At 42.5% G+C, this 205,325-nt stretch overlaps 7 protein-coding genes, 1 long non-coding RNA gene, 1 other non-coding gene and 1 pseudogene across 16 annotated transcripts; 4 read left to right on the top strand and 6 right to left on the bottom strand.

Moving 5' to 3' along the window:
- Positions 1-1,046: 1,046 nt before the first annotated feature.
- Positions 1,047-68,810, bottom strand: Kif15 (kinesin family member 15). The gene is made up of 35 exons (XM_036193921.1): positions 68,792-68,810; positions 63,563-63,605; positions 62,901-63,084; positions 52,689-52,765; positions 49,489-49,526; positions 44,294-44,391; positions 41,197-41,376; positions 38,170-38,379; positions 37,948-38,073; positions 37,686-37,808; positions 34,879-35,002; positions 33,581-33,657; positions 33,155-33,364; positions 32,161-32,338; positions 29,971-30,112; positions 29,324-29,465; positions 28,844-29,041; positions 27,187-27,294; positions 26,625-26,730; positions 24,675-24,840; positions 23,241-23,391; positions 22,997-23,082; positions 21,829-21,898; positions 20,957-21,043; positions 19,646-19,750; positions 18,574-18,696; positions 15,456-15,602; positions 13,627-13,728; positions 13,154-13,318; positions 10,965-11,071; positions 6,166-6,241; positions 5,612-5,649; positions 1,870-2,035; positions 1,562-1,693; positions 1,047-1,109 (listed from the first exon to the last, which is right to left on the bottom strand). The coding sequence occupies exons 1-35, from the start codon at positions 68,808-68,810 to the stop codon at positions 1,047-1,049; spliced, it is 4,167 nt and encodes a 1,388-aa protein (XP_036049814.1).
- A 157-nt stretch (positions 68,811-68,967) lies between these two features.
- On the top strand, positions 68,968-93,957 carry Kiaa1143 (KIAA1143 ortholog). 3 transcript variants are annotated; one of them, XM_036192079.1, is made up of 4 exons: positions 68,968-69,128; positions 70,698-70,842; positions 71,540-71,750; positions 93,897-93,957. In XM_036192079.1, the coding sequence occupies exons 1-4, from the start codon at positions 69,021-69,023 to the stop codon at positions 93,898-93,900; spliced, it is 468 nt and encodes a 155-aa protein (XP_036047972.1). In that variant the 5' UTR covers positions 68,968-69,020; the 3' UTR covers positions 93,901-93,957. The 3 variants fall into 3 exon arrangements, with proteins under 3 accessions (XP_036047972.1, XP_036047970.1, XP_036047971.1); XM_036192077.1 differs by lacking the exon at positions 93,897-93,957 and adding an exon at positions 76,531-76,873; XM_036192078.1 differs by lacking the exon at positions 93,897-93,957 and having other exon boundaries at positions 71,540-72,202.
- Znf35 (zinc finger protein 35) lies at positions 82,308-90,938 on the bottom strand. 2 transcript variants are annotated; one of them, XM_036192075.1, is made up of 4 exons: positions 90,787-90,938; positions 88,697-89,008; positions 87,321-87,465; positions 82,308-83,745 (listed from the first exon to the last, which is right to left on the bottom strand). In XM_036192075.1, the coding sequence occupies exons 2-4, from the start codon at positions 88,883-88,885 to the stop codon at positions 82,499-82,501; spliced, it is 1,581 nt and encodes a 526-aa protein (XP_036047968.1). In that variant the 5' UTR covers positions 88,886-89,008; positions 90,787-90,938; the 3' UTR covers positions 82,308-82,498. The 2 variants fall into 2 exon arrangements, with proteins under 2 accessions (XP_036047968.1, XP_036047969.1); XM_036192076.1 differs by having other exon boundaries at positions 88,832-89,008.
- A 542-nt stretch (positions 93,958-94,499) lies between the features above and the next one.
- On the bottom strand, positions 94,500-95,828 carry Znf197 (zinc finger protein 197). The gene is given in 7 exon segments (XM_036193671.1): positions 94,500-94,660; positions 94,663-94,782; positions 94,785-94,951; positions 94,953-95,214; positions 95,217-95,518; positions 95,520-95,717; positions 95,719-95,828. Coding segments are annotated over 7 exon segments (1,320 nt in total).
- Positions 95,829-99,750: 3,922 nt separating this feature from the next.
- LOC118587675 lies at positions 99,751-108,108 on the bottom strand (annotated as a pseudogene).
- A 5,018-nt stretch (positions 108,109-113,126) lies between these two features.
- On the top strand, positions 113,127-118,411 carry LOC118586792. Its single transcript, XR_004945406.1, has 4 exons — positions 113,127-113,221; positions 115,266-115,386; positions 115,821-115,972; positions 117,287-118,411. It is a non-coding gene; the product is annotated as an uncharacterized LOC118586792 (long non-coding RNA).
- A 347-nt stretch (positions 118,412-118,758) lies between these two features.
- Positions 118,759-119,772, bottom strand: Znf660 (zinc finger protein 660). Its single transcript, XM_036193670.1, has one exon. The coding sequence runs from the start codon at positions 119,770-119,772 to the stop codon at positions 118,759-118,761; it is 1,014 nt and encodes a 337-aa protein (XP_036049563.1).
- A 37,312-nt stretch (positions 119,773-157,084) lies between these two features.
- On the bottom strand, positions 157,085-161,661 carry LOC118587673. Its single transcript, XM_036193668.1, is given in 4 exon segments — positions 157,085-157,108; positions 157,203-159,768; positions 159,770-160,785; positions 160,960-161,661. Coding segments are annotated over 4 exon segments (4,146 nt in total). The 5' UTR covers positions 161,500-161,661.
- A 12,527-nt stretch (positions 161,662-174,188) lies between these two features.
- LOC118588196 lies at positions 174,189-174,295 on the top strand. The gene has a single exon (XR_004945584.1). It is a non-coding gene; the product is annotated as a U6 spliceosomal RNA (small nuclear RNA).
- Positions 174,296-184,996: 10,701 nt separating this feature from the next.
- Znf445 (zinc finger protein 445) lies at positions 184,997-195,005 on the top strand. 5 transcript variants are annotated; one of them, XM_036192207.1, is made up of 6 exons: positions 184,997-185,569; positions 189,085-189,229; positions 189,578-189,636; positions 189,881-190,007; positions 191,139-191,249; positions 192,012-195,005. In XM_036192207.1, exons 1-6 carry the CDS (start codon positions 185,150-185,152, stop codon positions 194,144-194,146), a joined length of 2,997 nt encoding a protein of 998 aa, XP_036048100.1. In that variant the 5' UTR covers positions 184,997-185,149; the 3' UTR covers positions 194,147-195,005. The 5 variants fall into 5 exon arrangements, with proteins under 5 accessions (XP_036048100.1, XP_036048099.1, XP_036048098.1 ...); XM_036192206.1 differs by having other exon boundaries at positions 189,085-189,253; positions 192,015-195,005; XM_036192205.1 differs by having other exon boundaries at positions 189,085-189,253.
- The last annotated feature ends 10,320 nt before the right edge of the window (positions 195,006-205,325 follow it).

Here is a 205,325-nt window from a genome sequence, read left to right as displayed (position 1 = left end):
GCAGAAACAGACGAGCAAAGCTAAAATAAAACTAAGTTGCTTCTGTCAGGTTTTCATCCCAGAGATTAGAAAAGTAACTTTTAGCAGAAATGGTCTTCATGTTTTGGCAGAGTAGACAACTGTTCACACCTGTTAGGTGTGATGTGTAGAGAAATAGCAGGAAACAGTGTGTGGCCTCCAAAATTAGTGATTTTAAAGCAAACTAAGATGAAGTAAAGCTAGAGAGTTGATTTAGTTGATTTAGTGCATCCAATGTCAACACCTAACTAACAACCTGGGTGTGGCGGTGTGCACCCAGAATCCTAGGACTTTGGAGGTAGAGGCAGGAGAATAAGGAATTCAAGGGCATCTTTGCCTACACAGTGAGTTCAAGGCAAACCTGGATTACATGAAACCCTATGATCCTGGTCAAAAAACTCAACACTAGAGAGTTGGCTCAGAGGTTAAGAGTACTTGCTCTTGAAGAGGTCCTGGGTTTGGTTCTCAGCACCCACAGGTGGCTCACACCATCTAACTACTTCTAGGAGAGCCGACACCCTCTTCTGACCTCCAAGAATACCAGGCACACATGTGGTACATGTACATACATATAGACAAAATATTTATACATATAATTTTTAAAGTTGGCTTTTAAAAAACTTTATTTGAAAAATTAGACACTGTAGAAAATGCACATGACAACAGTTATAAACAAAGAAACATCTATGTGAACAAGTATGTTGCAAAAATTCATACCAAGTTTATCAAGCTGAGTCTGACAAAAGGACCTGACCAACATTCACCAGAGACCTGAGCTCTAGGATTTTATTTTAAAGGGATTTCCAGGTTTTACAAGTGACTTGAGACCTGGAAATGCATTATTACCCACTTAACAGTCTGCTGTGTTTGCAGGCAGAATATCCATCAGAATACTGAGGGCTATTACACATCATGATTCATAATTAAGGTCTTTCAGCTTAGCTGTATTACTTGGGCAAGTCCAATTTCACTTTTAAAGAACCAATACCAATCTAAACAAAGTGATGGGTAGGAGCTGGCTGGGATCTTCATGATTCATTCTTTTTCTTTTCTTTCAAAAATACATTTTCAGCACGCAACTTTTCTGTCTCCTGTAATTTAAAAAAAAAAAAAAGAAAGAAAGAAAAATAAATAAGTTTCTAATTGTTACAGGAGAAGCTATTTTCTTTTACTTTCTTTCCTTTTTTTTTTTTTTTTTGAGACAGGGTTTCTCCATGTAGTTTTGGAGCCTGTCCTGGATCTCGCTTTGTAGACCAGGCTGGCCTTGAACTCACAGAGATCCACCTGCCTCTGCCTCCCGAAAGTGCTGGGATTAAAGGCATGCGCCACCGTTGCCTGGCTGAAGCTACTTTCTTAACTATATATTCAAATTAAAGCTACAATGTTTAATTTGTAAATTAATTATTAAATAAAAATGTGGCAACTAGAGATTACAGAGTGTGACCCTGTATCAAAAACAAAAAAGTAAAATAGCAACGACCAATTTGCCAAAGTAATCACTTTAAAATCACCATAAACTTATTTAGAATAGTTTTCTGTTTACCTCAGCAAGCCTGATATTTTCCTTCTTGAGTCGCACTACATATTGAATCTTCTGGTGTAGGTTTTGATGACCTATCAATTTTCCATTTTCCTCAGCAAGATACTCCAGTTGCTTTTTCAACATTTCCATTTCCTGTCAATCCAAGAATGGGAAGATAACATTATGTATCCCCTTTCAAAAGTAGCATCTGAGAGGTGATCAAGCTTCTGTGGGCATTCTGCACACTAGAGAAACTGAACCAGGGATGTGGTTTTTGTTAATTTTATTTATTCAAGTATTCTACACCTAGTATGGAAAATCCAACACACCTGGAAAGTTCTCTCTCTTTCTTCATACATTTCTTCCAATTTTGACCGCAGCTGCTCCTTTTCCTGAAATGCTCTAGCCTCCAAAGTTCTGGTCCGCTCAACTTCCTCACTCAGCCTGTGGCAGGCCTTCTCCTTACTCTGAAGGGCACTTTGGACTTCTTCGAGGCTGGAAGAATAGCATTACTTCATGGTATGTCAAGAAAATATACTAATAAAACAGGACGCAAGCTAGGTTTTCCCTTCTAAGTTCAGAATTTTGATTTGAAAGCATCACCAATCTTCAGGTCTCCTGTATAGTTGGCAAAAGAAGACAGGCTTGCTGAGCACTGGCAGCGCATGTCTTTAATCTCAGCACTCCAGAGGCAGAGGAAGGTGGATCTCTGAGTTCAAGGCCAGCCTGGTCTATACAGAGAAAACCTTGTCTTGAAAAACCAACTGCCAGGCAGTGGTGGCGCACTACTTTAATTTCAGCACCCCACAGGCAGAGGCAGGTGAATCTCTGTGAGTTGGAGTCCAGCCTGGTCTACAGAGCGAGTTTCAGGACAGGCTCCAAAGCTACACAGAGAAACCCTGTCTCCAAAAAACCATAAAGAAAGGGGGGAAAAAAAAAAGAAAAAAAAAGAAAAAAAAAGAAAAAAAAGAAAAACCAACCAACCAAATAAACAAAAAGAGAAGACAAGCTAGAACTAGGGTTGACCTACGTGGTAAACCACTTTCCTGACAACAGTCCAGGCTCTGGATTCTACCCTCCTCAACATGGTAGAGGGATAGTACTGAATATCAGATGTGATTGCTTTGTTAGGTCAATACTTTAATCCCCAGGAAAAGAAAAACTTCAAACTATTTTATTTATTATTTAGAGCCACGGTCTTCTCAAGTGGTAGGATTATAGGCATATTCCACAATGACTGGCTTCAAACTGTTTTTCCAAATAATAAAAATTTAGTGTGAAACTTTGCTTGCCCAAGTGGAGATGGGAGTAAGGCATCATTGCAGTCTGTAGGCTTTACGTGTCTCCAATCTCAGAATAATGATTTCTGATTTAAAAGCCTAGCCTCAGACAATGGGACATTAGTTCTTTCCTCAAGGGCGTGTACTTTAGTTTACCCATTTTATATAACTCAAAAAATACAGGGTTTCACCCACTTTATAAGACTGTTTTAGTCTTTCTTTTGGAAACATGTTTGCTATGTTGCATGTGGAATGTAATACTGACTGCTGGAATGAGGTGATACACAGGACCTAACCCTTCCCACAGGCCAGCTCAATCTAGGTGATGCGTTTCCAGAGCATGCTCAGCAACACTCAGAGACAATGCAGGGAATTGCTCTGGCCCTGCCTACCTCACTGTCAGTCAGGTGTTGTGATCTGAATGTAAGAAGTTCCCTTGGGCTCATGTATTTTTAACACTTGTTTCCCAGCCGATTGGAACAATTTTGGAGACTTTCTGGAGGAAGTATACATCCCTCTAGGGCCCATGCCTTAAGGGTTTTTGTTTTATTTGAGACAGGGTCTCTCTATGTACCCCTGGTTGTTGTGGATCTTTCTATGTAGCCCAGGCTAGCCTTAAACTCTAGAGACCCACTTGCCTCTGCCTTCTGAGTGTTAGGATTAAAGGTGTGTGTCAAGTGTTTTTGCCCGGCCACACTTCCTGTTCTCTCCCTGGTTCCTGACTGCAAGTGCAGTGTGACAGCTGGCTTCCTACCCTTGCCACTATGCCATTCCCCACCATGGAGCTCTGGATCCCTCGGAACTATAAACTAAAAAACCCTTTTTCTTTCCTTTGTTAGTATTGTATTGAAGCAATGAGAAAAAAATGAAGACACTTGGCTTCTTATTTTTGGAACTCAATTTTATGAGGGGAAAAGAACGTTAGCCATCCACTTCCAAGCAGAGGATGATGCCTGACCTAAGCTAAGCATGGTAAGCTCTATCTTCTCCTTGCTGTGTGGTGGTATTGTGTTCCCCAATATATTGTGCACCCTAATAAATTTATCTAGGGTCAGAGAACAGACAGCCACTAGATACAGAGCCCAAAAGTGGTGGCTAGAAAATGGGTCAGAGCAAGCCGTAGCAGAAGCTGGGTGATGGTGGTGGTGCATGCCTTTAATCCTAGCACTTGGGAGGCAGAGCTAGGCGGATCTGTGTGTGTTCAAGGATATAGCCAGCATGGAGACACATGCCTTTAATCCCAGAAATCCAGCCTTCAATCCCAGGGAGTGATGGCAGAAAATAGAAAGATATATAAGGTGTGAAGACCAGAAACTAGCAGCATTTGGCTGGTTAAGCTTTTAGGCTTTGGAGCAGCACAGTTCAGCTGAGATTCATTCTGGATGAGGACTCAGAGGCTTCCAGTCTGAGGAAACAAGACCAGCTGTGGAACTGGCAAGGTGAGGTAGCTGTGGCTTGTTCTGTCTCTCTGATCTTTCGGCGTTCACCCCAATAATTGGCCTTGGGTTTGATTTTATTAATAAGAACCTTTAAGATTCATACTACATTGCTGGGCACTAGTTTTCTAAGGTCTGAGGAAGTGTCTGGTCTACATAATGAATTCTAGACCAGCCAGGGTTATAAGATGAAACCTCACAGAGATAGAATAGGTGGGGGGCTGTAGAGGCGTGACGCTGGAACTGCATTTAGGTGTATTGCAGCCAGGAGTACCAAAAGCAGGAGGAGGAGAGTCTCAGTTCCTGGTGATATCACCAAGTCCCAACCACATGAGATTAAACCTATGCTACCACAGTTAGATATCTAGTTACCTGAGAAAATGAGTTATGTGTGTAACCACAGTATAATGTGAGCTCTGTATGCTTCAAGAACCACATATTGCTGAAGACTTCTGTTACCAAAAGAAATACGTTCCATACAGTGACAAGGTCCCAAAGGATATATCTAAATTGGCTGTAGTTCTACAAACTTATCTGGACTGTTCACCATTCCATATGTCAGCTTAACCACTACTAGCTGGAAGGCTGTTAAACTGCTCTTATTGTTCCTGAGGAGAAAACCCCATAGCAACTCAAGAAAACTAAAGATTGCCCATGTGCTATTTTTTGTTAAAAGTGGCTTTACATGATGCCTAATAAATCCTATTAAGCAAATGGCCTTAAGAAAAAAAAATTTTGAGGCTAGAGAGTAGTAGTTAGGAGCTCTTGTCCTGGCAGAAAACTGGAGCAGGTCACATACATAAAGGGCAGGTCACAGCAGCCTATAACTAGCTGCTGGGGATCCCATATCCTCTTTTGGCCTCTGCATGCATGTGTGCATACCCATACATAAATACATGCATATAAAATAAAAATTTTAATATCTTAAAAAAAAAGACTGATAAACATCAATTATATTCACATATTCCACAGAAGGGAAGTTATCTTATGGATATATTTTCCCTTCAGGAGTATTCCACCCACAGGACAGTTCATATCTTTGTAACTTCAGTTCCAGGGTATCTGATGTCCTCTTCTGGCCTCTACCAGGTACATATGTCATGCACAAACATACATACAGGCAAAGTAAAACACCCATACATATGAAATTAGAAACAACAACAACAAAAGAACTAGGCAAGATGGCTCAGTGGGTAGAACACTTGCTGCACAAACCTGATGGACTATGATACCTACAACCCAATGTGGAAGAGAACCAACCCCTAGTTCTCCTCAGACATCCACACACATGGCAAGCATAATAAAGTTTAGAAATACTAGAAAAAGAAAGGTGAATTATAAGATAGTATACTTACTCTGTTTTCATTTTCAGCATTTCTTCAATAAGTTTATTCTATAATTAAAAAAATAAACATGGTTAGATTCTTTAATATCTTTACTAAAAAGAAGACAGAAACAAGTCCATTTTCCTTTGTGCTAATAAAATCAAGCCAATGTCCATTTCCACAATCCCATACATGTGTACAAAAGGTAATGTTCACAAGCATTCCTACACTGTGCACATAAGACAATCAAGTCACACCTGGCTCTAAGTAGATAACTGCATATGGGAAATATGGTGCTCCTGACAGAAGCACAAAGGAGATATGTTCTTCCTTTGGTTGTTTCCATCTATGGCTAGGGCCTCAGACCTATGGCAATTGTTCTAGAAACACTATGTGCAACACTATGCCTGGCTTACAGATACACATTTACTTCTCAACTATATATTAATACTGATAGTAAATATCATGAAAACCAGTGGGAATACAGTAAAGACAATAATTTCAATAGCAAAATGGTTTCTAAAATAAATAACCATAAATGTTAAATATTCTCACAGAAGAAACTTGTGTAAAAAAAGCCATACTTTAGCAAGTCTTTCTTTGACAATCTCCTCTTCATATTCATTCTTCAGCTGTTGACTGTCTGGACGACTCTGATTGCTACATAGATTAGGGAGTGGACAGGGAGACACTGTCAAGTATATTCAAGGATTAAGTTACCATTTATTATATGTAGCTATGGTAAAGCTATCTCTACTGATTAAGTTAGTATAGTAATCAGTGTGATCCACAGATGGGATAAATAGGGTCCTCCCCAGAACTCAGGACTGAGTCACTACTGTAAAAGCAAGACCAGTAGAGTGCAGAAATCTAACCAAAACTTGGAGGAAAAGTTAGTGTAGAAATTTAGCAAAAAGTGGTAATATGATGATCAACTGTGAATAAAAGGAAACAGACTGCCAGCAGAAGAGGGTTCTTCAGAGGTGGGGAGAGTTGCCTAGAGCTCCCTGGTAGTGTGGCCTCTTGGAACCCGACTCTTCCCTTTCTTGGGTATTTAGTTAGCTAAAATTTCTGATAACCACTCTGGCTTCATATGTATCCAAATAGCAGGAACAAATGCTCCATCAACAAATCGAGGGACGACAGTCTGGATGGCGTGTGCATCTCTGCAAGTTTGCCTGAGTTGGGAAAGCGAATGTAGTTCAGTGGCCAGCAAGACCTTACTGGAAAACCTGCCTCAGTGCTGCGGCCTTCACTAGGAATCTCTGTGAGCAGGAGACCATTAAGTAAGGTTTAGTATAGTAAGGTTTCTTTCCTTCTTTCACATCTGTAGCCTAGTCAAAACTAGTAACGAGACTTAAATCTCAAAAGACACCCAAGGTCAGGGAAGGTGTGCTATTTGTGCACTGATCCAAGATCAGGAAATCATTTTTTTTTTTGTCAAGATACAATGTGGCTGGAGAGCTGGCTCAGCAGTTAAAATCACTTGCTGCTCTTCCAGAAGAACGGGTTTGTGTCCCAACATCTACATGGTGATTCGCAACTACTTGTAACTTCAGTTCCAGGGAACTCAACACCTTTTTCTGGCCTCTCCAGGCACCAGGCAACAATTGTTAGATATACATGCAGACAATTTTATTATGTGTATTATTATACACATAAAATAATATCCAGACATTAAGTATTTTAGAGTTTGGTAGCCATATCACATTCAGCATGGTGATTGAAAAGAGGAAGCTAGGCTTGGTGGTACACACCTTTGACTCCAGTACTCAGGAGGGAGAGGCAGGTAGATTTCTGAGATTCAGGCCAACCTGGTCTACAAAACTAGTTTTAAGCCAGCTAAATCTATAAAACAGACAAACAAACCAGGCGAGATGACTATGCACCAACAGAATGATATTTATGAGCCCCATGAGCTATACTGGGTTATAGTTTACACACACACACACACACACACACACACACACACACACACACACACACACCCCTGAAAAGAAGTGAAATAATGGTAGCACACATCTTTAATCTCATCACTCAGGAGGCAGAGGCAGGTGGAACTCTTATGAGTTCCAGAATGGCCAGGCTGTTAAACAGAGTCTTGAAAAATCAACCCCCCTCCAAAAAAAAAGAGAAAAGAGGTGAAATAAGTACTTTTGCAGTTTAATAAATGACTTGGGAAAGTTCTGAGGCTCTTCATAAGACTGACAAAGTGTGGAGAACATGGAAAACAGGTGAGCAAACCGTAGACTGCAAATATCAGAATCACCTAGAGCAATGGTTCTCAACCTTCCTAGTGCTGTGACTTTTTAAAATTATTTTGTTGCTACTTCATAGCTGTAATTTGGCTGTTATAAATTGTAAATATATGATCTGCAGGACACCTGATATGTGACTAGTAGGGGTTATATTATGACTGACAGGTTGAGAACCGCTGACTCAGAGGGGGCGGCTTATTACTAATGACTACTAAGTCATTTGTATGGCGTTCACTAAGACGTGAAGAGAAACATTTACACTCTCAGCAGAGCTGCCTTTAACACTTTCAAATTTTTGTTACCCTATGTATTTTAGACAGTCTCAGGAGAGCTTCTAAAAATGCCTAGACCACTGGCAAGCGTCTAAGATTTTCTTAAAAAAGCATGGACCCAATCTAGGGAGTGAAATTCAGTAAGAGTCCCATCCCAGAGAATTCTTTCTGGTCCAATTCACCTCCCTGCCTTTTGTTGTTGTTGCAGACAGTCTTACATAGTCTGGGCTAGCCTTGAATTTGATATGTAGCTGAAGATGACTTTAAATTTCTGATCTTCTTGTCTGTACATCTTGAGTCATGATGTACATGTATGTATGACTACACCAAGTTTATAAGTAGTCCCTCCTGTTGCTAATCCTCTTATAGAAAGTTAACAGATACCGGTGGTGGTGGCACACGCCTTTAATCCCAGCACTCGGGAGGCAGAGCCTGGCGGATCTCTGAGTTCGAGGCCAGCCTGGGCTACCAAGTGAGTTCCAGGAAAGGCGCAAAGCTACACAGAGAAACCGTCTCAAAAAACAAAAACAACAACAACAGTCAACATCATAATTCTACACCACACACTTAACAACTAGTTATTGAAAGATACACTCACCAACACCTGTGCTTTACACTTTTTGGATACACTCACCAACACCTGTGCTTTACACTTTTTGCTTTACTTTGATTTTGTTTGTGGTACTGGATATTGAGCCTAGGGCCTTAGTAATGCTTAGCAAGATGCTGAAGATGCCTTGGTCTGCCTAGGTTGCTTCCCTTGAATCACATTGTGAAGCAGTACCAACTGGTAGAAACACTCCCCTTTCTGCATCTTGTACTTATCTACCTAGAAACTGTGGTGGTTTAAAGGAAATGGCCCTCAAAGAGAGTGGCACTATTAAGAGGTGTGGTTTGGTGGAATGAGTGTGATCTTGTGGGAGGAAGTGTGTCACTGTGGAGGTGGGCTTTGAAGTTTCATATTTGATCAAGCCACACCTAGTGTTTCAGTTCACTTCCTGTTGCCTGTAAGATGTAGAGCTCTCAGCTCCTTCTCCAGCACTAAATCTGCCTGTACACGACATTTGAAACTGTAAGCCACCCAATTAAATTTTTTTTCTTTATACGAGTTGCTGTGGTCATGGTGTCTTTTCATAGCAATAGAAACCCTAACTAAGACAGAAGTTGGTACCAGGAGTGAGGTACTGCTGAGATAGGCCTGACCATGTTTTTGTTTGGAGGAATTTGAACTTTAATACTTTGGATTAGGAAAGCCTTAAGTACTGCTTATCGGGCCATGCTAGTAGGAGCATGGAAGACAATGGTGCCAAGAATGATTTGAACTGTCAGTGCCTGGGCTCAACAGGATTCAGAGGAAAAGAATTATTAGTATGTGGCCTAGAGATCATTCTTGTGACAGTTTGGTGAAGAAAGCGGCTGCCTTTTGCTCTTGCCTGAACAGAATGCCTGAGGCTAACGTGAAGAGTTTTGGATTAATTCCGTTGGCAGAAGAAATTTCAAGACAGCCTAGTATAGACTCTGTTGTGTGGATATATTAGTGGTAACTCTAAAAAAGATTTATACTGAAAAGGAGCAAGCTGAGCAGGGTAAATTACAATATGTAAAATTTGAGGAGAAAAAGAGCACAAGGAAGTGGAATGGAGCTAAGTCCTGTGGTTCAAGGAGATAAACAGATTAAGAAATGGAATAAAGGGAGTGGTGACCTCAGGGCAAGATTCCACCCAGTTAAATTTCCAACTTGTGAGAAGGAATTAAAGAAAAACTGAGAGCCATATGTAGTGGTATATACCTTTAATCTCAGCACTTGAAAGGCAGAGGCAGGTGGATCTCTGTGAGTTCGAGGCCAGCCTGGTCTACAGAGCAAGCTCCAGGAGCCAAGGCTACATACACAAGAGAAACCCTGTCTCAGAAAACCAACACAAAAAACAAAAAGACAGGTGTAGTGGCACATACCTTTAATCCTAGCACTCAGGAGACAAAGGCAGGTGTATCTTTGAGTTCATGGCCAGCATGGTCTGCAAAATGAGTTCTAGAACAGCCATAGCTACCTAGTGAGAACCTATCTCAAAATCCCTTCCATTCACCCCTGCAAAACACAAAAACCACCCCCTCCCAAAAAAACTTTGAAATGGAAGTAGTCTAGTTCAAGTATTTCACATCTTCTGAATGTATTCCAAATGCTTAGTTCACAGAGCTGGTAGGTGTCTTATCCTCCAATGATAGAAAGCTACATGCTAGTAGAGGCCTAACTTAACATTAGTGCAGCCATGACAGGCTGCAGACAAACAATACTGGGACTAGGCCTCGCCATTACAATAACCAGGAAAAGCTACTAACTGTACCCTGTGGGGAACCAATCAGAATTGAGATAAGTACTAAATGCTCTAGAACATAAAGGATAGCTTACATCACTTTTATATTATACTTTTAAATTGCCAATTTCCTTGCAGCAACACCAGTAAAAATCATTGTTTGACAAAACTTCTGTTGCCTCACTCCTGCCCAATCAGGAGTTCACCCCTATCTGAACACAGAATTCCCTTACCTCGAATCCTTTACTCCTTAAAAACCCTGCCTCAACTGAGCTCAAGGCTCTCCCTGATCCAAACGCTGTGTCAGAACGGATGGGAAGCCCAAGCTCAAGCTTGCAATAAAGGCTCTTTGCTTTTTACTCCTGATGGTCTCCGGGGGCACATGACACTCGCATAACACCCTCATCAGACAACTCAAAACCAACCATGCACTTCGCAGGTCAGGGGGATGTCCTGTCTGGTAAAGCCCACATTAACCTCATTCACTTAAGGATGTGCAGGCAGACCAAGTCCAGCTGGAGGACATCTGGCTCTTACTCACCCACTGTCCTGCCTTTTAACATCATCTAGCTGGCTTTGCAGAAGCCAGTTTTTCTCTTTTAATTGCTGAGACTCCAGGCGCAGATTTTCCATTTCACACAACTGATCCTGAGAATACACCAAATAATTTTTTTCAGAAAAACATCAGACTGGGTGCTATTTTATTTCTCAATGTTGTGACTGAAGCTGGGTGTGGTGGCACACACCTTTAATTTTAGCACTTGGGAGGCAGAGGTGGGCAAAACTATATAAATTTGCTGGATATAAGGAGTTCCAGGACAGCCAGGTCTATGAAATGAGACCCTATGTCACCCCCCCCACACACACTTCCCCAAAGAAAAAGTTGTGACTGAGACAGGTATTCCTTTTTACATTACTCTTTAAGTACAACACTGAGTATTATTGGATAAACACAGTTTGTAACAAGCTCTTGTAAGTCTTAGAAATGTGACTCATGAACATGTTTAGTGTCTTAAACAGTTTAAGCATATTAAAAACTGGTGCCACAGCAAACACTCAAATTAGATCCTCACTTATGGCCAAGTATGGTGGCATATCCCTGTCAACCCAGCACTCAAAGGGCTAAGGAAAGGAGGACCATGAGTTCAAAGCCAACCTGGTTATATAGCTATATAGTGCTGTGGGATAATGCTTTTGTACACTGGTTTAATAAAACGCTGATTGGCCAGTAGCCAGGCAGGAAGTATAGGTGGGATAAGCAGACAAAGAATTCTGGGAAGAGGAAGGCTGAGTCAGGAGACGCCAGCCCACCAACCAGATAACAGCATGTAACAGCACACAGGTAAAGCCACAGAATATGTGGTGACATACAGATTAACAGAAATGGGCTGAGTTTAAATGTAAGAGCTAGTCAGTAGTAACTGAGCTAATGGCCAAGGAGTTTTAATTAATATAAGCCTCTGTGTGTTTACTTGGGTCTGAGCAGCTACAGACTGGGCGAGACACAGGAAAACTTCTGGCTACAATATAGTAAGACCCAAGACCCTATCTCAGTAAGGTGAAAAGCAGCTGGGGAGATGACTTAGTGGATAAAACACTTGCCCCATGTAAGTGTGAGGATCTGAGCTTGAGTTCCCTAGAACCCACTGAAACCTGGTGCAGTAGCACATGTCTATAATTACAATGCTGTTTACAATGGAGGTAGAGGTGGTGGTGGTGGAGGTGGTGGAGGTGGTAACAGAATCCCTGTAAAGTCTTTGGGGCAGCTAACTTCTGGTTTACACAGCAGCAAACAAAATGAAAGGTGAAGGCTGATGCCTGAGGTTGTCCTTCAACTTCACACACATTCTGTGGTACACATGTCCTCACTCATGCATTAAACACAAAAATACCCCCCCACACTGCATCATATACAGACACATAGTCACAAGAAGCAAGGGAAAGGAGGAGAGGAGAGAAGGAAAAAAGAGCAAAAGTTAAACCTAAAACTACACTGAGGGGCTGAGAAGATGGCTCAGTCAGTACAGTGCCCGCTCTGAGACCTTGCCTCAAAAATTAAGGTGGAAAGTGATAGAGAAACACATGTGATGTTGACCTCTGGCTCCTATAAGCACATGTACCTAACACATACATGCACACATTTCAAACAGTGTTGAGATAATGTGCTGTAGGTATTGAGTTGGTAAAGATTCAGAAGTTAGACAGCATTATGAGGTGATATTCAAGGAATGAGGCCTCCATTCATTGCTCATGGCAATGTGGTTGGTAGAGACTATGATACTATTGTGTAAAACCCCAGAAGGCAGGGGAAGGGCACTTACAGACTTAAGTAAGTATGTACTGAAAAGCTTTAAAAAGGAAGGAAAGGAGGGCTGGATAGATGGCTAGTGGTGAAGAGCACTGACTGCTTCTAGAGGACCCAGGTTCAATTCCCAGCACCCACATGTCAGCTCACAACTGTCCATTAACTCCAGTTCCAGGGGACCCTCCCACAGACATACATGCAGGCAAAATACCAATACACATTAAAATAGAAATAAATAATTTTTTAAAAAGGAAGGACAGGAAACTGGGAGTTCCCAGGGACAACGAACTAGACTGCAAGGAGTCAAGGTTGGGAGGAAGACTATGAAAAGGTTCTGGCCTTTTGATCTTGGATCATCAACAGCTAGGAGGAAGCTGCTGACTTTTAAAACATAGTTCACAAAAGAAAAAAAAAATGTCATGTACCTTCATTCTGAGGATTTCAGCATTTTTTACTTCTCTATCTTCATTTAGCTTTGTGACAAGGTGTTGCAAAAAAGTCTTAGAGGCTCGTCCATCTTCTATCTCTTGTTCTTGTGTTTCCAAGAGTTTGGCCAAATGAGCTTGAAAATGTGGTGGTGTTTTGGGACTCTGAAACAAAAATCATACTTCATCCAAATGCTTGATTACATGATGCTATGCAGATTTCATCTGTAGTCAATACAGATGATAAAATGTGCATTTATATGTGTATGCCAAGTCCCTAGAGAAAGGCCATTTAGCTTATTTTTTTAAATTCCTATCCAAGTAAAACAAGACTTTACCAAGTAGAAAGCAGACAGGGGGTGTTAATCAAGAGCTTTTTCCTTAAAATGATAAGGAATAACATTGATTATTCACACATTTTTCTCATTTGAAAAACTGATTATTCTGAAAATCACTTTTTTTTGCAAAGGTACCTGTGGATACTCAGAAGCAGAATCCATCACCTGCTCCAGTTGTCTCATTTTGAAGTTATATTCGTTTTTCTTCTGCTCGACTTCCTCTTGGTTTTGGTTTAACTGGCAAATTGAACAGATAACAGGTTATAGTTTAGAAAATAATTCAGAACACACAGTCCAATTGGAAAAGACAAGCTTCCTCACTGACAACCACCAGAGAAAAGCAAATCAAAATCACAGAGTTATTTCCCAGTTAAGATGAAAGAGATGTACTAGTGGAGGACATGGACAGACTATACTGCTTTTGGGAAAGTCACCCCTAAAACAAACTAGAACTCCCACATGGCCAGCAATCTCAGTGCTGGGTCTATATTTGAAGAAAACGAAATTGTGTGCATGTGTGCTCACATATGTGTGGGAATGAGTGCACACGCATGTGTCTGACCTGTGGGGGCCAATTGCTAGTGAGGCAGTTTCTCAGTTCGCTGCTTTAGCTGGTCAGTTTGCTCAGGGGAGTTCCCTGGTTTTGCTTCCTGCACACTAAGATTAGAAATAGGCCGCCATGCCAACCTGGTTATTATTTGAGTTCTGCGAATCCAAACCTCAGGACTTATGCTTGCCTGGCAACTGCTCTATCTACTGAACCATCCCCCAGTTTGTGATATAATACTTGAAGAGAGGGCTGCATCCCTATGTTAACCACACCCTTGTTCACAACAGCCAAAGTATATAGTAAACCTAATTATCCACCAGCAGATGAAAAGAAAAAAAAAATAGTACCTAGAAATAAAAGAACACTGGCTAACCTGTAAGACAAGGCAAATTCTGTCATCTGCAATAAAATGGATGAACTTAGAAGATGTCACATAATTGTTAGAAGCCAAGTGCAGAAACACAGTGATCTAGCTTCCCTGTGGAATCCAAATAGCCTAACTCAGAGGTGTTGAGTAAAATAGCAGTTACCAGAGCCCTGGATGAGAGATGTCCATCAAAGCCTACCAAACTCAGACAAAAGCAAGTTTTTGAGACCATGCAATATATTTTGAGAAAAAAAAAAAAAAAGATCAAAACAGGAAAGACAGCAGTTTTAAAACTGTATCACAAACAAAATCCTAGGTGAGGTAATGGATATATTAACCAACTTGATTTAATTATTATATAATATATACAAACATCAGAGCAACACATTGTGGCAGATGAGGAGCCTGATGCCTGTAATCCCAGAATTCAGGAGGTGGAGGTAGAAGGATTATCATGAGTTTGATGACAGCCTGAATTATAGAATATCAGGCCAGTCTGGGCTGCCTTTGAGCACCAGACAAGCCAGAGCTACAAAACAAGATTGTTTCAACCCACTCCAGCAAAACCTATCAGTATAAACCTCATAAATGTATCCAATAATTTGTTATGTAAAAAAGATATTTTATTCTGGGTGTAGTGGCACTGCGGAAGATGGAGGCAAGAGAATCTTGAGCTCAAAGCCAACCTAGGATAGTGAGACCCTATTTCAAACAACAGCAAAAAGAGATGTTTCTGAAATGTATGTGTGTACAATTTGTTACTTTGGAGAAGGCTATAGTTTTGTTTTAACATCTTACTGTTTTCAGTCACAACCTCATTGCAGACAATGCAGTCATGTGTCAAAGACCCAGGGCAAGGAGGGAGGTAGCTAAGTGAGACTCACATGAGGAAACCAAGTTCACAGTCCATGGTGGAACACCAGAGTCTCTAATCAATCCATCTGCCTACTTTCTGTACAGAGAGAACTTAGCCAAAGCAGGAAACTCAGAACAACCTGTACCATGCTGTTCCCTGCTGGTGTCTGAGGGGCTCAATATGCCACTGACCTTGTGCTGAAGCTCCTGGATCAGCGCCTCCTTCTTGGTCAGCTCTTCCTGGGCACACTGCAGTAGCCCAGAGTGCTTTTTTGAGGCCTCTGTGAGCATGTTCAGCTGCTCCGTTGCATGGGCCAAATCTTCACACAGCATATCCCTCTGTTAGGGAACAATGTCCCAAAGGAAGTGTTTCTTAACTATGTCATTTGTTTCACAGATCATTACTATAACATCACCACAATTTTTTTTTGTTTTGTTTTTTGTTTTTTGTTTTGTTTTTTTTTGGTTTTGCGAGACAGGGTTTCTATGTAGCTTTGGAGTCTGTCCTGGACTATCTCTTGTAGACCAGGCTGGCCTCAAATTTACAGAGATCCACCCGCCTCTGCCTCCTGAGTGCTGGGATTACAGGTGTGCGCCACCACCGCCTGGCCACAAATTTTTTTAAAGTTAGCAAAGTTGTATATAAAAATCTTTAAAATTTCTCCCCTCTGGCTTATGTGCTAAACCATTCCAAGACAACCCGAGCAGTGGATACATACGTGAACAGGCCTAGGGGTGATTTCAGTAGATTCAGTCTCCTGTGTGAGGCCGGGTAGTAGCCTCTTCCCACTCAGGGTTTTAGAGAACACCTAAAGTGCAAAGCTTACTTAATTTCCTACTAATTGAGTTTCATGGGCTTGTATGTGTATAATATTTGCACACATGCGTGTGTGCATGCGTATGTGTACATGCCTATGTGGTGTGTGTGTGTGTGTGTGTGTGTGTGTGTGTGTGTACATGCCTATGAGATATGTACAGATGTCAGAGATCATGTCAGACATCTCTCACTGAACCTGGAATAAACCATTTTGGCTAGACTGGCTGGCCAGCAAGCACCCTGAATCTGTCTGCCTCTGTCTGCTGGTGCTATACTCTATGGTTACAGATTCAGGTTGCTACGCCCAGCTTCTACATTGGCTGAGGATGCAAACATGGTCTTCATGCTTATGCAGCAGCTACTTTATCAACAGAGCCATGTCTTGAGCCTGACTCTGCATTTTTAGATCCTAGAATATTAATAGCTGCAGCCCAGGCAGAGAAGGGCTGCAACAATTCACCATGGCACCGGCTGTTGAAGACTCAGAATTGGGTAGTGGAAAGTGACTTACACAGCACAGGTAGTGATGATATCACAGCAGAATCTGCTCATCCTTCCTTCCCATATGGACATGTGCACAGTTTTTAAAAGGATGATCTCAGGGTTGGAGAGATGAGTAGCTGTTAATAAAGTGCTGTTCTTGCAGAGGACAATTTTGGTTCCCAGCACCCACACCCAGCATCTCATAACCACCATAACTCCTGCTCCAGGAGATCCATGGAGTACTTTAAAAGTACTGCATACACTCATACATAAATATGAGTAGGAAAAAAAACCCTAAAAATAAATAAAAGTGAATGAATGAATGAATAAATAAATAAATAGAGGCCCCAAGGGGCTGAAAAGATAGCTCAGTCAATAAAGTCTTCCCATGTGTCTTAGTTAGCTTGTTAACTGGATACAACAATCATCTAAGAGGAAAATCTCAAGTGAGGAACTGCCTAGATTAGAGTGCCTGTGGGTGTGTCTTCAGGTAAGCTCACTGTGGGAAGCACCATCATGAGGCATGCTAGCTAATCATGAACGTGTGTGTTAGGCAGGGAGTGAGCTGTCATGCAGCACTCCTCTATGGTTTCTGCTCTGACTTCTCTCAATGACAGATTATGATCTGGAAATGTAAGACAAACAGAAATGTTCCTGTCTAACTTGTTTTCAATCAGTGTGCTTCATCACAGCAACAGAAAGAAAACTAGTGCAAACATGAAGATGAGTTCAGTGCCTAACACTCATGTAAAAGTTTGGGCATAATGGCATGCCACTAATCCCAGCACTGGGAAGGGAGAGACAGGGCGATACCTGGGGCTCACGGGGGCTGGATAGCCCAGTCCAATCAGCGAGTTCCAAGGTACAATAAGAGTTTATCGAAATCCACACACACATGCATGTTCACTTGCTCGTGCACACAGAGGAACTTGCTATCCTACACTCTTCCATGCATTCACTCTTTCTCTCAGGTGAATTCTGTTTCACCTTTGGAGGCATCATAACTGAACACACAACTAGATACTTTAGTTGACTCGCAGTTTTTATTATATGTACTTTATACTTATATCTTGATACTCCCTCTCTCTCTTCCTTCAAGACAAGGTCTCATGTGTAACCCTGGCTGACCTGGAACTTCCTATATAGACTTATGTTGGCTTCCCAAAATAGTGGGATTAAAGGCAAATGTTGCCATCCCAAGCTTTCATCAGGTTTTAAAAATTGGGATTTGAATTGGAATTGTACAAATTTCAATGTCTTCAATAGTTCTGTATTTTCCTTTTCGTGTCTTCCTTTTCATCACTTGGAATCTCTCTATATCCTAACACTTGCTAAATTTTCTCCTTAAGATTCTGATACATTATTTTATTTTTGTGAATAGGACTTTCCAACTTAAAAAAATTATTTATTTTATATATAGTATTCGATCTGTATGTATGCCTGCAGGCCAGAAGAGGGCATGAGATCTCATTATAGATGGTTGTGCGCCACCATGTGGTTGCTGGGAATTGAACTCAGGACCTCTGGAAGAGCAGCCAGTGCTCTTAACCTCTGCAGTCATCTCTCCAGCCCCCAGGACATAATAACTTTTACTGCTGATTTTTCAACAATAAAATAGTTCTCTCCTTCCTTCCACCATTTGGGTTCTAGGGATTAAAATCAGGTGGTCAGCTTCAGTGGGAAGTAACTTTACCCTCCGTGTCATCTTGTCAGCCCCTAAGTATCAATTATTCCTTTTAAAAAGAATCTTTTAGTTATTCATTAAAAATATCCCTACATAAATAAACATACTGTCAAGTAATAAGGAACAAAAAATAGAAATTTCTAGTACAGCACTCGAGAAGCAGAGGCAGGGGGAATTCTATGAGTTCAAGGTCAGCCTGGTTGGCACAGTGAGTTCCAGGACAGCCAGGGTTACACAGAGAGGATCCTGTCTGAAAGAGAGAAGCAGGCAGGCAGGCAGGGAAAGGAAAAAAAAGAAAAGAAAAGTGTCACATTAATAATACCTACCTCAATATCCTCTGAGAGGATTCTCAGTCTAAGAGTTTCTTTTAGTTCCAGGATGTCCACTTCCTGTCTTGTGATCAACTCTCTGCTCTCTTCCTTGTCAGCCACAGCAGCATTGTATTTGCACTGTTGAAAATAAAGTCATGGACAAGAGCTTTCACTGAACTTCTGCTCATCTGTACACCAAAGTAACTTAGAAGTGATCTTAGCTCCAGGTGAGGACCGGATGAACAAGCTGATTCAGCAACACCTGGTGGTTGGTTTTTGTTGTTGTTTTGAGTTTTATTATTTTTATGTGTGTGTAAGCAAGTACACTTGCATGCCAGGTGTGTGCAGGTACCCACTGAGGGCATCAAATCCCATTCAGCTGGAGTGACAGGTGGTTGTGAGATGCCCAATGTGGGAGATGGGCCAGGTCCTCTAGAAGAGTAGCAGTTGCTCTTACCACTAAGCCATCTCTCCAGCCTCACAAACTCTTGTTAATGAAGCAATAAGAACTAGTGTACATGACAAAGAAAAACAGGACAGGTATAAAGGTGCTAGAGAAAACCATCTGGCTTTGTCATCTCATCAGAGACTGCTTATGAAGATAAATATGGAGCAAAGCAAGCTCCTTTGGAGCAGAACAGATGAGGATGAAAATCTTCATCTTGATCCAAGCAAAGGAAGCATCCACATTCAACTTAAGAAACAGCTACTTCAGGAAACGGTTGAGTCTCAGATCAGGGACACAATTCCATATAATAAACACCTGCAAATTTAACTAAAGCATGTTTCTTGAGGCAAATAAGGAATGCCACTTTAGCATTAACTGTTACTGGCAACATCCAGTTTATTTCTAATCAGTGGTTCCTGAATGGTACAGAGAATACTATTCCAAGACAAAGACCTGGCACAGAAACGCTGCTGTCCAAAGTATGTGCACTGTACATTTCAGAAGTCCTCTGTGTGTTAACTTCTACAATCAAGCTTACTCTACCACAGACTCTTTTTACCTGTTGGGACATCTACCAGCCCCCTGAAGAGCTTGTGAATTGTGCCATGCTGAAGCTCGGCATCCTGTGACTCAACTTACATTTATGTCCTGTAGTTCTTGTTTCAGGGTGTCTATGGTTTCTGCTTTTTCACCACCTGATGTTCTTAACTCCTGGATTTGGTTCATGAGATTAGTAACAAGTTCCTGATAAGGACAAAAAAATTATTTTCAAAACCAGTGACATTATGGAGATCATTTTAAAGGATGAACTGTTGAGGTTGAATGTGAAATTTTTCTCAGTCTATTTTGAACACTTGAATCCCAGCTAGTGGTGCTGTTTTGGGAGCTTGTGGACTGTTTCAGAGATGAGGCCTCACTGGAGGACATGGGTACAAGCGTTATAGCCAGCACCAATCCTGCCCAAGCTCTCTGTGCTTCCTATTAGGGGCTATGCAATCAGCAGCTACAAATAGCTCCTATCAACATGGAGCCATGCCTTGAGCTTCATGAGTCAGAATAAATCTTTCCTTCTATAAATTTTTTGGGGGAGTTGTTTGGTCACATTATTAAGAAATGTAGCTAACACAAGCCATTTCTGTTTCCTAAACGCAACAAAGGAAGTCAGTTTACTTTAGCAAAGTTTTATGTAACACTGTACCTTTCACAACTTGTTAAAAATTTTTTCTTTTCTTTTTTTGAGACAGGGCTTTACTATGTAGCTCAGGTTAGCTTCCAAATCTTCATGTACCTTAGGCTGGCCTCTTAACTACTGTCCTTCTTGCCTCAGTCTCCTAAGAGCTGGTGTGATAGGTGTAGACCATTATGCTCATTTTTATATATGGATAGACAAGTCACTTTTATTATTCTGGCAAAGTCAGCAATAAAGATTTGAGACTTATTGTATCATGAACTTACAGTCAGTGAAAAAGTATCAGAGTAACATCTGCATTCTAGCTGAAAGGGCAAGATGTATTACATAAGATCTCTAAAGGAACAGTGTATGCTGGACATAGTGGTATATACCTTTCATCATCAGACAGCCTCAAACTACATAAAAAGTTCCAAGCCATTCAGGAGTACATAGTGAGACTTTGTCTCAAAAATATAAAATTAATTAAAAAAAAAAAAAAAAGTCTAGGGTTGGGGATTTAGCTCAGTGGTAGAGCAATTGCCTAGCAAGCGCAAGGCCCTGGGTTTGATCCCCAGCTCAGAAAAGAGCCTAAATGTGGGTGGGTGGACCAGACAGGTTTAAGTTACCGTGGAGTATGAAATGGTGCAGGAAGCAGGAATGACATATCTGTACCCCAGAAGCTGAGGTGATTTCAAAGCCAGCTCAGGCTACATAGAGAAACCAAGGCTCTAAAATTAAACATACAACACCAACAGCAAAAATAAACAAACTTTCTCTACCTTGTCAGAATCTCTAGACTTTTCCAGAGACCTGATCACATTTTCAGTAGCAAGCAAGCTCTCTTCTAGTTTCTGTACTTTTGCCATCTATGGGGAAAAACAAATAGTTTCAGAAAATAATTAAAAACAACAAAAACAAGCTGATAACTGCTTTGCATATTACAGAGTCTATATTAACAAGGCCTGGAGTGGTTTTGTGGTCTCTATTAAGTGAGCACCAGCAGCTATCATTACAGCCAGCTGGAAGTCAGAAAGAGTTAAAAATAACAGAACCAGGACTGGTAAGATGGCTCAGGAGGTAGAGCTGTCCTCTGATCTCAATCTCTCTCTCTCTCTCTCACACACACACACACACACACACACACACACACACACACACACACACACGGTCGGGGGGGAGTGGCACATAACAATAATAAATTTAAAATACTAACAGAAATAGCTGGATGTCATGTTGCATGCCACAATTCTAGCATTTAGAAGGCAGGACCAGGGAAAACTTGGGTTAAAAGTGAATTTCAGGGTAGCCATAGTGTGACACTGCCTCAAAAAACCAAGAGTGACCAAGTGTGGTGACACATGCCTTTAATCCCAGCATTCTGTGCACTGGAGACCAGTTTGGTCTACAAAGCAAGTTCTAGGCCAGCCAGGAATACACAGAGATACCCTGTCTCAGAAACAAACAAACATGATCTAGAAATGTACCTCATTGGTAGAAGCCTCAGTTTAAACCTTAACAACAAAAACCTAGTCAAAATTTCAGTCTTATTGTTAGTGACTTTCTAACACTGAATGCTGAAACACTTTCTTTTTAAGACTTCAGGAATAAAAGTTACCAATTTCCAATTCTAGACTCAGAATAAAAAGCTGACCTGCTGCTCACATTTGGCCATCTCTTTCTGTTTCTCCTGACGCACAGCCTCAAGAACCTTTAAGATTTCTCTGGAAAATAATAATTAAGTAAACATGAACTGAGTGTGCACCTAGAAGAAATTAAATGCCATACAAATGAAGTCTACTAGGCAAATCCTGAGTTAGAGAGCATATTCCCACGGAGATCAGGAAGGTGAATGCATTTGTTAACAACTATTTAGTAAGGAATTATTTTTGTGCCACACCTCTACTTTTCTCCAGTGTCTGGTATTTGATAACCCAACACACAGCACACAGTATTTACTGCCATCTGTCTGAGACAGAATGTGACGTCCATGACCACAGGGATGTCCCATTTACTGTTTCACTCTACATATCCTACAGCACAGACCTGACTTATTGGATAGGATTAAATGTTTCCTGTTTATGTCTCAAGTAGGGGCATGCTCTAACTTCACTGTGTATCAGGGCCAAGAATAGTCATAAAAAAACCACTGTAAATAGTAACTGAAAAACAGTTCTTCTCCCTAGTGTGAGGGAGAAGAAAGACTTAATGAGAGTCTGGGAGAAAAAAAAAAGAATAGAAAAAGATTGACAGAAACAGAAAAAAAAAGTCACTCTCTACCCCCCAATAATAAAAGGATAATCAGAAGCCTGGTGTGGTGTCTATTATCAATCTCAGTACTCAGGAAGCTGAGGCAGGCAGGTGGATCTCTGTAAGTTCTAGGTCATCCAGGACTATATAGTGAGACACTGTCTCAAAAAAATAAAACCAAAACTAACAAACCAACCAACCAACCAACAACCAACCAACAACACCTCCCCCCAAAATAAAACAAAAATATAGTTATATAATTCATAGTGCAACTTACAGATGGCCCTCACTGTAATCACTATCAGCTACTTGTGTAGAAATATCACAGCTATTTAGCTACATCTGCAACTGAAAATAACTCTCCACAAGGTGTCAGTAAGAAAAGCACAAGCTGAAAGCTGTGCACAGGGGTGCAGGTCTATATTTCTAGTACCTGGGAGACCCAGGCAGAAGGACTGCAGGTTTAAGGCCAGCCTTTGCTAGACAATGAGATCCTAAAGTCCCCCAAAACAAGATAAAGAATGTAGTATTGAACAATATTCTAATCAATGGGAAGAATTAACAGCACTCACTTAGAACTATTTTCTTTATCTTCTTCAAATTGTAATGATAATTTGTTGTTGCGTTCTTTTTCTGCCTCAAAAAGCTCCATCAAATTCTAAAAGACAACTGTATATTAGGTTTGAAGTGACAGTTATGAGTATTAGGCAGTTAACAAATATCAAGCACTGTGGTTGGTACAGGAAGTCAGAGGACATAGGATAGGACCACAGATCCAGGATACATCCACCAGTTATAACAATGTTCATCACTTACATGCAGATCAGACTTCAAAGTTTCATTTTCTTGTTTGCAGTTTTGGAGCTTTTTTGAAAGTTGGTCAATTTCAAATTTCATTACTTCTTGTAAGTTATCATAGGAATCCTGTAGGCAGGCTTGGCTCTCAAGAAGCTTTTCATTTTCTAGTCTTTACCAGCAAGATATTTTAAAATGGAAAGTATAAACATTTGTTTCTGAGTCAGATTTTCTGAAGTTCAAGTTTTTCTATCACAAACCATTTACATTTGTCAGAGAGCTGTCATGGTCTTGTGAGGAATGAAATGCCCTTGGTACTTATGTGAGGACCACTAAACCAGAAGATATGGATGGAAAGGGAGTGTTAGCCTGAAGCATCTCTTCCATATCCTTGTTCATGTGGTTAAGTGATTGGCAATTTATTAGCTAGCTGACAATTGATGATGAGGCTCATGTGAATGTTTCTAGCCAGGCACTAGCCACTCAATTTACACATTTTGTCAATTCAACACCAATCATTTATGACAAAGTCTAGCTCTAGGAAGGTGTAATAGAAAATATGGCTTCTTCCTAAGCAAGAGAGAATATAACCTCAGCAAAGAACTACTTGTTGCTTGTTCAGTTACATCACCTTGCTCCTTTGCCCAACACACTGCATCATGTGCAGTATCCAGTGGTCATCCAAAAAAAGAGCCAATAATCTCACTCTGAACCATGTAAAACAGATGTCTTGTCTCATACATCGCTAACCAGATGAAGAACCATATGCTGTGCAAACGAAAGAGGGCAGAAGCAGCAAATTACAAAGGACAATGAAGGAGCTGCTAAAAGATGAGAAGTAGGGAGAGAGGGAACATGTACATGTGTTCATGGTGTAAAGAATGTTGACAAGTAGGCAAAAATTAGTAAGAAACAGCCAGTGAGTGTCAAACAATAAGCAGTCCAGTCAGTGACTCCCTGTGGAACCAGGGACACTAAGAACAATTACATTTTGACCAATATATGTTAAAGGCTAGGACAGTCATTACTTTTAAGATAGCATTTAAATGCATAGCTCAGTAGATTCTTTACACTTTTGATCTAGCTCTAGTGTCACAAATAAACAAAGGAAATCAAGACTTGATGAGATTAGGCCAGATGTTGTGGCACATGCCTTTAAAGCCAGCACTCAGGAAGCAGAATGAGTTCCAGGCTAGCCAAAGCTACATAGTGAGGTCCTGTTTTAGAAAAACAAAAACAAACAACAAATCAGAAGTCTTAAAGAAAAAAAAAAAAAAAAAATCACAAAACCAGTTTGTGGTGAAGCCAACTGGATTAAGAAAACATGGTGTACTTGTGATAAATTATTAATAAATTACATTATTGGCTTTTGCAATGTTTGTTGGGCTTATACTACTTCAAGTAGTATTGAGAACAACCAAACAGGCACCTTGAAGCAACAGAGAACAACTCTACCTGGTGTTCTCCAACTGAAGCTGAACCTGCACATGTCTTTCGGAAAGCTGGTTTAGTTCTTTCTCTTGACTCTCTTTGAATGTGCTATACTCCAGTTTCACCAAAGAAAGTTCTTTGTCAGCAGAATGAAGAACAATTCGCAAGTCATGTACCTCACATTTCAAAACTGGAAAACAAAGAAATCAAGGTCTTAACAGGTCCCTTTACCAGTCCTTTGTAAAAGCAGGTAAATAAATATGACCTTACCACTGCAAGGACAAACATTAACAACTGAACATTAAACACTAAGATTTCTCTTTTCCTCCTCTCCTTAGATCACGGCTGCCCTCCATTTCTTTTGCCCCAGGCTGGCCTTATTCTTACTAAGTAGCAAGGATAGCCCTGAGTTCCTCACCTTCCTGCTTCCACTTCCTGAGTGCTGGGATTACAGGCAATGTGCTACCACACCCAGCTGTTCCAACATTTCTGCTGAAACAGGAAGAATTAACATCTGTTCCTCATTTTTAGGCCACTTGACATTTTAAGATTTTTTTTTCCCCTGTAGACCATGCAACAAAACTATTAATATGAAGAAAAACTTGTGATAATTAACATATCTGAAGCAGTGTAGTCTTAGCTGTTTAAAACACTTTAGTAATATACCAGAGCTTTTCAACACGGGTTAAACACTTCTAGTCTCAAAAGGAAACTCCAGCTGAAAACTAGATTAATAGACTTTCTAGTACTTCTAGTATTACTACAAACTACTGAAAATATTTTGGAGACAGGGTCTCATGCATGCCAGGCTGACGTCCAACTTGCTGTGTCGCCAAGGATGACTTTGAACTTCAGAACCTCCTGACTTCATCTACTAAGTGCTGGATTTCCTGGCTTATCTGAAAATGCTTTGATGAAGAGAAAAATAAACTGAGAAAGGTGGGAATGGCACCCTACACCTAGAAATGTATATAAATAATTTATGCTTATACACTTTGTCAATATTAATGCAACTCAGCTTTTAAATGAAAAATACTTCATTCTTAAAGTATGTGTGTGCATGTGTTTATACATATTCAGGTATGCTAGTTCATGTATGTGTGTGTACAGATGTCAGGTGCTTTTCGCTTTCTTTCATTGGCCTAGAGCTTTACTAAGTGGGCTAGATTAGCTGTCCAGTGACCTGGATCTGCTCCTTTTTGCCTCCCATCTTGACATTACTAGGATACCAGATTTGTGTGTGACACCATGCCCATTTTTTTAATGTGGGTTCGGAATTCAGGTCCTCAAGCTTGTAAGGCAATGGAGCCATCTCTGAGCTCTTAAATAAATGTTAAGTAAACACTTGTAACATTTATTTGTAAGTAAACTTGAAGAAAATTTGTTTTATAACCCATTTTATTTATTACACCTTTCTTCTCTCTCTCTCTCTCTCTCTCTCTCTCTCTCTTTTTCTCTCTCTTTTTCTCTCTCTCTCTTTCTCTCTCTCTTCCTCCCTCCCCTCCTCCCTCCCTCCCCTCCTTCCTCCCTCCCTCCCCTCCTCCCTCCCTCCCTCCCTCCCTCCCCCCCCTCCTCCTCCTCCTCCTCCTCCTTCTTCTTCTTCTTCTTCTTTCTCTCTCTCTCTCTCTCTCTCTCTCTCTCTCTCTCTCTCTCTCTCTTTTTCTCCCAGAGACAGGGTTTCTCTGTGTAGCTTTTGGAGCCTATCCTGGAACTTACTCTGTAGCCCAGGCTAGCCTGGAACTCACAGAAATTTACCTGTCTCTGCCTCCCGACTGCTGGAATTAAAGGCATGAGCCCCTACCAGCTGGCTATTTATTAAACCTTTACCATGAAATTCAAGATCAATTATCTAACAACAAACAAAGATCAATTATCTAACAACAAACAAAATAAGCAACCCGTTAGAATAGAAAAAAAAAAAGTTAATTTAAATGACCAAAAAAGATACTAGTGTCCTCAACTATCCAAACTTACAGTCATTCTTAGTTTGAGTATCCTGAAGCTGTTTTTCAAGGTCATTCAACTGTGCAAGACGGTCCTGTTCCTGTTTGGTCCAATCACTTCTTTCTGATGAAAAAAGCTTTGGGAAAGAGTAAATATATTGGAAGAGTATGCTAAAACAATGCATTCGTTTCTGTATTTAATGTCCAGTTATAAAGTCAATGACAAGACAAAACTTGGTCGTTTACGAACTATAATGCAGAAGACTGACACAATCCAAGATCAGTACAAGAATGTGGACAAATCATTTTGATTTCTTCTAAACAAACAGTCCACTTGTATACCTTACCAATCCCAGACAATGAATGTCTGTCTCACTATCAGAAAAGTATAAAAAGTTGACCAGTGTTTGGTAAGGGAATTTTCAATGGCAATGTTGTTTTGGGGGCAAACAGGGCCAGAGTGAATATAGATTAAGGAAAAATAAAAAGAACTTCAAGAGTGGGAAGGGGTCCAAGGGAGGAATATCCTCATTTCACAGTACTTTGCTTTAATGATATTTCAACATTTTCTGAGGCTGTGCTCTGACCCTCACCTCTTGCATTTGTGTAGAATGGTGCTCTAGTTTGTCGACATGCTGTTGAAGTTTCAGGTTTTTATGCTCTTCTTCATCCAGCTTGACTTGAAGAGCACTCAGCTGTTCCTGCATTAGACACATTTCAGTCATCAAAAATACCTATAATAAAATTTTAAAACTATTGATTTTTTAAGTTTTATGTACAGATGTTTTGCTTGAATGTATGTCTGAATGCCAATTGCACACCCAGTGCCCACAGGTGCCAGAAGAGGGTGCTGGATCATCTGCAACTGGAATTACAGAAAGTTGTAAGATACTAGGTGGGTACTGGGAATTGAACCTAGGTCCTCAAGAAAAGCAGCCTAACTGCTGAGAGAACTCTCCTGCCCTTTTTGATTAAAGAGACAAGAAACTAAAGTAAACTCAAACCCTTATGCAAGCAAACATAGCAAAGGACAGCTGGAGCCAGAAATCTCCAAAAGGCTATTCTGATCATGCCTATGTTTCAAAATTATATTTGTGAATAATCAAAATGGATAAATTCAATCACAAAGAAAAGTGGTTAATATTCAACCCTGAATTAAATTACAGAGCCCTAGTCAAGCATGATGGAGCATGCATTTAATCACAGTATTAAGGGAGGCAGAGGCAGACAGATCTCTTGAGTTCAAGGCCAGCTTTCTACACAGGGAAACCATGTCTCGAAAAACCATAAAAAGAATATAGATAGATAGATAGATAGATAGAAGAGATGGATGTAGGAGCTGGAGAGATGGCTTGGTGGGTGTGTACACATGTATATGCATAGGTATATACATATGTATATGTACATTTTTTATATGTTTGAAATAAATTGTAGAGGCCTCTAGAGACCTTTTTAAACTTTAGAAGACTTAACCACTGAGCCCTCTAGAGACTTTTTTATAATTCTTTTTTAAAAAATGATTTACTTATTTTTATTTTATGTGCAATGGTGTTTTGCTTACAGGTATGTCTATGTGAGGGCATAAAAAGTTCCCAGAACTGAAATAACAAACAGCTGTGAGCTGTCATGTGGGTGCTGGGAATTGAACCCAGGACCTCTGAAAGAGCAGCCAGTGATCTTAACTGCTAAGGCATCTCTCCAGCCCCACCTCTAGAGTCTTTTAAGAAGCTTCCTCAGTGTTGCATGGGGTTATTTTCATCACATGGGATTCTCTGGCATGGAACAGGAAAGAAATTCAGATTTCGGGTGTCCACTCCGACTTTTACTGGACAAAAGAGTAAAATTTAATTAGCTAATAGGATCTCAATGTAATCAAAACTCAAGTTACTTCAAATACATTAAAACCTCCCTAAAATATGATCTATATAACAATTTGCTAAAGAATAAAAGGTGAACTAAAAAAAAAAAAAAAAAGACAAGACAGAAAACTTTATATATGTAAACATAAAAATTTTAGGGAGTTGCCAGGTGGTGGTGGCTCACAACTTTAATTCCAGCACTCAGGAGGCAGAGATTGGCCAAACTCTGAGTTTGAGGCCAGCCTGGTCTACAGAGCTAGTTTCAGGACAGCCAGGACTAAACAGAGTAACCCTGTCTAGAAAAGCAAAACAACAACAAATTATAGTGACTAGTAGACAAATTTTATTTAAATGAACATTCAATTATTTTTCCCTAAAATTAAAGTCTTACCTGCACAGTTCGAAGCTCCTCAGAAATGGCCTCCAAAGCTTGTTCACTCATCTCAGGCGGCACCGGCTCATTTGATATGTCATTATCTAAACTGCTAGAATTCTGTGTGTGTAGAAAACCAAAGCTCCCCACCTCAGGGCTTGATTTTGGTACCGTTCTAGAACAGAGTTGATAAGCCTTGGTTGGAGTGGTAATTATCTGCAGAACAATGATTATGGAAAGAATCATTAACACAAAGGGAAGTATCTAGAGAATTTATGAGCAGGAAAAATTAAAATTTTATTCATCAAGTTATCAAGAGGATGTGTTCTTGAAGTATTAGATAGAAAAGACCAAATGGAAATAAACCCATCAGTCAATATAGTTATATACAAAGTTGTAGTTAATTTTAAAACATGGAACTTGAAGCTGGGCATGATGAGAGAGAGAGAGAGAAAGAAAGAGACAGGTCTAATTTAAATAGAAGCATCAATTACCCACCTTAAGTGTTTCAGCATGTATTTTATTCAGCTGAGAAACTTCCTGGCGTTTGCAGGCTTTTGTTGCTTCCAAAAGGTTTTCGAGATTGAGGTTTGCTTTTTGCAAAGACTGAAGCTCAGATTCCAGTTCTAGCTGCTTTTTCCTAATAGATGTTGTTAAGACTTAGTCCTTGAGGTAATCAATAACGTCAAACATCTTTAAGTACGTAGCAGTTTATGCTCTCATAGAGCTCAAGTTCAAGTCAGTATACTGTCACTTTCAATATTAACACTTCTCTATATTTTAGGTTAGGATTAACCTTGGTCATAGTATGAATATAGTTTATCCTTTTACACAATGAACATCAAGTAAGAGTATTAATAAATCTCTAATTTCCAAGAAAAAAAATCTAGATTTAGTTTATAACTGTGATTTAAATTTGGTAAGGAGATGAACTTATTCTGCAAGTTCAATTGATACTCAACAGGTGAGCACTGCTTAAAACATTTGTATGATCTACTATCAAATATATAGTAAAGAGCTACAAGAAAAAAGTGTTTTTCCTGTGCACCAAGTTAGTTGCTAGAAGGGTTATATTTAAAGTAACATGCCAAATTAATATAACGTATTAAGAGAGCAGGTGATGAGTATGTGTATTTGCACTTTACCGAGTTAGCTCTTTGAACTCTTCATATTCTTGCTTTGAATTATTCAGCTCTGTTTGAATTTCCAGGAGTTGTGCTTTTAACTTCTCAGTGTTTGTGAAGAAATTTGGTTCTTTTAGTGCTTTGGGAGAAAATCCTTGCAGACCTATTAAGAAGAAAACCACTTCAGTCTTTGTAAGACAAAAAAATAACATAACATTTTTCTACTCTCTCTTCCAAGTTTGTTTTGAGTCACAAGAATAAATAAAAAAATGGATTAGAAGGCGAGTCCTAGAAATATGAGAACACAGATGTCAGCAAGAGACACAGAATGTACCCTTAAGGGCACTGAAAGGTGTGTTCAAGACGCAGAGACAACAGAATGGAGAAATGTGATTAAGACAGCATGCCATTTCTTAGGATAGAGAGCTAACAGTGACTAATGAGCAATATGCATGGTGCTAGACAGAAACATTTGCACAGTTGAACTGGTAAAAATTGGTGCTACTAGCCATTGTGAACAGGCAATGAACTATTTGGAAGAGAAAATTGATAACAAGGATAATCCTAACTTTGCATACAAAACCATGTTCCTCCACACTCAAATAACTGAATCTTTTACTAAGTCATAACTGAATAATAAAAGGATTAGACTGGCTGGAGAGATGGCTCAACGGTTAAGAGTACTGGTTGCTCTTCCAGAGGTCCTGAGTTCAATTCCCAGCAACCACACAAATGGCTCACAACCATTTGTAATGAGATCTGGCACATAGGCAGAACACTGTATACATAATACACAATAAACAAATCTTTGGGGGAAAAAAAGGACAAAGGAAATGTAAAAAAAAAAGCAAGACCAAAAAAAAAAAAAAATCAGTTTTTTTTTTAATTTTTAAAATTACGCGTATATGTGCATGCCTGTGTTTGGATGTGTGCATCTGAGTGCAGGTTCCCAAAAAGGCCAGAGGTGTTGAATCCCCTGAAGCTAGAGTTACAAGAGATTGGGAGCTACCTCATGTGTGTTAGGAACCAGATTCAGGTCCTCTGGAAGAATATTGCATTGCTCTTAACCACCCAGCCATCTCTCCTGCCCTGCTTTCTTTTTTTTTTTTTTAAGTTTGTTTTCTGAGGTTGGTGTGGGTCTCACTTCATAGCCCAGGTTAGCCTAGAACTCACTATTCCCCAGCCTCAGCCTTCTGAGTACTTGGATTCCAGGTGTGCATCACCTACAACCCTGCTAATAAATGTTCTTTCCTCTTTCTCTGTTTGTGTGTGTACGTGAGCTGTGTGCAGACCAGAAATCAGCCTTGAGTATCTTTCCTCAGGAGCCATCCACCTTGATTCTGCTCCCACCCACCCACCCCTTACCCAGAATTTTTTTTCTGAGAGAGGGAGTCTCTAATTGGCTTAAGAGTTTTCCTAATAAGCTAGCCTGGTTAGTCAGAGAATCCCAGGATCAACCTGAAAGGATAAAGTAGGCGGAAAACTGGTATCTCTGTCAGCCCAGCCTGGGTGGGCCACTAAGAGAACTTGCCGCTCACAACAAGTCTAGTGCAAGAGGTTTATTGGGGGAGGGGAAAGAGACAGGCCATCCTGGAGTGGGGACATTAGAAAGGCAGACAAACAGACAGAACAGGTAAGAGATCAAGAGAGGAGCAAGGGAGCATGAGAGGACTGTGACGGATGGGCACTTTTAATGGGTGCATGTGTCACATAAGCAAGTTTGCAGCCCATTGCCGAAAGTAGAAATGAGCAGCACCCGGTGTCAGGTTATGTTGTAACTACCACTGCCTCCTAGGGTGAGGCAGGCTGGTCAGAGCTAACACAACCTGTCTCAGCCTCCCAGTGCTGCCATTACAAGTACAAAGTCAACCTTTTAACTTGTGGGTTCTCATGTTTACACAGCAAGCGCTAAAGTAAACTAACATTACTTTCTATTCCTACACATTCTTCCTTTAGTTTGTTGTTTGTTTTCTTAATCCTATTTGTATAGGCTTTTTTTCTTGCATGTATATCTGTGCACCATATGTATGCCTGGTGCCCACTGAAGCCAGAAGACAGCATCAGGTTCCCTGTTAGAATGGAGTTACAAACAGTTCTAAGCTCCCATGTGGGTACTTGGAATTGAACTTGGGTCCTCTGGAAAAGCAGACAGTGCTTTCAACCACTGAAGTCATTGCTTCATAGCCCCTTCTCACAACAACCACTTCTTACCTTTGTCATTTTTTTCTTTGCTAGACACTTCAGAGAAAGCCTTTTCCAGTCTTGAAATAGACTGGGCATCTATTTCGTGGGCTCTTTTCACAGGCTCTAATAGTCTCAGTCTTCTGTTCTCTTCCCTGAGGGAATGATTTTCCATAGCATACTTTGCAACTCTGGGGTGGTGCTCCACCTGTGACATTGAGAAATTACATACTTCACATAGTCACAAAATTTCCTAATTAACTGCTATCTCTAAAAGCCATTCAGAAATTCTAGAACACAGTAACGCTGGTTGTACTCTACTACGGCCTCCATAGAAAATCACTTGGTCCTCAGCTCCACAAAAAAAGTGACAACCAGTTGGTAACTGGTGGCTGTATTGAAATATGTTGTTAAGTTGCTTGCAACTTCCACCCAGCCCCCTAGAATGGAAGCCCACAGGCGTGTAATAGGGAACCTCTTCACAAAAGGGAATGGCTAAATTAACATGCTTGAGGTTGTAGCTCAGTGGCATAGCAAGAGCCTAGCATGCAAAAGGGTCTGGGTTTGATCCCCAGCACAGAAAAATAAATAAAAAGAGTAAGGGGATGGAGAGATGTCTTAGCAGTTAGAGACTTTTTTCAGAGGACCTGGGTTTAAACTTCCAGCACCCACATGGCTGTAACTCCAGTTCCAGGAGATCTAACACCCTCTGCTGGCTTCCCTGGGTACCAGGCATACACATAGTACAGACATACATGCAAGCAAAACACCCTTACACATAAAATACAAGTACATAAATCTTTAAAAAGAGGAGGGAGAATAAGGAGAATTCCTGTCTACTAAGATTGAATTGCCCTCCAAAATACATTAGATAGGAAAGTATACAAAAAAATGGAAGTAAAAATGTTCAGCCTATTGACTGGACATGCATTAAACATACTGAACACAAAAAAGTTTAAGTTATTTTGGTTTTCAAACTGAGTGTCCTTGTTACCTACTCATCCTTTCTAGGTATTGCACTCACTTGTTCTCGAAGAGTCTGAATCTCATCCCTCAGTTCTGACAGTAGACGGTCCTGTTCCTCAGGCAGAAAGCTTCCCCGGGCTTCCTTCTGGAGCCTCTCTAGACGCATTATTTGGTCTTCTCGGAACTTCACAATCATTTTATTAGACTGAATAAACTTTTCCTTTTTCAAGGTGAGGTCCTCTAGCTGGGAAATTTTTTCTACCAGAGACTTAAGAAATTCATGATTCAGTTAAACATGAAAAATAATTCAGCTTTTCTAAATACTCATAAACCCAGCAGGTTGTATTAACTCTAAATTCAAAGGCAAGAAGCCTTTTCCTTACACATCTACTGCTATGTGTTTCATTCACTGAAGTAACAAAAACCAACCACAACATGAAAGTTCAAGATGTCCTGAATCCCTTTCCCCAATTAAACTTCCTACCTTCTTTTCCTGTTCAGATTTCTTAAAGAATAGCATTGCTTCCAGGAAATGTTCTATGTAATTAGTCTTCTCTTTGTCTAAAAAGGGGAAGGGAGCAATATGTTCATTTTTCAGTACTAAAACAGTCTTTATATCTGCCAAATGATCTAAAGGAGCAGACTCTCATTATTGTTATCAGTTTCACATTAACTCTCTCAGTAAACTGGCTGTTCTACAAAGAAAACAAGTTTCTCTTTATTTACTTAGCACAAATATATGTGATGAAAGAAACAGAAGTGGGTTTTTAAAAATAAAACAAACAAAAACTATAGCCTAGTCTGGCCTTGAACTCATGGCAATCCTAAGCCTAAGCCTCTCAAATGTTGGAATTGTAGGCCTAAGCCACCAGAGCTAGCTTAGAAATGTGCCTATAAGGAAACTGAAGGAGATCCACATGTGTCTTTGGAGATCTAATGCAAACTCTTATTTATTGAGTGCCTCAGTCTGTAGCTCTGTAGTACAGGCTAGCCTAAAACTCATTCTGTAACCTAGGCTAGTCCAAACCTCACAATCTTGCCTCAGCTTCCTGAGTACTGAGAGTCAGGTATATAGACTATGCTTAGTATAATGCACACTCTTGTTTTTTGTTTGCTGGTGTGGTTTTGTACAGTACTGGAAATCAAACCTAGGGCTTCACACATTTTAGGCAAGTGTTCTACTATCAAAATACACTCCCAGCCCCAGATTATTTTTTCTTACAGTTTAATAGATATCAAGTTAATTCTACTAGCTATTCTTGTTTGTCTTTTTTGTTTTTTCAATACAGGGACTCTCTGTGCATTCTTGGCTGGCCTCTAACTCACAGAGATCCACCTGCCTCTGCCTCCCAAGTGCTGGGATTAAAGGCGTGCACTACTAGCACCTGGCAGTTGCTAGCTATTTTTTAAAGAAGCATTCCTTGTCCTAATGAACATATATAAATTGTATATGCTCAGACAGAATCTTGGGAGTGATCAAATGAAATTAGTTAAACAGGAAAAATAATTCAGTTTCCCTAAATTCTCATAAATCCAGCATATCTCTTTCTAGCACTTACTAGGGATGAATTACTTAAAATCGATTCCCTTTCTTACTGCACCTCATAAAACATCTGATTCAAAGAACTACCCTCGTACACAGGTGAAATAGGAGGAGAGTATGTGACAAATTCGGGAAAGCCTCGCTGTACTTTGACCATCTATCTATCTCACAGCAGAAGTTCCTGACCTAACATTCTCATCAAGTCTTCCCCAGGATAAAGGGTAGTGAGCTTGTCCTACCTCTGGCCAGTAAGCTTTCTGGTATTATCTGCCCAGAAGTAAACTGAGACAGCTGTTCTTTGAGCCTCTTCACTTCAGCTTGCAGCTGGCTGACATTCCCTTGGGTGTCTTCATTCACCACAGCCTGGACAGGAATTAATAAAGCACTGAAAGACCAAAGACAATTGCACATCTGTCTCGCCAACAGCCAAAAGGCCACCAAAATGGTACACTGAAATGGAAAGTTCCCTCTTCCTGTGCCTATATACCAAAAGTAAGAGCCCAAGCAGCAAAGCTGGGCTCTCTTCCTCTTGCCAACACCTCCTCACCAGGCTCCCACTGATCCTGTCGATCTGATCATTCCTAGGCCATCCTAGGCTAGGTCACCTTCAGACTGGAGTGTATTACACTGACTTAGGAATCCTGCCTTCCCTTTCAAAGAAGGGAATCAACCATCTCAGTAAGGCCATTTCCCCCTTGTCCAGAAACCATTGGTGACAGAGTCTGGCCTAGAAGGGATGACCCCCAACAGGACTAGCCTGAGCAGAAACTGACCTCTCCAAAGAGAGCTACTTTCTGTTTCTAAAGCTGGCCTGGAAGCAGGGATTGGTTTCACAGTCCACTGTGGTTCTACCACCCCACCAAATGTCACCTTCACTTTCTTATGTTTTAAATGGCCTCTAAAAGGTCAAAAAAAAAAAAAAAAAAAGTCATAGACAAATGTTATCACTGTGGTGACTAAATGGTGTCTTCAATTTCTTAAAGATGTCTTGTTTAAGACATCTCTAAAAAACTTAAAAAAAAAAGATTACCAACGAATGCATCATTCTGATGTGTGATGTCAGTAGTGAAGAGGTCACATGTGTGGGGAAAGGAACAATACAGAATTGTTCTGTACCTTCTGTTCAATTCTACTATAAATCTAAACCTGCTTTAAAAGTTTATCACCAGGCAGGTAGATCTCTGAGTTTGAGGCCAGCCTGGTTTACAGAGTTAGTTCTAGGACAGCCAGGGCTACAGAGAAATCATGTCTCAAACAAACAAGCAACCAAACATAGTAATGTTTATTAATTAGATCATTATTAAAAACTCATGAAACTGAAGGGTAATAAAAAATGCCAATACCTAACTGCCAGACAGACCAAAGACCTAGCTATGCAATATTCAACTATTTCAACAAAACCCCTGCGACAGCCCAAGTCCCTTGTGTTCTTGTCTTAGGTTTACCATGCCCACTTGGAAAGACTTAAATAGTTCATCATTAAACAATTCCCAGACATCTTAGCTCTTTCCACTGACAGGCTGAAGAGGACTTACCATTGGGAGCAACTACTACAAAGCTGCTGGTTTTGTTGTTCATGTTTAAGTCATTTCCAATGGCTTCTGATTCATATAGCCAGCCTCCTTATGAGGCATTCTGACATCACTATTATTATCAGTGACATCATAACTGCAATCATTAACACAGTTCTACTCTCCAAAGACTTCTGGTAAGCCAAGACAGAGTCAGGAAGTTCTACTGATGTTTCCTCTTCATATTGCTAACATTCATGTAAGCAGGGGATGGTGCCCAAAGAAGTAAGGTAAAGGACAAGACCTATGTTTTTCTCACTTACTCAGGGGAAGAAGCAACATCGTCTGCTTCCCTCTGCTAGATGACCTGGGGATAAGAAGCCCAGTTTTCTCCTTGAAAAAGGAAGGAATTACTCTACCAATTCATGGCACAGTTTTGCCTGAAACCAAAGGAGTGTTCGACTCTCCAAACAGATGTCTTGTTGGTCTTTTGAAAGTCTGTACTAAGTATTGGTAAAGTGCTGTCCACAGGCATAATATAGACTGTTGCTTCTTTGTGTGCCAAGTTGTGGTGGGACACAGAAACTGCCACTGTTTACATATGGTCTATGGCTATTTTCTTACTGCAAAGGCAGATCTGAGTAGTTCAAATGGACCATATGGTACATGAAGCATTAAGTAGTTTATCAACTAGTACTTTACAAGAAAAGCTTCCTGGCCTGAGGAGTATACCAATATTAAAGACACTTCTTGGGCTGGAGAGATGGCTCAGCAGTTAAGAGCACTGAGTTCTATTCCCAGCAACCACATGGTGGCTCACAACCATCTGTAATGAGAGTGATGCCCTCTTCTGGCCTGCAGGGATACATGCAGGCAGGACACTGTGTACATAATAAACAAATCTTAAAAAAAAAAAAGACACTTCTTGTATCTAAAATAAAATGAAAAATATGTGGCGATATACACAACATAAAGGCAAATATCACTATTATCAAGAAATTTTCATAGCAACCATATATATCACATATGGGCACAGGGCAGGCACATGCATGCAAACCTCTGTGTGTGCACCATCACATGCACCAACTCTGCTAGCCATGGCTTAGGCTCACTACTCTCCATCACACTAACACAAGGAAAACTGCCTTAAGGAAACAGGAATGGGGCTGGAGAGATGGCTCAGAGGTTAAGAGCACTGAATGTTCCTCCAGAGGTCCCGAGTTCAATTCCCAGCACCCACATGGTGGCTCACAACCATCTGCAACGAGATCTGGCACCCTCTTCTGTATACTTAAATAAATAAATCTTAAAAAAAAAAAAAAAAAAAAAAAAAAAAAAAAAAAAAAAAAAAAAAAAAAAGAAAAAGAAAAAAGAAAACAGGAATGGAAGGGAGGGAAAGAAGAAGAGCAAACTTATACAAGCAAGATGAACTTCTACAGGAGTAAGATTAGTGGTAACATTAGGGCAATCACTACAAAAGTATGTGCAAATATTTTTCTAATTTACTTGATATATTAAATACTCCAGTATTTTACCTTGTTTTTAATCAGCTTGGCTCTTTGAGCAAAATTAAGTGTTGACAGCGTTTCCCCAAAACACCTGGATCCTGGATGAACATTTGCAATTATGGCTGTTTTGGCATTACCACCAAGGGAGTCCTGTTTAACGACATCAATGGTCTATATTTTAGATTGTAAATCCTAAGATCTTTTTCAGAAAATAATAAAAGTTAAGAAAATCCCCCCATCAGTCCCAGTGACTATAATGCAAGTGGTAGGAGCCAGTGACCAGCTTTACCCGAAGTAAGAAGGTAAGTCTGGAGTCTCTGTAGCAGACATGCCTCTGTTTTCCATTGCCCACATCAACAAGTGCAGTGATGACCTGGCCCAGGCAACTCAGTGATCGGTTTATGTTACCTGCTTCCTAAAGAATTAGGAGAAAAGCAAAATATAGGTGCAATGCCACTCTTTGGTGTTCTAAGCTAAAATATAAGTAGCAAGGTCATAATTTCATTCCTACCTTCAACCTCATCCCTTCTGCATGGGTATCTTTTTGTCTCTCAGATCCTGCTAAATCCACCAGGTTGAGTAGGGAGGTCCGAATGTTCACAGTTTCATTGCTTTTCTCCATTGATTCTATTGTGATTGTAAAGACTGCATGAGACCTAGAGGATTCTCTGTTCATAGATGTGGATGCTACCCGCCTGTTCCTCCATCCTCTAGATAAGACCTAGGGGAAAAGGAAACTATATTATAAGAAGCCACAACAGGTACACTTAAGACAAACTCAAAACACAAAATAAGCACTTAATAATCTCTCATTGTAATATGAAAAATAATAACACATCGATAATTCTCCACCTTCACAACATAGTAATTTCCCATTGGAACGGGGGTGAGGAAATGGGGGTAGGGGATGGAGGGGGGGACAGGGATGGGGACGGGACACTCACAGCCTTTCCACTGTTATCTAGCTTTGTGAAAATTAATAGTAACACAAGTTCTAAGTAGTATATATTTAGACACCAAAATCAGTAGGAGAGCTATAAAGAATGGTGAAAAGGTTTACTGCCCATCAAGGATTATTTTCTTTCCCTCTTCATGTCACAGAAAGAGACAGGGTGTCCCAGGCTGGCCTGGAACTCACTAGTAGTTCAGGCTAGCTTTGATCCTTCTGCTTCCACTTCCCACGTACTACAGATATACATCTTTAGCTTTTCTTTAGCTTAGATAATAAAAATTAAAAAACAAAAACAAAACAAAAAAAAAAAAAAAATTTTGAGTTATCTTTAATCTAAAATTTTGGCAGCTTTCGCCCCTACAAAGTAGGTTTGTTTTTTTTTCCTCTTTCCATTCTGACAAGAAAATATATCAGCGTCCAGACCACAGACTCTTAGTTAAGCAAGTTCAAACCCCGACTCTACTATTTATAAGATATAGCTGTAAAAAAAGTTCCCGCTTCTGTATTCAAAAATGATCATGGAGAGCAAGGCACAGTAATGTACTCCCAGCACTGGGAGGCAGAGGCAGTCAAATCTTTGTGAGTTCAAGGCCAGCCTGATCTACAAACCAAGTTCCAGGGCAGCCATAGCTATGCAGAAACGCTATTTCAAAAACAAAACAAACAAAAAAACCCAGCATTTGGGTACTAACTTCACAGGGCAGAATATCTAAGTTCAATATACATATTTCCACCTTTGGATGTTATTAGAATTAAGATTGTGATTCAACATCAAGTGAGGACTGAGATGAGGCATAACTTTGGAAGGGTGCTTAGAATGTCAAACCTTAGGCAAAGTGGTTTTCTGTTGGGGAGAAGTCGTGGCTTGTGACAAGGTCTCTGTGTAACCCTGACTGTTCTGGAACTAGATTAGTCTGGCCTCAAACTCACAGAGATTCATCTGCCTCTGCCTCTCAGAGCAGGGATTAAACGAGTGAACTTCCACATTTGGCCCAAGCTCAGAGTCCTGATAGGCCTTTAGGTGATGCTAATGATCTGAGAAACAAAACCTGGAGAACAGTCACAATGTGTAAGGTGTAAAGTTACTTCAAAGGCTACAGTGAAAATTATATAAAACTATGTGTGTGTGTGTGTGTGTGTGTGTGTGTGTGTGTGTGTGCGCGCGCGCATAACTACATATATAAAAATCACTACAGTACTTGCCATAAAATGAAATAAATGCTAGCTATTAAAACACTATTAACAAAACACAGTATAAAACTGAAATTATTTGTCAGTGTCATAGACTGAACAGAGGACCTTGGAATAGTAGACAACCTCATTACCGCTGACCTATAACCTCATAAAACTGAAATTATTTGTAGCTTTTATAGTTCTTCAACAATCCTTTATGCTCCCTCCTCATAGTATTAAATAAATACATTTAATGTTAGGTCAGATATGTATTTGCATAGCTTTAAAAGAAAATAGCTTTCCCAGGCGGTGGTGGCGCACACCTTTAATCCTAGCACTCGGGAGACAGAGCCAGGTGGATCTCTGTGAATTCGAGGCCACCTTGGTCTACAGAGTGAGATCCAGGAGAGACACCAAAACTACACAGAGAAACCCTGCCTCAAAAAGACAAGACAGCTTGCTTGCATTTAATCCTAGCACTTAGGAAGCAGAGGAAGGTAGATCTCTGAGTTCCTATAGAGGGCTGTGACAGAGAAACCTTGTCTTCAAAAAAAGAAAAAAAAAAAAAAAATCTCACAAACACAGGCCATCTTAAAGTTCCTTCACTGTGCTTGTATGCCGCCTCACAACAGGAAAGCAAACACAGAGAGACAGTGCTCCTAGGAGGCCTTGCACAAGGAGCTCCCAGAGCAACAGATACTGATGAATTATTGTGCTATTAGAATAAATGCCAGGGCTGGAGAGATGGCTCAGTGGTTAAGAGCACTGTCTGAGGACCTGGGTTCAATTCCCAGAACCCACATGGCAGCTCACAACTGTCTGTAATTCCCAGTTTCATGGGATCTGACACTTTCACACTTACATGCAGCCAAAACAGGAATGAACATGAAATAAAAATAAATTATTTTTGGGCTGGAGAGATGGCTCAGAGGTTAAGAGCACTGACTGCTCTTCCAGAGGTCCTGAGTTCAATTCCCAGCAACCACATGGTGGTTCACAGCCACCTGTAATGAGATCTGGTGCCCTCTTCTAGTCTGAAGGGATATATGCAGACAGAGCATTGTATACAAAATAAATAAATAAATCTTTAAAAAAAAAAAAAAGAATAAATGTCACAAAAGCATTGCAAAATCAAGCAGCCCAAGGCCCCCTCCCCCATTTTTGAGATAGGGTCTTCCCATGTAGCCAAGGATAGCCTCAAACTCACAATTCTTCCTGCCTCTCTATTACTAGGAGTACAGGTATGTAACCTCCATGGCCAGCCCAAAGTTGGAGAAATCTAGAAAATATTGCTACATTCTTTTTTCTTTACTTCTCAAAAGAGTTTGTGCTATGCCTTTATGAAATTCAGCTCTTGATTCCTTGAGGTATGTTTATTGCCCAAACATCAAACACATCCTCATGGCAGGGTACCTGATAGGCTTCAGCAGCTGAGGTCACCACCTGCTCCACTGCACCAACCACAAAGACTCCCTTCTTTATGTGCTCCCTTAAGTATAGTCCCACAGATGCTGAGTCCAGCAGGTCATAGATTTGCTCATTGTAGACCTCAATAAAGGAGCACTTACACAGGAAAGTCTTCCCAGCTCCAGCCTATAAAAGAAAACCTCCAATTAACAGTTTATACATTTATTCTGAGTTTCTATGAACTATTTCAGGTATGTTTCCCTATTAACTTTTAATATCATGTAAAACATTGAAACATCAGTGAAAAAAATCTAGAAAACTAATTTCAAAACATTATTTAACTTATTATTCTTTCTGGTTTCTCTGTGTTAACACTTCCTGGCTGTCCTGGAACTCACTCTGTAGACCAGGCTGGTCTTGAACTCAGAGAGATCTACCTGCCTCTGCTTCCTGAGTGCTTGGATTAAAGGCGTGACCCATCACTGCCAGGCTACATTATTTAACTTTCTTTTTCTGTTGTTATTTTTCGAGACAGGTTTTCTCTGTGTAGCTTTGCGCCTTTCCTGGAACTTGCTTTGTAGACCAGGCTGGCCTGGAACTCACAAAGATCCACCTGCCTCTGCTTCCCGAGTGCTGGGATTACAGGCTTGAGCCACCACCGCCCGTCTATTTAACTTTTAAATATCATCACAGCAGTCCCAGAAGTCCAGTTTGGAGAGGTACCACGGAGCCTGCTGGTGGATGAGAACTTAGCAATTCAAATGGATTTCCATTGTCTTCCATATTGTACTTCCTCATAGTTTTGATTTTAACATTTGTTGTTTGTATGTATAGGCATTCTCATGCATGGCATATACATATAAATGAGGATAACTTTTGGGAATTAGAAGAAGTCAGTTATGTCCTTCTACCATCTGGGTCCCAGGGACCAAACTCAAGCCATCAGGCTTGGTGGCAAGTGTCTTTATCCACTGAACCATATCATCAGCAACAGATAAAGTTTTACTTGAAGGAAGATTCATGTGCTTTAAAAGACAGAAACCAATTCGTCCTAAAAAAAATTTGGGGCTGGAGAGATGGCTCAGTGGTTAAAAGCACTTGCAAAGACTTGGGCTTTGTTTTCAGCACACATAGATTATCAATTCTATATCTGTTGCCTTATTCTGGCCTCTACAAGCACTGTACACCTATAGTGCACTTATATGCAGTTAAAACACACATACATGAGGCTGGAGAGATGGCTCAGAGATTAAGAGCACTGCTTTCCCTTCCAAAGGTCCTGAGTTCAATTCCCAGCAACCACATGGTGGCTCACAACCATCTGAAATGAGATCTGGTGCCCTCTTCTGGCCTGCGGGGATATGTGCAGACAGAACACTGTATACATAATAAATAAATAATTCTTTAAACAAAACAAAACAAACAAACAAACAAAAAGCATACACTTAAAAATAAAATCTTAAATAATTTTTTGTTGGGGTTGGGGATTTAGCTCAGTGGTAGAGAGCTTGCCTAGCAAGCGCAAGGCCCTGGGTTGGGTCCTCAGCTCTGGGGAAAAAAAAATGTAAGAAAAATTTTTTTTTTGTTTTAAAAACAAAACAAAAACCAACTAGGTGGTGGACAGATGGCTCAGTGGTTAAGAGCACTTGACTGCTTTTCCAGAGGACCCTCCTTAGATTCTCAGCACGCACATGGAGGCTCACAATCATCTGTAACTCCAGTACCAGGGGATCCAACATGCTCTTCTTGCCTTTAGCACCAGGCATGCCTGTGGTACAGATATACATACCAACAAAACATCTGGTATTCATAAAAATAAATAATTTTTTAAAATGTAACCATAGAAACACATGGTGTTAAAAGTTAATTATTTTACTGTCATGCAATTTGTATGTCTAACTGCAATTTTAGGTATATTTTTGCAACGGAGTAAATAGTAAGCCAATGCTACTTACCAATTTCCTTGGTATACAAGTTTATCAAGTACATAATACCAAGGATTCTCAACTCTGGAATCTACCAAGCTAAATAAGTGCAATCATGAGAATGGTCCAACCTAGGAACCAGTGAGAGGGAAAAGATAGTGTTCTCAAGATGGAGTCTTAATCCACAAAGAGCAAGATGACAGTGAAGTGCAAGCAAGTACTGCCAACAAACGAGGATGTACATCATGAGGCCTTAATCACACCTTTAAGCCTGGGTACAGCTAGATGATGGGGCTTTTATTGTATCTCAATGTATTATTTACTATTGCTGGGACAATACCACAGCCAAGACAACTTATAGAAGGAAGGGCTTCCACTGGGACAGAACCCATGATGGCAGAAAGAAGGGAGCAGCTGGTAGGAACAACTGGGAGCCGAGACCAGAGAGAGGGCTCAAATCTCAAAACACAACCAGGAAGCAGAGAGATAATTTGAAAATGGTGTTGAGACTTTCTCCAAAGCCCACTTCCAATGATATATTCCTTCCAACAAGGCAATACTTCCTAAGACTCCCCAAAAACTGCAACCAAGTGGGAACTAAGAATCTGAATGCCCGAGACTATGGGGACATTTCTCACTGAAATCACTTTATTGTCCTTGGTAGAAGTTTTCTATGCACTTTTCTCTCATAAAAATCTGAGAGTACCAGAAGCAGCCAGTTCTTTTGTGTATGCTAGCAATCACACCAGCCTTGAACACTCTATATAGATTAGGATGGCTTTGAACTTCTGATGACCTTGAAGTTCTGATCCTCTTGCTTCCACATCCAGCATGATGGGATTACAGGTGTATACCAACATACTGATTTTTCAGTGCTGGGGATCAAACCCAGGGCTTATTGCATTCTAGGCAAGCACTCTATCAGTATTTTATTTTTCTATTAAAATTTTTTTTAAATTTATGGGTATGGGTGTTTTGCCTACATGTGTGTCATGTGCATGTCTGGTGCCCACAGAGGCCAGAAGAAGGCATCATATCACCTAGAGTTACAGACAGTTGTGAGTTACCATGTGGGTGCTGAGAATTGAATGCAGGTCTTCTGTAAGAATAGCCAGTGGCTCTTTATGGCTCAGCCATCTCTCCAGCCTCCCTACATTTTGTTTTTACGTAAGCTTTACCTTTTCTTTTTCACGATCAATTAAGGAAAATAAATATTCAAAACTTCGTGGGATTACTCCTCTCAGATTATGAGAAAAATTATCAGAGTCTGATGGTCCTGAGAAAAAAAGAATAAACAAAAACCTTTTATTCCGGGAATCCTTTAAAATAGCAATAGCAAAAGGCAGTTTATACAGAAAAAGAATGATATACAGTATAATTAATTTCCTAGTTCTGTTTCAAGCAAGATACATTTACACCTGTGAAAGACTAAGTAATAAAACTGTCCATTAGTAAGACTGAAGGGAAGGCCCACAATTGCCACCAACCAATTCTAAACATACATGTGATCTATTCCTGTGCTAAGCTTAACATCTTTCAACTGTCAGGTACTGACACGATTGTACTCCATTTACGCATGTGACCTTTGTTTTCACAGACTGTGATGGTGAATAAGAATGGTCCCCCATTGGCTCCTATATTTGAATGCTTAGCCTGCAGTTAGTGGAACTGTTTGAAAAGGATTAGGAGGTGTGGACTTTTTGAAGGAGGTGTGTCACTGGAAATGGGATTTGAGGTTTCAAAAGCCCATACCATTCTCGAAATAACTAACTCTCCATCCAGGCTTCCTGCCTGTGGATTAGATGTAAGGTCTCAGCTACTGCTCCAACGACATACCTGTCTACCTGCTGCCATGTTCCCCCGCCATGAGAGTCATGGACTCACCCTCTAAAACTGTAAGGCCTGATTAACTCTTTATTTTATAAGTTGCCTTGGTCATGATGTCTCTACACAGGAAGACAAAAGTAACTAAAACACAGACTGATCTGTTCTCTAAGTCATGAACCCACACTGTGTGTGTTCTAACATTCAGAATTTTCAACTACAAAATGGGGGTATTAATGTCAATAACCAGAGAGTTGTTGAAAGAATTGAAAGTCTGGCCGGGCGGTGGTGGCGCACGCCTTTAATCCCAGCACTCGGGAAGCAGAGCCAGGCGGATCTCTGCGAGTTCGAGGCCAGCCTGGGCTACCAAGTGAGTTCCATGAAAAGGCGCAAAGCTACACAGAGAAACCCTGTCTCGAAAAACCAGAAAAAAAAAGAAAAGAAAAGAAAAAGGAATTGAAAGTCTGAAAATAAATTACAGTTTACATCAAGCACACTAAGTACTAAAAATTAGGATTTGCTATCATTTTTTCAATTGGGCAGTAAAAAAGACACCAGTAAGGACACAGTAATAACATCTCCACAGATTCCTAGCAGACAGAAATGGAAGTGTGTTTCTATTTTGTTAGAACTGGGGAAGGACAGATGTGTAAGAGTTGTATGGAGTACTCTTTTCAGCTTGCAATATGGTATTTAGCTGACAAGTTCTGCACCCCTTGTTATTCCCTAAGTGATAAGCATACCCTTTCTTCAAAATTTTGCTTGTCACTGATTCCAGAAGCAGCTACATAATAGTTCAGAGCAATGAAGGAGAAAGACAATTTACAACAAGCTCACTCAAAATTGCATGATGCTAATGAAGTCATGTTTAGAAAGTCCTTTAAAAAGGACAGGATGAGGGATTGGAGGCTAGCAGAACCACATGATCAAATGTCTAACCTCTCAACCTCAAGGAGGAGGGGAAGAGACGCTGAAGGTAAAGTTGATTACCAGTCAATGCTTTATAGCCATTCCCAAAACAAATTTCAGTGCCCCACCACCCAAAAAAAAAAAAAAAAAAATCCAGAGGGCTGGAGAAACAAGTCAGCAGTTAAGACAGCTTGCTCTTTGTGATGGCTAGCCTTTATGTCAACTTGACATAAGCCAGGGTCATCTTGGAGAAAGGAACCTTGTGGTGATAAATTGTGTAGCCTAATAAACTTGCCTGAGGATCAGAGGTCAGAATAAGCCACTAGATTAGCCGTAGAAGGCAGACAGTGTTGGCACACACCCTTAATCCTATCATTCAGGAGGCAGAGATCAGTCTGATCTCTGTGAGTTCAAGGCCACACTGGAAACAGAGCCAGGCAGTGGTGGCACACACCTTTAATCCCAGGAAGTGATGTCAGGGTGGAGAAAGGTATATAAGGCATGAGGAAACAGAAACTAAAGCAGTTCAGCTGAGACCCATTTGGATGAGGACTCGGAGGATTTCAGTCAGAAGACTCGTGGAGTTGGTGAGGTGGTGGCTGTCGCTTGCTTTGCTTCTCTGAACTTTCAGCTTTCACCCCAATATCTAGCTCTGGGATTTTTATATTAAAAAGGCCATTTAAGACTCAAACAACAGAACCTCAACTGAGGAATTCCTCCAAAAGATCAGGCAAGCCTGTAAGGCATTTTCTTAATTAGTGATTAATGTGGAAAGCTTCAGCTCACTGTGGGTGGAGCCACCCCCTAAGGTGGCGGTCCTGGGTTCTATAAGAAAGCAGGTTGAGTAAGCCAGTAAGTAGTATTCCTCTATGGTTTCTGCCACAGTTCCTGCCTCCAAATTCCTGCCCTGTTTAAGCTCTTCTCCTGACTTCTTTGATGATGAACAGTGATGTGGAAATGTAAGCAAAATAAGCAAAACCCTTTCCTCCCCAAAGTGATTTTGGGTATGGTATTTTATCACAGCAACAGAAACTCTAACCTAAGTACCAGAACTCAATTTCCAGCACCCATATCAGGTGATTCACAACTAACTGCCTGTTGCCTCAGCTCCAGGGTGATCCAGTGTCCTCTTCTGGCCTCTGTAGGCACCTGAACAGATGTGCACACACACACCCCACACATAAAAATATATGTTTAAAAAAAGTAAAAAGGACGGCTCTGGGAACTTGTGAATAGCTAATACAACTCATGGGTACTTCCATGAAGTGAACAAGAACACACCCATGTCATAGGAATGATGAACCCCACTCCAGAGACAGAAACTCCTCTCCTCTAGACTCCACTAACCTGTTATCTCTTCATCTGACTGTGTGACAATACCAACCTGATTGGATAGAGAAATGCCTAGGTTAGTACAGCAAAGGTTTACTTTGCTTAGGTTTGTCGTCAAGGACTCTCACTGCCAGGGGTAATTAACTATGGAGAAGGTGCCTTGGATGTTGGTGGCAGGATCCTATAGGCTAGGCCCAGAAGATGGAGGAAATGGGGAAGGAGAGGCACCCTAGCACAGGCAATCTGTCTCTCTTCCTGGCCACCATAAGCAACAACTATGTTCTGTCACCTCTGCCGTGATTTTTTGTCTCACCATGACACACCAGCCACCCATAGACTGAAACCAGGGCCCTAAATAAGTCCTTCCCCCTTTAAACTGTTTTCAGGTATTTTTCAGTGACCAAGTAATGCTTTCACATGCTGTTTATTTGTAATCTTTCAAGATAAGCCCTTATGATAAACTAGTTTTCCTGAGTCCTGTGAAGCTTTATAGCAGTGGTTCTCAACCTTCTTCGTACTCTATAATACAGCTCCTCATATTGTGGTGACCCCAACCATAAAATTATTTTTGTTGCTACTTCATAATGCTGCTGTTATGAATTGTAATGCAATTATCTGATATACAAGCCCTGTGAGAGTCATAACCAACACGTGGCAAATAGCAAACTTAAGGGTTGTGGTTGTGGGAACCTCAGTTTATAGCTGTTTTGTTTTGCAATATGGGCCACAAAGCAAGGCTTATAATTAGCACCTGCAGTGGGGAAGGCAGTCTGCCTTGGGGATGGAGCCTAAACCTACAGGATCCAGCACAAGCTTCAAGTAGATGAATGAAAAATGAATTGTATTAGGGGGACAAACAGCTGACAACTTGCTTGCTGGTGAGAAGAAATTCTCGTACCTTGTGAAGTCTTGTGTGTTAACTGTAAAGAGCTAAAAAACCTCACTATGTAGGCCTACTTGGAAGCCACAACACCAGCTTCTGCCAAGGACTCAGGAATCCCAACTTCCTGTTATGTGGGGGGTGAGGGGGGGAGAGGAGGGGAGAGGGGGAGAGAGAGATATGATGGTAGTGTGGTAACAAACACCTTTAATCCCAGCACTCAGGAAGCACACACAGGTGGCTCACTGCTTGTTTGATGGCAGCCTATTCTACATGGCGTTAAAGGATAGTGAGGGCAACATTGTGAGACCTTGTTACAAACAGGAAAAGAGAAAAAGTGTAGCTAACAGTGGTGATGCACACTGGCGATCCCAGGACAAAGAGACCAAAGCAAGCATACTGCTGCAAGTTCAGTCAGCGTGGGGACACAGCAACCCACTCTCAGAAAACAAACAAAATGATATAGAAGGTATTATAAATATTAGTTAAGTTAGTTCTAGAGACCAACGGAACTAACAGACAGCTGGGATATAGGGAAGTAATGAAAACCTTACAATTGTCTGGTATAGGCAGACAATTAGAAGTTTGAGAATGGTCCTGAATGGTCCTGGTAAACTGTACTTTAAGGACATAGACTGGGTGGAGGGCACACCTGTAATCCTAGCAGTTGGGAGCTGGAGATAAGAAGATGAATTTCAACCTCATCTGTGGCTACATGGTGAGTCTGAGATCAGCCTAGTCTACATGAGATCCTGGTTTGTTTTTCTTTTATTTTTGGTGGTGCTGGAGGGAGCTCCCTGGGGAGGGACTCACACAGAAAGGAAAGAAAGAAGGAGCTAGGCAAGGCCTAGTCCATGTAGCAAGTTCCAGTACAGCTAGAGCTACAGAGTAAGACCATTTCAAAAAAAAAAAAAAAAGGAAAAGAAAAAGAAAGAAAGGAGGGGAGTAGATATGCATAATAGGTAGAAAAATATTAGAAACATGATCTTACATTATTTTTCCATAAAATTTCATTTGTAGACATTCCAAAGCAAGCAAACATAATGAGGATAACAATCTTAATATCAGCTGCTTTAGGGGATAGGGTAAGAGTCATAAACGAGGAATCTGGACCTTGGTAGTATTTATGCAGACATATACACATGCACACATGTTATATGATTATATATATTTGTGAACACACATACACAAAATTGTGTCTAGCACCCAATCTATACCTAGTCTATGCCAAGCATTGAGCTGAGGAATATAGCTATAATCAAGATTAATAAATAGACTATCCAGGAATTCACAGCCTGGTAGAAACATGGGAAACATCCTTATTTTTATGAAAGCAACATCATACAAAAAATAATGCCTTCCCCTAAAACATGTTCCAAATGGTCAACACAAAGTGCAGTTAGCCAGCAAACACTGGTCTTGACTTACCCATCATAGTAAATGTCTTCCCTGAGCCAGTCTGCCCACTGAAAAAAAAGAAAATTTTATGTGTTATTTTCACACATAAAATCAGACTAACCTTCTAATTTAGTATGGTCTACTAAGATGTAATGTGATGATCCTCTCCAGACTGCTCTGCAATCTTTTCCTTTAATTAATTGTACCTCAGATATCTCAGTCAGTAAACAGATGCCTATCTCATTTATTTATTTGTTTGTTTGTTTTTTGAGACAGGGTTTCTCTGTGTAGCTTTGGAGCCCATCCTGAACTCACTCTGTAGCCCAGGCTGGCCTCAAACTCACAGAGATCCGCCTGCCTCTGCCTCCCGAGTGCTGCGATTAAAGGCGTGCGCCACCACCGCCCAGCAAACCTATCTCATTTTTTATAAATAGCTTCAACAACATTTTATGGATACAGAATCTTCAGGCATAATTTTTTCAACCAGAATCAAGCAGATTTATTTCTAATTTTTGCTAAATAATGTAGTAATTTTGAAGTTCTCTGCCTTGAAAAGATATTTAAATGACTTTATTTTAAAATAAGCTTAAGTTGGGGATTTAGCTCAGTGGTAAAGCATTTGTCTAGTAAGCGCAAGGCCCCGAGTTAGATCCTCAGCTCAAAAAAAAAAAAAAAAGCTTAAGGCTGTACATGTTGGAAAATGCCTTTAATCCCAGTATGAGGCAGAGGCTGGCAGATCTCTGAGATATGTATGATTGCCCAACCAATAAGATCACTTGTTTATCTCCAAGTTCTACCCACAAACATAAAAAGGAATTTGAATTAATATATTAATGAATTGCACCAAAATTTTCCTATATAGCTGGACATAGTGGTACATGCCTTTAATCCCAGCACTCAGGAGGCAGAGGCAAGCAGAGTTCTGCGACTTCAAGGTCTATATGTCAAGTTCCAGGAAAGCCAGAGCTGCTCAGAGACCCTTCCTCTAAATAAATAAATAAACAAATAAGAAAACACATAAATAAGTAAGCAAGCCAGCCTACAGAGTTGCCAACGAAAACAGTTCTGAAGATAATGCAATCTGTGGCATTGTGGCTATTTCAAAGTCATTTTGAATTTCACCATTCAAAATAATCTATGGAAAAAATTCTTGCTGCTATGGGAAGACATGATAGACTAGTTTTCTACATCAGGTCTTAAAAGGGAACATTTAAAGTCTCCTAGCTCCAAATCTTCAGATGTGAGTACATAGTATGCAGAAACCAAGAAAATAAAACAGGACCACTGCCAGGATAGAGGGGTTAGGGAGGAAGAGAGAGAATAGCAGGGTACAAAAGTCTGATCCAAGAAATGGGAAGGGGCAGAGGTTCTTTGGGGAACAGGATGGAGGTAAATATAGAAGGAGGGAAGAAAGTAAAATAATAAGGATGTCTGAAAAAGCCATAAGGAATCACACTATTAATTATTTACTTTAAAAAGGACTAAAATAGGCCGGGTGATGGTGGCGCACGCCTTTAATCCTAGCACTCGGGAGGCAGAGGCAGGAGGATCTCTGTGAGTTCAAGGCCAGCCTGGGCTATAGAGTGAGTTCCAGGAAAGGCGCAAAGCTACAGAGAAACCCTGTCTCGAAAAACCAAAGAGACTAAAATACATGTAATGCATACACACACACACACATATACATACATATATATATATACATACATATACATACATACATACATACATACATACATACATATATAAACTTTTCTCATCTGGGTCAAAGCCCACCTAACAAATCCCCAGTACCAGACATGAGAAGCCCTCTATATGTTGGGCAGGGCTGTCCAAGAGACTCCTAGAACACACAGCCTATTGCTGTTGTCCTCCTATTGCTGAAGACACCATACATTTTAGAACAGGTCCCAGAGACCCCTGAGCTAGATGATCTGAAAGCCTTTTCTCTGCAGAATAGGTCTCATGAAAAGGGAACTGTATATATAAATACTTTACAGTTCCTATTTTCCTCACAGTGATACACATTAATTCTGAAACTGCTTTACATGTATCCTAAGGTTGAATAAGTTAATAAAAGGATGATAGTGAAAGATTTACCACCAACAAGGGTAGTAAACAGGAAGAAAGGATAGAATAAACCCTGTGGTTACTGGAGCCAGACATCAGTATAAACTCATGTTTAGCATGACAGCTGCAGGAATGGATGACACAGACAACAGCTCCAGATCTCTGCAGACACAGGGCATGCACATGTTTCCTAGCCTGTCTGCTGAGAAAGCTTCAAAACACTCTCCAGTAGTAAGAAACACATCTAAGGGGCCAGATCTTGGTTTCTCATTACGATTTTCAAAGAAATGGAACCAGTATTTTATTCTGGAACTAGTTTAGGAAAAATGTAAGAGCTTGGGAAGTCATGTAGCTTGATACAGCAAGGAAGTGCTCAAAAACCCAAGGGCAGAATGCATCAAGGAAGCCTGGAGGTGGTGGCGCATGCCTTTAATCCCAGCACTCGGGAGGCAGAGGCAGGCGGATCTTTGTGAGTTCGAGGCCAGCCTAGTCTACCAAGTGAGATCCAGGAAAGGCACAAAGCTACACAGAGAAACCCTGTCTTGAAAACAAACAAACAAACAAAACAAAAACAAAAAAATGCATCAAGGGGCACAGAAACTTCAAAGAGCACCCAATGACCAAGGATGGAAAAGATGAGCAACGAAAAGACTATAGCACTAGAGTACAACCCAAAGTATAATAGAAATAGACATGACTATATCTCATATAAACAGATGAATAAACAAATGGAGAAACAGACAAACCTTTCTTTCAGAAAAATTCCAAATATCATTCTCCTCTCCAAGAGGTGGAGCTCAATCCACTCACCTTGCTTACCCAGGTAAGGGTGACTTATAACAGGTGTCTCAAAGGTTTTTGGATTTTTAGTCAGGAGTAGAAAGCAGGAAGTGTCACTGCACTGCTAGTGTGAAACAGAAAGAGGGGGCTCTGAGCCAAGTAAGGAGAAAATATTTTCATGTACAGCATCTAGAAAGAATGAAGCTCAGTAACAGCTTAATCTTAGCCCTGTAAGATCCATGCTGAACTTCTGACTTAAGAGAATTATAAAATAAATCTGTTATTTTATGCTGCTAAGTTTGGGGTGACTTATTAACACAGCAATAAGTAGGAACTAATCCAAGCACTATCATACCTTTATATGTAGAGAGACAACAACTTACTATGCAAAGATGGTCCCATTATAACCGCTCATGCAAGACTCCACAATGCTTTTAGCCACCGTTGAGAATACAGACTCCTAAAATATAAGCACCAAACATGTTAAATAAAAATACTTCTAACCTACATCTCCTAATAAAAAACTGAGTGTGCCAGGCGGTTGGTGGCACACGCCTTTAATCCCAGCACTTGGGAGGCAGAGCCAGGTGGATCTCTGAGTTCAAGGCCAGCCTGGTCTCCAAAGCAAGTTCCAGGAAAGGTGCAAAGCTACACAGAGAAACCTTGTCTTGAACACCCCCCCACCCCCCACCCCGCCGCCAAAAATAAACCCTGAGTGCTTAGACTTTAAGACCTATGATTACTTGAAGGTTGCATCTACTCGAGACAAATGGCTGAACCATAAAAGACAATAAAAGGTAGAACTACAAATATCGTTAGGTCCATTAATCTCCAATACAGTCATAGGCTTAAAGTGTATCTATTGCTTTGGAGCAACATGGCCAGGGAAACGCAAAAAAACCTGACCACTTGGCACCATCTGAGAAACCTAATACAGCATCAAATTTATTGTTTTAACCTTAGGAATGTCTATAATATAACACAGTTTTATTACTTTTTAAAGTGTTGATATTGTTTACAAGTGTATTTTAATTCTTTGGATATACACACACACCTATGTATATATGTATGTATGTAGATTTGTGTATGTGCATGTTTAGGGGGTGCAACTGACATTGTGACTGTTGTTCCTCGGGTGCTATCCCCTGCAGTTTATTTGATTTAATCTTGTGACAAAGTCAACTAGGTAGGCTGAGCAGTGAGTCCCAGTGATCCATATTTTTGCCTTCCCACCACTGGGATTACAAGTGTAGGCCGCCAAATCTGGCTTTGCTTACACATGGGATCTGGGGATCAAACTTGGGTTCTTAGTACTTTAGTGATTCCACTATCTCCCAACCACTTCAATTTTTTTAGTTTAAAAAAAAAAAAAAAAAGGCAAGCTGGGCATAGTGGTGAACACCTTTGATCCCAGCACTTGGGAGGCAGAGGAAGGCAGGAGTTCAAGGCCAGCCTGGACTACATAGTGAATTACGAACAGCCAGAGTTACATAGTTTCCCTATACTGGGGGTGGGGGAGAGCATGCAGGTGACTGGAGACATAGCTCAGCAGTTAGCACTACCAGCTGCTCTTCCAAAGGATTCTAGTCTGACTCTCAGCACCCGCATGTTGGACTCATAACCGTAGTAACTCTGTTCTATGGGATCTGACACCTGACACCTTCCCTTAGGCTCAGAATGCACTGGGCACACATGTGGTACACAGACACATATGCAGGCAAAATACCCATACATATAAAATGATTTTTTCAAATGCACATGGGGCTGGAGAGTTGGCTCAGTGATTAAGACCACTCATTGCTTTTGTATAGGACCTGTGTTTGATCCCCAGAATGCACATGGTGGTTTACAACTATCCAAAACTACACTTCCAGGACATCTGACACCCTCTCTGACCTCCAAGGACACCAGGCATACATACACCTGACACACACATACATACATACATACATGCAGGCAAAACACTCAATACATATAAAATAGACATTTAAATGCATGCATATAAATTTTTTATATTACATACAAATATTATTCTGTGTTATCACAAAATTCATAGCTCTATATTTTCTTCACTTATTTTGTCACTAGTTTGTTCTAAAAGTATTTTTATTTTATTTTTACTTATAGGTAGATGCAGTTTATCAACAATGTAAAATTCCTAAACCTACACTGTCCATAAGCTACATGTGGCTACTGAAAGCCTGATGTAGGTTATTAGTCCAAATAGAGATGTTGTATAGGTGTAAAATATATAGGAGACTTTCTTCTAATGAGAAATACTTTTTTTTTGTTTGTCCTGGAACTCACTCTGTAGACTGGGCAGGCCTCGAACTCACTGATATCCACCTGCCTCTGCCTCCCAAGTGCTGAAATTAAAGGCATGTACGACCACTGCCTGGTAGGGAAATATCGTAATAATAGTTACATTATTTACATATTGAAGTGGTATTTTGGACACATTGTGTTAAATAATATACATGATTAATAATCAATTTTACCTGTTTCTTTTTTTCTTCCCTCTGTGTCTACTAAGATATTTTAAATTATAAGTGTAGCTCATTTTATATTTCCATTGAGTAGCAATTCCCTAGCTGAAAAAAGATCTAAATATTTTACAAAACAAACATACATCAAGTGTATAGTCACAAACTTAAATATTTCCTTAACTCCACAAAACCAGGGTGCATTAATACCAATAGGTGAAACATAATTTCTGCAAATGTAATTAAACCTTAATTCACTCATAACTCCCTTTCTTTATAATTTTTTAAACAAAATCTCAAACCTGGTTAGAAAAAACCCAAACTTATACAATTCCTATAAACCCATATTGAAATGCAGTATTCTCAATCTAACCATTAACACTTTGGAAACTTAGCAAAATATCCAAAAGTAGTTTCTTAATAAAACTCTTTACACTTTAAAGTAATCTTAGTATACCTAATTACATTTCTTACTAACAAAACATAATCCACTCAAATAAGAATTTTCTTAAATTAAAGAATATTAACTCTCCCTTTTCTTTATAATTTTTCAAGCAAAATCTGAAGCCTAGTTAGCAAACCCAAACTTTTCTGTTTAAACAGTTCCATTTGTAACACAAAACCAGTTCCATAAGTAATTCCATTTTTACATAAACAGTTCCATAAAACAATTCATGAATCACCAGTTAATAAAGAATATATGCATACACAAAATTGCAGCTTTAGTCTAGGTAGAAATAATAAGTTTCTTCATTTAAACAGTTCCATTTTCAACACAAATTCCAGAAAACAGTTCCCAGGTCATTAGTATAAGTAAATTAAAATTATCCCATTGCAATGAAATCACTATTGTTCATTTCTTAAGTCCCAAAATTCAAATGATAAATTCTGGTACAAGACTTCCAAATATGAAGAAATCCATAACCAAAATCTTTTTGTAGTTTTATCTCATTATTTTCAGTTAAAAAAGTTAAAAAAAAAATTCTGATATTAGGCTTTCACTTCCAAATATTAAGAGACGTTTTACAACCAAAACCTTTTGCAGTTAACAATTTTAGTTCAAACAAGCGTCTCTGCAACTTTTGTTCTCACAGAGATCTTTTTAGTTACGGTAGTATTGTAAACTGCACCATGTTTGATGTTAGCTCAGGTTTTTCTGTGTTGTGTTGATTTTCCATGGATCTCAGCTGCGGATGCCTTGTGCTGATTCTGGCATCCACCCACTCTTAGCTTCTGAGCAGCTTCTGGAGCTTTTGAAACCATTCAGACTGCCTGCTTTGCACGCTACTAGGACACTATCTTCTGTGCCTCAGGTTCTTTCACCATGTACATTAAGCATAGACTCACACTTAACATTTACACTTTTTTTTTTACAAACTCATTTTGCCTTGCAAAGCATTTAGACACACATTCAACATTTACACTTTATTTTTTTTTTACACAAACTCACATATAACGTTAACATCTACTTATTTATACTCCTTAAGGAAACTATAGAACTACTTTAGCAAATATATTTCTTATTTACTTCTTATATACTTATATTCATTCCATCTTCTTATTTCTTATTTAAACTTACATTTACAACTAGCACCTTTACTTCTTACAAGCTTAAGACTACGTTAGATCCTTCTTGCAAGCTTATATTCTTAAAGGAACTCTATAGATCTATTTTACAAACTTATATAGGGCTACCATTAGCATATATCTAACTTAGCAAACACCTAAAGATTTTTTAACAGAGATCTAACAGAACAATTTCTACAAACTCACATATCTTATTTTCATCTTTTTCTACTTCTTACTCTTAATTATCACTATCTCTATTAGAAAGATTCTCTTAACTAGACATGAAGTATATACATCATTTCTAAAGTTTATAGTTTATAGTCAGCTTTGCTATACAACACTGGGATTTAGTGAATGTTGTTATAGAGTTGTGATACTTGTTGCTAGAGGACTAACATTCTTGGGACGAAGCCACACCCCAAAGTTGCCGAGTTCTCTCAGCCATTCCGAAACCAGCAGAGATGCACTGTCAGCGGTAAACAGTTTTTAACTAGAGGCTGTCCCTTCACCCAAATTCATAATAGCTCCCCTAAGTGCTTCAATTAAGAGAAACATTTCTATTACAGCAGTACTTTTGGTTTATTCTACCGAAAAACTTCACCCTGAGGGTGAAATTATCATATTTAACTGCTATAAAGCTCTTTGCAAAATACTGTACAGCTATTAGGTGACAAAGTATTTTTCTAACGTAGCTAGTAAAGCCAAAAGCTGCACAGCTACGAACTCTTATTTACTCACTGTTTGCATTAACCAGTGACAAAACCTCAGAAACACTAATCTGTAGCATGAATCTTAAAGAGTCTTAATAATATCAAACCCGAGGCCAGTTATTGGGGTGAATGCTGGAAGATCAGAGAAACAGAACAAGCCACAGCTAGCTCACCTTGCTAGTTCCTCAGGTGATCCTGCTTCCTCAGGCTGGAAGCTTCTGAGTCCTCATCCCAATGGCTCTCAGCTGAACTGTGCTGCTCCAAAGCCTGAATGCTTAACCAGTCAAAATGCTGAACCAGCCAAATGCTTAACTAACTCTGGTGCCTGGTTTTCACGCCTTATATATCTTTCTCTTTCTGCCCCTACTCCCTGGGATTAAAGGCGTGTGTCTCCAAACTGGCTGTATCCTTGAACACACAGAGATCCACCCCGCTCTGCCTCCCAAGTGCTGGGATTAAAGGTGTGTACCACCGCCGCCGCCCAACTTCTGCTATGGCTTACTCTTCCCATTTTCTAGCCACCATTTGTGGCTCTGTATCTAGTGGCTGTCTGTTCTCTGACCCCAGATAAGTTTGTTACCTGCGCAATATTTTGGGGAACATAATACCACACTAATGGAGCCACTTTCATTCTGGTTCCTTTATAGGACCGTCATTGCAGCTGACTTTTCTTAGTTCCATGCCCCTTACCAGATGCTCAGGTAACCACCGAACTTTATTCTCCTCTTGTGAAAAAAAAAACGCAAGCATGTTCTTGACCCCTATTAACACAGGATGGAGACCCTTCCATAATCCCGAGCAGGGATCTTTCCATTTCACTTGAGCAAAAGTTGCTTGGATGCCACTGTGCGAAAATCTATCTGCAGCAGACTGCTCATGAACATCCATATTCAAAAAGTTCAGAACAAAAAGAGCATGATTTAATGCATTATGTGGTGATTGAGGGTAAATTTCTTCCTTTTTTATTTTTATTTTTTGAAGTTGTATTTTAAGACTGCTATGAGCCCTTTCTACAATACCTTGTCCCTGAGGATTATAAGGAATACCTGTTTTATGTATGATTTCCCATTGGGTACAAAGTTTTTGAAATGCCTTACTAACTATATCCAGAACCATTATCAGTTTTAATAATTTTTGGTATACCCATATATGAAAAGCACTTCAAGCAGTGCATAATTACATGTTTTGTAGCTTCCCCAGGTTGTGCACTAGCCATTAAAAATCCTGAATAAGTGTCAATGGTCACATGTACATATTTTAATTTGCCAAATTCTGCAAAATGAGTAACATCCATTTGCCACAGATGATTAGGAAGACCTCGAGGGTTTACCCCTAAGTGAGGGACAGGAAAATATGTTGGACATATCCTACATCATTTAACTATTTGACAAGCTGCTTCTTTGGTAAGATTGAATTGCTTTCTTAAGCTTTTGCTATTTTGACGATGAAAAGCATGTGACTATTGAGCCATTTCTACTTGGGATAATGCTACTATCTTTGTTAACTTACCAGCCACTGCATTACCCTCAGCTAAAGGACCAGGAAGATTGGAGTGAGCTCTAATACGGCCCACAAAGCATGGCAGCTTTCTTTTGAGGAATAGCACCTTGAATTTGTTGCAACATTTTGACTTGATTTTTGTTAGTGCCAATATTTTCACCAAAACTGTTACTATTCAAAGGAGTCAAGAACATAGATCTTATTTCAAGAAACATATCCTTCATTAGCTTACCCTGAGAAAAAGCATTTTCAGGATTTAGTATTTTCACTTCATTAGCTTTAACTCCTGATATTATTAGCAGCTGTGATATTTAGCATTCATTTCTTATAAGGAACTTTCAGGTGAAGCAACTCTTTTGTAAGATTGCTAGATTTTCTGAAAAATGTTTCCCATCTATAAACCAGTCGTTTCTTTTCTTAATGCCTGTTTCCTTGTCTCCTTATTAGATGTGCAGAGGAATCACTCACTGTCTCCTTATTAGATGTGCAGAGGAATCACTCATTGTCTCCTTATTAGATGTGCAGAGGAATCACTCACTGCAGGCTGTTTGGTCACGAGGTAAAGAATTCTTAGTTTCACTAAGCTTCTTCATATCTAAGACAATGTTCAGTGTATAAACTGCTTTCCCTTGTTTTAAGGGTTTTAAAGTGGCTTGTTTGCTCTTATAGGTAGCTTTTTTTCTTGATCTGAGTTCTCAAGAGGTAAGAGTAAGCTTTCTAGCATTGCTTTGAGAAGAAACTTCATTTTGAGCTGAAAAGTTTTTGGATAGTATCATCATCTTTAGCTGAAAAACTACATTTCCCAGAATGCATTTCTCTTCAACAGCTCACTGTTAAGAGCTAGTTTATGGACTCCATTTCCCATACTTCTTTTTGGGTCTGGGAGTCAACTTCCAGTTCTCTTTTACCAGACTTGCTTACAAATTCTTGCCCGGGAGGTTTGAACCAAGAGTTTTAAGTTTTTAATTATGGGACATTGAGAGATTTCTATTCTCTCAGTTGGATTTAACAGGTGTCTCTTTTTCATTAGACACTGGCCCCGATCAGGACTGCACCTGCCTCGGTTAGCTGGCATTGAGGATGGCATTCTTGATAGCAACTTTCCTCAGGGTTTGTGTTTGCCTTAGCCAGTCAGTAAAAAACAAAAACATTTACAACAGCTTTTCCATAGCTCCTTCAGAGAGATTTTCTCCCACTGATTTTATTCTCATTTTGCTTGTTCCTCCCCCTCCTCCTGCCCCCAGATACAGAGCTTCAGGTATCTGTGGCTCTGTACCTCTGCTAGCTGCCTTTGGAGGTAGGGAATTTTTTTCCTCCCCCCACCCCCCCAGTCTGCTTCAAATTCTAGCAGCTTTTTCTGGGGAGGATTATGTCCCTTCTGTTTTCTTCAGAGTCTTTCTCCCACACAGTTCCCAGTTTGGTCTCAATTTATCCCTTCTACCCCAGAAATATTTCCCAATGCCACAGTGACAGCTTTTTTGCTTCTGAAGGTAGGGGCTTTAGTCCGTTTCTGTTTTCAGGGTCTGAGGTTTGTGTTCATAAATAAAGCTTAGCAAGGGGGATTTTTGCCACATCTAAACTCACATTAGGACACTTGTTTTTCCTGCAGGCCTTCACCTGGCCCAGTCCCCCAGGGGGTTGCATTTGCTTGTCTGGGTGCTCAAGGACAGAGCTTATGCCAGAGGCAATCACCCCTTCATCTCACCAGGAGTCGGTTGAAACAAAGCTTTTCTCAAAGAGATGCTTTCTCTGACAGAGAAAGCTTTTCTCCTGGATAGTTCTGTTCTGCCCTGGCTGGGCTCTTTCCCCAGACAGCGTTCTGACTCAGCAGCACAACTGCTTCACACACAGTTCAGCTTCACTGCTTTCCCAGAAAGGTCCTTTCTCTGGTAGGAAAGCTTTCCTCAGATGTCTTTTTGCAGCTGTGGACCTATCAACCCGGGACTTGTAGGAAAGCGGACAACTGTGCCATTCCCACTGGCTTTAGCTTTGTTTGTTCACTAGCAATCTTCCCCTGGGTCCTGCACCTTCCTGCCTCAGCTCTGTGTTCCAGGAAGTTTGCAATTGCAGGAACCCTAGTATCCCCGACATGCACTCCAACTCAGAGACACTGGCCAGTCGCCTCTGGGTTTTTGGCCAGAAGCGAGGATACAATGCTAACAGAGTTTGCATTGCTTCCGGGGGTCTTTGTCTCAGGAAGATTAGGAGCACCTTTTCTTTCTGAAATGCTCACTCAGAAATAAAACCCTTGATGCCTCAGCTCAGGGGTAACTGAAAAGCTTGGCTTTTTTGCTTTTCTCTGGTAAAGTTTCTTGACTTTTTGGGCTCTCTGTAGCTCTTCATCCTTACTCTTCCAAGTGTTTCCCTCAGGGGACTTTGACTCATTGCCTTTTACTAGCTTGAAGAGACAGACCTTTGAAGAGGTTTGTGGAACTCCATCCCTGCCTCCTGCATTGCAGGGAGGATTTGTAAAGCTTGAAAGAGAACTTAGAGAGGTTTTGCTGTCTTAAGAGGTTTGTTGTTTTCCCTTAGAACTAGTCACAGGTGATTCTCATACTAGTGTCTTCAGGTGATTCTAATTTGTCCTTCTGAGAGTTAAAGGCTTTAGTTTTTAATTTTAAGAGAGAAAGATTAAGGCTTTTTTTAAGAGAGATTTTCCCCCCAAATCTTCCAAGAAAAGCTTTATAGTTTGAGAAAGATTTTTTTTCTCCGAGAAAGACCAACTTTTCCCAGAACTTCTGAACTTTAAACTTTTTGACTTCTTACACCCTCATTTTTGCCTCAGGGAGAAATCACTTTCTCCTGCAGCTGGGACTTAGCATTTCAGCTTCCATAGGAAACTTTTTCTTCCCCATAAACTCAAAGAGCAGCTTTTTTTTACTACCCCGTAAAGCTCAAAGAAAGATTTTTTCCCCTAGTTTGCGTTCATAGCCCCCAAAGTTAGAAGATTGAAGAGTTTTTCTGTCTTGTTGCCTTAGTTTTTTCTACATGATTTTACACTTTTAAGTTTTTCCTACACTATATTACTACCCTATACCTTATACTTATTTTTTTACAGATAGAAATTGAAAAAGGAATAGAAGATAGAAAATTTTGACAGAATTTTGCACTGCAGCATCAGACATCCTTCCAGTCCGTTTTTCCTTTTCTCTCGAGGATATTCTCCCCCCCCCCCCCCATAACACTGGCATGCCACTTTCCACTGGCAGGGCTGACTCACACTTTCGCCAAAAACTCTATAATAAAACTATTATTTCCCTTTTTCTTTAGTCCCTATTACTCTGTCTTTTAGTTCCCCCCCCCTTTTTTTTGTCTTTAGTCCCCATTTTTCTTTTTCTTTAGTCCCTTTTTTTTTGAGCTGAAGATCGAACCCAGGGCCTTGCGCTTGCTAGGCAAACAATCTACCACTGAGCTAAATCCCTTTTTTTCCTTTAGTCCTTTGTTCATGGAGCCATTCTGAGGGGCGTTTACCCACCAGCCCCACAGCTCCCCAGAGTTTTCTTGAGTGTGAGCAGCAGGAAATATTAGATAGAAGGATTTATATTGTGGAGATAAACATGATAGAAAAATAAAGGACAGCCTCGAGAGGGCCTGGAACCTTTTCCAACTGGCCAAGACTGTCTCTGCCCCAGGGTATTTATAGAGAAGCCAAGGGGTGGAGCAAAAGACCTCCTCCCCCAGCACAGCCAAGTACAGACCATTTCAAACACCTGCGCTCAGGCCCGTGGCCCTAATCATCCTCTATGCGGACCTGCTGGGTAAAGCCATGAAGAACCCAAAAACGGGCTCCCACAGCACCAAAACTACACGGAGAAACCCTGTCTCAAAAAATCAAAAGAAAAGCAGTTACTGACATAACAGTATCTTTTTTAAAACCTGTGCGTGTGGGGGGCAGGCACAGACCAGAAGGTCAGAGGACAACTCTGTGGAGTACGTTCTCTCCTCCAATCTTTATGTGGGTTCTGGGGTTTGAACTCAGCTAGTGAGACCTTTGAGGCAAGGGATTTTACCCACTGATCCATCTTCACTGGCTCACGGTCATCTTAAATCCTTGACTAGAAAGTCAACTATATTTAGTGACTGTTTAAATGGCTCTGAAACTGTCATTTATTTCATCAGTATGTATAAAAAGAAACAGAAAGCAGATTTGTTTGATTCTGGAACATAGTTTGATGAACTAAGAAGACAACTGCCTAATAAAATTAAAATATTTATGGAAGTTTTAGCTTTCTTATCTGAAATCTGTCCAACTAAAAAGTGATCAGAAATTGAATCCCAACAAATAAAGCCTCACATATTCCAAATGAAAGGGTAAGTTTCCAATGATCACTACCTGAGTGGTGTCCATGCCTGCAACATAATCAAATATAAAGGTCTTGGGGTCTGGGTTGGAGTGGAGCCGGAGAGTAGTCTGGGAGAGTACAGATAAGCATAAGGTGTGCTCTCCATCTGTTGATCTACTGCCCTCTGCAGGAGGGCGAATTCTCACAAAAACTTTGATGGCATCACCTTCATTACTAAGATCAAAACAGAAAGTAACAGGTAAGTTTACTGGGGAAAGGAAACTACAAAATAAACTAATTTCAAATTGCCTGTAGCATTTCTATGAGTCCAAGTCCTAGGCCTACTCCACTGAAATTTACTCCTTTTAAATTTTCACATAACTCACACCCTTTAAAGATTTATTTCCCAGCAGATATCTTCACAAACCTTTACTGCAAATAAAATCAAAGGCAGTTATTTCAAGGAGCTCAGTGTTGCTTTTCTGTTATTTGCCTCTTACTAGTACTAATAAGTCTTCCCAAGAAATTATCATGCATTCACTCCAGATTTTTCACTGGGAATTGGGACGGTATGGAAAGTATGCATTTTTCTTATATTTCCAGCTAGTTGAAGACAAGCTAAATTTTGAAATAAGTATCTCTGACCATACTAAACAGTTATCTTAAAAACACTATAGCCTTAATTTTTCTCATCAGCAAGACTTTTTCTTACCTTGGCTGGGAAGAATGAGAATTTGTCACATTTCGTAACTCAGCTAGAAAAGAAGATAAGAGATCTGTAAGGATAGAAGGACAAAAACAAAAGCAAAGCTCTCACCTCAGCAATTAGGCCTCAATTCCTTGGAGCCTGGGCTTAGTAACTTATCATATCTTACACAGACATCTGGAGCCAGCTCATGCCTCCTGAACAAATGGCCAGTCCCAATAAAAATGATTTACAATGTAAAATTTCCTAGTTAATAAGACAGTGAGATGCTTGGCTATCTGTCCCAGTCTGGACCCTATACAAGTGGCTCACAGGACTAAGTAACGTGCCCCTCAACTACTATAAAAACTTCTACCTTCTCTCTGCCTTCGTCTAGGGAACTGGCGTGCTGTCTTCTTGCAGCACACCTAAAGAACTTCTCTGCATGTCTTTTGGGAACTGGGTAAGTTCTTTACCACCTGTTTCACCTTTCTTTTCTGTGCCACTTCATAGAACAAGATCATTAGAGGTAATTACAGTTACATTATATGCTAAGTGCAAGGCTGGGGACCAACAAAGGAAAAACAATTCATTATGGAAATCTTTTACTCAGTTATTGATACACAACTTTCTCAGTTCCCTTTATATCTACATCCAAATCCTGGCCTCAATTCTCCTCCCCACTCAATCCCAGCCCATTATATCAGTGACCATATTCAGTCTCATGAGTTTAAATGCTAGGTATATATTGATGATTTTCAAATTAATTAATTAGAGACAAAGACTCACTAGCTCTGGCTGACCACAAACTCACAATAATTCACCCCTCTGCCTCTAAAATTCTGGTATTAAGGGGTTGGGGATTTAGTTCAGTGGTAGAGTGCTTGCCTTAGCAAGCACAAGGCCCTGGGTTCAATCCTCAGCTCCACACAAGAAGAAGAAGAAGAAGAAGAAGAAGAAGAAGAAGAAGAAGAAGAAGAAGAAGAAGAAGAAGAAGAAGAAGAAGAAAAATTCTGGTATTAAGACTACCTATTTGATAATCTCCACTTGGATATTATGTAGGTAAAGTTTCAAACTTAATGTGTCCAAAACTGAGCTCTCTCCACCATTGCAAATGTGCCACTATAATCATGATCCCATGATCCCATGCTAAGAAAGAATGACTGGAGCTATGGGAGAGAAGTGTTCTAGATCCTAGAGACACCTATGATCCATTCCCACCAGCTGAATGTGAACCCCACCTCTCGAACCAAGGCCTGACTCCACTGAACATCAGATCACAACACAGACAAAATTCCCACACCACTCCTGGCTCTGTTCAGATTCAAAGAGACTATTATTGTTACTATCCTACATATCTCTCTCCCACCTTATAAAGCACACCTAAAGAAGTGCTGACCCATAGTAAGCACACAATAACTATCTCTGAATGATTGACACTAGGACAGTAACAAGTTGAAGTTTCTGCTCAGTCAGTAGAACATGAGACCCTTAATCCCAGGGTCATGGATACAAGCCCCATATTGGAAGTCAGATGAAGCGTGATCCTAATTAGTCTTAACAATAAAAACCAGCAGTCAGATATTGGGGTGAAAGCTGAAAGATCAGAGAAGCAGAGCAGCAGCCACTAGTGACTTAACTCTTAGGATCCTCAGAGTGGATGGGGCCAAGATCCTGTCTCCACCCTCCCTATTTATAACTTTGTCTCCACCTCCCGAGTGCTGGGATTAAATGTGTGTGCCACCACTGCCTGGCCTCTATGGTTAACTAGTGACTAGCTCTGCCCTCTGATCTCCAGGCAAGCTTTATTTGTCAGAACACAAACAAAATATCATACAATAAGTTCTACTCATACAAGAACTCAAAGCAAAAATGTTATCACAGAACTTCATTTCTGGAGATGATACTTCCACTTACACCTCAAATCAACACCTGTGAAGCAGGAAACAGACAAGACTACCAACCTACCACACCCCTACACCACCTTTCACAGTCCTCTCAAATGTTGGTGATAAAGAAATAGCACTTTGCCAGGAGGTGGCACGCGCCTTTAATCCCAGCACTCGGGAGGCAGAGCCAGGAGGATCTCTGTGAGTTGGAGGCCAGCCTGGGCCTCAAAGCGAGCTCCAGGACAGGCACCAAAACTATACAGAACTACACAGAGAAATCCTGACTCGAAAAACTTATTTAAAAAAAAAAAAAAAAAAAAAAGCCGGGCATTGGTGGCGCACGCCTTTAATCCCAGCACTCGGGAGGCAGAGGCAGGTGGATCTCTGTGAGTTTAAGGCCAGCCTGGTCTACAGAGTGAGATCCAGGACAGGCACCAAAGCTACACAGAGAAACCCTGTCTCGAAAGAAAAAAGAAAAAAGAAAAAAAAAAGAAAAGAAAAGAAAGAAAAAGAAAATGAAAGAAATTGCACTTTAGTACCTGGTACAAAATTTAGTACAAAAATGAAAAGAAAGTCCAGGATACAGAAGGATGGCTTTCATGTTATGAAAGCTGAAATCTGAGTTCATGTTTCAGCTTTCAATCTGTCAGCCATGATGGGGTAGCAAAGTCTGGATTTACTTACTTGTTTTAGGAAACTGGACAAAATATATGCAATAAGTTCTCAGACACTGGACAACAGATAGCATAGAAAAGTGATCCTGAGAGAAGGAAACTAAGGCAGTGAGCTCTTGCATCACAGGCCACAGTGCAGGCTGGGAAAATCCAAATAGAGCTTGCTTATCTGGCTGAGCTGGGGAGAAATGGTTTGCTTTGGGAAAGTAATGCAGCTAGACTCCCCGGGACAACAAAAGAGAAGTTCATAAAGAGAGCAAGCTCTGGACTGCCGCAGAGATCTCCTAAGTGGCCAGATATCAAGGGGCATGTGTGTGCAAGTTTTCAGTAAGTTAAAAGAATCCCAAAAGAAAATTCTTACCCCTCCCCAGGCCACCCCCAAAAGCAAAGCTACCTGAACAATGAGGTAAAATGAAATGAAGAATTTCAGGGAGGAAGCCAGTGGGCACACCTTAAATCCCGTCACTCCAGAGGCAGATTCAGGAGGATCTCAGAGTTAGAGGCCAGCTGGTTTATATAGCAAGCACCAGGACAGCTAGAACTACATAGAGATCCTTTTCAACAAACAAACATACTCCAGAGAAGTAGGCAGTTATGCACAATTCCTAATTGAAGCCTGAAGAGATGTTGTGAGAAGTGATTGAACACAGGCATTCTGAATTCATCTTTCATACCATCAGCCACTTCATTTTGCTACCTTTTGACCCAAGGTTAAGGAAGTATATAGTCTTATCATGCCGCTATCATAAATTCTGACATTACAGGGAAATCCCCTGTATACATTCACTGCAAAAAAATTTTTAACTTTGAGGTCATGATGTGGCTGCCTAAAACATGTTAAAGACTATTCATTGATGTTTTAGTCATGATAATTCAACCTAGAAACCTAAGGTCAAGACGAGACAGAAAAAAAAAAGCCCATCAAAAACAGAACAAACTGTAATATGCTTACCTAAAGAACACCAAAGAGCAATGAAAAAGACCTAGTTGCTGCTGCCTATCATGGATGTCCACAGGCACAAAATTTCACAAAAGTCATTATAAGAAAAAAGAATATCAATCGGATTTAGAGAGCTTCAAGAATAGATAAAACTAGTGAGTAGTAATAAAAATCAGAGTACTAGTTGAGGCTGAGGGAGTTACTGTCTACAGGAATAGCTCTATTCCCAGCACATGGGAGATGCAGGCAGGAGGTCAGAAGTTCAAGATCATCTATGGCTCCACATAAATCTTAAGACCAGCCTGGTTTATGTGAGATCTTGTTTTTAAAAAGAATTATAATAAATACTGTGATGATACAAAAAAAATAGGATAAGCATTTAAGATCCATAAAGTACCAATTTACATGCTTAAGTCCCCTTAATACTGAAAGTAGCAGAGGAGAAAAAGATCACACTTATTGTTCAGATAATGGTGTAATAGACTTAAAGGGTTAATTAAACAACTAATCAGGGAACAATTATAATTGACAAAGAGCTACAAACCTGAACACTGTAGTAAAATTCAAATGTATAATTTCACAATCTTCTTAAGCATCTCCTCATTCCATTCTCAAATCTTATAATCAGACTTAAAAAAACAGATGGCAGCACCTATATACAACAGCTCACAGCCACTCATAATGCCAGCTCCAGGGTATCCAACCACTCCAAGGACACCTTGAAACACACCATAGTTAAAAATAAAGAATTTAAGAAAGGCAACTTATAGGATTAAGCAGTATAAGAGGTGGCACCCACACACAGTGAAGGTGTGGGGTTAAATCAATCTCTTCCAAATGAAAACAGATTGAGAATAGATATTAGTCTACTCATAATCTGCAATTCCTTTTTCCATGTTTTTTTCCCCTCAGCTATCATCCACAGTCCAAAACCACTACTAAATAGAAAATTCAGAACTAAAAATATCCTAAGTCTTTTTCTTTTTTTGAGACAAGATCTCAATATGAAGCCTGGCCTCAAACAGCCTACTCTCCGTAGCATGTTCTGCCTCACAAATCCCTTTAGCCAGGGTCTTATCCACACTATATATGCCAATCTCCTAATAGTCTCAGCCTTTTGTTATCAAATCAACTAGCTATATGACAACGGTCGTATTCGAGTGACTTTTGGAACCTAACTCCGTCACACTGTCTGTAGCATCTCTCTCCCCAGGTAGACACCGTAGCATCTCATAGGACAAAAGGAAAGACGAATACGCTCAGAAACTATGTCAGAGACCACTTTCACATAATTCCTGTATATTACTATAACTGCTGTACTTTTTGTTAGCGCATCTCTGAGTATGCTAAATTTACAGAGCTCAGTTATCTATGGGGTCTGTGCGATGATGCAACTCTGGTCTCATTAATTCAGTTTTGGATGAAGAGCGGGAACTACTGCAAACAGATCGCTGCAATTCGCCTTACAACTTCCCTCCTCTGAGGGCAGGCCATCAAAGGGAACGCAATCCCTCCTCTGCAAGAAAGTCAGAAATGTGGAAGCAAGCAGCAAGTGGACAGCGCAAGGGTCCGCCCTTGGTACTCCTACACAAGAAGAAGCTGTCAGGGAAACAGCAAGGTCTGGGGCACAGGGAAGGAGCGCAAGTGTGCAGGGAGCCCGCCGTCACCCTAGCGGGGCACCCTAAGGGTTGCCGTCCCCTCACACCGGCATTTGTCAGCGACGATGATCTCACGAGACAGGTTCACAACTTACCTTTGCAGCCCGGGGCCATGATGACCTCCGCCAGGACTCGCGACCACAGTGGCCGCCAAAATACTCCCGCCAAAATGGCCGCGGATTTGAATTTGGCGCCGCCCACGTGCCACGCCTCCCGAGGGCCGGGATCGGCTGACGTCAGAGTATGCGCATACGTCATAAGTCGGCGCGGGCGACGGCGCCTCTACCCTGCCGAGTGTGGCGAGAGCTTTTAGTGAGAACCGCCATGAGCAAGCGGAACCAGGTGTCTTATGTGCGGCCTGCCGAACCTGCCTTCCTGTCCCGCTTCAAGGAGCGAGTCGGCTACAGGGAGGGGCCCACCGTAGAGACCAAGGTGAGTCAGCAGGTGTCGCACCGCGTCGGATCCCGGTCTACACGCCAGTTCCGGCCCCTCGGTGTGGGTGTAACTGACAGGTCCCTCACTCGCGACTAGCCCCTAGCCCGGCGGGCGTCGGACCCCAGGTCTGGCCTCTCCCCCTCAAGGAGTTCTTACTCTCGGAGTGCTGTTCTTGAAGATGACCTAGTCCTTAGTAGCTAGTTAAGACAGCTTCCCCGTCCTTTCTTTCTGACTTGCGAATCTCACTTTTAGTGAGCAAGGTGATTGACAGCGTCGTCCCCTTTTTCAGATAAGGAAAATGGAGGCCACTTGATTAAATGACTCGAATCTAGAGTCTTTTGGGGAACTATCCAGGATTAGAAGTAGAATCCCTGCTGTTGTCCAGGTTGCGTGTCTCAGGATAGGGAGATGAAACAGTATTTCTCAAAGGAGTTTGTCTAATAAAGTTTGTGAACACAGTGTCGTCCTTGTTGCCTAGGAGCTGTGCACACGTCACACAAGAGGACGTGCAATTATTTTCAGAGCACTTCTAGAGGCTCTTTAGTCTTGGAGGCTACATGAGTAAGAGTTGGCGTGGGGCTTCCTAGTATTTTTTTTTTTTATTTTTTTTTTTTTTTTTTTTTTTTTGAGCTGAGGATCGAACCCAGGGCCTTGCGCTTGCTGGCAAGCGCTCTACCACTGAGCTAAATCCCCAACCCAGGCATGGGGCTTCCTAGACACAGTTTGAGAGACAAAGGAGGCAGAGGAGTGGATATAGTCATGGACTGTTAAGTACTCAAACATAAGAGTCTAGAGGGCGTGAAAGTGATATGGGATAGAGAGTATCGCAGTGGGTTAAGGCCAAGTCATACTGGGTTTTCCACATAAGAAGATGACTGCACAAAATTAAATATTAGGAAGTAATTTGAAAAATGAGGTGATTCTATATTTCAAAGTATTATACAAAAACTTTTTCTAGTTAAAAAATATATGGTGCCTAGCTTTTAAACAAATCTGATTTAGCTGACAGAATACGTTTGTTACATGCATACAATGAGTACAGGGTTTCTGTTTGAGAAATTGCATAAGTTAAACAATATGTACAGCATTGTTTATGTATAAAATCGTCTACATAATCATTTGTGTCTTTGAAAAGTAGCTGATATCTACTAAACAAGCTGTTAGGATATTAGATGGGCAGAGGTAGGAAAAAATAACTTTTACCTGTTATTTTCCATAATTTTGTGACTTGGATGGTGAGGTGGAGTTTGTTTAGTGTTTTGTTTTTTTTGTCAAATTCAGACAAGACAGAAATGAATAATGTTGACTAGAAACACAGAAGCAAGGTAGTTTGGCACTACCCCGAGTAGGCTAGATAGAAATGAATCCCACTGGACAAGTGCCGCTGGGTGAATGACAGGTAGACCTGTTTTCTGCTGTGGTGAAGTTAAGCTCTTTGAGTTAATTCATTTTATATTCATTTCATGCATAGTTAACCCACTTCACTTTAATAGAGATGCTCACAGTGGCAGTGTTGTGTTTGGTTAAAAGTTAGCAACCTACACATTATACTTACATTTTCTGTAGAAAATCCAGCCTCAGCTCCCAGATGATGATGGTGATCACAGTGACAAAGAAGATGAACAGCCTCAAGTAGTGGTTTTAAAAAAGGGAGACCTAACAGCTGAAGAAGTCATGAAAATTAAAGCAGAAATAAAGGCTGCCAAAGCAGGTATGTCCAAAAATTGTTGTTTTTTTTGTTTTGTTTTGTTTTGTTTTGTTTTTGTTTTTAACAATTTAAGGGGCATAAAAGTAGTATTTTTTTTAGTTGGATAGAATGATTTGTTTGAAGAATGTGGTCTTTGGTTCAAGCATTGGCTATTGTGCCAAATGTGTAACCTTGAGCAAGTAATCACCTCTGCCTCAAGTACCCATCAGTGAGAGACAATAAATGTTTAAAGTGTCCTGTTAACAAAACAGGTCAACCAGTCAACAAAGATCTGTGTAATCAGTTAGTGCCTCAAGTGTAGTATGTTATATGGTGCACTTGTATTATTCCTAAACATGTTACATTGTTTTAGGGAGAAATATTGTAGTTCCAAACACATTTCTAAATTCAACCTGATGAACTGGAAACACAGCTTGGTGGTAGAGCACCTTCTTAGCATACGAGGCCCTAGGTTCAGGCCATCACCTTCTTCATCTTTACTGTGATCAGTTGGGTACTAATAATATTAGGGGACACTTTGGTGAGTTTTATTGAGTGATTGCATGCGGGGGTAGGGTATAACTAGAAGCAATAGAGCAGACTGAATTTATTCAAGGACATCCTTAATTATAGTAAATGGTTTTCTTGCCAAATGACTCTTTGTTAACAGCAAAATAATGAGAAGAAACTTCTTTAGCTTTTCCCTTTTTTTTTGTCACAGATGAAGAACCACCTCCAGCTGATGGAAGAATCATGTATCGAAAACCTGTTAAGCGTTCCTCAGATGAAAAGTGTTTGGGTTTAACAGCAAGCTCCAAAAAAAAGAAAACAAATGAAGATGGTGTAAATGAGCAGAGTTCAGTTAGAAAGAACTCACTAAAACAAATAAGAAACAGTAGTCTCCTTTCTTTTGACAATGAAGATGAAAATGAGTAAGTATAAACATTGTGGACTTGGTTCCCTTTGAAAGCAATGTGGTATTTTTTTAAAACATTAACTTTCCTATATCTTAAAGTGACAATTTTCCCTAGTACTACAAGTTCATTATAGAAAACTTCAAAAACACAGGAAACAAATTCATGAAATAAACCCATCCAGTAATGCCTCTTTGACTGGAAATGTTAGACATTCACTACTGTTAACATTTTATTACCTCCCACCTGTGGGTATGTATATATGTAAATTATATTTTTAAACAAACTGAGATTGTTATATATATTCTTTGTCCTGCTTCATATTTAGAATTGTATTGTCAGAATTTTCTGAAGTTGCATATTTCAAAAATCTAACATTAATAGCTCACAGAGAATTTTATAATAAATAGACCTGTCTTAATCATTGTTCTGTTGATGTAAATAGACACCATGACCAAGACAACTCTTATTTAAAAAAAAAAAAAAGCATTTAATTGGGGACTTGCTTGCAGTTTCAGCTTAGTCCATTGTCATCATGGCAGGAAGCATGTTGGCAGGACGGGCTTGGTGCTAGAGAGGTACCTGAGAGTTTCATCCTGATCCACAAGTGGGGTGAGGGAGTGAGTCTGGCATGGGTTTGTTTGGAGTTTTTGTTGTTGTTGTTTTGTTTTTTGTATTTTGTTTGTTTTTTTGAAACAGGGCTTCTCTGAGTAGCTCTGGCTGTGCTGTAACTCACTTTGTAGACCAGGCTGCCTCTGCCTGCCTCTGCCTCCTAAGTACTGGGATTAAAGATGTGTGGTGACACCACCGTCCACTGTCATTGGCTTTTGAAACCTCAAAACCCACCCTCAATGACACACTTCCTCCAATAAAGTCCTATCTCCTAATCTGTAATTTTTTCAAACAGTTGTACTCTCTGGTGACCAAGCACTCAAATATATGAGCCTTTTTTTTGTATCTTCGTCATTAGTAAAACCTTAGTTTTGATGAAGGCATGGCTATGTGCCTGGTTGAAAATACCTTCCCAAGCCAGGTGTTATAACCTATAACCCTAGCACTTGGGAAACAGACAGAGGTATGAGGAATTTCAACACATGGTAAGAGACTATCTCAAAAAAGAAAGTAAGTGCTTTCTAGGGAATGATACAGAGATTTGTATGGCCCTATGCAACAATGGCATGGAGATTCATGAAGTCTCCCATATTCACACAAGGAAACCTACAAACTGCAACTCATACTATTTAAAGGTGTTCAGAAACAGGAGTCAGTGATTGTTTCAAAATTTAGCATTTTGAAAATAAGCTTTCTGTGGAACTCTAATTTATTCTTTGTTTTGTTTTGTTTTGAGACATGGTTTCTCTGTGTGGCCCTGGCTGTCACTCTACATCAGGCTGGCTTAGAACTCAGAAGATCTGCCTGCCTCTGCCTCCCAAGTGCTGAGATTAAAGGCGTGTGCTGCCATCACTAGGCTAATTTATTTTATTTTTTTTAAAGATTTATTTATTTATTACGTACACAGCATGTATGACTACAGACCAGAAGAGGGCACCAGATCTCATTACAGATGGTTGTGAGCCACCATGCGGTTGCAGGAAAATGAAGTCAGGACCTCTGGAAGAGCAGTCAGTGCTCTTAACCTCTGAGCCATCTCTCCAGCCCGCTAATTTATTCTTAAACAGTCAAGAAAACAGAAAAAAATTTAATACCACAGCGTAATTCTACCCTTTTTTAAAAAAAAAAAAATCATCTTTTCATGTAACAAACAACTCCACTGTTTTTCATATAATTAATTTATTTAAAACCTGTTTTGTTATATGGTGACAGGGTCTCACTATGTATCACTGACTGGCCTACAACTCACTCTGTAGATCAATATAGCCTTGAACTCAGAGACCCATATGCCTCTGCCCCTGGAGTGCTGGGATTAAAGGCATGTATTACCAATCCTGGCTAGAACCATTTTTTGTTTTGTTTTGTTTTGTTTTTCAAGACAGGGTTTCTCTGTAGCTTTGGAGCCTGTCCTGGACTAGCTCTGTAAGACCAGGCTAGCCTTGAACTCACAGAGATGCACCTGCCTCTGCCTCCCGAGTGCTAAGATTACAGGCGTGCGCCACCACCGCCCGGCTTAGAACCATTTTTTAAAGATATGTTTTATTTCTAATTATGTATGTGGGTGAGTGCAGGTAACCTCAGAAAAGCTGGAGCTTTTCTTGGGCCTCCTCTGCTTTCTTCAAGCCCAAGTGATGGAGCTTGAGGTCACCAACATGGGAACTGGATTAGATCTGAGAAACAACAGCTAGTGCTGCCATATCATGACTCTGAGACTAAAGAACCACCTCCCACACCACTCTCATATAAGTATGTGCTACTAAAGGCAATAATAGTCTGCATTTTGGGATGACCTTTTTTGGGGGGGAGGAAGGCAGGGAGGTGGCATTTTTTCAAGACTGTGTTTCTCTGTGTAGCCCTGGCTATCCTGGAACTCACCCTGTAAACTAGGCTGACCTCAAGCTCAGAGATCTGTAAGTCCTAAATGCTGGGATTAAAGGTGTGTACCACCATGCCCAGCTCAGGTGAATTTCTTTCAGTGTGGTAGAAAATTAATGGTAGAGTGGGACACCAAAAAAAAAAAAAAAAAAAAATGAACATAACTAAGATGTGCACTGCCCTGGTCAAGGGCTCTGCTGTATTATAAGAAGGAAAGGTCAAACTAAATTCTCATTCTTAGCTGGGTATGATGATGCATGCTTAAAAGCCAAGGACTCCAGTAGCTGAGCAGGGAGATTTATCACAGTTGAAGGCTAGCCTGGACTACATAGGGATTACCAGATCATCCTGATCTACAAAGGAGCATTCCATCTCAAAACAAACAAGCAAACAAACACATAAAACTCACTTCCAAATGTGAGGGTGGAAATCTTCATATTAAAGTGTTGTGGAATAATCTTTTTGTACACCGTGAAGATATGTTACTCGGATTAGTTTAATAAAAAGCTGAATGGCTGGCTGATAGCTTAGACTTGTTTCTAACTAGCTCTTATTACTTAAATTAACCCATTTCTATTACTTTATATGTTGCCACGTGGCTGATGGCTTGTTACCTCATCTCCTACATGTCATGCTTCTGCTGTGTCTCCTTAGAACTCCACCCTTCTTCCCAGCAACTGCTCTGCCCCGAAAATCTGCCTAGCTATTGGGTGTTCAGCATTTTTTATTAAACCAATCCAAGTGACACATCATCACAGAGTACAAAAAGATTATTCCACATTTCCCCTTTTTTTGTCTAAATAAACAGGAAAGGTTTTAACTCTAACATATAAGTAAAACTGTATACAATAAGAACAATTATCAGGTACTGTCCAAATCCTATCCTGGTGAGTCTATAGTTTTGTGCCTAATTCACTTTATCCTAACTTCTATTACTAACCAAAACTTTTTTTTTTTTTTGGACCTCAAAACATTTTCTTAAACAATTTAAGATTTTATGTCTCTCAACCTTATACATTTTATATCTCTCATATAAATTTATTTTCTGAATTTGGTAACAACAACTGTAAAACTATAACTATCTAGTCTTTAGTCTTCATCAGAGACCCAAGAATGATAAACTATTACTTGAGTAAACAGGAAGTACAGAGTCAACAACTTCCAAAACTACAGAAACAGAGGCTATCTGGATAGTCACCCACGGTTCCTCTGTAATGTTAGGGCATCCATCTTTGGCCTACATGCCTAGAATATCTGACAGACTTTTCTGTGAAGCAGGAATTTTCAAGGACTGTCCTACCTTGTCTTGGCACAGTTCAGTAGAAGCTTTTTCCTTTGTGTCCTGCTTGTCCAATTTGAACAGCATAGTGTCAGCAGTTGAGGCAAGGGCAATTTCTTGCCCAGTGGCTACCTTTTGTCACAAAGAAACTAAACTCCATATGGAGATTCTTTGATGCCCATCATCTTCTCTGAAGTAGATTGGTGCTGCCAGAAGAAGATGTGTTTCACTGTCATGAAAAGCCTTGTTATTCAAGCATCTTAAATGCCATATTCTGTAGATCTCTAAGTGTTTGAAATCCACCTGTCTATCTAAAGATATATGTTTGAACTTGAAAACATACCTAACATGACTACACATTTGATTCTTATGGGTGACTAAATACTAACCTGCATTTCTTTATTATCCTAATTAGTTTGTAATAAAAACTTCCAAGGACTAGAAATTTAACATTACATTATTAAATGAGCTGCATAGGTATACTACCTTAAGCACTAGTAGAAACATATGTACAAGTATATTCTAACAAAAATAATGATGGTGATATTTGCCAACAGTCTCAGTCTGATTTTGAGATCTTGTAAAGCAAAGGAGAAATTAAAATTATCCACTCTAAACACCATTATGTTTACAATTAGGAAGGGCATTAGATGGTCTTTTAATCTGATAACAACTGGTGAAACTGAGTACTCTTTCTGGTGTGTCAGTAACCCATGCAAAGACCTGTAAAGCCGGACTCATTGCTTGTACCTTTTAAAGTTTAGATTTTTATTATTTTTCAGTTTGGTCGTGCTTTCTTACTAGGTGTTTAAGACTGTGTAGGTAGGTGGTCAGAATTAACCATTTTTTGCTGTTGTTAAGGCCAGTTTTAGATACGGTCCTCTGATTACTGGAGACTTGGGAGAGATCCTGACCCCTTTAGCATTTTATCAGTTGTGCCATCTGCTGGGATGTTATGGTATTTTCTGACCATGTGACATCACTTAGAAGCACTGAGGGCATTTCCTTCTGTATTCACTCTCGTTTTTGCAGAATGTACACTGGTCAGATTCCAACCATGACTCCTCTGACCAAGAAGACAGGTGACTTACCACAGATGTAGGACCTTTTGAAGGTGTCCAGCGTCCCTGGGACTCAGCTGACCTGGGGATAGTGGCCAGATATTGATATTCTGACTACTTGTCCACACCATATAGACCTTTAAGTATGGTTATCAAACTAACATCCAGGAGGTCAGTTATAATTGTACTGAACAACAATCTGTGCTTTGAAATGCAGCTGTTGTATAGCACTTGGATTAAAGCTTCATATAGATCAATTTTTAAATGAACCTTAAGTCGGGTTTCTTGAATTTTGGGTTTTTTGTTTTTGTTTTTGTTTTTGTTTTTGTTTTCAAGACAGGACCTCACTATGTAGTTCTGGCTGTCTTGGAATTCACTATGTAGACCAGGCTGGCCTTGGTCCACCTGCCTCTACCTCCCCAGTGCTTGGAATATAGTTGTGCACTACTGTGCCCAGCCTAAGTCAGGTTTCTTACTTAGAAGCCCAACATACTTAGCAGAAAATATAAGCAATTACTTCGACAAAACATGAAATGTTTGTTTTTAACATCTATTAATGATTTAAGGAATGCTGAAAGCAGAGGCTAATTATTCCAATCTTTAGATTTTAGGAATCGTAAAGCCTAGAAGGTTGTTTACCTCATAAGGGCAATTGTAACTCATTATGTCCTGAGAACCACTGCCCCCCACAAGCAATAGCAATATTTTTAGACCACTTACAGAATCAGAGCTGGGACAATGACTAACCAAATAGTATCTCAGTAGTAGATAAAATGGCACCATTTGGTGAGGGAGGCAATCAAGAGAAGCAAGATCTAAAGATCATGTATCTGGGGAAGACTCCTGAGAGAGACTCTGTAAACTTAACTATTAAAATATATATATATATATATATATATCATGGGGGGCTGGAGTTGGCTCAGCAGTACCAGCTACTTTCCTAGGGGACCAGCGTTCAATTCCCAGCACCATATGATGGCCTAGCTCAGTGGTAGAGTGCTTGCCTAGCAAGCAAGAGGCCCTGAGTTCGGTCCTCCGCTCAAAAAAAAAAAAAAAAAAAAAAAGAAAAGAAAACTAGGTAGTTAGTATGACTTATAAATGAGCAGTTTGCTGCAATGTGTTTTCCTTAGGAAGAATATTCATAGTCTATGACTTTCCCAAAGGAGTTACAACCACAGGAAGCTTGGGGAAGGGAAGAACTAGGAGCTAATGGAGAAATAACAAATGTGGGAGGGACGAATGCCTAAGGACACTTCTTCCCAAACCAGGTTAATTTGGGAATAAAATGGTGTACTGCCAAAACATCTGTGCATGACTTCCTATTTTGAAATATAATGTTTCACTTCACGATTATTATCCTCATTTGAAGGCAGAGATGGGATTTTTGGCTCTATTCTTTGTGTACTTGGGTGGGGGGCAGTGGTGTAGAGGACAACTTTGGGAAACTCCCTTGATTGCTCTCCACCTTTGGAGACAGGGTCTTTCACTGAACCTGCTCATTGATTAGATCAGTCTGACTAGCCACTGATCTTCAGGGATCCACCTTTGTCCCAACCATGTGTAGCCTTTAGTTTGTCTTAAGATTTTCTATTTTTATCATTTGAGTGTTTGGTCTGCATGTATGTATGTGTACCATGTCCATCCCCAGAGCCAGAAAAGGGCGTCAGATCCCCTGAAACTGGAGTTAAAGATGACTGAGCCAAATGTGGGTGCTGGGAGCTGAACCTGGGTCCTCCACAACAGCATTAAGTGCTCTTAACCACTGAGCCATATCTCCAGCTCCACTCCCCCACACCACCCCAAACAGAGTTTTTCTGTGTAGCCCTGGCTATCCTGGAACTCAGTCTGTAGAACAGGCTGGCCTTGAACTCAGGTCCATCAGCAACTGATGAGATTAAAGGTGTGCGCCGCCGCCGCCGCCGCCGCCGCCGCCGCCGCCGCCGCCGCCGCCGCCGCCGCCGCCGCCGCCACCCAGTTCCAGCCCCAGGCTTGCACAGATAGCACTATACATCTCTGCAGCCTTTTCCTGGCTTTACTCTTAATGTTAATCACCAGGCCTGGCAAAAAGTTCTTTCACATCCAGTATCTGGAAATGGGATCTTGGCATTTTCAGTCACTTTTCCCAGGAATACCCATACCAGCTTTGACAAGGACAATCCCTTTTCCCCTGCTAAAAACTACAAGGGAAACAGAATATGACTTGAGGGCTGTAACTGATTTGGAAAGAGTTGATTTTAGCTGGGTAGTGAACAGATTCATCAGTATAGGAATTCACTAGCTGGTGTGATTTGGCCAGAATCAAAGGTCCTGAACCTGGAGTTTCTGGAAACTCAAATATGGAGATAAAATAAAAGCACAAATATAGAAAGTCACACTTCTGTTGTATATTTTGTTTGTGTTCTGACAAATAAAGCTTGCCTGAAGATCAGATGGTGGAGCTAGCCACTAGTTAACCATAGAGGCCACTGCAGTGGTGGCACACACCTTAATCCCAGCACTTGGGAGAAGGAAGCAGGAAGATAAGGAGTTCAAGGCCACCCTGGGCTACACAAGATTAAACCAGTCTAAAAGAGAAACAGAGCCCCCAGCACATGCTAGGCTCACACCTTTAATCTCAGCATTAGGCAGGATCTTGCCTTTGATTCCAGCACTAGGGAGGTGGAGACAGGATTTTGATGCTCATTTGGTATGAGGATTCTTAGAGGTAAGAACTCTCTGGTGGCTGGGTGCTCTGCTTCTTTGATCTTTCAGCCTTCACCCTAATGTCTGACTCTGGGTTCTTATTGTTAAGACTAATTATAATCGCACATCACACTACAAAGATTAAAAAATAAACATAAAACTTGGCAAAGTGAATTGGATCACAGAATCTAAATGCCTAAGGAAATGACTGGAAGAACCAGAAGGGCATCTAGTGCAGCCAATGAAATGTCCATTTTGCTGAGCACTGCACACAGACCTTTAGAAGGGAACTTGTCCTCTCTCACCTTTAATTACATCCATTTTTTGTCACATAGGCTTTATCTGACTGCAATCTTATAACTCTGCACATTTTAATTTCTTCCAGAGTATATATTAAAAAAAAAAAAAAAAAAAACTAAGGTCTGGAAATAGAAAATTTTAAAGTGACCTATATTATCCTAACCCTAAAGTTAGGGAACCTTGCTTGGCTTTACATTAAGGTTAGGTACTTAGCTATGTATTAGAATCATCTGTGTAGCTTTTCTTAACATATGAATTTGTATAGTTACAACACAATTATGTATAACAAAAATTTAGTTTTGAAGATTAGTGTATGTTATGAAGTCAAGGCATTAACAGACTTAATTATAAATCCCAGCTGCCATCTCATTTCAGGAAAGCACTTTGTTTTTTTCAGTCCTGGGAATCAAAACCAAGGTCTTATACATGCTAGACAAGTACTCCATCAATGAGCTATATTTCCAGATCATGTAAGGACACTTTTGGCCTCTTTAGTGGATAAAGTTCAGACTAGCTTAACCCCTCAGACTTGCTCTTCTAACACTAAGCTATCTTGTCTCAGCAGAACCATATGGTGTTTCACTTTCATTTGTTTCTCCGCTCCTACTGTTACAGTCAGTGAGAGCATGAGTCTTTTGTTTGTTTTTCCTGAGACAGGGTTTCCTGTGCAATCTTGGCTGTCCTGGAACTCACTCTGTAGACAAAAGTGGTCTTGAACTCAAGAGATCCACCTGCCTCCACCTCCTGAGTGCTGGAATTTAATGGCCTGAGCATTCTTGATTTCTTTTTGTTTTTGTTTGTTTTGTTTTTTCGAGACAGGGTTTCTCTGTGTAGCACTGCGCCTTTCCTGGAACTCGCTCTGTAACCCAGGCTGGACTCGAACTCTCAGAAATCCGCCTGGCTCTGCTTCCAAGTGCTGGGATTAAAGGTGTGTGCCACCCCCCCAACCCCCCACCCCCGGCTACATTCTTGATTTCTATTTTTGAATTCTTTGTGTCTCTATGAATAGTGTGAAACCAGGAAACAAAGTTACATATACTTTAACAAAGACTGGTAAGAAAATTAAAAAGTTGAGAAAATAGTAAGCTTACTTCATGTGAAATTGACCCTTAAGCTAGAAGACCTTATGTGATTAATCTTATATAAACGAGGCAAGTGTCTAGACTTTTGCATAGGAGTTGTATAGTATTTATCACCAAGCTAAGAATTAGCAACAGATGCTCTTGAATGCATGATCAGAGACATCAGAACATAGTGGACAGTCTCAAAAGTGAGACTGCCCAAATTTCAGTCAGATCCCTAAGGCATGCCCCAATGTCTATCACCTAAAGCTTCCATGTCCACACCCTCCTCAGGATCATCCTTAAGTCCAACAGGAATAGTATCTGGCTATGCAAGCACTGATCCTGGATTTGGAATAGGCTGTCGTGTTTTTTGGCCTTGCATTAGACAGATCTCTCAAGTACATGATAAATCCCTTTTCAGTGTTGTAAAAATCTATGAGAAGGCAAGAGAGAACTGCCAGGTACCATGTTCCTACACAGGCAGGTACACAACAAAGACCAATCTAAATACAAGGCAATATTACAGAAACTACTTGCTGCATACTTTTATAAATCATATTCCCAGGGATTAAGGCTCAATAGTAATAAAATTTTTTTTGTAGTAATAAAATTTTATCTTAGCCAGTTTCTTGATCCTATCTAAGTCCTCACATCCTAATAACCTTTGAAATCCTCAAAAACCAAATTAAAATCATAGGAATCATGTTGTGCCTCCTCCCTCATTATTTTCTCAGAACTAGAATTTTTCCACTACTTTTTCTAAATGCCATCCAGAGTGTGAGAATGAAACCCACTGAAACTTGCTAGGCATAGGGAGAATGATATCAGAGACAACCTGGGCATGTCTCCTTACTGGGAAATGTTAGTAGCACATTACACAAAATATAGGAATTTGGGGAGTGGGGCTGTTTAGTGACAATTCTCAATCTTAGTAAATCAAAGTTGTTGGAATTTGGTGTCTCCATCAGTCCCTAACCACCTGGCTGTTTAGATTAGGGAATACTCAGAACAGACATGTCAGGGGTCCTAAAACTTTGTAATGTCAAGGTTTAGGAGGTATAGACAGTAAGGGGAAGGGGCTGTTTTCTACTTCCCTGTCACTTTAAAGAAACGGCTTATTAAAGGCTTGGTTTCCTTTTTCTTTTCTTTTTTTATTTTTGGTGTTTTGAGATAGGGTTTCTCTGTGTAGCTTTGTGCCTTTCCTGGAACTCACTCTGTAGCCCATGCTGGCCTTGAACTCACAGAGATCCACCTGGCTCTGCCTCCAAGTGCTGGGATTAAAGGTGTGCGCCACTACCGCCTGCCTTTTTTTTTTTTTTTTAAGACTTTAGGCATAGGAAAGCTTCTGGAATGTTCACAGCTGAGTTGGTGAATGCTAGGTCAGGTGATTACTTAACTAGTTATTCCTTCCTTCAGAATACAGGCAGGACAACTTGATTACTGCTCAATTAGTTCATAATTTTTAAAAAGCAGTGCTGAACAAAAACCTTTCCCCAAATAAGATCATTACATATATGTTCATCAGGACCTATTCCTATAAAAGCCATCTTCCATCTGCTCCCACACCCACAATGCATGATATCATCTGATCTCAGAAGCTTAGCTGGATTGGGACTAGTGAATATATGAATAGGGGGGAAAAAAAGAGCCCTATTCCATTTCAGAAAATACTACTGCTTAGGCTGCAGTTAAAACAAAGTTCTTGGCTTTTAGATGTTTAAGTTTTATTTTCTTTAAATTAGCCTCTGAAATGCTTATGTTTACTTTCTCTTCCAGAAAAATAACTTTAAAGGGTATAGGCTTTGTTTTACCACAGAAACAGAGCAGAACAGAGGTGCCTACTATTGGGAGTAGTAGGCTATGACCAACAGCAGGGAAATATTCTCTTCCTTGCTACTTAACAAGATGGGTTCTGTGGTGTCGCATGAGGTGTGAGTTAGAAATGAAAGCTGCACCACACTTGGCACACTCATAGGGTTTCTCCCCTGTGTGGGTTCGCTGGTGGACAGTGAGGCTCGACCTCTGTCTGAAGGCCTTACCACATTCGTTACATGTATAAGGTTTTTCCCCATTATGGATTCTTTGATGAATGAGTAGGTATGAGCTACAAGTGAAGGCCTTCCCACACTCATTACACACATAAGGGAGATCTCCACTGTGAATTCTCTGGTGGACAATAAGGCAAGAGAGTTGACTGAAGGCTTTTCCACATTCACTGCAGTCATAAGGTTTCTCTGCAGTGTGAATTCTCTGATGCACAATAAGGTGAGAAAAACAACTAAAGGCTTTCCCACAGTCTTTACACTCATATGGCTTCTCACCAGTATGGCTTCGCTGATGCACAATAAGATTTGCACTCTGGGTAAAGGCTTTGCCACAATCATTACAGGCGAAAGGCTTCTCCCCAGTGTGGATCCTCTGATGGACAATGAGGTTAGAGCTTCTAGTAAATGTTTTTCCACATTCATTGCATTCATAGCATTTTTCAGTTATATGGACTTTCTGGTGCCGAGCAAGTTGTGAACTATAACTGAAGGCTTTCTCACATTCACCACACTTAAAGGTTTTTTCTAAGGAGTGAATTTTCTGATGTACAGTCAGATTTGAACTCTGAGTGAAAGCCTTCCCACATTTTGTACAAACATAGGGTTTTTGTCCAGTGTGGATCCTCTGATGCACAACAAGGTTTGCACTCTGAATGAAGGCCTTCCCACACTCATGACACTCAAAGGGTTTCTCCCCAGTGTGGATTCGTTGATGCACAACAAGGTTTGCACTCTGACTAAAGCCTTTCCCACACGCACTACATGTAAAAGGCTTTTGCCCAGGCTGTATTTTCTGATTTTTAGCTGGGCCAGAACTAAGGCTATATTTCCTCTTGGACTTCCTAGATTTCTGGTCTTCGTCTTCTCTGAAGCTTTCAGATAATGGACAGTCTTTCACGGTTACTTTTCTTATATCTCTATTTTCCCTCTTTATTTTCTGCCTTTTTAACACATTTCCCTTTTCATAAGATTCTCCTAGCTCAGGTCCTTGAAGGTCACCTTTCTGGGTTCTTCCTAAAATCATGGGGTGCTCTTCTGCTTCATCACATATCTCTGTTTTAGGAACCAGTAACTGTAGGTTCTTGGTTTCAGTACCTGTATTAAGAAACAAAAAATTAAAATGTTAGTTTCCTCTGGCCTAAAAAAAGAACAGGCTCATTAAGGTCAGAATAAATAACTCTTATCTTTCCAAATGGACCTCATCAAATGGGGAATACCACACCATTCTAAGTTTTTCTACTATGTCTGTGCCCTGCCACACATTTGCTTTCACCAGATTCTACATTCCAATGTGAGTGTCACCTATAAAGCCATGTGCTGGATGACTGGCCCCTAGCTAGTGGTGCTTTGGGAGAAAGTTACGGAAATTTGAGGTCCTGGTCCCTGTTCATCATGAAGTAAGCAATCTCATCTTCCACATAATCCTGCTATCATGTTCTGCACAAACTACAGTGAACTGAAAACTATTATCTGAAGCTAAAAGAAACTTTTCCCTCCTTTTATCTGTCAGCAACAACAAACACTTAGCCCAGAGTAACAGGCCCAAGCTCTAGACAATACTCCTGGTAACCTGAAGACAAGACTCACAACTGTGATTAGTTATAAAGGATACTAGGCCTGCCTCAACTTAACCTTTTTCTCTTGAGCTGACCAGTAAAATCCCTATCCATAAAAGACCTTCCAACTTAAGTTTTTTTGTGTGTGAGAATACTCAATAGCAAAGGAAGAATAAAATCTGGACATGGGGACATACACCTGTAATCCCAGCACTTGGATAGCAGAGGAAGGAAAAGTGCTGTGAGTTTAAGGCTAGCCTGGTCTATAGCAAGTTCAAGGACAGTCGGGGTTAAACAGAGAGACTGCTTAACTACAAACAAACAACCCACTAAGGCTGGAGAGATGGCACAGCAGTTAAGAACACTGCTCTTCCAAAGGACTTGGGACTTAACAATGCCAAGTAAACATTCTATCACCAAACTACATCCAGAGCCCCATTAAGTTTTTATATCAGCCGGGCAGTAGTGGCGCACGCCTTTAATCCCAGCACTCAGGAGGCAGAGGCAGGTGGATCTCTGTGAGTTCAGGCCAGCCTGTCTACAGAGGGAGTTCCAGGAAAGGCACAAAGCTACACAGAGAAACCCTGTCTCGAAAAACCAAAAAAAAAAGTTTTTATATCATATCTTTCTTCCTTTCATTCTTTTTTTCTTGGAGCAGAGGATTGAATGAAAGTCCTCATATTTGATAAATATGCACTTTATTTTTAACTTATAAACCTACCCATTTAAAAAGAGATTTGGAATCTGTATGATTGCTTGGCTGGTACAGTTCCTTGCTACCCAACCCTGGTACCCATGTGAAAGTGGAAGGGCAGAACTGACTACACAAAATGGTCCTCTAACCTTTATATGTGCATTGTGTTGCAGATACACACACACACATATGCATAGTAAATAAATAAATAAAATTTCATCAGAAAAAAGTCTCAGGTGGTTATGACAGTATACACCTGTGATCCTAATATCTCGGAGGTAGAGGCATGAAGTTCCTAAGTTCAGGCCAGTCTGGACTACATGAGACACTGGCTTAAAAGTCCAAAAAACAAACAAAAAAACATTTGAAATCTATGTTGTTGGCCCTCTGAGCTGGTTTTTGTACTCTTGAGATACAAAGCATATAATCCCACCTCCTCAGCTACCCACTGAGACATTTCTGACCTATCTAAACATATTCCTGACCCTCACTTACAGGTCACTCCTGCACAAGCAGGATTCTTCACAGCCAATCAAGACTGATTTAATGGACCAAGTATAGTGGCACAAACCTTTAATCCCAGCACTATGGAAGGCAGAGGCAGGTGGATCTCTGTGAGTTCAAGGCCAGCCTGGTCTACATAATGAGTTCCAGGACAGTCAGGGCTCTGCAGAGAGACCTCAAAACAAATCAAATCAACAACCAAACCAAATAAGCAAAAACAATAATAAATGATTTAGGGCTGGAGAGATGGCTCAGCAGTTAAGAGCACTGGCTGTTCTTTCAGAGGTCCTGAGTTCAATTCCCAGCAACCACATGGTGGCTCACAACCATCTGTAATGAGATCTGGTGCCCTCTTCTGGCCTGCAAGCATGCATGTAGGCAGAACACTGTATACATAATAAATAGATAAATCCTTTTAAATAAATAAATAAATAAATAAATAAATAAATAAATAAATAAATGAATGAATGAATGATTTAATTAAGTGAGGATAACTTATTACTGTTTTCAGTCTGTGAAAATCAGTCTCTTACGATCAGTAAAGCTGAACACTTCCATCTGCTTTTTGGATTTTTTAAAAAATTCTATACATTTGAATTACCCAACTCCTTTAAAAAAAAAACATTTGTTTGTGTGTATGTGCACACACAGCACAGTGTGCATGTGGTGGTCGGAGGACAACTTAGAAGCTGGTTCTCTCCTTCTAACATGTTTTGATCCCTTGGAAGTGAACTCAGGTCAACAAGCCTGGCAATGACTGCCTTTACCACTAAGCCATCTGATAGCCCTGAATTGATTTTTTAAATCTTTAAATCATTTTTCACACTAATGATCTGTAATAACTCCTCACATGTAGAAGGCATTTTTTGTTTGTTTTTAGACAGGGTCTTACTATGTAACCCTGGCTGGTCTAGGCCAGCTATGTAGACTAGGCTGGCCTCACACTTAAGAGAAATCCAAATGCCTCTACTACCAGAGTGCTGGGATTAAAGGCCATGATACCAAGCTAAAGGTATCTTTTAAGAATTTTTAAATTACATTTATTGAGGGATGGAGGTAGCATGCCAAAATGCACATGTAGAGGTCAGAGGTCAATTTTTGGGAGTCAAAATAGTGCTTTTCTTTTCCATTATGTAGGTCGCTGGGATGGAACTCAGATCATCAGGCATCTTTACCTGTTGAGCTATATCACTAGCCCTAACGGTATTTTTTTAATGATTTTATTTTATGTGCATTGATGTTTGGCCTGCATACATAGTTTCACACAGACAGACAGCAGATGGGTGCTGGGAATTGAACCTCAGTCCTCTGGAAGTAAAGCCAGCCAGTGTTATTAACTGCTGAACCATCTCTCCAGCCCAAGGTATTTTCTTTAAAAAAAAAAAAAAAAAAAAAAACCAAGACACTTAAGACTGAGGATATAATTCAACTGATAAAGTACCTGCCTAGCATGTACGAAGCCTTGATTTTAATCCCCAGCACACATACAGTAGGCATGATGGCACATGCTTGTAACCCTAGCACTTGGAAGATGAAAGCAGGATTAGAAATTCAAAACTCAAGGTCAATCTTGACTATATAATGAGTTTAGGGCCAGGCTGGGATATGAGTCCATCTCAAAAAAGAAAACAAAAACAAAAAATGCAGAGCATACTATACTTCACTTGCAACTTATAACCATAAAACACATGAAGACATGGGTCTACACATGTGCAGAGAGATATGAAAAGAGCAAGAAATGAGCATGATTAAAAAGTGAAATTTAGAATTTACCTGTTTGGTCTTTAGATTGTATAAAAGAAAGCTACTCACTGTGGCTACCATATGGGCAGCTCTTTTCATACTATGTGATTTAAGAAAGAAAACCACCCACCCACATATTTTAATGTGACTGAGATCAGGGAGCTGAACTTTACCTAGCAGGGCTGGGTTCCCATGATGCTCCAGGATTTCACTCTTGGCCAGAGTCCCTGGTAATGAGTAGCTCCCAAGGGGTGCAGCAGCAGCAGCCTCCTGTGTTGCTTTTAGAACCACTGCCATGTCCCAGAACATTTTCTGACCCTAGAAACAAGTGGGCATAGTTTATGAAGGGACTGAAGACTGAAACACTGTGATTACAGCGTTGCAGATGAGAACACATTCCTGGAGGTCACAAAACTGGGTAGGAGTCTCCCCCAACTCCCCAGGAGACCTGGGTGGAGAAGCTAGGCTACCACTTTGATGATTTTTTTTTTCTTTTAAGTTTTTTGAGACAGGGTTTCTCTCTGTAGCCCTGGCTGCCCTGGAACTCACTCTGTAGACCAGGCTGATATTGAACTCAGAGAACCGCCTGCCTCTGCTTCTCGAGTGCTGGAATCAAAGGTATTCAACAACGCCTACCACTTTGATTTTTAACTCACTGATTTATACAGCATACATCCTAATCTGTTAGTGTACCCTAGCTTAAACAAGTAGGAAACATGGCTTTAAGAAGCTCAGACGATACAATGCTTGCCTTACACCACAGAAACTAGGTTATGTTGCTACAGACCTATAACCATAGCTTGTGGGAAATCACTGCAGAGTGATCAAAGTTTTAAGTTCATCCTTAATTAACAGAGTTTGAAGGCTGCACTTGAACAGATTTTTCAGCAGAATTTTCTGGGCCCCAAAAATCAAAATAACTAAGGTTCTGATCATACACTCATAGAGAGCTCTGGGAAAACTTTTCAATGAACCTGGACTGAGTTTGAAACCACCAAAGGCAAGCCAAAGTGTGGTGATCGATTCCCTTAATCCCAGCACATGGGTAGTGAAAGCAGGAGGCCCAGGAATTCAGTCAGCCTGAGCTATTTGTTACAGATGAACAGTATCTGTAGTAACATCCAAGAACTCCTAAACCCATGTTACACTTTAAGGAGATCCCAGGTGGCAGACCTTAACCATGGCAAAGCACTGGAAAGAACTGTTAAACCCTAAATGAAACACTTCACTTGAAGTGTTTGTAAAAACAAAAACCTAGGTCTGATTCCTCAGAATCCGGTCTGATTAGAACAGACTATAATATGGGAAACAAGATATTGTAAAGCTCCCCAAGTTCTGTTCAGCAGTGGCTGGGAGCCACAGACTTATAGAACAGTACTAACACATCAACTGAAGGGAGCCTCTCACTATGTTCCAAAAGAATAAAGGTAAGAGCCCTCATCAGGAAAAAAATAAAATAAAATTTAAAAAATCTGGGTTTGGCACTTGAGTGCCTCTGAAACTATTTGAGACCTGCATTTCTCTTCCTTTCCCCCAGATCATCATTTACCTTTTCCTCCTCTTCTGACACATCAATGCTTAAATAAGGACCTTCCCCTGGGGCCCAGACCTTGACATTCTCAGAGTACACTTGTTGACCGGATGGCTGACTTATTCTTTCATCCTCATCCTCTTCCTTTTTCACCTTCACTGGGCTCCAAGAGGCTCGGCCAATGGTCTTTTTCAATTCTGCAGTCATCTTCTCTGTTCAATGGGGAATCTTTGAATAGTTGAGGAATGCCCAACATTGGCCACACCCTATCTAATCTTCAAGTCTCCAAGGCTTCTAAGTTTCTTCCCAGTGCCAAGATGAGTACTGTTCCTGCAAAACCAGAAAACACAGTTAACACCAAATATAGCTTTGTATGGATAACACTCAGCCCAGGAGCTGATGTCACCAGCTACTGGCTAGTGGCCAAAGTAGAGCAGTAACGGTCTGTTCGCAGACAACTTTAATCCCAGCACTTGGGAAGCAGAGGTCTCATCTACATAGGCCATCCAGGGCTGCATAGTAAGATGCTATCTAAAAAAAAAAAAGAAAGAAAAAAAGAAAGTAGGAAGAACTAATATATTCACTGTAAAAACTTTAAGAATCAATGATAATAATTATTTTACTAATAATTTGTCGTCGTCCCCCCAATGGGGACATGTATTTTTAGAATAAGACTGGTTTTTTCTTTTCTTTCAGAGCTGAGGACCAAACCCAAGGCTCTTCCACTAAGCTAAATCCCCAACCCCTAGACTGATTTTTATTATTCCTATTATCAACATTGTTATTATTATTTTGGTTTTCTGAGACAGGGTTTCTCTGTGTCACTTTGGAGCCTGTCCTGGAATTCACTCTGTAGATCAGGCTGGCCTTGAACTCACAGAGATCCACCTGCCTCTGCCTCCCAAGTGCTGGGATTAAAGGTGTGCGCCAGCCCCCTACCCCTGGCTGGACTGATTTTTTTTAAAAAAGGGACATTGCAAAGATTTATTACTAAAAGAGGAAAGAATGGTTATCTCAAAGGGTAAAATTAAATTATTTTTGAGGGTTTTTTGTTTGTTTGATTTTTGTATTTCTCACATCTTCCAAATGTTTGTAAGACCAATATTGGTCTTAAAACAAAATTATCCATGTTAACATTGTTTATCCTTATTTTTAATCGTTGCACAATAACCTGTAATTTTCAGTCTTTCTGAAGGCTATATAAACATAAAATTAAATGGGTCTTAAACATACACTTATATCATACAGAGTAACTAGTGACCAGACTGCGTATAGCCTAGTCCCTATGTGTGCACTTTTGGACTGCATTGTTCACCACGCCGCACTGGTGGTTTTTGCTGTTGTTGCAGTAGTGGTGGGAATCATGCATTCCAGACAAATGCTCTTACCTCTGAGGCACACCCTCAGCAAAACTATTTCTTGACTCAATTAGTGTTTCACAACAGCCTTAATAGTCTTTCAATATATATAACTGATAAAAACATATATGCCTCATTCTGACAGACTATTCTAAATTTACTTAACCGTACTGTTTACAACCTTTTCTTTAATAATCATGGGCTTTTATCATCAAATTGCTTTCTAAAACACCACATAAAGTCAGGCACACAACTACTAATTAACAGGACCTTTATATCTCAGATAAGCTGACAAAGGGTGTGTGTGTGTCAGTCAAAAATAATCTACTTGGTTTTAGCTGGATTTAAAGAGATTGATTTTTATTTGCTTAGTTCTATTCCTCTTTCTTTCTGTTACTAAAAACTGGTGCTAATTTTTACTAAATCCCCTTTTACCGCTTCTGGAGTAATTATACCCATTTTTCCAACGTTAACTTTATTGAACACACGGAATTTTCAAGTAATGCCACGCTTTTCACCACTGCGCCAATCATAGTCTCCCCGTGATGGGGCTAAAAGCCTTTGAGACTTCATTCCCCTATGTGCACATGCTAAGTTGTCTATTTGGAGTCTTCTGGACAGACTCCCTTGGGCCTCGCGTCTCAGCAGGCCCTGAGCCATCTGGACAGGCCTCCCTCCTCCGTCTCGGCGGCAGCCCTCCACCTCACCCCATGCGCGCGCCTGGCCCCAGGGGGGCCCGCCCCGAGCTACCTCCCGAGCCAGCGAGGCGATGGGTCGGTGCAGAGCGATCCTGCACCTCTCTCCCCCTGCCGCGACCCGCTCGCCACGGTGGACCAGCACGCCAGCGCCAGTTCCTCGGACTGAGACCACAGAGCCTCTCTGCAGTAAGCGGGGAGAGAACAATGACCGGACAGGAAGTGCCTCGGGAAGGGCTTCCGGCTCCCCAGACAACAGGCCGATCTCTCTAGGAATCTAGGAGGTCTTCCTCCTCGGTGCATTTCCGAATAGTGGTGAGATTGAGGAGGGCTGGGAAAAGCGGTCAGGGCAGGGGCATTCTCGTAAGGCACGGACCTACCCAGAGCTGCCAATTTGTAAAAAATCCTGGGAGATTGTAGAAAACATTTTAATTTTCAAAATAGCGAACGGTACAGAAAGATTGGAAAGAATGAATACCCTTATCATTCCAATGGACAGTATTTGCCTTAAATATCATGCATAATTAGGGTCAAATTTGGAAATTATAAACACAGAAACGCTTTATTTCAAGTATTCAATATGTATCCCTTAAGAACATTCTCCAAATAACACCATCTTTGCCAAAAAGAAAAATTACAATCATTCATATTCAGATTTATTCAACTGTCTTAAAATATTTCAAAATTGTTAGGAGTAGTGGTGCACACCATTAATCCCAGCTTCTGGGAGTCAGAATCTGATGTGCTGAAGGTTGGCCTGGTCTACATAGTGAGTTCCAGGTTAGCTAGGGCTACACAGAAAGACCTGGATTCAAAAATAAAAATCAAATCTAACAAACAAAACCCAAAACAAGAAAACTCACCAAATTTCAAAATTGCTCTCCACCCCCAAATTAGCTTCACAGCACTACAGTTATGGCTTTTTGCCTTTCCTGGAATTCACTCTGTAGCCCAAGCTAGCCTTGAACTCATAGGAATCTGCCTGCCTCTGCTCTGCCTCCTAAGTGCTGGGATTAAAGGCTTGCCCCACTATTGCCCGGCTCAGTTATGGCTTTTTAATTTTGTGTGTTTGAAATGATAAACGCACAAGTTTTCAAGACAGGACCCTTCACTCAGGTCCCCTCAATGGGTAAATCTTAAGCGATCTTACAATATCAAGCCAATGATTAGTGGCTCACATCTCTGATACCAGCAATTGAGAGGCTGTGGCTGGAGGGTCACCATGATATTGAGACCATCTATTGCATGGTTAAGTATTCCACAGTACATGTATACCAGATTAAATGGGTGCTGGGAATTGAGCTTGGATCTCTGAAAAAGCAGTACAGAACCTGAACTACTGAGCCTGCTCTCTAGCCCCTATTTTTAATCTTTTGAAACAGTTTTTATATTTGTGTATAAGAATGTCTGTATATGTGTGCCACATGTATGCAGGTGCCCTAACAGGCATCAAGAGGGTTTCTGGAGCTAGTGTTACAGGTAGTTGTGACCAGAAATGTGGCTGTTGGGAACCAAACTCAGGTCCTCTGCAAGAGCAGCAAGGACACTTAACTACTGGGCCATTTCTCCAGCCCCAAGCTTTATTTATTTAATGATTGCTTTCTATTTTTTATGTGCATTGATTGTTTTGCCTGCATGTATGTCTGTGTGAGTATGTTGAAGTTAGACAGTTGTGAGCTACCATGTGGGTGCTGGGAATTGAACCAGAGTCCTCTGGAAGAGCAGCCAGTGCCCTTAACCTCTGAGCCATCTCCTCAGCAATGCCCCCCTCCAGCTTTATTTTTAAAGTCTATTCTTTAGTATTCTAAATTCAAATTCCTCTTACACAAATAAGTATCTTTGTATAATTCTGACACAAATTTATATCATGCCATGTACTCTGACCATATATAACCTCTTTTTTTTTTAAAGATTTATCTATTTATTATGTACACAGAAGAGGGTGCCAGATCTCATTACAGATGGTTGTGAGCCACCATGTGGGTGCTGGGAATTCAACTCAGGACCTCTGGAAGAACAGTCAGTGCTCTTAACCTCTGAGCCATCTCTCCAGCCCCCCCCCACCACCACCACATACCTCTTTCATCAACTTTGTTGACAAGTGAATTATTTCACAAAGTATTTTTATGAAGATCTTTTCACTTACCCCTCATGAAAAGGTGAATGAAACAAGCATTATGAAAGAAACTCCAGGGGCTGATGTAATGACATCACATAGTATGGGAAGAACCAGAATCCAAACCCATGTCTTCCTTTCTAAATTCAGTGATCTTCCCACTCAATTCCACATCTCACAACTCTGGATCACACTGTTTATATAGATTTTCTGTAGTATCTATGTATGCTATCTTTAAAAATGTATGATGCAAATGTTAGGAACAATGCCCAGTTTTTAAATTAAAAAAAAACAAAAAACATTTTGCTGTTGTTTACAACTTCACCATTACCTTTTTATGAGACAAACTTGGTTTCTTCAGAGCCTTAAAATGCTTCAAAGCCTCTTTCCAGGGTCAAAAAAGACTATCTCTTAATTAGATATAATTTAGATTGTTTTTCTAGATGTGGGAGTCTAAATAAAGTCTCTTCAACTTGTCCATGAGAGTGGTCATGAGTTGTTGGGTTTTTTTTCCCATTAAGGCCTAGGTGTGTCCAACAGTGTCTTAGTTAGGGGTTTTTATTGCTGTGGAGACACTATGACCACAGCAACTCTTACAAAGAAAACATTTAATTGAGGTGGTGGCTTACAGTTTCAGAAGTTCAGTTCATTATCATCATGACAGGAAGCATGGCAGTGTGCAGGCAGACATGGTGATAGCTACATCTTGACCAGAAGGTAGCAAGAAGTCAACTATCACACTGAGGGAAGCCTGAGAAAAAAAGACCTCCAAGCCTGCCCCCACAGTGACACACTTCCTCAAACAAGGCCACACCTCCTAATAGTGCCACTCCTTTTGGGGGCCATTTTCTTACAAGCTGCCACAGTTATTTCCATGTGATTGCATTTCATTTTACATATGACTGTATTTTTCTTTTTTACTGTTTTGGGGTTCAAAACCATGATCTTATTTATGCATGCTGGTAAGCACCCTTATACTGAATCTCTCTCTGGGACTCATATTTGCAACAAAAATAATTCTTCCATAGTATGAATTTTTTTTGTTATAGGTGAAGTCTTGAAGTATGCAAGAATTCCTGCCAGGCAGTGGTGGCACACGGCTTTAATCCCAGCACTCAGGAGGCAGAGCCAGGCGGATTTCTGTGAGTTCGAGGCCAGCCTGGTCTACCAAGTGAGTTCCAGGAAAGGCGCAAAGCTACACAGAGAAACCCTGTCTCGAAAAACCAAAAAAAAAAAAAAAAAAAAAAGAATTCCTTTGTGGACTCTACACATTCACAGTGTTTTTCATGTGTCAACTTTCTGATGTACAGTAAGGTTTTTTTTTTCTTTGCCTAAAAACTTTGCTACAACCATTACACCCATAGGGTTTCTTCCCTTATAGATTTCTAGCATTTCTCACACTCATAAGTGTGCCTTCTCTGATGTACCACGAGGTTTTTATTCTGACTAAAATCTTTCCCACACTCCCCACATTCATAAGGTTTCTCTTCACTGTAGATTCTTTGATGTACCATAAGTTTTTTTAATTAGAGGTAAGGACTTTTCTGCATAAATGACATTCATAAGTTTTTTTCCCCACTGTGAATCCTCTGATGTTCAATAAGGTTTCAGTTGCAGGTAAAGCCTTTCCCTCATTACACTCATAGGGCTCCTCACCAGTGTAGATTCTCAAAGGCTATCAGGTTTGAGTGGTAACTGAAGACTTTTCCACAGTCATTGCACTTGTAGGATTTCTGCCTTGTGTGAATCTTTTAATGCTCAATGAGGCTTTTCTTCAGAATGAAGCACTTTCCATATCCATTGCATTCACAAGCTTCTCACCACCATGGATTCTCTTATGTTCAATGAGGTTCCTGTTTGAACTAACAGCTCTTCCACATTCGCTACATTCAAAAGGCTTTTCTCCAGTGTGGATTCTCTGATGTACAAGCAAGCATTCCCACAGTAAGCTTTCTCCTGGGTATGGAGTTTCTGATGGACCATGGAACTTCTGCTCATAATAAAGGTTTTCCCACACTCTCCACATTCATATGGCTTCTCCACATTATAGAGTCTCTCATGGTCAAGAAGGTGTCTGTTGAATCCAAATACTTTACCACAGTCTGCATTCATAGAGATTCTCTCCAATAGGGAACCTTTGATGCTAAATGAGGCTTTTCTTCAGAATAAAAACTTTCCCACACTGATTATATTCATAGGGCTTTTCTCCATTGTGGAGTTTCTGATGGTCAAACAGGGAAGCACCCTAAGTAAAGTCTTTGCCATAATCATTGCATTTGAAAGGTTTCCCTCTGTTGTGCATCCTTTTATGGTCAATGAGATTTGACTCAGAACTGAAAATCTTCCCACATTTCTTACAACCAAAGTTTTCTTCTCTGTGTGGACTCACTGGTGTAAAAGGAGGCTTTTGCTTCAAATGAAAATTTTTCCACATTCCTTACATTTTTAAGGGTTCTCTGCACTCTAAAGTCACTGATGGTCAACAAGGTAGGTGGTTTAAGCAAATATTTTCCCACATTCATCATATTTATAGGGTTTTTCCCCAGAGTGGATTCTGTGATGCAGAATAAGGCTCTTGAGAATGGAAGCTTTTTGACATTTGTTGCATTTATAAGGTTCTTTCCCTTTGTGGGGCCTCTGGTGGTCAATAAGGTAAGCATTCTTAGAAAACCTCACCACATTCATCACATTTATATGGTTTCTCCCCTTAATGGTGTCGTAGATGTATAAAAAGGCCTGAGTGTCTGTAGAAGCCCTTTCCACACTCCTTACATTTATATGGTTTCTCCCTGGTGTGAATTCTCTGGTGGTTTAGAAGATAAGCACTTTGAGAAAATGCTTTCCCACATTCATTGCATTTGAGAGGTTCCCCCAGAATGGTTCCGTAAGTGCATTAGAAGGCTTGAGCACCAAATAAAGCCTTTCCCACACCCCTTACATTTATGAAATTTCTCACCATTGTGGATTCTTTGATGGTTCATAAGATGGGATGTAGGGCCCTGGAACTCCCAAGTTGGGTAACTGCCACCCCGCTTGGCTTGCTGACTTTGACCAGATGTCCTCCCTATGCTGATTCCCTGCCAGTCTCCACCCTCCTGAATGTTCACCAGAGGTTCTTTGTCTGTGTATCCTGCATTTGGTGTAAGCAGCTTAGATGTAAGAATGTAGAACATTCAGTAGCGAACTTCTGCCCTCCAGGGGTTCTTCCATTGTGCTGTAAGCCTGTATTTAAGGTTTCCTCCCTTCTTCAATAAACAGCATTCGGCATCCTTTGGCTCATATGACCCACTGTCTTTTGTCTCTTTTTTTTTTTTTTTGATCCACAGCCCCTCGCTGACATGGTAAATGGGTGGTGGTAGCTCGGGCACTACGGCAATAAATGGAGGTCCCACCGAGATCTGACAAAGAAGGGACATTGCTGATGGACACCTGGGTAAGTCTGGTGCCAGCAATTTAAAGAATAAAAAAGAGAAGAGAAGGGTGAATTGATATGGGTGCATCTAGCTCGCAGTGTTAGGGTCGGCGTCCAAAACAGAGAGCTTCACTCTGATATCAGGTCACAAAAGAAGCTTTATTTAGCACGAGCTCATGGGCCACCAGCACGAGAAGTAACTGGTGACCCCGAGTCTAAGGCTCGCAGGCCTTTTATGAGGCGGTTCTATCAGGGCAGGGGAGCGGGGTCATCCAGAGTGCAGACATCTGGAGGCCAGATGTCTCCTCGGTCTTTCTCAGAGTCTGGGTGGGTAAACGAATTCCAAGCTTATCTAGGAAGGGGTTATTTGGCAAGCATTCTTCTCAAGCAATTTATCTTGCAAGCACAACCGCAGGCGGTTATCTTGCAAGCATCCTGTTAGCACAGCATGATAGGCTAACTTTCTGGTATGGGGTGTGGGGGCAGAGTGCAATATTTTCCACTGAATCTACAATTAGCAGAGCTAGTGGGGGGGCCTTGTTTCCCTTACAATGGCCTTTCAGCAGTCACTCCTCGAGGAACAGTTAATTGGACTGCTGAGGTGGCAAGGCACCGTGATTAAGAGCAAGATGGCTAAAGGTTCTGTTCAAATCCTCCAGAATGTTAGTCCTTGGTTTCTGGTCTCTGGAGGATTTAATATACAAGATTGGGAACAGGTTAAGATTGACTTACAAAAATATTGGCATAAAGAAGGGCCTGATTCCATATCCTTAGCTACCTTTTCTTTGTGGCGCTTGGTTAAAGATGCATTGCTCAGTGATGATGTTAAGGTTCAAGAACAATTAACTGAAGCTAAAGCTGTGTTGGAGGAGTCCCAGATAGAGGAGGCTCTCAGATCCCTTCAAACTTCCAGTGTTTCTGATTCTGCAGTCATCTTCAGAGGGTGATGATGTAGAAGTCTACAGTGATATTTTATTTGTATTGAAATGTGATTTTATTTGTATGTTAATAAAGTTGCCTTGAGGTCAGAGCAAGCCAGAGCAGAAGCTGGGTGGTAGTGGTGCACGCCTTTAATCCCAGCACTTGGGAGGCAGAGCTAGGTAGATCTCTCTGTGTTCAAGGACACAGGCAGCATGGCAGACACACACATTTAATCTCAATACCAACCATAGAAGACCTGGAGGTCTGTACAAACAGGCAGTGACGAGGAGGTCATGTGGCTGGGTTTACAACCAATGAGAAAACAGAACAGAAAATCTATAAAAAAGACAGGACTCACAGAAGTAGGTATCCTGTGGAGACTAAGGACAGCAGAAGCAGTGAAGGGTAAGGTTTTCCGCTCTTGCTCTGACCTCGTGGTTTTTAACTCTGCAACTGGTTCTATGTTTCTTATTTAACAAGACGGTTACATCTACAGAAGTCAGATTAGAAAAAGATACTAGGTGCTTAAGAGGGAAATCACAGAAGAATTCTTACAAGGATAGACTTCCAGCCCGTAACCCTTGCAACACAGAGGTCCTTCCTTCAGCACCCATAGAGGGGTTAACTGGGGGAGTTGCTTACCCGGTTATAGAGACTCAAAATGCTCAAGGTCAGATTCAAAGGGAACACAATCCGATAGATTTTAAAAGCATCAAACATCTTAAGGAAGCTGTAATGTCATATGGGCCCCATGCTCCTTTTACCTCAGTTATACATGAATCTTTTTCTGCCTTAAATTGTACCCCTAATGATTGGATGCAGTTGTGTCGTGCTGCTCTCTCTGGGGGAAGATTATTTAATTTGGAGGAGTGAGTTTCAAGAACATTGTCAAACTACAGCTAACAGAAATGCTGCTGCAGGCTTTCCAGCTCATAATCTTGAGATGCTCATGGGTGCGAGGCAGTATGTCACTTTACAAGCACAGATTTTGTATGATCCCGCAGTTTATGCTCAGATTAGTGTAGCCACTACCAGGGCATGGAAAGGGCTGCCCAATAAAGCTGCTGTTGAACAACTATCTAAAGTCATTCAGGGGCCATTAGAACCATTTGCAGAATTTGTAGATCGCCTGCTTCAATTAGCAGGGAGAGTATTTGGGGATGTTGATCAAGCCATGCCTATAGTAAAGAAATTGGCCTTTGAAAATACCAATAAATATTGCAAAGAGGCCATTAGGCCTCATAAAAATAAGAGCTTAAATGATTATCTTAAACTATGTAGAGATATAGATGGGCATCACATCATGGGACAGGTAATGGCTTCAGCCATTAGGAAGAATAATTCTGGAGGAATCTGCCAAAAAACCTGTTTTGGATGTGGTCAGCAAGGTCATGTTAAGAAAAATTGTCCTCAAGCCCAAGCAGTGGCAAAAACACCGGGATTTTGCCCCCGATGTCAAAAGGGGGGTCATTGGAGTAATGATTGCCGATCTAAAGTTGATGCTCAGAGAAATCTGTTACCACCTTTGGGAAACGGGCTGCGGGGTCCGCTCCGGACCTCCCACAGAAGGGTGTACGGAGCCCTGGATACACCTGTCCAGACCTCAGTTTCCCACCATCCCATCAAGTTCATTCCTCGAAGGAATCCCTTTCTGTCCAATACCTTATCAGAGGCACCCCTGGAAGTGCAGGATTGGCCTCTGCACCTCCACCAGAGTAGTATTAACACCTCAGATGGGCTCCCAGGCTCTTGGTACTGGAGTCATGGGCCCACTACCCACAGGGTCTTTAGGCCTGATTTTTTGCAGGAGCAGTGCTCTTATGCAAGGTATTAGAGTAATTCCAGGAGTGATAGATGAAGACTCTGAAGGTGAAATTAAGATCATGGTTGAGGCTGGTAAGGGGGTAACAGTTATTCCCCAGGGTGCTTGCACAACACAATTGCTTTTGATGCTTCGCTTCCAAACTAATAATCCTTTTCTTAAACCACATAGAGGTGAGGGTGGATTTGGCTCTACAGGCCCTCTAGCCTGCTGGGTTTCCACCTCAGAACAAAGACCCATGCTAAATTTAAAAATTAATGATCGTGATTTTCAGGGTCTTTTAGATACTGGTGTTGACACTTCAGTTATCTCTGTAAAACATTGGCCCAAAGGTTGGCCCCTTAAAAATTCCACCTCTAACCTACAAGGTATCGGCACAGCTCAGATGCCGTTACAGAGCAGGCTGCTCTTAAATTGGAAGGATGAGGAAATTCATGCAGGAACTTTTCAACCCTTTGTGCTTCCTGATATTCCAGTGAACTTGTGGGGACAGGATGTGTTAGATGGAATGGGAGCAGTGTACACAGCCTGTAAAACAGATGCTGAAGAGCCAGGGCTCCTGACATTCCAGTGAACTTGTGGGCACGGGATGTGTTAGATGGTATGGGGGCAGTGCTTACTACACAGCCTGTACGACAGATGCTGAAGAGCCAGGGCTCCTGCCCAGGCAGAGGCTTAGGGAAAATGTTGCAAGGAGATCCACTACCTGTGGCAAACAAAAGCTGTGTTACTAGATGTTCTAGGGATACTAAAGGATTAAATTCTTTTCCATAGGGGTCACTGCACAGCAGCCTTCAATAATACAACCGATAAAAATCACTTAGAAAAGTGATAACCTATATGGGTGGAACAGTGGCCCCTTGCTATAGAAAAATTGGAGGCTGTGAATGCATTAGTTAAGGAACAGTTAGATGCTGGACATATCATCCCTTCCACTTCACCTTAGAACACACCTATATTTGTTATTAAAAAGAAGTCAGGAAAATGGAGGCTGTTACAGGATCTTAGAGCTGTAAATAAAACCATGCTTCTCATAGGAGCAACACAGCCTGGCTTGCCTGCCCCTGTGTCTCCTCCCTTTATTTTATTTTATTTTATGAGGGAGTGTGCCCACCTGAATGGTGGTGGACCTTAACCAGCTGGGGGAGACATTGACCTGACTCCTCCTGGAGCCACTTCAGGCTTGAGAAAAAGGGTACCTTTTGGAGAGGAGAGGACTTAGGCATTTTGGTGCCTCTAGATACCAACCTCTATGCAAGTCAGGTTTGTCTCTCAGGGAATCCAAACCAAGGGCTATTAAATCATCCTTCCCCTGCAGTGCTTGGCCTTGCACCCAGCGGTGTCCATACCGGCTGATGCCAATAAGCATAGGTTCGGACTTCATGCTGCTCCTAAAGGAGAAGAGGACTGAGAAATATCATAGGGATCACATCCTCGATTCATCATTTCGAGCCAATGATAATGAACCAGTGTAGGTTTTGATGCCAGGGAGTCTATCTGTTTTTCTATGAATCGGATTAGCCTGCCAATTATAAAGGGACCCAAAGTTACAAATAACAAAATGCTGAATAATGGTCCTGCAAGAAGCATCAAGAGGGAGAAGATGGATGATCTCCACCAGTCATCTGCTGCAGCAGAGAATTGCTGCTTATGTAGCTCTAGGCTAAATTTATGTAGCTTATTTATCTGGGTTTCTACCATTCCAGACTCAAAGGTTTCCTCCCTTCTTCAATAAATGGCATTCAGCATCCTTTGGCACGTATGACCCGCTGTCTTTTGTCTCTCTCTCTTTTTTTTTATCCACAGCCCCTCGCTCGGACATGGTAAATGGGTGGTGGTAGAGCGAGCGCTACCACAACAATGGGAGATTTTACTAAAATGTTTATAACATATATTAATAATATAAAGCTTCTTTTCTTCAGTGACTATTAAACATCCACAAGTAGCTCAATCCAAGGTCAAGTTTTCTTCAAATTCCCTCCACTCGTTTTTCTTGTGGGGTCTTTTTCTTCTCTCATTCACATTCACAAAGGGAACCTTCCTTCACTATATCTACTCTTTCCCTGGTTTCATTTTCTGACTGACTTGTTAAAACTTGCCATTTACACTCTTTTTCAAAATCAAAGACATGGGAAATATGTTCTCGAAGTGTAGACGAAATTCTAAACAGTCTTAGTAAATAAGAAACACAGCCGGGCGGTGGTAAGGCATGCCTTTAATCCCAGCACTTGGGAGGCAGAGGCAGGCGGATCTCTGTGAGTTCGAGGCCAGCCTGGGCTTGAGTGAGTTCCAGGAAAGGTGCAAAGCTACACAGAGAAAGCCTGTCTCAAAAAACCAAAAGAAGAAGAAGAAGAAGAAGAAGAAGAAGAAGAAGAAGAAGAAGAAGAAGAAGAAGAAAAGAAGCACAGCCAAATACAGAGGAAACAGCCAAAGAGATCAGAGCAATAGCCATGACTAATTTTAGCTACCAGAAGTAGCTCCCCCAGAAAGAGAGTTTCTTCTTGTCTGACTTGTCTTGTTATTGCCTTTCTGTTCTGCCTTCTAATTGGCTCTAAACCAAACCACATGACTTCCTTGTCACTGCCTGTCTATACAGACCTCCAGGTCTCTATGGTTTTTACTGGGATTAAAGGTTTGTGTCACCACCCAGGCTGTGTCCTTGACCACACAGAGACTCTGACTGCCATGTGATTGGATTAAGGGCGTGTATAACCACAGCCTGACTCTGGTTATGGCTCGCTATGACCTCTGATCTCCAGGCAAACTTTATTAACATACAAATAAAATCACATTTCAGCACAAATAAAATATCACCATAATGAAGTCTTTTTAATGTTCTTTTTGTTTCAAGACAGGGTTTCTCTGTAGCTTTGCACCTTTCCTGGATCATATTCTGTAGACCAGGCTGGCCTCGAACTCACAAAGATCTGCCTGCCTCTGCCTCCCAAGTGCTGGGATTACAGGCTGCGCCACCACTGCCTGGCTTGATGTTCCTTTTTTATAGTCTGCTCTTTGGAAAATACTCAGCTTTGATGTCACCTCCTCATTCTCAGTAATGGTATCCCATTCTGGTAAAATAAATTAAATGCAAAGTTATTAAATTGTTATATTTTTTAAAAGATAATTTGCTGTTTTTTTCTCTGCTGCTAGATTTGGAACCCAGGGCTTCACATATGCTAGGCAAGCATTCTACCACTGAGGCACACCCTCAGTCCATGCTTCTTTTGAGACAGGGTCTCCCTATAGTAGCTTAAATGGCCATAAATTTACTGTGTAGATCAGGATAGCCTCAAACTCATGAGTTCCCTGTCCATCTGTCTCCTAGGCTCTGGAACTACAGTGTAGCACCACCGTGACAGTCTGTCTGTCTCTCAGTTTCTCTCTCTCATCTTGCTATGTAGCCCAGCATGGTGCTGAACTCACAGTTCTCTTGTTTTAGATTCCCAAGTGCACTATTACAGGCATGTGCTATGACATCTAGTTTGAGAACAAAATCATTAAATGGCTTAAAAACCTGCTATAAGGATACATGCAGCATGTGTTTATTTACTCATTTTTGCAGTGCAGGGATGGAACCCAGGGGCTTGCACATGGTAGGCAGGTGATCTATTAATGAGGATATACTTTAAAAACATTTTTTAGATTTATTTATGTGAATGGATGTTTTGTCTGCATGCATGTCTGTGCACCTCATGCATGCCTAGTTCCCACAGAGGCTGGAAGAAGGCATTGAATATCCTGAAACTGAAGTTACAGGTTGTTGTTAGCTACCAGGTGAGTGCTGAGAATCAAACCTGAGTCCTCTGGAAGAGTAGTAGTGCTCCTAACTACTGAGCCATCTTACCAGCCCCTCAGGGATATAATTTTATATGTATATAACAAAGAGAAACTTTTACAAAAATGAGGTACAAAGTTGAATGCCACACTGACAGGATATTATAAATGAACCAATAAACATTTCTGTGGGGACACTTCTACATGCCTATGTGCGAGTGTATGTGGAGGCCAGAGGTCAGCATCAGGTATCCTCTTCAATCATTCTTCACATGATTTTCTGAGACAGGGGATCCCACTGTACCTGGAGTTATAAATGGCTATAAAAAGTCATATAGGTGCTGGGAATGGACCCTGGGTCCTCCACAAAACAAACAAACTAACAAACAAACAAAACCAAATGCTCTTAACCACTGAGCCATCTCTCAAGCCTCAAATGTACTAAACTCTAAAAAAAAAAAATTCTAAGGCTTAAGAAAAAAATCATAAACAACATTGAAAAGCAAACAAACAGAATAAAAGAAGCACAACATTTTACAAAGGAAAAGCAATTATATCAAAGAAAATAGTAGAAAAGGCACAAATAGGAATAAAATGACCAGTATTATTCTAAAGAGAATAATCAGAAAGGAAAACAGAAATTCCTATTGTACATTTACCTAATAAAGCCTTAATTTAACACCAGTAAAATCACAAGCACTTACAGGGAGTAGATCTTCTTATGCATTTTTGTGGGGCATCAAATTGAAATTTCACTAGTAAAAAGCAGTTTGGTGATATGCTTCAAAGTTTAAAACTTAGAGAATATTTGAGTTACTACAGCATCACTACTGAGATACTGTATTTTCATACTTGTAAAACTACATGGTGTAAATTGCTATAGACAATAAAATTAGAAGGTTGCTAGATACAAAATTATTATATGAAATACTCAAGTTTTAATCAGGCATGGTGATATACACCTTTAGTCTCATTACTCAGGAGGCAGAGGCAGGAGGATCTCTGTAAGTCCCAGGTCAGGCTAGTCTACAGACAGGAGAGACCCTAGCTCAAAAACAAAACAAAACAGGAAACTAAATAATAAGTAAATACTTTTTTTTCAGAGCTGAGGACCGAACCCAGGGCCTTGTGCTTGCTAGGCAAGCGCTCTACCACTGAGCTAAATCCCCAACCCTGTAAATATTTTTTTAAACAAGGAAATGACTAATTTACTGTACAAATTAGGTGGCAATAAAGAATACTTGAAAAATGTAATATCATGAGATCAACTTTATAAATCCACATGTACTTGAACAGTGTAAAAATAGTATCAAGTGGGGCCTGGAGAGATGGCTCAGAGGTTAAGAGCACTGCTTACTCTTCCAAAGGTCCTGAGTTCAATTCCCAGCAACCACGTGGTGGCTCACAACCATCTGTAATGAGATATGGCACCCTCTTCTGGCCTGCAAGGATATGTGCAGACAGAACACTATAAATCTTTAAAAAAAAATAGTATCAAGGAAGAAAAATCCCAAATTCATTTTAAAAATAAAAGAGAATAAATCAAATGTTGACAGTTGTTGTCTAGTATTTTGTTTCCAAAAGTGCATGCTACATTTACAATAATAACGACGATAATGATGATAACCACAACAGAAGGTTGATGAACTGCAGGTAAGAATTATGGGAGGGGGCTGGGGACTGAGAGATGGGTCAGTGTTTATGAGAATTATGGAAGGAAGAGTCCTTACCTAAAGAGGTCACATTACCATAATTCTCCAGCATCACATCCCAGTACAAAGCCTTCTGAATTGGATCCAGAAATGCCCATTCCTCTAAAGTGAAGCACACTGATACCTCCTCAAACATGACCAACTCCTGAAATAACTACATGTGAGACCACCTTAGCCCATGAGCTCCCCTCACAGAAAGACATCTTTTAATTCATGCAAGGCCATGGAATGGGGAATGGGCATTAGGGAGAGAGAAGAAGACCTTGAAGTCTGATTTCACAGCCCAGACCTACATTTCATGGTGGAACTAGTGGACACTCCAGCATTAGGAAGGAGATGGCCACTTCACAGCAATTGGGAAGTGCAGACCAGAAGGAATGAATGTGCAAACCGCATCTGGGGCTGGGCTGTTAGAAGCATAAGTACCATTAACTGATTTCTTGGGTTCTCTTCCTAGGAAAGGGCAGAAGCTTCAGGAACAGGAGACTCTGAGGAGGGAGAAGCCACAAGTGTGCTGATTGCTGTTCTTGTCTAACATCTGTTACAAACTGGCAAGCAAGAAAGACTCAGAGCTGTCAGCCCCAGGCAGTGATGCCTTCTTCTAAGTAGCTTCCCTGTGCAAGCTGGACGGAGGAACCCAGGGAGAGACAAGGGATAGCAGCAGGAAGAGCCTAAAAAGACTAGTATTTTTAGGGATTCTTACACCTGGCAGAAGATGCAACTCCCTGGGAGTGGGAGATGAGGCACAGAAAGGTCCTGGAGAGGTGCATACCTTGTGGAGGGTTCTGGATGTTGTATACCATTGGCTCATCAGAGGTGGGAGAAGGTAGTGCCTGCCATTCCTTGAGTACTCACCCTTTCTTGCAGAGCAGCCAGTGATTGGACAAAGACTGTGGCATGGGACCAAGAAAAATCAATGGAACTGTTTTTTGTACTTTTAGAAAACGGACTCAACTACTATGGGCCTCTTTCTGCCATTAACCTAGATCTGTGTGATCAGAAAGACTTCCTCAGGAGGGAACACCAAACAACAATGAAGCTTGGCCCTGAGGAGGAGGTCAGAACCATGGCAACAGATGCTGGTCCTTCATGTGGGTTAAGGAGGGCATGAAAGCAGGAAGCACTAACTAAGAGCATGGATTTAACTTCAGACCTTGTTTTAGATCACAATCAGGTTCATTCACAAATCTACTCACTTAGGCCTTTACCTAGCCCCTGTTGTTTCACTACAAATAACACTGGAAGCTAGGCATGATAGCATGTGCTCATACCTCTAGCACTTGGGAGTCTGAGACAAGAGGATGTTCAAAAGTTTCAGACCGGGCTGGAGAGATGCCTCAGAGGTTAAGAGCACCGACTGTTCTTCCAGAGGTCCTGAGTTCAATTCCCAGCAACCACATGGTGGCTCACAACCATCTGTAATGAGGTCTGGCGCCCTCTTCTGTATACATAATAAATTAAAAAAAAAAAGTTTCAGACCAAAGTAGAGTACATAGTGAATTCAAGGCCAGCTTGGTCTACACAGCAAAACATCTCAAAACAACAAGAAGTAACACTGGAGGAGTGTCTAGACATCTGGTTTATCTTCCAGCTAGCTGTAAGACCTAAAGCAATCCAAGGAATGCTTTTCTACCTCAGTTTCCTTAATCTCTTAAAAGAAAGTAGATTAAGCCAGGCAGTGTAGTGCACACCTTTAATCCCAGCACTCAGGAGGCAGAGGCAGGTGGATCTCTGAGTTTGAGGCCAGCCTGGGCTACCAAGTGAGTTCCAGGAAAGGTGCAAAGCTACACAGGGAAACCCTGTCTGGGGGGGGGGGGAGAAAGAAAGAAAGAAAGAAAGTAGATTAATAATCTATAATTAGATATATGATTCTATAATTATTGACTTTTAATAAAATAAACAAGCCCATCCTTGATGCCTGATACCATTGCCATGTCTGAGTTATGGTTCAACTTTCTGCATACAAGTGTTTTTCATGAACTACAGGTTGAAGGAAAATAACTGGAGTAAGATCAAATTACAAAATATATATATGCAAGAGAATGTCATAGTGAATTTTTGCATAATAAACATAGGATGATCTTTTTTAAAAAAACAAAAACAAAAACAAAACCATAGGGCTGGAATCATTACTCAATGGTTAAGAGCACTTCCTGCTCTTCCAGAGGATACAAGGTTGGTTCCCAACACCCATATCAGATGGCTCACATATACCTGCTTCAGAGGATCCAACGGTCCCTTCTGGCCTCCATGGGCACCTGAATACATGTGGCATATATTTACACAGAAACACATATACACACACTTAAGAAAAATGAATCTTATTTTTAAAAAAACATGATAAATAGTGCTAAAGTTCCAATCTAAAGGTCAAAGATTCAAAGTTTTACCAGAAGCACATATGTCAACTCTGCACTTGTCATGCACAATCCCCAATGAGGGTGCACAGGGGAGCTCTCACTAGATCTAGAAAACAGCATTCTCTCTCTCTCTCTCTCTCTCTCTCTCTCTCTCTCTCTCTCTCTCTCTCTCTCTTCTTCCATCCCTCTCTCACTCTCACCTTCTCCCTCTCCTTCCATCCTTTGTTTTTGGACAGGAGCTCCTTAAGTATCCCAAGATAGCCCAAAACTTGCAGTGAACTTCCTACCTTGGCATCCTAAGTGACGGGGTTACCATCATGAGACACCACTTGGTTTGGAAAGCATCATTCTTGCTGTGCCACTCCATTTCTCACCCTAGGACCAAATCACTATTCCAACCAGACTTACAGAAACAACAAATATGCTTTTGCTTAGGGCAATGGTTCTCAACCTTCCTAATGCTACAATCCTTTAATACAGTTCCTCATGTTGTGTGACCCCCAACCATAAAATTATTTTGTTGCTGCTCCATAACTCTAATTTTTTCTACTGTAATGAATCATAATGTAAATATCTGATATGCAATCCCATGGGTGTTAAGACCCACAGGTTGAGAACTGCTGGTTTAGGGGAACACTTATAACCATCATCTCCAAAGGTATGGAACCACACTCAACACTGCCATCCTGAAGGACAAAGTGGAGTCAGTGTTTGTGTGAGTATTCAAACCTGACTCAAAGACCTTAAACCCTCAACCCACATACACTGTTCTGAATAGCTCACAAACCTGCTTTAATTAGCATTAGGCTGCTAGTGTGCAATGATTAAGGAAAATTACAGGATCACCGACAGCCCAACCTTAATTCTTTCCTTCCCCCACTACATGGACAGCCTCACTTACTTTGGGTTCTGCTCCATCAAGATCTGTCTGCAGCTCCTCTACCAGAGCCAGAGCCTTCTCACCATTCTCAGGGTGACGGAGCTGCACCCAGGTCCAGAGCTTGAAAGGCAGGGTGCTCAGGAACTGCCCCAACACCAGCAGCTCCAGCAGCCACCTGCAGCAGTGTTCCCTGAGCCAGTTCAAGCTTCCTGAGGTCCAGATGTCTCAGAGCAATGAGACTATCTGAAATGCAGGTCTGAGGTTTCCCAAATAGAGGAGTTGCTTCCCTGGAATCTGGTTCCCCATTTCCAGGTATCATTTTTCCCTTTCACAAGATTCTCCTGTCTTAGAGAATTATGGAACCAACTTTCTCTTGTCATTATTGTCTTTTAAGAAAGGCCCTTTCCACTCCCCTTATTTGGGCTTGAATATTCCTTAGAACATGGAGAATACCACCTGTAAGACCTCAAGAAAACACTAAAGTTAGTATCCTTTTTTTGCTTTCTGTTTCTGTGATAAATACCACAACCAAAAGCAACTTATAGGAGGAAATGAAGGGACTCTTGCCAGTAATAAACAGAATCTTCTGGAATACAATGCTCTATGGACTACTTTCTTTGACAAAAGTCCTTTGCCCTGCAGACAGATATATCTAAAACTATACACATGAATGGTTTTGGGATTTATTCTCAAAAGTTCTTCCACCTACTCACAATAAACTGTACCCAACACTCTGACCAAGAGGCCTCCTGGATATTGCTGTAGCCAGAGCAGGTTATCTCACTTAAGACTTGGTTTCTTAGCTTGTGACAGGGACCACAGTAGTTCATACAGAACTGTGAACTGTGATGTCTAACTATATTTAAAGGTTTTCATTGTGGTTGGTTTTGTGATACTGGAGGCACATGTCAGATAAATATGCTGCCACTAAGCTATATCCCTAAACCCTCATTCAAGTTTCTGTACAGTGCCTGATGCTCAGATTCAATGCTACTTACCTTGGATCACTGGTGCTCTTTCCCAAGTTCAGCAAAGCTTAATCCTGACACATGTAGGGGGTGATCTCAATGCTCAATTAACAAAGGAAGGCTAGATTAAATTGTGTAGTTGTGTTGGACCTATACAACATTCTCTGACAAATGTTCATTATGTTAACTGAAATATTTGGATAACTTTGAACAAGGTTTCACTATGCAGATCTTAGGCTGTAGCTCTCCAGAAATCAAGTGATCAACAGAAATGGTATTGTTGGTGATACAAAACAAGAAAAAAAAATCTGTAAAATTGGTAAATATACACAAACCAGAAACTACTTGCTACTGTTAAAATGTTTGGTTATATCTCTTACAAATTTCTCCAGGATACATTTCTAGAAGAAAAACTGCTGGGCAAAAGAGTGCAAATATCTTATATGTTTTAAGGTTTACCAGTTATATCATTGATTTATGAGCATCCTCATCAATTTAATATAGTCAGACACTTACCAAGCTTGCAGATATTTGTCCTGGGTTTGTCTTAACAATAACCAATTGGAGAGGCAGAAACATAAACAAAAGTTCAAAAGTGGACATACCTAACAATGCATAAATACACAAGCACAGGGATTCACAAGAGGTGATTTTGGATTGTGCTTAAAGGCAAAACATACAAAGTCCACTCTGGAAAGCTACTTCAAGAAGACATTGTATTTTCAAAGGAAGAAGGGAATAGCCAAGTCTTGTTAACTCATATCTGCTCCTTGTATCAAAGGAAAGTCAATACTTTGCTGACAATAGGAGCTGCAATTTTTCCCCTATTTGTTTGTTTGAGACAGAGTCTAAAACTGGCTAGGTAGATCAAGCTAGCTTCCAACTTACAGAGATCTGCTTCCTGAGTGCTTGGATTAAAGATATGCACTGTGGTGGTCAACCCCAGTTTGTTATACATCTGTGACCTTGTGGTTGTCATGGTTGGTGACATGGAATAAACATTTTCCTTCATGCCTTCTGGGCTTGGGGAATTGATTGGAAAGCACTTTCAGACTGTGAACATGATGGAAGTCTAGAGTTGACAAGGAATATATAAGGGAAGAATAATGGAGTGGGAAGGATCAGGTATCAGGAAGGTCAGCTCCGTTTTTCCAACCGTCTTAAGCAAATAATTATATTCTAAGTAAAGAGGTAGTTCGTACAAGACAACTTAGAAATACTTGACATTCTTGGTAACTCATCTACCAGTGATGGGAAGGAAATTTTTGTTTTTCAAGACAATGTTGCTCTGTGTATCTCTGGCTGTCCTAGAATTCCCTCTGTAGACCAGGCTGGCCTGAAACTCAGATCCACCTGCCTCTGCCTCCCCAAGGAGCCATCGTGCCTGGCTTGATGGAATGGGATTTTAAGAAGTTATTTAAAATAATTTTCTACAACTGATAAGTTCTATACAACTTTTTACTGTTATTGTGTGTGCCAGATGTGTGCATGTGTGTGAGTGTGCAGGCACTCATGCCATGGTACATATATGGATGTCAGAAGACAATTTTGTGGAGTCATTTCTCTCCTTCCACCTTTATGTGGGTTCTGGGATGGAACTCAGGTTGGTTAGGCAAGCTCCTTTACACACTGAGCCCCCTCACCTGCTCCTAGAATTCCAAATTTGCAGATCTGAGGTAGCTTTGGCTTGTTTTGCTTCTCTGATCTTCCAGTGTTCACCCCAATAACTGGCCTCAGGTTTGATTTTATTAATAAGAACATTTAAGATTCATACTACATCTGGTGCCCAATGTTCGTGGTACAAATTTGCGAAAAAGCTGCTTGCCTGTGGCCTTGTGGTCCGCTGCTCAGACCCAAGCTACCCTCAACCGGTTGTGGTGGCTCACGCTGGTTGGATTTAATGAAGGAGGCAGAGGCAGGAGGATCCGAGTTTGAGGCCGGCCTACGAGGCTTACTAAGGAGAAGCTGCGGGCAGACCAGCCACAAACGTTTGCCATGGGACCATGGAGGCAGCGGCTGCTGCTCTGAGTTGGCAGCTTCTTCTCATCTTGTTGGTGACTGTGATGGTGCTGCTACCTGGGACAAAGGGTTTACTACTGATTGTTCAGAGAAGAATTGCCAGGACCATAGTGCTACAAGAAAGCATTGGCAAAGGTCAGTTTGGAAAAGTTTGGCATGACAAATGGTGGGGAGAAATTGTTGTGAAGATTTTCTCTTTTAGGGAAGAACATTCATGGTTCCAACAGACACATTTATCAGACTGTGATTACTCCAAACCACAGAGGAGGCAAAAAAAAAAAAAAAAAAAAAAAAAAAAAAAAAGTCTGCAGGGAACCATCACCATGCCTAACAGTGACTTTGAAATCTTTAAAAAGATGGCAGGATCCCACAACGGTGATTCCACATGGACTATGGTAAAGCCATTAAGCTTATTAACACCATGGAAAGACTGACTTTGGATTACAAACTACTCAGGAAAATTTGATATGGCTAGCTGAGATGATCCAGCCTAACAGACTACTTGAACAAGGACTTGAAACAAGCCCTGCACTTTCTCATTAGGCAGCGGCTGGACAAATGATACAGGACTTGACAATTAACCCAAAAATAGAGTTTTTGTTTAAAAAAGAAAAAGGAGAATATAGATATGAGGTAGATCACTGACTCTACCTGAGGAAAAAAATAAAGAAATAATAGGGTAAATGGGTAGATCATTGAATCTACAATAAAAAGAAAAAGGAAAGATATAAAAATGACAAAAGGTAGATTATTGAAACTTTTATGAAAAGAAAAAAGAAAGAATATGAATATAAGAAAAAAGATCAATTTTTGAATCTACTTTTAAAAAGGAACTACTTGTTTTAAATAGGATAAGTAATGAAAATTTTTTGTCTGAGTTTATCAAATGTTACTGGACTGGACATTGTTATATATAATGGAGTTTTCCACCTGAATCTGTCAAATGTTAGTGGACTAGACATCATTAATGTAATCTTGACTGTGTATATTGTATATACCTATTGGATATGATTTTTCTTGTATTAGTTATAACCTTTTTTTAATTTTAGACAAAAAAAAAAAGGGAAATGTGGTGGTATTGTGTTCCCCAAAATATTGTATGTTCCCCGAAATAAACTTATCTGGGGTCAGAGAACAGGACGGCCACAATATTAAACATGAGGATAGGCAGTGGTAGCACATGCCTTTAATCCTAGCATTTCAGAGACAGAAATACCTCTGGATCTCTGAGTTCAAGGCCACATTAGAAACAGCCAGGCATGGTGACACACGCCTTTAGTCCCAGAAATCCAGCCTCTAATCCCAGGGAGTGATGGCAGAAAGTAGAAAGATTATATAAAGTTTGAAGACCAGAAACTAGCAGCATTTGGCTGGTTAAGCTTTTAGGCTTTGGAGCAGCAGTTCAGCTGAGATCCATTCTGGATGAGGACTCAGAGGCATCCAGTCTGAGGAAACAAGACCAGCTGAGGAACTGGTGAGGTGAGGTAGCTGTGGCTTTTTCTGCTTCTCTGATCTTCCAGCGTCCACCTCAATAACTGGCTTCGGGTTTGATTTTATTAATAAGAACCTTTAAGATTCATACTACACAGATCAAAACAAACTGCACATTTTCTTGCTTTTCAAAAAGGGTTTATGAGGCAGCAATCAAAAGTTAAAGGTTGAGAAGTTGAGTGATTCACACACGAACATCTGGGCTACTGCATGGGAGCAAACTATAAATCTAAGAGTCCTAAGCCTCAAAGTCTAAAATAATGCCATTTTAAAGATGAAACATGTGACACCTGTTTCCAATCACCAGTCCAAGATAAAGCTTTAATCTGTTAGGCCAAAAAAGAGAAACGACCAGGTTGGGGATTTAGCTCAGTGGTAGAGCGCTTGCCTGGCAAATGCAAGGCCCTGGGTTCGATCCTCAGCTCAAAAAAAAAAAAAGAGATCGAGAGAGAGAAATGACTATAGTCATTGCCAGATTGGCAAAGATTTTTGGCACAGGACATTTTTGTCAGTTTACAGCCTTGGTACTTAAGTGATGAAATGTATTCCTCTGTAGAGACAATGGTTTACTTTTTTCAGTTCCATTAAGTTATAAAATTGGATGACAATTAACCCATCCCTAAACTCAAAACGAATTTATCTCCAGAAGACTGGGAACCACTGCCCTAGGGACATGTCGAAGGCATTGCCAGCCTGCAAGAAGCCTGGAAAGGCAGAGGTTGAGCTGAGGTAGAGAACCAGCCTCCTGAGCTCACTCTTGCTTTCTCCCGACCGCCCTGACAGCCAAGTTCGACCTGGAACTCCCGATCCTCCTGCCTTAGCATCCCTGGCGCAGTGAGGACAGAGGCTCTCAGAGGGCAAGGCCTCAGCCGGAGGTCCCTCCCTCCTGGCCCTCGGTGTCCACTTCCTGTGCTCACCCTCCCTGCTCTCCAGCTCTCGGGGTCCAGCCTGAATCTGGCCGCCGGCAGACAATACAGGAAGTAGAAGACAAGGCTCAGAATAATGGCCCTGCCAGGTACCGCGACTTCCGGTTGCTCATGGGGGAAGGTGCCCCCCACTCCACCCCCATACCACCCTAATCCTGAGATTCTAGGAAGCTGCATCTCCATGGCTAGTGGGCTCAGAGACAAAGCTGTTTCCAGGCAAGGACCTTCACATTTAGATTAAGCTAAATTTCAAATCAGAACATCTGGGATGTCAAAACAAAAAACCAAAAACTTAAGAGTATAAACATCGCTTGTTACATGTCTGTCTTTTTCACACACTTATTTGCTCCTTTACAAGAATCCTTTAAGATAGACAATATTGTCCTAATACTGGAAACTAGGAATTAATTAGCTTGAATACTTTTTCTGCCAACTAACAAGGCTTTGAAATCCAAGGCAAGTGCTCTTTTCGCCTACATAAGCTTTTATCCTCACTGAAGCAGATCACTCTGGACTCTGAGGTCAGACTCATGGAGAAAGGGGGGCTGGTATAGCCAGGACTTGGATCGGGGCGGATCTTCTCTTCACTGTTGTGAATGTTTATCCATGAACAGGTCTCAGACAAGTCATGCTGTTAGGGTCCGAGAATCCGGGAATAATCCACCACAAAACATCGGGTTCGAGCAAGCCAAAAATGTATTTAGAAAAACTGATATATCAGGGAGGCAGCAGGGTTCAGGCTCCAAACCACGTCCTGGAGGAAGGGGCAGCAGCCAGTTTGAAAGGGGCAAAAAAACCCACAAATAGACAGCTCCCGAGTCCCATCCAAATCACAACCTAATATAGTTGGGGACTTTCGGCCTATCAGGGAGCTCTGTGGTTTGGTGGTCCGGACAGGCTCTGAGCCAACCAATCAGAATGGGGTTGGGTTGAACGCTCGCTGTTTACACCTGTGAGAGGAGATGGGGCGGGGGGGGGGTGGGGCGCTTCAGCCTAGCATCAGGAAATAATTGGTAGCAGCTCTGGGCAGAATGGCAGACTGGGACGAAATGGAGCTTCTGCTGCTGCTAATCAGGATCTAACAATGCCAGCTTGCGTGCAAACTAACACAAACAAGCTGACAACGCTCCAATCTTATAACCTGCTGTGGTGGAAAGCAAGCCTGACACCCTGTCTTCATTAACAGTCACATCTCTTGAAACTACTAATCTGGAGAGACACCCCCCCCCCCCAAATAGTTTGGCTTTGGGTTTTTTTGTTTTTCTCACTTTCTTTTTTTCTGTGAAATGTTATTGAGGACCTTTCCAATCCAACATTTTACATATACTTTACTTTTGGGTACCAGAAAAACAATGGAAATAGTTATTATACAGGTGAGGGTATATTTTGAAGTATACTTGTTACACAAAGATGCCCCTATGGCCTGTACTGTAGTCACCTCTACCCACATAAGCCTGAGAGACTGGTGGAAAAATGCTTTTGTCTAAGGGCTGAAGAGGTCTACTTAGGTAACGATGAAAAGTAACTTCATATTGGAGCAATCCCTTCTTCACGCTAAGAACAGTCGGCTCCTTAAAGTGGCTCTAGCTGGTTTCTTTCCATTCTTAATGGGGCAAAAAGAAGAGGACAAGGTTATAAGAAAAGATGTTTATTGAAGGAATCACTACTTCCTGCAAAAAAGAATGTTACAACTCTGATTTTATAATATTAGAGGTGATTAAAGTCAGCCTGCTAACTTTAAAAAAACTAACAATGTGAACATTGTTTTTATTTACACTGAACATTTTAGAATGGAGGTTTGTCACTGAGGATGGAGAGCAGCAATGACACTCAGCCTCATGTGATTTGCATAAAATTACTCAGCTCTTTGTTTGCAATTTTCTTCCAATTAAGACGTATAGTATGCACCATCTAAATTGCAGTACACACTATTTTAAAAAAAAAAATCTCCAAGCACAGGGAGAACACATTTGAGCTTTGACTTACAGATTCCCTTTAGTCACAGCTATATAAAATATATTTTGTTACTCACTTTATTTCAACTCAGACAAGCATATACACTTTTATTCCTTATAGTGATCTCTACAATCAGGTCATTTGTGGCCTAAACCACTGCCTCTTCATGTTCTTTAGGGACTGAAATTGGGCAGTGCAGGAAGCTAGAGATGAAGCCAAGTTAAGCAACATACAGTCTCATGATGCCTATTTCAACAGAATTCATTTCTGATGGAAAATGGAGAATAACAGAAGAGAGGTGAGTGGGTTGAAGAAGACCAAACCTAGAAAATGAAGAACTGTGCACGGATTTCTGTCCTTACGGAATGCACAAGGTTCCATGAGGAAAAAAAAAATTCAGGTAGTCCCTATTTCACAGCCTATTGTGAAGGAGTAATTGGGGATGCATGGTCCAATTCGAGGAGTAAAAGTCTTAAGAGGAAATATGTGACCAGTTCAACTCATACAGCAGAGTGTTTATCTGACAGGTCCTTGTAAGGACTGCTGTCTACATTTACTCCTACAGCTCAAGGCAGACACCTCAAGAGACTACAATCTCAGTCTTCTTGCAGCAGGAAACACAAAAATGTTCAGTATTCAAACCTTCAGAGATGAGAGGGCACACAATCCTTTCTAGGAAATATTTACTTTTAAATGTCACAAGGTCTTTATGTAAAAACAATCTATTTGAAGTAATTTCAGACGCTATGTCACAGACAGAAAAATGATGACATACCAACTACAGGAATCTGCTCAGCCATATAGAAGGCATCAGCAACTCTGCTCAATAATGCATGCTTCTGAACACAGCAGTTCTGCTCTGGACCCTGAAAACTCTGATTTGAGTAAGTATGCAGAGGGACTATTGTATCATAAAATGATATGTAAGCTGCTATCTTATCAAAATAGAACAAAACCAAACAAACTCTTTTGAAATAAACATACAACTCCCACATTCCTTCATTGCAAGAAACATATAGACCTGAAAACTGAATTATGAGGCACAATAACAGACCACAAATTTCAGAGAAGAGAATTTTCCTTGTCAAACCTCTGCCAAGTAATTGTTCAGATTTGTAGAGGTTACTTCCCAGGAGAACGTCGATCTCCCTTTCACACATGGAATCACCACAGTTGGCAGAGATCCTTTGTATAATTAGGAAAACATGAACTTCAAAGATAAATTTGAGATCAAATCCTAGCTCCAACTACTGACTAGCCAGCTACTAACATCATGAAATTCAATTCTCCTACATAATTATAAGCAGAATTAAATGAGGTATCATATCCTCAGTAACTTCTGAAAGGACACAGGTGCATGAGACAAACAGTATTGACTTAAGGAATTTATTGTATACAAGAGGAATTAGTAATGGAGAGATTCTAAATATAGTTAGGTGAATTTTGAATGAAAATTTTTGATAGTGACTAAAGATAGGCTAATAGCTTCCTGAAAGCTTGCCATCAAGATCTGGGTGTGGTGGTATTGTGTTCCCCAAAATATTGTGTACCCTAATGAACTTATCTGGGGCCAGAGAACAGAAAAGCCACTAGATACTTAGGCTAGAAAATGGTGGCACTCATGCCTTTAATCCTAGCATTCCAAGAAGCAGAAATCCATCTGGGATCTCTGTGAGTTCAAGGCCACACTGGAAAAAGCCAGGCATGGTGACACACGCCTTTAATCCTAGGGAGTGATGGTACAAGGCAGAAAGATATATAAGGTGTGAGGACCAGGAACTAGCAGCATTTGGCTGGTTAAGCTTTTAGGCTTTGAGCAGCACAGTTCAGCTGAGAGCCATTGGGATGAGGACTCAGAGGTTTCCAGTCTGAGGAAATAGGATCACCTGAGGAACTAGCAAGGTGAGGTAGCTGTGGCTTGTTCTCTCTCTCTGATCTTCCAGAATTCACTCCAATACCTGGCTCTGGGTTTGATTTTATTAATAAGACCATTTAAGATTCCTGCTACAATCCTGGTGTTATAAATGAATGGTACAGTGCTTGGCTAGTATGTGAGGCCCCAGGTTCAACCCCCAGGAGTTGGGAATCCAGTCAAATTTGTCACATTAATTAATCAGCATTCTGCCCCCACTTTAGGGAAACATTTTTTTTTTCAATAGTAATAAACCTTAGAAGAATGTTCTGCTCCTTTCCTCCAGTCCTATCTTTGGGGAAGCAGTGTGAAGAAGAATGCAGCCTTGCCAGTGGCTGGCAACCATGAGGTAATAATGAAGAATGTATGGAGTTACTGCAAGTCTGACAAACTGCTGAGTTACAAAAACAAAGGATGAGCTGCTTAATTCTAGATGACCTCTTCAGAAACAACAACATCTTAAAGATGAAATTTATTATTACTTGGAATCCTGCTAATTACACCTGAAAATATGTTAAATGCTAAACACCTCTTAAGTTATTTTCTTTTCGGAGTGTTTAGAAATATGACTCCAATAACCTTCTCTGGAGCTGTTTATTTCTGCCATGTACCAGTCTTGGCATATATCACTAGCATCATCTCACTTAATCCTCACAGCAACCCTTTGAAGTAAACCAGAAATCTGAGCAGTGAAGTCATTTGTCCGAAGTAGTTAAGCTGGTACTCAGCAAGTGGATCAGGACACAGGTCTCTCAACCTAACCATATTTCACCCACTTATCCCCAAATAACACGATGAAGGCAAAATTCTCCACTTTCTATTTTTTGAGCCTACAATTTCTCAAGTTCATTAAAAGAAATTTTTTTCCCTAATTGTCTAGACATTCGCTGGAAGGATGGAGCTCAGGGTAGCTGTCCATCATGGATGATTATTCTACTATGCAGGAAGAGAAGGTGCATTAATGTCCTTTGCTGTGTTCTTTTAACCTAACAGTAATTATAGAGTCAACTTACCTTAAAACTGCAAAGAACAAAAGGCAGCACTGGTTTTACTAGTAAGAAGTGGAATGCCAGTATTAGAGTGAATCCCAAGCTTTTTGAGACTATATAATAGGTACTTTTCCTACCACCACTGAATAAAAATGAGAACGTATTCATTATATTTAAAATATACTATTTTCTTAAATATAAAAGTAACACTCTCATTGTAAAAAATCTAGAAAAGTACACAGAAGAAAATAGAAATCACCTACAACTTAGCAGAGATAATCATTGCTGAGATTTAGGTTTGGCCCTCTTTCACTTGCCCCATTTTTCCTAGACATAAATATTTTATCTGGATGTTTTGTTCTTTCATTTTCCATTTCTTCAAAATGTCCCCCATGACACACATTAAAAATTCTTTAAAAACAGACTGGCTTCAGAGGCATAATCTGAATAGATGTATCATTTGTTTCATCCTGCACATGAAATAACCTATGGTCGTTTTCTTTTCTCCCTTTGTTATGTATAATACTGGCACGAATATCCCTTTTGTTAAACTTTAGCACTTATTATTTTCCCTGTATGAATTCTTAGAAGCAGAATTAAATTTAATGTTACTAAAAATCTAATTTTCAGAAAAGTAGCAATTAGCCTTAGAGCCAATTTTCCTTCTTTTCTAAGACAGGGGTCTCACTGTGTAGTCCTAGCTGTTCTAGAACTCACAGAGATCTCCCTGTCTCTGCCTCCTAAATGTTGGGATGAAAGGCATGTGCCATCACACCTGGCCCACAAACAATAAGGTTTCTTTCTCTTCATTATGTTTCCTTTGATGTTGAATAAGCTGTGAGCTATAACGATAGGCTTTCCCACACTCACTGCATTTATAGGGTTTCTCTTTAGTATGGGTTCTCAAATGTAGAATAACCTGAGAAGTCTGTCTGAAGGTTTTCCCACATTCATTACATTTATAAGGCTTCTCTCCAGTGTGAACTCTCTGATGATCAATAAGGTTTCGATTAGAAGTAAAAGCTTTCCCACAGTCATTACATTTATAAGGTTTCTCTCTACGATGAAGTCTCTGGTGTTCATGAAGAGCCTTCTTCAAGATGAATGCTTTTCCACACTCATCACACTCGTAGGGCTTCTCTCCACTGTGAATTCTCTGATGGTCCATAATCTTTGTATTGGAACCACATGTTTTCCCACACTCTTTACATTTGTAAATCTTTTTTCCTCTGTGCATTCTCTGATGTTGAGTAAGGTTTGAACTCCTGCTAAATGCTTTCCCACACTCAATACAAGTGTAGGGCTTCTCGCCAGTGTGAACTCTGTGATGAGAAATAAGTCCTGAACTCCGACTAAAGGCTTTTCCACACTCTTTACATTCATATGTTTTCTCTCCGCTGTGGATTCCCTGGTGCCGGATGAGATGTGACTTACCACTGAAACATTTCCCACACTCACTACATGTGTATGGCTTCAGTCCCGTGTGAATTCTCTGATGGACCACAAGGTTAGAGCTATGACTGAAGGCTTTCCCACATTCCTTACACTTATAAGGCTTCTCTCCTGTGTGGATTCGCTCATGCACAGTGAGGTTGGCACTCTGACTAAAGGCTTTTCCACACTCAGTACACACATACCGTCTCTTTTTACCATGACCTCTTTCATGTGTTGGAGAGTCACAGCACAGACTACCCCCATCTTCACATTCTTGGTCACTCCCTTCTGTGGGTGATTTACTATCTTCAAATGCCTTAGGTTTGAGCGTTCTCATTGTTCTCCTCATCTTCTCACGCTGGGGGCATTCCAGTAGTCTTTTAGTCTCATCTTTTCCTTTTAATTCTTTTACTTCCTTGGCAACACTTGTGTGGAATTCCCCAGGGTAAAATGTGATTCTGATTTTTCAGGAATGACACTTTAGAATCAATACCTTCTCAGTTTATTTCAGCATCTGACAGGAGAAAGAGAAAGTGTACATGTCCCAGTTTGTCAGCAACAGGGTAAGAATTATTCAACGAAGACGAGATGTAGTAGATCATAGGGTCTCGTGTAGAAGGGCAAATGTTCAAAGGCAGAGAACTGTTCAAAATGATGAGAAAAGTGAAGTTAGGCAAAAGGCAATAAAAGTTAAAGGCAGGTGAAGAAGAACACAGCAGGCTTAGTCTCAGAACATGCAACGAACAGTATAAAATCCTCTCTACTTCTCACTCCACTCTCTAAATAGGAGCAAAATAACTGGAAGGCAGGGTCAAGCAGAGTCTGGTCCTGAGAAAAAGTATAGGAAAGTCCCTTGGTTCAGTAAGCTGCTCTTGCTGAATTTAGGAACTTTGTAACAGCGATGCAGTGGCATATAGCCCACACTCAGAACTACAGAATAGCAACCAAGATTGTTTTAGGGTATGACTAAAGTTTCATCTTTTTCTGCAGGTCTGGGAACCAGGCCCCAGCCCACATCTCTGTATTTAAGCTGCCTGGGTCACACCATCCTTCTGAGGCTGATGCTGAGTCACACACAGCTTCGCTTGCACGGCTTACATGAGCTGGAGTCAGCTTTTTGTGCTAATTTTGGGTGTCTGTTTTTCAGCATGCTAATCATTCTGAAAATGAATAACAGGACCTCTGCCAGGACCGTGCACAGTATAACTGTAAAGTCCCAAAGATGGTAAAGAGAGTAGGGAACTGAACCATCAAGAAGAACTGAGACACAAAACCATGTATCAGGAATAAACAGGAATTTTCCAATCTACTGGACACAAAACTCTGCACATGTAGGTAACCTCAGCATACCTCAAATCTGAAGGTGCTGACTGTGAAAGCACACTGACGGTGACCCCATGACACTAACACACTAATTTCCTCTCACTGTGCTCCCTTGAGACTGACTGTTGAATATACAGAAGATATGATCTTGCACCCTACATCCTTTAATTAATAAAAGTTGGACTATAGAGCTACTTTGAGGATTTGACCAGAAGGAATCTAACTATTGCTACCCTGTGCTTGACTGGATGGGAAGTTGCCTCAAGATGTCTTAGAATTCCCAGGCATTCTGAAGACAGAGGAGAGAAAGATAAGGCTGTGGGGTCAGTAGAGCACTAAGGCTATCTAGACAAATAGTCCATAGAGCACAAGCTCAGGCAAGCATTGAAAAATGTGAAAAGGCTAGGCTTTTCCCAAGGATGCTATAATCCTTTGACTCACCAGTCATCTACTTGTCTGGTGCCTTTGAGCAATGGTCATAAGGTTGTTGATCATTAACTGCAGTGTGGTTAGGAATAATAAATATTTTCAAAATTTATTTATTTATTAATTAAAAACTCAAGAGACAAATGAAAAAATGTTTAAACTGAAAACAAACTAAAAAATTAAGGGTCTACCTGACCTCAGAGACAGAGGCCTTAGTACGACAAAGGCTGACATTGTAACAAGAAAAAAAAAAGACGTATGATGACATAAAACTTTTTGTGCTTCAAAAAAAAAAAAAATAACAAAAGTGATTATAAATGATAGGTCACCTTGCAATACAACTGCTGGTGTGTGCATTCTCCTCTTCTCCCACATGTACACTTGAAGCTCTACAGTGCTAGAGAACAGGGGTCATTACATTTGCCTGTGAGTGACATACACTACCTCTCACTAGAGAGCTTAGCAAATGTTATCTTCAGCGCTAAGTTGAACATGGTCATGATTTTAGCTAACATAAGTGCACTTAGAGATGGTGCAAGGTGAGTCCACTGCACATCACAACCATCATCCTTCCACCTGATCATTCTTTTAAGACTCCATATTCTAGGAGTTGGAGAAATGGATCAGCAGTTACACTGCTCTTCCAGAGGACCTGGGTTCAATTCCCAGCACCTACATGACAGATCACAACCATCTGTAACTCCAGTTCTAGGGGCTCAGACACCCTCTTTTGGCCTTTATGGGTGCCAGGCATGCACATGGTGCACAGATATACATGCAGGTGAAAACTCAAATACATAAAATTACACATATATACAAGGCCTCACTGTTATGTAGGTCTGGCTAAAAACTTAAGTAAAAACTTAAGTAGACCAGACTAGCCTGGAACTCACAGAGGTCTGCCTGTCTCTGCCTCCTGTAGATGAATTTCTTTTCTTTTTCTTTCTTTCTTTCTTTCTTTCTTTCTTTCTTTCTTTCTTTCTTTCTTTCTTTTTTTTTTTTTTGGTTTAAGACAGGGTTTCTCTGTAGCTTTGGAGCCTGTTCTGAAACTCGCTCTGTAGACCAGGCTGGCCTCAAACTCACAGAGATCCACCTGCCTCTGCCTCCTGAATGCTGGGATTACAGGCGTGCGCCACCACCACCTGGTGTAGATGAATTTCTAAGCCGTTTTATTAAATAAAAAACATGGAGCCAAATATAGGGGTGAAAGGCTTAGAGATCAGGGAAATAGGAATAGCCACCAGCTAACCTTACCTCACCACCGCAGCTTCCAAAGTGAGCTACTTCCTGTCTATCCACACCTTTATTGCCTCGTTGTTCTGCCCTCTCATTGGTTCTTAGCCCAGCTACCTCACTTCCTTCTCATTGCCTGTCTGTACAGACCTCCAGGTCTCTATGGTTGGTACTGGGATTAAAGGCAGGTGTCATCACGCTTGGCTCGTTCCCTAGTGTGTCCTTGAACACACAGAGACCCTGACTGCCAAGTGACTGGATTAAAGGCAGGTGCTACCACTGCCTGACTTTTGTGTTTATTTAAAATGGCTTGCTATTTCTTCTGATCTCCAGGCAAACTTTATTTATTAACATACAAATAAAATATCACCATAGCCTCCCAAGTGCTGGGATTAAAAGCATGCACCACCATGCCAGGTGGCAATAATTTTTAAAAGACTCCATATTCTAAATAAATAGGACAATGTATTTGTGTACGAACAACTATATCTCAGCATAACCATCCCCATTCCCTAAGAAACTGACCAGTCACACTGTCCACAGACTGTCAGAATGCTGGAAGTGGGAAGGGACATACTAGCATACCAGACATTTTCTGCTTTTGTTTTGTTTTCAGACAAGGTCTTACTAGGTAGCCAAGGATGACCTCGAACTCACAGTAATCTTGAATCCTGGAAACTGCTCCACATTTCACATGGTGGGACTACCACATCTAGCTCTGAGACCTATATCCAAATGGACAGATAGGGAACCTATCTGGACCTCACAGAGCACTAGGATTCAAATCTAAGTCCCATGGCACCCAAGTCTGAGTTCCTTCCTATCATTCTTCCCCTTCACCCAAACTCTATCCCTCAAGATCCAGAGGTTCCCCCTTTTGTTTCTGTGTTTTCTCTTACCTGATAGTATCCTCAAAAAAGTTTCCCTGTCTGCTAGACATAGTGGTGTAAGTATATAATCCCAGCACTTGGGGAGTGGACACAGGAAGATCAGAGTTCAAGGCCAGTCTTGGCTACATAGCAATTTTGAGGGTGGCCTGGGGTGTCTGAGGTTTTATCTCAAAACAGAAAAAAAAATTAAGGGGGAAAAATTGAAGGGAGGAGAAAGGAAGGGATTCCTTTCAACTCTGATCCCCATTTTCTCTGGTTGGCAATATTCCTGTCCCCAGATTAACGCCACAGACTGACTGGCTATGGCTTATTCAGGAGAGAAGAGAGTAACTCACCCTCATCATCATGCACAGTAGCTTCACTCCAAAGGATCTGCCCAACAGAAATTCTGCCTGATTGCCTCCTCAGGTTAAGTGCAGAAGTTCTTGACAGGCTCTGAATCACTGCAAACAGATACAATGAAAGAGTTCTCTGAGACCTCAACCCCAAGTGTTCACTCGAGGTAGCATCCCATCTTTTGTTAACTTCTTGGCCTGTAGAATTGAACAATAGCACCATCATCCTCATTTGAACGATGAAGAAATGAGGTTCCCAGAGTCTGAATGACTTGCTCTAGATCAAGCCTTCTATGTCTGAAAGAAATCCTTATTCTAAAACATCAAATCTATTCCTTTTCACCTGTTCTGTCGATTCCCAAGATTCTTCATATTCCCTGAAGTCTAAATTTTGCACCAGATGGAAAAAGGGCGAGTAAATTGGCTGTTAAGTGTCTTTAAGGAGACTGGGGCAGAGGCCTGCAGAGATAGCTCTGTGGTTAAGAGTTCATACTGTTCTTCCAGAAGGCCTAAGTTCACATCAGGTGGCTCACAAGTACCTGAACTCCAACCTTCTTCTAGACTTCGTAGGCACCTACCTGCACTTACATATACCACCCCCACATCATATATACACAGATCTTAAAAAGAGAGAGAGACAAGCTTATAGGCTGGCAAGATGGCTCAGTGTGTGAAAGTGCTTGCCAAGCTGGTCTGGAATTCTCCACAAAGTTGTCCTCTAACTTACACACACACACACACACACACACACACACACACACACACCCCAAAATAATTTCTTTAAAAAGAGAGACTGACTAGAAGAGGGGTGATACCTTGGCTTAGCAGGTGACCTTAGGTCACATACCTAAATATGACCTTAGTTCAATCACTTCCCACAGTGGAAAGAGAGACGTCCTCTGATCCTCACACTAGGCTGTGACATGAGTGTTGGCACCTCCACACACACATCACACAATAATATTAATTAAAAAAAACACTAGGGCAGTGGTGGCACACGCCTTTAATCCCAGCACTGGGTAGGTAAATGCAGGCGGATCTCTGTGAGTTCGAGGCCAGCCTGGTCTCCAAAGCGAGTTACAGGAAAGGCACAAAGCTACACAGAGAAATCCTTTCTCGAAAAACAAAGCAAAATAAAACTACAACAACAACAAAAAGACTAGTAGCTGGGCATAGTGGACACATATCCCAGCACTCGAGAAGCAGAGGCAGGCGGATCTGTGTGAGTTCAAGGCCACCCTGGACAACAGAGCAAGTTTCAAGTCAGCCAGGGTTATATAGTGAGATCCTATCTCAAATGGTAACAATAGTAATAATAACAATAATAAATATTAAACATGAAACCTTAAATGGACGCTATGTTTTCCTGATTATTCATTTCTTAATTTTGTTAGGCCTCGGAATAATATGCTGTTTCCCTTTTGAAACAGGGCAGGGTTAGCCTCTAAGCTTGCTCCATATCTTCCCTTTCAGACTATCTGCTTTGTACACACTATACCCCCGCAGCCCAGCAAACGTGTAAGCGATGGATGGTGTTTGTTGAGTGCATAAATGAATGTATATTCTTGAGCAAGCTTACCCACTTCTCCCTACCCCAGTGTCCTCACTGGTGACACGGCTGGGTTTGGACTGGCGAAGGCAGCCAAACACTCCGTGGTTGCGACCTGAACCCGGATAGCCTTGGCGGGTCCCGTCACTCTTCCAACATGCATAGGAGATGCTGGACAAAGGCAGGCACCCCCGAGATCTAGGGAGGCAGCATGCACCTCGCTCCTGGAGCCCGGTGTTCAGCTGGCTGCCTCGGATCCCTCACCGAACCACACACAGTCCTCAGAACAAAGCCGGAGAACTGCAGCTGTGATTTGCTCCCCTTCCTTGCGCCTGCGGCCCTTCTAGGCACTGGGAGGTCTCCGCATCTCTGTACCCCGGGCTGAGTCGTCCAGTCGACCCGCCCCTCCGTCCCTTAGGCCCTTCTAGGCAACCGGAGGTCTCGGCATCTCTGTGCCCCAGAGCTGATCTACAGGTGCCTTGGCATTCAGACATCACTATTATTGGATGGCAGGACGGACTTGGAGAGTTCAACCAATGACAAGCGACCCTGTGGAACCTGGGCAAAGCCTCAGTTACCGGGAACAGAAACCAATTACCTGGTCAGCAAGGCCTCTACCTAATAATGAGGCTCTCAAAAGTAATAAAAGTCCTCTTCCAGAGACAACTCCAGCCTCACAGCCAAGATGAGCTACTTTTTATTGCAGCATGTAAAAATATGTATTGGTGGGTGACTGTCGCTGTCCTAAGAACTGAACATACAATAGTAAAGAAAATGAGATCCCCTGTCCCGTACGCTGTGTTCAAGTAAAAGGAGGCAAAAAGAAATACCCAGTAGCTATTAGGAACATAAGGAGTAAAGTCTTGAGTCAGGAACTATGTGGGACAAGCAAGGAGTCTGTAGTAAGGACTTGCCATGAATAGTGCAGGAAGCTAGCTGTTAGGAACTTGTGACCAAAGACAGACATGAGCTTTCTTTTGTTATTTGTTTTGTTTTCTGTTACATGTTCCAATATCTGTTGCCCATGAGATATTAAACGAGCCAAGAAACCTGTTCCTATAAATTCTGTGACTTCTCTGCTCTGTGTCTGGGGGTATTCTAAAATAACCTTGTGTAAATGCTCAGCTCTTTTTTTTTTTTTTTTTTTTTTTTTTTTTGGTTTTTCAAGACAGGGTTTCTCTGTAGCTTAGGAGGCTGTCCTGGAACTGGCTTTGTAGACCAGGCTGGCCTCACAGAGATCCACCTGCCTCTGCCTCCCGAGTGGATTACAGGCGTGCGCCACCACCGCTCAGCTAGCTCTTTGACTTTTAAAGTTAGTACTGAACAGGCTAAGAGAGGGACACACACACACACACACACACACACACACACACACACACGTATGCATGTTGGTGCCCAAGGAGGCCCACAGAGGGGATCTCTGGAGTTACAGGTGGTTGTGAACCTCTCAACATGGTGCTATGAACCTAATTTGGGTCCCCTGCAAAGGCTTATAACTGCTAACTACCTCTCCAGAAATACCTTCTAAGTTTTGTTTACTTCCTGAGCCTTATGAGTTTAACTTCCCTAGTATCAGTAGCTTTCCTACTTCCTCTAGGTGGAAACATCTCAATTAAGAGGAAATAGCTACACAACGTGAAGACATTCATTGTGTGGCTGCCTGGTTAAAATTGGACAGCATTGGTTTGGTTTGGTTTTGCTTTTGTTCATTGCTGAGGCAACCTAATGCTGATTGGAAAAGTTTCACTGTGACTTCATTCTGGTATCAGAATATGCTCTAGACTTTCCAAGGGTGCCACAGGTATGCAGTCACTGCAATAGTTCTGGCATCCTCTGCTCTAGAGGTGCAGAATGTACACCCTCAAGGAGGAATGTAGCATTTTCCAATCTCTAAAAGTAGAAATAGAATAACACATAGGCAGAAATTTTTGTCTTGTCAACAACTCCCAAATATTCAGCAGCCACTTCGCAAATAATTGACGTGAAGGCTTAATATTACTTATAAATGTTTGGCCACTGGCTCAGGCTTATTACTAGCTAGCTCTTACATTTAAATTAACCTATATTTCTTATCTATGTTTTGCCATGTGTCTCATGGCTTTACCTGTGTTCTAATACATATTGCTTCCTTGGTGGCTGGCTAGTGGCTGCCAGACTCCACTTTTCCTCTTCCCAGAATTCCCCTAGTCTTGTACTCAATCTCTTCCTGCCCAGCCATTGGCCAATCAGCTTATTATTAACAATGAGCATAATCCACATCAATAATGCATTCAGTCTTGTGGCTGGATATATATAAATGTGTCCCATGGTCCAAATGCATCCCATTCAACTATGGTCCACCCTTTATTCAGCCTAGGGAAAATATATTTTGTCCTAGTGTTACTCTGTCTACTGACCTTTTTACCCAATCCTTGAGTGACTGCTGGTCCTCGGAACTCTATCCATCATCCATAGTACCATGTTAGGAAGGTGAACATCTCACTTATGCAATATCTATACGGAAGGCAATGCAACTAGAAATAATTTGAGAAAGAACTTTATTGGCTATCATCATGTGATGCCAGCTGTACACTCACTCATTCCTAAAAACTTTTTAAGTCTATGGAATTGGTTACCAAGGAGAGAAACATTGTGATTTTAGTGCATTGGCAATCTAGTCAGGCATCATTTTAGGAATACCCAGCACTGAGAAAAAGGAATGGGCCATTATATATTTGTCTTCTACTGTGTTTTGGAATAAAACATTTGTATTCCTTAAAAGATAATCCACCCCTCACTCTGCTGGACATCCTGTAACGTAGCACTATGCATCTATTAGTGGTAGGATTGGTTTGATTCAATGAAGAATAAATCTACAATGCTCCTTCATGAATTGAGTACTTAAACAATGAGGTTCTTTGGAGCCATTGGGTATCATAACAACACCCTTTACCACATGGAGTAAATGCTTCTATAGGGCTCCATCAGGATAGAGCATGATATAAGAGGTAGGTATACAGTATATTTTGTTTGATAGAGCCACTTTATGGATATTAACAATAAACCTAAAATTTACTTCTAATCATTAGAACTTTTCATGAACACATCCTTTATAATACTGATACTTTTTTTTTTTTTGGTTTGTTTTTGAGACAGGGTCTCTACATAATCCTGGCTGTCCTGCAACTCACTATGTAGGCTGGCCTTGAACTCACAGAAATCTGACTACCTCTGCCTCCCAAGTGCTAGGATTAAATGCATGCATGCACCACACCCAGCTTGGAAAAAGCCATCTCCCAACATAGGTCAGAGTTTTATTTTATTTTTAATTATGTGTTATGTCTGTGTGCAGTTGAGTAAATGTGAGTTCAGGAGACCAGAGAGGGCACTGGGTCTCCTGGAGCTGGAGTTACAGGTAGTTGGTAGAGAAACCTGTTGTGGGTTCTAGGAACTGAACTTGGGTCCTTACCATGGCAGTTCAAGCCCCTAACCAATGAGGCATTTCTCTAGCTCCTCATTGGTCAGAATTTAAAATCTCATGATTTCTGACAGACTTGTTGTCAAACACCTTTAATTCCAGCATTTGGGAGGTGGGGGCAGGTGGATCTCTGTGAGTTCAAGGTCAACCTGGTCTATATTGTGAGTTCCAGGATAGCCAGAGTTAAAAGTGAGACCCAGCATTAAAACAACAACAAAAAACCCAAAACAAAACAAACACCCCCAAATAAACCATCAACAACCAAATAATAATAAAATAATAATGCTGCTGCTGCTGCTGATATGTGAAACTGGAGAGATGGCTTAGCAGTTAACAGCACTGGCTGCTTTTCAAGACGACTCGGGTTCAATCCCAAGCATGGTAGCCCATAGCTATCTATTACTCTTGTTCTTAGAGATCTGGTGTCCTTTTCTGGCCTCTTAGGGCACCAAGCACATGTGGTACACAGACATAAATGCAGGCAAAACATCCATAGGTATAAAAGTAAATTGTAACTACATGACCCTCTTTACTATATTGCAGAATATAGCTGTATATGTTGTTTCCATGCACCACAGGCAAATGCTTCAGTGTGTGCCTCCTACCTTTACCATCATGTTTGACCACCAGAACTATTTCCCATGTTTGAATTCTGATTTTGGTAAACTGGGGTAAGGCAGAGAGAGGCAGGAGAATCTCTATGAGTTTGAGGCCAGCCTTGTCTACAAAGTGAGTTCCAGAACAGCCAAAGCTAATAAACTCTGTCTCAAATAACCAAGGGGGAAGGGAATAGGTAAATTGATTGATGGATGTGGTAGCTGAGAACACTTTGTCCCCAGTGGGTGTTTGGGAAGGCTGTAGAACCTTTAGGAGGCAGAGCTTTGCTGGAGACTGAAATGTATAGCCTCACTCCATTTTGTGTTCTTTCTGCTTTGTGTATAAAATGTGATCATCCAGCTTTTTGCTAGAGCCACAATGCCTAACTCTTTTCTTTCTTTCTTTCTTCCTTTCTTTCTTTCTTTCTTCCTTTCTTTCTTTCTTTCTTTTCTTTTCTTTTCCTTTTCTTTTTCTTTTTTCTTTTTTTTTTTGTTGCCCTGTGTAGCTCTGGCTGTCATAGAACTAGCTCTCTGTAGAACAGGCTGGCCTCTAACTCAGAGAGATCCACTTGCCTTAGCCTCACAAGTGCTAGGATTAAAAGCATGCCACCACAGCAACAGAAAAGTAACTAATACAGGGGCCAACAAGATGGCCTAGTGGGTAAACATGCTTTCTGAGCAAGCTTGGTGACCTGAGTTCAATCCTTGGAACTCACATAAAGGTAGAAGGAGAAACCATTTCCACAAAAAAGCTGTTCTTTGATCTCTACACACATGCTGTGACACACACACACACACACACACACACACACACACACACACACACACACGACAGAGGGTGGGGCGATGGGGTTGAGACAGTTTATAAAAATTAAACTGAAGATCAGTGAAATGGCTTGGCAGGTAAAAGCATTTGTTACCAAGCCAGACAACTTGACTTCTGTCTTTGACCTATGGGATTTACTTAGTGGAGAGAACCAACTCCCCAAAATTGTCCAGTAACCTCCATGAGCACATGTACACGAAATGGAGATGTAAAAAAAATGCTTAAGTAGAAGTTCTATCAAGTTGATTTTTTCATGCTCTCTCCTCCCCTTTGAAGACAGTGATTCAACATAGTTGGAGTGGAACTTGCTATGGAGTTCAAACTGACCTTGAACTTACAAAGATCTATTTCTGAGAGCTTCCCAAGTGCTAGACCTACAGGCATGTACCATCACACCCAGATGAAGACCCTTTTTCTACATTATGAATTCCTTGAGGGGCCCATAACTGTATGTTAGAATAGAAAACTTCCCTACATTTTCCTCAAGAATATTTCCCTGAAATGTGTGCACAACTGGCCTGGAGAGGCGACTCAATAGGCAAGGTATTTGCCACACATGCATGAGGATCTGAGTTTAGATCTCCAGCATACACACAGAAATCCATGGTGATGTATGTCAGTGACCCCAGTGCAGCCATGGACATTGACAAACCTTTGTAGTTTTCTGACTGTGATCTATCTCAACCTGCTCACTAAAGAGGCAGAATGAGTTAGCAAATCCTTGTACTGCACAATGCACATTTAAGTGGACATGTCTGCGCAACTGAATAGATAACAAAAATGTGCTGTGTTTCTCACTCTCTGTCACACACACACAATTATTTTTTTAAGGACAATAAACTAGTAGTTATGATACAGTAATGAGTATAGTGTATGTGATACTAGAGATGCACTCCCAACCTTAAAAGCTGAGAGGAGAGGGGGGTTTGTCCATAATTTAAGGATTATTTGAGGGGGATTTAAAAAAGTATTTACTTAGCAATTAATATAATTAACTATCTATATATGAAAAAATATATACCTACAAAGAGCCTACATATTGGTATGAAAGTATATAAATACTTACAAGGGAATTTAACAGTTGTACCATATAGCAACTAACTCAAAGCATGTCTGAGATCAGATCAACAGAGGTTTAAGAGGGAAAGCATTGGGGCAGGGGAGTCCTGGGGTTTGTAAAGATGGCTCAGTGGTTAAGAATATATTCTATTCTTTCAGAAGACCCAAATTCATTTCCTAGCACCCATGTCAGCTACCTCACGATCACCAGTTCTAAGAGAATCAGTACCCTCCACTATCCTCTAAAAGCACTGCACTCACTTGTACAATCATACACAAATACACATAAATTAACAAGTAAAAGGAAAAAAAATTTCTAGGGAGGGAACGTAAATGATAAGAAGCTATATATTAGACTAACTTTCTTTCTTTCTCTCTCTCTTTCTTTCTCTCTCTCTTTCTTTCTTTCTTATTTTGGAGCTGAGGATCGAACCCAGGGCCTTGCACTTGCTAGGCAAGCACTCTACCACTGAGCTAACTCCCCAACCCCTGGACTAACTTTAAAAAACAAATGTGAGGGCTGAAGAGATGGCTCAGTGGTCAAGAGCACTGGCTGCTCTGCCAAAGAACTCAGGTTTGATTCCCAGCACCCACATGATGACTGACAACTATCTGTAACTCCAGTTCTGGCCTCTGTAGGCACCAGACACTTAAGTGGTACACAGACATACTTGTAGGCAAAACACACATACACAATAAAAAAAAAATGTGAGGGGCAAAGTAAATGAAGAGAGCTATAGCCACAAGGTAAGAGTGATGAGAGTCTTGTAGTATGTCTTTGAGTAAACGGTGAAATGGAGAAGTTAAATGAAGTAGGATATTATCTCTGTTTTGAAAATCACAAATTGTGGAATGCAAAAAAATGAGATATATTTTAAGATAGTTTAAAAAATAAAAAGTTAGAAGTAAATAAAATATGTAGTTCTTACTTCCCCAATAGTAAGGAAAGACTATACTAAGTTATTATTACTCTCCTACCTTAGTGGCCAAATGGAAAGCACTAAGCAATGGCCATTTGATTAATGCTGCAAAGAGAATCTGATAAATATTCTTTTGTTTTTGTTTTTATTTTTCGAGACAGGGTTTCTTTGTGTAGTTTTGGTGCCTGTCCTGGATCTTGCTCTGTAGACCAGGCTGGCCTTGAACTCACAGAGATCTGCCTGGCACCACCGCCACCTCCGCCGCTGCAGCCCGGCAAGAATCTGATAAATATTCTTATAAATGATACTAACTCAGAATTCTTTGTTCTCTGACTCCGAGAACCATGCCTTAAGGTATTGTCTGAAGCAGACTTGAAGACTTCTCCACATTGTGAGTTTGCTGATGGTGATTAAAGTGGAACGCTGACTAAAGGCTTTCCCACATTCAATACATTCATAGGCTTCTCACCAGTGTGAACTCTCTGGTGCACAATAAACTGTGAACTGTCACTAAAGGCTTTCATGCAACCTTTACATTTATAGGGCTTTTCACCAGTATGGGTTCTTTGATGAACCATAAGGCTAGAACTGTAACTGAAGACCTTCCCACACTCATTACTTTCATAGGGTTTCTCACCAGTATGAATTCTCTGATGTATAATAAGGTGAGAGTTTTGATTGAAGGATTTTCCACACTCAATGCATTTATAGGGCTTTTCTCCATTGTGAAGTCTCTGGTGCCGAATAAGGCATTTACTTAAACTGAATTTCTTGCCACACTCACTACATTCAAAAGGCTTTTATCCAGTATGAATTCATTCATGGTCGATGAGCTGAGAGTTTTTCCCACATTCACTACATTTGCATGGTTTTTCCCCAATGTGGAGAGTCTGATGTCGAATAAGACATTTATTGCTACTAAAGGCCTTGCCACACTCGATACAGTCATAAGGCTTCTCCCCAGTGTGGATCCTCTGGTGGTCAATAAGATTTCTGTTGGAACAGAATGTTTTCCCACACTCATTACACTCATAGTGCTTCTTACCTGTGTGGAGGACCTGATGTCGGATAAGACTTTTACTCCGAATGAAGGCCTCCCCACACTCATTGTACTCATAAGGTTTCACTCCAGTTTGGGTTCTCTTGTGATCAATGAGCTGGGAATTCTGAGCGGAAGCTTTTGCACATTCATTACATTTATAAGGTTTCTCCCCATTATGGAGTCTCTGGTGTTGAATAAGATGAGAACTGTGATGGTAAGTCTTCCCACACTCACTACATTCAAAAGGTTTTTCTTCTGTGTGTGTTCTGAGCTGAACAATTAGCTGAGATGTCTGTCGGAAGGTCTTCCCACACTCACTACATTCACAGGGTTTCTCTCCAGTGTGGATTCTCTGGTGTCCAAGGAGGAGTGAGCTCTGGTTGAAAACTTGGTCACATTCATCACATTTATAGAACTTTTGTCTCTTTGCTTCTTGCTGATGCTCAACAGAACTAGAGGAAAGATCTGGATGTTCCTCTACATCATTACATTCCTCATTTCTGTCTTTTGTGGGATTTTTCTTATCTTTCTTGTCCAAGAAATCAGTTTCTAGTTCAATCCCTTCTTTATCTGAGGGCTGCCCTTCCATCTGTGCTAAAGGATCTTCACAGCTGTCTCCAGACTCTGGTTCTGCCAAGACTACTCCAAAGAGTGCCCCTGAGGATGTGTCAAATGAACCTGACCCTTTAGAAATGTCATGCTTTGGAGTGTATGGAGAACTTTCCATCCTGTTCCTATGTGTTGCTAAAAGAAAGAAGAAAACAACTTTTACTCTTTTTTTTTTTTTGCTTTGTAGCTGAAAAAAAAAGTCATATTAAAGAATGAGACAACATATTTCAAAGTAGAGAGAAAATAGTTTCCTTTCTTCTTCAAGAATATTAAAACACAGAGGGATAATGGTCCATGGAGAATAGGGAGTAAGGGCAGGGATGGAAGAAGCTTGAGCTAGTACAGCCTAGGGAGGAGAGAGACTGGAAAGTAAGAGCTAGATTGTGTAGCACAATGTTGCATCATTTTCCAGTCATTGTGATACTGTCTTCTTAGTGAATGGCTAAATTAGGTTCCTCTCCACTGTGACACTGTACAGTTCCACATGTCTCCAAAACTATGTTGGGCCATGTGTAGTAGTGCCTTTAATCTCAGCTCTTGGGAGGTAGAGGAAGGTAGATCTCTGTAATATCAAGGTCAGGCTGGTCTACATAGAGTTCCAGGCCAGGCAGAGCTACACAGTAAGACCTGTGGAGAGAGTGGGGGGGGGATGCTGGTTGAAGGTAGGAGGGAAGGTTGGCAGGAAAGAAAGAAGGCAAAGGTGGCAGTGAGCTGATGAGAATTTCCATTGTGACAGTGTGATGAGAGTTCAAATTGATCTCATGAGATACATGTCAATGGGAACAAGTATGTGGGTTTAGAACAGTGTTTGAAGAGGATAGCAGAGCTGGGGTCTGGGCAAAGCTAGTTCTATATATCTATAAAAATTAAAAGAAGCATCAGTGATTTGAAATATAAATTAAAGCACGTCTTTGTGGTCTTGTCTCTAAAATAATAAAGAAATTAAGTAGTTAAACACTGGTTTGCAGTTTTGGAAATTCAAATGCAAAATCTAGGGAAAGGTGCTGTAGTCATTCATGGTTATCAACAAATACCAAAATGTTGGTTCCTTTAAATCATGTTGCAGTAAGGCCAAGGCAAACACATCTTTAACAAATAAAACTTTAAAATACTTAGGTTAGTAACTTTCACATCCATTCTCTGTTAAGTTGGCTACTATCCTGAATTTGCTAATCACAGGATGGGTCTTAGGCCTTGCAGAGGAATCTCACAGAACTACACTTTGGGTCAAGTAACCCTGAACATGCCCCCAAGGAGTAACAGGTGATTAGAGCTGGCCAGGTGCCAGAAAACCCTGTGTCTAGCTTATCTGTAGCTTGTCACCAACATCTGGTGTAGCCTGGGCCAGTGACTTCCAAAACATAGAGGAGATTGAACACTGTGTTGGTCAGAATCCACTCTAGGGAAATTCTGACCCCCAAACAGAGTAAGATCTGAAGCTGGATGGTCCATGGAACCAGACGGGGGGAAAAAAAAAGGAAAATGTGGTGGTATTGTGTTCCCTGAAATATTGTGCATCCCAATACACTTCTCTGGGGTCAGAGAACAGAACAGCCACAATATTAAACATAGAGGTTAGGCAGTAGTAGCACACGCCTTTAATCCTAGCATTCCAGAGGCAGAAATCTACCTGGATCTCTGTGTTTTTAAGGATACAGCCAAGTATGGTGACTCACGCCTTTAATCCCAGAAAGTGAGCCTTTAATCCCAGGGAGTGATGGCAGAAAGCAGAAAGGTAATATAAGGTGTGAAAACCAGGAACTAGAGCTGGTTAAGCTTTTAGGCTTTTGAGCAACAGTTCAGCTAAGATTCATTCTGGATGAGGACTCAGAAGCTTCCAGTCTGAGGAAACAGGATCAGCTGAGGAATTGGAGAGGTGAGGTGGCTGTGGCTTGTTCTGCTTCTCTGATCTTCCAGCATTCACCCCAATACCTGGCTCCAGGTTTGTTTTTACTAATAAGTACCTTTAAGATTCATGCTACAGGTCTTAATATAAAAACCCGGAGCCGGGCGGTGGTGGCGCACACCTTTAATCGCAGCACTTGGGAGGCAGAGGCAGGCTGATCTCTGTGAGTTCGAGGCCAGCCTGGGCTACAGAGTGAGTTCCAGGAAAGGCACAAAGCTACACAGAGAAACCCTGTCTCGAAAAACCAAAAAAAAAAAAGATAAATTTGGGTTGGGGATTTAGCTCAGTGGTAGAGCGCTTGCCTAGCAAGTGCAAGGCCCTGGGTTCGATCCTCAGCTAAACAAACAAACAAAAAAAACCAAAAAACAAAAACAAAACAAAACAAAAAAGCCCGGGGTGGGATAAATGCTGAAAGATCAGAGAGACAAAGGAACAAGCCACAGCCACTTCTCACCTCGCCAACTCCATAAATCCTCTGACTAAAAGCCTCTGAGTCACCAGCCTAAAGGCCTCTAGTGTCTGTCTCCTCAGGCCTTATATGCTTTTCTCTGCCCAGCCATTTCACTTCCTATCTCAACCTTCTAGTGCTGGATTAAGGTGTGTGCCACCACTGCCTGACCTCTAGGTGTAACTCTGTGGTTGACTCTGTCCTCTGATCTTCAGGCAAGCTTTATTAGAATAAAACAAAGTGTCGCCACAGGAGAGAAGCTTCATTAAGAGTGAGAATGACACAGAGGCAGAAGGAACTTCCATGAGACAGGATGGTGGGGAGCTCAGAGGAGCCAGGTTTCACAAACTGAAGATGTCAAATCACACGCAGATTGTTTCTTAACTCTCTGCTCCACAGAGAGCTGCAGAGAGGTGTGGCCTGATTCAGGCTGTGGGATCGTCTAAAGGTGCAGTCCCATGTTCTATCTAACACAAAGACATTCTAATGAGACTTACGTTTCTCCCTTTGGCCATCAAGTTATAGAAACAGTGGACCCCAAAGAATTGGTCCACATTGCATAAATTGTTCTTGGGAGATGAAAAGAAATATCTATTTACCTCAGATGAGCACCCAGGACAGACCAAAATTCCATTTTACTAAAATCTAATTTGATGAGACAAATGGGTTTATTAGGCTTTCTTACAAACTGTGGGTGAAAGGCAGTATATTTGGGCTTTTCTATGACCCTGACCATGATCCAAATGGATGGATCAAGATAAATAGTGGTTATATAAATTAAAATAATTACTAAAGGTATAATAAAACAAATTACTATGTTATGACTAAAATAATTGTCATGTTCTGCCAAAAAAAAGTTATGAGCTTTCTTTTGACCTAGACTCAATCCTCCTGCCTCAGCCTCCTGAGTGCTGGCATAGGTACCACATCCTGTCATGGTTTGTTTGAAATTTTTAGAAGGTTTTTTTTTTTTTTTTTGTGTGTGTGTGTGTGTGTGTGTGTGTGTGTGTGTGTGTGTTGTGGTAGTGTATGTATACAGGAACCCTTGGAGGCCAGAAGAGGGCCTCAGATTCCCTGGAGCTGGAGTTATAGACAGTTGTGGGCTCCCTGATATGTGTGCTGAGAACATAACTCAGGCCCTCTGAAAGAGCAGCAAGCATTCTTACTTTTAATCACTGACCCGTTTTGCTAGCATCTTATTTTCAGTTTTGATTGCATTGAATTTCATCTGAGCCCTGTGATTCAAGTGAAGAGTGGATGTTAGAAAAATGCCTTTATTCAAGCTTGGAGGCAGAAGCAGGAGAAATCAGAAGTTCAAGGATATTCTCAACTATGTGGTGTGTTAGAGGTCAAGCTATGCTAAATGACTGTCTGAAAACAAAAACTCACTCCTGCCGGGCAGTGGTGGCGCACACCTTTAATCCCAGCACTTGGGAGGCAGAGCCAGGTGGATCTCTGTGAGTTTGAGGCCAGCCTGGGCTACAGAGTGAGTTCCAGGAAAGGTGCAAAGCTACACAGAGAAACCCTGTCTTGAAAAACAAAACAAAACAAAACAACAAAAAACAAACAAACAACAACAAAAACAAAAACTCACTCCCAAAGAAACAAAACTCCACAAAACAACAACAACAAAATCCTCATTCTCCTTTGTTCCAGAAAATGGCTTACTGCAAAAAACCACCATCCCCCCAGCCTGTTTAGGTAGGACTCACAGATATTCCTAAATTCCTCATTATTCACCTCCTTGCTTATTCCCATTGATCCAATGGAAGAAAATACTTACTTACTAAACTTTATCCAGGTGTTCCATTTTCCTACAGGACCCTGAACTTTACTTGGCTGCCTACACCACCACGGATGAAGATGCAAATACTTCTGAGCATGTTTACCACAGGAAGATATATCCTCTTCAGACTCCACTGATCATTTCCTTTGCTGTTTCTAGTTATCCCCTCCAAAGACTATGCTAGCTACTTGCTTCCTTGCTCACTCCACAAAGATCTGCCTTTTCGTTATGATTTTACAGGAAATAAAGTTAAGAGATTGCATGAATTTCAGAAGAGACTTTGGACATTTAAACAAGTTTGAAACTGTGATAGACTATGGGGACTTTTGAAGTTGGACTAAATGCATTTTGCATTATGATATTGTTATAAGCTTATGAGGGCAGGGAGGGAATGTGGTTGTTTGAATAAAAATGGCCCCCACAGGCCAATAAGGAGTAGCACCATTAGGAGGTGTGGCCTTATTGGGTGGAGTTAGTGTGGTGTTGTTGGAGGAAGTGTGTCATTGGGGGTGGGCTTTATGGTTTCAGAAGTTCAAGCCAGGTCTAGTGGCTTACTGTCTCTTCCTGCTACCTTTGGATCCAGATAAACTCTCAGCTACCTCTCTAGCATTATGTCTGCCACCATGCCACCTGCTAAGATGACAATGGACTAAATCTCTGTAAGCCAGCACCCACTTAAAGGTTTTACTTTCTAAGAGTTGCTATGGTCATAGTTTCTCTTCACAGCAATAGACACCCTACCTAAGACACTAGGTAATAAAGGACTATCTATATTCCTAGTTTGCTTAATAATTATGGTGGTCTGTAATTTTCTTGAGTGGATCTATAAGAAAACCAGCTTAATAAAAGTTAAGATTAACTAGATTGTGAGGTTTTGGAATCAATGCACAAGCTTTAGTCTGGAAGGAGTTGGGGATTTTTGTAGGCATAAGTTTCTTTCCTGCCTGCCTATAAGTCAGGGGAGATGACATCCAGCTGCCCAAGGAACAAGATGCCAGCAGATTGGTAACACCACAGCCACATGGCAAAATATAGATTAATAGAAATCGGTTAATTTAAGAAGTAATAACCAGCAGTGCTGGCGCATGCCTTTGATCCCAGCACTTGGGAGGCAGAGGCAGGCCAAGTGAGTTCAAGGCCAGCCTGGTCTACAAAGCAAGTTCCAGGAGAGCCAGGGCTGTTACACAGAGTAACCCTGTCTCTAAAAAAAAAAAAAGAAGAAGAAGTAATAGCTAGCTAGCAATAAGCCTGAGCCATAAATCAGTTATTAATTTTTTTTAAAGTTAGATTATTAAATCTATTTAATCCAAAAAATAACTGTTAATATTCCATATTTTACATCAGTGTGGATTTTAATTTATTGACACAAATTTAAAGTTAATTTTATTATACTGTGTTTATATTTCTACTCTTGTTTAGGGTATTATGTTTATGCAGCTCATTTAAAAATGTAATATATAATTAAGAAATATGGATTAATAGTCATTTATAATAGCAAACTTATAGTCATGTTAGGTATGTTTTCAAGTTCATACACAGATATATTTCAGATAGATAGGCAATCTTCAAACACTTCAAAGGCCTATAGAATACAGCATTTTAAAATGTTTTAAGAACTTAGACTTTTCTCAACAGTGAGACACATCTGTTCCTGGAAGCACCAATTCTTCAGAGAGGATCATGGACATCGAAGAAACTCACTAAGGAGTTTGCTTACAATGTGGAAAAGGCTAGCCATTTGGGCAAGAAACTGCTCTTGCCTGGACTGCTTAACAGTGTGCTGTATAAACTGGACATGCAGGATGCACAGGAAAGTGACCACTAAACTTTGCCAAAACAAGGTCCTTCAGGTTCCTGCTTTGTAGAAGAAACTGCCAGACATTCTACAAGACACAGAGAAAAGCCATTGATGAACTTTGCCATGAGACAGAACAGTCCTTCAAATTTCCTGCTTCACTGAAAAGTCTGTCAGAGACTCTAAATCTGTAGGCTGAAGATACATGCCCCAACTTTACTGAAAAACTTTGGGTGACTGTCCAGGCAGCCAGATGTGTCTATCATTTCTAGAATTTTGGAATTTGCTTACAATGTACTTCCTGTTTACTTAGGTAATATATCTTTCTGGGGTCTTTGATGGAGTTGAAGACTAGATAATTATAATTATAGTTTCCTTAGTTATGATAAAAGGTAAATTAAATATAAACTTTAGACTCACAAAGATAAGATAGATGATAAAATATTTTCTTTAATTTTGTCAAATACAAATAGACTAGATATTATAACTGTAATTCTTATTTGATAACCATTTTGTTATATATAATTTTACTATGTTAAAATGAAAACTTTCCTCTTTGATTAGACAGGAAAGGAAATGCTGTGGGACAGTCTTTCTGGATGCTGTGAATATATGTTGCTCCCATTGGTTAATAAATAAAGCTGCTTTGGCCTATGGTGAGGCAGGATAAGAGCCAGGCAGGAAATCCAAGCAGAGAGACAAGGAGAAGAATGATGGAGTCAGGGTAGATGCCATCCAACTGCCCAAGGAACAAGATGCCACCAGACCAGTAATGCCACCGCCATTTGGTAAAATACAGATAAATAGAAATGGGTTAATTTAAGCTGTCAGAGGTAGCTAGCAATTAGCCTGAGCCATAGACCAAACAGATTTTATTTTCTCCTGTTAGATTGGGAGTGGACCAGGAGCATATAGGAAGGAAACAAGAACATGCCTCAGACCTCAACTGATGCATACCAGCAGTTCTTCCTAGTTTCATGCTGGGACTCTGAGGGAAAGAACCAGGGATGAGAAAGGGAAGAGACACAGCTGGGGCAAGAGTGCTGCAAGAGCTGACGACCCAGCCAGCAAGTTCATTAGTGTTCCAGCTCCTGTGTGCCCCCAAATGGGGAAGCAAGTCAGTAAAGTTTATAGGGCTGAAGAACTATGGGAAACACAGAATCTCCATTTCCTCTTTTTTTTTTTAAAGACTTATTTATTATTTATTTATTATATGTACAGTATTCTATTTTCATGTGTCCTTGCATGCCAGAAGAGGGCACCAGATCTCATTACAGGTGGTTGTGAGCCACCATGTGGTTGCTGGGAACTGAACTCAGTTCCTCTGGAAGAACAGCCAGTGCTCTTAACCACTGAGCCATCTCTCCAGCCCTCCAGTTCCTCTTTGACAAGGTAGATGCTGGTACAGGGAGCAAAGCATTTCACATGTCAGTCACAGGGAAACTGTCAATCTCCAGGCCCTGGTCTCTGGGACCCTGAAACCCTAGCACCAGTGCATTGATGGCCTTGCCAAGCATGACTCTGGCAGGAAGCATATCCAGCACTCCTTGTTCCACCCACAGGACCCCAAAGGGCATTTAGCCCCATTTAGCCCCTGACATTCAAGAGAAGCAGACTGTCCTGTAATAGAAATAATGAGGAGGAAAACCTCACTATGGGAATGGGAAATAGAGATTGTGCACTGTTGTATGGTGTTGGAGACTGACCCAGGACTGTTTGACCCAGGACTGTTATGTCTTGAGTTTTTCTGCTTCATGCTGACTTGCAAAAACAGGTCGTCCTTGGCCTAACCACAAAATGTACGTTTAGATAAGCCACCTGGAATAAACCATAATCAGCCAGCTGCAGGAGCCTGGGACCAAAAACACCCCCACCCTGACCACCCTGACTTCTCAAATTTTCCACTCTCCTTCCCCTGCTCCCCCTCCCTGCCTGAAATCCTGCTTATAAGCTGCAACATCCTGCCAATAAACGAGACCTTGACGCGACTCAGACTGACTCTGCCTTTCTTTATGTGCCTGGTCTCCTTCTCCTCTCGCCCCCATTGGCTTTCAGGTGGTTCCTTCCTCAAGACCCTCAAATAACCTGACCTGCTGGACAGGTCAAGTGGCGCCCAACGTGGGGCTCGAGGCATGGCGACCCACCGGACGACAGACGAAGAGAAGGTCTGGCCGGACACACACATTTTGGTAGAGGCGCCCAGACAGCATCACTCGTGCAACGCGGGCTACCTTGAGGTAAGACTTGTCGGCCCATAAGCCATGGGCAAAGTACTGTCTAAAGAAGATTTCTTTATAAAAGAGATGAAGGATAATCTCAGGGAGAGGGGAATAAGAGTAAAAAAGAAAGACTTGATAGAATTTTTCTGTTTCGTGGAGGAAAAATGTCCCTGGCTGATCAACGGCCCGGGCATTCACCCTCTGACTTGGAATAAGGTAGGAAAAGATATCAATAATATGCTCAAAGAAGGGGAAATATCCCCGATGCATTTTTCAGCTTCTATGGAGTAATAAGAGATATCCCAAAGGACTCAGAAAACGATGGTAGAGTGTCACATTTACTGGCACTCGCGGAGGACCTATTAAATGATGTATCCTATCCAGAAGAAAAAAAGGGTGAAATAGCTTCAGTTAAGATAGGTCAGAAAAATGAGAGAGTTAACGCCGCAGCCAACACAGACAGACAGGACAGAGCTGATGGTAAAAGCGAAAGCAAAAGCAGCCTCGTCAACAAGGCAACAGGGGAGACTGGCTCTCGCGCTCCTTCTCTAATAGATGAGCTCGTATTGGAAAAGGACTTGGACCCCCCCTTTAATCAGACCTCCCCCTCCTGTTAAGTCTCTGTATCCTGTTATCCACAAAGACAAGGGTGATCATTGGCTAGACCCCACCTCGGAGGCCATCTTAGAGGAGAAGGCAGCCCGCTATGAGAGGGAGAGATACGATCCACTTAGATCTGGGACTCTAACTGCCCTCATGAGGTGCCTCCTGGTTACCGGAGGGTCAAATGTCTTACAGTGGCCTCTCCCTCCTCCGCCTGAATTTGTCCCTTCTGCCCCCTTAGATCCCCCTCATCGTTACCCGGGGTCCACCAAGGAATCTCTTTTGGGTCAAGTCCGTAGCCTAAAGGAGGTCCTTTCATTAAAAAAGGAGCTTAAGGACCTCACCCACCAGATTCAAACTCTACAGGCTGAATCACAGAAACAGTGATAAAAAGTAAGCACAAAAAGACATGGTACTCAGAGGAGAGGGCCCGCAGTATCCCTCTCCTTCCCAGTAATGACACGCTCAGCTGGTCAGCCTCGGGGTACTGGGGAGGCGGGGCAGTCAGGGGAAACAGAGGAACCAACGGAACAGCCAGACTTGTCCAATGACCAGGAAGGAGGGGACATAGAGAGAAACGAGGGGGAGACTGATAATGCGGCTTCGGGCTCCGAGGAGGAAGCCGAAGACGAACCGGCTGATGACAGGGGAGAGCCAGGAGAACCTAATGGTCGCGGCTCTCAGAGCTACCATATTTTTAAAAAACTAAAACTTAAACATCTGAAGGATTTACATTCAGCTGTTAAAATTTATGGCATTAATTCCCCGTTTACCATCTCAATCCTGGAAGGACTTGGACAGGGAGGTAGTCTCCTTCCCCATGAGTGGAATAAGATTGTCCAATCAGTCTTGACTCGTAGCCAGTATTTGACTTGGAAGGCCAAATTTATAGATAGGGCTGAAACACAGGCTGCATTAAATAAACGCAGCCCACAGATGGCCTCCTGGTCCATAGACAAACTGACAGGGCGAGGCAATTTCACCGCGGAAAATAAACAGAGAGACTTGCCAGTAGGACTCTTGGCACAAACCTCCCAGGCAGCTCTAGCGGTATGGCGGGCCGTCCCCTCCATGGGGTTGGCCAGCACTTCACTGTCCAAGATAATACAGGGAGCTAATGAGCCTTATGCTCAATTTGTAGCTAGACTATTGGAAGCCGCTGAGCGGATCTTGGGAGAGGATGGTGCTGAGAACATCATGGTTAAACAACTGGCTTTAGAGAATGCCAATGCAGCCTGTAGAGCCGCCTTGAGGGGCAAAACTAAAACAATGGACCTTCATGGCATGATTAAGCTGTGCAGTGAAGTAGACTCTTTTGAACACAAAATTTCAAAATCCATCAGTCTAGCCATAGGTGCTGTCTTTCAGCCCATGGCCGGGAAGTCAGGAGGAGTCAAAAATTGTTTTAGATGCGGAGCCCCAGGCCACTTCGCTCGCCACTGTCCCACCAACCCCAGGCCCTCCAACCCCAATCCCGGGACTTCTTCCCCCAACTCTGACCCTCGCGGTCCAGCCCCCAGGGTATGCCCCCGATGCAGGCAGGGACGATACTCGGCTAGCGATTGCCGCTCCACATATGACAGCGCGGGCCAACCCCTGACTGCGGTCCAGGGAAACGGGCTGAGGGCCCCGGTCCGGGGACCCCCTCTGCAGCGACCATCCTCTCTCCAGTCAGGAACCAAGAACCCTTTTGCCCACCCTCAGCAACAGGGAACTACATGTCCTCAGGGCAATCTAACCCACCTTGCTCAAGCTTATCTAGAGCCACCCCAGGCAGCGAGGATTGGACCTCTGTTCCTCCACCACCCGAATTGTAACTCCAGAAGAAGGAACGGTAGTGATAGAAACGGGGGAGGGGGGGCTTTCCCCCACCCGGCATGTTCTTCCTTGTCATCGGCTGAGCTTCCAGTTCGATACAGGGGCTCACAATCACCCCATCCATAGTCGATGGTGACTACCATGGAGAAATAAAATTTCTGGCTTCAGCCTCTCGAGGCCGTCACTATCCCCATGGGTCAACGATTAGCTCAGGCCCTACCACTCCCATTAACCAGGAAATTTCAACATAAAAATCCCTCCTGTGGTTCCTCTCATCCCAGATCATCTGACATATTCTGGGTACAGCAACTGACTGAAAGCTGACCCACTATAAAACTTCTGTTAGAAGGGAAACCCTTCCTTGGCCTTCTGGATACTGGTGCTGATGCTACCGTTATCTCGAGAAGACACTGGCTCGCCACATGGCCTTTGGAGCCCACAGCCACCCATTTAAAAGGGATAGGGCAGACATAAAATACCCTTCAGAGTTCAAAAATATTACAATGGAAGGATCCCGAGGGGAACACAGGGACCCTAAAACCTTTTGTAGTTGAGGGATTACCAGTCAATCTGTGGGGCCGTAACATTATGACTCAGATGGGGGTCATCATGATGAGCCCTAATGACAAAGTGACCCAAATGATGTTAAAAACGGGCTTCTTACCAGGAAAAGGTCTGGGGAGGCATGAACAAGGGCCCACACAACCTATTATGGCCAAACCAAAATTAGTCAGAAAAGGATTGGGTACGGGTTCTACGGACCTTTTTTCCTAAAGACCACTGCTCTCCCTGCATGCCACGCTGACAAAATAACATGGAAGTCAGATGACCTGGTGTGGATAGACCAGTGGTCCTTGCCTCAAGAGAAGGTCCAGGCTGCTCTTCAGTTAGTGCAGGAACAGTTAGACCAAGGGCACCTCGAACCCTCTACCTCCCCATGGAATACTCCTATTTTTGTCATCAAAAAAAAAAAAAAAAAAAAGGACTGGAAAATGGAGGTTATTACAGGATCTTAGAGAAGTTAACAAAACTATGATGCCAATGGGGGCGTTGCAACCAGGGCTACCCTCGCCTGAAGCCATCCCCAGAGGACATGCCAAAATAGTTATTGATATTAAAGATTGCTTTTTCTCTATTCCCCTTCATACTGCTGATTGTAAAAGGTTTGCCTTTTCTATTCCCATTACTAATCAGATCGGACCAAATCCACGCTTTCAATGGAAGGTCCTGCCCCAAGGAATGGCCAGTTCACCCACTCTTTGTCAGAAATATGTGGCCCAGTCCATTGATCCAATTAGAATACAGTTTCCTGAGGCCGATATTATCCACTATATGGATGACTTGTTGATCGCTGCTGAGACATCGGAAAGGACACAGCTAGTAGCACAAAGCTTGGTATGGGCCTTACAAGACAGAGGGTTCCACATCGCCCCGGAAAAAATTCAGACACAATTTCCTTTTCTGTTCCTGGGGTTTGAACTACACCCTGAGCTTCTCTATACTCAAAAGATTCAGATCATGAGGGATTTTCAAAAACTACTGGGAGATATCCAATGGCTGCGGCCTTACCTAAAAATGACAAAGGGGGACATACGTCCTCTTGAAGATATCCTCAAAGGAGATTCTGATCCCCTCTCTCCCTGACACCTCACCATGGAGGCGGAAAAGGTACTCAATAAAGTTGAGCTGGCCATCACCCAGCAACATGTCAGGTTTTTCTCTCCTGCCTTACTCCTGCATTTAATAGTCTTTTCTACAGAGTTTGCCCCCACTGGTTTGTTATGGCAAGAGTCTATGCCCTTACTTTGGGTACACCTCCCGGTTGCTAAAAGAAAAGTCCTTCTTTTGTATCCCCTGTTAGTGTGCCAATTAGTAATATTGGGAATAAGAACCTCCACTAGATATTTCGGGAAGGAACCTGACACTACTACTATCCCGTATGATAAAGAAAACCTAGAATGGCTATCTGCACATCACCCGGAATGGGCTACACTTGCTTGTTCCTATGCGGGAAAATTCGATACCCAGATTCCTAGTGATAAGTTGTTACAGTATTTTTCTTTCACCCCCTTTCTCTTTCTTAAAAATACAAAGGTAAAGCCAGTTCCCCATGCTTGCACAGTATTTATAGATGGATCAAAGAATGGTCAAGCTGCATATGTTTATAACCAGCAACAAAGGGTTATAAAAACACCCTTTAAGTCCGCCCAATTGGTGGAGCTTTACGCCGCTCTAGCGGTGTTCGAAGCATTTGAGGCACATCCCCTTAACCTGTATTCAGACAGTAGATATGTGGTGGGAGCCCTGCAGGTCCTGGAAATGGTGCAAGTAATTCAGCCAAACACCCCAACTTTTGAGATGTTTTCAAAGATTCAGAGATTGATTCGCCAAAGATCAAAGCCCTTATTTATCGGGCACATTTGTGCTCACACTGGACCGCCTGGACCTCTAGCACTAAGGAACGAACTTGCAGACGCTGCTACGCGCTCGCCCCTAGTTCTGCTTATAGAACAAGACCAGATCGCAGCTGCCGGCGAAGCCCACCAATTACACCACCTTAATGCCCAGACCTTGAGACAAAGGTACTCACTCACTAGAGAACAGGCTAGGGAAATTGTCAAAAGCTGTGAAAAATGCCTAGTGTTTTTGCCCGAGCCCCATTATGGAGTAAATCCCAGGGGGCTTGTTCCAGGACAGATTTGGCAGATGGATGTCACCCATGTCGCTTCCTTTGGAAAACTGAAATATGTACACGTTACCATCGATACCTTCAGCGGGTTTATTAGTGCCTCTGCTCACAGTGGGGAGGCCACTAAGGATGTCATCAATCATATGCTACATGTTTTCACTGTGCTAGGACAGCCAAAATGCATAAAAACTGACAATGGCCCGGGGTACACTAGCAATAGATTTAAGCAATTCTGCTTGCAATTGGGGATAAAGCATGTCACTGGAATACCCTATAACCCGCAGGGACAAGGCATTGTGGAACGGGCTCACCAAACCCTAAAGAACACTATTAGTAAACTCAGCTCACAGGAAACCTTGTTCCCTATCAAGGGGAACCAAAGGATGTTGCTTGCACATGCCCTCTTTGTGTTAAATTTCTTGACTTTGGATGGCTTGGGAAAATCCGCAGCTGAACGGCACTGGCACCTAGAGACCAGCCCAGGATACGCCCAGGTTCTCTGGAAAGATCCCATCACTGGAAAATGGGGCGGCCTGGATCCAGTGTTAATCTGGGGAAAAGGGTCCGCATGCATCTATGAAACCAAGGAAAATGGGGCCCGCTGGTTGCCCGCAAGATTAATTAAACCCTACTCTGTAAAAAGGGTCCCCTAAAAATAAATAATAACCTTGGGTCCAGGAATTAGCCCTGAGACATGAATCTTTCTTTTGCAGGTACCCCTGCGACCCAAGGAAGGAGAAGGACCATGAGTGCTCTCATCGCTCTCCCAGCATGCCTCAAGACCAGGAAAACCAGCTTCTATGCTCTTCCTTTTCTTTTAATTTTGACCACCATCTCTATGGCCCAGGCCAGTCCCCATGCTTTTAAAAAACTCACTTGGCAGGTCATCTCCCAAACTGGGGAAACGGTCTGGCAGACGTCTGCCAATCACGCCCATTTGTCATGGTGGCCGGACCTGACCCCTGAATTTTGTCAATTGGCTGCGGGATTAGATACTTGGGACATCCTGGATAAAGGTATCAACAAATTAAATACAAGTCATGGTAGTTCCCCTCATAGTCAGCACGCCTACACTGGATGCAGCAGTCCCACCACATGCTGTCGACTTGCCCAATCTGACTTCTATGTCTGTCCCAGAGATGGTAGAAATCCTGCCCAGGCATATAAATGTGGAGGATTCGAAAAATATTTCTGTGCCTCATGGGGATGCGAAATAGCTGGAAGTGCCCACTGGCACCCTTCATCCTCCTGGGACCTGATAACTGTTAAGCGAAATTATAACAAGATCTATACAGGGGCCAGTGGATGCTACTGGAACAATATACCAAAATCCCTTATGTGGGGACTGTCCCTTCCCCTCAACATTTCTTTTACTGAGAAAGGAAAATCATTTTCAGGTTGGGCTACAGGCCGCACCTGGGGCCTGTGATGGTATCAGTCAGGCTCGGACCCAGGAGTTACGTTCAAAATAAAATTACAAATAGAAAATCTTAACTCTGTCCCCATTGAACCCAATCCAGTCCTCCCCAAAACTCTGGGCAAGCTCCCAGCCCCAGCCAAAGCAGCGGCTACCCGAGCACCCACTCTGGTTGGCACCCTCTCCTCCTCTCAACCAAATGCCTCCTCCTTTACCCCACAGACCACAGATAATAGACTGTTTGGCTTAATACAAGGAGCATATATGGCCTTAAATACTACAAGCCCAGATAAGACCTTGGATTGCTGGCTTTGCCTTACCTCCAGCCCCCGTTATTATGAGGGAATCGCCTTTCAGTCTGCTGCCAGCAACCTCTCCTCCCCTAGCAGCAGGTGCCAAACTAACCCTCATAGATTGACACTCTCTGAAATCTCTGGGGAAGGATTCTGTTTGGGTACGGTACCATCGACTCACCAACATCTCTGCAATCAGACAATAACACCCACCAAGGGAAGCTACTATCTTGAGGCACCCAATGGGTCCTACTGGGCCTGCAACACCAGATTAACCCCCTGTGTGTCTCCTCAGATATTTAATAACTCCCATGAATTCTGTGTACTTGTTCAGCTGTGGCCTTGTGTCATATATCATGAGGAAAGCTCAATGATAGAATTCTTTGAACAGAGGGGCAGATACACTCGAGAGCCTGTATCTATGACTATTGCCCTCTTGTTAGGCATCGGAGGCATTGCTGCTGGAGTTGGTACAGGAACCACCGCTCTCATACAAAACAACCACCTGATGCAGTTACAAATGGCCATGACCACCGATCTAGAGGCTATAGAAAGATCCATTTCAGCCCTTGAAAAGTCACTCACTTCACTTTCAGAGGTAGTACTACAAAACAGAAGGGGTCTAGATCTGCTGTTCCTGAAGGAGGGAGGTTTATGTGTCGCCCTAAAGGAAGAATGTTGCTTTCATGCAGACCATACTGGTGTTGTCAGAGAATCCATGAAAAAATTGAAAGGATAGCTCAGAGAAAAGGGGAATTTGAAAATCAGCACAGATGGTTTGAAGATTGGCCGCAAGGACCCCCCTGGCTCCCCACCCTGTTACCCACCATTTTAACTCCTTTGATTATTTTTCTTCTCCTCATCACCTTTGGCCCCTGGGCTTTTCAGCGGCTGACTCGATTTATCAAAAGTCAGATTGATTCGGCCTTACCACAACATATTTCGATTCACTATCATAGACTAGACACAGAGGAGAGTGGCCAGGAGCCCCCTCAAAGACTCAGGTTCAGTGTCCTCTGGTCCTAACATCCCTTGGTTTCATTAGGACCATGATGAAGATGCCCTACACAGGCCCCTCGACTCGGGCGAGGCTGCCCCTGTGAGGGAAAGCTCCAGGCATGACTGGAGTGCAGCTGTGACTGCACAGGCTGGAGACATGCGTGCCCTAATATCCCGAGAGCGTGGATTACATGCCCCGTTGCATAATGGTTGTGCAGTAGCAGCCTAATGCTCAGCGATAATCAATTTCCATTCCCTCTGAAAAAAACCGAAAGGTCCGCTGATTCCCGCACCACGGGGACACCTGTAGTGTTTGAATCTGGGGAGATATTGTCTCCCGGACCTCTTTTCTTATAGCACAGAGGGACGGGGCCCCTGTGATCCTCCAGTAGCCATTTCTTCAGACCCCCCAGACCTCTTAAAGCTCGCCCACAAACGTGGTCCATTTTAAAGAAAAGAGGGGGAATTTGTTGGAGACTGACCCAGGACTGTTTGACCTAGGACTGTTATGTCTTGAGTTTTTCTGCTTCATGCTGACTTGCAAAAACAGGGCGTCCTTGGCCTAACCACAAAATGTACGTTTAGATAAGCCACCTGGAATAAACCGTAATCAGCCAGCTGCAAGAGCCTGGGACCAAAAACACCCCCACCCTCACCTACCCTGACTTCTTCTCAAAATTTTCCACTCTCCTTTCCCTGCTCCCCCTCCCTGCCTGAAATCCTGCTTATAAGCTGCAACATCCTGCCAATAAACGAGACCTTGACGCGACTCAGACTGACTCTGTCTTTCTTTATGCGCCTGGTCTCCTTCTCCTCTCGCCCCCATTGACTTTCAGGTGGTTCCCTCCTCAAGACCCTCGAATAACCTGATCTGCTGGACGGGTCAGTATGGGAGTCTGGGGTTTTATAGGGTTGGAATGGGGAAGGGTCTGTTGTGGTGGAAACCTCCCAAACTGCCATATGTTAAAACAATGTTAATTCCCCAGTGTTGAGACAGTTCTGTTTGATCCCCGACCCACTTGCACTATCTCCAGAAGCTCAAGGCACTGAGAAGGTGGGGGAACTGAATTTTAACACTGCCTAACAACTGTCCTTTACTGCTGTATACTTCTGTACATGCTTTCTTTCTCTCTCCTGAGCTTTCCGTCTCAGCAGGAGTGTTCCAGCAGAGGCCCACCTGCCTGTCCAGAACATTCCTCTCCAGGAATGAAAATTCCTTTGTAACTCAGTTTTCCAGAAATTCCCACAACACTTCTGGCAGCTCCAATGAGATTTCACCTCTGCACCCCTCATTGGCTAAGGAGGACCCCTGCTCTCGGTGCCAGAACCCACTATAGCCCCAGGAACTAAAGGGGTCTCATTCTCAGAAGCCAAAGAGAGCTATGGAGCCTATGACCAAGAAGTCCAGCAGTGTGAGGATGACATTTGGGAGCAGTCAACAGGACCAGGTCAGACACACTGGTGTAGGTCAATCCCTGCTCCCTGGAGGAGGTGCTCATAGTCCTTGGAGAGTTCTGAGGGAACAGGAACAAACCCTCCTTTGTTGGGGTGTTCTGTGTTGCTTGGGTCGGTTGAAGAAAGAGGTCACTCCAAGATGAAATTTTAAGACCTGTGTGGCAGCAGGAAGGTCCAGCCTCTCTGATGAACTGAGCTTCAAACAGCCATCAAAGGTATATTTATTGATTGTTACACAAAGTTGTCTTCTGAGTAAAGTATTTCCTTATACCAAGACCCTGTCTAATCTATTGTCTCTCTGAAGGAAAGCATTATCTGCCCTCAGTACTTTACTCCTTTACTGTGTATTCTTTGCAATACACAATAATCCAAGAGGAGTCTTGTGAACAAAGTCATGCAAAGGCTGCAACTCTTCTTCTTTTTCAAAACAAAACAAAACAAAACAAAAACAAAAAACAAAAACAAAATAATTCTACAAATCATGGAAAACAATCTCTGTTTTCCACAAATATTCTTTACTATTTTCCACCATGATTTTTTAACTTCAAAGTACTTCTAGAAAACAACTGTAGGGAAAAGGGGTTAGCTAAAGAACCCACCCTGACCCTGGAGCCCAGAGCCAGTGAAAGAAGCACAGCCTAGATCTGGGACCAGAGCCAGGGAAAGAAACACTTTATCCTCAAACCCAGAACCAAAGAAACATGCCCTGACTCTGAAACTGATAGACCCCAGACACAGGGTACTACCTTCTCTGGTGTGTGCCCCAAGAACCCAGACTCCAGTCCAATTGATGCAAGCAGCAAGAGGGTTTATTCAGGTGTTTGTACAAACGGGCTGTCTCCTCTCCATAGAGTAAGAGAAGCCCCGAACTGCAGTCACGTACAATTTTTATAGGCCAAAACCACAAGCTTTACATAAGATTGTGGGGCTCTATAGGATTGGTTACTTTAAAGGTTACCTTAGGTTCAGTTGAGGTTTTTCCGAGAACTTCTGGGGGGTTTACACATCAGGGCATGGGCAAAGGTTACAGTTGTTCTCCCCCCACCCAACACAGTAATTATCTTAACTACTGTTGAGCAACATATCTTAATAGAAATCTTAACTGTGGTTAAACAATGGTTTAGCAATTTTGCTTTTAGTACAGGTTTTAGTTCCTCATTCCCAAAGGTGGGGGGGATTAGACCTGAGGGCTCAGGGTCTTTCAAAACCAGTACCAAAGAAAACATACTTTGTCCCTAGAATCAGAACCGGTGAAGGAAATATGCCCTGGTCTTAGAATTAGAATTTAAAAAAAAAAAATCTAAGAAAGACCAGAGAAAGAAACATGATTTGGCTCTGAAATCTGCCGTGGACTTAGAATTAGAGTCAAAAAGCTAAGAAAGGCCAGTGAAACACAGTTTGGCTCTGAAAACAGGGCCATCTCTGTCCCTAACCCACAAAACTAATCAATCCCTGAACAGAAAAACTAACCGATTATTGGACAGAAAATCTCCCTGGAGAAACTCTGCCTCCAAGAGATCCTATATAAACCACCCCACCTGTTCAGCTAGTGGCTGTTCTTTCCCACCCAGGTAGAGGCAGCCACTCTCCTGGACTCCTCCTTCCCAAATAAATCTTTCTCAAAAGAGTTTTGGGTGTGAAGATCTTCATTTTTTGGTGCAGAGAAGAACCTTGCTAAGCCATCCCTTAGGGGACAGAACAAGGCAGAGCAGAAAAAGTAACAATGTTTCGCTGGAGCCAGAGGAGATTGCTACATTTCTGCAGGGGTATCCCCTTTTGCAGAGTGAAGAAAAAGAAGCAAAGCTCAGCTGTAGCTGCTCTCCAGGAGAGGAGCAGGATTGTTATATCCTGCCGGGAGACCGCACCAGGTGCGGGGGAGATCGCATCAGGTATTTGGGAAACCTTTCCCTCCAGAGCTGAGCTGTCCTAGCAGCTCCTGGCCTGACTCTCCCTAGCAGGCAGGATGCCTTCCCCTCCAGGGCTGAGCTATCTCATTGCAGCTCTAGCTGTTAGAGCTGTCCTCGAGGTATTTGTGATACCTTTCCCTCTAGAGCTAAGTTGTCCCATCACAGCTCCAGTTGCCAGAGCTGTCCTAGAAGCTCAAGGTTTCACCTGACTCCGGAACAGTCAGGATACCTTTCCCCTAGAGTTGCAACACACTCGCCTACAACTATTCACCCTAAAATGTTAACCCTAGATACAGCAACTCTGCTAGATTCCTACAAGATTTCTTCCATCATGAACTCTGGATTTCTACCTAGAACAGAATTCAGTGAGAATAACTGAGGACTGACTGTTTAAACTCTTGATGAATGTGTGTACATTTGAGAATGAAAGTAATAGCCTCACAGTTCTGTGGCTGTGAGTATGAGAGCACCCTAACCTGAAGTTCTGTTGAGGTTACCTAACCTGGACAGGTACATAGCTTCTCTAATAGGAAGTGACCCATAAAGGGATGTATACATTTGGTCCTATGGTAAAACCTCTTATGTTGCACAAATCCTAAATGGTCTTATAATAAAAACCTGGGACCAGATATCAGGCTGAACGCTGAAAGATCAGAGAAGTAGAGCAAGCCACAGATACCACCTCTTACCCCACCAACTCCTCAGCCTGAGAGTGAAAGAAAGCTCCCCACAGGGGACCTTTCCTCAAGAGAGACCCCGAACCCAAGGAACACACCGAGACCACGGATCAGATGCAAACAGCAAGAGGGTTTATTTAGATGTGCAGGTACCTGGGCGACATAGTCTCTGGGAAGACTTGCGCGCCTTCCTAGGGGAAGGGGGACTTCTTATAGAGTCCTGGGGGCAGAAGCACAGTTACAGAAGCGAGAAACATAGTTACAGGGTCCCCATTGGTTAATTCAAATTATGCCAGGGTGAACTTGGGGGCTATCTTTAATTTTCAGGAATGTGCAGCTGTCTGTTCTCCAAGGCCAGGTAGCCAATTATAGATATCTTGTTCTGACTCAAGGTTTGTTCCTCCCAAGACCGGGTGTTCGATATCTCCCGCCTTGACTCAAGGTTACTTTCCCAATTATCTTTCTCAAGGCTGTTTCTTAGGCTAAGTTACTGAGACGGGGGGGGGGGGGGGCATTTCATTCCCCCATTTTCTTTTGTCGTAAATGGAATCTTTCATTTTAGGATGGAGAATAAGGAGTCAGCTCCATCTCTGGTTGTCGGAGCCTCTGATATTGCTGGGTTAGGACCAAAGCCTGGACAACAGAAATCCTATCCTTAACAAATTGTACCAATCTATTGAAGATACATGGCCCAAATAATAAAATGAGCAGGAGGATGATTAGGGGGCCCATGATGGTGGAAATAAGGGTGGTAAACCAGGGTGACCTTTGGAACCATCCTTCAAACCATCCCTGTTGTGACTCGAATAGTTGTTGTCTCTGTTTTAATCTTTCTCTTAATTTAGCCATGTTATCCCTGACTACTCCAGTATGATCTGCATAGAAGCAACATTCTTCTTTAATGGCCGCACATAGGCCACCTTCTTGTAGGAAGAGGATGTCTAACCCCCTCCTGTTTTGTAAAACAACCTCAGATAGCGATGTAAGGGATTTTTCCAGGGCACTTATGGATTCCTCTAGGGCCTGGATGTCAGTGTGCATAGCCATCTGTAGTTGTTTGAATTGTGCAGTTTCCATGAGCGCCACAGTGCCAGTTCCTATACCTGCGGCCATACCCCCGACAGTTAATCCCCCCAGCAGTAAGGCCATGGTCATAGTCATTGGCTCTCGAGGGAACCTGTATCGTTCCTCATAATAGGTAAATACATATTCGGGGTTATGATAGATAATTTTGGGCCATAATTCTATCAGTATACAATAATCAGAGGTCAGATTAAGTATTGCCATAGAAATACATGGAGTCAACCCAGTGCTGCAGGCCCAATAGGTTCCAGTGGGGGCTAGCAGGTAGTAAGAGCCCCCGGTCATATGTTGGGTGGTATTGCATAGGAACTGGTGAGACCTGGGCATCTTTCCTATACATAATCCTTGTCCCGCAACTTCAGATAGGGTCAACCTATGTTGAGGGGTGCGGGTGCATTCTGTGGATGGGGTAGTATGGTTAGTAAATTTCCCCGTAACAGCAACCCCTTCATAGTAAGGGGGACTTGAAATTAGGCAAAGCCAGCAGCTTCTGGTTTTGTTTGGGGCAGTAAGGTTGAGGGTTAGATATGCTCCTTGGATTAATTCTAGGAGCCTATCTCCAGTGCCCGGTATTACAAGGGAAGCAGTGGTGGACAGGCTAACTGTAGGAGACATTGTAGTAGACAGGTGGGGGAGCTGGGCTGGGCCCTCTCCGGTTGCGAGGGTGACTTCTGTTCTGGGAGAACAGGGTTGGGGCCCACATGAACGTTAACTGATTCTATTTTTTGCTTTATTTGGAAAGTAAATCCCTTGTCTGCTCCTGTCATATAGAACCTAACTCCCCAAGATCGGCCATCAGTCCATGAAGAGAACTTTGTGCCCTTCGGGGTGAAGGAAATGTTTAGTGAATCTTCTCCCTTCCGGCTTCGTCCCACCCTGATGAGATCCCAACTGGAACTAGGCTCCCAGTATGCGTCCCCGGTCGTTTCGCATCCCCATTTTGCACAATACAGAGATTCTAGTCCCCCACATTTGTAAGCCGTATTCCAATCCCTTCCGTCCCTAGGGCATACATACAGCTGGGTCTGCTGCAGCTTTCTATAGGCTGACTGTGTTCGACAGCCAGGCGAGTCGGCTATATAGTGCCCTTGGGTTCTATCCCCAGTCTGTATGGCCCGCTTCTTCCGGAACATAATATTGTTGTGGTCTGAATCTAGGACAGGGGGCCTATTAATGTGGGTGTATTCGGGGATATCCCAGGTATCAAGCCTAGCGACTAGATCACATATTTTGGGAGTCAAGAAGGGCCACCATGTGTTAGGGGCGTGTTGAGCAGTCGTGGACCAGACCATGTCTCCAGTCTGGGAAATGACCTGCCAGGTAATTTTCTTAACCAGGTGGGGGCTCTCTGGTGATGCCCCTCCTAACGTTAGGAGGGCTATCAGGGGAATTAGGGGGACCCACGGGTAAGTCTTATCTTTAGTGGGTTTGGAGAACGTTGAATTTTCCATGTAGACGTCTTGGTGCTCTCGGCTTCGTCGGGTTCTTTGGCGGCCTTCACATGTGACGCGTGGACCCACGCTGCTATCCCGTCAACCTTGAGTGCAGTGGGAGTAGTTAGCAAGACAGTGTATGGTCCTTTCCACCTCGGCTCTAGGTTCTTGGATTGGTGGCGTCGGACCCAGACAGAGTCCCCAATCTTGAATGGGTGAGGCACCACCGGGCGATTCAGTTGCTCCCGGTAGGCATCGGCCAGGGGTTTCCACACCGTCTTTTGTACCAGTTGGAGGGCTTGAAGGTGCGCCTCCAGGGTAGGGCTAGTGGCAAAAGAGGAGATATCAGGGTGAAGGAAGTTTATTATTGGTGGGGGGGTCCCATATAAAATCTCAAACGGGGTTAGGCCGTGAGGCCCAGGAGTATTCCGGGCTCGGTAAAGGGCTAGTGGGAGTAGGAGCACCCAATCTCTAGTGCCAGTTGCAAGCGTTAATTTGGTTAAAGTCTCCTTAATGGTTCTATTCATGCGTTCTACCTGTCCTGAGCTCTGGGGGCGGTATGCACAATGAAGTTTCCAATTGATCCCCAATAGCCTGGCCACCTTCTGACTTACCTGGGAGATGAAGGCGGGCCCATTGTCTGACCCCAATATCTGGGGCATTCCATACCTGGGAAAGATGTCATCCAGGAGTTTCTTGGTTACCACGGTAGCAGTTTCTTTCTTAGTAGGAAAAGCCTCCGTCCATCCTGAAAAAGTGTCTACAAAAACCAGAAGGTATCTGTATCCATATAGCCCGGGTTTTACCTCAGTGAAGTCAAGTTCCCAATGGACTCCGGGGCGGTGGCCTTGCAGGCGGCTTCCTCCATTCAGATGGGTTTTTCCTGGTTTGACTTGGGCACAAGCAGGGCAGCTGGAAGTCACCTGTTGGAGGACCTGTTCCTGATTTAATAATACAGTGTTCGAGGCCTCATCAGCCAGAAGGGCCTTCATCTTGTTTTTGCTTAAGTGGGTTAGCGCGTGGAGGAATTTGAGCATGTATTTTGTGTGGGAAGTTGGCATAACCAATTTGTCATCTATGATGTAAGCTTGTCGTTCAGGGCTCCATTTCGCCCCCATTTTCTTTGCTAGTTCCTGGTCCTCCGGGCTGTAGGGCATGGGGTCTCTGCTTGGCTGTTGGTTGTCCTGCAAGACCAGCAGCTCGTCGCCCCTGGGGGGTTGTAAGGCCACTGTCCGGGCCGTCAGATCGGCCAGCCGATTTCCCCGTGCTATTATAGAGTCATCCTTCTGGTGCCCGGGACAGTGTATAATGCTGAGCTGATGTGGGAGGAACAAAGCCCTTAAGAGGTCTAAAATTTCTTTTTTGTTTTTAATTTCCTTGCCCTCTGAGGTCAGGAGGCCTCTCCTCCGGTATATTTCTCCATGTACATGGGCAGTAGCGAAGGCATATCTGCTATCAGTATAGACCGTGAGTCTCTTACCTTCCGCCATCCGGAGGGCCTGGGTCAGTGCGACCAGCTCTGCTCTTTGGGCCGATGTTCTGGGCGGCAGTGGTGAGGCCCAAATTACCTCTGTTGTGGTAGTGACTGCTGCTCCAGCCCTCCGTTCTCCTTCTTGAAGAAAGCTGCTCCCATCCGTGAACCAGATGAAATCTGGGTTCGACAGCGGTTGATCTGTTAGGTCGGAGCGGGTACCATGGGCCTCTGCCAGAATCTGGAGGCAATTGTGCTCCTCTGACGGATCTGGCAAGGGCAGCAGGGTGGCGGGATTGAGGGAGACAACTGGTCCGAACACCACTCGGTCTGTGTCTAACAACAGAGCCTGGTAGTGGGTCATCCTGGAATTTGAGAGCCATTTATCTGGAGGCTGCCAGACCAGAGCTTCCACCGCATGGGAGGCTAACACAGTTAATGGCTGTCCCAAAGTCAGTTTTCCTGCGTCCTTGAGCAAGACAGCGATGGCGGCTACCATGCGCAGACAAGGGGGCCAACCTGCAGCCACTGGGTCCAATTTCTTGGAGAGATAAGCTATAGGTCTCTTCCATGGCCCCAGTCTCTGTACCAGTACTCCTTTTGCAAAGCCTGAGTTCTCGTCCACGAATAGTTCAAAAGGCTTAGTCAGATCTGGCAAGCCAAGAGCTGGTGACTCGAGTAAAGTCCTCTTAATTTGTTGAAAGGCCTGCTGTTGCTCCTCTCCCCAGTGGAACATGACATCGGGCTTGGTGAGAGGATATAATGGGGCAGCCATCTCGGCAAAACCTGGGATCCAGAGGCGGCAGTAGCCGGCTGTACCTAAGAACTCTCGCACCTGGCGGGGGTTCCTTGGAGGGGGTATGGAGATTATGGCCTCCTTCCTTGCTTTCGTGAGCCATCTCTGTCCTCCCTCCAGGGTGTAACCCAGGTAAAAGACCTTGCTTTGGCAAATCTGGGCCTTCTTGGCCGAAGCCCGATAGCCCTTCTGCCCCAGTTTAGTCAAAAGGGCCCGAGTGCCTCTTAAACATTCCGCTTGGGTTCTGGCTGCTAGGAGGAGGTCATCCACATATTGGAGCAAGATTAAGGCCGGGTGTTCGACCCGGAACTCGGCCAAGTCTGAATGTAGGGCCTCATCAAAGAGGGTCGGGCTGTTCTTAAACCCCTGGGGGAGCCGAGTCCAGGTCAACTGTCCTGAAAGTCCCATTTCTGGGTCTCTCCATTCAAAAGCGAATAGCAACTGGCTCTGGGGATGCAATCTCAAACAGAAGAAGGCATCCTTTAAGTCCAATACCGTGTACCAAATATGGGTTGGTGGAAGAGTGCTGAGGAGGTTATAAGGGTTTGGCACTGTGGGGTGAATATCCTCAACCCGTTTATTAACCTCCCTCAGGTCTTGAACTGGTCTGTAATCCCCTGTCCCGGGTTTTTTCACTGGCAGGAGGGGGGTATTCCAAGGGGATCGACAGGGCACGAGTACCCCCTGGTCCAGGAGCCTCTGGATGTGTGGCTTAATACCCTCGTGGGCTTCCCGGGGCATGGGATATTGTTTGATTGAAACATGAGTGGCGGAGGCTTTTAATTGAATAACAAGGGGGGGTTGGTCATGAGCCAGCCCCAAGCCGCCGGTCTCGGCCCATGCTGAGGGAAATTCTCTCAACCAGCCCTGTATCCCTTCCGGTGGCTCCTTAGAGGACTCGGATTCAAAGAGGCGGTATTCCTCTTCCAGTCTTAGGGCTAGGACTTGTAGGGGGGTCCCTTTGGGCCCCGTAACGGTTGACCCCTTGTCATCAAAGTAGATCTGAGCCTTGAGTTTAGTCAATAGGTCTCGGCCCAATAATGGGTGAGGGCAATCAGGTATATGCAAAAAAGAGTGGGTTACCTGTCCAGATGCCAGCTGAACCTTTCTTTTGGTGGTCCATCGATATCTCCTGCTACCTGTGGCCCCCTGGACCAAAGCTGTGCGGTCACTGAGGGAGCCTCCGGTATGGGTCAGGACTGAATGTTGAGCTCCGGTGTCCACCAGGAAGGTCACTGGCTGCCCCCCGATCTTGAGAGTTATCCTAGGCTCAGGGGGGGGGCTCCTGGCCTTGACCTCCCTAATCTTCCAGATTGAGGAGGTTCGTGGCTCCTGTCTTAGTTTTTTCAGGCCCTCGAGGTTTCTTTGGGCAGTCACGAGCCCAATGTCCTCTCGCTTTGCAGTAGGCGCATTGGTCTTTGTCAAGGGGTATCCTTCTTTGATCTCCCTTCCTAACTCCCTCCCTGACCTGTCCCTGAGACACTACAGCGGCCAGGACTTTAGTTATTTCCCTATGACGTTTCTTATCTCTTTCTTCCTGTCTCTGCCATATTCTCTCCTCCCGCTCTTCGGGAGTTTCTCTTTTATTAAAAGCTTTTTCTGCTTCTTTTAATAAATCTGACAAATTGAATGAATTCAATCCCTCTAGTCTCTGTAACTTGGCCCTTATATCTGGACTTGACTGATAGATGAAAGACAAGATGACGCTCGGCGCCTGTCCTGGATCTTCCGGATCATATGGGGTATACATTCTATAGGCCTCTTTAAGTCTTTCCAGGAATGCTGCCGGCGTCTCATCCTTTCCCTGGACCACATTTCTAACCTGAGCCAAATTGGTGGGGCGCCTAGCAGCCCCCCAGAGACCCGCTAAGAGCAACTGGCGAAAGAGACGTAGGTGCTCCCTACCTTCTGGGGTCATGAAGTCCCAGTTCGGGCGGGTGAGGGGAAAGGCTGCATCAATAACATTAGGCAGTTGGGTGGGTCTTCCATCATCTCCAGGAACCTGCTTCCGGGCCTCCAAGAAGACTCGCTGCTTCTCCTCCACTGTCAGGAGGGTTTGCAGTAACTGCTGACAGTCATCCCATGTAGGCTGGTGGGTCACTAAAATGGACTCAATCAAGTTAGTCAAGGCAACAGGGTCCTTAGAGAATGGAGGATTATGCTGTTTCCAATTGTAGAGATCAGAGGCCGAAAACGGCCAGTACTGAAGCTGGTGACTGGGGCCTTCCCTGAGGGGAAAGGCCCTGGATACTTTGGCTGGTTCATCGCGCTTTCCTCGTAGGCGACTGGCAATTGGAGAGGGCTGTCCCTGTAAAGGATATTCGGGGACTTCCGCCGCCGCCATTGCCGCCGCTGGCGCAGCGGGCCCGTGAATGGCCTGCATTCCCCCCTGCACTCCCGCCGCCGCCGCCGCTGGCGCGGCTGGCGCAGCGGCCCCGTGAAACGCCTGCACTCCCCCCTGCACTCCCGCCGCCGCCGCCGCTGGCGCGGCTGGCGCAGCGGCCCCGTGAAACGCCGCCTCCCGCGCTCGATTCCCCGGGTACGGCGGTGGGTCCTCTGTCAGAAGGTCAATAAGGGGTGAATTGGAGTCCACAGGAAGGACAGGGGTCTTAGGGGGATCCTTTCGTGGGAGAATAGGGTAAAGGGAGGAGGTAGGAGGGGCAAGAGGGGGCAGCGGTGCTGTGGGGGGGAAGGCCGGGGGCGCTGGCAGGAAGAGAAACGGCTTAACCCATGGGGGGGAGTTGGTCGCTAGGAGTTTCCAGATAGCGATGTATGGAACCTGGTCCGGGTGGCCATGGGGGGCCGGAGCGAAGACTTTTCCCTCCACCTGTAAAATTAGACTGAGATTAAAAGTTCCCTCGCGAGGCCATCCTACATTCATTGTGACCCAGTCAGCCTCGCAAAGGGTGATCCATTTTTTCTTCTTAATTACAAGTCCCTCATTGCTGGCTCGTGCTTTCACGTCTGACCAGTGGCCAAGCGTGAGGCTCAAGGGTGTGGTGACAGTCTGTCCCATAGCTGTTTCTAGGAAGAGAGCGCTCAGACAGTAAATAACAAACGGCAGACAAACGCAAACAAGACTGACATACGCTGCGCGGCTCTGGCTCCAAACCGAGAGCAGAAACTCAGACGGAGAGTGCTGTGAGGGTCCGGATCCCTCCTCTCCAACAGACACCACGTATCTATGGATACGTGAGTGTAAAACCGTGCCCCAAAGGGGACTTCAGACACCCATGGAACGTCTTCCAGGGTTGGTGAGCGAAGTCCGGGCCCGTCAGCCCCTTCAGCCTCACCCCGATACAGAACACTAGGGGGATACCCTAGTGCGGGACTCAGGCGGCCCGGCCTCACGGCAAGTCTGCCTGCCTCCTCTCCCGGCACTACAATCAGGCGGCCCGGCCTCACGGCAGACCTTGCCCGCCTCATTTCCTGGTCCCTCCAGACGCTGCGCAGGAACAGAGCTCAAACATAGAAACAGACAGCACAGAGACAAAACGGACACAGGACGGCTCGAGCTTAAACATAAATACCGAGGCCGGCCGGCTCACCTCCTGATGGTGGGTCGGTGGTCCTGGGGAGGGGTCTCAATCTCGGTGGAACCTCCAATGAAAGAAAGCTCCCCACAGGGGACCTTTCCTCAAGAGAGACCCCGAACCCAAGGAACACACCGAGACCACGGATCAGATGCAAACAGCAAGAGGGTTTATTTAGATGTGCAGGTACCTGGGCGACATAGTCTCTGGGAAGACTTGCGCGCCTTCCTAGGGGAAGGGGGACTTCTTATAGAGTCCTGGGGGCAGAAGCATGGTTACAGAAGCGAGAAGCATAGTTACAGGGTCCCCATTGGTTAATTCAAATAAGGCCAGGGTGAACTTGGGGGCTATCTTAAATTTTCAGGAATGTGCAGCTGTCTGTTCTCCAAGGCCAGGTAGCCAATTATAGATATCTTGTTCTGACTCAAGGTTTGTTCCTCCCAAGACCGGGTGTTCGATATCTCCCGCCTTGACTCAAGGTTACTTTCCCAATTATCTTTCTCAAGGCTGTTTCTTAGGCTAAGTTACTGAGACGGGGGGGGGGGGCATTTCAAAGGGTTTTGTTTCTGAGTGAGCTATGGAAAGGTGTTCCTAATATTCCTAACGTAAAGATCCCCTGAAGAGAAACAAACTCTGTTAGCATTGTATCCTCACTTCTGACCAAAAACTCAGAGGTGACTGTCCAGTGTCTCTGAGTTGGGGAGCATGTAGGGGATACTAGGGTTCCTGGAGCACAGATCTGAGGCAGGAAGGTGCAGAACCCAGGGGAAGATTGCTAATGAAGAAACAAAGCTAAAGCCGGTGGGAATGGCAGTTGTCTGCTTTCCTACAAGTCCCGGGTTGATTGGTCCACCACTGCAAAAACATCTGAGAAAAGCTTTCCTATCAAAGAAAAGCCCTTTCTGGGAAAGCAGGAAAGCTGAACTCTATCTGAAGCAATTGTGCTTTTGAGTCAGAAGCTGTCTGAGGAAAGAGCCCAGTCAGGACAGAACAGAACAATCCAGAAGTAAAGGTTGCTTTTCTGTCAGAGAAAGCATCTCTTTGAGAAAAGCTTTGTTTCAACAGACTCCCGGTGAGATAAGGGAGTGTAACCCTAAGGGGTGATTGTCTCTGGCATAAGCTCTGTCCTTGAGCACCTAGACAAGCACATGCAACTCCCTGGGGGACTGCGCCAGGTGAAGGCCTGAGGGAAAACCACCAGTCCTAATGTTAGCTTAGATGTGGCAAAAACCTCCCTTGCTAAGCTTTATTTATGAACACAAACCTCAGACCCCAAAACAGAAATGGACTAAAGGTCCTACCTTCAGAAGCAAAAAAGTTGTCACTGCGGCATTGGGAAATGTTTCTGGGGAAAAAGGGATAAATTGAGACCAAACTGGGAACTGTCAGGGAGAAAGACTCTGAAGAAAGAGAATGGACATAATCCTCCCTCTGTGAGACCACAAGTTGCAGGGGTGCTTGTTTGAACTAAAATTGTTAAATGCAGAGTTTTGCTTGTAAAATGTCTCTTCGTATTTGGAAGTGAAAGCCTGATACCAGAATTTTATGAACTTTTTGAACTTAAAAAAGAGATAAAAGTACACAATTTTTGGTTAAGCATTTCTTTATATTTGGAAGGCTAGTACCAGAATTTATCATTTGATTTTTGGGACTTAAGAAATGAAATGAACAATAGTAATTTCATTGCAATGGGATAATTTTAAATTTGCTTCTAGTAATAACTTTGGAACTGTTTTCTGGAATTTGCATTAAAAATGGAATTGTTTAAATGAAGAAATTTATTGTTTCTACCTAGAGTCAAGATACAATTTTGTGTATGCATATATGCTTTATTAACTGGTGATTCAAGAATTGTGTTATGGAACTGTTTATGTAAAAATGGAATTACTTTTGGAACTGGTATTGTGTTGAAAATGGAACTGTTTAAATGGAAAAGTTTGGGTTTTCTAACTAGGCTTGAGACTTTGCTTAAAAAATTATAAAGAAAAGTGAGAATTAATATTCCTTAGTTTATTTAATTTAAAAAATATTTTCTTTCAGTGAATTAATGTCATGTTTGTTAGTAAAAAATGGAAATTGGAGGCTGGAGAGATGGCTCAGCCATTAAAGGCAATGCTCACAACCTAAAAATGCAAAAAAGAGAGGATGGACCAAAGTGTGCGGTCACTGAGAGAGCCTCCGGTATGGGTCAGGACTGAATGTTGAGCTCCGGTGTCCACCAGGAAGGTCACTGGCTGCCCCCCGATCTTGAGAGTTATCCTAGGCTCAGGGGGGGGGCTCCTGGCCTTGACCTCCCTAATCTTCCAGATTGAGGAGGTTCGTGGCTCCTGTCTTAGTTTTTTCAGGCCCTCGAGGTTTCTTTGGGCAGTCACGAGCCAATGTCCTCTCGCTTTGCAGTAGGCGCATTGGTCTTTGTCAAGGGGTATCCTTCTTTGATCTCCCTTCCTAACTCCCTCCCTGACCTGTCCCCTGAGACACTACAGCGGCCAGGACTTAGTTATTTCCCTATGACGTTTCTTATCTCTTTCTTCCTGTCTCTGCCATATTCTCTCCTCCCGCTCTTCGGGAGTTTCTCTTTTATTAAAAGCTTTTTCTGCTTCTTTTAATAAATCTGACAAATTGAATGAATTCAATCCCTCTAGTCTCTGTAACTTGGCCCTTATATCTGGACTTGACTGATAGATGAAAGACAAGATGACGCTCGGCGCCTGTCCTGGATCTTCCGGATCATATGGGGTATACATTCTATAGGCCTCTTTAAGTCTTTCCAGGAATGCTGCCGGCGTCTCATCCTTTCCCTGGACCACATTTCTAACCTGAGCCAAATTGGTGGGGCGCCTAGCAGCCCCCCCGGAGACCCGCTAAGAGCAACTGGCGAAAGAGACGTAGGTGCTCCCTACCTTCTGGGGTCATGAAGTCCCAGTTCGGGCGGGTGAGGGGAAAGGCTGCATCAATAACATTAGGCAGTTGGGTGGGTCTTCCATCATCTCCAGGAACCTGCTTCCGGGCCTCCAAGAAGACTCGCTGCTTCTCCTCCACTGTCAGGAGGGTTTGCAGTAACTGCTGACAGTCATCCCATGTAGGCTGGTGGGTCACTAAAATGGACTCAATCAAGTTAGTCAAGGCAACAGGGTCCTTAGAGAAAGGGAGGATTATGCTGTTTCCAATTGTAGAGATCAGAGGCCGAAAACGGCCAGTACTGAAGCTGGTGACTGGGGCCTTCCCTGAGGGGAAAGGCCCTGGATACTTTGGCTGGTTCATCGCGCTTTCCTCGTAGGCGACCGGCAATTGGGGAGGGCTGTCCCTGTAAAGGATATTCGGGGACTTCCGCCGCCGCCGTTGCCGCCGCCGCTGGCGCAGCGGGCCCGTGAACGGCCTGCATTCCCCCCTGCACTCCAGCCGCCGCCGCCGCTGGCGCGGCTGGCGCAGCGGGCCCGTGAACCGCCTGCACTCCCCCCTGCACTCCCGCCGCCGCCGCCGCTGGCGCGGCTGGCGCAGCGGGCCCGTGAACCGCCGCTTCCCGCGCTCGATTCCCCAGGTACGGCGGTGGGTCCTCTGTCAAAAGGTCAATAAGGGGTGAATTGGAGTCCGCAGGAAGGACAGGGGTCTTAGGGGGATCCTTTCGTGGGAGAATAGGGTAAAGGGAGGAGGTAGGAGGGGCAAGAGGGGGCAGCGGTGCTGTGGGGGGGAAGGCCGGGGCCCTGGCAGGAAGAGAAACGGCTTAACCCATGGGGGGGAGTTGGTCGCTAGGAGTTTCCAGATAGCGATGTATGGAACCTGGTCCGGGTGGCCATGGGGGGCCGGAGCGAAGACTTTTCCCTCCACCTGTAAAATTAGACTGAGATTAAAAGTTCCCTCGCGAGGCCATCCTACATTCATTGTGACCCAGTCAGCCTCGCAAAGGGTGATCCATTTTTTCTTCTTAATTACAAGTCCCTCGTTGCTGGCTCGTGCTTTCACGTCTGACCAGTGGCCAAGCGTGAGGCTCAAGGGTGTGGTGACAGTCTGTCCCATAGCTGTTTCTAGGAAGAGAGCGCTCAGACAGTAAATAACAAACGGCAGACAAACGCAAACAAGACTGACATACGCTGCGCGGCTCTGGCTCCAAACCGAGAGCAGAAACTCAGACGGAGAGTGCTGTGAGGGTCCGGATCCCTCCTCTCCAACAGACACCACGTATCTATGGATACGTGAGTGTAAAACAGTGCCCCAAAGGGGACTTCAGACACCCATGGAACGTCTTCCAGGGTTGGTGAGCGAAGTCCGGGCTCATCAGCCCCTTCAGCCTCACCCCGATACAGAACACTAGGGGAGATACCCTAGTGCGGGACTCAGGCGGCCCGGCCTCACGGCAAGTCTGCCTGCCTCCTCTCCCGGCACTACAATCAGGCGGCCCGGCCTCACGGCAGACCTTGCCCGCCTCCTTTCCTGGTCCCTCCAGACGCTGCGCAGGAACAGAGCTCAAACATAGAAACAGACAGCACAGAGACAAAACGGACACAGGACGGCTCGAGCTTAAACATAAATACCGAGGCCGGCCGGCTTACCTCCTGATGGTGGGTCGGTGGTCCTGGGGAGGGGTCTCAATCTCGGTGGGACCTCCAATGAAAGAAAGCTCCCCACAGGGGACCTTTCCTCAAGAGAGACCCCGAACCCAAGGAACACACCGAGACCACGGATCAGATGCAAACAGCAAGAGGGTTTATTTAGATGTGCAGGTACCTGGGCGACATAGTCTCTGGGAAGACTTACGCGCCTTCCTAGGGGAAGGGGGACTTCTTATAGAGTCCTGGGGGCAGAAGCACAGTTACAGAAGCGAGAAACATAGTTACAGGGTCCCCATTGGTTAATTCAAATTATGCCAGGGTGAACTTGGGGGCTATCTTTAATTTTCAGGAATGTGCAGCTGTCTGTTCTCCAAGGCCAGGTAGCCAATTATAGATATCTTGTTCTGACTCAAGGTTTGTTCCTCCCAAGACCGGGTGTTCGATATCTCCTGCCTTGACTCAAGGTTACTTTCCCAATTATCTTTCTCAAGGCTGTTTCTTAGGCTAAGTTACTGAGACGGGGGGGGGGGGGGGGGGGGGCATTTCAAGAGAGCGTTCTTGTCTCCTCCCAACTTATATTCCTTTCTCTGCCCAGACATATTACTTCCTGTCTCAACCTTCCTAGTTCTGGGTTTAAAGATGTGTGCCACCACTGCCTGACTCTATTTCTCTTTTATACTGGATTAATCTAGTGTAGCCCAGAATGGCCTTGAACTCACGGAAATCCAGACGGATCTCTGCCTCTGCCTCCAGAGTGCTAGGATTAAAGGTGTGTGCCACCACTGCCTAGCCTCTATGTTTAATCTAGTGTGCTGGGGACGGCATACAAGATGCCTTATGTGCTACCAGCCGAAACTGGAGATGAGGGACCCGAGATTGTGGACCAGCTACCCTCTGCACGTTCCCTTCTGGCTCTTTTGCTTTGCATGCCTCTAGAGGGCCAAGGCAGGACTGCCTATGTATCCAAAGGTCATGCTTTGGGCTCCCACTCTTCACTATGCATGTACTACATATGCTCCAGGAACTGGGCTTGGTCTTGAAATGCCCCCCCCCCCCCCCCGTCCCAATAACTTAGCCTAAGAAATGCCATTCTGCAAGACAAGTACCAGAAAAACAGGAGTTCATAACCACCTGGCCTTGGGAGAGAAACCGTTGAGTCAAAACAGGATATCTGTGGTTGGCCACCTGGCCTTGGGGAATAAACAGTTGGGCTAGGAAAACACCCACTGTGCCCTGGACAAGGCCAGGTCAGCCACACACATCAAATTTCCGAGATGTCCCCAAGTTCACCCTGGCCTTATTTGAATCAACCAATGGGAACCCTGTAACTATGCTTCTCGCTTCTGTAACCGCGCCTCTGCCCCTGGGATCCTATAAAAAGTCCCCCTTTCCCTAGGAAGGCGCGCAAGTCCTCCGAGAGACTTTGTCGCCCCAGGTACCTGTGCATTTAAATAAACCCCCTTGCTGTTTGCATCTGATCCGTGGTTTCGGCGTGTTCCTTGGGTTCGGGGTCTCTCCTGAGGGAAGATCTCCCTTGGGGGTCTTTCATTTGGAGGTTCCACCGAGATAGAGACCCCTCCCTGGGACCACCGACCCACTGTCAGGAGGTAAGCCGGCCGGCCCCAGTATATGTCATCCCTGTCCTGTCTGAATGTTGTCTGTCTGTCTGCGCGCGCGCATCTGATAATCTGTCTGTGGCGGTGGGGGCTGAAGGAGCTGACGAGCTCGGACTTCACCCCCCGTAACCCTGGAAGACGTTCCACGGGTGTCTGAAGTCCCCTCAGGGGCACGGTTTTTTTTGGGGGCCACTCACGTATCACGTGGTGCTGGTTGGAGACGAGGGTTCCGGACCCTCGCAGTCTCCGTCTGAGTTTTTGCTCTCGGTTTGGAGCCGAAGCCGTGCAGCGCGTGTCAGTCTTGTTTGCGTTTGTCTGTCATTCCTCATTTTCTGTTTGACCGCTCTCCTCCTAGAACCAGCCATGGGACAGACTGTCACCACCCCCCCATGGGTTAGGCCGTTTCTCTCCCCTCCAGCGCCCCAGGCCCGCCCCCCCCCCGACAGCACCGCCGCCCCCTCTCGCCCCTCCTACCTCCTCCCTTTACCCTGTTCTCCCACGAAAGGATCCCCCTAAGATCCCTGTCCTTCCCCCGGACCCCAATTCCCCTCTTATTGACCTCCTGACAGAGGACCCACCGCCATACCCGGGGAATCGGGGCCAGAGGGACCGGCGGCCCCCGAACATCCTCTGCAGAGACAGTGGGAGGAGGAGGCTCCGGCTCCCTCCCCAATTGCCGGTCGCCTACGAGGAAGGCGCGACGAACCAGCCAAAGAATCCAGGGCCTTCCCCCTCCGAGAGGGCCCCAATCACCAGCTCCAATACTGGCCATTTTCGGCCTCTGATCTTTACAACTGGAAGCAGCATAATCCTCCTTTCTCTAAGGACCCTGTTGCCTTGACTAACCTTATTGAGTCCATTTTAGTGACCCACTACCAGGCTCTGTTGTTAGACACAGACCAAATGGTGTTCGGACCAGTTGTCTCCCTCAACCCCGCAACCCTGCTGCCCTTGCCAGACCCATCCGAGGAGCACAATTGCCTCCAGATTCTGGCGGAGGCCCATGGCACCCGCTCCGACATAACAGATCAACTGCTGCCGAACCCAGATTTCATCTGGTTCACGGATGGGAGCAGCTTCCTCCAAGAAGGAGAACGGAGGGCGGGAGCAGCCGTCACCACCGAATCAGAGGTAGTTTGGGCCTCGCCGCTGCCGCCCGGAACATCGGCCCAAAAGGCAGAGCTGGTCGAGCTGACCCAGGCCCTCCGGATGGCGGAAGGTAAGAGACTCACGGTCTATACTGATAGCAGATATGCCTTCGCCACTGCCCATGTACATGGAGAAATCTACAGAAGGAGAGGCCTCTTAACCTCGGAGGGCAAGGAAATTAAGAACAAAAAGGAAATTTTAGACCTCTTAAGGGCTTTGTTCCTCCCACATCAGCTCAGCATTATACATTGTCCCGGGCACCAAAAGGATGACTCTGTCATAGCGCGGGGAAATTGGCTGGCCGATCTGATGGCCTGGACAGTCGCCTTACAACCCCCCAGGGACGACCAGCTGCTGGTCTTGCAGGGCCAACAGCCAAGTAGGGATCCCATGCCCTACAGCCCGGAGGACCAGGAACTAGCAAAGAAAATGGGGGCGGAATGGAGCCCCGAGCGACAAGCTTACATCATGAATGACAAATTAGTTATGCCAACCTCCTCCATCCGCTGTGTTGAGTGTTGGACACAGGCTAAGCCTAGGCTTGCTTGTTAACAATAAACCCCTGTGTGTTTTGCATCAGATATTGACTCTGTGATGGTCTTGCTCAGGGGTCTCGTGACATGGCCACAATATTTGGGGGCTTGTTCTGGATTCCCTGCAACCCCCAGACCCCAATCCGAGGGGTTCCTAACCAGCTGGAACACTGGCTGCAAAGGACACATTCTACGCTTACCGCTCCCCCTCTCTTCCTTCCTAAGCCAAGTTCTTCACTGTGATAACTTCAAGGTCTCTTCTGCCAGCCAGCAGCTACCCTTGTTAACTTTCCCTGCCCTGATATGCTTGAAAAGAAAGAAATGTTGAATTACCAGTCCAAGATACATTATATACTGGGAAAATTATGCTTTTGTTTCCACAGGAAAAAGAAAAATTTACATGGGTTTTGATCATTTGAGTTCAATGGGTTACAAATACTTGCGATCATTTAAGAGAATTGGTTACAAATTATTGTTGGTTAAGATAAGGAGAAAAAACTGTATCAAATTCCAAGTAGAGGATATCTCAATGAATTAAATAAAAAATGATATTTTGGGTTGGGGATTTAGGTCAGTGGTAGAGCACTTGCCTAGCAAGCACAAGGCCCTGGGTTCGGTCCTCAGCTAAAAAAAAAAGATATTTTAGGATATAATGCTTTTATAAAATATAAAGCCCTGAGATATAAAGATAAAAGTTCGAATAAATGACTTTTTGGTTTGAGGAAACAGTTAAATTTGATGGCCTAGGCATGTCATGAGGGTTTGAGTATGTGATATTTTGGGTCTGAGGAAGTAGTTTGAGGTATAAGTTGTGAGGTTTGAGAGTTTATGTGGAGTCTAAGATGTAAAGGTTTTAGGTATGAGAATATAAAAGGAATATTTTGGAAAGAAGGAGAGTATTGAAATATAAGATACTGGAACGTGTAAAAGCAAGTTATAAAGATCTGAGGATAAAAAGGCTTAAATAATGATAAAAAATGACTTAAGATATATAAAAAAATGTTGCTTCTATGCAGATCATACTGGAATAGTCAGGGATAACATGGCTAAATTGAGAGAAAGATTAAAACAGAGACAACAACTATTCGAGTCTCAACAGGGATGGTTTGAAGGATGGTTCCAAAGGTCACCCTGGTTTACCACCCTTGTCTCCACCATTATGGGCCCCCTAATCATCCTCCTGCTCATTTTATTGTTTGGGCCATGCATCTTCAACAGATTGGTACAATTCGTCAAGGATAGGGTTTCTGTTGTCCACGCTTTGGTCCTAACCCAGCAATATCAGAGGCTCAGACAGTCAGAAATGGAGCTGACCCCTTATTCTCCATCCTAAAATGAAAGATTCCATTTAGAACAAAAGAAAAGAAATGCCCCCCCCCCCCCCCGTCCCAATAACTTAGCCTAAGAAACGCCATTCTGTAAGACAAGTACCAGAAAAACAGGAGTTCATAACCACCCGGCCTTGGGAGAGAAACCGTTGAGTCAAAACAGGATATCTGTGGTTGGCAACCTGGCCTTGGGGAATAAACAGTTGGGCTAGGAAAACACCCACTGTGCCCTGGACAAGGCCAGGTCAGCCACACACATCAAATTTCCGAGATGTCCCCAAGTTCACCCTGGCCTTATTTGAATCAACCAATGGGAACCCTGTAACTATGCTTCTCGCTTCTGTAACCGCGCCTCTGCCCCTGGGATCCTAACATTCCAAATGAGACCCCAACATGACTGAGCCTCCAGGACATTCTCAAAATGAGGCTAGCCATCCTTAAGAGAGTTTGGAATGCAGCTTGTGGTGCCACAAACCTGGCTAAATGGCTCTGTGATGCTTACAGAAATCATACCCATTTCAACCCAGAGGCCCAGTCAATGGTCAACACTGCTTTTGTCTGCACCTGATGTTCACTGAAAGTTCCAAAAGCTAGATAAGTTCACAGGCATGAATATTGATCAGCTCATAGACATCACCTATGTCTTACAGGGATAAAGCTTTAAAAAAAAAAAAAAGGAAAGGAAAAGTATGTAGAAAAAAGGCAGAAATAATGGCACTCACATTGTGGGCTGGGGAAAATTTAGGCAAGCAGAAACCCAAAACAAGGGAGGATGATGGAGGCCATTAGACAGGGGCCATTGTACCTGCTGCAAGGGAAAAAGGACACTTGAAGAATGAATGCTCCAGGAAGAGGGTGCCAAAGGCAGATAAACCACAAAAGGAAAAAAGTAAGGCCTCTACAGTAGCCTCAGTGAAAAAAGTCCCCACTGAGGGCTGAGCTGCCACCTCAGACTGAAGCAAATGGCCTCAATCAAGAACAGCCACGGTCAAAACAGATATCAGGGCCTAAGCATGGACTTTGTCCTGGACAAAGGAGCAGCCTTCTCAATGTTAACCTTTACCAGAGAGAAGCTCACCACTGCCCATTGTTGGAGCTATCAGGGCCACGTAAGAAACACTAATTCACAGACTGCAACCCACAGAACCATGGAGACTATATATCAGGGGGGACCGTAGGATGACTGTGGCTTATAGTAAGTTTTGGTTTTACTCAGTTACTGGGCAAGCCTCAATGAAATATTTAATTATTAGGATAAGAATTTATACTGTATCAAGCTGAAAATAGAAAAATAAATAAATAAAAATTAAAAAAAGAAAGCCAATTAAAAAAAAGAAAGAAAGAACACTGAATCTGCAAGCCATGGGACTGCACAGTGGGAAGCCATCATGTTGGGCACTGATTTTTATTGTTGGTTTTGTTGTTGTTGTTTGCTCTTTTTGGGGGGGCCCACCACTCAGCTCCTGCACAAATCACACAAAGAGGCTTATTATTACTTATGAATGCCCAGCCTTAGCTTGACTTAGTTTCTAGCCAGCTTTCCTTAAATTAACCCGGCTATCTTTTGCCTCTGGACTTTTCTCATTCTCTTCTCTAACTCCTGTAAATCTTACTCTTACTCCATGGCTTGCTGGTTGTTGTGGCAGGAATCTTAAAAGGTCTTATTAAACAAACCTGAGGCCAGTTATTGGGGTGAATGCTGGAAGATCAGAGACACAGAACAAGCCACAGCTATCTCACCTTGCTAGTTCCTCAGGTGATCCTGTTTCCTCAGGCTGGAAGCTTCTGAGTCCTCCTCCACTTGAATCTCAGCTGAACTGTGTTGCTCCAAAGCCTGAACACCTAACCAACCAAAGGCTTAACTAACTACATGCTTTTTCCTCTAGTTCCTGGTCCTCACGCCTTATATACCTTTCTCTTTCTGCCCCCACTCCCTGGGATTAAAGGTTGGGTTTCTGGGATTAAAGGCGTGGGTCACCATGCTTAGCTATTTCTAAATCGGCCTTGAACTCAGAGATCCGATAGCTCTGCCTCCCAAGAGCTGGGATTAAAGGCGTGCACTACCACCGCCACCCAACTTCTGCTATGGCTTACTCTTCCCATTTTCTAGCCACCATTTTTGGCTTTGTTCTAGTGGCTGTCTGTTCTCTGACTCCAGATTTGTTTATTTCGGAACACACGATATTTCAGGGAACACACGATATTTCAGGGAACACAATGCCACCACAGGTTGTGTAGCTGGGTGGCTGGGCCCTGATGTCCCCCTTCTCTGGCTCTTAGGTCTTAGATCTCCTACCAGTTTTCTCCTCCTACACACTCTCTCTGCCTGCCAGTCTGCCTTTCCTTGGCCAGTTCCTTATTAGACCATTAGGTGTTTCACACAGGCACAGTAACACAGCTCCACTGAGCTAAACAAAAGTAACATACCTTAAAATATTCTACCACAAGCCGGGCAGTGGTGATGCAGGCCTTTACTCCCAGTACTCTGGAGGCAGAGACAGGCAGATCTCAGTAAGTTCAAGGCCAGCCTGGTCTACAAAGTGAGTTCCAGGACTGTTACACAGAGTAACCTTGTCTGGAAAAACAAAAAGCAAAAGTTAAAGGAGATGGACATGAGGACACAAACAGAGTGCCAACTTCTTTTTTCAAGATTTATTTATTGTGTATTACATATACAGTGTTCTGCCTGTGTGCCAGATATCATTACAGAGAGTTGTGAGCCACCATGTGGTTGCTGGGAACTGAACTCAGGACCTCTGGAAAAGCAGCCAGTGCTTTTAACCTCTGAGCCATCTCTCCAGCTCAGAGTGCCAACTATTATGAGTAAGTTTCACAGGGCAGTGGTGGCGCATACCTGTAATCCCAGCACTCAGGAGGCAGAGGCAGGCGGATCTCTGTGAGTTCGAGGCCAGTCTGGTCTATCAAGTGAGTTCCAGGAAAGGCGCAAAACTACACAGAGAAACCCTGTCTCAAAAAACCAAAAAAAAAAGTAAGTTTCCGTGCTCGCTTTGGCAGCACATATACTAAAATTGGAACAATACAGAGAAGATTAGTATGGCCCCTGTGCAAGGATGACATGTGAGAAAAAAAATTAGAGATACATTTTGCAATTGCAAATTGCTGACTTTGCTTCTGTAAACTTGCTTGCATTAGACACTGACCCATCCCCTCCCTGGAAATAAGTAAAAAGTTTCAGAGTCCAGATGCCGGCCTTGGGACAAGGTTTGTAATTATAGATTAAAAAAAATAATAATAAGTCTCTGTTTAAAAATTCCCCAAATGGGACTCAAGATAAGGACCATCTGGCGAGTCCAGCAAACTAGGTCAAATGTCAGCCAATCACAAGCCTGTAACTATGCAAACTCCCCTCCAGAGTAACCCCTAGATCTCCCCTGAGCCAACCAGTTTACAACGAGTGTTACAAAATTTCCCATGTAACAAAATGATTGCTGAAATATATGATGATTTTTAAATTGGGCCAAACCCGGGGCACCTGGTATCTTATGCTAATTTTGTAGTTTCTGCTTTTAAAAATGCTTGTAACCACTGCTCAGGGCTCTCTGACTGACCGGGGCAGAGAGTCCACTTGCGCCATCACTGAATACATTTCTCTTGCTTGTTGCATCTGCTGGTTTGGAATCTTGGTTTCTGGGGTGCCCTCCCGCAGACGAAAGTATCCAAGGGGTCTGGGGTCTTTCAACATGCAAATTCGTGAAACGTTCCATATTTTTAAATTAATATCATGATTGTAATTAATGAATATCATGAGTGTAATTAAAAAATAAGTACGTTTCCAAGTTATGTTGCCTATAGGATAAATGGAAAAGCCTGATCTATCCCCAGAGGAGATAGAGTAGTACAGAATGTAGAATGGATTGGTCAAGCTTTGGTTAGTGAGTTGATTCTGAGAACCCAGACCTTACCAGATGTAAATATTAACCACTAGTGACAAAACTGTCTCTCACCCTGCATGACACTATGACCACATATGCTGCCAACTGGGCACACTGTTCTACCTGTAGGTGTACCCAGTTAGAAAACATCCTTTGTAACTTGCAAAACTGCTTATGCTTCTAACAGTGGAGATAAAGATCAAAAAGGTAATGGCTACTGGTGGGAGAGTTGGGGGACAGAGGGGGAGAGAGGCAGGGAACAAACTGATAATTATTGTAACCATCTTTAGAAACATAGGGAGTGAAAACTGATCGTAAAACTGTTCATGTGTAGGTGGGGTAGCTGAATTTTAACCCTGCCCAGCCCTTCACTGCCATGTATTTGACTTCCAGTTTGCCTGCCTCCTGTCTCCTCCCTAGTAAGAGGCTGCTGAACCTGAGTTCTGGCAAGGGGTAAAGTTAACTTGTAAGTCCCACTTGCCCAAGGACAGATAACTTCCTGGGATGCTGGGGGCTGAAGACTGACCCGTCCTGCAGGCCAGGTTATTAGGTCGGACCCAAGGAGGCACCACCTGAAAGACCAATGGGGGCGAGAGAGGAAGGAGACCAGGCGCATAAAGAAAGACAGAGTCAGTCTGAGTCACGTCAAGGTCTCATTTATTGCAAAGGGAAGCAAGCTTATATACTAGTGGATATGAGGGGAGGGGAGGCAGATGAAAAAATTGTTACAAAAGGGTTCAGGACGAGGTCTCTTTGGTCCAGTGCTCAAGCAACCGATCAATCAATTAGAAAAGGGTTAGGGAGAGGTCTCTTTGGTCCAATGCTTGAACAACCGATCATCAATTAGAAAAGGGTTAGGGTGAGGTCTCTTTTGGTCCAATGCTTGAACAACTGATCAATCAAACATACTTCAGGAAGTTAATCATCCAAGCAAGAAAAGTCAAGGCGCAGCCATCCCATTTTTGGTTCCCAACAATTCCCCCTTTTTTCTTTAAAATGGCCAAAGCAGGCTTTGGTCATGACTCAAGAGGGCCCCTGTCTTAGGCTATATGGGGTGCGTCCCGTGTCTGGCAACATGCCATGTTGAGCCGGTCTCAAAGACCTCTGTACGTTGTGCCTCCAGCATAGGCCCCATACTAATCCTGTCATTGAGTACCCTCTAGCCTTTAGTTGTAAGGGGTTTTTAGGTTTGTAGGGTGCTGAACCTTAGCCTTTCACCTGTTCTGATAGTTTGATCTGGAGTCTCTAAATGATGATAGTGTACTGAGATGGTGTTTGATAGAGCCGAATCAATCTGATTTTTTATGAATTGCGTTAACTGTTGAAAAGCCCAAGGACCAAAGGTGAGGAGGAGAAGGAAAATAATCAGGGGGGCCAGGAGGGTGGGGATCAGGGTAGAAAGCCAAGGGGATCCCTTCAACCAGCCCTCAAACCAGTTGTTTTGATTTTCAGAGTCACACTTTCTTTGGGCCAGCCTTTCTCTTAATTTATCCATAGATTCTCTAACTATTCCAGTGTGATCAGCATAAAAGCAGCATTCTTCCTTCAAGGCTGCACACAAGCCTCCCTCCTTCAAGAAAAGCAAATCTAGACCTCTACTATTCTGTAGCACAACTTCTGAGAGCTAGGTCAAGGACTTCTCAAGAGCAGAAATAGATTTCTCTATGGCTTCTAAATCGATAGTCATAGCCATTTTTAGCTGCATGAGGTGGTTGTTCTGTACAAGGGCAGTAGTCCCTGTACCAATTCCTGCAGCAATGCCTCCAATACCTAACAAGAGGGCTATAGTCATAGACACAGGTTCTCGAGTGTATCTGCCCCTTTGTTCAAAGAACTCCATCATTGAGCTCTCTTCATGATAGATGATATGAGGCCATAGCTGGACCATCACACAAAATTCATGAGAATCATTAAATATCTGAGCAGACATGCAAGGGGTCAATCCTGTGTTGCAGGCCCAGTAGGACCTGTCAGGTGCCTCGAGATAATAGCTTCCTTTATAGCGTGTCAGAGTTTGTTTGCAGAGGTGGCTATGGGTTGGTGGGACCTTGCCTAAATAGAAACCTTGTCCAGTGACCTCAGTAAGTGTCAATTTGTGGGGCCTAGTTTGACACCTACTACTCGGGGAAGTGAGGTTACTGGCAGCAGACTGAAAGGCGATTCCTTCATAATAAGGGGGACTGGAGGTAAGGTAGAGCCAGCAACCCAGGGTTTTGTTTGGATTTGTGGCATTTAGGGCCAGATAGGCTCCCTGGACCAACTCAAGTAATCTATCCCATGTTCCAAGAGGGGAAGGGGATCGAGTGGTGTTGGGACCCATACTCGGGCTGGGTGCCCTGATGATGGCATAATTAGGGGACTGATTAGAGGCGGGACGTGGTGTGGGGCGGGTCTTAGAAGGCGTCTTTTGAGTGGGCAATACAGGATTCGGTCCAATCGGAACGGCAGACACCGTCTCGACTTGGAGTCGAATGGTAAAGGTTGTGGCTGGGTCATAGCCTGTCCGGTGCAGGCGGAGTCCCCAAGTGAAGCCTTGTGTCCAGTCAACAATCTTACCCTGTGGTGTGAATATAATTTTTAGTCTGTTGCATCGGCCCCCTGGAGTGGCCCATGATCTGCCAGGCCATTTAAAAGAATCATAGCAGGGTCCGCAGGGCTGTCCATCACACTTGCCTGTACCTGACATGTCCTGATCCCAAGCCTCGACCTTGATGAGGTAATTTTTTACGGGGGGGGGGGGGGGGGGGGAGACCACCAGATGTGACCGGAGCTTTCACACCCCCAGGCAGCACAGAAGCCTTCCCCCAGGCCTCCACATTTTTTTAACTGGGCTTGGGACCGACCGTGTCCAGGGCAGACATAAAATCTCTGATTTCTGGTACTATGATGTCGCCCTGGAGAGGAACAGCCATACCCCGGGAAGAATGTCTGATCAGAGGGGTCCCAATCTCCTCCCTATATCACAAAGATCTACATATAGGTCTGGGAACCATGCCCCTTTTGGAATGTGCTGGAGGAGGTGGAATTGGCAATGGTTCCAGTATTGGGGTTCACAACAAGCCAGGCCTGTTGAACTGAGAGATGAGGGCTGGAGTTGATGTCAACAGCAGGCATCAGCGAGAGCCACATGATAAGGCAGGTAAGAGCAGAATCCCTCATTCTGTAGGAGGCTTCAACCACACCTGAAGAGAGAGAGAGAAATCTTTGTCTCAGGGTTAAAGCATGGACATCATAAACAGTGATGATCATTAATCTTGGCCATCGATTTTAGATTGGGTTTTCGGGGCAGTATATGGCTTGACCAGTCTCTCAGGTAGCCAGCGAGCCCCATTTTCCTTGGAATCATAGATACATGCAGACCCTTTTCCCCAAATAATAACTGGATCAGGGCCGCCCCATTTTCCGGTGATTGGGTCTTTCCAAAGGGCCTGAGCATACCCTTGTTTGGTCTCTGGGTGCTATAGAGAGCTGTGTGTAGCCGCACCCTAAAGATGGCGCTGGCTTCTACCCTCTGCCTTCCCGATGGCAAACACTCTTTATGGTAAACAGCTCCTTATTTGGCTATGGCTGGATTCGTGTGCTGCTGGCATATGCGTGAACCTGTGGACAGTGCCCACGTGGCTGCCTGGGGTTGGCAGCCCAGCCCTACTTAGGTGCTGGGAGAGGCTTGCCCCGGGGAGAGAGACAATGCAATTAACCAAGGTTCTGATTAAACTGTATTAAGAAGAATCCCGGTGTTGTGTCATCCTTGCTGGTCGAGGCGGGCGTGACAGGGTGCCAGTGCCGTTCGGCCGCAGATTTTCCAAAAATATCCAATGTCAAAAAATTTAACACAAAAAGGGCATGAGAAAGAAGAGCCTTTTGGTTCCCCTTAAAGGGAAACAGTGTCTCTTGTGAGCTGAGTTTACTAAGAGTATTTTTTAAAGTTTGATGAGCTCTCTCCACGATACCCTGGCCTTGAGGATTATAGGGTATTCCAGTGATGTGTTTAATTCCTAATTGTAAACAAAAGTGTTTAAATTTATTACTAGTACATCCTGGGCCATTATCAGTTTTTACACATTTTGGCTGGCCCAGCACTGTGAAGACATGTAACATATGATTGATAACATCTCTGGTGGCTTCTCCACTGTGAGCAGAGGCACAAATAAATCCAGAGAAGGTATCTACAGTGACATGTATGAACTTTAATTTACCAAAAGAGGGAACATGGGTGGCATCCATCTGCCATATTTGTCCAGGTATAAGCCCTCTGGGGTTTACTCCATAATGGGGTTCAGGTAGGAGCATCAGGCAATTTTTACAGCTTTTTACAATTTCCCTAGCCTGCTCCCTGGTAATTGAGAACCTTTGTCTCAAAGTTTGAGCATTGAGATGATGAAGGCGGTGAGCCTCATGAGTGGCTGCTATCTGGTCATGTTCCAGATGAGAAATTAAGATAGAACGTGTAGCAGAATCAGCAAGCTCATTTCCCAGAGCCAAGGGTCCAGGCAGGCCTGTGTGGGCATGAATATGGCCAACATAAAAGGGTAATGACCTCTGTCGGATTAATTTTTGCAATTCAGAAAACATTTGGAAGGTAGAAGTAATAGGTTGGATTACTGGGACCATTTCCAGAGTCTGTAAAGCCCCTACCACATATCGACTGTCTGAATATAAATTAAAGGAGCAATTTTTAAAATCTTTAAAGACAACAAGTGCAGCATATAACTCCACCAACTGAGCTGACTTGAAAGGAGTTGTCACAACATTCTTTTGGCCATTAAGGACATAGGCAGCCCTGCCATTTTTTTGACCCATCTATGAAAAGCACAGGGGAATCTGGGATGGGCTCCATTCGGGTATTTTTGAGAAAAACAAAAGAAGTAAGGGAAAAGAATTGTAGGAGTTTATTACTGGGCATCTGTGTATCAATTTTCCCCATATAGGTACAAACAAGGATGGCCCAATCAGGACTATGGGTGCACAGCCATTCAAGCAGTTCCTTATCATATGGCATAATAACAACATCAGGGTCCTGCCCAAAGTATCATGTGGAAGTTTTTATCCCCAGCACGATCAATTGGCAAACCAAAGAGGGGTAGGTGGGAAGGATTTTTCTTTTTGCAACAGGAAGGTGTACCCAGAGTAAGGGCACGGGTTCTTGCCAGAGCAGGCTTGTGTGGGCAAAATCTGTGGAAAAAACGATCAAATATAAGGGTAAGGTCGGCTCAAAATATCCTGTGTGTTGTTGGACGATGGCTGACTCAATTTTTTGTAGTGCCTTTTCTGCATCTACAGTAAGATATCTGGGGGACCGAGGATTTGAATTCCCTTTGAGAATATCTTCAAGGGGACGTACTTTTCCCTTGGTTATTTTTAAATAAGGTCGTAGCCAATTGATAGCCCCCAGAAGCTTCTGGAAGTCATTAAGACAACGGAGTGTGTCCCTTCTGATCTGGATTTTTTGGGTATAAAGAAGGTCTGGATGTAACTCAAATCCTAAAAACAAGAAGGGGTATTGGGTCTGTATCTTTTCTGGGGCTATACAAAATCCTTGGCTTTGAAGTGTAAAGATTACCCTTTGGGCCACATATTGTGTCCTTTTTTCAGACTTCCCCCGCTATTAATAGATCATCCATATAGTGTATAATATAGGCATCGGGGTACTGGACCCTCACTGGGTCAATGGATTGAGCTACATATTTTTGACACATTGAAATCGGGGGTTGGGTCCAACATGATTCACAACAGGTATAGAGAAGGCAAATCATTTGCAATCCAGAGGATGCAGGGGGATAGAGAAAAAGCAATCTTTAATATCTATAATAATTTTAAAATATTTTTTAGGCATGGCCACAGGAGATGGCAACCCGGGCTGTAATGCCCCCATGGGGACCATAGTCTTATTTACTTCCCTAAGATCCTGTAATAACCTCCAAGAGAGATGGTTCACTTAACTGCTCCTCAGCCAGGCTAAGCTTAATTCTTGACCAGACATACAGCTCCAGGAATCAACTAAACTTTGGAAACCTTTGAAACTTGTGCCACTGGTTCTGCCCCTGGTATGATGCAACTGTGGTTTTTGGCTTTATAAGCCATAAGCTGCCTCTCTCCTGGGTGGGGAATCTCACTGATACACCACCGACTGGCCTGGAACGTTATAATGTGGACCAGACTAGCCTTGAACTCATAGAAATCCACCTGCTTTTGCTTCCTGAGTGCTGGGATTAAAGGTGTGTGTCACCACACCTGGCCCTACATCTTATTTTTGTGCGAGTGTATGTGTATACATGTGGCAGTGAGCGTGTGGGGATCAGAGAACAACTTGTGGGTGTCTCTTGCTGTGGTGTCGGTTCCTGCAGTTCAACTAAGACCCAACTGAACTGCAGTCTTGACACTAAACTCTATCTGGTGGGCATTCCTATAGGCCCTTCCTGCTTTATTTTCCTGTGTAGTACCAGTCACTACCAAACACAGCCATACCATTAAGACCTTGATAAAAAAAAGTGTTTAAATTTAATGTATAAGTGTTTTGTCTGCATTGTGTGTGTCACCACCATGTTTTTGCCTGGTGCCTATGGAAGCTAGAAGAGGGTGTCAGACCTCTTAGGACTGTAGTTACAGATAGTTGTGAGCTCCCAGGTGGGTACAGGGAATTGAACTAGTGTCCTTTGGAAGGAATGGCCAGTGATCTTAACTATAGAGCCATCTCTCCAGCCCTCAAGGTCTTGACTTTTTTGAAGTGTTTTGTTATTTCCAATTTTAGAATGTTCTTGTATCTGATGTTTTCTTGTGCTTAGGTAATATTGATGTGTCCTTGTTACTGGCATTTGTCAAATTTTACCAGTTTAAAATTTCTGTGTTTAACTTTGTAATCTGTACTGTCTTGTGGGGAAAGAATTTTGAATTCTGCATTCAAGTATTGTTTCTTGTTAATTCACTTTCTGGCTGGGCCATGGTGGTATATGCCTTTAATCCCAGCACTTGGGAGGCAGAGGTAGGTGAATCTCTGTGAGTTCAAGGCCAGCCTAGTCTACAGAGTTAGTTCTAGGACAGCCAGGGCTACACAGAGAAACCCTGTCTCCAAACACAAAAATCACCAGAAAAAAACAAAACAAAAAACCATTCACTTTCTAGTTAGCATCTTGCCTGTATTAATGATGCTCTGTTTCTATCACTTTCTTTTACTTATTGGCAGGCCTTGTAAGGAAGATTGCTCTCTCTCCTTTGTTTGTTGTTTTGTTTATTTGTTTCCATTTTCCTTTATTAAGAAATTTTCTACTCACTCTACATATCACCCACAGATCCCACCTGTTTGTTGTTTTTGAGACAGAGTCTCACATAGCCCTGGCTGGTCTGGAACTTGCTTTGTTGTCACAGCTCACAAACACCTGCCTGCCTCTGTCTCCTAAATGATGAGACTAAAGGCATGCCACAATGCTGACTTGACTGTCCTTGCTTTTTAAAATTTGATCAGTTTATATCAGTGTGTACTTCTGACCCCACTTCTTTTTGTTTTGGGACAGGGTCTTATGTAGTCAGCCCAAGCTGGCCTTGAATTCCTTATCTTCCTGCCTCCACTTCCCAAGTGCTGGGATAATAGACATTCATTATCATGCCTGGCCTGCATAAATTATATTTTGTTTTAAATTTTAATTTACTGTGTGTGTATGTACGCGATGTGTTTTTATGGGTGTGGAGTCAGTTCTCCCCAACTTTATGTAGTTTCTGGGGATTACTGTCTGAGCTACCTGCCCCTGCCTTGTTCTCAAGTATATAGTTTTGTCTTTTGCTGATTTCTGATATTGCAAAACACTTGTATTTTCTTTGTCCAGCATGACATCAACCAGTTTTTCACAGAGCCCTGATTTCCTTTTTATTTGATAATGGTATTTAGAAACCAAGTTTTGGATACTCTGGGTATGGTGATCATCATCATCTTATTCTAGATTTATGTTAGAATGAGTGTGTGCAAATACGTATTTGTGGTTATGTATTCTTTTTTTTTTTTTTTAAGATTTATTTATTTATTATGTATACAGAAGAGGGCGCCAGATCTCATTACAGATGGTTGTGAGCCACCATGTGGTTGCCGGGAATTGAACTCAGGACCTCTGGAAGAGCAGTGGGTGCTCTTAACCTCTGAGCCATCTCTCCAGCCCCATGGTTATGTATTCTTACATGTATATATAGAGCCCAGAAGAACAGCGATCCCTTAGAGCTGGAGTTAATAGGCATTTTGTATGACACCTGGCTTGTTGTTAGGTGCTGGGATCAGAACTTCAGTTTTCATATTTGCATAGCAAATGCTCTTGACTGCTGAGGCATTTCTTCAGTCCCATATAATCCTACTGCTTAATTGTTACATCAATGTCAGTGTTTTTTAAAAATGTAACTAAAGCAGTCCATGAAAGCGCTACCTCCTACAGTTTTTACCTTCTAGTAGTAACATTATAGGCTGGGACCAAGCCTTCAATATATAGGCCTGTGGAGGACATTCATAATCCAAACTATACACTTGGGAAGCTGAGGCAGGAGAATCATGATTTTGAAGCCAGTTAAAGCATATAGCAAAATGCCGTCTCAAAAATAGGAAGAAGGGAGAAAGTAAAGATCCAAACTATAGTATGTGAGTTCTCCAACTTTTTCTTCCCCCCTTATGACTTTTTGTTTGTTTGTTTGTTTGGCTGTTGGTCTGTTGAATTTCCATATATACTTTTCCTTAATCTATGTGTTTGTTTTCCACATTGATTTACTTCCTGAAGCAATCTGAAGTTATAAACTTTTTTTTTTTTTTTTAAAGTAATCTATTTAAATGTATTTTATGTGGCTGGGCGGTGGTGGCGAACACCTTAATCCCAGCACTCTGTGCGTTCAAGGCCAGCCTGGTCTACAAAGTGAGTTCTAGGAAGGCACAAAGCTACACAGAGAAACCCTGTCTCAAAAGAAAAAAAGAAAGAAAAGAAAGAAGAAAAAAAAAGAAATGTATTTTATGTGCATTGGTGTAAAGGCGTCAGATCCCCTGGAACTGGAGTTACAGACAGTTGTGAGCTGCCATTGGGTGCTGGGAATTGAACCCTGGTCCTCTGGAAAAGAAGCCAGTGCTCCTAACTGCTGAGCCATCTCTCCAGCCCCCAGTTATAAATCTTGAAATTAAGAAGTTAAGTAGACTGAGCTGCTAAGATGACTTAGTATGTAAGGGCACATGAGCTTGGTCCTTGAAACCTATATGGTTGAAGGAGAGACTGGACTCCTGTAAGTTGTCCGGACTCCTGTAAGTTGTCCCTTCAGCCTCTGCATACATGCTGTGACACATAAGCCCCCAGACACACAAAGTAAAAATGTAATGAACTCAGGTATGTCTATTTCTTCTACTTTAGTTTCCAAAGTAATTTTTAGCCAATCTAATCCCTTTGCCTTTCAGTATAAATTGTGGTATAATCATCACAGATCTCTTCTCCTGCCAAACATCTTTTCTCTTTTTCTACCAGTGGTTCTGGCGATTAATTCCAGGGACTTTGTACATGCTAGACAATTGCTCTGCTACTGAGTCACATCCTCACCTCTACTCCCTTTTATCTTCCTGAAATTTTGATAGGAATTGAACTAAATATCAATGTGAGAATTGATAGCTTTTCATGTCATGCCTCCCAGTACATGAATGTAGGTATAGTGTGTCTACTTATTTAGATGTTCTTTGACCTTTTTTACCAGCCACTTATGTTTTCTAGCTCTATGCATATCTTCACTGTATTCAGGGATACTTTATTAGCTTACCACCCTAGGTCTCAGTCTGTGTGAGTACTCATGCTCATATGTCTTCTCACATATGTGAGAAGTGATCACTCACAAGTGATTCCCCACCATAGGACCTAGCTTCATCATGTGTGATGGACATCATTTTCTTATCTACTTTCTTCTGAATAGGAATGTTGGTTATTTCGGTCTCTTACGTGACTTCTGATGACCTAGCAAATGACATTGTGCACTGCAGTGCTGAGAAGATACTCCCAAGGATACAGCAGTGATTCAGTGAAAGCAACAGACTTGTTTTGTGTTTATCTGGGTGATCCTGGACAAGAGTGATGCCTCCAGGCAGGTGTTATGCTGCCCACTCAGCTCAGGCTTCAAGGGAACAAGGGCACCTTCGTACAGTAAAGAAGGAAGAGGATGATGATGGCTATACTTCAGTGCAGACTGCCAGGCCACAGACACTTAACCGTCCTGGCCAGGAACTATTCCGTCAGCTCTTTAGGCAGCTTCGCTACCATGAATCTTCTGGGCCCCTAGAAACTCTGAGCCGGCTCCAGGAGCTCTGCCGCTGGTGGATGAGGCCCGATGTTCTTTCCAAAGCACAGATGTTGGAGCTGCTGGTGTTGGAGCAGTTCCTGAGCATCTTGCCTGGAGAGCTCCGGACATGGGTGCAGCTCCATTGCCCTGAGAGTGGTGCAGAGGTTGTGGCCCTGCTAGAAGAGCTGCAGAAGGATCATGGAACACTACTGAGGGTAGGTGATTCGCATAAGTTCTGCCTGCCTTTTTGTAGATGAGAAATGTGGGGAAACCTCCCCTTGTTAATTCTCTTGCTAACTGAGCATTTGAGAACTGGACTCTTGATTAAGTACTCTTTAGCAAGGTACTCTTTCCTCTTTACACAGGAAGACCACCTCTAGAATAGGATCAGCAAGTATTAATGAATCATAAAATAAGCCTATGGGTACAGTGTTTTATATTCAGAAAGTCCAGCTCTACTTTCAGATCTTAGGGTTTCTATTGCTGTGAAGAGACACCATGACCATGTCAACTCTTATAAAGAAAACATTTAATTGGAGCTGGCTTACAATTTCAGAGGTTTAGTCCGTTATCATGGCCATGGTGGTGTGCAGGCAGACATGTTGCAGAAGAGGCTGAGAGGTCTACATCTGGATCCACAGGCAGCAGGAAGTGGATAGTGACATACTTCCTCCAACAAGGCCACACTCCTAATCCACTCCCTATGGGCCTGTGGGGGCCATTTTTATTCACACCACTACAACATATAATCTGATTTGGTTTAAGACTAACCATAGGGGCAGAAGGGGGAACTGAAAGGAGTCAGGAATCGTGAAATCTGAATGGAAGAACACAAAAGAACAGTCTGCATGTACCATGTTTACTTTTCATAGGGTTTTTTGGGACCTAAGGGGTGTGGGTTGGCCCAAGGGCCAACCTCAAATTTTACATTTCATCCTATAGCCTTTTTTTTTTTTTTTTTTGGTTGGTTTTTCGAGACAGGGTTTCTCTGTAGCTTTGGAGCCTGTCCTGGAATAGCTCTGTAGACCAAGCTGGCCTCTGCCTCCCGAGTGCTGGGATTACAGGTGTGCACCACCACTGCCCGGCTCCCTACAGCCTATTCTTAGACATATTGTTGTGGACTCCCACCAGGGAAGATCACAGTCTGTGACCAATTGAAAGTCTTTGTTTCAGCTCTCTGGTGACTACATCTGGGTATTTGGGACCCAAGTATAATACTGAGCCTTTTTCAGGGTTTATATTTAAGCATGAAAACCACACCCTGGCTGGAAAATTCCAAGGTTTTCTTTTTGCAGCTGTAAGCTAAGCAGATAGTTTACAAGAGCCAAAATATGTGACTAGCAAAAATAGCAAAGTCACTGATTTTTGCGAAGAGCCTGGCTAGTCACTATTCTATTGCTGTGAAGAAATACCATGACCAAGGAGCTCTTATAAAATAAAGTGTTTAATTGGGGACTTGATTAAAGTTTCAGAGGTCTAGCACATTACAGTGGCATGGCAGCATGCAGTCAAGTGCTTCAGAGCTACATCCTGATCTATAGGTAGAGAGAGACTGGACCTGGTGTGGGCTTTTGAAACCTCAAAGCCCACCCCCAGTGCCATACTTCCTCCAATAAGGCCATACTTCCTAATCCCATACTTCCTAATCCTTTTAATCCTTTCAAATAATGCCACTCCTTGGTGACTAAGCTTTTTTTTTTTTTTTTTCCAGAGCTGAGGACGAACCCAGAGGCAAGCACTCTACCACTGAGCTAAATCCCCAACCCCCCCCCCCTTTTTTTTTTGAGCTGAGGATTGAACGGTGACTGAGCTTTTAAGTATATGAACCTATATCCTTCAATCCTTCAGTTGTTTTTCTTCCTGGATTTTTTTTTTTTTTTTTTTTTTTTTTTTTAGTACTGGCACTTAGTAAGACAAATTTCACCTGACATTCCAAAATGGAGTCACCATAGTTGACCTTTCAGGTCCTCAGTTTATTGAGAAAGAAATGTAGAAATTATCTAATCATGAGGATTTGTTCAGTATCTGTTTGAATGCTTTATAATGTTCCTGGTCCTAATTCCTAGTGCAGAGAAACAGAACTGAACATGTCCCAGGCCTGTCAGCAAAGTGGTGCTGGGTTGCTCTCTGCATTTTTTTTTTTTTTTTTTTTTTTTTTTTTTTTGGTTTTTCGAGACAGGGTTTCTCTGTGTAGCTTTGTGCCTTTCCTGGAACTCACTTGGTAGTCCAGGCTGGCCTCGAACTCACAGAGATCCGCCTGGCTCTGCTTCTCGAGTGCTGGGATTAAAGGCGTGCGCCACCACCGCCCGGCTCTCTCTGCATTCTTATTCCTTTTGCACACAGGAAACTGGTTCTTCACCTTTTGAGTTTTTTTTTTTTTTTTATTTGTTTGTTTGTTTGGTTGGTTTTGAAATGGGTCTCTACACATCCCTGGCTGTCGTGGAATTTAATAGATAAGGCTGGCATTAAACTCACTGAGTTCTGCCTGCCTCTGCCTCTTGAGTGCTGAGATTAAAGGTGTGTGCCACCACATCTAACATCTTTTGAGTTTTTTCAAAAAGTATTTATTTTTTAGGCTTTCAAATTTCATTTAAGCCTATATGCATAATTTTTGCATTGAAAATTACTTATATTTCTGGTTTGTCTCAAATTTATTACAAAAATTAAATCAACTAACATTTGATCATAGTCTATCATTGGCAAATTGTGTAGTAAATTAACATAAGTAATACTTATTAAAACAAAATTTTGGGGTTGGGGATTTAGCTCAGTGGTAGAGTGCTTGCCTAGCAAGCACAAGGTCATGGGTTCAATCCTCAGCTCCACAAAAAGAAAAAAACAAAACAAAACAACCCACCCTAAAATATTTGTGTCTTTTTATAAATCTGAAAGTGCATTTGTCATTTTTATCAAAAACAATAGGATGTTCAGAGGGACCTGATGGTAATTTATAAAATGACGAAAGATAGAACATTTACAAGAGTATGGCTTGGTTGTAATTAGCTCATCTAGGGCTAGATGTAAGGTTTTAGTCTTTGTCATATATTCAGTGGCCTCAGTCTAAGGATTGTTCACATCAGTGTAGAAAAAGTGTCAGCTGCTGTGCCAGGAAGACTCCTCTAAGTTCATTAACTGGAGCCTTCTGTACTTATTTCTACGTTAAGGAAAGCCTTGTTTCAGAGATAGAGCTGCTTGAAGTCCAAGGGCAAAGCCCTCCTTCCTGTTCTCTGCGTAGATGAGCAGAGGAGAGCTTTACTTTGTGGTTTCTTGGCTGACCCTTAAAATTAATATTGTCTCTAATGATGATAACTGTTTTGTCAGGTTTACAGTTTGAAAGCTAGCCCTCTCTGAGGTCATCGTATATTTTAGTATACTTGTCTGGATCTCTGCTGTAAAACCATTGTTCATTTTACTCCATTTCATTTCTGGTCTTTAGGCCAGGGGTCAAGTAGGGAGTAATGGAAAGGTTTCACTGTGGCATGTGAGGATTTCTGTTACTAACGTGCCAAGTGTATCCTTATGTTAAGTGGGAACCTTACAGACTATCCCTGGTATAGGGAGGCCAAGGGGTGAAAGGTTTCTCTATTGTCTTTCTCTTTGGGTTTCTTCTGCCAGGAAATGATTGAAGCGCCTGGTGGCCAATACCTGTACAGATTGGCCATGTGACTGTTCTCTGAGTTTGCTTTCTGATACCTATTGGAATGTTCTCATAACATTTTATTCTTGCCAGGACCCATGCCTTGCCCAGGACCCAGATGTGCATTGGATAGGCACTAGAGCTCTGCAGTCTGCACAGATATGGTCCCCGACTTCACTTCTCAGGAACAATTCTGCTCTAGAGGACCATTTGGAGCCTGCACATGGAATAGGAGTTTGTAATTTCCTGGCTGGGCAAGATGGTACTCACTGTCTAGACCCTAGCTTTGTGTTATACCTCCTGTGTTTCCTATACTGTTGTTTTGTTACCATCTATCTTTCTTCAAGAATCTTTTGTCACCTAGCATTGTGTTCTCTTGAACACTTCTCTGATTCATGTCTGGTTGGCTTCTTTCATTGCCCCTCCACGCTCCCTTTCCAGTCCCCAACAGACACTAAGGACATGTCTATGCATCTTGAATAGCAGTCTGCCTGCTTGTGGGTCTAGGAGTCCTTGGGAGTGAGGAGAGTGGGCTTCTTGGATGTCTAGAGCTGGACAGCTCTCTCATGGCTTGTTTCCCCTTTAGATTCTCCTACTGTCTTGGTGCCTGCCCATTTCCAGATAGAAGAGGACACAGGATACCAGGTAACAACCAGCAAGCCTTTGGTAATCCAGTTCTGGATGAGCCGGCTCTGGGTTTTTCTTGGTGTCTCAAGCATTGTTGCCTATGGGTTGTTCAGTTTTCTTCATCCTGAGTTGTCATTCGACTTCATATTCAGAGACCAGAGCTTTCTGCTGGTGATAGTCTCACCTTTGCCAGCTTTATCCAGTATTAATTAACTCTGTCAGGCACATGATCAGCTCCAAGTCATAGTTTTTATTTTTTCAGGAAGCTTTGACTTTCCAGGATGTGAAGGTGACATTCTCTAAGGAAGAGTGGGGATGTTTGGACTCGGCTCAGCGTAATCTTTATCGGGATGTTATGCTGGAGAATTATGAGAATGTGGTTTCTGTTGGTAAGTCTTTAGTATCACTAGCAACCTCCACTTTTGCCTTTTTTTTTTTTTTTTTTTTTTTTTTAAATTAAAAACAATTGCTGGGCGGTGGTGGCACACTCCTTTAATTCCAGCACTCGAGAGGCAGAGGCAGGTGGATCTCTGGGAGTTCAAGGCCAGCCTGTTCTACAGAGTGAGATCCAGGACAGGCACCAAAACTACATAGAGAAACCCTGTCTTGAAAAAACAAAAAAAAAGAAAGAAAGAAAAAAGAAAAACCTCATTTGTATGCATGGATGTGTATGCTTGTATGTGCTTACTTGCCACTTTATCATTAAACTATCTCTTTTAAATAATGGAGATGGTAATGTCTGTCATGTGGGGTTATTGAAAAGACTGAGGCTGTTTCAAGTTCCAAGTTGATTTAGACATTCAAACATGGTTAACTGATATAGCCAGTTGAGTAGTTGTATGCCTCTTCCTTCTGAAGAATAATTATTATTATTGTTGATGTTAGATTTGTTTATTTTTATTTTATGTGTATGGGTGTTTTGTCTGCATGTATGTCTGTGCACCACCTGCACATAGTACTCGTGGAAATCAGAAGAGGCTATCAGATCCCTTGGAACTGGAGTTAGTGATGGTTATTAGCCACCATGTGTATGCTGGGAATTGAACCAGATCCTTTGGAGGAACAGCCTGATGGGCTGTTTAACTGATGGGGCATTTTTCCAGTCCTACCTCTGGAGAATCCTTAATGCCCCTTTGCCTGTGACTTTTTTCAGCCTCTAATCTCTTTGCTTAGGGCAGCAGTTCTCAACCTGTGGGTCGTGACACCTTTAGCAAATCTTTGTCTTCAAAAATATTTATATCATGATTCATAATGGTAGCAAAATTACAGTTATGAAGTAGCAACGAAAATAATTTTATGGTTGAGGTCACTACAACATGAGGAACTGTATTAAAGGGTCACTGCATTAGGGAGGTTGAGAACCACTGGCTTATAGCTATCAGAAATGATTGGTCATGCATCCTGCTCTAGCTTCTTCCATTTGTCTTCCTGGCCTTCCCTCTTCTCTACCAGGACTTTAGGTTCTAGAGAATAGTTCTGTGTGGCCTGTCTTCCTTCCCATCCCATTCCCTTTTCTGCAGTGGGGTCATCTCCCAAACCTGCCCTGATTTCCTGGCTGGAAGCAAGGAAGCCATCGACCGTGAATATCTGCACAGTTCAGCCTAAGAGGGATTCAGGTACTGCCCCTGAAGGTGAGTTCTATAAAATCAATCATGTCCTGCCCATCTTAAATTTACTCTTTTCTTTCATATGGTTAAATACATCACTAGGGACATACTCCATTATTTGCTAGGAGCTTCTAAGGGGTACTAGGACCCTAGGCCTCTTCCCTCCTGCTTGGCCTATTGTAGGTCCTTTCTTTCCAGTCTTGTCCCTTCCCTAGCATCTCAATATCAATTCTTGCTCATCACAGGGCTTCTCTGTTCTCTTTTCCACTCAGTTATGATGTTCCTTATTCCTGTCTGCACTAACTTCTGCATTACTTTACTCACCCCATCCTATTCTTAGGAGCAACCATCCTATTCTGGTTCTTCTTCACTGTTTGATTCTTCTTTCTATGAGGAGCTTGATATCCAGTTCTTTTGGTCAGGTCCTTCTTGGAGCTCCACCTCTTGGCTTTTGGGGACTATTGTGCAGTGGTCCTTTGCCATGATTTCTCCACTGTCTTGTTATTAATAATCTTTCTTAGCTTTTATTGCCCTGCTGGATTTGATTTCTTTGTCCCTCTACCTGCTATATCTGGCCCTTACCTTACCTGTTATTTGAGATACTTTTCATGTTTTTTTCTTAATCTTGACTCTTTCATAAAAAGGTAATGGCAGTCAGGCAAGATTCTTGCTACCAAGAACCATATTTTGTAGCTTCTTGTTGCCTTCTCCAGTTCCAAGTATGGGGGAAAAATACATTTTCTTTTGTGTGTGTGTATGTGTTTTTTTGTTTTTTTTTTTCACCAGCAGGTAAGCCCCAAATTAAGTCAAGCAAATTCATCTCGAAACAGGACCCTTCAGAATACACAGAAACCTTTGCAGTACCATCAGTGTGTCCTGAGACAAGTGTTTCTGAGGGAACAGGACTCAAAGAAACTTTTGAACAAAAGAGCAGGCTACCGAAGCCCTGTGGAAGCCCCATACAAGTGAAAGAGGTAAAGGAAGGAACTGACATTTGTAACAGGACAGGAAGAGAATCTGAAGTATTGGGAAGCAGTAATATTCTTGATATAAAACATGTTAAGTGTACGAGTATTTCTAAGAAAAAGCGATTCTTTAAACATGGCCGAGACAGATACTTCAGAGAAAGATCACACCATTATAATAAGAAATATGGGGAAGGGCTCAGAGACACAGTTGAGGGATTTGGCATATATCAGAGTATTCATATTGGGCTAAAAGAGAGTGAAAAGGACACATGTGGGAAGGACTTCATCCTTAGCTCTGATCACCAACGGGAACAGAGTGTTCATACTATGAGAGTGTACAGGTGCCATGATTGTGGGAAGACCTTTGGTAAAAGCTCCCATCTTGAATATCATCAGAGATGCCATTTTGAAGAGAAACTGTTTCAATGTAGGGTATGTAAGAAAGCCTTCAAGTGGCGTTCAAACTGTGTGCGACATGAGAAAATTCACACTGGAGTGAAACCTTATAAATGCAGCTCTTGTGAGAAAGGTTTCTATCGTCTATCAGCCTACCGTCTTCACCAGGAAACCCATACTAAAAAGAAATTTGAATCCAGTCAGTACAAAGAAGCTCTCACTTGCACCTTGGATCTCAATCATCATTTGACAGATGAGAGTGAGGAGAAACACTTGGACTGCAGCCAGTGTGGGAAATCCTTCTGCTCTAAGTCTTATGTTCTTCAACACCAAAGGATTCACACACAAGAGAAACCTTATAAATGTACCAGGTGTAGGAAAACCTTTCGGTGGAGGTCAAACTTTTCTCGTCATAAGAGATTGCACCAGACACAAGAGTTCTGTAAACAAGAGAAATGTCGAGAAGACTTCAAGCAGAATTGTAGTCAGTCTCAGGTTTTCCCTACTGTGGAGAAAAATTTTTCGTGTCAGCATTGTGGGAAAACTTTTACTAAAAATAAATCACTCATTGAGCACCAAAGGATTCACACAGGGGAGAAACCATACCAATGTAGTGAGTGTGGGAAAACGTTTACCTATAGGTCAGCATATATTATTCATCTGAAGAATCATGGTATTAAAAGAAAACCTGAAAGTGGTCTACCTGTTAGTCAGGATACAATGTTTCACATTTCTCAGAGCAGTCACAATACAGAAGAGCCTCACAAATGTAAATACTGTGGCAGAACATTCCGCATTCGCTCATTCCTTCTCATTCATCAGAGAGTTCACACTAGAGAGAAACCCTATAAGTGCAGGGAGTGTGGAAAAGCCTTCCGATGGAGTTCCAATCTCTCCCGACATGAGAGGCAACACTCTTATGAGTATCCTGAAAGTAAAGAGACTTCAAATCTAGAGTCAAAAATCCTCACTGATCAGAAGCCCTTTTCGTGTCAAGAATGTGGGAAAACCTTTACACGTAAAAGAACCCTTTTAGACCATAAGGGAATACACAGTGGAGAGAGACGCTTTAAGTGCAACCTGTGTGAAAAATCTTTTGATAGAAACTATCGTCTTGTTAATCATCAGAGGATACATGCCATAGAGAGACCTTTTCAAACTCAGTGGCATGGTAAAGATTTCGGGATACGTGTCCGTTCTGTTGACCAGAGAAAACACAGCAGAACACTGCATTCGGAACGCAGCCTACACTCAGATAACCCAGGCTTATCTTCTCATCGGGATGCAAGGTTAAAACTGAGTGGAAGGAAGCCCCGTAAAGAATGTGAGAACCCTTCTGACAAGATCTCCAGGCTCATTGCACTCCAGAGTGTGCCCACCAAGACAGGCTGCCACAAATGTAGTATTTGTGGGAAAACATTTAGCAAGCATTCACAACTCATTAGCCACAGAAGATTTCACACCAGAGAGAGGCCCTTCAAATGCAAAGTGTGCGGGAAGACCTTCAGGTGGTCTTCCAATTTAGCTCGGCATGTGAAAAACCATGTTAGAGATTAGCCTGGGGTCTCTGACAGTGGGGTGGTGGTGGTGGAATAGTTCCTGGTTACATTTCTAGAGAAGTTGTTGTTAGACACTGGGGAAAACCTTTGCAAAGGCTTAGTCCTTTCTGTTCTTGGTGTGGAATCTTGAGGATTTAAAAGCTTGGACTCCTCAGTCTACCTGCTGAAAAGTGGTGCTAACGAACAATGTTCTGGGGGCCTTATGGAGGTCCTGGTCCTTAGGTGTAGCCCAGAACTGAGAGCCAGGTCTCCTTGGATAACTCTAGTCACTTATTAGAAAGTGTGTCTCTGTGGCTTTAGTAAGGTTGTCTGCTGGGAAGGGGCCATTTAGATCCTCAGTTCCTCTTTAGGTTTGGCTTATGTCAGTCACTGCCTGTTCTGTTGACTTGCAAAGCAATGGCACAAAGAACTTGTAGTCTCCTCAGATGTCTCCTGGGGAGCTCTGGCTGGGGCTTCAGTTCAAGTTGGTTTGTGGTTATTAGCTATGGTCCTAAAGTGGTATCAGTGGCAAGTGTAAAGGACAGGGTGCTGGGTTCCATTGCTTGATCTAGACAGGCAGCATTAATCATTTCTAGATATAAGTGCACCCTTCACATGCCAGTGACCAGAGCTTTGGATCCCTATTGTCCTTAAATGAGTTAGGTCATATTCTGGATGGTGATATGTATTGAGGACAAAGTAAACCAGAGAAGGATGGCAGGGAATCTAGTTTGGATGTGGGCTGTAATTTTAAATGGGCTGGCCCGAAGTACTGCTAAAAGTGAAAGCTAACTAGGGCCAGGTGTTCAGAGGCAGTGGCATTTCTAGGAGTTCCAGGATAGCCAGAGCTAAATAGAGAAACCTTACCTTTAAAAAAACAAAACAAAACAAAACAAAAAAAACCCCAAAACAAAAAAAACCAAAACCCCTCATTGACTAAAAAGCTTAAGGGAGTTGGGTTGTAGGGTAAGCCATATTGATCTACAGGGAGAGAACTCAAGGTGGAGGAGGTAGGATCTTGTCTGGTGACTTTAGGGGTTAGTATAGAGGCCCTTGGGTGGAGTATAGTGAGTCATCCTAAGAGTGGACTGAAGTTGAGTCCTGGGACCAGTCTTACAGAGGTGGTGTTTACACATTAGTTGTCATGTGTCTTGTATATCCCTCTGTTCATAGTCTGGATTATCCTGGGTCCTTGTCCTTGAATCCCCACTGCTCCCATCTCTTGTGAGGCCCATATCGTAACTGCTAGTGTCACCTGGGTTTAACATTTTGTCACTGCTGCCTGACCAAGCTACATAGGAAAGCTGAGCTTGGGTACTTACATTGATAGAGATTTTGCAAAACAAACACCATTGCTTCTCTAAGCTGGAAAAATGACTGCTCTTAAGTGCTTCTGTTGCTCTTGCCAGACATGCAGGTGGCTCTCAGTCATACAATGCAAGCAAACTACTCATAATTAAGAAATACAGTCAAAAAGTAGTATGAGTTTTAAAAGTCTTTATTTTAAAATTGCCTCTCTAAAGATACCTAGTTCTGCCAAAGCAGGGGTGGAGCTTTAAGTAAGCCTTGATTAGACAAGTTGGGGATACTTTTTAAAACAGGCCTTTTAAGACAGTCAAGTATTGGATGAAAGTCATTCAGAAGTACACAGCTGCTGGGTAGGAGCCCAGCTGTGGATTGTTTTAAGTATAGTGTACTAGATGACAGCTTCTGATTGTCTTGGCAACTATGTCTAATCTTAAAACTTGGAGTGGAAAGCACAGGCTTCTTTGAACATGACCTTTCCACGCACGAGGAACTGGAGTTGTGGGTTGGGATAGACAGATGGGTTGAGACCATCACGGAGGAGTAGATGTCAGGTGGTCTCTTGTTCACCTGGTCAGTGTAGTCAGTCCCATCCTAACTGAAGACTATCAGACCAGTGTGCAGAGAAGAAACTATATGGGCTATCTTAGCAATCCCTTAGGAAAGTTAGTTTTTAAAGTGTGCAATGGGTGGAAAAACTGGGATTTGGACTCCTTTATAAATGGAAGTTAAGACAGATTGCCAGGCCAGGCAATTTGAAAAGTCTTATGAAATTGTGAGTTTATCCAGTGGGTCCCTTCTGAGATTAATGTGAAGAATAGTGAACTCACTGCAGTAGTTTTTAGATAGTGGGACTGGCAGAATCCTGTTTGCCATCAGCAGAACAGATAGTACAGGAGAATATGAAACTCAGTGTGGGAGTATACACCTGTAATCCGAATGTGGGATGCTGATGCAAGAGGACCAAAAGTTCAAAGCCACCTGAGGATAAAGAACAAGACCTTGTCTGAAAACAAAAACAAAAACAGTGACTATAGAAAAGTTATATCCTCCAACTCAACTCAGAAAACTACACTAAGAGTTGCAGAAGCTGTATATAATAACTGTTTATATGAAGTTGAAGCATATTGAAAGTGGGATTTGGGTTTCATTATTTCTTTAAGTGGGATGGAGTACTAACCTCATAGGGCGGTGATGGGGCAGTATTGAAAAGCATGTTTAACGATGAGACTAGTGTCAGTCATGTAAACATTCCTGATGTATAATAAAGTTAATATTTTGCACAATTTTTTGTGGATTCAAAAAACATGAAATAAGAGTGTAAAGTTATGAAATGGAATGATGTGTGGAACCTTTGCTCCATTGCCTTTGGGTATGAGGTGCTGGTGAAATAATGAATACAAAGGACTTCACTTGATTTTCTAGAAATTGATACAAATATATCCTAAAGTTATGAATTAACAGGATAATATTGTGTGTTCTTTTGACTGTTAAAATATATTAAAATAGGGGGCTGGAGAGATGGCTCAGAGGTTAAGAGCACCCACTGCTCTTCCAGAGGTCCTGAGTTCAATTCCCAGCAACCACATGGTGGCTCACAACCATCTGTAACGAGATCTGGTGCCCTCTTCTGGCCTGCAGTCATACATGCTGTATACATAATAAATAAATCTTTTAAAAAATACTAAAATAAAAAAAATTAAAAAAAACTAAGCATGGCCTCTGATACCTAGATTGTTATACAGATTATTATACAGAAGTTCCATCTGCCATTCACAGTGGTGCTACTTATATGGTCTAACTCTCTTTTATGAGATAGGGTCTCAGTATAGATCTGGCTGTCTTGGAACTCACTATGTAGACCAGGCTGGCTTCAAACCCAGAGATCTGCCTGCCTCTGCTTCCAGAGTCCTGGGATTAAAAAGGCATGTTCCACCAAATCTGGTCCACCTCATAAATTCCCAATATTCTTACCTACTAAAATTGGAGCAACACAAAATGGCTGTTGGTTGCAGAATGGTTAACAACTACAATGTGATGTGCTGGTTTGAAGAAAACCAGGGTGTTCTGTGTCTCCGTACCATCTCTAAATTATGAGATTGTGAGCTGTTCTCAATTCCTCTTGCTGAAAAAGTGAAACTAGAAAAGATATAGACAGTTACATTGAAGACATGTGAGTTGAGACAGTAATGCTTGTTAGCCATCCCACTTTCCTGGTAGGTGGCAAAAATGGGTACATGCCGGTTATCCCATCTTTTAAGTTAATACTAGCACTGTTAAAAACGGCAAAATTGGCCAGGTGGTGATGGTGCACGCCTGTAATCCCAGCACTTGGGAGGCAGAGGCAGGTGGATCTCTGTGAGTTCAAGGCCAGCCTGGTCTACAGAGCGAGTTCTAGGACAGGCTCCAAAGCTACACAAAGAAACCCTGTCTTTGAAAAACAAAAACAAAAACAAACAAACAAAAAAAAGGCAAAATTGTGTCAGCCAGGGTCTGTTGAAAAGTAAAAATTATCAATTATTTAAACAACTTGGAACTGTTGACTGCATATATTGAGGTAAAGAGACAAAAAGAATGCCATGGTGTATTGTGGGCAGAATCTCTTCTAGCAGTCTCTAGAGAGCTACTATAATGTCTAAGACCTTTATCTCACATCTGGGCAAGCTGGTAAGGAAGTCCAGGCTCTCCTCCATAGAAGGAGGAAAGTCCAATCTGCAAACCTTGGTTTTTGTTAGTGTGCCAGGACTTTCATTCTGCAACCACTATAGTTGAGTCACTTTCCCCTCTTGCTGCTCAGGCCAAACTTGACTGGTGGGGGTGCTTGCCCAGCTTTTCCCAGAAAGTCTCAGTTGTGAATGGTGAGCACTTAGTCATGTCATGTGTGTCCCCCCCCCCAACCCCGCCTCTTTGGGGACCTGCCACCCAGCTCCCAAATAAACACACAGAGACTTTTTCTTATGAATGCCCAGCCTTAGCTTGGCTTGTTTCTAGCCAGCTTTTCTTAAGTTATCCTGTCTATCTTTTGCCTCTAGGCTTTTACCCTTCTCTATTGTATATACCTTTCTTACTCTGTAGCTGGTTGTGTGGCTAGGTGGATGGCCACTGCCGTCATCCTCTTCCTTTTCTCCTCCCTCTTCTTACTCCTATTTATTCTCTATGCCTGTCAGCCCTGCCTATTTCTCTTTCCTGCCTAGCTGTTGGCCATTCAGTTCAGCTCTTTATTAGACCAATCAGGTGTTTTAGACAAAGTAACACAGCTTTATAAACAAATGCAACATAAAAGAATACAACACATGTTTGCATCATTAAACAAATATTCCACAGCATAAACAAATAGAACACATCTTAAACTAATATTCCATAGCACACTTTGATTACTTAGTAGTGTGTGATATCTTTGGTCTACAGATCTCAACTGGTTTGGGCAGTATTTGGTCGTGTTCTGAGTGGCAAACCACAAATCTAGAGTTAGATTGGCACAGAGGCCCTGTGAGATGAACTAGATCTATGAAGGGAGTGCCCCTGTGTGATTGTAGGGCCTTCAGACCTATGCTTTTGTGGAGGGGTGCCAGTGTGAAGCAGGTTATCTTGGGGAAGGAGGTAACAACATGCAAATGTTGGTCCCCTTTTGCCTGAAGAACATGTAATACATAAGGTATGCATCCTCAGTATACTCCCACTATACTTTACTTTTATTTATTTATTTTTTTCCGAGACAGGGTTTCTCTGTAGCTTTGTGCCTTTCCTGGAACTCACTTGGTAGACCATGCTGGCCTTGAACTCACAGAGATCTGCCTGGCTCTGCCTCCCCAAGTGCTGGGATTAAAGGTGTGCGCCACCACCGCCCAGCTATACTTTACTTTTAAACCAACATCCAGGGGACTAGAGAGGTGGATCAGCAGTTACAAGTGCTTGCTTGGAGAGGACTTGAGTTAGGATCCTAACACCCAACTCAGGTGATTCATAAGACCTGTAACTCTAACTGCGGAGTATCTAATGCCCTTTTCTGGCCTCTATGGGCTCTGGCACTCACTTGTGTGTGCATATTCATATGCATATATTTAAACAATTCTTAAATTAGCAGCCAGACATATCTTAATGGGTCACAAAGTGTGACTGAAGAGGTACATCATACTGCATCATTTTGCCAATTTTTACTGACAGAAATCCAGGTAACATTTAGGAATGGACTTTAAGGATGTAGAAACAGCTGAAGTTAAGATTGGAGGGACTCAACTTTTGCCAGCACTGGGCAGGATTCAGGCACATAAAATTAAAAACTCTATAGTGCTGTTTTTGATGTTAGTTTGTGATGAGCTTTTAAATCATGTACCCTTGATTTCTCCCCAACCAGGTGAATGAGTGAAATTGCTAGAAGCCAACAGCTTAGGCTTTTCAGTAGCAGTGAATAGACTTCTTCATATGTCTGGCAGCCTAGAGCTGGAAGCTGTCAGTCAGCCAAACATCTTGCAATCGGCTGGACTGCACAGGCAGCCTGGCTGTTTTGGATGCTTAACAGTCACTCTGAGAACATTTTAGCTAAAGTTCCATAATATCTGAAAAGCCATAAATGTCCCAGGAGGCCTTGCCCCCATCACAACCACTTTATATAACCTGCATTGACCTTAGAAGGCAGCTTCTTAGACTTGAAATTTAAATGGCCTTGAAGCTATTCTCAAAATGAGAGAGGGAACCTCACTAATTTTAGCAAGAGCTGTGATAAGATTGGTACATGTACAATCCTTTATTTGCATTCCACTCTCAAATCCTCTCCCCCTATACAATCCAGACTATTCAGTTAGGAGGTACTCGTACTGTTCCACGGTGTGTTGTAGTAGATCTAGTTAAAGTCTGTGGTGCTATATTGTGAAGATTCTAAGAGACTGGAACTTCTGCTGAACCTCATGACCAAATTAATCATATACATGAAGGTCACTTAAAACTGCTTCTCACTGTGTGCTAAGTCTGTTTAGCCTGCCTTTTAAAGTTATTTTTGGTTTTTCAATACAGGGTTTCTCTGTGTAGCCTATCCTCAGAGATCCACTTGCCTCTGCCTCCCAGTGCTGGATTAAAGGCCTTGCCCATCACTACCCAGCTATAATCTGCCTTTAAGTTAACGGTGTAACAACCAACTTTACTTGCCTTGGCAATCATCTTTTACAACCTAAGCTAATATATAGCTTTAATTTTAAATGATGTATTCTTCCATGCCTCTGACCCAGAGAACAGTGCATGTATGTGTATTATGGTAATAATGCTAATAGGTTGAAAGCAACCTTATAAATAGCCTGCCATAGATGCTGGAAACAGCATACAGATATTATTTGATAAGTGAATGTTTGCTTTTTATTAGTGTCTCTGGGTCAGGTGAAATCAGTAAAGTTTAATCCCTTGTAAAATCTGTTAAGGATTCTATGAAGTATCTCTCATTCTTTCCCCATATGATGCTCATCAATAAAAGAGAGCGCAAAGCCCTTTCCTTAGAAACACACATACAAGGACAGAGATTCACAAGGCAGCATGTAAGCAGGTACAGATTCAGACTTTACAACAGACAGATTACAGACATGCTGTGGATATCCCTCTGTAAATAAATTTCTGATTGGCCAGTGGCCAGGCAGGAAGTATAGGCGGGACAAGAGAGAAGAGAATTCTGGGAAGTAGAAGGCTGGTGAGAGACACCGCCTACTGCTGCCATGAAAAGCAACATGTAAAGACACTGGTAAGCCACAAGGCATGTGGCAAAGTATAGAAATGGGTTAATTTAAGATAGAAAAAGCAGATAACAAGAAGCCTGCCACGGCCATACAGTTTGTAAACAATGTAAGTTTCTGTGTGCTTTCTTGGTTGGGTCTGAGCGATTGTGGGACTGGCTGGTAAGAGAGATTTGGCCTGACTGGGTCAGGCAGGAAAACTAACTACACAGACAAGAGAGATGGAAGACAGGGAGAGAAGTAGAGAATTCTCACTGTTGGTGACACTGATGCATTTGGGGTACTCTAAAGTTATTACTAATGTGTTTCTTTTGAAAAAAAGACTTCTCTCCCACATAATCTTGTTTTCTCCTCAGCAGAACGAGCAGGCTGAGCCTGTTTTCTGAAGAGGGTCAGCAGCAGAGGCAGTGACAGTGGCGTGCAGTACTGAGGGCACTTGAGGGTTGCAGAGAGCAGCTGGAGCAGAAGCAAGTAGGGACAGAGGTGGTCAAAACAAGGAAGGATGGTAGAAGTAAAGTGGAGAAGGGATGGAGCCAAGACTACACAAAGCTGTGACTGTAAGAGTTCCTGGGAGCTGCTAACTTTGAAGGTAGAGGATCCCAACCTGAAACTCACTGTCACATAGTGCTGTGGACTTGGCACCAAACACTAGCTCCTGCACAGAGTAAAGGATTTCACTAGCTGCCAAATGCTGGGCCTCCAAGCAATGGGCACCCAAAGCTGTAACCCTCTAAACTGAGCACCAAAGCTTGGAGCTATAAATTGAATTCCCAAGGCTGGGGTTTTAAGCCTTCAACTCTATGAGTGCATCTCATAAAGAACCCAAGGACTCCAACACTAGAGCTGTTAACTCCTTACTTGTGACTCCCAAGTAGAACAAAAGGAGCCCAGCCAGCTCTTTGGGTACCTGAAAATATATGAAATCAAAGAAGAAATTTAGGGTTCATTGCTAAAAACCTAAGAGTAGCTTATCAGCTTTGTGTGATGGTTGAATGGAGACCCAAATCTAACCTATACTTAGTAAATTGAATGCCACGACTTCCTTGTAATACTGTAAAGCAAGGATGTTCAACTGTCCGGCTTCTTTGGTTTCCACTGTGAAAAAGTTGTTTTGGGCTACACATTAAAATACCAATGAAGGTTGGGGATTTAGCTCAGTGATAGAGCGCAAGGCCCTGGGTTCGGTCCTCAGCTCAAAAAAGAAAAAAAAATACCAATGAAAGCTGATGAGTAAAGCCAGGGAGAGAGGAATGACCTTGTGCTAGGGCAGTGTTAACAAGTTCCTGGAATACTTATGACCACCATTGCCAATGGAGAAAGTTGCCATGGAGGTTACTGAGTGGGAAACATCTGGGCATAGAGTAATTTGGTTAAGGAACAGTGCTCATGGACCCCATTAGTGAACACCACTAGGTAGGTAAGAGGAGAAAATCTTGGTTGAATGACCTAGGCCAGTCCACTAGGATGGCCAGTGAAATGAGCTTGCATCATTTGACACATGATAGACATGAGGCTTGACGGGTTTGGGCCACCCCAGGTCAGAGGCAGCTTGCTGAGGATTCAAGGGGCACGCACCTAGGCTGGGGTAGAGTCTAGACAGATGAGGACAATTGGGCAGGATCTTGTTCTGATGAATACAAGGCATGAAAAGGGTGGTTGTGAGGCGAGTGGGGAGTGGGTCTGTGCTGAATGCACACTAACCTGCCATATTCCTGCTTGGCTACACATTTATGTTTTGTGAGAAAGCAAGAGCTACAGAAAGCAAAGAAAATGCCAGGGTCATGTCCAGGGTTTGGGAACATCTGGAACAGTAACAGAGAAGCTGAAGGCAGTGGTGTGTGTTTCCCAGGAAGAATCAGGCCTGGCCAGGATGGAATGCTTTACATAACAAAGACCACGTTGCTAGGAACACTCAACTTCTAATATTATCCCTTCTCTGTGAAGCTCTCCGCACAGACTAGGCCACCCTATAACCTTCTAACAGGTGAGCTTCAAACCCGGAATTCCTGCAGGTCAGCCCTGTGGGCCTGGGAGGGTGGGGGGGGGTGGAGTGGGTAGGAGGGATCCTTTGCCTGAGCAAGCAGAGCCTCACAAAGAATGCAAGAGTCAGGGTGCTACTGGTTTGCCTGCATGACACATCAAGTAGAGCACGGTTATGTTTCTAAACTGCTGTGACCATTCTAAAGAAAGCAAGCCTTGCCAAGCACTCTGTAAAGAGTCTCCTAGACTTGCAGCTCTTCTTGCGCCTGTGGCGGGACAGCATTCACATACTTCCTGAGCTTCCTACTGCTACTCTAACAGTTGTTGATTTATTTATTGTTATTATAGGTCTTGAACTCCTGATCTTCCTGCCTCCACCTCAAAGTGCTGAGTCACAACTGTGTGCCACCATACCTGGCCCTCCCTTACTTTATTGATAGCTCTTTCCTTCTCATGGTTTCTACACAGCCTCTTCCACGGTCAAGTTAGCAACAGCCAGTCAAATCCTTCTCTTATTTAGACTATTATGGGGAGCCCATCAGAGAAGACCACCCAGACAGTTTATAGCCAATTGAAAGTCTTGATTCCAGCTGGCTGGGACTATATTCAGATATTTGGGACCCAAGGGTAGCCTAAGTGTTTAGAGCAAGGGGCTTTTGTTTTTATTTAATTTAATTAATTTATTTATTCATTAATCTATCTGTCTGTCTGTCTGTTTGTTTTTTGAGTTGGAGGAGTTTCTGCACAAGCAGACAGTTTAACAGAAGCCAAGATAAATTAGATGGGGCATCTTGACCTCAGGTTCTTAGAATAGAGTAGGTTAAGTTTCCACAGGACTTTGCATCCAAGGAGACATAATTCTACTTAAACACCTAAAATGGGCTCAGCAAATAGTGGAACCTCTGCCTTGCCCTGTCACAAGTCTCCCTCACACCTGCTTCTGCTTCTCTGAATTGGAGCAAAATCTGCTCTTTTAGGGCTCAAATGATAAGACTGAGTCACCTAGATAATGCATGGAGGTCTCTGCTTTGTAAGGTCCCAAATACAATTTGCTTGGAAGCCTTTCTGCCATGTAAGGAACATACATAGTCACAGGTTCTGTCATGCCTAGATCGCAACCCCCAGAGAGACCACTGAAAATGAGCATAGTGGAACACAAAAGCAAGGCTTTATTTGGGAGCAATCCAAGCCTAGGCAGGGACCTCATCAAGTACATCCTGGAGGAAATGCCCAGCCTGAATTGAGCATAGCTTTTAAAGGCAAAACCCACAAGATTACAGTATCAGGGAATTTCAGTATGGGCACATTTCTAATTGGCTCATTTTCAGGGACTTTCCAGAAACCTTATCTTTATCTTATGGTGGGGGTGGGGATTGTCACCATTTTTCATTGGCTGCCTGAGGGCTGGAACATTCTGTGGCCAAACAGTCACGATCACATGATTAACTTGTTATTCTATACTTTGTACTTTTAGTTTCCTGGAACTTGGTTAACTGTGGGAACTTAAAACCTATTCTTACAAACTGAAGGCCTTATTTTAAAAATGGAGGAGCTTTGGTCTCACAGTTCCAAGGGTATGGTCATTTTTGATGTACCACTTTGCTGATTATACCTGATTATGTCTTAGAAAATTTAGCAAAAGCAATTTGAGGAGGTGGGGAGGGGGTTCTTATTGGGTAGCCTTGAGCCTCAACTACAGCCTCAGCTCTTAGAATCTTTGGATTATAGGCATGTAATTATTCCATGACACTCTGTTTCTGTCTTCTCTCTCTGTGTGTCTTATTTTTCATGTCAAACTGTTTCAAGTTATAGTCGTTTAATTATTGTTGCTTTCCTTATAAAATGAACTTAAGGAATGGTACTTAGCGTGTTCAAAGAATATAATAATATTGTGTAGAAAGTATCAGAAATTTAATCATTTACCTTCCATTGAAATTTTTAGCATTGATGTTTGAACTGGGTCAGGAAAATAGATAAAATATGCTTAGTATATAGCTGCCCTTCATTATTCATGGGATTGACACCAGGATGCCAAGTCAACAATTAAGTCAGCAGATGCTTAAATCCCTAATATAAAATGGGATACTATTTCCATACAATTGTTTTTTACTCTTTTGGGGGGCCCACTATCCAGGTCCCAAATAAATCACACATGGAGGCTTAGTCTTAATTATGAATGCTTGGCCTCAGCTTGTCTTA

Source organism: Onychomys torridus, chromosome 7, assembly GCF_903995425.1.
Source record: "Onychomys torridus chromosome 7, mOncTor1.1, whole genome shotgun sequence".
Taxonomy (NCBI): domain Eukaryota; kingdom Metazoa; phylum Chordata; class Mammalia; order Rodentia; family Cricetidae; genus Onychomys; species Onychomys torridus.
Note: the sequence above shows the minus strand (reverse complement) of the source record. Positions and strands in the feature narration are given on the sequence as shown.

Excerpts from the sequence above, each read along its gene's own strand:
- Kif15 (XM_036193921.1), bottom strand. Across the intron at positions 52,766-62,900 it reads CAGGCATGGACACCACTCAG|GAGTCTGTATTCTCAACGGT; the intron begins GTAGTGATCATT and ends CTTATATTTTAG. Across the intron at positions 33,658-34,878 it reads AGAAAGCTTACTGGCCAGAG|ACAAAGAGAAGACTAATTAC; the intron begins GTAGGACAAGCT and ends TCCCCTTTTTAG.
- Kiaa1143 (XM_036192077.1), top strand. The coding sequence starts at position 69,021 with ATGAGCAAGCGGAACCAGGTGTCTTATGTGCGGCCTGCCGAACCTGCC. Across the intron at positions 69,129-70,697 it reads GGCCCACCGTAGAGACCAAG|AAAATCCAGCCTCAGCTCCC; the intron begins GTGAGTCAGCAG and ends CATTTTCTGTAG. Across the intron at positions 71,751-76,530 it reads GACAATGAAGATGAAAATGA|AATGTACACTGGTCAGATTC; the intron begins GTAAGTATAAAC and ends TCGTTTTTGCAG.
- Znf35 (XM_036192075.1), bottom strand. The coding sequence starts at position 88,885 with ATGACTGCAGAATTGAAAAAGACCATTGGCCGAGCCTCTTGGAGCCCA. Across the intron at positions 87,466-88,696 it reads TGTCAGAAGAGGAGGAAAAG|GGTCAGAAAATGTTCTGGGA; the intron begins GTAAATGATGAT and ends ACTTGTTTCTAG. Across the intron at positions 83,746-87,320 it reads TGGGAACCCAGCCCTGCTAG|GTACTGAAACCAAGAACCTA; the intron begins GTAAAGTTCAGC and ends TTCTTAATACAG.
- Znf660 (XM_036193670.1), bottom strand. The coding sequence starts at position 119,772 with ATGAGGAGAACAATGAGAACGCTCAAACCTAAGGCATTTGAAGATAGT.
- Znf445 (XM_036192205.1), top strand. The coding sequence starts at position 185,150 with ATGCCTCCAGGCAGGTGTTATGCTGCCCACTCAGCTCAGGCTTCAAGG. Across the intron at positions 189,637-189,880 it reads AAGAGGACACAGGATACCAG|GAAGCTTTGACTTTCCAGGA; the intron begins GTAACAACCAGC and ends TTATTTTTTCAG. Across the intron at positions 191,250-192,011 it reads TTCAGGTACTGCCCCTGAAG|CAGGTAAGCCCCAAATTAAG; the intron begins GTGAGTTCTATA and ends TTTTTTCACCAG.